The 249,953-nt window shown below is 46.0% G+C and overlaps 1 protein-coding gene across 2 annotated transcripts; it reads left to right on the top strand.

Annotated features, from left to right (window-relative positions):
- Positions 1-6,906: 6,906 nt before the first annotated feature.
- On the top strand, positions 6,907-199,901 carry LOC137537710 (mucin-5B-like). 2 transcript variants are annotated; one of them, XM_068259648.1, is made up of 14 exons: positions 6,907-6,971; positions 13,579-13,717; positions 36,892-36,996; positions 86,382-86,564; positions 106,762-106,962; positions 118,333-118,492; positions 125,271-125,399; positions 133,472-133,556; positions 146,794-146,831; positions 147,869-148,024; positions 154,077-154,970; positions 184,450-184,476; positions 196,433-196,541; positions 199,554-199,901. In XM_068259648.1, exons 1-14 carry the CDS (start codon positions 6,913-6,915, stop codon positions 199,717-199,719), a joined length of 2,451 nt encoding a protein of 816 aa, XP_068115749.1. In that variant the 5' UTR covers positions 6,907-6,912; the 3' UTR covers positions 199,720-199,901. The 2 variants fall into 2 exon arrangements, with proteins under 2 accessions (XP_068115749.1, XP_068115750.1); XM_068259649.1 differs by lacking the exon at positions 184,450-184,476.
- The last annotated feature ends 50,052 nt before the right edge of the window (positions 199,902-249,953 follow it).

Below are 249,953 nucleotides of genomic sequence, written 5' to 3'. Positions count from 1 at the left end.
ACATTGTATAATACCAGTCCGTGCATACCTTTCACTGCACCTGTGCGACCGCACGCTGTTTCATATGCCAGTCCGTGCATACCTTTTCATTGCACGTGTGTGACCGCACGCTATTTTATATACCAGTCCGTGCATACCTTTCACTGCACCTTTGTGCCCGCACGCTGTTTTATATAGCAGTCACTACATACATTTCACTGCATCTGTGTGACCGCACGCTGTTTTATATACCAGTCCGTGCATACATTTCACTGCATCTGTGTGATCGAACACTGTTTTATATAGCAGTCACTGCATACATTACTGCATCTGTGTGACCGCACGCTGTTTTATATACCTTTCACTGCATCTGTGTGACTGATACGATTTTATATAGCAGTCACTGCATACCTTTCATTGCACCTGTGTGACTGCACATTGTATTAGTCAAGTCAGTGCATACCTTTCACTTCATCCCCCCCAATATGGACAAAACAACAGGCAGAGGCCAAGCCAGAGGCAGGCCACCCGGCAGGTCTGTTCGAGGTCGTGCTGTCGTAACTTTGTGCGGCCCTCGACCAAAGTACAGTGTTCAGAAGAAGGCACGTGCCATCAACCCCCAATATTGTCAGGACGTAGTTGACTATTTAACACACAACACCTCATCTTCCTCAGTTTCTGCACGGAAGCGTGACATATCTTCCTCCTCCTGCTCCGATTCTGACACCCCACTTAACCATCCGTCGGCAGCCATCACCAAAGTGCCATCATCCCAGGGCTCAGCAGTGTGTAAATGTTTTTGTGTGTCTGCCCCAGATGAGAGCAATGCCATCTGTACTCTCTGCCACCGAAAATTGAGCCGTGGAAAGACCAAGACCCACGTAGGGACAACTACCTTATGAAGACACATGATTACAAAGCACAAACTGCAATGGGATGAACACCTGAGGAAAAGCAGCCAACAAAAGCAAAGCCACACACCGCAGTGGAAGATACTGGGCCGCAATAATTTCTCAAAAAAGGCGATATCCAAACTGTAGCGTGATGTTGAAAGGCAAGTGGTGTCCTCTCTGGCATGTGTTAACTCCCCTTTCACAATGAAGCAATGACCGCCGGCTATATGAGTGTCTCAAGGGGGAGTATGTCTCAAGGGGGAGTAGGGATGGGGGGCACACCCAAGATAATAAGGTCGTTGCTTCATTGTAAACAGACCAAATTCGATCAACTGGACACTCACTGTTGTTCTGTCATTGAACTACCTCAGCCCGGCGACCATATGGGCTTGAAAACCGCCATCGCCTGCACTCTGGCCATGGTGCACACCAGTCCAGCACAGCCGTCACTACACAAACAGCTGTTTGCGGTGCGTTACACAGTGAGTTTGGTCTGTCAGTGTGAAGCAGTACACTAATTACACTACCTGATTGATGTATACACATGCAAGATGTTTTAAAACACTTTAGGCCTCCAATTTAGCAAGCAATGTGATTTCTGCCCTTAAAACACTGCTGTGCGTCAAATCCTGATTTTTTTTTTCCCCAGGACTTTTGGTGTGTGACTTTTGGTGTGTATCCCACTCCGCCATGCCCCCCTCCAGGTGTTAGACCCCTTAAAAAACATATTTTCCATTACTTTTAAGGCCAGCATAAATGCTTCTAGTTTTCAAAGTTAGCCTCCCCATTGAAGTCTATTGCGGTTCGCAAAAGTTTGCGCGAACCGAACATTTGCAGAAATGTGCGTTCGATGTTCGCGAACCTAAAATCAGAGGTTCGAGCAATCTCTATTATCAATTTTTCGCCATATTGCCCCTTTAAAGAGGTAGCTAGCAGGGGTGGCTCACAGTGGACATGGGGTGCCTCTGCAGCATCCAGGTTTGATTTAAAGTGGAACTAAACTCTAACACAGGACAGAAGGAAAACATAGAGAAATGGGCCCTGTATGTACAGTATTTAGAGAGTTTAACCTGTCTAAATCCCCCTCATCAGTGACTAATCACAATTGCAATTTGATCTTTCAGTTGTGTCAGCAGACTGCTTTGGCAGAACAGCTTATTTGTAAACACAAGATGCTAGCCCTATGCCTGCTTCCATGAAAGCAGAAAGTAGACACTGCAGATTTATTGCAGGATTTTTTATCAGCTGTAACAAATAAATGCTTTTTTCTTTAAAGGATATAATGCTGTTGCTTATTTTTTAGAGCGGAGAGAAAGTTCTGAGTTCAGGTCTGCTTTAAATTGAAAATAAGAATGTCAGACTTCCGGAAAGTGCGATTTACCATTTACACTACACATCTAAATAATGATTTTAAACATTTATTTTCAGTTGAGGCTTGCTTAAAGGACTTTTTTAAAATGTTAACCTAAATGCAGCTATCATCCCTTGCTTGTCAACTCTAATTTGGAAATGTCTTTAACTACTTGAGGACCCTGGGCTTAAACCCCCCCTAGTGACCAGACCATGTTTTACAAACTAGGCCACTGCAGCTTTAAGGCCTCACTGCAGGGCCGTACAACTCAGCACACAAGTTATCCCCCCCCCCCCCCCCCTTTCTGTCCATGAACAGAGCGCTCTGATGGTGGGTTGTTATCGCTCCCCAAATGTTTATTTTTTTTATATAAATATTGTTTTTTTTTTAATACATAAAGTATTTTTTTAATTCTTTTCATTCCCAGACCTCCCCCCCCCCCCCCCCGCCATCCAATCGGCTAGATCAGCGGTCATAGGCATCAGCCAATGACAGCGGATTGCTTCCCTGCTGCTCAGGGGGACAACCGTGTCACAAGGCTGTCTCCAGTACAGCGCTGCCGTAGGTCGCAGTGCTGTACTATGTAAATAGATGGAGGTTTCACCGTCTAACAGTCTCCTCGCGGTGAGCATCAGCGTGCATGATCCCCAGCAAAACTCGCCCCCAGGGCTGCACGCCGATCGGCGTTAGGCGATCCTGGGGCTGCCGCTCCACTCACACCTATTGGCGTGAGGTGGACATATAGTGGTTAATTAACTCGTAAAATAATGCATATTAAATAACACTTTCTTATTTGTTCTTTCTTCTAGTAAATGTATTCGTGGTATCCTGGAATGTCCTAAGAAAATAGAGCCACAAAAGAGTACGTTATCGCATCAGTATGCTCAGTTTATACTTTGTATATTATTTAATTATTTTAAGTTTTTTGAAAATGTTTTCTGTGATGCAGATCAATATTTAAATATGTTTGAGGTACGGAAATTCTCAGGGTGGAATATTGCACAACATAGCTGGTTTATTGGGATTTTAGGGGAGGTACAGTATAGTAGTTCATCTGCAGTAGGTCATCTTTCATAATATAACATTCTTCATATTATTACTTTGCATTGTTTAGAAGAATATATACAGTATATTCCGTTACATCCATTACATCACCAGCACATGGAACTTTGGGGAAGGTACTGTACATAAGTATTATGGGACTCTTAATATAGTGAAAATAATGAACTGAATTAAGTGAAGTCAGATCAAAAATGTGAATAGCTATCCTATTACACTATACACTATGTGAACCACTCCAAAAATCACAAGTGATGATGAAAGAACTAGAGGTCTAAGAAGTTATAATAACATTGGCTCTCTTTATAATTGAGGTGAAAAATAAATACGATAATTTGAGAGAAAAGCGTCATGAATCAACCAATCAATGGAGTAGGCATTATTTTAGGCCCATGTTTATTATATTTGGATATACATCTTTTGAATATTGTCAATTGCTATTGTCCTATTCCTTAGTTCTACACATTGCATGTGTGTTGTCTGTTTTATCTTTTGTAGCCTGCAATCCTCCCATGTATTTCTATGACTGCAAGAGCGAAAATCCAAACATATTGGGATCCCAGTGTCAAAAGAGCTGCACTACCCAGGACTTAGAATGCGTAAGGAAACAAAAAACAGAGTTTGCTACTCTACTTTAAGTGCACTTGATAATTCAAGAGAGCCATCTTATATACTGTACATTTGTTGTGCAACCCAAATGGTACTCTGCCCTGGAGTGAATGCATCTTTTATCTCTGTATGCAAGATCCAATCATTAACAGTCACAAGAGGAACTTCAGGATGCCCAGGCGGGTGGGTGGATGGGGAAGGTGACAATAAGCACCTGTTTTGTTTGTTCGATAGACGCTTAATGTGTAGGTGTGATTCACCAAGAGTTATATCACTGCACAGCTATCCTTTGCTCAACATGTCTTCAGATTGGCCCCCTCATCTTTTTTTCTTTGCCACCCTCCTGTTCATTTGACCAGAGAATAAAGTGATATTAAACAGACTAAATCCAGAACACACTCACTCATGATCCAGTGTTTAACATATGGAGTGATTAATATAGTAAGGAGATTGCCCCCAAAGGGTGAAGTAAATGCAGCTATACTCACAAACACCAATATAAAGGCTTGTTCTCCCCACCTGCCTGAACAGTGGTTGCTTTGGAGGCAACCCTGGTTTGTGAGTATAATACTTACAGTTCATAACATCCCACCCTTTATCAATACTTATTGCACTATATTGGGCTCTCGGTCTTCTCTTCAATATAAAGAAGAATCGTCAGAGTATTTAAAGAGTAACTGTCAGGCTGCAGAAGCTAATTTAAACCTCTATTCTCCTGTGTTAAACAGTTTAGAAGGAAGCCAAAAAGCCATTAGTGAAGATAAAAATCTCAGTTACCTTTGATGTGTGCTTATCAGAAAAGCTGTTAGACCTAAGAGGACGCAAGCCGCATACTATACTGCAAAGCATTCTGGGGCCCTCCCCTCGGCTGCTAATGAGACGTTACAGCAGCTTGTAATCAGTCCAGCGCGTAGCACTGATAAATCTCCGGGCCGAGTACACTGCAGGAGTCAGCTATTGTTCCTAGCCACATGGCTCATTAATATTCACTGCACACTGTGTTATTCTGTACGAGCTCCTCTGTGATCAGGAAGCAGGCAGGACATGACGACACATTTGGCTTCACAAACATGGAACCTGCCATGGGCTGTCAGGAGCATCATTCTCTGCATATACTATATAAAAATTCTGTGAAATCCAAACGTGGACAGTGAAATGCATATGTAATGTAAGTACAGCCAATCTTTAGCTACTGATATATGTGTTTATTTTCTCTGAGACCTTATACCTAACAGCTCCTCTTTAATGATTGAAACTAGTGGCATAACTACAATTCATGGGGCCCCCAGCAAAACTGTGGGGTCTCCCCAATGTTCACAGCCCTTCCCTTGCCTCCCCTTGGTGCCCTTGACAGCCTTGGGTCCCATCTCACAAGGGTCACAAAACAAGTGTGGCCATCATGATCTTCACACCCACAGCAAGCGTAGCCACAAAAACACCTGATCTAAAGTATAGTCCCCTGTATCGGAAGAAGGGAAGGTTATCAGTTGGGGCCCCCACATTTTATTATTTCGCAATGAGCCACCGACCCATTTTCTTCTCTATATCATTTTCACTACCCAGTTTGTGAGTTGCATTACAGGGTCATGGTGTGCAGCATGGCACAGTATTGTTTACACATATCTACTTGACAATGTCTAATAGACACAAGTCCCACAGCAAGCTCTGCTGCTGAGTGATAAAGTCAGAAAGGAAGTGACACTTTAAGATGAAGGGTTCAGGTTCACTTAAAGGGTTTCTTTGGTGGTTGCTAAAAAAACAAAAACCAACACTTACCATGGGCTTCTATCAGCCCCCTGCAGCTGTCATGTCCCACACCATCCTCCTACGATCCTCGGTTTCCCGTCACTGGTCCTGGTCTAATATTCTTCTAACTAGACGAATAGTGCTCGCTCCCGTGTGCGTCATCGGGAGCTTACTGTGCAGGCACAGTATGAAGTTTTCTTATGCCTGCGCAGTAAGCTCCCGATGACGCGTGCAGAATCGAGCATGCGTGGGAGCAGGCACAAGCCGAAGTCTACTTATATGCGTAATTAGACTGGGACCGGTGGTGGTGGACGGCGTTGGGACATGACTGATAGAAGCCCCAGGTAAGTGTCTTTTTTTTTTTTTACAACTACCAAAGAACTCCTTTAAGGCAGCAGAGAGGGGTAGGGCCAACTGATGAGTAGATAAAAGCTTCCTTCCCCCACCCCCATGGGTTCAGAAACACACCGGCGAATGAGTGAGAGCTGAGGCATGTTACATTACTCCAGCAAAGCTACTCTTCTCAGCTAAGCATGCTTTCAGCTTCAGAACAGAACAGGGGGCAGCCCTACCAGGCCAGACCTCAACTCCTGATTCCCTGCTTGGAAGACCATTCAAGTGCTTCCCCACAGTGTGTGGTGGAACACCAGACAACAGGCCTGCCTGGAGACTCATACAGCTGCAGAATACTGTGTGAATGCTGTGTACCTCGGAGAGAAAGAGGCAGAAGGTCCAGAGCCTGCCGACCCATGACTGTATCCCAAACAAAAGCACCTGGGAGATTAATCACCACTCTTGAACTGTCCAGCTTTAGGAGTAAATCTGTTATGTTAATCTAGCACAGTCAGTGTACCAGTGAGTCAGCAGGGTGCTGATTACATACGTAGCTTTAGCATCTCTTGCAAACTCTTATTGCATCTAGAAATTATTTTCAAGTATTTTTCCATATTGCACGGTTATCATATAGTATGTAAGTGAGCAATAATCAACTCAATGCAGTAGTCAGTGCAGTAAAATCGTTTAAATTTCACTTTCTGTTTCATATTAAAGCATTACTGTTCTGCCTTACCTTGCCACACTAACCTGCCATTACACACATGTATAGTATAATATTTATGTATGGAGTAAGTGGACACAGTGTTTATATGGTATGAATTTGACAAGCCTCCCATTTTTTGGCAGTACAACAAAGAATGTGAGCCTGGCTGTGTCTGCCCTCCAGGTCTGGTGTCTGACAACAAAGGAGACTGCATTCCTCCAAGCCATTGCCCATGTATGAAAGGGGGGAAGAGCTACAAACAAGGAGAAACCATTAATGATGTCTGCAATACATGGTATAGTACCTACAGCTTTATCCTGTATGATGAATTGTTCACAAAGCTGGAATAAGATTTACTTCAAAACTGTTATATACTAATATAGGGTTAGATCTACTTGTAGGTTTGTAATTGTTATTATTTTATACATTTAAATAGCACTGCCATGCTTTCTAAAGTACTTCCCCTTCTCATCGTCTGTCACTTTCCCTACTCTATACCATTTGCATACTGTACCCTCCCATTATGTTAATAACCCTCTGAATATCAATCAGTTTTTAAACTGTGTTACACAGGTGTGGCTTGCAGCACTATTGCTGGGTCAGGGTACTAGGGTTTTACATGTATGTAGTAAAAGGTTGGCTGGAAATGAGGCACCCTTGAAAGCCTATAGTGGAATATCGGTACATTTACTGATACTCTACTATTAAAGTGTAAAGAAGCATCATAAAATATCGGTATTAAATACTGATATTTTACTATAGCTACACCTAACCCTACTCTCACACAGAACCCATCTCCCCGACTACTAACCCTAACTGCCCGCCCCATCAACCTCCTACTTGACACCTAAATCTAATCATATCCCTCCCCACGTACAAACACCCTACCTGACGCCAAACCCTAACCGCCCCCCCCCTTCACAAACAACCTACCTGAAGCCTAACCTTAACCACCACAACTTTAACCCAAACCCTCACTGCTGTTAATCACCACCAATCTTCACCCCCGCTGCAGCAGAAATGTAATTTTAAAAAAAAAAATGTCGTTGAAATAGCGGCGTTGAGGACCCAGTGCCTGCTGTTTATCGGGTGCCTCGGGCACCCAAATTTCCCTTCAATACCGCTATTTTAAAGGGTGTACCCTGTCACAGACCTCAAGGGCTGGTCTGCGATCAAGGTCAATCGATCAGAGTCAGAAATCCTCTCACTGTCACTTTGCTCATCACGAAGCGTAACCTGACTTCGCAAGTTGATGAACCGACTAGTGGAGGGGCATTCGGACGCCAAAGGATTCACCACATGCATACAATTTAAAGATCTGCCACCAAGCGGGTTACACAGCCCGCTACTGTAATTATGCTAATACTTCGAGAACGCTCTGTTAACCCTTTGCAGTATGCAGGAATCTGGGTCAGATCTGAATATCTGAGCCGGGTCCACGCATACGGGTTATAAATGTACACTTCTATTAAACACAGGGTAGCGGTTTCAGGAGAATAGGTACGATTGTGTATGTTCAGCAACAGGTCATAACCGCTAAACGATTTTTAAACGTTTAATAACAAAAATGCATTACATACATTTATATACACTAATTAACATATACACACACAGCTTAAAAATAAAAGGGAATAATTGTGAAAGGTTTACTTAGCTGAGCAGTCCTTGTGAGATATTGGAAGAAGTAAAGTCCAGTTCAAATGCAGGCATTGATATCAGAAAAGTCCTTGAAAGAAAGCATGCATTCGGTCCTCCTGGAACGCATGCATAGACAGTCCTGGTCGATGGAATTTGGAGAACTGGGCGGGTCTGTTCCTGCCCCAACTTTAATAGGAACTGAGTTTTGGGCTGTCTTTACCTGGAAAGTAGGTGTGTTTAAGGCGGGGTTACCTCCTAATCAGCAAGGTTGCCGCCCTCAGAACTCAGAGCAGGAAATTTAACATTTATTAATCATCTGTGTGACTCCGCCTCAGATTGACATATCGCAAATCCGAGACTATATTCATAAGCGGCCTGCGACCCTGTATCAATTGAGGCTACACATGCCTATTCTATCGCGTTCGGTCTGCGCATGCTGAATAAAGCAGTTTCCCTACTGACCCCTGACAGTTGGAAAATTGTAATTCGGGTGGATGATAGAACTGGTTTATGGATATCAGAAAATGTATTTTTTTGTCTTTCTGTGACAAGCCTATTTTGAATTACAAATATATTAAAGTTCTCTTTGTTTGATTCTAAGATTTGTGAAGGAATCCCTTATCTCTATTGGTTGTATCTGTTTTTTTGGGGAATGAGCTGTAGACCAAATGGTCTCAGCAGGAGGGTTAGCCACATGTCACATTCCTCTCTGGGTGAGGGGTTTGCTTCCCTTCAGAAGAGAGGGAAAGGAAAGACATTTGTTTTAATCTACATAGGACTGACAGTAATGGGGCTGGACCATTACGAAAGTCGTTGGCGATTACGCACGACTTTCCGTAATGTTCATCACACACCTAAATTTCCTACTTCCAGGTTTTTCTGTCCATGGGCTGCTGGACTGTTACACACCCCACACACACACACCAGACGCATACACACCCCACCCACACACACACCACACACACACACACACACTTTCTAACTTCAGATTTGTATTTACAACATACATATGGCATTATTAAACATAACAAATACATAATATACAAATATTTTATACGCAGTTCAGCAATTTGTGCCAGTGTTTAGAAACGCTAATTTAAAACAAAATATGTGTAACTTACTTCAAACTCTGTGTGCTTACATAAAAAAACATGACAAACATCATTTTTTTTATATCAAAAGGTGTGTGAAAGCTTTTCATAGAGGTGTGGCATGCCATGATTTCACAAGATCACACTATCCTTAATCAGTACTGGTTCCTACAAGTGTACATTTCAAAAGGAAAGGGCGCCATGGTAATCTTGGGCCCAGAGAAATCTGCTGATGGAATATCGGTACCGATATTTTACTATGGCCTATCTTAACCTTATTCTCATATGAACCCTCCCTCCTAATGCCTAACCTATCCCCCCCCCCCTCCCCGCAGCAATGCCTAACCCTAAGAATCTCCCCCCCCCCCCCCCGGCACACACAGCGATCTCTAACCCTAAGACCCACCTGACGATCTTTAACTCACCCAAATAACCTGTAATAGCCGCTAATTGTGGCTATTAACATAGGCGCACAAATTAACGGCTTCATCTTACAATCTCATTTTATATACTGTAATACTGTTTTATTATCCTCATTTTAAAGACTCCACACACCTTCAAGAGAAAGGTGAGGTGTAAATGTTGGATGTACTAGTCCAAAACATTACCCACGTGTTTTGGACTAATGCATCTCCTCATAGGGTGTTCTGAAGGTTTGCTTTATTTTCTAAAGCATTCTCTGAACAGAAGCGGCACAGTTCTTCTGTCGGAATAATGTGCACATGAGTAGACAGGCCTGCTACCATCTTTGTATAGGTCCTGGCCAGGGAGTTCTTTTGAAAGGAAACCTTGAGAATACCCCCAGATGCATGTGCGTAAACTTACTGTCACCCTATATCCACCCCTGTCTCCCATAGGAGGGCTGCTCCATGACTCATTCTGTTCCCAGCACATCTCCCCGCTTCTCCTTTCCATTGCTGTGAGAACTAGAAAGCAAGCTGTTTGGGAAATAAAGCAGGTCAACGTTTCATAGGAGAAGAGGGGAGGAAAGTGCTGAAGATACAGATTCAAAAGGGACACAACGTCTGTGATTGAAGGATAAAAAGATGCCTAGAAGAAAATGTTGTTTTGGCCAAATATATGTTTTTGAGTATAAACAATGTCCCACACATGGGCCTCAGTGAATCCTCAGTAAGGCCTGGAACACACCAGAGGAGTTTTTCTGAGTGTTTTAAGTTTTTAAATCTGCTGCTAATGTTAGCCTATGTGTCTGTGCACACTGCAGCAATGAGGTTTTGTAAAAAAACCCATAGCATTACATTGGGAAGAGCTTTTAGAGGTTTCAAAAGCTCTTCCCAATGTAATGCTATGGTTTTTTTTTTACAAAACCTCATTGCTCCAGTGTGCACAGACACATAGGATAACATTAGCAGCAGATTTAAAAACTCAAAACGCTCAGAAAAACTCCTCTGGTGTGCCCCAGGCCTAAGTTTTTTAGTAAATAAAGTACTTCTATGCCTGCTCCAACTGCCTGGCAAAAAGGCGTGTATTGCCTTTGCCTTCAGATTGTCTCTGTTATTGTGGCCACCAATGATGCAATCTTTTTCATCCAATCTTACTATTTCTATGAAACATAAGAGACTGCCTAAATTATCAATTCAATAAATTCACTCAGTTTACCCACACACCATACAATAAATTCACTCAGTTTACCCACACACCATACAATAAATTCACTCAGTTTACCCACACACAAACAAGTAAAAGATGCAATTTTACACCAGTTCGATAAATACAATCGGTTGTACTGAAAAATCAAAAGGTTTTTTTTTTTTATTCATTTGATAAATCTGATCGATTTCCTGTTTTTAATCGATGAAAGAAGATCGGTAGTGTTGGCTTTTTCTGATCAATTTATATGAAAATTGAGTGGTGTGTGGTAGATTGACAATTTTTGCTGTACAAACCCAAACTATTTTTTCTGAGTTTTCAATCATTTTTATCATAACTGAGGAAAAATTTAACATACGTGCGGGGTACATTGATTTTTGAAATGTTACAATCAGAAAAATGTATTGCAATTCTTGAATTGAAAAGATATTTAAAACACTGTATGGTGTGTGGCCACCTTTACATTACATAGATGTGGTACAATTGGATGAAAATGATTGGATCATTAGTGGTCGCCATAAAGATGATTACACAATAACATAATTTGTTCATGAAAATAGTTTATTTCAGTCCTCATGCAAAACCGTTTCCTTCTCTGTTCAAAATGTGCCCGGAGAAGGGAGGTTGTTACAATGCTATTGGGTAGAGAGGAAATCTGGTTTACAGGAGGACTGAAAAAGGCTGTCTATGTCAAACTAGAACAACCATCCCTAAACAGGGAAACAGAAGGGGAAAGGGGGGTGCTTGGAGTTTATTTATTATCAACATACAATGCTGTTTTATTAAATTAAACCTGTAATTAACAAGAGACAAACAATTGATACTTAACTCCTATCCAGTGTTGAGACCTTCTGCAAGTTTGTGCCAGGGCTTCCATCCGTGAATAAGAGTAGCCACACTGTGATGGACTCGGCAGAAAAAGCTCTGTGCTACTGCTGCACACTCTATTTTACAAGCGTTTGTTGAAGAGGTTCTGGACGTCCCAGCGCTGGATCAGTGAGGGGGATGGGGGAAGCCTCTGGACCATCCAGAGGTTTCCTTCTACTGAGGTAAGTAATCAGTTTTGAGTAACTTTTATTCCTTTGGGTTTACTTTCAACTTTAAAGTTTAAAGGGAACCAAGGATCATTTTTAACTCCCAGGGTAACTCAATAGCAAATTAAAAATGCATGGTACAGATGCGGTTCGTTATTAAAAAAAACCTTTAATTTTACCTCATCTTTTTTACATTTAAGGGTTAATTACAGAATGAATCCTACTTCCTGTGCTTCCTCCATTCAGCAAGCAACAGAAGATGGAAGGCAGATAAGAATTCACCTAATTAGACTGAATTGTCCACAAGCTTAGGTCAAACAAACCTATTAAAGGGGCTCTACAGCGAAAAACTGTAAAATTTGAAATATGTGCCAACATATACAAATAAGAACTACATTTTTTTCAGAGTAAAATGAGCCATAAATTACTTTTCTCCTATGTTGCTTCCACTTACAGTAGGCAGTAGGAATCTGACAGAAGTGACAGGTTTTGGACTAGTCCATCTCTATATAGGAGATTTTCAGGGATATATTTATTTTCAAAAGCACTTAGTGAATGGCAGTTGCTCTGTCCAACTGCCAAAAAAACTGTGTAGCAAGCAGGGAAGCTAGCCGGCATCATTGTTTAAATCCTTTTTCGGGAATATCTTTATAAAGAATAAGAGCCTTGCTGACAATCCCCTATGAAGAGATGGACTAGTCCAAAACCTGTCACTTCTGTCAGATATCTACTACCTACTGTAAGTGACAGCAACATAGGAGAAAAGTAATTTATGGCTCATTTTACTCTGGAAAAAATGTACTTCTTATTTGTATATGTTTGCACATATTTTACATTTTACAGTTTTTCGCTGTAGTGCCCCTTTAAGTATTAGGGAGGGGGATGACAGATAATATTAGTTACTTGATGAATTTCACACCTACCCTGGAATAATGGCAGTGAAAATGGAGCAGGGGGGTAACTTCTCAAACATGGCAGTGAAAAGGGAAGCAGGGGGGTTAAGCATGACAGCCTTTTCAACTAAACCAGGAGCTGCTAAAATCCCTTTAAGGATTATATATACATATATAATATATACATATTATATATTACATATGAAGTTAAAAAGTCACATCTGCATAATGATTGCTAACTGACTTTTGTTTTATTTGAAGTGGGATTATGCTCCTAAAACTAAAATTTCAGTAGTACTTTTAGGTGCATTAAAGAACATTTGAATGCATTTCCAAGCATTCCACGTGTGTGAAACTTCGTGGAGCATTACGAGCTTGCTTATCTCTCGCTGATTGGCAAATGTAATGATTGCCAGCCAGGAGACTCTCACTGCCTGTGTTTTCATTCTGCTCTCTCCTTCTGCTAAATAGACACATCACCCTGGCAAAAGCAGAAAAGCATGTAGGCAGAGTGAAGACAGAGGAGGCAGAGAGTGTCTTCTGGCTAGCAATAATTACATTTGCTCTGTTTTCATGTGATACATTTATTGTAACCAGGAACACAATATAAATATTTCTCTTTTTTATTTCCACAGTACTTGTAAGAACAGTTCTTGGGTGTGCACAGAGAAGCATTGCTCAAAGACATGCACAGTTTATGGAAACGGGCATACCATTACCTTTGATGAGGCCAAAGGAACCATTGATAGTAATCACAATCATATCTTGTTCCAGGTACTCTTTTTTTTTCTTGTTCGCATATGAAAAGTCTGTCAGAATTAGAAATTTAAAGTACACCTTTCACTTGCTCACATATAGTATAATAAATTAGGATTTATATTGGGCTTCGACGTAATTGCATTGCCAATACATTCAGCATGAACATTGGGATGAGCTGACAAATTTGGGAGCAATAGGTACCCTCTATAAATCATTTCTAATCCATCCCATCTATGCCTAACACTGACCACCCCCCACCATAGGCGCCTATGTTAAGAGGAGGAAATACCTGCTACAGCTGAAAATTTGGACAATAGAGGTGGCTGAAAAAATAGCTGGCATCAGAGGTGCCCAAGCTACATAGTGGCGGTGAAGCTCTACTACCATGTAGCAGAACTCTGCATGGGATGTACACACACCAGAAAAAGTCCTGGACCCTGTTGGTGGTGGCGGAGAAGGCAGTCAAGTGGCAGGCAGAGATGCCGTGTGGGGACTGAGTTAGTCTTCGGGCAGGCAGTAGCCCTCCGGGATCCATGCCTCATTCATTTTGATAAAGGTGAGGTGCTGAACACTTTTTTGACCTAGGCGACTTCTCTTGTCAGTGACAATCCCTACTGCTGCGCTGTAGGTCCTTTTTGATAGGACGCTTAAGGTGGGGCAAGACAGAAGTTGGATGGCAAATTGTGACAGCTCTGGCCACAGGTCAAGCCAGCGCACCTAGTAGTCCAGGGGTTCATCGCTGCTCAGAGTGTCTATATCCGCACTTAAGGCCAGGTAGTCTGCTACCTGCTGGTCAAGGAGGGTGGATCCTGAAGGGCTGAGGCGAGGCTTTGGACTAAAGAGAGTCTGCATGTCCGACATCACCATCAGATCACTAGAGCGTCCTGTCCTTGCCTGTGTGGACTAGTGGTGCTCAAATACCCCTTTTCAAAATTCGAGTTAGGTCGAATTCGAATAGTAAATTATTCGAGATCAGTCGAATATTCGAGTCGAATAATTTTTACTATTCGATTCGACCTCGGAATTCAAGCTCACTATTCGAGTCGGTATTCGAGCTCATTATTCGAGCTGACTATTCGAAATGGCCTTAAATAGCTTCCAACACTTGTTTTGAGGGTGAATGATGCAAGAAACCTCTTTTTTTCCAAGTAACAACAGCAAGTGATTATGTGGGGATGTTCCTTTAAAAAAAAAAAAGTTGAAAAGAGAAGTTGTGTCCAGAAATTTGTTCAGTACTGTATATACTTCTTCTTCTTCTTCTTCTTTATCTTCTATATCTTCTTCTTATTCTTCTATATCTTCTTCTTCTATATCTTCTTCTTCTATATCTTCTTCTATATCTTCTTCTTTTATATTGTCTTCTTCTTCTTCTTCTTCATCTTCTTCATCATCATCATCTTCTTCTTCTTCATCTTCTTTTTCTTCATCTTCTTCTTCATCTTCTTCATCTTCTTCTTCATCTTCTTCATCTTCTTCTTCTTCTTCTTCTACATCTACTTCATTTTCAACTTCTTCATCTTCTTCTTCTTCATCATCTTCATCTTCTTCTTCATCTTCTTCATCTTCTTCATCTTCTTCTTCTTCATCATCTTCATCTTCTTCTTCATCTTCTTCTTCTTCATCATCTTCATCTTCTTCTTCTTCATCTTCTTCATCTTCTTCATCTTCATCTTCTTCATCTTCATCTTCTTCATCATCTTCATCTTCTTCTTCATCTTCTTCTTCTTCATCATCTTCATCTTCTTCTTCTTCATCTTCTTCTTCTTCATCATCTTCATCTTCTTCTTCTTCATCTTCTTCATCTTCTTCTATATCGTCTTCTTCTTCACTTATTTCTCTTTTCAAAATTTTTTTTTTAAAGAAATGCAGCTATTTTTGAGCGTAACAAATAGCTGGTGGCGCACGCATGTTGGAAGCGCCATTGTATGTGCTCCCTGGCAGTGGAAACACACAGACAGCAGGAGGTAAATTCAGCAGCAGGAGGAGGAGGATGAGTGTGTGGCAGCAGGCAGTCAATGAGGCAGGCAGCGTGACATAATAGCCCTGGTACCTAGCGGTGATACCAGGGCTGTAAATAAACACAGCAGGCAGGAGGTCCCAGACAGCGGTCGTGCAGCCCACATTGTGTCCAATACACAACTGGGACAACACAGTTTTCAACCCGGGCACCTCAGAAAAATTAAACCTTTTTTTTTTTTTTTTTTATGGTTTTGTAGTTTTGGTTTTACAACCAATTACACAGATATAGCTATTTTTTGACGTAATAGCTGGTGGCAGAGTGGCAGCAGAAGGTAAATCTGTGTACCCTGGCGTTGGGAAACACAGACAGACAGACAGCAGCAGCAGCAGCAGGAGGAATGGAGGAGTAATGTGAGCAGCTATTGTTTGATGTAATAGCTGGTGGCAGAGTGGCAGCAGAAGGTAAATCTGTGTACCCTGGCGTTGGGAAACACAGACAGACAGCAGCATCAGCAGGAGGAATGGAGGAGTAGTGTGAGTGTGGCAGCAGGCAGGCAGCGTGACATAATAGCCCTGGTACCTAGCGGTGATACCAGGGCTGTAAATAAACACAGCAGGCAGGAGGTCCCAGACAGCGGTCGTGCAGCCCACATTGTGTCCAATACACAACTGGGACAACACAGTTTTCAACCCGGGCACCTCAGAAAAATTAAACCTTTTTTTTATGGTTTTTCGGTTTTGTTTGTAAAACAAATTACACAGATATATAGCTATTGTTTGACGTAATAGCTGGTGGCAGAGTGGCAGCAGAATGTAATTCTGTGTACCCTGGCAGTGGGAAACACAGACCGACAGCAGCAGCAGCAGGAGGAATGGAGGAGTAATGTGAGCAGCTATTGTTTGACGTAATAGCTGGTGGCAGTGTGGCAGCAGAAGGTAATTCTGTGTACCCTGGCAGTGGGAAACACAGACAGACAGCAGCAGCAGGAGGAATGGAGGAGTAGTGTGAGTGTGGCAGCAGGCAGGCAGCGTGACATAATAGCCCTGGTACCTAGCGGTGATACCAGGCCGTAAATGAACACAACAGGAGGTCCCAGACAGCGGTCGTGCAGCCCACATCGTGTCCAATACACAACTGGGACAACACAGTTTTCAACCCGGGCACCTCAGAAAAATTAAACCTTTTTTTTTTTTTAATGGTTTTTTGGTTTTGTTTGTAAAACAAATTACACAAATATATAGCTATTGTTTGACGTAATAGCTGGTGGCAGAGTGGCAGCAGAAGGTAAATCTGTGTACCCTGGCAGTGGGAAACACAGACAGACAGCAGAAGGGCAGTACACAGCAGCCCACTGTAGGTGTAAAATGTGTGGCTGCAGGCGACGTAATAGTCAAAGTGAACCAGGCTGGCTTAGTGAGCAGGAGCCAGGAGGTGGTAAAGGGTGGTAAGGCACATTAACGATGGTTCTTAGCCAGTTCATGTCCCCCTCTCGCCGACAACAGGGGCCAGGAACTCGCCTTCCACCCACGCCTGGTTCATCTTGAGAAACGTCAGTCTGTCCACAGACTTGTGAGACAGACGTGAGCGTTTCTCGGTGACCACACCACCAGCTGCACTGAAGCAGCGCTCGGACAGCACGCTGGAAGGGGGGCAGGACAGCACTTCCAGGGCGTACTGCGCCAGCTCGCTCCAGATCTCCAGGCGCTTGACCCAATACTCCATGGGATCAACAGGGGCATCGCTGTCAAGCCCGCTGTAGGACCCCATGTAGTCAGCCACCATGCGGGTCAGGCGCTGGCTGTGACCGGTGGAGGATGCTGCTGCATGCACCTCCTCTCTAGTCACTGCTGCCGGAGCCTCTACAGTCCTGTAGAGCTCGTGGCTGAGAGACAGCAGGTCTGTGGGGCGCTTGCTGCTGGATGCAGGCACCTGCTGCTGCCTCTGTGCTGGCTGCTGGACAGTGGGGGTGGAAGGCTGGGGGAAGGCTTCCTCCAAGCGCTCAACAAGGGCCTGCTGCAAGCTCCTTATGTGTTGCGCTGGGTCTCCTCCTGCAGGCGGCAGGAACTGGCTCATCTTCCCCTTGAGGCGTGGGTCCAACATCATGCTGATCCAGATGTCCTCCCTCTGCTTCATCTGGATCACCCTGGGGTCTCTGCGCAGGCACGTCAGCATGTGCGCTGCCATTGGGAAGAGGCGGGCCACGTCTGCTGGCACATCGACGGCAGTGCTGCTGTCCTCATCCTCCTCCTCTGCCTCGTCAGCCTCATCCTCTCTCCACCCCCGCACCAACTCAGCTGCACTGTGCTGATCCCCCTCATCAGCAGCAAGGTCAGGGACCTCCACCAAGTCCTCCTCCTCCTCCCCCTCAGAGGTGGACTGTGCAGCTGCTTGCCGCTCCTGCTGGTCCAAGGCTGCCGCTCCCTGTTCCAGCAAAGCATCGAGGGCCCTGTTCAGCAGACAAACCAGGGGCACCCACTCGCAGACCATAGCATGGTCCCTGCTCACCATGTTAGTGGCCTGCAGAAAGGGAGCCAGCACTAAGCACACCTGCTGCATGTGCCTCCAGTCATCATCGGGGACGATGGACGGGATGTTGCTGGTCTTGTCCCTTCTCTGAGCGGCGGAAACAGTGGCCAGGGCAAGGTACTGTTTGACAGCGCGCTTCTGTTCAACCAGACGCTCCAACATCGGCAGGGTGGAGTTCCAGCGAGTCGGAACGTCAAGGATCAGCCGATGGCGTGGCAGATCCAGCTCCTTTTGCACGTCTTCCAGGCTCGCACAGGCTGCAGCCGAGCGCCGGAAGTGACGCACAACGTTCCTTGCCGTTTCCAGCAGTTCGCCCATCCCCTGGTAGGTGCGCAAGAACTTCTGCACCACCAGGTTCAGCACGTGGGCAAGACAGGGGATGTGGGTCAGGTTTCCCCTGTCTATTGCGGCAACCAGATTGGCCCCATTGTCGGCCACCACCTCTCCGACTCTGAGGCCTCTGGGGGTCAGCCAAATCCTCTCCTGCTCCTGGAGTTTGGCCAACACATGGGTTGCCGTCAGCTTGGTCTTCCCAAGGCTGACCAAGTGCAGCAGCGCTTGGCAGTGGCGGGCCTTCACGCTGCTGCTGAGGCGGGGGGTTTGGCCAGGTGTGCCGGAGGATGGCAGAGGATCGGAGGAACCTGCTGCAGTTCCCCTGACCCTGCGGGGTGGCACCACCCACTGTGTTGCTGCTGCTGCTGTGCCCGCTGCTGCTCTCCCATCCTCACCCCCTTCCACCAAGCTGACCCAGTGGACAGTGAAGGACAGGTAGCGGCCTGTCCCGAAGCGGCTGCTCCAGGAGTTTCACCAACCGCGTGCTCCAGCCCTCGCTCCACATTGGCCATCACAAAGCGGTGCAGTGCAGGAATGGCCTTGCGGGAGAAAAAGTGTCTGCTGGGGAGCTGCCAGTCTGGGGCTGCGCAAGCAAGCAGCGCACGAATGTCGCTCCCCTCCTGCACGAGCGTGTACGGCAGGAGTTGGGAGCACATGGCCCGTGCCAGCAAGCCGTTCAGCTGCCGCACGCGACGGCTGCTGGGAGGCAGAGCCCTAACCACCCCCTGGAAGGACTCGCTCAAAAGGCTCTGGCGTGGCCTTTTGCTGGCACGGGAATCAGCAGACACAGCGGAGGAGGCCACTGAGGACTGGCTGCCAGAACAGGCCTCAGTGTCGGCGGCAGGAGTTGCAGAGGGGGGAGGAGCAGTGCGTTTCCGCACTCCTGCTGGTGCTGCTGGAGGAGCAGGAGGGCGGGTGGCTGCTGTTGCTGCTGCTGCTGAAGGCTGTGCAGTGATGGGTGTGGTGCCACTGCCAGCACCAGATGCCTTCAGCCTCTGGAACTCCTGATGCTGGTGGAAATGTTTCGCAGCAAGGTGGTTGATGAGCGAGCTGGTGCAGAACTTTAAGGGGTCTGCACCTCTGCTCAACTTCCGCTGACAGTGGTTGCAAGTGGCGTACTTGCTGTACACTGTGGGCATGGTGAAAAAGCGCCAGATTGGTGACAGAAACATCCCCCTACGGCATGGAAGCGCTGCTGCCTGTCTCCCTGTGGTGGTTTGGGGGGGGCTTGGGGGGCTTGGGTGCGGCTGGTGGTGGTACTGGCAGATGCTGCTGCTGCTGCTGCTGAGCCTGAGACACCAGCAGGCTGTGGGACCTGCCTACTGCTGCTGCCAATGCTTGCAATGATGCGCCTCCTTGCAAGGCCCACAAGAGCATCCTCCTCCTTCTCCTCAGAGCTGCTGAGGACGACATCTAGAGATGAGCGTAATGACCTAATTACGATTTCGCGAAATTTCGCGTAATTAGTGTAATTACGATTATAATCGTAATGAAGAAGGATTTCGTGAAATTTCGCGTAAGCGTAATTTTCGCGTAATTTTCGCATTACAATGGTTATTTGTTCATGCCGTAATTTCGCATTAAACGCTACCGTAATTTCGCGTTAAACCGTAACGCTCCGTATAATATAAAAAAGCCGCCGACTTTAAGGGTTAATAGCAAAGCCCCCTTAAATGCTAAGAGCCTCAAATTTGGAGAATATATTAAGGAGATCGGGAGGAATAAGAGGAAAAAACATTTTTTCAAAAAGACCTTATAGTTTTTGCGAAAATCGATGTTAAAGTTTCAAAGTAAAAATGTATACATTTAAAAACCCGCCGACTTTAACGGTTAATAGCAAAGCCTGCTTAAAGTTTAGGAACACCAAATTCCCAGGGTATATTAAGGGGATCAGTGGGAATAAGAGGAAAATTTTTTTTTTCAAAAAGACCTTATAGTTTTTGAGAAAATCGATTTTTAAGTTTCAAGGGCAAAAATTTATTTTAAATGCGGAAAATGTCAGTTTTTTTTGCACAGGTAACAATATTGTATTATTTTCATAGATTCCCCCAAGTGGGAAGAGTTTTACTTACTTCGTTCTGAGTGTGGGAAATATAAGAGGGGCAGCCAAGCTTTCCCCTCCCCCTCCGAGCCCTTGTCCAATCCAAGGACAAGGGGCTCTTCTCCACCTCCGATGGGCGGTGGAGGTGGAGGCCGCGATTTCCTGGGTGGGGGGTTCATGGTGGAATCTGGGAGTCCCCTTTAAAAAGGGGTCCCCCAGATGCCCACCCCCCCTCCCAGGAGAAATGAGTATAGAGGTACTTGTACCCCTTACCCATTTCCTTTAAGAGTTAAAAGTAAATAAACACACAAACACATAGAAAAAGTATTTTAATTGAACAAAAAACATAACCACGAAAAAAGTCCTTTAATATTCTTAATTAACCATTAATACTTACCTGTCCCTTTAAATAAATGATCCCACGCAATATCCTCGGAAATGTTCTATCAGTTACAATGTAACAAAGTTATTACAATGTAACAACTTTGTTACATTGTAACTACGCCGCACCCGACCTGGGGGAATCTATGAAAATAATACACTATTGTTACCTGTGCAAAAAAAACTGACATTTTCCGCATTTAAAAGACATTTTTGCCCTTGAAACTTAAAAATCGATTTTCTCAAAAACTATAAGGTCTTTTTGAAAAAAATTTTTTTCCTCTTATTCCCACTGATCCCCTTAATATACCCTGGAAATTTGGTGTTCATAAACTTTAAGCAGGTTTTGCTATTAACCGTTAAAGTCGCCGGGTTTTTAAATGTATACATTTTTACTTTGAAACTTTAACATCGATTTTCTCAAAAACTATAAGGTCTTTTTGAAAAACAATTTTTTCCTCTTATTCCTCCTGATCTCCTTAATATATTCTCCAAATTGGAGGCTCTTAGCATTTAAGGGGGCTTTGCTATTAACCCTTAAAGTCGGCGGCTTTTTTATATTATACGGAGCGTTACGGTTTAACGCGAAATTACGGTAGCGTTTAATGCGAAATTACGGCATGAACGAAACGCGAAATTTCGCGTTGAAAATTACGCTTACGGTATTTTCAATTACGATTTCAATGGCAATTTCGCTACGCTAATTTCGCATCGTAATCGCAAATTTCGCATGCGTAATTATAGTAATGCGAAATTACGAAAATTTCAGCTCAACTCTAACGACATCCCCTGGAGGTGGTGGCACCCAGTCTCTGTCTGTCACCGGGTCATCAACATCCTCCCCCTCCTGAAACATGTCCTACTGGGATGAGGACCCCCCAAACTCCTCTCCTGATGCATGGATGGGCTGCTTGACTGTCGCCACAGTCTTGCTGTCCAATCCCTCATCCCCCAAAGTGCCCATCAGCATCTCCTCCTCAAGATCGCCAACAACAGCAGACAATTTACTCATGATGCCTGGGGTCAAAAGACTGCTGAATGACAGGTCGGCGAGTGACGGTGAACTGGCCTCCTCCCCAGACCCTGCTGGGCGGCTGCTGCGAACAGGGGTGGTGGTGGTGGTGGTGAGGGTGGAGGCCTCAGATGCAGAGCTGATGGCGGGCTGCTCATCCTCCGTCATGAGTTGCACCACAGTGTCTGCATGCTTTTCCTCAATGGGACGTTTCCGACCCGGCTGGAGGAAAATCGGAGCAGGTGCTACACGCTGCTGCTGCTGTGTCTCTGCAGCGTGAGTTGCAGATGCTCCTGCTGGGCGGCGCCCAAGGCGTCCACGGCCAGTGGCTATGGGAGGAATGTTAGCCACTGACGCTGCTGCTGCTGCTGCGGAACTGTGCATGGTGGCGCGCCCGCGCCCGCGGCTTGCCACAATGCTGCTCCCTCTCCTCCTGATTCCCTTGCTGCCCTTCCCCTTGCCCAAACCGCGCTGGCTGCCACTTCCAGACATCTTCGATGTTTTGGGCGTATAGACAAAAGTTTTTTAAAAGGGCGGGTGAAAAGTGGGGTACTTTAATGGAGTGGGTTGGTGGGTGAGGTGACTGAGTGAGTGTCCCTAGTACAGTAAGTAAGTAGTAACAGTCAGGAAGTACAACTAGCAGTTACAACTTACAATAATCAGTAGTAATCACAAGTAAATTTAGTGTGTGTACACTACAGACAGTGAGTGCACGCACGCGCAAACACGCGCAGGAGCTAGCCTATGAACAGTGACTGAGTGAGTGTCCCTAGTACAGTAAGTAAGTAAGTAGTAACAGTCAGTAAGTACAACTAACTAATTACAATAATCAATCAGTTATCAGAAGGAAATAGAGTGTGTGTAGTGTGTACACAGACAGTGAGTGCACACACGCAGGAGCTAGTAGCCTATGAACAGTGACTGAGTGTCCTAGACTCCTAGTACAGTAAGTAGTAACAGTAAGTACAACTAACTAATTACAATAATCAATCAGTTATCAGAAGGAAATAGAGTGTGTGTAGTGTGTACACAGACAGTGAGTGCACACACGCAGGAGCTAGTAGCCTATGAACAGTGACTGAGTGTCCGAGACTCCTAGTACAGTAAGTAGTAACAGTGAGTACAACTAACTAATTACAATATTCAATTACAATAATCAATCAGTTATCAGAACTTGGAAATAGAGTGTGTGTAGTGTGTACACAGACAGTGAGTGCACACACGCAGGAGCTAGTAGCCTATGAACAGTAACTGAGTGTCCGAGACTCCTAGTACAGTAAGTAGTAACAGTGAGTACAACTAACTAATTACAATATTCAATTACAATAATCAATCAGTTATCAGAACTTGGAAATAGAGTGTGTGTAGTGTGTACACAGACAGTGAGTGCACACACGCAGGAGCAGCTAGTAGCCTATGAACAGTGACTGAGTGTCCTAGACTCCTAGTACAGTAAGTAGTAACAGTAAGTACAACTAACTAATTACAATAATCAATCAGTTATCAGAAGGAAATAGAGTGTGTGTAGTGTGTACACAGACAGTGAGTGCACACACGCAGGAGCTAGTAGCCTATGAACAGTGACTGAGTGTCCGAGACTCCTAGTACAGTAAGTAGTAACAGTGAGTACAACTAACTAATTACAATATTCAATTACAATAATCAATCAGTTATCAGAACTTGGAAATAGAGTGTGTGTAGTGTGTACACAGACATTGAGTGCACACACGCAGGAGCAGCTAGTAGCCTATGAACAGTGACTGAGTGTCCTAGACTCCTAGTACAGTAAGTAGTAACAGTAAGTACAACTAACTAATTACAATAATCAATCAGTTATCAAAAGGAAATAGAGTGTGTGTAGTGTGTACACAGACAGTGAGTGCACACACGCAGGAGCTAGTAGCCTATGAACAGTGACTGAGTGTCCTAGACTCCTAGTACAGTAAGTAGTAACAGTAAGTACAACTAACTAATTACAATAATCAATCAGTTATCAGAAGGAAATAGAGTGTGTGTAGTGTGTACACAGACAGTGAGTGCACACACGCAGGAGCTAGTAGCCTATGAACAGTGACTGAGTGTCCGAGACTCCTAGTACAGTAAGTAGTAACAGTGAGTACAACTAACTAATTACAATATTCAATTACAATAATCAATCAGTTATCAGAACTTGGAAATAGAGTGTGTGTAGTGTGTACACAGACAGTGAGTGCACACACGCAGGAGCAGCTAGTAGCCTATGAACAGTGACAGTGAGTGTCCTAGTACAGTTACAGTATATAACTACAATACTAATACAATCAGTAGTAAAGGACAGCAGAAATACTGGTATAGATGAGAGAAATAAACAGAGGACAGGAGGACAGCTGCCCACTAGTGATGGGCGAACACCTGGATGTTCGGGTTCGGGAAAGTTCGCCGAACATGGCCGAGATGTTCGGCATGTTCGGGCCGAACCCCGAACTTTCCGAACATCCAGCTTTTGGGGGCCATATGGGGTCGCAGGCATAAGGGGGGAGCATGCCCCGATCGCGGGGGGGGTCGGAAATTCCCCCCACCCCCTCCGCTAGCGCTCCCCCCTCTGCCCGCTTCCCCATTCAAAAGTTTAAGCAAAGTACCTGTAGTGGATGGCCTGGCAGTGGGCGGCACTGTGGAGTGAGGAGGAGGAGTCCGGAGAGTGACGAGTTGAGGGAGGCCGGGCAGCGGGCGGTTCAGCGGAAGTACCCTTGTGGTACTTCCGCCCTTTCTCTGACCTCACGCCCGCTGCCCGGCCTCCCTCAACTTGTCACTCTCCGGACTCCTCCTCCTCACTCCACAGTGCCGCCCACTGCCAGGCCATCCACTACAGGTACTTTGCTTAAACTTTTGAATGGGGAAGCGGGCAGAGGGGGGAGCGCTAGCGGAGGGGGTGGGGGGAATTTCCGACCCCCCCCGCGATCGGGGCATGCTCCCCCCTTATGCCTGCGACCCCATAGGGGGGCAGTATTCGGCCGAACAGGGCCCTGTTCGGCCGAACAGGGGCCCTGTTCGGCGGCCATTAGAAGTTCGGGGCGAACCCGAACTTAAAAGGCCGAACACCATCAGGTGTTCGGCCGAACGCGAACATCACCCGAACAGGGTGATGTTCTGCAGAACCCCGAACAGTGGCGAACACTGTTCGCCCAACACTACTGCCCACACAGGCAGGCCCTGAGGCCTAAAGCTGTAAGCCTGCAGCAGCTGTGTCTGTCTCTATGTAACACAAAAGCTACTAACTAAAATACAATGTCTAACTAACTAACAACAATATAGGTGTGTATAGGAGGTGTATGTGAGCAAAAACGCTAGGTAAATGACCACAATAAAGCTCTTGCTAAGCCAAAGCACAAAGGAGCAACTCTCTCTCTATGCAAGTCTCAGGCAAGGACGGAGAAACGTAACATGGCGGCCGCTTTTTATAGGGTAGGGGCTGGCCAGGGTCCCCCTCTGTGATTGGCTGCCGTCAGAGGGCCTGGGAGCCCTCTGATTGGCTCTAAGGACATCAATCTGGGCTATGACGCTATTCGAGCTCGGTACCGAGCTCGAATAGCGCCGTTTGCTCGAATAGCTCGAATAGTGAATGGGCTATTCGAGTGTACGCGAATAGCCCATTCGAATAGCTGCAGCTATTCGGAGCTCGAATACCGAGCTCGAATAGCTGAAAAAGAGCTCGAATATTCGAGCTACTCGAATATTCGAGCTCTGCTGAGCACCACTGGTGTGGACATGGAAGGAGGAGGATTACTGGCACCTCTTTCCCCGTTCTGCTGTGACATCACCCTTAAATGCAGTGTAAAGCATACTTGCCAGATTTTTGTGCAAGTGCTGCATGCTTTCAGCCTTCTGGTAATTTGGAAACATCTCCGCCACTTTGTGCTAATACCGAGGGTCTAATAGCATTGCCACCCAGTACAGGTCTTTGTCCTTGAGTTTTTATATACCAAGGTCCCTCAACAGGCTGGACAGAATGAAAGACCCCATCTGCACAAGGTTGGATGCTGACCTTCTAGTCATCTCCTCGTCCTCTTTGTCAGTGATGTCAGGTAACTTCTCCTCCTCCCCCCAGCCATGAACAATACCACGGGTACCCAAAAGGTGAGCAGCACAAGCTGCCTCCTCCTCAAAGCCACCTTCCTCTTCTGACTTCTTTTCCCTAGATGACTCCTCCTCCCCCCTCCTCTGTGCAGGTGTTGTCGGCAAATCTGGTTCTGGTGATGATGTTTCCCACAACTCTTCCTCCTCTTTCTGTTCACATTCCTCTACAGCTTGATCCACCACTCTTCCCATGGCACACGCTCCAGGAAGAAAGCGTACGGGATCAGGTCGCAGAATGGCACCTTCAGTGCGACTCACCAGGTTTGTCACCTCTTTAAATGGACACATGAGCCTGCAGGCATTACGCATGAGTGTCCAGTACCTTGGAAATCCCCAGCTCCTCAGAGCCTGCCCTAGCACCGTAGCTGTACAGATACTCATTGATGGCTTTCTCCTTTGGTAGCAGGCAGTCAAACCTGAGGAGTGTTGAATTCCAGCGAGTCGGGCTATCGCAAATCAAGCACCTCACTGGCAAGTTCTTTTTCTGCTGAATATCGTAGAAGCGCACCATGGCCGCGTAGGAATGCCTGAAATGTGCACGCACCTTCTTGGGCTTCTTCAAGACCTCCTGTAAGCCTGGGAACTTACACACAAATTGTTGGATTATAAGATTCAGCACATGTGCCATGCAGGGCACATGTGTAAACCTGGTCAAACTTAAAGCTGACATGAGATTGCTTCCGTTTTCACTCACCACATTGCCAATCTTCAGTTGGTGCGGGGTCAGCCACTGATCCACCTGTTTGTTCAGTTGTTCAGAGCGGCCAGGGGTGCTGGTCCGGTGTGACTCTCGGCTTTAAGGCAAGACATGTCCAAGATGGCATGACACTTTCATACCTGGCATGCGGAATAGGCCCTGGGGAGCTGGGGGTGTGCAGTTGGAGAGGAGAGCACAGCAGTAGAGTAGCACTCAGTGGAGGAGGAGGATGACAGTGAAGAGGATGTAGGAGGAGGAGTAGGAGGAGAAGAAGAGGAGGTGGCAGCAGGCCTGCCTGCAAGCCGTGGAGATGTCACCACCAAGTCCACTGCACAGCCACATACTCCATGCTTGCCCTGATCGTGCTTTGCAGACCAGGCATCCATGGTCAGATGGACCCCTGGCCCAACGCTGTGTGCCAGAAATGACACCACTTGCCTTTCAACATCACGTTACAGTTTGGGTATCGCCTTTTTGGAACAATAATTCCGGCCTGGTATCTTCCACTGTGGTGTCCCAATCGCCACACATTTTCGGAAGGCCTCAGAGTCCAGCTTGTTTGGCCACAGCTGGTGGGCTAGAAGTTCCGCCAAGCCAGCCGTCAGATGCCGGGTAAGGGGGTGACTGGCAGACATTGGCTTCTTCCACTCAAATATTTCATTAATGGACACCTGGCTGTGTGCAGAGGAGCAGGAACTGCTCAAGGTGAGAGGCGGAGTAGAGGAGGGTGGCTGTGAATGTCCAAGGGCAGCAGAGGATAAAGCGGCTGAAGATGCTGCAACTGGAGGAGGAAGAGGAGGCGGAGGGTGGCTTTGTCCTTGTGTGCTGCTTTTCCTCATGTGCTCATCCCATTGGTGTTTGTGCTTCTTGATCAGGTGCTTTTTGTACGGCAGTTATCCCTAGGTGGGTGTTGCTTTTTCCACAAGTCAATTTTTGGTGCCAGATATTACAGATGGCATTGCTGTAATCTGAGGCAAACACACACAAAAATTTGCACACCGATGAGCTCTGGGTTAATGGCATTCTGGTGGTGCCAGCAGCTGACGTTGAAGGGCGTGTTTGCTGGATGTCCCTAGGTGGCAATATGTGCTGCCGGACACTGCCACAAGCTGTTTCCGATGAGCTCCCCCTGCTTCTTACAGCAACTTGTCTCCTCCTCCTTTCTGTCTCCCCCTCTGAACTGTTCCCCCGTTCATCTTGTCTTCTGGGATCCCACAATGACATCCATCCCATGATCATTATCTTCATCATCCATAGCTTTGCTTGAATCAGACACCTCCAAAACTGCACCAACAGGTACTTCATCATTCTCACACCCAGGGGTGTAGCAATAGGGGTTGCAGAGGTATCCACCGCATCGGGGCCCTTGGGCCAGAGGGGCCCTGAAGGGCCCTCCCTCAACTACAGTATTAGCTCTCTATTGGTCCTGTGCTCATAATAATCACTTCTATAGATACTTCGAATAGTGGTAATTATTAACAAACTGTTCCACATCCCCTTCTTGCACCTCAGACTGTAGTTGCCATTGGCAGGTTTTGGTGCACCGTATCAATTGCTATGTATAGAGTGCTTGGAGGTGCCCACTGTAAAACTTGCATCGGGGCCCACAACTCCTAAGCTACGCCACTGCTCACACCTTACGTCCATAGTGATGTCTAACTGAAACATATGAGGTGGTGTAACATCCTTAGCGCCTTCATCTTGTACCAATAATGCTCATGCATCAGTAAATTCCCACCAAACGTGTGAATAACTCCTGCAAAACTGAAATGGAGTGGCTGCGATGCTAGTAGTAGCGGTGGTGGCTGCCAGCTGAGTGTTAAGTTGTTGTGGGGTGCCCAAATCGGAGCAGGGGGAGTAAGATATGTTACAGTTCCATCCGGAAGCTGAGGCAGATAAGGTGTTGTGTATTATGAAGTCAACTATGTCCTAAGAATTTTGGGGGTTGAGGGTATGTTCCCTCTAAACACTGTGCATTGGCCGAGGGCCGCACAAAATCCCACCAGCATGACCCTGAAAAGACCTGTGGGGTGGCCTGCCTCTGCTTGTCATTATTTCCATATTGGGTATGCAGTAGTACTAACAATATTCAATAGTGGTAGACAGTGTGTGTAATCACAAAGAGGCACACAATCAGTGTCAAATACACAGCAGCTGTGTGTGTGTATCGCAGGGCTGTGTACTTTAACACACACACACACAGATATCCTATAGTACGTTCAATCACAAATACAGTTGCAAGCTAAGCACTGCTTATGATACACAGTGTGCTGGCTTGTAATAGATAGAATAGGATACTTTTGAACTACAAGGCCCAGCAAATGACTGTGGCCTGGGCTGTATGCAGTGTGTAACCCACACAGACAGATATCCATAAGAGATACAGTTGGAAGCTAAGCACAGCTTATGATAGACAGTGTGCTAGCTTGCTTGCAATAGTTAGAAGAGTATAGTAGAACTATAAGGCCCAGCAACTGATTGTGGCCTGTATGCAGTGTAAGTGTAACCCACAAAGACAGATATCAATAACAGATACAGTAGCAAGCTAAGCACAGCTTATGATAGACAGTGTGCTGGCTTGCTTGCAATAGACTGAAGAGTATAGTAGAACTACAAAGCCCAGCAACTTACTCTGGCCTGTATGCAGTGTAAGTGTAACCCACACATATATCTATAAAAGATACAGTAGCAAGCTAAGCACAGCTTATGATAGACAGAGTGCTGGCTTGCGTTCAATATAGATAGAAGAGTATAGTAGAACTTCACAGCCCAGCAATGACTGTGACCTGTATGCAGTGTGACCAGTGACACACACACACACACACACACACACACACACACACACACACACACACACACACACACACACACACACACACACACACTCACACACTCACACACTCACACACTCACACACTCACACACTCACACACTCACACACTCACACACTCACACACACTCACACACTCACACACACTCACACACTCACACACACCTTCACACACACACACCTTCACACACACACACCTTCACACACACACACCTTCACACACACACACACACACACACACCTACACACACACACACACCTACACACACACACCTACACACACACACACCTACACACACACCTACACACACACCTACACACACACCTTCACACACACCTACACACACACCTACACACACACCTACACACACACCTACACACACACCTTCACACACACCTACACACACACCTTCACACACACCTTCACACACACCTTCACACACACCTTCACACACACCTTCACACACACCTTCACACACACACACCTTCACACACACACACACACACACACACACACACACACACACACACACACACACACACACACACACACACACACACCTTCACACACACACACACACACACACACACACCTTCACACACACACACACACCTTCACACACACACACACACCTTCACACACACACACACACCTTCACACACACACCTACACACACACCTTCACACACCTTTTGTTTTGGGGTGCTTTCAACAACAAACAGAAGCACCTAGCTAACTGTCTCTGTCTCTGCAGCAATGTCTCTCCCTTCCACTGACTACAGCAGCAGCACCAGATTGAGAACATGACCAGCGCTGCTGCGTTTTTATGGGGGGAGGGGGGGTCCATGGGTGAGTGCAGCCTGATTGGCTGCCATGTGTCTACTGACTGTGATGTAGAAGGTCAAAGTTTAGCCCAATGCCGAGGTATAGGGGTGGGTCGAAAGCGCTATGTGTTTGCTACCCGCCGCAGACTCAAACAGCTGATGTTCACAGGGAACTGTCCGCCGGCGAACCGTTTGGGCCATCTCTATTCTTAATATGATAATTTTATCATAACCCTAATTTACTCCCCCAAAACAATTTCTATCCCTAACCTAACCTAAATCTACTATTTTCCAAGAAACCTTATTCTACCTACTAACTTGTTCAAACAGTCAAAAATTAAACAAATGGGCATATCCCAGCTCAACATGCATAGGATCTGTTCATACATTGTCACTGGATCTGTTACTTTAGTTCCAAGGAGCAGTCCGCAGGCCTGTGCAGTAAATAGTGTCCGCTCTCATTATGCTGATTACTGTGTACACATTTCTGCATCCTGTCAGCTTCTTCTGCATTGTTACCTTCTGCCTTCATCTCTCACCTTCTGCCTTCCCCTGTCACCTTTTGCCTTCCCCTGTCACCTTTTGCCTTCCCTTGTCACCTTTTGCCTTCCCTTGTCACCTTTTGCCTTCCCTTGTCACCGTTTGCCTTCCTCTGTCGCCTTTTACCTTCATCTCTCACCTTCTGTCTTCCTTCATCACCTTTTGCCTTCATCTCTCACCTTCTGTCTTCCTCTGTCACATTCTGCCTTTATCTCTTACCTTCTGCCTTCCTTCGTCACCTTCTGCCGTCATCTCTCACCTTCTGTCTTCTTCTGTCACTTTCTGCCTTCATTTCTCACCTTCTGCCTTCCTCCGTCAGCTTTTGCCTTCATCTCTCGCCTCATGCCTTCCTCTGTCACCTTCTGCTTTCATCTCTTCCCTTAAGCCTTCCTCTGTCACCTTCTACTTCCATCTCTCACCCTCTGCCTTCATCTGTCACCTTCTGCCTCCCTGCTACCTTCTGCTTTCTTCTGTCACCTTCTTACCGCTGTCTCCATTCGGGTCACTGCTTCTGCTGCCGCCAGGGAAAAGTAACACAATACCAATCATCATCAGAAACCACTAATCCCCATTGCATTGCATTGCCACAGACCAATAGGAATTGTCTTACCCAAGAGAGGATTCTCAATGATGCACCATTAAAGAGACACTGAAGCGAAAAAAAAATGATGATATTATGATTTGTATGTGTAGCACAGCTAAGAAATAAAACATTAAGATCAGATACATCAGTGTAATTGTTTCCAGTACAGGAAGAGTTGAGAAACTCCAGTTGTTATCTCTATGCAAACAAGCCATTAAGCTCTCCGACTAAGTTAGTCGTGGAGAGGGCTGTTATCTGACTTTTATTATCTCAACTGTTCCTGGACTATTTACTTTTCCTCTGCTAGAGGAGAGGTCATTACTTCACAGACTGCTCTGAAAGACTCATTTTGAATGCTGAGTGTTGTGTAATCTGCACATATTATAGAATGATGCAAAGTTAGAAAAAACACTATATACCTGAAAATAAAAGTATGAGAATATTTTCTTTGCTGCTAATCTTCTAGTAATTATTCATAGTACACAACCAATTCACTATATCATATATTTTTTTTCGCTTCAGTGTCTCTTTAAGTAACGCTTAAAGTAAGAATGCTTCTTTTCCCACACCTCCAAATGCTAAATAAATTCTAAAGTATAATGTAATCACAACGTGCGCTAATTCTGTATTCTATAGAATAAATGTTATTAAAATATAATGTATAAAATTCCAACAATCCACACTCATACACACCACAACCACTAAATATTGTTATAGGGCCCTTTAAATCAGCAGCGCTCTAATTGCCAACTATAATAAGTTCGTTAGGAATCACTCTTATCAATGCACAGAAGGGATCCAATTTGTGCTTAAACTTGTGAATAGATAGTTCTTATGTTTATAGATAACACAATCCACATTTATTATGCAGAAGCGCTCATATCTGTTAGTGATGGGCGAACATCTGGATGTTCGGGTTCGGTGTGGTTCGGCCGAACATGCCCCTGATGTTCGGCATGTTCGAGCCGAACCCCGAACCCAACCCGAACATGTCCCTTTGGGGCCCCCTATAGGGTCCCAGCATAAAGGGAGAGCATGCCCTGAGCGCGGGGGAGGGGGGGGTCGGAAATGCCCCCCACCCCTCCCCGCTAAGCTCTCCCTTCTGCTGGACCCTATAAAATTAAATCTAAGTCCCCCGAAGGTACCTTGCAGGCTGGCAGGAGGAGGGCAGGAAGCGGGCAGCCGGTGAGCATAGGCGCTAGTACCATCTGATACTTCCGCCCTCTCTCTGACGCACTTCCTGTTTACATTTGTAAGTCACGTCAAGAGAGAGCAGAAGTACCGCGATGACGCGTACGAGGGTACGCGTCATCTACATGATGACACGTTACGTACCCTCGTACGCGGCATCGCGGTACTTCTGCTCTCTCTTGACGTGACTTACAAATGTAAACAGGAAGTGCGTCAGAGAGAGGGCGGAAGTATCAGATGGTACTAGCGCCTATGCTCTCCGGCTGCCCGCTTCCTGCCCTCCTCCTGCCAGCCTGCAAGGTACCTTCGGGGGACTTAGATTTAATTTTATAGGGTCCAGCAGAAGGGAGAGCTTAGCGGGGAGGGGTGGGGGGCATTTCCGACCCCCCTCCGCGCTCGGGGCATGCTTTCCCTTTATGCTGGGACCCTATAGGGGGCTATGTTCGGCCGGACACGGCAGTGTTCGGCCGAACAAAGAAGGCCTGTTCGGGTTCGGGCAGCGTGCCCGAACACCCTCCCGAACACCATGAGGTGTTCGGGGGGTGCCGAACCGAACCCGAACAGGCCAAAATCCGGGCGAACCCGAACAGTGGCGAACACTATTCGCCCATCACTAATATCTGTGCACGAAGGGGATCCAAATTTAAATTGTCCCGTTTTCATTGAGGAAAATTACAAACAGATCCTACTTGTGTCTCAGAGTGGTTCAGGTCTCTTATATAGGAACTGTGTTAGTAATCACTTAGTATCCAGTACAACGATTCCTTGCATGTTTAATTCTTATATGTCAGTCTCTCATAGCCAGCTGCACTCACCCCGGATTCTTTTCTGAAAACCGCTCTGATGCGAGTGCTTATCCTCTACGATCTCCGCGCTGCATTCCACTGTCGGCGGTGTTCAGGCAGGGCCGCTCTGGTTGTCCACAGAGTCCCCTCGCTGTACTGCTTCCGCCCCCAGCTGGTACCGGTGTGCGCTAGTTGGGTGACGTCACCCCTGCAGGGTATTGGATCTTTGTTATTCAGAACGGCTGCTGCGCGCTGTAGGTCAGCCAGATTCTTGCCCTTAACTGATCGTAATGGTAAATCAAATTAAACTTAATGCGTTTCGACTGATTAACGTCGGTCCTCTTCAGAAGGATTTTGGTTATGAGAGTGTCCATCAGTCCAGTGTGATATAAACTCCTTGTGGGTAATCTCCACCTCTATGCAAATGTCCTCAAAGGCTTTTCATTAAATTGATATAGTCCCCATTTCGCTGTTAATTTGGATTGTGTTTCACTTATGCATAGTTCCCATTTTGTTGCTGATCTGGTTATGTTTCACCTATGCAAATCACTACACCACACTCACCTCCAATAACCATCAGTAAAATTGTATAAAAATGATGCAGACAAATGCAAATGTATGCAAAAAAATGTAAATGCATGCAGACAAAATACAGATAATTGCATAGACAAATAACTGCTCCAATAAAAAGATACTGTGCTATTTTAAAAAACCAAAGATTTCCATCTCACTATTGAGATAGAAATCTTTGTTTTTATTAAAATAGCACAGTGCATAGGTGAAACACAATCTAATCAACAGCAAAATGGGCACTATATCACTTTAATGAAAAGCCTTTGAGGAAATTTGCATAGAGGCGGAGATTACCCACAAGGAGTTTATATCACACTGGACTGATGGACACTCTCATAACCAAAATCCTTCTGAAGAGGACCGACGTTAATCGGGCAAAACGCGTTAAGGTTAATTTGATTTACCATTATGATCAGTTAGGGGCAAGGATCTGGCTGACCTACAGCCTGCAGCAACCGTTGTAAATAACAAAGATCCAATACCCTGCAGTGGTGACGTCACCCAACTAGCGCACACCGGTACCAGCTGGGTGGAAGCAATACAGCGAGGCGACTCTGTGGACAACCAGAGCGGCCCCGCCTGAAAACCGCCGACAGTGGAAGGCAGCGCGGAGATCGTAGAGGATAAGCACTCGCATCAGAGCGGTTTTCAGAAAAGAATCCGTGGTGAGTGCAGCTGGCTATGAGAGACTGACATATAAGAATTAAACATGCAAGGAATCGTTGTACTGGATACTAAGTGATTACTAACACAGCTCCTATATAAGAGACCTGAACCACTCACTTATGTCACTCTGAGACATAAGTAGGATCTGTTTGTAATTTTCCTCAATGAAAACGGGACAATTAAAATTGGATCCCATTCGTGCACAGATATGAGCGCTTCTGCATAATGTGGATTGTGTTATCTATAAACATAAGAACTATCTATTCACAAGTTTAAGCACAAATTGGATCCCTTCTGTGCATTGATAAGAGTGATTCCTAACAAACTTATTATAGTTGGCAATTAGAGCGCTGCTGATTTAAAGGGCCCTTGTGAGGATCCGCTCGGCTGCCTGCGCAGGCAGGCAGCTTTTTGACCACTGTTCAGGTCTGCAATCTGCAGGTCTCTGGAAGAGAGACGTTTTGTCAGTTTTGCAGCTTGCTGCTGAGGAATTTGCATACGTTTGTCATGCAGATTGCCTAGCCACATCCTTTGTAGGCTTGCTCTATATATTATTTTGTCTGTTGCGATTGTCCTGTCCCAGCGGTGGTCGACAGGAAGTCGTTCTGATCTTTGTTCTTGGAGTATAGCTGGAGCAGCGGTTGCTACCAGCTATCTCATCTGATCTGTCTTGCCTGGATCGCACTCGCCTTGCGCTAGTGCTGTGGATCCGTCTGATCTCCATCTCTCTTGCTGTACTTGGATCGCACTTGCTCTGGCGGAAAGAGCAGTGGATCCAGCTCGCTCTGTTTCTATACTTGGATCGCACTCGCTCTGGCGGAAAGAGCAGTGGATGGTATCTCTCACTTATTCCTGTTTTCGTGTATCTGTCTTGTCTGCTACGAACGCTTGCTGGAGGCTCGGTAAGGTAACCGTTGAGCAAGCTCTCGCGTCCTCTGTTTCATGTTTGTCTGTCGGTGGTTAGTTAGGCGTGCTTGTCTCTGTTGTGCTTAACACATGGAGACCGCGCATAAACGCGTGCACTGTTGCGAATGAGTGCGGTGTTCGCGTTTAGTCAGCGTTTGTTATTTTCCTTATCTTCTCATTGTATGATTTGCTGTGCCTTTGCTACTCTCGTGCTCTGTCTTGCTGTAGCCTTGTGTCACCTCTGGCAGTCGCCTCTCTCGCGATTGCGTTCCTACTTCATATCTGCTGTTGTATGTGCACCGTCGCGGGTTGGTGACTAGATTGGGGCGCATACATACATACTGTCCCTGTGCTCATTCTCTTCCGCAATCGCTTCTCTTGCGATTGCGTTCTCACTTGGTTTCTTCTGTTGTGTGTCCACCGTCGCAGGTTGGCGGCTAGATTGGTGGACATACATACATTCCTCATCTGTGCTTATTCGGTCTTGTGTCGCTGTTAGCAATCGCCATCTCTGGCGATTGCCTTCTCACTTTATCTTCATGGTTGTGCATTCATCGTCGCAGGATGGCGACTAGATTGGTGGACACACATATCCTCTGTCACTTTGATCTCTCTCTTTCAGGACTATCTTGCCCTTCGTTTCTTCCCTTCGTACAATTCCTGTCTGGCGTCTGTGGCAGCCAGGGCAGAGGATCTGTTCCTCTGCACTCCACAGCTCCACCTGTCGACAGGAATTTCCCTCTACAGGTGCATTGCACCTTTTGCTGGGTTCCGTCAAATTATACGCTTGTGTAAGATTTCCGCAGTGTCAGCGCACAAGACTTGTGCGCTGATCACGGAGAGAATTCCACAATCGTTACAGCCCTATAGCAATATTGAGTGGTTGTGGTGTGTATGAGTGTGGATTGTGGATTGTTGGAATTGTATACATTATATTTTAATAAAATTTATTCTATAGAATACAGAATTAGTGCGAGTTGTGATTACATTCTATTTTGTGGTATTACATTGAGAGAGGGTTGAAGGTATCCCTCTGCAACACGCAGCTTGTCCAGGGTAACTTACCAGCGCCATATAAATTGTATGTCTATTCAATTCTAAAGTCGTTTTCATGCATACCTGCATGTACGGTAACGATTATATAGCCACTTGCAGGAACGTGCTTTGTTCTTTTAACCTCTGTTTTATTCATGATAAACTTTATTTTCCTGAATTTCTTTCCTAAAAGGATTATTGTCAAAACAATACTGGCAGCATTCAGGTCATCTTAGAGAACAACCTGTGTAGTGGAAGCAATACAATCTGCTCACTCAAACTCAGGATCATCTTGTTGGTAAGATATATTTTCATTTTATTTGATGCATCATTATCGTGATAGAAGATTTATGTGTTATAGAATATGAATTCATAGCCATCGGAAGTGAGTGGAATATCTTCATATCTATTAAACAGTATCAATGCTGATTTGTGTGCTGATGCTCTGCCTCTAACACTTTAAATCATGGGCCCAGAATGAGCATGCAGATCAGATACTTTCTCTGGTCTGACACTTCTGACCGCATGCTTGTTGCAGGTATGACTCAAAAACAACCAAATCTAAAAGCTCAGCATGACAGCCAGGCAACTGACATTGTTTAATAGGGAATAAGTATGGCAGCCTCTGAACCCCTTTAACTTCAGGTTCCCTTTAATCACTTTTCCACTGGTATAGTATATCTACGTCATCTGTGGCACCCTCCAAGCCCCAATGACGTAGATATACCATTTTAGCTTGCAGCCCTGCTGTGCACGATCTGGTGTGCTTCAGAGCGCACCCTCCGGCACTGTCAGCTGCATTACTAATTGGTGAAAGGGAACATGTTCCCTTGTAGCCAATTAGTGACCCAGACGTGGATGAACGATCACCGCTGTAGCCAACAGCGGTGATCCTTCATCTCTCCTCCTCCGTGGTCAGATTGTTAAAAAAAATGCCCTTGTAAAGAGAATATCTCACCTTCCTGCGATTATGCTGCAGCTCCAGCCTCCATTCACCGCTCTTCACTCAGCCCCATGACGCTGAATAGCCGGGTCCCGGCTTGATGACTTCATCAAGCCGGGATCCGGATGTTTGGTATCACAGGGCTGAGTGCAGTGCGGTGAATGGAGGCTGGGGCTGCAGGATGATCGCAGGAACCAGGTAAGGTGAGATATTCTCCTTGAAGGGGAATTTTTTATTGATCTGGCCACGGGGGGCTAGGGGGGCAGAGTTAAGGGGGGGGGGCACATCTGGCTATCCATAACGAAGGGTGGGGGGCTAAATCTGAAAGGGGGGTTTGAAATGTTTATTGGGGCCCATTAGGGCACCAGGGGGGGGATTTCATAATGGAGGGCACATCTGATGGTCCTGAGGGACATAACTTAATGCTGGGGACGCATATGGCTATAATGGGGCGGGGGCGCTAATCCTGGGGGCACATCTGGCTATAATGGGGAATGCTGATCCCAGGGACAAATCTGGCTATAATGAGTGGTGCTTTATTGGGGTACGCATCTGTCTATATATTTATATAGGGTGGTAGAAAATATGGGGACACATCTGGCTATAATGGGGGCTGATATTAAGGAGCACATCTGGCTATACTGGGAGGGGGGGGAGGCGGTCTGATACTGGGCACACATCTGGCTATCTCTCCTTGGGGGACATAAAACTAGTGGCATGTCTTTTACCTACTGTAGCACTTTCTATTTTTTACTAGAATCGAAAAAAACCTGAGAAATAATGCAATTTTTCACAGTTTTTCCCCTTTTTTTGCTGATGAAATGTGCAGAAAAAAAAACTCTCGGGACAAAATATCCCCCAATGAAAGTCTAGTTTGTCCTGAAAAAAAAAATGATATCCAGATTATTTAGGTGTCTTGAGTAGGGATAAAGTTATGGCTGTTTAAACAGGGACATAGCTACAATGTCAAAACTGCTCTGGTCCAGAAGGGGAAAAACAAGGTCTGGATGTGAAATGGTTAAAGAAAAGTTCTGACAACTTTCCACAATTGAATTTTCCTTCCATAACAAAACTGGTAAGTATAGCATGCCTGGTGTCTTTGCAACAAACTGGCTAGCCAAAATTCCACCTTTTATCCCTAACCATTGACCTTGGGGGCTACATGCAATTCCAGGTGATAAAAAGCTTGCTGTATGCAAATTTCATATCACCTGACATCACTCAAATTATCTGTGAATTGAATTAGCAGCTTAATGTGGGCAATATCTGAGCCAGAAGATCTACTCTCAGGGAAATAATAGTAATTTGCCTGAGCATTTCACCTAGCCGCCAGGCAATCTCAGGCACAGTGAGGTTTTGTGTTGTGGAGCTGTCTTTCAGCACCACAGTACTACTACCTTGCTCTTGAGTAATCCGCAGCATTTCTGTTTGCCACTACTATACTGCCAGGGAATGATGATGGCAATCTCCACATTTCTCACTTTAGGTTCTCTTTAACCACTTCAGGACTACAGGCTTACACCCGCCTAGTGACCAGGCCATTTTTCACAACATAGGGCTGTGCAGCTTTGTCAGGTTGCATCACAGCCCTACAATTTAGCACACAAATTAATCTAACCTTCTTTTATTATCCTTAACAGGATATTCTTTTGGAGGTTCCGGATGATCGCTCCTGCAATCCTGTGTTCTTTTGTTTTTTGTTTTAACAGGCTTACAGTGCCTGAGTTTCCCTCTCCCCTCCCACTCCTTCCCGCCCCCCTGCCCCGTCCTGATTTGATTATGATGTGATCCATCCTCTTCTCCGCCTCTGATAGCCATCAGCCTATGAGAAGGCTTCAATCCCCTGCCACTCTGAGGGACAGCCGAGAGTCCCTTGTACAGCACTGCACTAGATAGCAGCGCTGTACGGATGTAAATAAAGGGGATTTCTTTCCCCTTTCATTTACTAATGGCTTGCTAGCCACATTTGTAGCTAGCAGGCTGATTACCGGAACGGGGCTGTGTGAACCAGCAGGGAACGATCGTGCATGCCCCAGCGCACGCGCGTTCCCTGCTTAACTTCAGCTCCAGGACTTGACGCCAATTGGTGTTAGGCGGTCCCAGGGCTGCTGCTGCGTTCACACCCATTGGTATGACGAAGTTGTTAGGTAGTTAAAGTGGTCTGAATTCTGAAACCCAGCATTTCTTTTTTTGTTCTAAAAGATTACTTACAGCATTACAACTACTACTATCCCAAAAAACTATTTGTAGCAGAAAAGCATTCTAACAGTTCAACACAGCACTTTGTTCTGCATCCAAAGAGGAGATAGCATTATATTTTGTTTACATTCTTCTGTTTGCTACATTCCTGGCTGAGCTGAAAAGGAGCTCTCTTTTTCTCTCTGCTTCAAGCATGCACACAGTTTAGAAGAGCTCACTAGAAGCTTTTAATATAGAATTACAGCAACTGAATAAAATGCAATGGCAGCTTTAAGAGCAGATAAACTGTACTTTGTAAACAGAAAATGTTACTTGTGCACACAAGCAAATATGATAACTGTACAAATGATAAAAAGTAGGAAAACACATTTTTATTGAATGTTATAATCACCTGGCACACGGATCTTGCATGGACTCCAGACCTACCACGTCCCTTGTTGATGTCCCCCGCTGGCCACAGTCGAAGTCCGAGGAGTGGAACATTGGGCATGTGAGATACTGTAACGATTGTGGAACTTTCTCCGTGATCAGCGCACAACGCGTGCGCTGACACGGCGGAAATCCTCCACAAGCGTGTAATTGCAGGCACCCAGCAAAAGGTGCTACGCACCTGTAGAGGGAAATTCCTGTCGGCAGATGGCGCTGGGGAGTGCAGAGGAACCAATCCTCTGTACCTCCACAAATGCCAGACAGGAATTGTACGAAGCGCAGAACGCAATCGCAAGAGAGGCGATTGCGAATGAGAACGAGCAAAGGGACAGGTTGTATGTGTGTGCGCCAATCCAGTCGCCACCCCGCGACCGCGCACACACAACAGCAGATATGAAACAGGAACGCGATTGCGAGAGGTGCGATCGCCAGACGTGACACAAGGCAGATCAGAACAGAATACGAGGTTGGCAAAGGCACAGCAAATAATACAATGAGAATAACAAGGAAAATAACAAACGCTAGCTAACCGCGGACACCGCACTCATTCGCAACAGTGCACGCGGTTATGCGCGGTCTCCACGTGATAAGCACAATAGAGACAAGCACGCCTAACTAACCATTGACAGACAAACATGAAACAGAGGATGCGAACGCTTGCTTAACGGTTACCTCACCGAGCCTCCAGCAAGCGGTCGTAGCAGATAAGACAGACACACGAAAACAGGGACAAGCAAGAGATAGGATCCACAGCACTAGCAAAAAGTGGCTAGCGCGATCCAGGTACAGAGTAGCAGAACAGAAGGATCCCCAGCGCTAGCGAAAAGTAGCTAGCGCGATTCCAGGAGACAGAACAGAAGGATCCCCAGCGCTAGCGAAAAGTAGCTAGCGCGATCCCAGGAGACAGAACAGAAGGATCCCCAGCGTTAGCAAAAAGTAGCTAGTGCGATCCCAGGAGACAGAACAGAAGAGATAGCTGGTAGCAACCGCTGCACCAGCTATACTCCAAGAACAGAGATCAGAACCATTTCCTGTCAACCACCATAGGGACAGGACAATGGCAACAGGCAAGACAAGACAGAACAGGCAATACAGATAATACAATCCTAACTGCACTAGGGAAATCTGCCTAGTGCAGATTCAGGAATTACTCTAAGCTGATGTTCAAACAGAGAGCAAGGCTGACACCCCACCAGGAGTGTTACATAGGACGAAATCCTTATGACCAGCGAAGCATTGTGGGAAAGACATATTACTTATAGTACACGCCTCCAATGAATGTGGCCAGGCAATTTGCATGACAACGTATGCAAATTCCTCTGCAAGCACAAGCTGCAAAACTGACAGAAGCTCTTCTTTCCAGAGTCCTGCAGCATGCAAACCTACACAATGGTCAAAGGGCTGCCTGCCTGCACAGACAGCTGAGCAAATCATCACAGTACCCCCCCCCCCTCCAGGGTCGAATTCCAGACGATCCTCAAAACTGATATCTCCAAACCACTCTAACTGAAGACTCATGAAGGTCGGGGCAGCCCGACAAGGTCCAGTTCCAGAGTCAGTCCACCCGAAACCGACCTCATCGGAAACAGAAGCCACCGAAACATGCCCATCAGTACTACCAGTCTCAGTATAACACCCATCAGGACTGTGAACGCCAGCGAAGAAGCCATCGACACCCTCCAGACAATACCCACCACCTTCCAAGGAGCGTCCGAAAATACCAAACCTGCCACAATACCTGTTCGAAGTGTCCCTTACAACACAAAAGCCACAGTTGATCTTATCCAGTGTGCCAAGCAAAATTTCTCCCGGAATCTCCCAGAACCTTTTGAAGCTCCACAGAGATCCCAAGAGGGCAGAATAATCACCAGGCTCACATGGAGAATTACCAAGAACCCCCATGGAACCAATGACAATTCCGGATTCAGAATTACGAGGACACCCATCAAGATCAAGACTTTCAGGGACCACTTCTGGGCATGCAAGCAGGCAGGCTAAATCAGAACATGTCTCCACCGAGGAAGCATCTGAGTATGCTGGTAACCGAGGCACACTTGGGCTTTCTGGGTCACAGAGCACACTGGGGTACACCAGCACAGGAGAAACCTCAGGACATGTCGGGGAACTGCCAACCTCAGAGTCCGACACGAGGAAACCAAAACCAGGACCGGGCAGAGAATCATCACGAGCAATGGTCTCAAGCACTGGACTTTCAAAAGAAGACTCGGACTCAAATTCAGAAATTTCTGTGACTGCAATATCATCATTGACTACATATGAGTGAAGCTCCACCAGAGCTGCAAAGGTAGTCAGCACAACAGCAATGCCTACTGAAGTGGGCAACACCTCAGAAGGACTTGGGGGGCAGGAGACATCTCCTACAAGTTCTGCTCCCTTTGGGAGGAACTCGGAGACCTCCAGAACATCAGACAAAACTTCAGGAACATAATTTTTCAAGTTTTCTGAGACGGATTCTGAACTATCTATGTTACAGGGCAAAACTAGAACTTTATTTTGTAGACAGGGCAAATGTCCCAGGGAAGGTTGCACTATAAACTGAGACTGGATCTCATCATCATGAGCGGAATGTACAGGAATATCTACTAGAACACACACTGACTCCCCAACTTTAATCTCACTGCACCCCGAATTCTGCGTAGCAGTCAAACTAGCTTGCAACTCCAAAACTGCAGAAAAACAGGTGAGTATAGCAGCAATACCTAGACGAGCCTCTAGGGGCACTGCAGGAGACATTGTACAAGGCAATATTAACTCATCCAGAGTACAGGGTGCAGAATCAGCATTTTTCTCAAAACAAGAAAGGGACTCACAAATGTCAGTGCAAGTGGAGATCATGTTTTTATACATGGTACAGGGCAGATTCAGAGAAAGCGTCTCTGAACAAGGCAAAGAAGGTTCAGCATCAGATTCGCAAAACCGAAGCGCTGTCTCACTCTTAGATTCGACTAAGAATGTCGAATCCGAGGAATCAGAACGCAAAACCTGCGAATCAAAATTCACTTTAGGTTGTGAAACTGACGCTTCTATAGCGCAAACATCCGCGATCTGCGGAGCAGACAGCAAGGCATCTAGGACCGAAACGCTGGAGCAACTGTCCCCAGGCAACGGGCCCTTACAGGTGTGAACAGGGTGAGACAGAGACTCATTTGCAGAAGAAATGGCGACATCAACAGGATAAACTTTATTAGGCATAAAAATTTTACTTTTGACGCTGCATAGTCGAGAAATTTTCCCCATAGCAGGGTCACAGACGGAAGATCTCAAAGATCTGTTTCTAACTGACAAAGGATCCCACACATCCTTGAGGAAACCGGCAGACTCATGCTGATCACAATCTGCAGGAACATCCGAGAAACAGGCATCAGACCGCACAGATTCAAACTGCACACTGTCAGGAGCAAATCCTTTAGGATTCGCACAGGAATCAACCACAGCGGCACACTCATTCATTTCAGATTGCACAAAGTCAAGACTCTCATGCTTTACCCCAGAAAGGCAGGAACAATCATCTGACAATGATGTCTCTTTATTGGAATCAATTGGTTGGTGTGTGTGCAACTCATCCAAAATCGTTTGCCATACATAGATCACCAGATCCACATCATCCTTGTCACATTCATCGGAATCAATCAGAAGGTACATAGAATCGAGACAAGCATTCAAGACATCTTCGCTTTTTGCGATGTAAAAATCGCAAAAGGCTTTCCAATCAAAATCGAATTCTTCCAGCAAGGCCCCAATATCCCAGGAAGCAAATGGGGGTTCAAACAGGCCAGTATCCAAATAATCTCCATAGGGGTGGAGTTCAGGAACAAGAACAGATTTTTTAACTGCTTTAATGTAGTGTGCGATCCTACCTATAGCAGGATCCACATGAGCTTTGGATTGGGGCAAAAAACCTGGAAACTGATCAGCAGATGCATTATAAACATCATTATCATACTGCATGGTTTTGCCCATTTCAGACTTGACAGAAATAACCTCTTTATTTGTGGATGCTAGGGGCAACGGATCTTTCCGCTGGGAAGCCTTCCTAGATCTTTTACGTTTAGACTTAGAGGCTTTGGATGGCTGCTTTATGGATGAAAGAGTAGATGGAACAGCTGATTGAGCTGCTGACAACAACTCATTAAGGGGGTATGGTAATTGAGGTAATCTCAGCCAATTGTGAATTAAAAAGGCCAAGAATTCCAGGGGTCTTTGACTCAGGGTGGTATGATTTAACACATCATAACCCCACATTGACATTTCGCCCCCCAACAGAATGTAGACCATTTGGGGGGCCCAGGTAGACACTGGGGTGCATTGGAATTCAGGGTTCGCTAACAGTTTTGTACACTCAGACAAAAATTCGTCTGCTGATTCAGGTTCAAGTTTTTTAAATCTCTTAAAGGTACAAGAGCCATATTCGACAAATTCGTACAAATCGGAAATTCCGTCTACACTGGGGTTTTGGGTTGGGCTGGTCATAATGTAACGATTGTGGAACTTTCTCCGTGATCAGCGCACAACGCGTGCGCTGACACGGCAGAAATCCTCCACAAGCGTGTAATTGCAGGCACCCAGCAAAAGGTGCTACGCACCTGTAGAGGGAAATTCCTGTCGGCAGATGGCGCTGGGGAGTGCAGAGAAACCAATCCTCTGTACCTCCACAAATGCCAGACAGGAATTGTACGAAGCGCAGAATGCAATTGCAAGAGAGGCGATTGCGAATGAGAACGAGCAAAGGGACAGGTTGTATGTGTGTGCGCCAATCCAGTCGCCACCCCGCAACCGCGCACACACAACAGCAGATATGAAACAGGAACGCGATCGCGAGAGGTGCGATCGCCAGACGTGACACAAGGCAGATCAGAACAGAATACGAGGTTAGCAAAGGCACAGCAAATAATACAATGAGAATAACAAGGAAAATAACAAACGCTAGCTAACCGCGGACACCGCACTCATTCGCAACAGTGCACGTGGTTATGCGCGGTCTCCACGTGATAAGCACAATAGAGACAAGCACGCCTAACTAACCATTGACAGACAAACATGAAACAGAGGATGCGAACGCTTGCTTAACGGTTACCTCACCGAGCCTCCAGCAAGCGGTCGTAGCAGATAAGACAGACACACGAAAACAGGGACAAGCAAGAGATAGGATCCACAGCACTAGCGAAAAGTGGCTAGCGCGATCCAGGTACAGAGTAGCAGAACAGAAGGATCCCCAGCGCTAGCGAAAAGTAGCTAGCGCGATCCCAGGAGACAGAACAGAAGGATCCCCAGCGCTAGCAAAAAGTAGCTAGTGCGATCCCATGACAGAACAGAAGAGATAGCTGGTAGCAACCGCTGCACCAGCTATACTCCAAGAACAGAGATCAGAACCATTTTCTGTCAACCACCATAGGGACAGGACAATGGCAACAGGCAAGACAAGACAGAACAGGCAATACAGATAATACAATCCTAACTGCACTAGGGAAATCTGCCTAGCGCAGATTCAGGAATTACTCTAAGCTGATGTTCAAACAGAGAGCAAGGCTGACACCCCACCAGGAGTGTTACATAGGACGAAATCCTTATGACCAGCGAAGCATTGTGGGAAAGACATAGTACTTATAGTACACGCCTCCAATGAATGTAGCCAGGCAATTTGCATGACAACGTATGCAAATTCCTCTGCAAGCACAAGCTGCAAAACTGACAGAAGCTCTTCTTTCCAGAGTCCTGCAGCATGCAAACCTACACAATGGTCAAAGGGCTGCCTGCCTGCACAGGCAGCTGAGCAAATCATCACAGATACGCTAGCAAATTTTTAAGATCTTGTAAACACATTTCTTAATTCTGAATTAAAGGTATTGCACCAGAGGGGCGCTCTCTTCTCTCTTTTTTTACTGTATGTTATGTAATTCTGGCTTGATTTTTTTTTTTACACAGACTAATTATGTTTTGTAGATTTAAAGTTTTATTTATAATAAATTGTTAGTGATGATGGGTTCTCTGAATTAATTCTGTTCCTGAATTAGCTGAAAAATGTATCTGAGAGCATAGAAGACTTTTTTTTAGTACCTTCTCTGTACCTGTACTGATTCTTGTGATCTGGGGAAGGTATTAAGAATGGTGAAATCTAATCCAACAGAAATTTGTGTTGGTGTAAATCCAATGTGCATCATAACTGAAAGAGTGGTGTTAATACGAAAGTAGCAAGGCTTTCAGTCTTGAATTTCTTTCCTTTTTTAATAATTTAATGTTTAAAATATTTCCTAGACGTCTAAGTATGTCGTATATGAGACAAAAAAATGGTGGACATAGGCTCAGGTCAGAAATTTGTTTCCTTTTTCTTTTTGAGAATTCAGTGTCTAAAATGTTTCCTACACACCTAAGCATGTCCTATATGTGACACAGGGGCGTATCTGGGTAATATAAAGCCTATGGCAAACACTGAAATTGCGCCCCCCTCCAGTTACAGCACCCTTCCACTCCAAAAACAGCATCCTTTCCCGTGTACATGTGTTATGGTTGCATGTATTTTTTTTGCTTTGCATATTGCTGAAGTTATTTTTTGGGAAATACTCTCTGTCATGTTTCCCAGATAACAGAATCAATCGGATTTGAGGGCTGAGTGATGGGGAGGCACGGCGGCAGGCATGGTTGTGCAACACAGGAGCAGGCATGGCGCCCTTAGTGCTGTGGCGATCATGGCATGATTACCCCTCTAGATACGCCTCTGATGTGACCATGCCAATCCTAGGGCAACAAACAGTCACATTTTACCTTTAATGCTCAAAAATAAACAATTAGGGCTTGTTCAAATTATAAACGCTTTAACTTATTTTTAAAGCAGAACTGAAGATCTTAAAAAAACCAAAGCATTTCACTTACCTGGTGCTTCCCTAGGCCCCCAGAAGCCGTCCTGGATGAATGTGGAGGACCGGAGTAGGACAGGACAGCTGCTGGGGGCTTAGGGAAGCCCCAGGTAAGTGAAACTTTTTTTTTTTTTTTTTAAGATTTTCAGTTAGGGTTAATCGCTGGCGATTTTAAAAAAATCGCCTTAAAAGCGCCTGTGCGGGGGTGTGGCTTGCCGATGGCGGAGTGAGGACGCATTCTACATGGGCTCCCGCTGACCGAACCTTAAAATATCCATTTAACCTCTCTTAATTAGCTGAATTCACCACATGGGTGGCAGGAGAAAGAAGAAGGCAGCAGACAAACACCCTAAGCCATCCACCTCAAAGATTTACCGCTTAATACGGCCCCTGGAACGAAGGCTCCAGCAACAGCAGGAGGAGGAGAACATGGCGGAATCACCTTGTGGCAGGCAAGGCCGCAATTCACCATCCACAAAAGCCGGCTTCGGTAATACCCCTCCCCATATAAGCAAGCCGCAGGCTCATTGCCTAAACCTGCAAATCCAGGCAGGCAGAGTCCGACATCACCCAGTGAGGGACTCCCGCGCAGCACTCAGCCTTCAGTCTTCTACATCTAGCCCACATAACAGTGCCACCCTGAGACTGAGTGGCTCTTCTCCCAAGCCCACACAAGGTACGTATAGACAAAATCCACCGTCACCTGTTGCCTCAGAGGGTGTGGAGTCATATGTGGAAGTGGAGCTTTAAGACTATATCTGCTCATTACCAACCAAGCAGGACTTAGAAAATTTTGTTACTCGCATTATGGAAACCTATAAACGAGAAATGTCGGAGTTCAGACAAGAGGTCGGCTACATAGTGAGGAGGGTGGAAGATATAGAACACCAAGATGACACTGATCAACCTATAGACAAACGGCAGAGCGCTATTCTATTAACTCTCAAGCAGACCACATCTCCACACTTTATATGAAGATTGACTACCTCGAGAATCGCCACAGGCTAACAACATGAGAATCAGGGGTGTACCAGAAGCCACTCAAGCTCCAGACATAATCGCGTCCACTGAAGCCATCTTTAACTTATTCCTGGGTGCAGCCTCAGACAACAAAATTGAGATCGATAGGGCTCATAGAGCTGCTATGCCCAAGAGACATAATTTGCAGAGTCCACTTTTACCGCATGAAGGAACGCATCATGGCCGCTGCGTGCCAAAAAGGAGAAGTAGACTTTGACGGCGCTAAAATACGCTTGCTCCCAGACCTTTTCAGCCTGACACTACAGCTGAGGAAAGCAGCCAGGCCCCTTCTAACAGCTCTGAGGGATCAGGACATTACATAACGATGGGGCTACCCATTTGCAATTTACATGGAGCAAGACAGGAAATCAGCAGTATTCCACTCTCCACCGGGACCTGCCTAAAGTACAGGACACCTTCGAGCTCCCGCCCATCACACTAACGGAATGGCCGATACATATTTCTACACTGGCCCTACCGCAGAGAGAGAGCTGGCAAAAGGTACAAAACCGCAACAGATTCCAACGTACGCCTGCCATTACCTCGGCTTGAAACCTTATCTACACGTGAGTTTCAATATCTCTCCCTGTTGTCAAGATATTTCTTTTCAGTAACACTACGTCCAGAATGGCAGCATCTATGATTACGTGAGTTGCTATACTATGCATTCATAAAACTTATATCTTGCAATACCGGCCCCTCTCCGTGTTGTCGGGATAACTCTTTTCACTGACACCCGCTCTGATTGATTGTCACGATCTATGGTCACAGGTGTTTCCCTGTCTTGCAGTCACATAACTCATATCCTGTAAGGCGTTATGATACGCAGTGCACAAATTTACTGAGGTCCCTGAACTGGGTCTCTGTTGTATATCTGAACTTGCCAGGCGGGATCCTTTGGTGGCTCCCAGCCACGCCCATTCATGGTGCCACAGTTCATTTGCTGTCCTGACTTGTGAAGTTGAACTGGGCAGCCTGGTTCTGACACATTTTACTTTGTAAGCTGCGGAGGGAGCTCGGTCTAAACAATTGTTGTTGTTTTGAATTGTTTTCACTGTTCACCTATATGCTTAGTTACATATTCCATAGAGTTCTCCAATAACTAGGTTTTATTGCTCAGCCTCCTTTATTGTAAGTCCAGCTGGTTTTGTTCCTTTCTGGATACTACAGGGTGTGACATAGACCTCTGTATTATTTGATAAGGAAGGCTGAAATGTAGACCTTAGTATTCTAAAGGTACTTATTTTATTATGCAATGACTATGCTCTCTATTACCTCACCCTTGGACTGCTCTTTCATGATTTTTACATATACCTTACTCACCTTTTAATATACTTGATAGCGGTTTGAGCAGTCCAACGGTGATCCTGTCATAAACAGTTTATTACAGATGAGCAGTGTGTGAAACCTCCTTTTCCTCTTTTTTTGAATCCCTAGGTATTACTTGATTGTACCCATTAATATTCGCATCATAATGTGGGTAGATTTTGTCTTCCCCTCCCTGGTCTCCGTCGTTTGGGCCTCAGAGAGGTGAATACATCCTTAATCTATAGGAGACGTAGGCTATGTTAACTGTTAATTTTTAATAAAACTTGTTGGTTCCGTTGGTGGGAATCCATGGACCCGGTGTTGGCTTTCACCTCCCACTGAATCGCACTCTCCACTGGTATCTACGATATCCGTCGAGATCTCAGGTGAAAGTTGTACACGCACCAACATGTTGTTAATGCTGGCTGTTTATGTTACTCTTATTTATCTGTTTCTTATACTTTTTTTTTATTATCCTTCTTTTTCTCTGCTTATCTCTTTCTCTTCTCACTACTACCACTTTTCTTGGTGCCCATCTCCCTCGTGGCTGCAGGGGCCCCAATTCCTATGTAATGCTCAGCAACCGTTTAGGTTGAGGCCTCCTTCACCCTACTGTACACATGAATAGTTGCCAAATAACCTCCTTTAACATCAAAGGGTTCAATTCTCCCAACAAGAGATCACAAATTCTTCATCATTTACATAAACAAAAAGTGTCTATAGCATTCCAACAGGAGACTCATTTTCATACTAGTGAAACTCTGATTATAAAATCTAGATACTATAATAAATGGTTCCATAGCAGTAACCCAATTAATTAATCAATCCAGGGGTGCATCTATAGGCTTCCATAAACACCCTAATATCATGATCCTTAAGGAACAGATAGACCCGCTTGGGTAATATGTTTTCCTTTTGGTACAGATGGAGACCCACAGATACACCCTAGATAACCTTTATCTCCCCAACCAGAATCAAGGTAATGCCTTATTAACCTATCTGTCAAAATTATCAGCATTCGCTGAGGGCAATATTATACTAGGAGGAGACTTTAATCTCTGCCTAGATCCCAAACTCGATTCTTCATCACAAAGACGCCAACTGACCAAAGTGTTAATACATAAAATCAAATCTAAACTCTTCTCGCTTAGAGTGGTTGATGTGTGGAGAACTTTACATCCCGGAGCATGGAATTATACATTTTTTTTTTCATTTTTTCATCAAACCTATAGTTGAATTGACTACATCTTTGTATCCCAGCTAGAGATGGCCCGAACCTCCGATTTTCGGCTCGCAAACTTCCACGAAAGGTTCGGTTCGCGCAAACTTTCGTGAACCGCAATAGACTTCAATAAGGATGCGAACTTTGAAAACTAGAAACACTTATGATGGCCACAAAAGTGATGGAAAAGATGTTTCAAGGGGTCTAACACCTGGAGGGGGGCATGGCGGAGTGGGATAGACTTCAAAAGTCCCGGGGAAAAACGTCCCGCTGTTTGCGTATTGACAGCCGCGCTGGACTGGTGTGCACCATGGCGAGAGTGCAGGCCGTGGCGGTTTTCAAGCCCATATGGTCGCTGGGCTGTGGTAGCTCAATGATAAAACAACAGTGACTGTCCAGCTGATCAAATTTGCTCTGTCCACAATGAAGCAATGACCTTATTATCTTCTTGTATGTAGGTAGGCATAGGTAGGTGCCCGGGAATAGGTAGGTAGGCATAGGTAGGTGTCTCAGTATAGGTAGATAGGCATAGGTAGGTGCCCCAGTAGTTAGCTAGGCATAGGTAGGAGTCCCAGTATAGGTAGGTAGGCATAGGTAGGTGCCCCAGTAGTGAGCTAGGCACAGGTAGGAGTCCCAGTATAGGTAGGTAGGCATAAGTAGGTGCCCCAGTAGTTAGCTAAGCATAGGTAGGAGTTCCAGTCAGTGGCGTAGCTAGAGATCATGGGGCCCCATAGCAACACTTTCTTGGGGCCCTCAGATGTAGCCACTCTTAAGTAATACCACTTGCCTCTACCATATGGATATAAGTGAAATGGGTAATTTACATTCTGATGCAATCAACACTGCACATAGTTCATGGGCACTGAGACAAAGTCAGAAGGTGGAGAAACCCAAGAAAGTTAATGATGAATACATAAACTACCTCCTGGGCCCCCTATGCTCCATTGCCCCATAGCAGCTGCTATGACGGCTATTGCTACGCCCCTGGTCCCAGTATAGTTAGGTAGGCATAGGTAGGTGCCCCAGTAGTTAGCTAGGCATAGGTAGAAATCCCAGTATAGGTAGGTGTCCCAGTAGTTAGCTAGGCATAGGTAGGAGTCCCAGTATAGATAGGTAGGCATAGGTAGGTGTCCCAGTATAGGTAGATAGGCATAGGTAGGTGCCCCAGTAGTTAGCTAGGCATAGGTAGGAGTCCCAGTATAGGTAGGTAGGCATAGGTAGGTGCCTTAGTATAGGTAGATAGGTAGGTGTCCCCGTATAGGTAAGTAGGTGCCCCAGTAGTTAGGTAGGCATAGGTAGGTGTCCCAGTATAGATAGTTAGGCAGGGCCTGGCTGGCACAGTAAGAACAGTTACCAAGGTCCAGCTGCAACAGATAGGGCTGTATAATGCAGTGTCAGTGGGCAACACAGAAAAAAAAAAAACATCAGGAGAACATTAGCTCTCAAAAGAGCTGTTGAGGGGTGCTATTTTAGCAATAACAATCAGCCAAGAGCAAGCTAACAAGAGCCTAACTAATCTTTCCCTATGAGAGTCTGCCAGCAGCTGTCCCTTCACTAATTACCCAGGTACACGAGTGAGTGTAATAGCCAGTGCTGCCTGCCTTTTATAAGGGGGGAGTGGCTCCAGGAGAGAGTGTAGCCTAATTGGCTACAATGTGCCTGCTGACTGTGATGTAGAGGGTCAAAGTTGACACTAATGGCGAATTATGGGGACGAACCGAACTTCTGCAAAAGTTCGCCTTCGCTGGCGAACGCGAACCACCGAAAGTTTGCCTGGAACCGTTCGCCGAAGAAACTTTGGGCCATCTTTAATCCCAGCCACTCCTAGACTTTCAGATACAGGCCTCCATGGGCAATAGAATATAGTCAGACCATTCCCCTATATACTGCTCATTTCAAACTGATGGCTACACTCACTTCCATCCCCAATGGAGACTAAATGAAAAAGACCCTGAATGCTCTCAAGCTATTAAGGACTCCATTGCTCAATTTATCCACGCCCACTCCAATGACGAAACTCCACCAGCAGTAAAATGGGAAGCCCTTAAATGTGTCCTTAGGGGAATTTACTTTTTGCATGGAGCAAGACTAAAAAAAGAAAGGACAACACAAACAAAAGGGCTCTTACCAAAAATACACCCACTGGAAAGTGATCATGAATCCTCCTATAATTCTGCCCTGGACTTGGAATTATCTTTTTTTCCATCATATAGTTTTTTTTAATTGATTTTACAGCAAGAGAAACATTAACCATGCTTATACTGTACATGTTTAACACATATTGGGCTTGATTCACAAAGCGGTGCTAACTGTTAGCAAGCCTGTGAAAACTCCATTAGCACGTCAAAACAAGCTTTTCGCGCGCAAAACTTGCGAAGTGCCCATTAAAGCCTATGGGACTGAGCGCGCGCATAAGACTTTGTGCGCGCAAAACTTTACGCGCAACACTTTGCGTGCGATCTGATAGAGAAATCCAGTGCTAACCTACTTAGCACCCTGGTTAGCACGTCTAAAGACTTTAGACGTGCTAAGTGGGTTAGCACCGCTTTGTGAATCAAGCCCATTATAGCTTATACATTGGCAATATCCAAAGATTTTGTTTATTGTAAAAAGCGTTATTCAAATTATATACATAAACGTAGCTATAAACACAATCCACTATTACACCTTGTCCAATAAGCATCTTAAACAGGTCTTCATACTGGTGTTTACAAAACCTCATAGGTAACCAGAGAAGGGACTGTGTGCTGTGAGTATATTGATATGGTGATTATAGGAGCTTGTGTTCCACATTATGTTGGTGTTATTATTATTAACATGTGTAAAAAAGGAACTTTATAGCCTTGTATTAACCACTTTACCCCCGCCCGTACGAATTTCTCCATCCCTTTTTCCATCCTTTAACCCCTAGGGATGGAGAAATCCGTACTTTCCGCGCTCCCGCCGCTGCCCGCGCTCCCGCTCGTAAACACGCCGCTGCCCGCTCGCCCGGAGATCAATGAACGGGAAAATCCATTCCCGTTCGTTGATCTAAGCCCCGCAATGATCCGCTGCTCTCCGATGGGCAGCGCGATCATTGTGAAAAAAAACAAACACTCACAGCCTCCTAGTACTTCCTGCGAGCGTCCGGAAGGTCGCAATAAACAAAAAGTTACTGTTGTCATCTTGTGGCCAAATAGTAAAACTACACCCTAAGCATTTTTTACATAGAAATAAATTAGTGTTACACAAAAAATTAACTCATTACCTCCCACACTCCCCATTTTTTTTTTTTGTAATTAAAAAAAAAAAATTAAAAAATTTACAATTAAAAAAATACATAAATAGTTACCTTAGGGACTGAACTTTTTAAATATTTATGTCAAGAGGGTATAACACTGTTACTTTATGAACTATGGGCTTGTAATTAGGGATGGACGCAAAACTGAAAAAAATGCACCTTTATTTCCAAATAAAATATTGGCGCCAAACATTGTGATAGGGACATAATTTAAATGGTTTTATAACCGGGACAAAAGGGCAAATAAATTTCATGGGTTTTAATTACAGTAGCATGCATTATTTAAAAACTATAATGGCTGAAAACTGAAAAATATTTTTTTTCCCACATTTTTCCTATTTTCCCATTAAAACACATTTAGAATAAAATAATTCTTGGCATAATGTCCCACCTAAAGAAAGCCTAATTGGTGGCGGAAAAACAAGATATAGTTCATTTCATTGCGATAAGTAATGATAAAGTTATAGATGAATGAATGAAAGGAGCGCTGAAAGGTGAAAATTGCTCTGGTGCTCAGGGGGTAAAACCCCTCAGTGGTGAAGTGGTTAAACAAACTAGGCGGAGAACAAAAAAAAAAGAAGTGCAACAAACTTACCTGATAGTGGTGAGTCCCACGGCGTCCGTCCTGCCGTGTCCGGCAGGACTCGTTCGTGCGGTCGATCTCCCGCTCCGGCGTCCTCTGGCGGCAACCTCGACGTCCCTCCGGCGGGGAGTTCAGGCGTGCATGCGACCAAACGCGCGCTTGTGGCCGCCATTAAGCCTTATAGGCTTAGGAGGAGGATCTAGTTGAGGTCTGCGGTGATGTCACTGGAGTGACATCATTAGGGGAGTGGTTCTGGGAGATTGGGAATTATACTTAAGGCCAGAGAGTGCATTCACTCACTGGCCTTGATACTAATCAGTTTGCTGGTTCTAGGTCTAGCTAGCTACTCTGAGCTACATTTATATATTGTGTAGACGCACAATATATATGTACTCCAGTTAGTCAGTTGTTTGTTAATTTAGTATTTGATTATTATTATTGTAAGTCATTTGTAATATCCTCATGATATTATTAAAGTAACATCTCATTGTATATTATTCTGTGTACTGACCTTTGCTTGTATTTCTGACCTCACTTCTGTCTAGTCCTTCTGTACCGCAGCCATCTGTATTACGTTACTGACTCGGCCTGTCCTTGACTCTGTTACTGCCTGATCCTTACAATACGACTGACATCTGATACTCGTGTATGACCCTGCTCTAATTGACTACAATTTTAATTAATGACTTTGGATATCATTCATAAAGGAGCTGTCGGTGAGGGGAATCAATGCGGGAAAACACTGCTGGCGGTGTTTTAGACTTCTGGGTGGGCATTCATAAAAAAGTATCCATGTGCGGTAGCAGTGCGGAGATTCCCCGAACTAGGCTGGCGGTAGGCAGGTGGTAGGCTTGCGGAGACACGGAAGCTGCCGAGTTGATACATTTCTCAGGGTAAGTTCACAGTGGGACGTTAAAGTCGCACGTTAAAACAGCATTTAACGCAGAATAACTCACTGCAATGAAAAATCAATGCCCTGTTCACAGTGCACACGTTGCGTTGGTGTCTGACGCTGCACGTTAAGTAAAAGTACTGCATGCAGTGCGTTATACACATTATTAGCTGCGTTGGACTGTTTGCACATGCTCAGTAATGACTTGGAAGCATACTTTTCATTGCCTGTATTTTTTACTGTATCTGCTGTATGCGACGGTAACGCTGCGTTGCCACTTTTTGGGCGCGTTGCGTTGTAAGCTTGCGGTGCGACTTTAACGTGGCATCAAAACGCAACGTCCCACTGTGAATCTAGCCTCAGTGTTCCGCCCTGCTGCAGCTGCCTGGGAGGTCTGTGTGTCTCCATTCACTTACATTGGTATCGCCACATCAGAGGGAGCGGTACTTCCCGACCTCACACCGCTTGCGGTGATCTTTATGAATTAACATTTTGCTACATTTTTTCCGATAATCACCGCACAAGGCGGTGATTTATCACTCTGCTCGGTAGTGTCATTTTTTTTCATGCGGAAAGAGCCTTTATGAATGCTGACTTTGCCGAGTGTTCGGTAAAGTCAGCTGTTTTATGCATTTCCGCATGCGGAAATGCTTTATGAATGATATCCTTTGTATCTCGATATCCCTAACTTGTGCACAAGTACTGACCGGTCTAAGACTACGCATTGTACTGTTATTGTGTATTTATCTGGACATTATCTCGTCACGCACCAGCGTGATTTGAAGCCAAATTAGATGCCTAATCCTCATATTAATTATAATAAGCAATTGGAAAAGTATTTTTAGGTGGAAACATAGGAGATGAGTTGAAGGTCTTATACAACTTACTGATGATCTGATGACCCCAGAGCATGGTGTTGTGCTCAAACCTATTGCCATCCCGTTAGGAATGCAGTAGTTATCATTATTGAGACCTAGTCTAGCTCTGACTTCAGACTCCATAAGGAGGTTTAATTTAGTTCTCACCATTAGTTGCGGTATTGAAAATTTCTCAGTAGATTTCCAGTTTTCAGCTATTAAATGGAGAGTACTAAAGATAGTATGGCAGATAATAGGCCGTAGGTTGATGGGTAGGTCTAAAGTGCCGACTAGTAATAAGGCTAGTTTGCAGTGTAATTTAAAATGTGGGATTAGGGTCCTTCTTATGTGTAATTCTACCTTAGACCATAGCTGAGCTACTAAGGGACATTCCTAAAACATGTGAATGTATATCCCAAGATCTTTATTACACTTGCAACATATTGGGGATAGATTAGGTGAGAAGGAGGCTCTCTGTCTTGGTGTGAGGTACAATAAATAGTACCTTCTTTAACATTTCCCAATGGGAGTTACATTTTGAGACTTTAAATACTAGCTTACTTGCTGCAACTAATTGATCTACCGTTATGTCGTAATCCAGATCTGAGGACCATACTAAGGCATATCTGTTTAGTGGTGATATACTGTGAGAATTGAGAGCAGCATACCATATTGATATTCCTCCTTTAAAATAACCTTTAAAGTTTAGCATAGATGCAATCATGTGATGTAGAGCTGGAGAAGATATCTGGTTGGTTTTAATTAGATGAAAGATTCTGTAATAGGTGAATAATTGTGTTTGTGGCAGACCATACTGGAGTGATAATTCTGCAAATAATTTGATCTTGTTCAGTGGCGGCGCCAGGGGGGTGCTTGGGGGTGCTCAAGCACCCCCTAAATTTGTCCAAGCACCCCCAAAGCACCCCCTGGTGTGAATTGACTTCAGGCGTCTAAGGGACGCTGAGTCAGTTCACAGCGGCAGCCCGGAGCAGCAGGCAGGGCTACGGTAAGATGGCCGCCCGAAGCCCTGCTCTGCAGACTTGGAGTCTGCAGTGCAGGGCTTAGGGCGGCCATTTTCCCGTAGCCCTGCTCGCCGGGTAATGCAGGCTGCTGCAGGAAGGAAGAGGATCGTTGGAGCTGAGCGGCGCGCCACAAGGAGGTCGGGAGAGGAGGAGGTCGGAACATGAGGTCTTCTGACTAGGTGAGTAAATGGGTTTTTCTTTTCTTTTTCAGGTGGTGCTGCTGATTGTGGTCAGATCTGCTGAGCATTGTGCATATTGGGGTCAGATCTGCTGAGCATTGTGCATATTGGGGTCAGATCTGCTGAGCATTGTGCATATTGGGGTCAGATCTGCTGAGCATTGTGCATATTGGGGTCAGATCTGCTGAGGATTGTACATATTGGGGTCATATCTGATAAGGATTGTGCATATTAGGGTCATACCTGATAAAGGTTGTGCATATTGGGGTCATATCTGATAACGGTTGTGCATATTGGGGTCATATCTGATAACGGTTGTGCATATTGGGGTCATATCTGATAACGGTTGTGCATATTGGGGTCATATCTGATAACGGTTGTGCATATTGGGGTCATATCTGATAACGATTGTGCATATTGGGGTCATATCTGATAACGATTGTGCATATTGGGGTCATATCTGATAACGATTCTGCATATTGGGGTCATATCTGATAACGATTGTGCATATTGGGGTCATATCCGATAACGATTGTGCATATTGGGGTCATATCTGATAACGATTCTGCATATTGGGGTCATATCTGATAACGATTGTGCATATTGGGGTCATATCTGATAACGATTGTGCATATTGGGGTCATATCTGATAACGGTTGTGCATATTGGGGTCATTGAACGTGTTTTTTGTTCAAATCTGCTCACATTACGTGTATTTTCTTGAGAAAACCTGCACAATTATGTGAATTTTCTGGTTAAAGGGTAACCAAAACTTGGGCCCTCTGTCTTTGCGTTGCACTTTTAAAGGGAACATGAGGTGAGAATATTATTGAGGCTGCCATATTTATCTCCTTTTAAGTAATACCAGCTGCCTGGCTGCCGTGTTGGTCCTCTGCCTCTAATTCTTTCAACCATAAACCCTGAACAAGCATGCAGCAGGTCAGGGGTTTCTGACAATATTGTCAGAACTGACAAGATTGGCTACATGCTTGTTTCTGGTGTAAATCAGTTCACTACTGCAGCCAATAGATCAGCAGGGCTGCCAGGCAACTAGAATTGTTTAAAAGGAAATAAATATGGCAGCCACCATATCACTCTCACCCTGGGTTCACTTTAAATTACAGTTAGCCCCGCCCTCATCCGGTCATGACCACGCCCATTTTTTTTACGCGCTGCAGGTTGTAGCCACACCCATTTTTCACCGCGGTGCGCGAAGCAGGTCGTCAGCTCCCCCGGAAATTGGTCCAGCACCTGCATAGCACCCCCTAAAAAAATTTCCTGGAGCCGCCACGGATCTTGTTGTCAATAAATAGGTCAGAAATGAATTCAATCCCTGCTTTTTTTCCATGCTCTTAGGTCAAGGTCAGATGTTAAATATTTGAGGGCTGAAATAGCTGCATAAGCATGGACATCTTTTGAGGGTGGTGGGGGATGTTTAATGTAATATTCCCATGATTTTAATGACGCCTGAGTAGATGGGAACTGCATTGTAGGAGGCTTTGCGCCCAATAGTACACTAGTTAGTAGATCTCTAAGATTAATATTAAGAAAAGTTGTTTCCAATTTTACCCAAGGCTTTTCTATGACTGGACTCCACCAATGTCTAGTCATGTCCAAAATAGAGGCATGATAATATGCCTCAATGTTGGGTATGCCCATACCTCCCCTAGCTTTAGGCTGGTTTCACACCAGGACGTTGCGTTTTAGGGGACGTTAAGGTCGCATAACGTGCCCCTAACGCAACGCCTGGTGGTGTTGGAGCAGGACGCTACCAAGAGCCGCGTTACAAGCAGCTCTTGGTGCGCCTGCTCTGTCGGAGGCACTGCGGAGACCATGTGAGCGTAGCCCTGCGCATCACGTGGTCCCGCCAGCCAATCAGCGGCCACTCCAAGAAGAAAACACTGCAAGTGCAGTGAATATTAAGTAGCCATGTGCCTGGCTACGTAGCGGCCTCTCCCCGCCTCCTTTCCGCCCCCAAAATAAAAAACCCACCTGTACTGAGCATGTGCAAACAGTCTAACGCGGCTTCGCCGCGTGTAAAGTACTGCATGCAGTACGTTATCAGAACGTGCTGCGTTACAATGTAACGCAACGTGGGCACTGTGAACATCCCATTGATTTTTCATTGCTGTGCGGTGGGGTGCGTTACAGGCTGCTCTAACGTGCGCCTGTAACGTCCCACTGTGAAACCAGCCTTAGGCTTCTTGCACACTGCAAGCGATTCCGATTCAGATTCCGTTTTTTCAATCAGTTTTTACCTCCGATTCAGATTCCGATTTGCAGTGTGCAAGGAGCAAACTGCAAATCGGAATCGGAATCGGAAGTAAAAACAGATTAAAAAGCGGAATCTGAATCTGAATTGCTTGCAGTGTGCAAGAGGCCTTAGAGAGAACCATGACTTGAAATGAAGTTTGGATCTTTTTACCATTCCATATTAAGGTATTTATACATTTTTTCTATGTCAGAGAACCATGATGTCGGTAGTGTTGGGCGAACAGTGTTCGCCACTGTTCGGGTTCTGCAGAACATCACCCTGTTCGGGTGATGTTCGAGTTCGGCCGAACACCTGATGGTGTTCGGCCAAACTGTTCGGCCAAACTAAGAGTGCATGGCCGAACATTCCCCGAACGTTCGACTAGCGCTGTGATTGGCCGAACGGGTCACATGGTTCGGGTAAATAAATACCCGATCCACGTCATTTCTCCGCCATTTGTCTGTGGGTTTAGCTTTGGGTAGGCAGGCAGGGTAGTTCTCTCTCCAGCCAGGCTAGCCAGGGTCCCCCCAGTCATTGTGTCGCTGCTGGGAACAGTAGTACACCGCTCACCCACACTATATAGCATTGTGTTTACTGCCACTCTGTGTCTCTGCTGGGAACAGTAGTACACCGCTCACCCACCACTGTATAGCATTGTGCTCTGTGTCGCTGCTGGGAACAGTAGTACACCGCTCACCCACACTATATAGCATTGTGTTTACTGCCACTCTGTGTCTCTGCTGGGAACAGTAGTACACCGCTCACCCACCACTGTATAGCATTATGCTCTGTGTCGCTGCTGGGAATAGTAGTACACCGCTCACCCACCACTGTATAGCATTGTGCTCTGTGTCGCTGCTGGGAACAGTAGTACAACGCTCCCCCACACTATATAGCATTGTGTTTACTGCCACTCTGTGTCTCTGCTGGGAACAGTAGTACACCGCTCACCCGCCACAAGTAGTACAACCTCTCCACCACCAGCATGACCCGCCACATGGTATCCAAACATCCCACTCTGTGGGCGCCAGGACAGGGTACCAGCAACACTGCCTCCCTTGGGGTCACCAGACTCACCACCAGACCCTCCTCAGCAGCAGCAGTAGCCCAGCCATTGCGTGGTTCACAACAACATTCACAAACATCAGACGACGCTGACACTGTCACTTTCCGGAATAGTGCTCTTGAGGTCTCCCAGTCTTCATCAAACACAACAACCAACAGCCGTTCAGTGTGCAGCCCTACGGTTCAGTTGTCTGTCTCGGAGATGCTTGAGCGCAAGAGGAAATTGCCAGCAAATGACCCCCGGGCCGTGGCACTAACAGCCAGCATAGCCAAGCTTCTGGCCTGCGAAATTCTGCCATATCGAGTGGTGGAGACAAACAGCTTCAAGGGCATGATGTCAGTGGCCATCCCACGTTACGTGGTTCCCAGCCGCTACCACTTTGCGCGCTCTGCAGTGCCTGAGTTGCTTGAGCACGTGGTCAGCAAAATAACCCGAAGCTTGAAGAATGCCGTTGCCTGCAAGGTTCACCTCACCACTGACACCTGGACGAGTGCGTTCGTGGGTTAGCGTTACCGGTCCCTTTTTCCTGGAACCTCTCATCTGTATTACATTTATACATAGCAAAGAAATGAACAGCGCTACTTAAAAACAGATGAGTGCTTACCTGCAAAAAAGTGCACACCCCACTCATGGGATTCAAATACACAATGAGCATACACATGACCTGTCTACCACTTGGAGGATGTTAGTTTCACTAACAATTTGCAATTTGTTAGGTACTTGTCCCTCCCACTGTCGAAGAAGTCTTTCCTCTATGGGAGGGGGACCTAACACTAACTAAATTCTACCTATGCATATGCATAGCCTGGGCGCGCTACCAGTAAAATTGAGAATTGCGCAAAAAAAGTGGGATCAGCGCATCACCAGGCCGCCTCTGAATGGCCTCAGCTCAGAGATGCGCTGAGCCCCCCCAGAAACTGCAAACGCACCTTGAACCCAAACAGAGGCTCTGCATATACACCAAAGGAAAACTATTAAGTGGGAGCAGCTGACCAGAAATAAATCAATTAAACATAGCAAAGAAATGAACAGCGCTACTTAAAAACAGATGAGTGCTTACCTGCAAAAAAGTGCACACCCCACTCATGGGATTCAAATACACAATGAGCATACACATGACCTGTCTACCACTTGGAGGATGTTAGTTTCACTAACAATTTGCAATTTGTTAGGTACTTGTCCCTCCCACTGTCGAAGAAGTCTTTCCTCCATGGGAGGGGGACCTAACACTAACTAAATTCTACCTATGCATATGCATAGCCTGGGCGCGCTACCAGTAAAATTGAGAATTGCGCAAAAAAAGTGGGATCAGCGCATCACCAGGCCGCCTCTGAATGGCCTCAGCTCAGAGATGCGCTGAGCCCCCCCAGAAACTGCAAACGCACCTTGAACCCAAACAGAGGCTCTGCATATACACCAAAGGAAAACTATTAAGTGGGAGCAGCTGACCAGAAATAAATCAATTAAACATAGCAAAGAAATGAACAGCGCTACTTAAAAACAGATGAGTGCTTACCTGCAAAAAAGTGCACACCCCACTCATGGGATTCAAATACACAATGAGCATACACATGACCTGTCTACCACTTGGAGGATGTTAGTTTCACTAACAATTTGCAATTTGTTAGGTACTTGTCCCTCCCACTGTCGAAGAAGTCTTTCCTCCATGGGAGGGGGACCTAACACTAACTAAATTCTACCTATGCATATGCATAGCCTGGGCACGCTACCAGTAAAATTGAGAATTGCGCAAAAAAAGTGGGATCAGCGCATCACCAGGCCGCCTCTGAATGGCCTCAGCTCAGAGATGCGCTGAGCCCCCCCAGAAACTGCAAACGCACCTTGAACCCAAACAGAGGCTCTGCATATACACCAAAGGAAAACTATTAAGTGGGAGCAGCTGACCAGAAATAAATCAATTAAACATAGCAAAGAAATGAACAGCGCTACTTAAAAACAGATGAGTGCTTACCTGCAAAAAAGTGCACACCCCACTCATGGGATTCAAATACACAATGAGCATACACATGACCTGTCTACCACTTGGAGGATGTTAGTTTCACTAACAATTTGCAATTTGTTAGGTACTTGTCCCTCCCACTGTCGAAGAAGTCTTTCCTCCATGGGAGGGGGACCTAACACTAACTAAATTCTACCTATGCATATGCATAGCCTGGGCGCGCTCAGGGCCGGATTTCTGCCTAGGCCACCTAGGCCATGGCCTAGGGCGCCAGAATTTTGCACTGTCTTGGGGCGCCTAAGGGGCAGTAAGTGTATGCAGCAATACTGCAGAAAGTGACAACTGACCAGCGTCTATAATGTTACTCAATCATGCCGCCCATGGGCTGTGCAGCCACCTGCTTCAGTTACACTTAATCCTGTCATCCCCTCTGCTCTCCTCTGTGGCCTTCTTCCTAAACATATCTTACATGCGCTGAGACCCGCTCCATCTGCGGCCGCCCGCCCTGCATTACGAGCTTGCCGATAGGCATTGCATTGGCTATTAGGCAGTGAGCGCCAGGCTGGACGGGGAGGAGTCTCACACACACCTGATAATAGATGCAGGGATCAGTTTCTCAGCTCTCCCCCTCTCTTGGGCTGTTAACATGAGATCTGGCAAGGCTGGATTGTGTACATCGCTCAGCAGCCAATCGCGTGGCTCGGGGGGCGTGGCCACACCCCCGAGCCGCGCGATTGCCTGCTGATCGTAGTGTACAATCCATCTTTACCAGCTCATTGGCTGGTGGTCGCATGTGACACATGTGGACAAATTCAGCATGTTCCCCGACTGCTGGGCACTTTGCAAGAGCGGCAAGGAAGCGATCATGATGGGGCAGGCAGCGAGAAGCAGCAGCCACTGCCAGGCAACTCACATCACATCATGTTGAATGGCTGCAATTCTGCTGCAATGTCCTCCGCCCCAGGCTACCTGTGCTGTGATGAAGATTGAAAAGCATGTGGCTCTGCATTGGAAAAAAACATTCCCAGTGCGCAGGCACACTGAGAGACAAATGTGGTCCTCAGAGAGAGACATGAAAGTAATGCTGATGCCTGGTGATGGACGGTGAGGGGCTTGGTATTGCAGGACATGAGACAGAGGGAATTTAATACATAAGGTATGAATGCACTGTATGCTGAAATGATAAGGGGATTTTACACACTGCCACCCCACTATGTCACTAGCTGTTCTTGCAGGAGATTACAATCTAATCCTTGCTACTGCCTGCCACCATGTTGCTAGCTGCAAATAGGGGAGTTTACAATCTAATCCCTGCCACATGATGTCAATAACTACTCAGAGGCGCTTACAATCTAATCCCTGCTGACGCCATGTTGTTAGCTGTATTCAGAGGAGTTTACAATCTAATCCTTACCGCTATGATATCACTAACTATTCAGAGTATTTTACAATCTAATCCCTGCCGCCATGTCATTAGCTGTACTCAGAGGACCTTTCAATCTAATCCCTGCCGCCATGTCGTTAGCAGTACTCAGAGGAGTTTACAATCTAACCACCATGATATCACTAACTACTCAGAGAATTTTACAATCTAACTCCTGTCGCCATGTCGTTAACTGTACTCAGAGGAGCTTGCAATCTAATCCCTGCCACCATGATGTCACTAACTACTCAGAGTTTACAATCTAATCCCTGCTGCCATGTAGTTAGCTGTATTTAGGGGAGTTTACAATCTAATCCCTGCCACCATGTCATTAGCTGTATTTAGGGGAGTTTACAATCTAATCCCTGCCACCATGTCATTAGCTGTACTCAGGGGAGTTTACAATCTAATCCCTACCACATGATGTCACTAACTACTCAGAGGAGTTCACAATCTAATCCCTGCTGTCATGAATTTATTTAAATTCAAAAGTTAAGACTGCATGTTTGCTGGGAGAAAATTGTGTGTATGTTGGGGAGAGGGGGGTTGTTTGCAGTTGTTCATGGGGCGGCTGATGATAGTTGGCCTAGGGCGGTAAAAAGTACAAATCCGGCCCTGGGCGCGCTACCAGTACATATTACATTTATGACTGCATGTCGACAAAAAGCAAATTGCTATCCGCACGCTTCTTGTCCGCATGCAAGGCCTGGGTTGTTGTGTCTCAAAGCGTGGCCTTCTCCTCCTGCGCTGCCCTCCTCCTGTTCCATCACGTGTGCTGCTGCTGGGTTAGCGTTACCGGTCCCTTTTCCTGGAACCTCTCATCTGTATTACATTTATGACTGCATGCCGAAAAAAGAAAATTGCTATCCGCACACTTCTTGTCCGCATGCAAGGCCTGGGTTGTTGTGTCTCAAAGCGTGGCCTTCTCCTCCTGCGCCGCCCTCCTCCTGTTCCATCACGTGTGCTGCTGCTGGGTTGGCGTTACCGATCCCTTTTCCTGGAACCTCTATTCTGTATTACATTTATGACTGCATGCCGACAAAAAGCATGTAACCTGTGCAAAGAAAACAGACATTTCCCGCATTTAAAAGACCGTTTTCCCTTTGAAACTTTAAAATCGATTTTTCTCAAAAACTATAAGCTCTTTTTGCTAATTTTTTTCCCTCTTGTACCCACTCCCAAGGTGCACATACCCTGTAAATTTGGGGTATGTAGCATGTAAGGAGGCTTTAAAAAACACGAAAGTTCGGGTCCCCATTGACTTCCATTATGTTCGGAGTTCGGCTCGAACACCCGAACATCGCGGCCATGTTCGGCCTGTTCGGCCCGAACCCGAACATCTAGATGTTCGCCCAACACTAGATGTCGGCACCGATATATGTAGAGTGTGAAGAATATATAGAATTTTGGGTAAGAGAAATAATTTAAAGGCAGCTATACGACCTGATCATGAAAGTCAGTACTTTGACATGGCCGAGCATTCCTTGCGAATATCTGCCAAAAGAGGTAAATGATTATTTTTAAATAAATCAGAAGATAGTCTTGTTAATTTTATACTTAGATAAGATACCGCCTCCTCTGCTCAAGGAAACCATACTTTGATTTAAGACAAAGTACAATTTCAGGGGAGATATTAAGTCCTAGGATAAATGACTTGTGTTGATTTAATTTATAAAGAGAGAGGTTTCTGAGAAGCTCTGTAAATCCTGTAAAAGATGTGGTAAGGAGGATTCAGGATTTGTTAACAACAATGCCACATCATCAGCAAACATGCTAATTAGATGTTCAGTACCATTGATGTTAATTCCTGGGATTCATGGATTGGTGCAAATTTTTTGGGCTACAGTTTCCATAAGCAATACGAACATGATTGGTGATAAGGGACATCCTTGTCTTGTTCCATTAGATATACTGAAGGACTTAGACATAAAACCTGCAGTGTTCACCCAGGCAGATGGGGCGGTATATAAGGCCATAATGGCTGAGACTATTGTTCCAGAAAATCCAAATTTAATCAGCATAGCTTCCAAAAATTTCCGATGAACTCTGTTGAAGGCCTTCTCAGCGTCCAAAGTTAACAGCAGCAAAGGCGTTCAACAGAGCTCAATATGTTTTATTATTGTAGCCATGCGTCTAGTTGCGTCGGCTGCTTGACGGCCTCTTGTGAAGCCAACCTGATCATAATCTAATAAAAGCGGGGTAAATTGCATCAGCCATGTGGCTAATAGTTTGGCATACAGTTTCACATCGGAATTTAATAATGAAATTGGTCTGTAGTTAGTCATGGAGCTTGCATCTTTCCCTGGCTTGGGTAAGACAGTGATGGTCACTTCTAAATACTCTGCTGGTACATTGCCGTTATTGCAAATTCATTAAATAATTTCTCCAGGAAGGGAGATAGGGTTGAATTTAAAGGGAACCAGAGACGAAGCACCCTTGTGTATTTTACCATGTATATCAGTAAGAACATTAGAGAAAACACTTACCATGCTCTGTTTCCTCCTCACTGCTAAAAGTGTCTGTTAACAGCAGTCACAAGAATCCCAGACTGAGCAATTAAATCTGGCTTTGCTGGGAATGATTATAGCTGAGTCATTATAGCAAAGCCACAAGGGGGCAGGCTTGGGCTTGAAATAACACCACAGAATACAGACTTAGCTATAATCTTTCTGTAGCAAAGCTAGACGGAGCAGCCTGACTTCTCAGTCGGGGATTCTTATCAGACGTGATAACAGTCAGATTACACAGAGAACAATGAAACAAAGGGCAGATTAGGTGTTTACTGTCATGTTCCCACTGATTTATAAGGTAAAATACAAGAGGGTGCTTCATCTCTGGTTCTCTTTAAAGTTAGGAAGAACTCGTTGCAAAAGCCATCTGGACCTAGGGCTTTGTTTCGTTTTAAAGTGTTAATAGCATTATTTATTTCCGTAGTACTAAATGGCTAATTTAACCCTCCTGGCGGTCTATTTAAAACCACCAGGGGGCAGCAGAGCAGTTTAAATGTTTTTTTTTTAAATCATGTAACGAGCCCAGGGCTCGCTACATGATAGCCACTGTGCAGCGGCATCCCCCCACCCTCTTCGATCGCCTCCGGCGATCTCCGATCAGGAAATCCCGTTCAAAGAATGGGATTTCCTGGGGGGCTTCCCCCGTCGCCATGGTGATGGGCGACATGTTGTCACCGACGTCATCGACGTCGTGACGTCATTGGGAGTCCCGATCCACCCCTCAGCGCTGCCTGGCACTGATTGGCCAGGCAGCGCACGTGGTCTGGGGGGGGGGGGGCGGCTAATTGGCGCAGAACGGCGGTGATCGGAGTGCACACGCTGCTAGCAAAGTGCTAGCTGCGTGTTGCAAAAAAAAAATTATGCAAATCGGCCCAGCAGGGCCTGAGAAATCCTCCTGCGCGGCATAGCCCCTGCTCAGCACGGGCTTACCGCCACGGAGGTTAATTGATCTAATTGAGATGTGGATAATTTAGGAAGGTCTACCGACTTAAGAAAATCCGTTATTAGCTTCTCCGTGGGTTGGACAGTATGCATATCCTCTTTTAGGTTATACAGGTTTGCATAATAGTTGCAAAAGAGATCTGCAATTGCTTAGGGTTGGAAATTGATTGTTTTGTGGTAGGATGTACCAGAGATTGGATTTTAGCTTTAGTTTATTTGTGTTTCAAAAGTTTCGCCAGATATGACCCTGCTTTATTAAAAATTAAGTTTAGATTTTTGCAGTATAAAATCATATCTAGACTGGAGTAATGTTGAAAGGTCTTGCCTAAGTTGAAAAAATTATCTTTCTAATTGTATGGAGGGGTTTTGCTTATGGAGCTCTTCCCGACTTCGTACCTGTTTTAACAAGTGATCATATTGGATATATTTTTTCATCTGTTAATTAAGATGCTGGCAGCCTGTTTGCATATAGCTAGCATAGGAGGTCAATTTTGACCACTGGTCAGTTTTTGAGCATCTGAACTCAAAGTGTATCTGTAACTCTTAAGCCTTGTTTCCATCTGTGCGCTTCTGTCCGCTTTTCAGCAACATGTATCAATCTGTAACATTGACGTGCTGATAAAAAGCGGATAGAAGCGGACAGATGGAAACAAGGCCTAAGTGTAAAGAAAATACAACGACCAAAATAAGACCAGAATTGAACCAGAAGGGAACAGAAGGAACTGACAGAAAACTCTGCTTCTCTGGTTAGTTGCAAAAATGTTTAATCTGGTGTTTACTATCTGCCTGCTCTCCCCAGCCATCCTCAAATCTCTCCACACACTGCATCCTCCTGCTGTCAGCAATATGCTGTACATTTCACCATCCCTCCTATCCACTCCACAGCTCGCCTCTCATGAGATTTTCTTATACTTACAACCTCACCTTCCATGTCATACTACGTCTAAATATAAGTCTACACCGCAACTTCTGCTCCGCTATATCTGCCTACTCCTCCTCTTGTTGCTGGGGACATTTTACCTAACCCTGGACCCCCACTCCCTCCTGCTAATCACACTGTTTACAATAAATCAAATTTCCCTCCCTCTTACTGTAACCTTATTAATATTCCACTGCTTCCCCCTACACTCCCTCCAATCTCAACTGCCCTCTGGAATGCCCGCTCAGTCTGCAACAAACTGCCCTTTATCCATGATCTTTTCATTTCCAATGCTTTCACATTCTTTGGGATCACTGAAACCTGGCTGACCCTTTCTGACACAGTCTCACCTGCCGCCCTCTCCTATGGAGGTTTCCGCTTTAGCCACACTCCTAGAGGTGGGAATAAGCATGGTGGTGGTGTGGGCATTCTCCTCTCAGATAAATGCTCCTTCAAGCCTCTCACTCCTATTCCCGCTCTCTCCCTGCCATCCTTTGAAGTCCATGCAGTCCGACTATACTCTCCCTTGAACCTCCAAATTGCAGTTATTTACCGCCCTCCAGGCCCTGCTTCTGTTTTCTTGGATAATTTCTCTGCCTGGCTTCTCCAGTTCCTGTCCTCTGACATCCCTACCATCATCATGGGTGATTTTAACATTCCTATTGACACCAATAACACTGTCTCCAAAAAACTTCTATCACTCACTTCCTCCTATGGCTTGTCTCAGTGGTCCTCTACCTCAACCCACACTGATGGCCATACGCTTGACCTTGTATTCACTCGTCTCTGCTCTGTCACTGACTTTACTAATGATCCACTACCACTCTCTGACCATAACCTACTTAGCTTCTCTCTCTCCTCCTCTTTTCCTACCACCCTGGCACTAGCACGCTCACATACTCGAAGAAACTATCGCAATCTAGACATTCAAACTGTCTCTGATGCCCTGGCACCTCTCCTCACACAATCCTTCACTGACCCAGACTCGGCTGCTATACACTACAACAGCTCCATTACAAAAGTCATGGATGACTTCACCCCCATCGTCAATGCCCGCCCTCACCGTGTCTGTCGCCAACCCTGGATGACCAAAACCACTAAACAGTTAAAAAGATGCTCTAGAGCAGCTGAACGGCGCTGGAGGAAGAGTAACACAAGTGAGGACTTCATCTCATATAAAATTGCCTTGAACAACTTCAGAAACGCACTCTCTGTGGCAAAAAAGTCCTATTTTTCTTCGCTGATATCAGCCCATTTACACAATCCTAAACGATTGTTCAGCACCTTAAACTCCGTTCTCCATCCCCCTCCTCCTCCTTCATCTTGCTTATCAGCTGAAGAATTTGTAACATACTTCACTGATAAAATTGACAAAATCAGAAGTGAATTCTCCATGCAGCCCTCAAATCCCACCTCCACACCTCTCATTGACTGTTCTCTAACTGCCTTCTCTCCACTCTCTGAACACTCTTTCCTCTATAATTGCCAAAGCTAATCTAACCACCTGTTCTTTGGATCCTATTCCCTCCCATTTCATTCTGCAGTTATCCTCATCTCTCTTGCCTGCACTAACAACTCTAACCTTTCCCTCTCTACTGGCATCTTTCCGTCCACACTCAAAAAAGCTGTTGTGACACCACTACTTAAAAAACCTTCTCTAGATCCTACCACACTTGCCAACTACCGCCCAGTGTCACTTCTCCCATTTGCATCCAAACTACTTGAACGCCATATACATGCAGAATTAAGCCATTATTTATCTGCTAACTCCCTACTTGATCAGTTCCAGTCTGGCTTTCGCTCTAACCACTCCACGGAAACAGCCCTTACCAAAGTGGCCAATGACCTTCTTACAGCCAAATCCAAAGGTCAATTTTCCATACTCATCCTTCTTGACCTGTCATCAGCATTTGATACTGTCGATCACATCTTACTTCTACAAATACTTTAAAATGTCGGAATAAAGGGCCTTGCTCTCACATGGTTATCTTCCTACCTCTCTGGAAGGTCCTTCAGTCTCCTACTCAGATCAGATCTCTTCTCCTCATGCTTTGTCTGTCGGGGTTCCCCAAGGCTCTGTCCTTCTTCCCCTTTTCCATCTACATGCATGGTCTTGGTGATTTAATCAACTCATTCGGGTTTCAATACCACCTCTATGCAGACGATACACAACTGTACCTCTCTGCCCCAGACCTTAACTCCCTCCTTAAACGTGTTCCTGACTGCTTGTCTGCTATATCCTCCTTCATGTCCTCCCGCTTCCTAAAACTTAATATGAGTAAAACAGAACTTATAATTTTTCCACCGTCTCTGTCCACCTCCCTGCCTGAAGTTACAATAAATGTTAATAACACTCCCATAACTTCAGTTCCCAAAGCTTGGTGCTTGGGGGTGATATTCGACTCATCTCTCTCTTTTATTCCACATGTTCACTCCATAACCAGCTCCTGCCATCTCCAACTCAAAAACATATCTCGCATCCGTCCCTTTCTCACTCAAGACACAACTAAAATGTTAATACATGCTCTCATAATTTCTCGTCTGGACTACTGCAACGTACTACTTTGTGGACTACCGTCTAACAAACTGGCCCCGCTCCAGTCGGTACTGAACTCAGGTGCTGGTCTCATTCATCTTTCTTCTCGATCTTCCTCTGTCGACCCTTTTTGTCAAGCTCTTCACTGGCTGCAGATTAACCAGAGGATTCAGTTCAAACTCCTAACCCCAACCTACAAAGCTCTCCACAATCTCTCTCCCCGGTACATATCCTCACTAATCTCCAGATACAAACCCAATCGCAATCTCAGATCGGCACATGATCTTCTGTTGTCCTCCTCTAGAATCAACTCCTCACATTCACGTTTACAAGACTTCGCACGCGCTTCACCCCTCCTCTGGAATGCCCTCCCACAACACATCCGTCACTCGCCAACCTTTGTGACCTTTAAACGCTCTCTAAAAACACACTTGTTCCGACAAGCATATGCTCTACCTTAGGCCACTTCCCTTTGTACTAAGACCAAATTGTACTCCTACTAGGTATCCTAAAACACAAAGCCTCTATATATTTGCTGCATACTACCCCTCCTCCTGTGCCCCCCCCCCCCCCCCCCATTCCCTATAGATTGTAAGCTCGCAAGGGCAGGGCTCTCTCCCCCTTTTGTGTCTTGGTAACCATTATACATTTTATTCATCATGTTAATTTTATCACTGTCATTACCAATTCGATAATTTGTATTTTGTATCATTCTTTGTATTTTGTCACTAATTATGTATCTTGTATATTGCTGTACACCATTGTCTGTATTATTATGTACCCCATGTTTGTTTCTTACTTTGTACAGCGCCACGGAATATGTTGGCGCTTTATAAATCAATAATAATAATAATCTTCTTCTCCATCTTCTTCTTCTTCTTAATCACATTCTTCATCTTCTTCTCCATCTTCTTCTTCTTCATGTCCTCCTCCTCCTTATCCTCATTCTCCTCCTCCTCCTCCTCCATATCCTCCTCCTAATCTTTTTCCTCCTCCTTTTTCCTCCTCCTCCTCCTTCTTCTTTTTCCTACTCCTCCTTCTTTTTCCTCCTCCTCCCTCTTTTTTTCCTCTTCTTTATCATCATCATCTTCTACTTCTTTTTCCTCTTCTTCATTGTCTTCTTCTTCTTTTTCCTCTTCTTCATCATCATCATCTTCTTATTTTTCTTGTACTTAGTCTTCCTTTTTGTACTCAACCTTAATTTTTTTTTTCTTTGTGGCTCCTTTTTTTTCATTTTTTTTTTACAACAGCATAGCTATATTTGTGGCGTAATAGCTGGTGGCGCATGGCAGCAGTACCTTATTCTGTGGACTCTGGTGGTGGGAGCACAGACAGCAGGAGGTAAAATCAGCAGCAGCAGGAGGAGGAGTAACTAGGGCAGCATGCAATATAATAGGCCATGGCACCTAGTGGTGGTACCACAGCACCCAAGAAAAAAAACAGGCCTAATTAGCAGGAGACTGGTATTGTGAAGGTTGGTCTGCAAAAAAGATACCCAGCCACCTCATGTCCCCCTCTCGTCGACAGCAGGGGCTAGCAACTTGCCTTCAATCCAGGCCTGGTTCATTTTCAGGAATGTGAGTCTGTCTACAGACTTTGTGGACAGACGAGAGTGCTTCTCCGTGACCACGCCACCGGCTGCACTGCAGCACTTCTTGGACACCACACTGGAAGGGGGGCATGACAGGACTTCCAGGGCATACTGCGCCAGGTCCCTCCAGATCTCAAAGCGCTTGACCCAGTACTCCATGGGGGCATCGGTGTCAAGCCTGCTGAAGGACACCATGTAGTCTGCCACCATCCGAGTCAGGTGCTGGTTATGACTTAGAGAAGGATGCTGCTGTTTAGTCAGAAACAGCAGGTCTCCTGGGCGCCTGCTTCTGCTGCTGCTGCTGGCCACAGGCACCCGCTGCTGTGTTGGCTGGACAGGGACAGAGGGGTTGGAAGGCCGGAGGAAGGCTTTCTCTTAATCGCCGAACAAGGACCCACTGCAACTCCCTTGTTCAGTGATCAGGGTCTCCAGCAGGCAGGAACTGACCTAGCTTCCCTTTCAACCATGGGTCCAGGATCATGCTGATCCAGATGTTCTCCCAAGAACGCATCTGGATCACCCTGGGGTCCCTGCGCAGGCACCGCAGCATGTGCGCTGCCATGGGGAACAGGTGAGAGACAGCAGAGACAATCAGGGTCATTGTCACCCCCAGAGATGACATCACTGCTGTCCTCCTCTGCCCCCTGAGCCTCGTCCTGCTCCTTTGCACCACTGCAGCTGCGCTCTGATGTTCCCCCTCAACACCAAGGTCAGGGACCTTCAACTCCTCCTCCACCAACTGCAGGTCCCCCTCCTCCTCCCCCTGAGCGGTGGACTGTGCAGCTGCCTGCTCATCCCACTGGGTCAGGGCTGCCTCACCCTTTTCCAGCAGATCAAACAGGGCCCTGTCCAGCAGACAAACCCTGGGCACCCACACGCAGAGGGATGACCGTTCCCGGCTCACCATGTTGGTTCCCCACAGGAAGGGAGCCAACACCAAGCACACCTGCTGCATGTAACCCCAATGAGCATTGGGGATGACCCGGAGGTTGGTGGTGCCGGAAACTGTCTCGTCCATGATGTAGCGGCTGACAGCCCTCCTCTGCTCAACCAGCCGTTCCAACATTGTCATGGTGGAATTCCAGCGAGTTGGCACATCGATGACAAGCCGTGTTGTGGCAGGCCCTCGCATTGCTACAGGTCAGCCAGGGACACTGAGGCACTGGCGGAGCGGCGTAAATTGTGCACAATTTTCCTTGTCGCTTCCAACAGATCGTCCATCCCCGGGTAGGTGCGCAGGAACTTCTGCACCACCAAGTTCAGGATGTGGGCCAAACGGGACATGGGTCAGTTTGCCCCTGGTGATGGCAGCCAGCAGGTTGGCCGCATTGTCGGACACCACCAATCTGACTCTGAGGCCTCTGGGGGTCAGCCACCTCTGCTCCCTGAGGTTGGCCAGAAAGTTGGCTGTCGTCAGCTTTGCCTTCCCCAGGCTGACCATCTCCAGCAGTGCTTGGCAGTGGCGGGCCTTCACGCTGCTGCTGAGGTGGGGACGCTTGGTGGCCAGTGTGCTGGAGGAGGGAACTGGATCAGAGGAGCCTGCTGCATCTCCCCTGACTTTGCGGGGTTGCAACACCCACTGTGCTGCTACTGCTGCTGTGCCCGATGATACTGCTGCTGCCTCACCCCCTTCCACCAAGCTGACCCAGTGAGCCATGAAGGACAGGTAGCGGTCTGTCCTAAAACGGCTGCTCCAAGAGTCCATGCTGACATGGACCTACTCGTCCACGGCGTCATCGAGTGAACGGGCCACATTCACCACCACAAACTGGTGCAGTGCTGGGATTGCCGTGCGGGAGAAGTAGTGGCAGCTGGAGATTCACCATTCTGGGAACCTATACTGCAGGAGCACTCTCATGTCACTCCCCTCCTGCACAAGGGAGTATGGCAGGAGCTGGGAGCACATGGCCCAGGCAAGCAACCCGTTCAGCGTCCAGATGCGCCTGTGGCTGGGAGGCAGAGCCTTGGTCACACCCGGAAAGGCCTCTCTGAGCAGACTATGGCAGTGTTTGCCTGCACAGGAAGATGAGGAGGGAACTGTGGAGGGAGCAGAGGAGGCCACTGAGGACTGGCTGCCTGAATCAGCCTGAATCGCGGTGGGAGTGACAGAGTGCGCAGGGGGGGGAGCAGTGCTCCTGCTGCTGCTGCTGGATCCGCAGGAGTCGCCCTCCTGCTCATTCAGCAGCAGCAGCAGTAGCACAGACAAATGCACTGGTCCCCCCCTGCGCACTCTTTCACTCCCACCACGATTGAGGCTGATTCAGGTGCTGCTGCTGAAGGCTGTGCAATAGGTCTCCTGCTCTGACCACTGCCAGCGCCACTCATTTCTGCTTTGAATTTGGGAAAGTTGACGCATGTATCCTGCATGGCACATGTGCTGAATCTCGTAATGCAGAGATTTGTGTCTAAGTACCCAGGCTTACAGGACGTCCTAAAGCAGTCCAGGAAGGTGTGTGGGCATTTCAGGCGGTCGTACACGGCCATGGCATGCTTTGCCAATATGCCGCGGAGAAACAACTTGCCGGTGAGACGCCTGATTTGTGATAGCCCGACTCGCTGGAATTCGCCCCTCCTGATGCTGGACTGCATGCTACAACAGGAGAAAGCCGTCAAACAGTATCTGTACAACTATAGTCAAAGGACACAATGTGGGGAGATGGGGATGTTCTAGCTGAAGTACTGGACACTTATGCGAAATGCCTGGAGGCTCATGTGGCCATTTGAGGAGGTGACAAGCCTGGTGAGTCACAGTGAAGGCGCCACCAGCGACTTGACCCCGTATGCCTTCTTCTTGGAGCGTGCTCCCCACACAGCATCTCTGCCTGCAGGCCGCTTGACTGCCTTCTCCGGCATCACCAACAGGGTCCAGGACACCAGGCAGATTCCTGAATTTTTAAGGCCGCCGCTAGCAGCGGCCACTATAATAATTTTTTGGGTGCGTGAACATGCCTGCCTAATTTTTCTGGCTGCAGTACAGCTGCAACAACAAAACAAAAGGCATGTACATGTGTCAAATCCTCTTCATGTTCGTTACCTTGCCGCGGTGAAGGGGCTTGCGTATCACAATGAAGCAATGACCGCCGGCTATATAAGTGTCTCGTGGGGTGGAACACCAAAGATAATAAGGTCGTTGCTTCATTGTGGACAGACCAAATTTGATCAGCTGGACAGTCACTGTTGTTCTGTCATTGAGCTACCTCAGCCCGGCGACAGTATGGGCTTGAAAACCGCCATGGCCTGCACTCTCGCCATGGTGTGCACCAGTCCAGCATTGTCGCCACAACACAAACAGCTGTTTGCGGTGTATTACACAGTGAGTTTGGTGTGTCAGTGTGAAGCAGTACTCTAATTACACTACCTGATTGATGTATACACATGCAAGATGTTTTAACCTCCCTAGCATTCTGATTATTTGCGGTGCACGGCCGCGGAAGGTTTTTTTTAACTAATATTTTTTTTATTATGTAGCTAGCCTAGCACTTGCTGCATGATTCCCCCCTCCCTGCGGCATCCCTCCCACCCCTCCGATCGCCCCCGGCGATCACACCAAACAGGAAATCCTGTTCTGAACGGGATTTCCTGTATGGGCTTCCTCTGTTGCCATGGCGACTATCGGAATGACGTCATGACGTCAGGGGGAGTCCTGATCCACCCCATAGTGCAGCCTGGCGGTGATTGGCTAGGCTGCGCAAGGGGTCTACGGGGGTGGGGGGCCTCTTTCGCGGCGGGTAGCAGCGGATCGGCGGAACAAACACGCAGCTAGCAAAGTGGTAGCTGCGTGTTTGAAAAAAAAATGCAAATCAGCCCACCAGGGCCTGAGCAATCCACCGCAGCGTTACTGGACGAGCTGAGCTCGCCCGTAACGCTCAGGTGGTTAAAGCACTTTAGGCCTCCAATTTAGCATGTCGTGATTTCTGCCCTTAAAGCGATGCTTTACGTCAAACCCAGATTTTTCCCCGGGACTTTTGGCGTCTATCCTACTCATCCATGCAAAAACTCAGATGTTAGACCCCTTGAAACATCTTTTCCATCACTTTGGTGGCTAGCATAAATGTTTCTAGTTTTCAAAGTTCGCCTCCCCATTGAAGTCTATTGCGGTTCCTGAATGTTCGCAAGTTCACGAACATTTGCGGAGGCTCGCGAACCTAAAATCAGAGATTCGGGCCTTCTCTACCTGCAATCCCCCACTAATTTTCCACCTAACGATACTGCACTATTGGGCTCCCGGTCTCCCCCTCTCTACAGGCCAAAGGATCTTCACTCCCCTTCCAGAGACCTGGACCAAAAAAAAAATCAATTGGGTTTAAGTCAGGACTCCAAAACGTTAATATTGTTGTCTGCTTACCGTTTCTTCACCACTTTTGTTGTGTGTTTTGGGTTGTTGTCATGCTAAAATGTCCACTGGTACCCAAGGCCAAGTTTCTCTGCAGACTGCCTATTGTCATTAAGAATTCTCATGTATTGCTCTTTTTTCATGGTGCTGTTTACTGTGATTAGGTTCCCTGGTCCATTGGCTGAAAAACACCCCCAAAGCATTAGGTTCCTACCACCATGTTTGACAGTGGGGATGATGTTCTTTGGGTTGAAGGCTTCTCCTTTTTTACGCCAAATGAAGGATACCTCATTGTGACCAAACAATTAAATTTTTGTTTCATCTGACCATAACTCAGAAGACCAGAAGTCTCCTTTGTCCAGATGAGCATTTGCAAAGGCCAAGCAAGCTTTTGTGTGCCTTATCTGGAGAAGTGGCATCCTGCATTTGTGGAACCCAGTAGTGAGCAGTGTCCTTTGCATTGTCTGCCTTGAGACATTGCCACCAGCAGAGCCCAGATTCACCAGGATGGCCTTGGTGGTGATCTTTGGATTCTTCTTCACCTCTCTCACTATCCTCCTGGCCAGCACAGGTGTAAATTTTGGCTTCCGACTACGTCCTCTGAGATTTTCTACAGTGCAGAACATCTTGTATTTTTATTAAAGGAATACTGTAGGGGGGGTCAGGAGAAAATGAGTTGAGCTTACCCGGGGCTTCTAATGGTCATCCGCAGACATCCTGTGCCCTCGCAGCCACTCACCAATGCTCCAGCCCCACCTCCGGTTCACTTATGGAATTTCAGACTTTAAAGTCTGAAAACCACTGCGCCTGCATTGCCGTGTCCTTGCTCCTGCTGATGTCACCACGAGCCTACTGTGCAGTCCCATTATGGTCTATGCCTGCGCAGTATGCTCCTGGTGACATCAGCGGGAGCGAGCATCGGTGAGTGGCTGCACGGGCACAGGATGTCTGCGGGGGACCATTAGAAGTCCTGGGTAAGTTCAACTCATTTTCCCTCGACCCCCCCTACAGTATTCCTTTAATACTTTGCACTGTAGCCACTGGAACTTGAACACATTTAGAAATGGCCTCATAGCCCTTTCCTGACTTGTGAGCCACCGCAATGCGCAGCAGCAGGTCCTCACTGAGCTCCTTTGTCTAAGCCATGACTGTCCACAAACCAACTGCAGAGAGCTGCTGTTTTTCACCTGTTGAGTTGATTAAAACAGCTGTTCCCAATTAACCAGGGTAATTAGGATGCTTTAGAACAGCTTGGACTATTTGGAATGGTATAGAACTTTGGATTTTCCCACAGACTGTGACAGTTTGTGAAGGGTATGAATAATTGTGGGCTGACACTTTTTGCTCAAATGTAATTAAAAGCTGAGAAATGTTTTTGTTTTTCCATGATAATGACACTTGTACATTGTCTTATTATCTTTTGGGAGACACCTATGTCATTTCCCGTCAAACAAATTACTTGTTGGTTGAATAAAAGTAACTTTAAGTCAAAATTTGTCTAGGGTATGAATAACTATGGGCATTGGGCAGCACTGTAAATCCCACCCCCAGAGGTATTACAGATCCCAGTGGCTTATTATGATTGGTGGCATTTTGAAGAGAGGCTTCATGATTTGCTCAAGTGTGAGCAGAAAGTTTTGCAGGTCATGTGCTGCAAGTCCCGCCCACCGAGGTATCGGAACCACTCACAGGAAGCGAGTGGCTGCCTCTGTTCAATGATGGATGCAATTTTTTAGGAAGCCCTGGATACTGTACCAGCAATTTGTGCAGCCTGGCTATGTAGCCCTAAGCTATACTTAACCTTGTAGTCCACCAACTGTGCAAGTGCTTGTACTGTACCTCCAATGGGAGGACAGAGTTGGTCCTTTGCAGCAGAGAATGTACTGGAGCATGCTGGTCCATTTCTAGGACAATTTCTGATATAGCAAACTTCTGATATAGTAAACCACTTTTCCTGGTAGCTTGGAGTTTACCATGACGAAATTATATTGTAATGTATTGGTACTTTAAGGCCCACTCTGTCTGATGTTAAAGAACTGAGGTGAGATGAATATAGAGGCTGCCTTATTTACTTCCTTGTAAACAATGCCAGTTGCCTGGCTAGCCTGCTAATCTATTTGGCTGCAGTAGTGTCTGAATCATACCAGAAACAAGCATGCAGCTAATCTTGTCAGACCTGACAATGTCAAACGCTGATTTGCATATGCTTGTTCTGGGTCTATGGCTAAAAGTATTACAGCCATAGGATCAGCAGGATAGCCAAGCAACTAGTATTGCTTAACCACTTCGCATCCAGACCTTGTTTTCCCCTTATGGACCAGAGCAATTTTGACGTTTTAGCTTTGTCCCTATTTAATCAGCCATAACTTTATCCCTACTCACTACACCTAAATGATCTATGTATCGTTTTCTTCAGGACAAACTAGACTTTCATCGGTGGGTATTTTGTTCCTAGACCAAAAAAGATTTTCTATGCATTTTAATGGGAAAAAAAGTGGAAAAATTAGAAAATTCATTTTTTCTCAGTTTTTATCAATTCCAGTTTAAAAATGAAAGTACCACAGGGGATGCAAACCTGTCACCAGTATCATGTCGCCCAGTATAGATAGCAAAATGTGTCCCGAGCATCAGCCCCCCCCTTCCCCTGTATAGCCAGACGTGTCCCCAATATCAGTCACCCCTAGTATAGCCCGATGAGTCCTCTGTGTTTGGCACCTCCCAGTATAGATAGACAGATTTGTCCACAGGATTACTGCCCCTCATTATAACCAAATATGTATCCAGGGATAATGGTCCCCATTATAGCCAGATGTTCCCTCAGGATTAGCGTGTGCGCCCAGGATTAGGGCCCCCCCACCATTATAGCCAGATCTGCCCCAAGTATAAAATTCTACACTCAAAATTGGTATATGTGACCCCTCTTATTTTATCCCCCCGCAGCTGCACATTTCACCCCCCACCAGGGGTCCACGCACCCCACAATGGATAGCCAGATGCAACCCCCCCCCCCAGGCAGCCCTCTCGTTGGCCAGATCGTTATAAAAAATGATCAACAAACAACCTGACTCACCTTATCTCGTTCCAGCGATCAGCCCTGTGATGCTGAATAGCCGGGTCCCGGCTTGATGACATCATCAAGCCAGGACCCGGGTAACCGGCATTACACGTCTGAGTTCAGAGCGGGGATCGGAGACTCGGGCTGCAGGCTCATCGCTGGAACGAGGTTGTAAGGCTTGGTGGTGTATTCTCCACAGTCAGCATGCAACGCATGAGCTGGCGTGGAGGAGGTACACACACTAGCACAAGGAAACAGGCTATCCCTAGTATAGTGGAGGGGAGGACTGACTCCAATAGGAGATTGTGGCGCACAGAGCCGGTGCAGATCTGACAGCCACAAACAATGCTTTCGTTATAACGTCTCAGCGCAAAGTAGCGCTGAGCGCATAAACCAGAACTGAGGAGATCAGGACAGGTAGACAGAATGAACGCTTGCTAGCTAGCGGCTACTTAGCGACAGCAAGCGTCCAAAACCAGACAGACTGGAATGAGGCAGCCAATGCGATGCGGCGATGGCGTGCCTCACAAAGACAGGACAGGATAGTCAGAAAATAGCAGGATTAAGATAGATGAACGTAACACAGATAAATATACAATAAGTATGTTTTCCTAGCGTATTACAATTACAGCTATCAATGAAACTATTTGTAACGTCTGACTAACATATGTATATATCGGCAATGAACCGATATATGACATAAGCAGGAACGCTGACTAGGAATGGAGTAACACAGGGAACAGGACTCAGAAGGATTCGCTATCTCTTCGCAGAGATGAACGCAATCCACAAACAGAACCAGGAGCAGGGTAACTACCTCAGCACGGGTGGTCACGGTACGCGCAACCTACCAAAACGTGCTGGAAAGCTGACTAACTGCACACAGGATATAAACAGTTCGTGTACGTATACATCAGCGACACTGATGTATCAACGTAACACAAATACAAGGAAAATAATAAACGTGCTGGTATGCATATATATTGGCAATGAACCAATATATGATGCAAAGACCAGCAAAGTATCTTTATAACAAGAAACACGATCGGGGGCTAAAGCGACAGCAAGGCAGGCTTAAGCTGAAGCTATGAAAACCCAAGGAAACCCTGCAGGAAGCAGATCTTTATACTGAGGTCATCCAATGGGAGCAGACATGCAGATTCCCACACAGGTGAATGATAATCAGTCACAAGCTGACAGCAGGGAAAGACAGACAAAGCTTTGCAGCTTGCATGGAAATAGATCAGAACGGCCTGAGCTGCAGCACTACTACTTCCAGTAATAGCTGCTGCAGCAGCGATCATTACAGTACCCCCGCCTTTAAAAGCGGATTCCAGACGCTTTTCAAAACCGAAATTCCCAACAAAACAGTCTGACTGATAATTCATGATGACCGGGACAGCCCGGCAAGACCGAATTCCAGAATCAGTCCCCACAAGACTGGACCCATCAGAACCAGAACCTACAGAACCACGCCCATCAGTACCACAAGCCCCAGTGTGACACCCATCAGAACCATGATTTCCAGAAGAAAGCCCTCCGAAATTCCCTGAGCGATACCCACCGCCTTCCAGGAACCGTTCAGAAATGCCAAAGCCTTTGCAATGCCCACCGGTACTGTCTTTACCAACACAAAACCCACTGTTGAACCAGTCCAAGGCACCAGGACAGGTTTTCTCAGAGACCTCCCAGAACACCTTGAAGCTCCAAAGAGATCCCCATAGGTCAGAACGCCCCTTAGGCTCACATGGAGAACTATCAAGAACCCCTATGGAACCTAGGGCAATTCCCGAGTCAAGGCCACAAGGACAAACATCAATATCAGGGCTTTCAGGGACCAGAACCATCTCTGGGCATGCAGGCAGACTGGCAACATCAGAACGTGTTCCCACTAAGGAAGCATCAGAGCACGCTAACACCTTAGACACACTTGGGCATTCTGGCACACAAAGAACATCTGGGCACACCGGCACAAGAGAAACCTCTGGGCATGTCAAGGAACTGTGAGCCTCAGGGTCAGCCAAGACAGGACCAAAACCAGGACTGGCCAAAAAAAAATCATCATGACTAAACTTCGCAACCACTGGACTTTTACACGAGAATGCTGGATCAGACTTAGATGTCGCTGATTCCAGCAAAGTCAGTAACAAATCAGATTCAGGGGCACCAACAAAACAGGACAAATCTTCTGATGTATGCACTGAACCAGATAGGGACTCCACAACTACCTCTGGACTGGACAGAGACTCATTTAATACACTGGATTGGAGCTCATGAGGCGCTGCAGAACAAGTCAGTATTGCAGCAGCCCCCACTGGACTAGGCAAAACTGAGGAATTCCCTGGACAGGAAGGGGACTCTGGAACCTCTGCCACAACGGCCAGAGAACTAGAATCTTTCAGGATACAGGGCTGGGTTTCAGGAACACTCATCAGACCGGACTGAAATTCTGAGATTTCTATTATTTTGACCAGAGAATCAGAATTATCCATGTTACAGGGCAAGACTTCTGAAACATTCAGAGGACAGGGCTGGAGTTCCTCGGCTGTTACAACACTGGAGAGGGACTCAACAACATTGGTTAAATCAGACTGTGTACAGGGCAAGGTATCTGACACACTTGCTGACGAGGACAATATTTCAATGGCTTCTGCTTTGCTGGGCAGAAATTCATCAAGTTTTATTAGAGCAGACTGTAATTCCAAAACAGCTGCTAGACAAGTGAATATTACTGCAACACCAACTGAGGTAAGCAGTGCTTCAGCCTCCTCTGCTAGAGGGTTTAAAGTATCCAAAATACTGGGTGAAGCATAAGACTCTGTGACCACAGCTTCACTGGACAGGATCACTGAACAGTCCATATTGCAGGGCAAAACCATGGAAGCACCTGCTGGACAGCATAATGATTCTGTGACCTGAGTTTCATTGGAGAGATCTACTGCACAATTCATGGTACAGGGCAAATTTATTGGAAAATTTTCTGAACAAGGTAATAATTCTGCGATTTCAGGTTCACATAGCAGATGCTCTGAGCTATTCACGAAACTAGAGCGAGGTGTAGAAACAGGAAGATCAAGACACAATGTTTGCGCATCTGCTGGATCAGACCGGAGTTGAACTTTATTAACACAGGTAATTTCTGCAGAAGTGTTTGCAGAGACAGGCAAGATTTTTCTGGTGTCTGTTTCACTAAACAAAGAGTCATGAGTACTGGCTAGGCTGGACTCGGAAGTCAGCAGGACCTCTGGATTCTCTGCTGAGAAATTTGCGCAGGGCAAGGTTAAGAATGTATCAGTGGCTTCTGTTTTACTGGGAAGTAACACTGAGTTATCCATGGTACAGGGTGGAATTGCAGGAACTTCAATTTCACACAAAAAGAGCTCCGAATCACCTGCTGAATCAGCCAAAGGTGCTGAAGCAGGCGGGTCAGAACGCCAAATTTGCGAATTCGGAATCACAAAAAATCATCCAAAATCAGTTCCCACACATCAATCAATGGAGCCACAAAGTCATACTCACACACACCAGTTTTTATTAGGTTACAGGCAGACTTAATGCATGCATTCAATACCAATTCACTTTTTGCACTGTAAAATTGACAAAATGAACTTGAATCATTCTTCCATTCATTGACCAGAGCTTCCATCTCTCCTTTCTCAAATGGAGGATTCCAAGCATACTTAACAGGCAGATCATGGTTTGCAGATATGATTGTAGCAGGGACATATATTGGGTTAATTAGCAGGTGATTGGCAGATTCCTTATTCCTAAGAATCTCCAATACCTGTAGCAAGTGCTGAACTGTAGTGTATGCAAACTTTCCTTGCTTTACAAAGAAGTTGATTTGTTCAATACTCTGTAATATCTCCTCATAATCATACTCAGATAATTTTTTTAAACAAAAATCTTTATTTTCCCTAGCCAGGGAGGAAAGTTCATTAGTAGTTTCATAAGTCCATTTAACTCCCCTGAAAGACAATTGCATTTCATTATCTGTTAATGGCAGAATCTCATTATAGGTCTCAGTCGCTAAGGATAACGACTCTGCAGATCGGACACGTTTCTTAGAACGTTTGCGTTTGGCCTTAGACCCTGCTGTTTTCCCTGCTGTTCTTGGTGATTTATTCAAGGCTGCAGGAAAATTATCAGTAACACCTTCTGCTTGCTGAACATTTTTGCAAGCAATTGACGGAGTAGCTGATTGACCTGCTGCCAGGAGTTCATTAAGAGGAAAAGGCAATGGATCTATGCGCAACCAGTTATGGATCACAAACGCTAGAAATTCCAGCGGTCTTTCTTTCAAATCGGAATGATTGAGAACATCAAATGCCCACTGGAATAATTCCCCTTTAAACAAAATATAACTTAGTTGGAGTGCCCAGGTTGAAACAGGAGTCGCTTGGAGATCAGGATTGGCCAGGAACCTGGCACATTCAGAGAAAAACTCATTTTCTGTTTCAGAGCTAAGTTCTTCAAATTTCTTAAAGGAACAGGAACCATAATTAACAGTGTCATACTTTCTGGGAATCCCCCCCACAATGGGGATTGGTAATGGGGTTTTCATAATGTAAGGCTTGGTGGTGTATTCTCCACAGTCAGCCTGCAACGCATGAGCTGGCGTGGAGGAGGTACACACACTAGCACAAGGAAACAGGCTATCCCTAGTATAGTGGAGGGGAGGACTGACTCCAATAGAAGATTGTGGCGCACAGAGCCGGTGCAGATCTGACAGCCACAAACAATGCTTTCGTTATAACGTCTCAGCGCAAAGTAGCGCTGAGCGCATAAACCAGAACTGAGGAGATCAGGACAGGTAGACAGAATGAACGCTTGCTAGCTAGCGGCTACTTAGCGACAGCAAGCGTCCAAAACCAGACAGACTGGAATGAGGCAGCCAATGCGATGCGGCGATGGCGTGCCTCACAAAGACAGGACAGGATAGTCAGAAAATAGCAGGATTAAGATAGATGAACGTAACACAGATAAATATACAATAAGTATGTTTTCCTAGCGTATTACAATTACAGCTATCAATGAAACTATTTGTAACGTCTGACTAACATATGTATATATCGACAATGAACCGATATATGACATAAGCAGGAACGCTGACTAGGAATGGAGTAACACAGGGAACAGGACTCAGAAGGATTCGCTATCTCTTCGCAGAGATGAACGCAATCCACAAACGGTAACAGAACAGGATTCAGAAGGATTCGTTATCTCTTCGCAGAGATGAACGCAATCCACAAACAGTAACAGAACAGGTTTCAGAAGGATTCGTTATCTCTTCGCAGAGATGAACGCAATCCACAAACAGAACCAGGAGCAGGGTAACTACCTCAGCACGGGTGGTCACGGTACGCGCAACCTACCAAAACGTGCTGGAAAGCTGACTAACTGCACACAGGATATAAACAGTTCGTGTACGTATACATCAGCGACACTGATGTATCAACGTAACACAAATACAAGGAAAATAATAAACGTGCTGGTATGCATATATATTGGCAATGAACCAATATATGATGCAAAGACCAGCAAAGTATCTTTATAACAAGAAACACGATCGGGGGCTAAAGCGACAGCAAGGCAGGCTTAAGCTGAAGCTATGAAAACCCAAGGAAACCCTGCAGGAAGCAGATCTTTATACTGAGGTCATCCAATGGGAGCAGACATGCAGATTCCCACACAGGTGAATGATAATCAGTCACAAGCTGACAGCAGGGAAAGACAGACAAAGCTATGCAGCTTGCATGGAAATAGATCAGAACTGCCTGAGCTGCAGCACTACTACTTCCAGTAATAGCTGCTGCAGCAGCGATCATTACAGAGGTAAGGTGAAAGAGGCTGCTTGCTGATCACCTTTTTTAGCCGATTTGGTCACTGAGGGGAGAGATGAAGGACCACCGCTGTTTGCTACAGCGGTGATCGTTCATTCGTGGGGGGTCTCTAATTGGCTACAAAGGAACACTTTCCCTTTCACCAATTAGTAAGGCAGCTAACAGTGCCGGAGGGTGTGCTTGGAAGCGCTCCCGATCATGCACAGCAGGGCTGCAAGCATAGATATACTGTAGCAGTGGAAATAGTGGTTAAAAAGAAATAAACATAGCAGCCTCCATATCTCTCTTGCTTCAATTGTCCTTTTAAGTGACAGTTTTTTATCAAGTCAATGTAGTCTGCATTTTTCATAAAATAGATGGCTAGACTCAGATTTTATCTGTGCAATCATATGCTGGTCATTGTGTACTGCCAATTAGTCATTTATTTTTACCCATTTTCTTTCAGAAAACCATCATTGAAATATCTGAGAACACAGTAGCGTGCATGGACAGACATGATCATCAGCAGAAAGACAACTCTTACAGGATTGAAACAATTGGGCAGAATATCATCTTCAAGACTTCTAATCTGACCGTCACATATGATCGGAAACTGACCGTTAACGTTGATTTGCAACCACCTACTGAGGTATGTAAGTATGTCCTGTACATATACAATATGGAAATATTGCATAGCAAAGGGGCTAGTGTGCTACAGAAAATACAGAACACCCATGCTGATATGCTGGCTGGTATTATTATGGAAATAATATTGTCAGGATCTATCCTGTAGCATGTTATGTTTGTTGCAGTGGAACTGCAGCCGGGCAGTTCTGACTGGTAACAGTAAAAAAGGGCGCAGGAGGCTAGTGGACAAATTGGGCGCCGCCATTCACTCCTATAATAATTATCGTTTACTGGGCGCCGAACAGGAAAAAAGGGCACCAAGAATAATAACGTTTTCCAACGGCGCCCGAAGATTTTTCATGTTTTATAACTGCTTGTGATGATTTACGTTTCTTATTTCAATAAAACATTATTTTAAATGTTATCCCTTACTGTTTGTAAAACATTATTATTCACGAAACAAAGCGATCAGTACGTAATGTAAATTGTAATATATTTTATCCCTTACTGTTTTTAAAACATTATTCTACACACAATACAGTGAGCACTAAGGAGGGTCTTAGGTTTAGGCACCAACAGGGGGGTCTTAGGTTTAGGCACCAACAGGGGGGTCTTAGGTTTAGGCACCAACAGGGGGGTCTTAGGTTTAGGCACCAACAGGGGGGTCTTAGGTTTAGGCACCAACAGGGGGGTCTTAGGTTTAGGCACCAACAGGGGGTCTTATTACATCAGATTACATGTATTTTGGGGGGAAACACTATGGCAGAGCTCAAACTTCCTTGGCAGCCCTTTTACACCACTGCTAAGGTCATGTATATTTGGCCCCGCCCATTACCATGCCCACATTCTGTTGCTTTGCCACACCCCTTTTTGGCATGGCACAGGTTCCTCCTTAGAGGCGCATTAAGTTTTTGTCCCCGGGTGCTGAAAGCCCTAGCTACGCTTCTGCTGGACACAGCCATCACTGTGGTGTGATTGGCTAGTGCTCCAGCTAGTTCTGTTTCTGTGGATGTGCATATAGCTGCGGTTGCTATTAGTTATGCTCCTTCCTGTTTGTCTTGTCTGTGCCTGTGTAGTGGTTTGCTGTCGCTGGGGCAGCGATTAGATTGGCAAACATTCCTTCCTGTCTGTTTGTTTGTCTGTCCCTGTGTAACTAGTGTGGTGGACATCAGATGCTCAGTGCTGCTGTCGCACTGAGCAATCATTGTGTCTTATTTATTGTGGCAGTTATTGGAAACTCAGAGCTGTGGTTGCTCTGAGCAATCTTGCTCTCTAGTCTATAGTTCCTATAGATTGGACAGCTGCCTGCTCACTGCCTTGGTGTATCATCCTAGCTCCTGTAGAACTGACAGCTGCCTGCTTACTACTTAACTTATCTTCATAGCTCCTTCTGTGATCTGTGTAGTCCAGCCTCCAGCCTCCTTGTTTTGGTAGTTTGGTTCTGGTAGTACTTCTGTCTTCCCAGCCAGGGGCGCCGCCAGCATACAGACGAGCTCACACTATGGGGGACCTCGCTCTGCTGCTGGCAGCGGGCGTGCAGGTAGTGCAGTCCGCACAGGCACCAGGTGGAGCTCTAGGAGGGTGGACGTAGCAATGGGGGAGCAGGCAGAGAGAAGTTTCCACTTACCTGCCTCGATCCTGCACACAACTTCTATCTTCATCCTGTTCTGGCATCTGCCGTTATGGTAACAGCGCCCCCTGTGATGACATAACCGCATGTCATCACAGGGGGCTCTTACCGATGCTATGCGCACCAGGACAGGAAGGAGGTAGAAGCTATGTGCAGGATCGAGGCAGGTAAGTGGAAACTCTTTGCCCACTCTCCCGACGCTGCACCCACCCTCCTGCCTATCTAACCTATACTGGGGGCATTTACCTATCTAATCTATACTGGAGGCATATACCAATCTAACCTATACTGGGGGCATATACCTATCTAACCTATACTGGGGCATATACCTATCTAACCTATACTGGGGGCATCTACCTATCTAACCTATACTGAGGGGTACCTACCTATCTAAAGTATACTGTGTGCACCTACCTATCTAACCTATACTGGTAGAATCTACCTATCTATCCTATACTGAGGGGTACCTACCTATTTTACTTATACTGCGTGCACCTACCTATCTAACCTATACTAGGGGCACTTACCTATCTAGCCTATACTGCAGCACTTACCTATCTAACCTATACTCCGTGTACCTACCTATCTAACCTATACTGCGTTCACCTACCTATCTAATCTATACTGTGGGCACCTACCTAACTAGCTTATACTGCTGGTACCTACCTATCTAACCTATCCTGCGGGCACCTACCTATCTAACCTATACTGGAGGCATTTGCCTATCTAACCTATACTGGGGGCAACTATACTAGCTAACCTATACTGGGGGAACCTACCTAACTAAACCTATACTGGAGGCACCTACCTATCTAACCTATACTGGGGCAAATATACTGGCTACCTATATTGGAGGCACCTACCTATCTAATCTATACAGGGGCACCTACCTATCTAAACTATACTGGGGGCAACTTTATGGGCTACCTATACTAGGGGGACCTATAGCTGGCTACCTAGACTGCAGGTACCTATACCTGTCTCCACGTTGAGGGTACATTTTGCGCCCTAGCCCTGGGTGCAATTTAGCCTAGAAACTGCTAGTATTTGGATCCACCCACATCATATTTTGGTCACGCCCATTTTTCGTGGCAACACCGCTTTGTTTGGAGGTGTACCTATCCACTTTTTGCCGCGGGGCGCTTTGCGCCACTTACTTCATGGATGGGGGCCTCAAGTTAAGGACTGCTTGGGGACACCAAAACCTTAGCTGCACCCCTGTTCCCGTCCTCAATCCTTATGCTTTGCACACTGAAGTCCTGGGGGTAACCGTAGTCTAGTAGGTGTAACTCCGTTTCCCATTTATGCAGGAGCTTGTCTATAGGTGAAGAGCGTGGAGGGAGATTGGGGCATAAGGACTGAAGGAAGGCAAGAGATCTGTCAGGCCTTACAAATAAATACAGCAAATATGCTGAACTGAATGCGGAGGAAATACTACTTAACGGGGTGAATGTATACTCTGGACTTAGAGAAACTGGATACATTTATCATCATCAATAAAATAAATGTCATGATTGTTACATTAGTTACCTATACTCTTCTATTCTGGTTTGCATTACATTGTACATTTGTCCAGGTCTTGTTCACATTGCGTTCCGTCCGCATGTCCGTCCGCGTTTTTCATTCCGATTCCCGGCGATTACCTGCGCGCTGCTTTTTTTGTGAACCACTTTTCTAAGCGGTTTTGCAGAGCGATTGCGTTTTTTCACTTCCTGACTTCAGTTAGGAAGTGAACTCTTTGATCCGGAAAATAATAAATACAATGTATTTATTCTTAAAAACACTAACACAATTGCTGCACAAAGCAATATTGTGAGCATTTGCGGTTTTCCTATACCTTCCGTTGAGGCAAAATAGCCTCAAAAATGTCCCATGCACCGCTCTTCTGAGTGGATTGGAAACGAACCGCTCAGATGTGAACTGTCTCATAGAGAATCATGGTGTAAGCGCTTTCAGGGCGTTTTTGAAAAAACGCCCGCGCTTAAAATTTGCCAAAAACGCCTCTAGTCTGAACGAGCCCTCAGTGTCCTTAAACCTGCCTTACCTTGTGTCATTTGGAAGGAGTGAGGCTAATCCTAGAATGAGCAGGTCTTAAAGGGAACCTGAAGTGAGAGGGATATGGGAATTTCTATATTTCCTTTCTCATAAACAATACCAGTTGCCTGGCTGTTTTGCTGATCCTCTGCCTGTAATACTTTAAGCCATAGACTCTGAACAAGCATTAGATCAGGTGTTTCTGACAAAAATCTGAGAAGATTCGCTGCATGCTTGTTTCAGTTGGGTAATTCAGATGCTAATGTAGCCAAGTAGATCATCAGCAGGACTTGCAAGAAACTGTTGTTTAAAAGAAAATAAATATGGCAGCCTCCATATACCTATCATTGCAGTTTCTCTTTAAAGTGATGCTGAAATGAAAAAAAATTATGATTAGAGATGGTCCGAACTTCCGCTTTCGTGTTCATGAACCATGAACTTGCGAAAAAGTTTGCGAACACGTGAATCAAGTGAACCGCAATAGACTTCAATGGGCAGGCGAATCTTAAAACTACAAAAATTGTTTCTGGCCACAAAAGTGATGGAAAAGTGGTTTCAATGGGTCTAACACCAGGAGGGGGGCATGGCGGAGTGGGATACATGCCAAAAGTTCCTCGGAAAATTACGTATTTGACACAGAGTAGGGTTATAATCCCTAAAGGGCAGAAATCACATTGCATTCCTAAATTTAAGGCATAAAGTGTTTTAAAACATTTTGCATGTGTATACATGGATCAGGTAGTATAAGTAGTGTATTGCTTCACACTGACAGACCAAACTCACTGTGTAACGCTCCGCAAACAGTTGTTTGTGTAATGATGGCCGTGCTGGTGTGCACGATGGCGAGCGTGCAGGCGATGGCGGTTTTCAAGCCCATATGGTCAGGCTGAGGTAGCTCAACGACAGAACAACAGTGACTGTCCACTGTCCAGCTGATCAAATTTGGTCTGTCCACAATGAAGCAACAACCTTATTATCTTGGTTGTGCCCCCCAACACACTCATATAGGTCATTGCTTCATTGTGATACGCAAGCCCCTTCACTGCGGCAAGGTAACGATCATAAAGGGGAATTTACACATGTACTTGCCTATTGTTTTGTTGTTGCAGCTGCAGTGCAGCCAGAAAAATTACACTCACCAGAAAAATAATTGTGTGGTAGCCTTAAAAATTCAGGAATCCACCTGGAGTCCTTGACCCTGTTGGTGGTGGCAGAGAAGGCAGTCAAGCGGCCTGCAGGCAGTGTTGCTGTGTGGGGACTGACTTAGTCTTCGGGCAGGCAGCAGCGGCGTGCAGGCAGAGATGCTGTGTGGGGACTGACTTAGTCTTCGGTCAGGGAGTAGCCCTTCGGTATCCATGCTTAATTATTTTTAATAAAGGTAAGGTGCTTAACACTTTTTTGACCTAGGAAACTTCTCTTGTCAGTGACAATGCCTCCTGCTGTGCTGAAGGTCCTTTCTGACAGGACGCTTGAGGCGGGGCAAGCCAGAAGTTGGATGGCAAATTGTGACAGCTCTGGTCACAGGTCAAACCTGCGCACCCAGTAGTCCAGGGGTTCATTGCTGCTCAGAGGGTCTATATCCGCACTTAAGGCCAGGTAGTCGGCTACCTGCCGGTCGAGGCAATGTTGGAGGGTGGATCCCGAAGGGCTAAGGCGAGGCTTTGGACTGAAGAAAGTCTGCATGTCCAACATCACCATCTGATCACTAGAGTGTCCTGTCTTTGCCTGCGTGGACTTGGGAGGAGGAAGAGGATTACTGGCACCTTTTTTCCATTGTGCTGTGACATCACCCTTAAATGCACTGTAAAGCATACTTGCCAGCTTGTTGTTCAAGTACTGCATCCTTTCTGCCCTCTGGTAATTTGGTAACATCTCCGCCACTTTGTGCTTATACCGAGGGTTTAGTAGTGTTTCCACCCAATACAGGTCATTCCCCTTGAGTTTTTTTTATACAAAGTTGGTTGCCAACCTACTAGTCATCTCCTCTTGCTCTTCCTCAGTGAAATCGGATAAGTTCTCCTCCTCCCCACAGCCACGAATAGAGTTGGGCCGAACGGTTCGCCGGCGAACCTGGTTCGCGCGAACCTAGGTGGTTCGCGTGCGGGTACCGCACGCGAACTTTATTGCGGAAAAGTTCGCCCCATTGCGGTTCGCCCCATAATGCACTGAGGGTCAACTTTGACCCTCTACATCACAGTCAGCAGGCCCAGTGTAGCCAATTAGGCTACACTAGCCCCTGGAGCCCCACCCCCCCTTATATAGGCAGGCAGCGGCGGCCGTGGCCACTCGTGTGCCTGCATTAGTTAGAGTAGGGCGAGCTACTGCAGTCTCTCATAGGGAAAGATTAGTTAGCCTTAGCTTGTCCCTGGCTGCATACCTGTTCATTGATCCTGCCACTGCATACCTGTTCATTGATCCTGCCACTGCATACCTGTTCATTGATCCTGCCACTGCATACCTGTTCAGTGATCCTGCCACTGCATACCTGTTCATTGATCCTGCCACTGCATACCTGTTCATTGATCCTGCCACTGCATACCTGTTCATTGATCCTGCCACTGCATACCTGTTCATTGATCCTGCCACTGCATACCTGTTCATTGATCCTGCCACTGCATACCTGTTCATTGATCCTGCCACTGCATACCTGTTCAGTGATCCTGCCACTGCATACCTGTTCATTGATCCTGCCACTGCATACCTGTTCTGTGAACCCACCACTGCATACCTGTTCTGTTCAGTGGACCCGCCACTGTATACCTGTTTAGTGAACCCGCCACTGCATACCTGTTCTGTTCAGTGGACCCGCCACTGTATACCTGTTCAGTGGACCCGCCACTGCATACCTGTTCTGTTCAGTGAACCCGCCACTGCATACCTGTTCTGTTCAGTGGAGTTTGGTGTGTCAGTGTGAAGCAGTACCTTAATTACACTCCCTGATTGATGTATACACATGCAAGATGTTTTAAAGCACTTTAGGCCTGTCATTTAGCATTCAATGTGATTTCTGCCCTTAAAACGCTGCTTTGCATCAAATCCAGATTTTTCCCGGTGACTTTTGGCGTGTATCCCACTCCGCCATGCCCCCCTCCAGGTGTTAGACCCCTTGAAACATCTTTTCCATCACTTTTGTGGCCAGCATAATTTTTTTTTTTTTTCAAAGTTCGCATCCCCATTGAAGTCTATTGCGGTTCGCGAACTTTAACGCGAACCGAACCTTCCGCGAAAGTTCGCGAACCCGGTTCGCGAACCTAAAATCGGAGGTTCGGCCCAACTCTAGCCACGAACAATACCACGGGAAAGGTGAGCAGCACAAGCCCCCTGCGATGCCTGCTGCAGTTGTTCTTCTGCCTTCTCCTCAAAGCCACCTTCCTCCTCTGTCTCCTCTTCCCCAGACGACAGCTCCTCTTCCTCCTCCTCTTCTGTGATACCGCAGGTGTTGATGACAAATCTGGTTCTGGTGATGGTTCAAACAACTCTTCCTCCTCTTCCTGTTCACACTCCTCTACAGCTTGATCCACCACTCTATGCACGGCATGCTCAAGGAAGAAAGCATATGGGATCAGGTCGCTGATGGCACCTTCACTGCGACTCACCAGGTTTGTCACCTCCTCAAACGGACGCATGAGCCTGCAAGCATTACGCATGAGTGTCCAGTACTTTAGCCAGATAATCCCCAGCTCCAAAGAGCCTGACCTTTGAACGTAGCTGTACAGATACTCATTGATGGCTTTCTCCTGTTGTAGCAGGTGGTCAAACATGAGGAGCGTTGAATTCCAGCTAGTCAGGCTATTGCAAATCAAGCGCCTCACTGGCAAGTTCTTTCTGCGCTGAGTATCGGACAAGCGCGCCGTGGCCGTGTAGAAATGCCTGAAATGCCCACACATCATTCCTGGACTGCCTCAGGACCTCCTGTAAGCCTGGAAACTTGCACACAATTCTTTGGATTATAAGATTCAGCACATGTGCCATGCAGGGCACATATGTCAACCTGCCCAAACTCAAAGCCGAAATGAGAGTGCTGCCGTTGTCACACACCACATTGCCGATCTCCAGTTGGTGCGGGGTCAGCCACTGATCCACCTGTTTGTTAAGAGTGGCCAGGAGTGCTGCTCTTGTCTGACTCTCAGATTTGAGGCATGACATGTCCAAGATGGCATGACACTGTCGTACCTGGCATGCGGCATAGGCCCTGGGGAGCTGGGGTTGATCAGTTTGAGAAGAGAATGCAGCAATAGAGTAGCACTCAGCTCAGGAGGAGGAGGAGGATGACCGTGAAGAGGATGTAGCAGGAGGAGAAGGAGAGGAGGTGGCAGCAGGCCTGCCTGCAAGCCGTGGAGGTGTCACCAGTGAGTCTGCTGCACAGCCAGGTAGTCCATGCTTGCCAGTGGTCACCAGGTTGACCCAATGTGCCATATAAGTAATGTACCTGCCTGACCGTGCTTTGCAGACTAGGCATCCGTTCCATGGCCAGATGGACCCTTGATCCAACACTTTGTGCCAGAGATGACACCACTTGCCTTTCAACATCACGGTACGGTTTGTGTATGATCTTTTTTGAGAAATAATTACATCCTGGTATCTTCCATTATGGTGTCCCAATTGCCACAAATTTTTGGAAGGCCGCAGAGTCCACCAGCTGGTATGGTAATAGCTGGCCAAAACTGGTAAAAGTTCAGCCAAGCCAGCTGTCAGACGCCGGGCAAGGGGGGACTGGCAGACATTGGCTTCTTCCGCTCAAAGATTTCCTTAATAGACACCTGGCTGCTGTGGGCAGAGGAGCAGGAACTGCTCAAAGGGAGAGGCAAAGTGGAGGAGGATGGCTGTGAAGGTGCAAGGGCAGCAGAGGATAAAGCGGCTGAAGATGCTGCACCTGGAGGAGGAAGAGGAGGCGGAGGGTTTTGCCTTTGTATGCTGCTTTTCCTCATGTGCTTAATCCCATTGGTGTTTGTGATGGGACATTAAGTGCCTCGTAAGGCTCTTGTCCTTACGTGGGTGTTGCTTTTTCCACAACTCAGTTTTTGGTGGCAGATAGTACAGATGGCATCATTGTAATCTGAGGCAAAGACACACAAAAAAATGCCATACTGCTGATCTCTGTGATGACGGCATTTTGGTGATGGTGGCAGCAGCTGGCATTGAGGGGGTTTTGGCTGGCTGTCACTAGGTGGCGGTACATGCTGCCGGACACTTTCACAATCGGTTATCGACGAGCCCCCCCCCCCCCTGTTTCTTACAGCAACTTGTCTCCTCCTCTCTGACTCCCCCTCTAAACTGTCCCCCTGTTCATCTTGTCTGTTGGGAACCTAAGTGACATCCATGGCAGGATCATCATCATCATCCTCCTCCTCCACAGATTCGCTTGTATCAGACACCTCCAAAATTGCACTAACAACAGCTACTTCATCATCCTCATACCTTACGTCCATAGTGAGGCCTAACTCAGACACATGAGGTGTTCTCTAACATCCTCAGCACCTTCATCTTGTAACAATAATGGTTGTGAATTAGTTAATTCTCCACAAACATGTGAATAACTCCTCCGACAGCTCAAGTGCAGTGGCTGTGGTGCTTGTAGTAACGGTGGTTGCTGCCGGCTGAGTGTTAAGTGATGTGCCCGCATCAGAGCAGGAGGAGGAAGATGTGTCATGGTTCCATGCAGAAGCTGAGGAAGATGATGGGTTCTGTGTTTAATAGTCAACTACGTACTGACATTCTTGGGGGTTGATGGTCCATACCTTCTTAACACTACTTTGGTCGAGGGCCGCACAAAATCACACCAGCATGACCTCGAGCAGAACTGTGGGGAGGCCTGCCTATGCTTGTTATTTTTTCCATATTGGATGGGGGGGGGGGGTGGGTGTATGTGCAGTAGTACTCCATAGTATTCAATTAGACAGTGTGTGTAATCACAAAGAGGCACTCAATCAGTGTTGAATACACAGCAGCTGTGTGTGTGTGTGTGTGTGTGTGTGTGTGTGTGTGTGTGTGTGTGTGTGTGTGTGTGTGTGTGTGTGTGTGTGTGTGTGTATCAGTGGGCTGTGTACTTTAACATACACAGAGATATCCTAGATATCCTATAGTACGTTCAATCACAGATACAGTTGCAAGCTAGCATTGCTTATGATACACAGTGTGCTGGCTTGCTTGCAATAGCTAGAAGACTATAGTATGACTACAAGGGCCAGCAACTGACTGTGGCCTGTATGTAGAGTGTAACCCACACAGACATCAATAACCAATACAGTTGGAAGCTAAGCACAGCTTATGATGATAGACAGTGTGCTGGCTTGTAATATAAGAGGATAGTAGAACTTCAAGGCCCAGCAATGACTGTCTCTGTGGGCTGTATGCAGTGTGTCACCCACAAAGAGAGCTATGCTTTAGTAAGATCAATCACACAGATGCAGTGGGAAGATATGCACTGGTCTAACACAGTGTGCAGTCACACAGATGCAGTAGAAATATATGCACTGGTCTAACACAGTGTGCAGTCACACAGATGCAGTAGAAATATATGCACTGGTCTAACACAGTGTGCAGTCACACAAATGCAGTGGAAAGATATGCACTGGTCTAATACAGTGTGCAGGCAGTCAGTGGGACTACAAATACCCAGTAGACAGCAACTGTCTGTGGGCTGTATCTATGCAGCGTTACCCACAAAGAGAGGTATGCTTTAGTAAGTTAAATCACACAAATATGTATCTATGCGCCTGTGTCACACACACACACACACACACACACACCTACCCCCCCCCCCCCCCGGAGCCGCTCAGGGCCGTTTTGGGGGGCTGGAGGGGTCGCAGCATGAGGGGAAAGCTACGGCCACACTTGGCGGGTAGGGGGGACCTCGAGCTCTCTCCCCTACAGCTCCTCTCCAGCTTCAATAACCATATGTGTGCAGCGGCGGACAGAAGCAGCTACATACCTTCCGTGCGCCCCTCCCCGCCGAGTGCGGCCATAGCTTTCCCCTCATGCTGCTACCCCTCCAGCCCCCCAAAATGGCCCTGAGTGGGCCCGGGCCCCCCCGCGGGCGCATAGGCTGCAGCCCCTATTGTTACGCCCATGATAGCAGCAGCAGACAGAGTGAGAACATGGCCGAAGCTGCTGCCTTTTATATGTGGAGGTGGGGGTCCAGGAGGGAGTGCAGCCTGATTGGCTGCCATGTGTCTACTGACTGTGATGTTGAGGGTCAAAGTTTAGCCCATTGGCAAGTATAGGAGGCGGAGCGAACATGCATAAAAATTCGCTATTCACGCGGCCGCGAACCGTTCGGGTCATCTCTACTTATGATATAATGAATTGTATGTGTAGTATGGGTAATTCAACATTAGTAGCAAAGAAAAGAGTCTCATATTTTGATTTTCAGTTATATAGTTTTTTTTTTTCTTTAATAACATTGCATCATTCTCTAATATTTGCAGTTTATAAATTACACTCTGTATATTTAACTACCTAACGTCCGCGTCATGCCAATGGGCGTGACCGTGGTGGCAGCTCCAGGACCTCCTAACGCCAATTGGCGTAAAGTCCTGGAGCTGTGGTTTCCCAGGGAACGGCCGCGCAAATGCGAGATCGTTCCCTGCCAGTTCACGGAGCTTGATCAATCTGCTAGCCACTGATTGCAGCTAACAGGCTGTTTGTAAACCTAAGGGGAAAGTAATTCCCTTTGTTTACATCCGTACAGTCTCCAGCAGCGCTGTATGAGATTGGCGATCCCCGGCCTCTGATTAGCCGGTGATCGCCGTCCTCTCATAGGCTGATGCCTATGAGAGAAGGAGAACAGGACGGATCGCCGTCCTGTTCAATCCTGTAGGTGGAAGGGAGGGAGAAGAGGGAGGGGGACGGAGCGAGAGAGAGCCTCTGAGGCAAGTGCAAAAAAAAATCAAGTGCAGCAGCGATCGGACACCTCCGGCAGCATGTCCCCTTAGGGACAAAAATAGGAGGGGAGTCCGATCACCATGCTCCTTAGCTGGGCTGTGCAGGAGGCTGAAAAGCCTGCACAGCCCAGTGCAGCAGAAAAGGACCTGGTCGTTAGGGGGGTTTAAGGCCTATGTCCTTAAGTGGTTAAACTATGAAACAGAGCAGTGACTGTGTTCCCATTCACTGATTTGTCTACTAATGGTTGGCAACAAGTATGCGTGTGAAAGTGCGCGCTGGAGTGAGCAGGTGCACGCATAGTGGTGATCAAGGCGGGAGGCGTATATTTACGCCACTGGAACGGTAACAGTCCTCTCGCTGGGCATAGATATACTGTCTGGTTCATTAATATGTGATTAAATAATACCTTTCACATTCAGTCTCAAGCTGCTACAACTTTTTGAGGAAACTTGCTGAAAACCATGGCAACAGAATATGGCTTGGTGTTACCGCATGAGGTAATTTAGGTAGGAGCAGTGAAAAATGGCTCCAGGCGCGGGCGCTATAAAAATGGCGCCTCATTGAAAATCATTATTAAATTATATTTATCGTTTTATAAAGTAAAAAAATGGCGCAGACCGTCAAAATGTTATTTATCGGGGTACAAAGTACCCCTTACCCGTTTCCACAAAGGCTTAAATGAAATAAAAACACAACCACGAGCAAAGTATTTAAAATGATAAATATCGTTCAGGCAGGACAAAAAAAGCAGGTTTTAAAACGATACATTTCACAAGGTCTGTGCCGTTAAAACGATAAATATCGGGCAGAAGGGGGCGCCATTATTTAACCGTCGCCATTTTTCACTGGACGCAATTTAGGTAGGGATAAATGCAGACGAAAATATCTCCATTTTGAAATTCACAATTTTTTGTCTTCCTAAATTACTTCTTGCAGTAAAAGTGAGGTAAAAGTGCGGTAATTACCTCAAAATGTATCTCCAATTTAAGATTATCAATTGAATCAGTGTGCAGCTAGTTGATGTTAATTAAGGGTTTTTTATCACCTACAAATTGCAGGTGACAATTTTCACTTCTCTGCTTTTGGCCTTTAGAATGGAGCTTTTTGAGCTTTGTTTGTTTGAGTTCATGTTGATTTTACATAGGAGGCAGAGAAGACAAGGGTATCTAATCTCAAGGTGCACTTTCAGACTTCTTAAGCCTCATCTACACGCGTAGATGAGGCTGCGATTCGGCGGCTCGATTAGCCGCCGGATCACCACTTCCGCTGGCCCCCCTGCGTCCCCGCTCGCCGCGCGTGCGCCGCATTCGATTCCCCGCTCGTCCCCGCTTATCTTCCGCTTGATTCCCTGCCATTGTCCCCTCGCGGGGAGCGAGCAGGGAATTGGCGGAAGCAAGATCCGTCCTGTTGGATCTTATCAATCGAGCCGCATCAGCGGCTCGATTGATGAGGAGCATCGCGGCCGCATCTACGTGTGTAGATGCGGCTTTACAGTCTTTTAGATGATTGTATAGATGCCGAGGAGGAAATTCCTCTGTGCTCTAAAAGATAAGCAACAGCATAATAACCTTTAGGCCTCTTTCACAGTAGGGCGCAAATTACAACGCAATGCCCCAAAAAAGTCGCACCAAAACCTAATGCCCCGTTACGGTCGTATACAGTAGAGCAATACAGGCAATGAAAAGTATGTTTCAAAGTTATTACTGAGCATGTGCAAACAGTCCAAAGCAGCTAATAACATGTATAACGCACTGCATGCAGCACTTTCTAATAATGCTACACGTTACACACAAACGCAACGTGCGCACTGTGAATGTCACACAGACTCAGTATTGCTGTGTGTTAGTCTGCGTTGAAACATTTTCTAGCATGCAACTTTAACGTTGCACTGTAAAAGAAGCCTAAAAGAAAAACATTTCTTTGCTACTGCTGATACAAATCCTGCAATAAATCTCCAGTGTGTGTACTTCCTGCTTTAATGGAAGCAGACATAGGGTCCCACTTTACAGTACCCCTGAACCAGGCTGTTAACCATATACTTGTTAAACCGATTTAAGTCTGGTGCTGTAACATGCCTCACAGAACCTTCCTCCACCATCAGCGCGTGTGTCCCTCCCCCCCCCCCCCCCCCCCCGGTCCCCCGTTCTGGTCACCCGAAATCTTCGACTGGAGAAGAAAGTTGATTACGGGCTGGGAGGAAGTGTTGGTACTTTATCCTCTAGGCCCAGCCTTAGCTCCACCCCCTTTACTCGCCCCTTATAGTTCCCGATCTATGACTGCACACAGCGCACAGGGGAGCAGCGCTGTGTGCGGGCTTGTGATAACTGAGGTCAGAATGATAGTGTACACTATTTCCTACCTTCCCCCTCCTCCCTCCTCCTCCTCCTCCTCCTCCTCCTCCTCCTCAGGGTCTTGTCTTCCAGGGAATTGTAGGATTTCAAAAGCCAGCTTACATACATTGGCCAGGAATTGAACCCAGGTCTAGTGCTCGGTAGGCTGCTCTGCTCACCGCAATACCACTACCAACACTACATGCTGAAGCCAGCCTAGCATGTACCATTATGATATATCCAAGAGAAAAATGAGCTTGCTTAGGGATTTGCAGGATGTCAAAAGCCAACTCACATACATTGGCCAGGAATCGAACCCAGGCCTACCGCTTGGTAGTGCTATGTTTTGCATGGAGTTTCTGCGCTGCACCTGGAGCAAACAGAAACCAACGCACAAACCCGCAACCAGGCAGAGATGTCACTGTTTAGGAAAAGACTGACAAAACCAGGAGTAAAGGAATAATAAGAATTTATTATTCAATGAAAATAAATTAATGCTGTGCATTAACCTCATGCAAGGAAACAATCAGCATTGACTTGCAGGCAATGTATTCTACACACATACATGCACTGCAACAAATAATACAGGTAGATACATTCAATAAGCATACAAAAAGGTATGAAAATCAGGGTTTATACAAGGACCTCTCTGCATAAAGGGAGTTACGCAGAGTAGGTCCAGTGTATAGAACTGTGTGCACACAGACCCTGGATCCAGAATAGTAAGCACAATATATATATATATATATAAATGCAGGATTAACAATCGAGGAGGAGACACACGGATAGTCAGCAAGCATAGGTCATACACAGGAGATCAAACAGTACAGTAATCGCTAGGCAAAGAATAGTCGGAGATACAAAGCACAAGGTCAAACCGGGAGATCAATAGAGCAGGGAATAAAGGAACAATATAACCAGGAACACAGAACTCAGGGCAGGATGGCTAGAACCAGGAACAAAGAGCTAGCAAGTTCTGAGTGTTCAGGTGTGGCTTAAATGCCATGCTGAAAGACCATGTGATAGTCCAGGCCTCCACCCTGTCTGTGGAGAGATATCCAGAAAGTCCACCCTCTGCTGGTGGGCAGAGGAAAGTTCAGGCTGCAAATTCATGGAGGAGGCTGGTGACATCTGCTGGTGAAGCAAAGTTAGTTCAAGCAGGACTTTACCAGCCGATGCAGATTGTAACAGGTAGGCTGCTATCCTGACCATTATATCACCAACACATAGAGTTGAGCAGAAATTTTCGTAATTTCGCATTACTATAATTACGCATGCGAAATTTGCGATTACGATGCGAAATTAGCGTAGCGAAATTGCCATTAAAATCGTAATTGAAAATACCGTAAGCGTAATTTTCAACGCGAAATTTTGCGTTTCGTTCATGCCGTAATTTTGCATTAAACGCTACCGTAATTTCGCGTTAAACCGTAACGCTCCGTATAATATAAAAAAGCCGCCGAATTTAAGGGTTAATAGCAAAGCCCCCTTAAATGCTAAGAGCCTCAAATTTGGAGAATATATTAAGGAGATCAGAAGGAATAAGAGGAAAAATTTTTTTTTCAAAAAGACCTTATAGTTTTTGAGAAAATCGATGTTAAAGTTTCAAAGTAAAAATGTATACATTTAAAAACCCGCCGACTTTAACGGTTAATAGCAAAGCCTGCTTAAAGTTTAGGAACACCAAATTCCTAGGGTATATTAAGGGGATCAGTGGGAATAAGAGGAAAAAATTTTTTTCAAAAAGACCTTATAGTTTTTGAGAAAATCGATTTTTAAGTTTCAAGGGCAAAAATGTCTTTTAAATGCGGAAAATGTCAGGTTTTTTTGCACAGGTAACAATAGTGTATTATTTTCATAGATTCCCCCAAGTGGGAAGAGTTTTACTTACTTCGTTCTGAGTGTGGGAAATATAAAAAAAAAACGACGTGGGGTCCCCCCTCCCAGACCTCTTTAACCCCTTGTCCCCCATGCAGGCTGGGATAGCCAGAATGCGGAGCACCGGCCACATGGGGCTCCGCACCCTGACTATACCAGCCCGCATGGTCCATGGATTGGGGGGTCTCGGAAGGGGAGGGGCAGCCAAGCTTTCCCCTCCCCCTCCGAGCCCTTGTCCAATCCAAGGACAAGGGGCTCTTCTCCACCTCCGATGGGCGGTGGAGGTGGAGGCCGCGATTTCCTGGGTGGGGGGTTCATGGTGGAATCTGGGAGTCCCGTTTAAAAAGGGGTCCCCCAGATGCCCACCCCCCCTCCCAGGAGAAATGAGTATAGAGGTACTTGTACCCCTTACCCATTTCCTTTAAGAGTTAAAAGTAAATAAACACACAAACACATAGAAAAAGTATTTTAATTGAACAAAAAACATAACCACGAAAAAAGTCCTTTAATATTCTTAATTAACCATTAATACTTACCTGTCCCTTTAAATAAATGATCCCACGCAATATCCTCGGAAATGTTCTATCAGTTACAATGTAACAAAGTTATTACAATGTAACAACTTTGTTACATTGTAACTACGCCGCACCCGACGTCACTCACCGCCGCCGCCGCCGCCGCGTCTGCGCTGCAGGACCCGACAGAGCTCTGAGCTATAGCTCAGAGCTCTCGAAAGCATCTTTGTATTTGGGCTCCAAGGAGCCCCATTGGTCTGCTAAGGACCAATGGGGTTCCTTCTGATTTGAAGGAACCCCATTGGTCTGCTAAGGACCAATGGGGCTCCTTGGAGCCCAAATACAAAGATGCTTCTCAGAGCTCTGAGCTATATAGCTCAGAGCTCTGTCGGGTCCGTGCAGGACGCTAATTCCCCGCCGGCTCCGCTGCCCTCCCCGCCTCTCCCACATGTCACACACATGTCACCCACATGTGGGTGACATGTGGGTGACAGATGTGGGCGGGGTGGACAGCGGGAGCTGCGGGGACTTAGCGTCCTGCACGGACGCGTATGCGGCGGCTGAGCGGCGAGTGGCGTCGGGTGCGGCGTAGTTACAATGTAACAAAGTTATTACATTGTAATAACTTTGTTACATTGTAACTGATAGAACATTTCCGAGGATATTGCGAGGGATCATTTATTTAAAGGGACAGGTAAGTATTAATGGTTAATTAAGAATATTAAAGGACTTTTTTCGTGGTTATGTTTTTTGTTCAATTAAAATACTTTTCCTATGTGTTTGTGTGTTTATTTACTTTTAACTCTTAAAGGAAATGGGTATGGGGTACAAGTACCTCTATACTCATTTCTCCTGGGAGGGGGGGTGGGCATCTGGGGGACCCCTTTTTAAAGGGGACTCCCAGATTCCACCATGAACCTCCCCCCCAGGAAATCGCGGCCTCCACCTCCACCGCCCATCGGAGGTGGAGAAGAGCCCCTTGTCCTTGGATTGGACAAGGGCTCGGAGGGGGAGGGGAAAGCTTGGCTGCCCCTGCCCTTTCGAGACCCCCCAATCCATGGACCATGCGGGCTGGTATAGTCAGGGTGCGGAGCCCCACGCGGCCGGTGCTCCGCATTCTGGCTATCCCAGCCTGCATGGGGGACAAGGGGTTAAAGAGGTCTGGGAGGGGGGACCCCACGTCGTTTTTTTTTTATATTTCCCACACTCAGAACGAAGTAAGTAAAACTCTTCCCACTTGGGGGAATCTATGAAAATAATACACTATTGTTACCTGTGCAAAAAAAACTGACATTTTCCGCATTTAAAAGACATTTTCGCCCTTGAAACTTAAAAATCGATTTTCTCAAAAACTATAAGGTCTTTTTGAAAAAAAAATTTTTCCTCTTATTCCCACTGATCCCCTTAATATACCCTGGGAATTTGGTGTTCCTAAACTTTAAGCAGGCTTTGCTATTAACCGTTAAAGTCGGCGGGTTTTTAAATGTTTACATTTTTCCTTTGAAACTTTAACATCGATTTTCTCAAAAACTATAAGGTCTTTTTGAAAAAAAAATTTTTCCTCTTATTCCTCCTGATCTCCTTAATATATTCTCCAAATTTGAGGCTCTTAGCATTTAAGGGGGCTTTGCTATTAACCCTTAAATTCGGCGGCTTTTTTATATTATACGGAGCGTTACGGTTTAACGCGAAATTACGGTAGCGTTTAATGCGAAATTACGGCATGATACGACTGTAATGCGAAAATTACGCGAAATTATGCTTACGCGAAATTTCGCGAAATCCTTCTTCATTACGATTATGTACTTACGGCCATAATCGTAATTACACTAATTACGCGAAATTTCGCAAAATCGTAATTAGGTCATTACGCTCATCTCTACCAACACAACACACTACAATGCTACATGCTGAAGCCAGCCTAGCATGTACCAGTGTGATATATCCAACAGAAAAATGAGCTTGCTTAGGGATTTGTAGGATGTCAAAAGCCAACTCGCATACATTGGCCAGGAATCGAACCCAGGCCTACCGCTTGGTAGGCTGCTATCCTAACCATTATACCACCAACACTACATGCTGAAACTTCTTGGAGCAGACTTACTTCCTCTCTCCAAAAGACACACATATATCCCCATAAAATCATTCAATAGCAACTGCGTGCACAGTCTTTGTGGTACACAGTCTCTGTGGCACAATTGGTTAGCGCATTTGGCTGTTAACTGAAAGGTTGGTGGTTCAAGCCCACCCAGGCATGGCCTTGCCTTTTGTGTTCAACAGTTGTCCGAAGAGAACCCAAGATAGCCATGTAGATTCTCTCTCTCTCTCTCTCTCTCTCTCTAGTAGGGATGGTCACCGCTTTCTGCGGAATTGTATTTACCACAATTTTGGGCGGAAATTGGTCATTCCGTTCCGTTTGGTCAGAACGGAATTGCTTTTTCAATCCGGCGGAATTCCAAAATTGCCTGTGAAATTCTGCCGGTATCCATTGATGGTTTTAAGCTGAAAATTCCGTTCAATGGCATTAAGTCCTAGAGAGAGAGAGGGGGAGAGAGAGCTCATTTTTCTCTTGGGTATATCACAATGGTACATGCTAGGCTGGCTTCAGCATGTAGCATTGTAGTGTGCTGTGTTGGTGGTATAATGGTTAGGATAGCAGCCTACCAAGCGGTAGGCCTGGGTTCGATTCCTGGCCAATGTATGTGAGTTGGCTTTTGACATCCTACAAATCCCTAAGCAAGCTCATTTTTCTCTTGGATATATCATAATGGTACATGCTAGGCTGGCTTTAGCATGTAGCATTGTAGTGTGTTGTGTGGTGGTATAATGGTTAGGATAGCAGCCTACCAAGCGGTAGGTCTGGGTTCAATTCCTGGCCAATGAATGTGAGTTGGCTTTTGACATCCTACAAATCCCTAAGCAAGCTTATTTTTCTCTTGGATATATCATAATGGTACATGCTAGGATGGCTTCAGCATGTAGTGTTGGTGGTGGTATAGTGGTGAGGAGAGCTGCCTACCAAGCACTAGACCTGGGTTCGATTCCCGGCCAATGTATGTAAGCTGGCTTTTGAAATCCTACAATTCCCTGGAAGACAAGACCCTCCTCCAGGGGAGGAGAAGGGAGGAGGGACTGAGGACTAAGGGAACAGTTAATAGGTTCTATGGGCTACCATTTAGCATAAACAAGGTTCCATTTGCGATTACTGTAATATTTCCACCGGAATCCGGAATTCCGCAAAATGGCGGCGGAATTTTCATAGCGACGGAATTGAGCGCTGGCGGATTCCGCGAATTCCGACGGAACGGAATTTGCTCTTTCCGATCATCCCTACCGAACACTTAATACATTTACCGCAACATTACCAAACGATTACCATTTATCAACTGTTTTACCGCACTTTTATCATACATTAATCACACTCGGTAAATTTTAAGTGAATACTAAAAAAAGTTGGTAAGTATTACTTGAAGTAATTTTGCCACCAAAAAAGAGTTACCGCACATGTTATTGTGAATAGAGGCTTATGTGGTTGATGCACAATGTCACTTACCAACAACTCTGTGTACCACGAGTTACGCTATTACCATGACCTGCGGTACTCGACTAGCGTGACCGTTGCTATGGTAATGTACATTAACATTACTAATCAGCAATGAGAAGAACAAAGCAAAGGCTCAGGAAAATTACTTGAGTACCTTTGTTGCAGAAAATCTGCTCTTATGTTTCCCATCACACAACTTCACTATTTTTGCAGCTGTCACTGTAGTCTAGTATGACCCAGGTGGAGGTGGGAAAACATTGCCACCTAATAGTATAAAGTCTTTATTAGATACAGACAAGATTTTGCAAAACACTTACCAGTATGTTCTGTAATTATCTCTAGAAGCTTAGTAAGTCCGGCCTTCTTATTCACCTTGTTTTCATTGTGACTCTTACCTTTACCAGGGCTATGTCTGTGGATTATGTGGAGACAATGATGGTTATGCTAACAATGATTTAATATCTTCCTGGTCACAACATCAAACCTATGCCTCTGGAGTAAGATCGGCAACTGAGCCATGTCATGACAAACCAGAAAAACTAGCCTGGGCTGAAAAACACTGTGACATTATCAAAAGTGACGTTTTTGCCACGTGCCATTCAGTGGTAGGTTATTATAATTTTTTGTTGTAATATCTAACAGTCAAACTTGCTATTCGAATTTTGTAAAGTAAAAATAGGGAATACAATTACCAGTATGTATTTCACTCTAGAGGAAACCTTATATTTAAATTGCAAGGACCTAAGGCTGGTTTCAAATTAGCAACCTGCGTTCGTATTGTGGTGCGATAGAATGATCGCATCACACCGCAACGCTAAAGCACGCTTTGTAGATACCTGCGGCAATGAGGCTTAATGTAATTCTTGGCAAGAAATCAACTCTTAAGTGAGGCTCTCTAGCGCTCACTTTCTGATGCGTTTGCGTCAGATGCGATACTTCTGGCCAATGCATTGTACCGCATCAGGTATGAAATGTCCCATAGACCAGTGTCCCTCAACTCTGTCCTCAAGGCCCACCAACAGTGCATGTTTTGTGGAAATCCACAGAGGTAGGTAATCCGCTCTGCTGAGACACTAATCTCCGCACCTGGGAATGTTTGTGGTTTTCTGAAAAACATACTGTTGGTGGGCCGTGAGGACAGGGATGGGGAGCTCTGCCATAGACTTTCATTGCTTTAGCATTACCCTGCAATAAAAAACGGATAATGCAACACAATGAAAACGCTGTAGTGTGAAAGGGGCCTGAGGATAACCGCAGGTAAAACCTAATATGAAATTGCTCCTTGAAAACACTACCAGAAAAATACCAGAAAGATTAAGTGGTCACATTTACGGAATTTGTTGTCCCCCCACATAAAGGCCCCATCAAGTTCATCTGTATGATTTATCTGCTTGCTGAGATCTTTTGTTCTATAAAAAAACTTGGATTGAATGAGAATTTGCTCCTCTTATTTGTCCCTTGCATGTCCGGTGCCCACTGCATTATAGCTCAAAGCACTGGACACCATAGGAACAAGCCCTTATATAAAGCAGGCTGTTTTGAAACACCCATTTCACTTTTCCCACAGCAAGATCTAGTCTTTAAAGTGTAACTGTCGGGCATAAAATCAAAAGTCAATTCTTTATTTTTATCTGGTAAATTATAGAGAGGTTTCAAACATAGAATTTTCCGTTCGCGAACAGCAAACACGAACTTCCGCAAATGTTCGTGAACATGCAAACAGCCATAGACTTCAAGGGGCAGGTGAATTTTAAAACGTACAGACTGTTTCTGGCCACAAAAGTGATAGAAAAGTTGTTTCAACACCTGGACTGTGGCATGCCAGAGTGGGATCCATGCCAAAAGTCCCACCAAAAATTTCAGAGTTGACGCAAAGTCGGGTTTTAATCCCTAATGCTGGATCCACACGGTGCGCTCGCGCACTCGATTTCCCGCTCGATTCCCATCGATTCGTTTATTTCCAACATGTCCGATTTGGATTTTGATGGATCGTTAGGTCGATTCGGCATACTTTGCATGCGAATCGACCTAACAATCCATCGAAATCCGAATCGGACATGTTGGAAATAAACGAATCGACGGGAATCGAGCGGGAAATCGAGTGCGCGAACGCACCGTATGGATCCAGCATAAAGGGCAGAAATCACATTATGCACAACTATAGGTGTCAGTGGGCTGTGGAGTGTCACACACAGAGAAATGCAATAGTACTATTAGAATACAGTGAAATACAGTAATAATGCACTGGAGTGGTACTGTGCGTGCAACTCACTGTAGCAACAGCAGTAGTGTGCACACAGCTCTGGGTGTCAGTGGGCTTTGGAGTGTCACACACACAAAAAATAGGAGACTGATGTGCTAGCCCTGAAAAGGGCGGTTTGGAGTGCTTTCACAGCAAGTTAGGAACAAGAACACAGGCCTAGCTAATGCAGCAAGTCTTACGCTGCTCTCACTAACAGTCAGCAGCCAGCAGAGAATGAATTTTGATGTGTGTGTGTGTGTGTGTGTGTTGGGGGAGGGTCCAGGAGGGGGTGCAAGCTGATTGGCTGCCATGTGTCTGCCGACTGTGAGGTAAGGGGTCAAAGTTTGGCTCCATGATGATGTATAGGGGGCAGGTTGAACACGCCATATGTTTGCAGTTCACAGAGAACGCAAACAGCGGAGATTCGCCAGGAACTGGTTCCTTGTTTTTCAAAAGAATTGAAAAGCTTGACTGTGAAACGGCAAGCAAGTTTTTGCCAGAATTGGTTAGATTTTTGTTAAACCCAGATTTTCAGGCTACACCTTTTTCTACCTGGTCTGATCAGATAGTTTACACTCTGTTCAAAGGCAAACTTTTTGATTGGGCAGTTGATGTTTTGAATCACACTACTCTGAGAGAAAAGCCTCTAGAATTTATAGCTTTTGTGATCCATAACTCGTTTAGAATATCCCCATTACCATATTCTCGTAATGAACTCCTGATTGCTAGTCAATCAAATATGTCTTCAGCAGCTTTTAAAAGCAACCTGTATGCAAGCAATTCCACTAAAAGTATTGTTCCATCTTTGAAGTCACAGTCACCCAGTGCAGCAAAGTCTTAAATAGAGCTAAATTTGAACATTCCAGAAAATGTTCACAACCAGCAGTGTCGTTGCCCATAGCAACTGCGCATCAGACCCGTAGTCAGATTCTGTCATTAGCAGATAATGAAATCTGTTATTTTTTGATTGAAATGAATCTGTGTGTGCATGAGTTTGTAATTCTTTTAATTGATGCATGGAATGAGATCTTGAATGATCGCTCTGGGAGTCAGTGTGTGCAACACTCAGTAACCAATGTTGATTCTGTCTCTCCGTTGCCCCTAGCAATGACATCACCTGCTAGCCTTGTTTCCCTACAACGAAGAAGAGATGCACACCTTGCTTCTCTGAATTGTTATAATGGAGACAATAAGTAATTATCAACTTTTTTGCAGAATTGCAAAATTTTGAATGCATGTCCTTTCTTCAGATCAGCTACAGCATTTCGGCAGTCCCGGTTAATTATCTTATACTTGCTTGATAGCAAAATGAGAACTTGGGCTGAGGAAGTTGCAGATGAAAACGAGAAAGTTTTTTGTATGAACCCCTGGAATTTGTTAAATTGGTTGCAAAGTGTTTTGTGAAAAAATATAAACAAATTCCTTCTGATTTGTTTTCTGTATCCTGCAAGCAAAGTGATCCAGCAGATACCAATAGATGCACTCCATCTGTTGCTGACTGCTTCAGTCCTACAGATTCTGAGTCTCAGAAACCCTGTTTGGGAAATTTTGAACCCAAGCATCTGAATGTTACAACATCACACATTCTGTGCTCTGGGCCTCCTGTTTCAGCACCTTGCTCTAGTTCAATCATTATACTGTCCAATAGGTGCTTCCAGGGCCGCCATCAGAAATTTTGGGGCCCCTCACACATCATCAGGCCTCCCCCCCCCCCCCCCCTGCCTGTGTGCGCCGAACCAAATGTAGATGAACTTAGAAGTGGTGGGTCTGCCCAGAGTTGGCTGTAGGCACCTCTCCTACAAACAAATAATGCCAAGATAAACTCAAATAAACTCAATAAAATAGAATTGTATGGTGCCGTGTGCACACGCAAGAGCGTTCCTGGCAATGGGAGCACAATCAAGAAGGCCCACAGACGACAAGACTGGGCATGTCCAGTAGCTGCAACTAGAGCTCTAGTCGCAGCACTGTCAGAGGAGGCTATGACACAAGCAAGTGGCCTGGGAACATTGAGTGGCCTGACAGACAACAGGGAGCTGGAAGGAGCCCCAGGTAAGTTAAAAAGAAAAAATAATAATAATAACTTTTTTGGTGCCAATTAATTGGTACTTTAATACAGATTATGTTTCTGTACACAATCTGTAGTACTTAAAGTGCCACTGAATTGGCCCAAAAAAAAGTGGATGTTTACATACCTGGGGCTTCTTCCTGGCCCCTGTAAACCATATACTCCCTTGGTGTCCATCTAGTTTGGTCCAATATCCTGCAGTCAGCTCTGGTAAAGCTCCCAACTGAGCCAGCCGGGGACTATTGCACATGTACAGCCCTGACCATGCACCTCCTTGGTTGTGCTCTCGTGGCCAAGAGCGGTTTGCGTCTTTGTAGTTTTAACTAACTTTGCAGATGCAGTACGCAGCTGGCCACAGGAGTGTGACCAAGCAGGTGCAGGGCCAGGGCCACGCATGTGCTGTAGTATCCGACCACTGGAGCTGACAGCGGTACAACGGAGCGGCTCAGAAGAACACAGAGGGACGAGCCGGGGGGGGGGGGGGAGCAGGGATATATTAGATGCCATCCTCATGCCCACCACTCCCCCTATTCTCCTCTGTCCCTCTCCTTCGTACTGTAAATCCTCTGCTGCAGCTCAGTCCGGAGTCGGGTGATAGTGCGCAGGCGCTCCTGGCCCCATGGCTCTGCACTATCGCTTGACTCCGGCGACCTGTGCAGAGCTGCAGAGGGTTTACCATGCATAGGAGGAGGATGGAGGAGAAGCGTGGGTGTGGTGGACAGGAGGAGGGCATCATAATACATGCCTGCTCCCCCCATTTTTATGTAATAGTTCAGCTCTCAGTATCCTTTAAAGATTCAGTCCGCTGTGATGGTCATAATCGACCCGTACCTCAAAACATCATTTGTTTAGTCACACACATGTACCCTCGTCAGAAATGCTTACTCGATGCACAGAAATAAAAAAAATCCTGGTCGCTGGAAAAACATAGTGGGTACGTTCCTTTAGGGTTAATAGAAATGAAGGAGAGAAAGACAAGTGGCAGGAGGGGAGGTGCCTAACTAAGCTGACCCCAGGTCATGGCTGGTCAGAGTGTATCTGTAGCAATAAGAAGGCTCCCTTCCCCCTCCTGTCCTGTGTTTAGTAGCTTCTCCCAGCAGACCAGACATGTCTCACAGACTGGACAGTGAATGCAGGGAAACACATCCATGAAGAGGGACACTCAAAAGTAAGTCCAGTTCATGGCAGACAGCTCTCTCCCCAAACACTCTCCACTGATTGTCCCCCACTCCTGACAAACAGCACTGAGATCGGAATGTACAACTCCTCCTGCTGCACAGTAAATCCCATACACAGGCTCAGGAGCTGATTACACGCACAGCAGGGAGCGAGACTGAGCCTGTGTAAGATTATCTGACCTGGTGTCTGGCTGTTCTCTTCCCCTCGTGGGCTCGCTGCCTCCCTGAACTCTCATCCTCTGGTCAGAGGACTCCTCTGAGTCATAGGAGACTCGGAGCTGCGCACCACGTGGGCTGCCTGCCTGAAGTGTGACAGGAAGAGGGCTGATTTTGCAGCCAATAGAAACGAAAAAGGGAGGGGAGTGGGATGCCCAAAGACTATTCTGAGGCTACTAGTGGCTGTAGCTGCAGGCAGTTTGAGCCGAGGGGCGGGACTGAATCTCAACCACGTCCGTCCCCGGCAATCAGGTGCATAAACAGAATCCACAGATAAGGATAGTTGACATCACTGGGAGGCGGGCGGGCCCTCTGGGAGCATGGGGCCCCTCACGGAAGTACTGGCTGTCCCCCCCCTGATGGCGGGCCTGGGTGCTTCTATGGTTCGGCCTTGCAACATGGATTGTTCAGTGATCCTGTCCAGTGAAGCTGAAGTCGCAGAGTCTTTAGCTTTACCCTGTACTTTGGATGTTTCAAGATCCCTAGCAGAGGACTCAGAGGCTCTGCTTACTTCAGTTGGTGTTGCAGTAATATTCACCTGTTTACCAGCTGTCTTAGAATTACAGTCCAGTCTAGTTAAAGGGAAACTGTAGGGGAGTCAGGGGAAAATGAGTTGACGTTACCCAGGGCTTCTAATGGTCCCCCGCAGACATCCTGTGCCCGCACAGCCACTCCACAATGCTCCGGCCCCGCCTCTGGTTCACTTCTGGAATTTCAGACTTTAAAGTCTAAAAAACCACTGCGCCTGCGTTGCCGTGTCCTCACTCCCGCTGATGGCACCAGGAGCGTACTGTGCAGGCCCAGTATGGTCTGTGCCTGTGACTTTAAAGTCTGAAATTCCAGAAGTGAACCGGAGGCGGGGCCGGAGCATCGGTGAGTGGCTGCGCAGGCACAGGACGTCTGCGGGGGACCATTAGAATCCCCGGGTAACTTCAACTCATTTTCCCCTGACCCCCCTACAGTATCCCTTTAAGCTTGATGAATCTCTGTCCAGTGAAGCAGAAGCCATTGAAGCATTGTCCTCTTCAGCAAGTGTTTTAGATGCCTTACCCTGTACACAGTCTATTTTAGCTAATGTTGTCGAATCCCTGTCTGATGTTGTAGCAGCCAGGGAACTCCAGCCCTGTCCTCTGAATGTTTCAGAAGTCTTGCCCTGTAACATGGATAATTCTGACTCTCTGGTAAAAATAATAGAAGTCTCAGAATGTCAGTCCTGTTTAGTGAGTGTTGCTGAAGTCCTGCCTTGTATCTTGGAAAATTCTGGTTCTCTGTCCAGTGTGGCAGAGGTTCCAGGGTTCCCTTCCTGTCCAGTGAGATCCTCAGTCTTGCCCAGTTCAGTGGGGGTTGCTGTATTACTGACTTGTTTGACAGCTCTTTTGGAGCTCCAATCTAGTGTATTAAATGATGAATCTCTGTCCAGTTCAGAGGAAGTTGTGGAGACTCTGTCTAGTTCAGTTCATACATCAGAAGATTTGTCTTGTCCTGTTAATGCCCCTGAACATGACTTGTTGATAACCTTGATTGAATCAGTGACTTCTAAGTCTGATTCTGCATTCTTAAGTGAGAGTCCAGTAACTGTGAAATCTGATCATGATGGTTTTCGGCCCTGTTCTGGTTTCGGTCCTATCGTGACTGACTCTGAGGTCCGCAGTTCCTTGACATGCCCAAAAGTTTCTCTTGTACCAGTGTGCCCAGATGTGCTCTGTGTGCCAGTATGCCTAAGTGTGTCTTGTGTGTCAGCGTACTCAGATGCTTCCTTGGTGGTGACATGTTCTGATATTGCCAGTCTGCCTGCATGCTTAGAGATGGTTCTCTGTTTGCTGTAAAATTAGCATTATTTCTGCCGAAAAGGTCTTTTTTGATTGTCAGGTTTATACACATGGTGATCCGTTCAAATAATAGCTCCTCTCTTTTGTAGCATATTGCCACTCATGATGCCAAAATAATGTGAAAATATACATTACCTAAGGCTTATTGATACACATGTGAAGTGAAGACTAGCCTGCCTAATCTGATCCCATAGAAGGCCCACTGTAGCACCAATTGCTGAAAAGTGTAAGGTTGCCTATCAGAGAAAAGTTCTCAGGACATTGCAGCTTGTTGGTTAAGGGGGGTTGTAGCCACAGACCAGCCAGCTACCATGCTGATTTATATTACCTGATAACAGAAGCCTTCCACCAGGATAATGCACAATTCCACACTGCAAAAGTTGATTTGAAATAGCCAAAAGAAAATAACAGTTTAAGGTGTCGAATTCATCTCCAAATTCCCCAAGACAGCCAGGCAATCACATTATTTAAAAGGAAATATATATTTATAGCAGCTTCCAGCTCCCTCTCACTGGAGGTCTACTCTATGCTAGAGATGTAGCGAACGGTTCGCCGGCGAACGGTTCCAGGCGAACTTTGGGGGTTCGCGTTCGCCTGGACCAAGCGAACTTTTGCGGAAGTTCGATTCGCCCCATAATGCACTATGAGGGTCAACTTTGACCCTCTGCATCACAGTCAGCAGGCACATTGTAGCTATTCAGGCTACACTAAGCCCTGGAGCCCCCCCCCCCCCCCCCCCTTATATAAGGCAGGTTTGCCGGCCATTACACCCACTCGTGTGCCTGCTAGAGACAGACTAGGGACACCTGCTGCAGACTTGTTTTCCTAGGGAAAGATTAGTTAGGCTCTTGGCTGGTTGTTATTGCTAAAATAGCACCCCTCAACAGCTCTTTTGAGAGCTCTAATGTTTTCCTGATGTGTTTTTTTGTGTGTGTTGCTCTGTTGCAGCTGGACCTTGGTAATTGTTATTACTGTGCCAGCCAGGCCCTGCCTAACTATCTATACTGGGACACCTACCTATGCCTACCTAACTACCGGGGCACCTACTTGCCTATACAGGGACGCCTACTTACCTATACTAGGGGACCTACCTATGCCTACCTACCTATACTGGGTCTCCTACCTATGCCTAGCTAACTACTGGGTCTCCTACCTATGTCTAGCTAACTACTGAGGCACCTACCTATGCCTACCTATGCCTATACTGGGACTTCTACCTATGCCTACCTACCTATACTTGGACTCCTACCTATGCCTAGCTAACTACTGGGACACCTACCTATGCCTAGCTAACTACTGGGACACCTACCTATGCCTACCTACCTATACTGGGTCTCCTGCCTATGCCTAGCTAACTACTGGGACACCTACCTATGCCTACCTACCTATACTGGGTCTCCTACCTATGCCTAGCTAACTACTGGGACACCTACCTATGCCTACCTACCTATACTGGGACTCCTACCTATGCCTACCTACCTATACTGGGACTCCTACCTATGCCTAGCTAACTACTGAGACACCTACCTATGCCTACCTACCTATACTGGGACTCCTACCTATGCCTACCTACCTATACTGGGACTCCTACCTATGCCTAGCTAACTACTGGGACACCTACCTATGCCTACCTACATACAAGAAGATAATAAGGTTGATGCTTCATTGTGGACAGACCAAATTTGATCAGCTGGAAAGTCACTGTTGTTCTATCATTGAGCTACCACAGCCCGGCGGCCATATGGGCTTGAAAACCGCCACGGCCTACACTCTGGCCACGGTGCGCACCAGTCCAGCACGGCCGTCACTACGCAAACAGCTGTTTGCGGTGCGTTACACAGTGAGTTTGGTGTGTCAGTGTGAAGCAGAACTCTAATTACACTCCCTGATTGATGTATACCCATGCAAGATGTTTGAAAGCACTTTAGGCCTGCAATTTAGCATTCAATGTGATTTCTGCCCTTAAAACGCTGCTTTGCGTCAAATCCAGATTTTTCCCCGGGACTTTGGGCATGTATCCCACTCCGCCATGCCCCCCTCCAGGTGTTAGACCCCTTGAAACATCTTTTCCATCACTTTTGTGGCCAGCATAATTTTTTCTATTTTTCAAAGTTCGCATCCCCATTGAAGTCTATTGCGGTTCGCAAACTTTTCGGCTAACCGGCTAACTGGGTTCGTGAACCGAAAATCTGAGGTTCGCGACATCTCTACTCTATGCATTATTAGTTGTTAACATGTTTGCTATTTTAAAACTCAACTCCTTCAAGTAAATTCTGCATCTAATACTCTAGGAATTAGACTGAACTAGTCAATAATTGACCGATAACTGCAGATTGACCCCTATTCAATTCACTTTTCTGCTGAATTATCTCACAGGAGATCTTTTCACACCTTAGGCCGTATGCAATTAACTTTTCCTACTGAGTTTTCTCCTGGAAGATAATTTTTCATCTCTTTAAAACAACTTTTCATCACTTTGCAATTAAAAAAGAACTAAAAAGTAGGTGAAGAAGTAACATCAAAGTTATGTTGAGTATTGGTTGGTTTATTGGTTTAAAGGGCATTTTATTGACGACAAGGTATGAAAATATCATTTATGAGAAAACTTAGGAGAAAAGTGATTTAAATAAGGGCCCTTGGCCCATGTGCAATTCACTTCTTCTCCTGCCTGTTCTTCTATGTAATATTTTCACAACTTGCCAATAAAATGCTTTTTAAACCACCAGCAAGCAAGAACACACTAAAAATAATTTTGATGGTTCTTTTTCACCTACTTATTTGGTACTTTTTCAACTGCAATGTGCTGCTGAAAGACTGGATGAAAAAAGTATCTGCTAGGAGGAAACTCCTTCTAAGCCTTGAGAAAGCAAGGAAATGTTTAAAATAAAATACATTCTTTAGCTACCTTGAGAAGTTTTTCATACCACTTCACAGCTTCAGTACAGTATATCTACTCCCCTGCAGACTTCATTTAACCGCCCAGGGGAGTAAATATACGTACTCCCGCTGCTACCACTGCTGTACGCGCTCCCGCTTATTTGTGCACTCGTTCATGTTGCCATTTGCCCGCCAGGAGATCAATGAATAGGAAAGCAATTCCTAATCATTGATCTAAGTCCCCGTAGCAATGATCCGCGCCTTTTATGAGAAGCTGCACGAACATTCTAATAAATAAGTTTCCCATCCTCAGTACACTTCCTGTAAGCATACATATTTCACTTACAGGACGTATAAAAAAAAAGACTGAGGCCATCTTTTGGTTAAATAGTAAAACTACATCTAAAAGCATTTTTTTTAAATGCAAAGACCTGTTTTTACATTTTAAATTAACCCCTTACCTCCCACACTCCCCAATAGTTACCAACATTTATTGTTTTTGTAAAAAAATACAATAAAATAAATTTACAAATATAAAAAATACATAAATAGTTTTCTTAGGGACTGAACTTTTTTAATATGTATGTCAAGAGGGTATAATACTGTTACTATATAAATTATGGGCTTTTTATTAGTGACAAATGCAAAACTGAAAAAAAAGCATCTTTATTTCCTAATAAAATATTGGCGCCAGACATTGTGATAGGGACATCATTTAATTGGTGTAATAACCGGTACAAATGGACAAATAAATTACATGGATTTTAATTATGGTAGTATGCATTTTTAAAAAAATTATAATGGCCGAAAACTGAAAAATAAGGATTTCTTTCCAATTTTTTTTTCTTATTTTTCCATTAAAAACATTTAGAATAAAATAATTCTTGGCATAATGTACCACCCAAAGTAAGCCTAATTAGTGATAAAAAAAAACACATTTAACACATTTCATTCTGATAAGTAGAGATAAAGTTATTGGCAATTGAATGGAAAGAGAGCTGAAAGGTGAAAATTGCTTGGATGCTAAAGGGGTAAAACCCCTCAGTTGTGAAGTGGTCTGTTAAATGCTGAAAATGTATTTTGTAGATGAGATGAAAAAGTATCTCCTGGTAGAAACTCAGGACAGTTAGTTAGTTTGGGTTTGTTTATAACTTTTTTGTTAAGACCCTTCCACAGACTGTTAAGTACCTAGTGTTTCACTGTTTCCATTATTTCTGGCTTCTAACTACATCCTGGAATGCACACTACATTGTCCATGCATTTCCTAATTAATTTCCAGACACGTCACCCACAACTTCTCTGTCTGCCACTATAGATCCTTACAGTCTGATATTGCCTTCTTATGAATTTCTCCCTTCCTCTGCAATTCTGTTCCGCATTTGTCTTTTTCCCACCCTTGCAAATATGAGAAGAATTGTGCTATTCCAGCAGAAATAAAGCTATTTGCTGTAACAGAAGTTACTTGGAAGTTACTTCATCTTAATGCATTATAAAGTTTATCATTATATTGAACATGTCATGTTGCATGTAGTTTTCTGAAGGCTAATGCCATTATTCTGCTGTAGGTGGAACCTCAGGACTTTTATGACACATGCATAGCTGATACGTGTAGCTGTGGCGATGATATTGGAGATTGTGAGTGCTTGTGTGCCTCTGTAGCAGCATACTCTGCAGAATGTGGGAAGCATGACATCTGCATAAAATGGAGGACTCCTGAAATTTGCCGTAAGCCTACTTAATACTTATTAGAGATATATTTATTAAATTAACAAAATTCTCATTATATGACACCGCATGCTTTTACTAAAATACTTCACGGTGCTTCTTTAAAAATCCAGAAAACTTTTTTTGCAGCTAAAAAATGGCAGTATGAACATTAACGTTCTGAGAACTTGTAGCAGACCTTACATTTCAGTGCATTGTGAGCTATGTTCATCTGTTCACAGGTTTTCCAGGCAGTTAAATTGCATAGAAAGTAGTGAGCATGGTCTTCTTCACCATCAAAATGCGGAAATTAGGGGAGCCTCTGACAGGAAGAGGTTTTGCAGACCCAGAGCCACATTAGCTTGTGTAATAGGTGGCTCATGGGACTACAGCTTCAAGTAAACCTTGAAGGAAACCTGATGTGGTTTTAAAATAAAAAAAACAGATACTTATCTAAGGAGGGGAGCCTTAGTGTTCCTGAAGGCGAGTGTGAGAAAGAGCACGCTCACATGTGCACGCTGTTGAGACATTCGTCTTTGGGAGCACTCGGGCTTCTTTAGACTTCTAGAGCCTCCAGCAGCGGGAAGAGAACAGTCTCTGACCCATCGGTCGGAGAATGCTAACGGGGGTGACGGTGCTGGAACAAGGGGACCAGTGGAAGAACGGGAAGGCTCTATAGCACAGAGAGCCTTCCCCCTCCTTTGGTAAGTATCTGTTGTTTTATTTAAAAAAAACAAAAAACTTCAGGTTCACTATAATAGATGCTGCAGTAAGCAAGTCTCAAGTTTAACTGTAAAGAATAGATTTCACGATGCAGGTTTGGCAGGTTGAGTTGCAACAAGGAGGCTATTGCTAAGACATCAGAATAAGAAAAAAAGGCTTTGCTTTGCCTTGAAACACTGCCAGTAGACAACTGAAGACTGGAAGAAGATCTTATGGACTGATAAATCAAATTTGACATCTTCAGTTCAACCTGCAGGATTTTTGTACATCGGCGAGTAGGCAAAGGGATGGTACCAAGAGTGAATGACTTAAGCTATCAAACACGAAGGAGGAATTTTGATGTTTTGCTAATAATAATCTAAAACAAAAGTCCAAGCTTTGCTAAAACTACCTTAGGAAAAAGAACAAGATGATTAGCTTGAAAATATGTAGTGGATTGCACATAAAGCTGGTTTGGGATGAGATGGGCAGAAGAAAGAAAGCAAAGTGGCCAACAAGTGTCACATATTTATAGGAACTTCTGCAGGAGATTTGAGAAGACATTTCTGAAAAATATTTGATTTCCATTGTAGAAAGAATGCCATTGGCATGTTCAGCAGTTACATCTACCAACGGTAGCTACTTTGAACTGAAAGCATAAAACAAATAAACAACTGAAGTTAAAAAAAAGAAATCATTAATTCATGTATAAACTAAAAGGTATTCTAAACTTTTTTTATTGAAAGTACAGGTAAATATTGAACTGAACATGTAGTGCTCTAAATATTTTAGCCTGTAGTGTATATAACACTTAAAGGGATACTGTAGGGGGTCGGGGGAAAATGAGTTGAAGTTACCCGGGGCTTCTAATGGTCCCCCGCAGACATCCTACGCCCGTGCAGCCACTCCCCAATGCTCCGGCCCCACCTCCGGTTCACTTCTGGAATTTCAGACTTTAAAGTCTGAAAACCACTGCAACTGCGTTGCCGTGTCCTCGCTTCCCCTGATGTCACCAGGAGCGCACGGCGCAGGCACAGACCATACTGGTAATACAGAGCTTTCATTGAGTCAAGACATTTTTTTTTTTCTTTAGAAAAATGTCCTCTAAAAATGATCTCCAGATGTAGCCACAAATCTGTGGTCTGTTTGGTTGGACAAAACAAAACAAAACCTAATACATACTACATATTGAGCTTGAAACCCAGGATATAAAGAGCACTTTAGGAAGCGGACTGTGCTTCGCAAAATGTGTTAAAGAGACACTGAAGCGAGAATAATTCTCGCTTTAGAGCTCATAGTTAGCAGGGGCACGTGTGCCCCTGCTAAAACGCCGATATCCCGCGGCTAAACGGGGGTCCCTTCACCCCCAAACACCCCCCCCCCCCCGCAAAATCAATGACCAAATTGGTCGTAGATTTTGCTGCTCCTAGAGGCAGGGATAACGGCTGCAGCCCTGCCTCTAGTCGCGTCTATCAGCGGCGCATCGCCGCCTCTCCCCCGCCCCTCTCAGTGAAGGAAGACTGAGAGGGGCGGGGGAGAGGCGGAGATACGCGCTGACAGATGCGCGTGGGGCAGGGCTGCGGTGGTTAGCCCTGCCTCAATCAGGAAGTGATCCCCGGCTGCACGGAGGGGATTTCGGGGGGTAAGGGACCCCCGTTTAGCCGCACGATAGCGGCGTTTTAGCAGGGGCACACATGCCCCTGCTAACTATGAGCTCTGAAGCGAGATTTATTCTCGCTTCAGAGTCTCTTTAACGTTTTTGTATCTGATTGTTAAAATGTATTTACTATATTGGCGTTGCTCCTTCTTAGAGGTAAGCCATTTTATATTTATTACATCAATGGTTATTTTTTTGGGGCACCTTCTCCCTCCCAGTGATACCTTGAGAGCAGGCTTATGCCTGGTTCACAGTAGATCTCCTACCAGAAAGTTTCAGTGAGCGGGTGGCAGCAGGCCTATGTGGAACAGACTTTTTCTTTCCTATGGAGCCATTCACACATGTCCATTTTCACTGTGTCCAGTTTTTTTTGTTTCAAACACCAGATGTTTTGACATTCTTCTGACAGAATACTGTAGCTCACATCCACTTTGCACCCAAGTGCAGTGGAAACTACAGCAAACCTTCAGAGTGGTGCAGTGCATGCCTTAAAATACAGTAGCAGTAAAAAGTATGTGAACCCTTTGGAATTATATAGATTTCTGCACAAATCGCAGTCTGCTTAGCAGAGTAAGCCTCTCTTGTGCAAAAAAAAAAACATTGCTGCATGTTTAAAGTTTGCAAAAGAGTACCTGGATGTTCCACAGCAGTACTGGCATAATATTCTGTGGACAGATAAAACAAAAGTTGAGTTGTTTGGAAGAAACACTCAACACTATTTGAGGAGAAAACGAGGCACAGCGCACGAACATCAAAACCTCATCCCAACTGTGAAGTATGATGGTGGGGGCATTATGGTTTGGGGCTGCTTTGCTGCGTCAGGGCCTGGACGGATTGCTATCATTGAAGGAAAAATTAATTCCCAAGTTTATCAATACATTTTGCAGGATAACTTAAGGCCATCTGTCCACCAGTTGAAGCTCAGCAGAAGATCGGTGTTGCAGCTGGACAACAACCCAAAGCATAGAAGTAAATCAAAAACAAAATGGCTTAAACAAAAGAAAATACACCTTCTGGAGTGGCCCAGTCAGGGTCCTCACCTCATCCCAATTGAGATGTTGTGGAATGACCTCAAGAAAGCAATTTACACCAGACATTTCAAGATTAATGCTGAATCTGAAACAGTTCTGTAAAGAGCAATGGACAAAAATTACTCCTGACCATTGTGCACATCTGATCTGCAGTTACAGGAAACATTTGGTTAAAGTTATTACTGCCAAAGTAGGTTCAACCAGTTAGTAAATCCAAGGGTTCACATACTTTTTCCACCTGCACTGTGAATGTTTACATGGTGTGTCAAATAAAAAACAATGAAAACACTTAATTATTTGTGTGGTATTAGTTTAAATAGACTGTGATTGTCTATTGTTGTGACTTAGATGAAGATCAGATCACATTTTATGAGTGATTTGTGTAGAAATCCATATAATTCGAAAGGGTTCACATACTTTTTACTGCTACTGTTTCGATATGTTGCCACACAGTTATGTGAAAAACTAAACTGTATCCCCTCATCTGAGAAGGGGGCCACTATGAAACAGAACATGTCAGGAGGATCTAGTGCAGTGTGGAGCACTGCAGCAAGAGGGCTAAGTAACTCTCTGGGTGAAACTGTAAAGATTCACATTCCCCACCCAACTCACTGTTAAAATGTGGTAGCTAGAGGTCTCCCATTAGTTGGTAGCCAAAGGGAGCCCCCAGTATAGGCATGCAGAGGAGCCACTATTATTAGGTAGACAGTGAGGGACCAAACCAGTATAAGAAACCAGAAAGCCCCCCCCAGTATAGGTAGCCAGAGAGCCCTTCCCCCAGTGCAGGTAGGCAGAGAGCCCCTTCCACAGTATAGGTAGCCAGAGAGCCCCTTCCCAGTATAGGTAGCCATAGAGCCCCCCTAGTAACTTAATTTTCTGGGATCCACATGTGGCAGATCCTTTTCCTCCTAGGCATCAACAGCCCTGCCTATAATACGCCTTTAAAATGCAATCTCGACTCTGCTCCCCTCTGAGCTCCCCTTCACGCTGAGGGAGGACGTGGGCTTGCTGGCTCGGCACCAGCCATCGGGTCGCGGTCCGCAAGAACAGCTGTTCGGGACCCACATGCAGGTCCCAGGGAGCACCACAGCAGACAGACATCAGGAAGCAGGACGGAGCCTGCTGATCCACACCGCTGCGGTCAGACCACTGGCTTTGCCACACGCATCGGTCAAACCACGGCCCCGCAGCTCGTCATCCGGAACGGCTCCCTGCAGAGAGGCCCCGTCCACCACACATCCCAGCCACAAGGCCGACGCAGGACTACACTGGCCGCACTGCCGCCCCCATCAGCAGTTTGAGCGGCATGCCGCCCTTGGCTGCGGAGCATGGGTTCAGCCGATCAGCACGCTCCCCTAGTCAGGGGAGTCCAGACGTGGACCCACCGCTGCCGCTGCCCACGGGATCATCTTTGGAGACCAGGAGACTTCGGAGTCAGATCGCCGGACAGGTACAGACTCAGTCACCGGCGAGGGAGCACCACCGCCGGGTACCCTCCACCACCGGGTCCCCCCGCTCACAGTGCCACTAGAGTGATTGCCAGCGGCTGCAGTCTGAGGCTCCGGCTCCAGCTCCTTTCGTCTCGCCGAGCAGCCAGGAGTCCTGGGCCTGGCCTGTCCACGTGGCCTGCAGCTGTTTCGCCGCCATGTGACTGTCCAATGCTGCTGCCCCGGAATGGCAACTCTACCTGCTGAAGGCAGGCTACCACTCAGCCACAGAGAAGATGATGCTGCTCCCCTCAAAGTGGAGCTGGCTGCCGCATCTGGGCATCAGTGTCCTGCCACCACCAACGGTAAACCTCCCTGGCTTGTCCACCACTGCTGCCCAGCCGTGTTGACCCCAGGCCCCACATCCACCACCCAAAGGTGCCCCCGGGTGCACCCTGGCCCCACAGGGCCCCCACTGTGTCTGCACCCTCATTACCCAGCCGTGCGGACTCAAAATCAGGAGTGCTACTCCTCGGGCAGCCTGGTCCGAGTGAACTCTGCTGTCCGCCTCCATCATGATGCCCCTCAGCTTTCCCAGTTGCTTTCTCAGTTTCTTTCTCTCTACTTTCGTGGACAAATCGGAGCACCTGTCTTGTTGGGAGCGTGTCGCTGTGTAGCGTCCAGTGCCAAAAATGGCAGCGCTCATATCAGCTCTCAGGCTACTCCTCCAGTCCCACTCTTTTCTGTTCCTGCTATCAATGTATGCTTTGCTATGTTTGTATTTACGTTAACTGTACGTGTATGCTGTAATGCTCTGTTTTGCTTTTATTTTTGCTTTTATATTTTATATGTATGTACCATGCTTGACTGCATGTGATGCTGCACTCTGCTTAATTGTACGCACAAGCTGTAATGATGTCCTATGTATGCTTGTCCCACGTCTATGTATGTGTCATGCTTAACTGTATGCTATTTCTTGTCTTCTCACCAACGACCCTGTATGTGCCAAAACCAATTCCGGGTATTATCCACCGTTGTACTTGGCGATAATAAATTCTGATTCTGATTCTAATACCGTAAATATCACATGATGACAGGAGCGACTGTTACCAAAGTGATTAGATGCCTAGGAAGAAGAAGATTGGCCACTGTGCACTCTGGCTGCAAGAGGCAGAATTCAAACACTCTTTGCTGCATCCCTCTCCCCTTCTCGGGCATGAGTGGGTACAGTTTCACATCTCGCAAAACTTTGCTCATCCATCCCTAGTTGTCACTCCAGCAAGTGTAAACCAGGCTTCTTTGTTATTTCCTGCTACCACATTCCTACAAGGGACTACCAGGAGCACTTTTGTGTGAGCTGAGCCCCAGTGGTGCTAGTAGTAAGAATATTGGTAATTTATAATATTTTTTTATATTACAGTATGACCGTGCGGGGGTGGAAGATGCTGATCACAGCAGAAAGCTCTCACATGCTTTTCTGCACACTTGCAGAAAAGCATTTGAATGAGATGCAGTGGGACGCCCATCTGAACCAAGCCTTACACTAACCTCCCACTCGTAATATCTAACATCGGCACCCAAACAACCACTATTTGTAGCTGATCATCTACAAATAGAAGATTGGCTGCAATTCTTCTTCCCTACATAGTAGCCAATAGGCTGTTGTCTGCATCGGGTGCCCAACTCAACACCTGGCACCCAATTACCAATTCTTTATATTGGTGTCTATTAGATGCCTGCCAATCCTAACCCCCAAATAACCTGATCCGCCCACCAGGCCCTCTTCTACCTGTGCATCCCTCTTAATGCATATGTACAATGACATGATCAAATGCTCCAAGGATTCTAGGCTATGACCACATCCACCCATAGCCTGAGCGCAGACAGAGTGAGAATATCATGTAGGGAAACGGGGGACAGAATAAAAATCACTGGAATTAGGTTAGAATGATTTTTTTTAAATAATTGTAATGTATTTTCAGCTATATTCTGTGATTATTACAATAAGGATGGTCATTGTGACTGGCACTATAAGCCATGTGGATCCCCATGCCTTCCAACATGCTATAATCCCAACGGGAATTGTGATTCTGAAGCAAGGGAATATGAAGGTAGGCTAATAAATATTATTCTGATTGCACATCTTTGCTAGACTCTTCAAATTCCTCCTCTTACTGATAAATAGGTATTGTCAGTCTCACCTAGCTCTGCATCAGTCTCGGCGGTGGTTGTCTCCATGTTGCCCGTGTTTCACCTTGCGTGCGCAAGAATGGCCATAGTTTTAAAGTTCCAGTTGGATGCGTCACGTGTCCTGCATCACTCGCTGGCCTTTGCACGTGCTCACAAAGATACGCATGCGCACAAGAGTATGTGTGCACACTGACGTGAACGCGCATGTGCATGCGGAAATTTAATCTGCCGGCAATCAGTGGTGCTATAAAGTAGTGATGGGCGAACACCTGGATGTTCGGGTTCGGGAAAGTTCGCCGAACATGGCCGAGATGTTCGGCATGTTCGGGCCGAACCCCGAACTTCCCGAACATCCCTATTTTGGGGGCCCTATGGGGTTGCAGGCATAAGGGGGGAGCATGCCCCGATCGCGGGGGGGGGTCGGAAATTCCCCCCACCCCCTCCGCTAGCGCTCCCCCCTCTGCCCGCTTCCCCATTCAAAAGTTTCAAGAAGTACCTGTATAGCGGATGGCCTGGCAGTGGGCGGCACTGTGGAGTGAGGAGGAGGAGGAGTCCGGAGAGTGACGAGTTGAGGGAGGCCGGGCAGCGGGCGTGAGGTCAGAGAAAGGGCGGAACTTCGCGATCGGGGCATGCTCCCCCCTTATGCCTGCGACCTCATAGGGGGGCCGTATTGCGGCCTGTTCGGCCGAACAGGGCCCTGTTCGCCCGAACAGGGGCCCTGTTCGGCCCTGTTCGGGGGCATACAGAAGTTCGGGGCGAACCCGAACTTAAAAGGCCGAACACCATGAGGTGTTCGGCCGAACTCGAACATCACCCGAACAGGGTGATGTTCTGCAGAACCCGAACAGTGGCGAACACTGTTCGCCCAACACTACTATAAAGGATAAAAAGTATTGTAAAAGAGAAAGGATGAAGCCTCCAGTGTATACATACACTGCACTCCTCTACATCAATTCTAAAAAACAGCCTATATCTGAGTTACACTCACACACCCTCATGCACTCACACATTGATCACATGCATACGGGAGCCACCTGATTCCTGTCGCTAGCTCTGCTTACTTTCAATGTACCAAATGACATCAGTCCTGAAAGCCAATATACAAATGCACCGTATTCCATACAGGTCACATTGATTAAAATTGGATCAGTGATACTGTAACTGCATACTCAGTTCTTTAACCCTCCTGGCGGTTAATTTTTTTTGGCAAAATGGCAAAAATTCTTTTTTTTTAAATTTTTTTTTTGTGTTTCATGTAAAGCTACCAGAGTGGTAGCTACATGAAACACCACTAGAGGGCGCATGTGTCCCTCTAGTGCGATCGTCGCCGGCATCAATAGCAAACAGGGGAACGCGTATATAACGCGCTCCCCTGTTTGGCTTCTCCTGTCGCCATGGCGACGATCGGAATGACGTCATGGACGTCAGCCGACGTCCTGACGTCAGACACCTCCGATCCAGCCCATAGCGCTGCCCGGAACTCATTGGTCCGGGCAGCGCAGGGCTCTGGCAGGGGGGGGCCCTCTTGCGCCGCTGCGTACGGGCGATCGCCGCAGAGCGGCGGCGATCAAGCTGTACGCGCGGCTAGCAAAGTGCTAGCTGCGCGTACAGCATTTTAAATGGAGCAAATCGCTCCACCAGGGGCTGAGATATCTTCCTGCGCGGCATAGCCCGAGCTCAGCTCGGGCTTACCGCCAGGAAGGTTAAGGTCAATATATACATGGAACACATTGTTTATAGATTGACAAAGTCCAGAGGGAAACTGAAAGGTTGTAATAATGTGCTGCTTAAATCACCCCGATATTAAAATATATACAGCACATCACAATTTCTTAAAAATGACATCATTGCTTCAACTAGTCAGCAGCACATTCCTCCAGACAGTGCTTTACAGATACATTAATAATTAACACTCTAGAAGTTCCAGGCACCTGAATACAAAACCTGTATTTCAATACCCAGTTGGTATATTACCATACAAGCCACTGTGACAGAGATCTGAAGACTCAGACCTATTCATGCATTGTTGTTAAAAAACCTGGTCTATTGAGAAATTAACACATGTAACAAAGTCTACCTCTGCCAGTTGTTTACAGAATAACAAATCCTATTGTCTCTGCTGTCTGTACCATGTCTATGCTATTGTTTCAAATATTTTCTATGTGCACTCCGGTCTAATCTGGTTTTTCCCTAACATCAGGGTGTATATAAGATTGACCTGTAAATAAAGATTTCAGATGCTGTTCCACCAATTTAAGTGTTTGTGGTTCTGTATCTCCCAGCTGGAAGAGAGGGTATTCACTTGGATTGGGGGAGAACTTTAACCTGGGTTGCAGATTATTCTGCTAAGTCATCTTGTAGCTGCCTCCGCTGAAATTGAGCTAACAGTTTGGTGTCGAGAAGTTGGATCCGCCATATACAGTATCGGGTGAGTAATTCTATTTTTTGATTACCACCCTATACTGTCAGAGCGGATTAATAGAACCCGGAGGGAAAGTGCTTCTGTAGCGCCTCTCCCAGGAATCTGATATTCCTAAAGTAAATAGCGGGTCTGATGCCCCAATTAAGAAAGCAGTACTGTGTGTCTAAGTGAATATTCTCTCTAAACCTTGTATATTGTTGTATAGTCGCTTAAGTGAATTTTAGTTATTGCATGTTACTGTATAGATTTGTGTAGATTGTATGTGAGGTTAAGCTGAGATTGAAGGTATAAACTTGTCCACAGAGGATAGTTAAGAATCACATAAGCTGGAGACCAGGTTTGCCAGTAAAGTCTAATACTGACGTCACCATCCCTAGATAAACCTTCAAACTCAGCTAATCTCACTCTATTTTTTTTTAGCTTAGCATAATGGGAAAGTCTCAAGGTAAGGAGACTCCAAGGGTTATTTTTGATTTATGATGTATCATATTCTGTGATGCTGTTTAATGCGGATATATAGATTTGTAAGTTTTAGAAAGAATCATGTTCCACAATTTGCTTTGAATCTTATTTCTGACTAACTCTATTTAGGAGTTTCATTTTTTTTTTCTCGGAGACACTCAGCAGTTGCAGGTGTCTCTCTGGACCAGGACATTTTGAATGGGCATTGCGGCCGCAGGATAACTTTTTTTATCAGTCCCTCCAAAATGTTCTGGCCTGGCTACTAGATGTTTCTGAGCCTTTTCTTCTAATTACTATAAATGTGTTTGTCTATCTCCTCTCACTGTAGTTTCTGTGGAACTGTGATTTAAATTGCTTGTGTATGACTGGTTGCACTTTTTCAGCTAGGTTGTACTTTAAATATGCATCTCTGGACATCTGCTCAGAGTTGTTGCAGGTTTCTACCCCCTCCCTCCATGTATTGGGAGAGACTTGTGTTAATGCTTTTGTTTTTTCTCTTTCCTCTTCCCTGAAAAGACTGGGGGCAATGAGGAGAGTGTCAGGAAACAGAAACAAAAGAAGATCCCAGCTATATGTTGTTTGTCTGTTTGTGTATGTGTCTGTGCACAGAGAGTATCCAAATATTTTTTTAGAGTTAGGAATAAACCTCTTAATTTAATTGATCGTTTTTTTCTACAGTCAGAAAAGTCAAAAGCTAAATTATTGTTGGAGTCTAAGGTATGCGGACTGTGGTTATGTAAATGTGCATGTGTTGTCTTTCTTTGTCTACTATAGGAGAGGGTTTGTAAATTGTCTTGAGGCAAGGCAGGTGAGATTGAATGTGTAATTGGTTTTCACCTCATATAATGAATGACCCATGCACAAAGTTGCTGGCCATTGTGATGTTTTGAATTTAGTGTTTTGCAAAGGAAACAATTTATTTCGGGTGAACCAGATGTAACATGTCTTAAAATTTGTAATTTAAAGTTGGTTATAAAAAATTAACATACGGAAAGGCATGTTCCATCTGAAGTTTTTTGTTTTTCATGTGGGTTTTTTTTTTGTCAGGTATTTTTGCATATACCTGAGAATTCAAAGCACACAACAGTTTTGCTGTCAATGGGTGAATTAGGTTTGTAAATCTTCCAGTAGGAATTAAGTTGCTGTGAATGAAATGTAATCATTTTAACTTGAGCTTGCACTCATGCCGATATGAATGTAATGTAGAGATTGTGTCCAAAATCATCTTGCTCAAATTACTAGAAGTTATGCTCATGCCAGGTTTTCTGTTCATATTGCCAAGAATAATGCAAACAATTGTGTGAATGTTTGGGTACGTGTATAATATTAATGGTGATGAGTCCCTTAAGCAAAGTGACATACTTATATTTTTTCACTTGTAATTGTGTAAAATTCTAACAAATGCTTTTACAGCAATTTCTTTGTTGGTTTCTGGTCTGTCTCTGGTTACAATCTGAGGGGTGTGGGAAACAAACCCTGGTGTTGTGCATTTGGGGAGGGTTTTGAACAGCAGACGTTGACCCCCTGTACCACCTACTGTGCACAGGGTGAGATGGGGGGCCAACTAAACCTGCAAGTGGCTGAATCACACAGCCTCATAACCCGGCCCACATCAGTGTTCTAACATGCCTGGAGAGGGTGGAGACAAATATGTCATGTAAAATACTTATTGGTTGATTTGATTGTAATTGTCTCCATATGTCTGTTTGTATTGATACTGTGCTGTATAAAGCAAGGTCAGAGAAATGTGTTTAAGTGTCAGAACTCTATAGTACTAGGATTTACAGACAGTATGATGTTAGTCAAAAATATTGTTACATAGCTACGCATGTGGTAAATAGGTTGCACACACCCACTAAGCTGTTTAACTTCTTATTACCATTGAGGACCTCTACATAACTGCTTTGATTGAGACTGAGCTATCAATTACTTGGCTCATGCAGTTTGACAAACCTTGAACTCTTGTCTGATTCATCTTTACTAATTTGCCTGCACAAGTGTTCTTTATTACCTGTTCACTTGGAGACCTGCCTGTGATATCACCTGATTATGGAATACTTTGGAGATCATCTGATATGATTCTCCTGCACTGATGCAGCCCTAGAAGGATGACCCTCTGCTGTAAGGATGAGCCCTTCCTGCACCTGCCCTCCTCCTGTGTTGGTGATGGCTGCTTCAAGCCTTTCTTTTGTGTCATCCTTTGGGAAGAACTCCGCCTCTGCTGTTGCAACTGTGAGGTTTCTCAACTGGGATGAGAAGTTGAGTCTGCCCTTCCCTGCCTTCTACAACCTGGCTGCAATTGCTACGTCCTTGTTATAAATCTGTTTCCATTTCTTTTGTGGGTGCCCAATGCCATACAATGAAACTGCTAACAAAAAGGCACTGGGTGTAGCCACGGTGATTACACGGCCAGCTCTCAGCCGCCACTGTCTGTTTGCCCCGAGACAGTGAGAGCTTGGCAGAAAAACATCTGCATTCATCATGAGGGCTTGTGGTGATGAATTCACCGTCCTCCTTCACCCTTCAAATGAACAATATTCTACTCTGCAATAATGAACTGACATTTCCTGGACCCACTCGAGGATCATTTTTTTTCCAAAATGCATTAAGGAGTTCTAACCTTATGGGTGAGGTGTGGCTTTAGGCAACCTGTTACAGTTTACCACATTCAGTTTTCCATTAAGTTATGCAGGGCTAGATTAGGATGATATACTAGCAAAGCTAACTACTGTTAATTCATCGTGTAGTTGTGTAACCCTTTAAACTGTATATTGTATTTGTGTACCAATGACAACACTAACTCATTGATCTCTAACATACATAGAGCTGTGCATAGTATCTAAGTGATCCCGCCCTTTCCTTTAGAAAAGGTTGGGATCAAAGGTTGGGTTGAAAGGTTGTAATAATGTGCTGCTTAAATCACCCCGATATTAAAATATATACAGCACATCACAATTTCTTAAAAATGACATCATTGCTTCAACTAGTCAGCAGCACATTCCTCCAGACAGTGCTTTACAGATACATTAATAATTAACACTCTAGAAGTTCCAGGCACCTGAATACAAAACCTGTATTTCAATACCCAGTTGGTATATTACCATACAAGCCACTGTGACAGAGATCTGAAGACTCAGACCTATTCATGCATTGTTGTTAAAAAACCTGGTCTATTGAGAAATTAACACATGTAACAAAGTCTACCTCTGCCAGTTGTTTACAGAATAACAAATCCTATTGTCTCTGCTGTCTGTACCATGTCTATGCTATTGTTTCAAATATTTTCTATGTGCACTCCGGTCTAATCTGGTTTTTCCCTAACATCAGGGTGTATATAAGATTGACCTGTAAATAAAGATTTCAGATGCTGTTCCACCAATTTAAGTGTTTGTGGTTCTGTATCTCCCAGCTGGAAGAGAGGGTATTCACTTGGATTGGGGGAGAACTTTAACCTGGGTTGCAGATTATTCTGCTAAGTCATCTTGTAGCTGCCTCCGCTGAAATTGAGCTAACAGAAACGTATCATCTATCTACAATGCACGTATCTGACAGTGTGTTCTCTTCCCTGAAAGTATTCCTCCGTTTACTCACGGCTCACCTGCGTGTTCAGTATGCTTTCCTTCAGGCCCCAGCCGGTGGCCTGTATATCGGCGTCCTTGGGGCTAGCCACGTTCTCCTCTGCGAGTGCCCTGTTAGCCTACGCCATCCTCTGCAACCCGTATGGCAGCTTCCTGGAGTGTCGGCAGTACCCGGCAGTGATGTCACTTCCCACAGGGCGTCCCCTGTGGTTGCGCTCACGTTCCACATCTTCTCTGCTTCTGCACCCCCTTTGCTTTGCTCTCAGATCGACATGTTTCGATTGCAAAACCGGCAGTCTTCATCAGGATCTATAAAAAACGTGTCCCATGTATACCTGTATATTGACCTTAAAGAACTGAGTATGCAGTTACAGTATCACTGATCCACTTGAATCAATGTGACCTGTATGGAATCAGGTGCATTTTTATATTGGCTTTCAGGACTGATGTAATTTGGTACATTGAAAGTAAGCAGAGCTAGCAACAGGAATCAGGTGGCTCCCGTATGCATGTGATCAATGTGTGAGTGCATGGGGGTGTGTGAGTGCAACTCAGATATAGACTGCTTTTTAGAAGTGATGTAGAGGAGTGCAGTGTATGTATACACTGGAGACTCCATCCTGTTCTCTTTTACAATACTTTTTATCCTTTTAAAATCATTTTTATATCTCCACGAGAATTATATTAATTAGCAATAAAGCTTTTCCACTCTACATAATATTGGTGGTGACATACTCATAGATTGTGTAACTAACCAATAGCGCCTCCTTCAAACATAGATATAGCAAGTTTGGTGACCATAGTCTGTATGGGGGCTTTGCTATTAACTGCAGAAATCGCCACCATTGAATTTAATAGAAAATGATTGCAGAACTTGGAATTTGCTTGTGGAACACCGAGTTTGGGCGGAATCGGAATTCGGCTGTTCCGCTCAACCATAGTGCCGCACTGATGACCTAACAGCAGATCGGACACTTCCGGTGAATCACACCGCGTCCAATCTGAAATGTCCCATAGACTTTTATTGCTTTAGCATCACCCAGCCATAAAAATGGGTAACGCAACGCAATGAAAACGTGCAGTGTGTAAGGGGCCTCAAATACGAAAGACATTTGATACCTTTTATATTGACATTCTATGTAAAGAAGACTATATAGGAAAAATGTTTCTGGATATTTTTTTTTCTCTCTTGAATTAACACTGAGGGCCCGTTCACACTTAGAACCGCAGAACGCCGTCGAGTACCGCCGGCGTTTTGCGGGAGTGCTAAAATCACTGGACACTGTGGCGGTTTTGGAGCGATCGCGATTAGCGTGCTATGCATGCTAATCACAATCGCTGATCGCAGAACGCTCGTCGCCGGCAAACCGATGCATGCAGCGTGGTTGCGGTTATCGCTAACCGCAACTGCGGCAGTGAGAACACTGCCACTCGCTACATTGTGTAGCGGTTCTTGCAGGTGTGAACGGGGCCCTCTGTGTTTGCATATGTACCATCTTAATGAGGTATGTGATTTTTTTTTTCTACGTAGGCTGCTTCCCTGAATGTAGCAAAGAAAGACCTATCTTTGATGCTGAAAATGAAATGTGCATCCCTTTGTTAAATTGCACAACCTGGTAAGTTCATGTCCTGCAGTTCACCACAAATGCAAGTACTAAGCTACAGTGGCGTACCTGCCATAGGGCTGCAAGTGCTCACAGAACCGGGTGTAGCCATGGCTAGGGGTGCCACTGTGGTGCTCAGTCACTTAGTTCTTCCACGTGGGACCTTTTTTCATAGTTTGGGCAACATTTGAGAAAATAGCAGCAGGCAGTGCAAGGTGAGTAGAGAGAATTATTGCTGTGCTGCAGCTGGGACATTGGCAGGGATAGGTGGCAGGATGTGTTTAGTGCAGAAATTGCCTGTCATTAGTAGCCATGTACACTGGCTGCTGTAATACCAGAGTGCCCTGGACTATTGATTATTTATCCTGATCAGAGTAATTAATAATGCAGAGCAGTCTGCTGTTGCAAAAGCCAGTGATACAGGTGCAGACAGCTGACTTCTGTAGTGAGCTACAGAAGCAAAGCTCCAGGCAATTTAGATTAGCTGGATTGCAGATAAACTTATTGCTTTTCCCAGCTCACCCTTCCACCCTTTTGTCTTCACCCATGACCCTTTTCTCTTTTCAGATTTTAGTGGCTTCTTTTAACAGCATGCCCATGCCAACCAGAACTGGTTATGTCTGCAGTCCTGGTGAGAGAGAGGTCTTCCTGCCATTTCTCCTCTCTCACAAGGTTCTCTGTCTTGGGCCCTACCTCTTTATCCCCCTTCCTATGGATCCCCCTCTTTCGTATGTCCCCCTTTTCTGACAGTCCTCAGGTGATCTCACAATCTAATCGTACCATAGTCATAATCTAATGTCCTACCATATTATTATTGTGTATTTATATAGCACTGACATCTTCTGCAGCACTGTATAGAGTACAGAGTTTCAAAACCGTTAGCTCTGTCCACATCCTGATGACTTCTTTTCCCCACAAATAACCCTAAATGTGCAGGGACATACTCAGCGCCCCAACCCATCAACACTCCCATCAAACAAAATTGTTTGTTGGGGGGGTTGTCTGTAAATAATCAGCACTGGGTTTCAAACTCCCTAGGTATACCACTGCTAAGCTGCTACTGTGAAAAAGAACAGCAAAGGCAGTGAGAATTGAAGGTTATTGGTTGGGTTAGTCAGCACTAGGTGATATAGAGGATGGATGCATCATGGATGCACAGGGCCACCAAAGTCAACAGTGGAGGTAAAAGGTTGGGAGTAGTGAATGGGACCCCTAGAAGGAGTCTGAATGCAACATTAGCTGTTAAGTTGCCCTTTATCAAGAATAAAAGGGACCTGAACTCATGCACAGGACTAAAAAAAAACACAAATTAAACCACCCTGTATGTATTTAGAGAGTTTACCTTATGTAATGTCCCCTCATTTGTGACTAACCACAACTGTAATTTAGGGTTGGTTCACACGGAGGCTTGGCGCGGGCTTCCGGGAGTTGTTGTTAAACGCTCTCATGCAACTGAATGGGAGCGTTTCTGCCGGGCTTTTACTGGCATTTGCGCAAACACGGCACTCCTATACAGATTTGTTTCCCAGCGTTTCAGGTGACCCTGGACATTACATGCGGCATCCGGGGTTGATTACCGCCGCATTTTCGTGTCCCCGGGGATAAAAACAAACGCCAATCTCGACGGAATGCTGCCTGAAAGCCCACCAAAAGTGGAAGTGTGTAGTGTGGCAGGATCAGGTGGTGGTCATGGAAAACAAATGGTCCACTGAAGTGAAGCTGATATATCATTACTTCATTTGTAACTAATACTTGTGGTCTCCCAATTATCTTTACATACAAGTTATTAGCCGACATGCAAGACATACTTTATTGGCAATATGTCAGGTCTCAGTAAGTTACACTGTTACTTTATGGGAGTCCAAGTTTGTTTTCTATCCAAGGTAGCAGTTTACTTTCCTTGCATCCACCCACCCTCATATTGTCCACTTGTTGTAGAGTGGCTTTTATGTTCATCCTCTTGTGGTGTCAGTACGGTTTTTGATAGGGTTGTGTAATGATCAGTGATGTATCTGATGATCAGTACTAGCTCTATCAGCACAATAGTCAGTATTTTATTCAAAGTGTGATCACACGTGATTGGGTGCACAGTAATATTCAGGAACATAAGAGAGTGATAGCCCTTAGTGACAGGGGCTATCACTAATAAGAGAGTGGTTGTACAGGCAATGTAGGTAACAGATCGGTAGGCAGAGGTACAGAATCGTAAGACAAAATTGGAGTGAGTATTCAGGCAGAAGTTGGCAACAGATCAGATTGGCAGAGGTACAGAATCGTAAGGCAGAGAGTAGTCAGAGGTAAAGGTCAAAACACAGTAATAATCAATAACCGTAATAATAATATTCCTAAGCTAGTGCGAATCCCCGGGGTCCTGCTGGTTCAAGCACACACGGATCTGACTACGGTCTGAGAGCATTCACTGCGAAGTTTCAGCAACAACAGACAATGAGCTACTGACATCCCCAAGCCTAAATACAGACAGGCAATTCCAAACAACCCACCCAGAACAGCCTGACCAATCAGCAGCGAGACCCAGCAGCCTGATGTCAGCTGACCAGCAGATCAGCTGACCCATCTCCTAAGCCCATAAAGGTCCTGCCGCTCCGTGCACGAGTGTGCCGACCTAAGCTGATGTGCCACTGAGAGACCTGTCCTGCCAGAGGCTGCGCGACATGTCTGGGAGGACGCAGCAACCGCCGCAGTGACGTCAGATGTGGAAGTTGCGGTCGCACTGCTTTCCGCCGCTGAGGTAATACTGCTATACCTGGCAGGTTGGTGTTTAAATTTAGGATCCTGCATTTGTAAACCCAAATGATGCCAAACACCACACTTCAGCACCTAAGCTAGTGGACAGGGTCATGGGTTGCGGTCCATGTCACGCTTCAAGTGACTCCGATGTTTCCTCTTTCCAAGCCAGAAGGAGGAAGCATCGGAATCATGTGAAGTGCAGTGAGTAGCCTCCCCATGACCCTGCCCATTAGCTTGGGTGCTGAAGTACGGTGTGTTTGGCATAAAATTGGGTTTACAATTGCAGGATCCTAAATTTAAAAAAACAACACTAGTTTCAGATATACAGCCCATATCACATTATAAATAACCAGGGTGCTGGACGTTTCGGGCTAATGCTTTTCCACAGCTGCTTAAATACCACTTCAACTTGCAGAAGGAATTTTATGTCCAATGTCTCATATTCCTCGGTCTCAGTTTCTCAGTGTTTATACTTGACGTCCTTGTAGATGTTACGGCCAGAACCCGAAGTTTGGCCACTTCTAGTTCTGGCCGGCCACTTCGGGTTCTGGCCGGCCAATGCGCGAAGTGGCCGCTGCGCTGCGGCCAATGTTAGAAATGGAATGATTCCTCTGAGGTTAATGTATCTTCTGGCCGCAGCGCAGCGGCCAAACGTATAACAACTTAGTGAATTTATTGCAATTCAGCCGGCGGCAATGTAACATTTCAAGCCGCCGGCTTTTTTTTTTTTCTGCCTCTCTCTCCTCCCCCCCCCCCCCCGCCTCTCTCGCTCTCCTATGGGCCGCCGGCGGGGACACGCGTGTCCCCCCGGAGTCGTTCGTCGCGGCAGGGGGATCCTGCTGTTCTTGCAGAGCGGGTGCTGGCAGAAGCAATGTCTGCAGCCTCCCCGCTCTGCTGCCCTGGCGCCACGAACGACTCCCGGGGACACGCATGTCCCCGCCGACTGCCCATAAGAGGAGAGAGAGAGAGAGGCAGAAAAAAAAAAAGCCGGCGGCTTGAATTGTTACATTGCCGCCGGCTGAATTGCAATAAATTCACTAAGTTGTTAAACGTTTGGTCGCTGCGCTGCGGCCAGAAGATACATTAACCTCAGAGGAATCATTCCATTTCTAACATTGGCCGCAGCGCAGCGGCCACTTCGCGCATTGGCCGGCCAGAACCCGAAGTGGCCGGCCAGAACTAGAAGTGGCCAAACTTCGGGTTCTGGCCGTAACATATATACCAGACAACTACCCTAAATATATTATTGGGCTGTGATATTATTTTCATATGATCTGGCTATGTCCAAGATTACATATGTTCTGGGTTAAGATCTAGGATAAAAAAGGTTTTCAGGATCGACATTGTCCTTAACTCCCAAATTGTTTTTAGTCAATTATAGATTGTGGGCTCTGGCAAATAGCAGTAACCAGTGACTAAAGCAGATCTTTCTACAATATGCAAAAATTGAATTTTGACCTGGATGTAGACAGAGCTGGATTACTATTGCCCATCAGGGGTGCTCATCATGAACCTGTGATCACAGCTAGCCCGTGATCACAAGCAGTGTTTCACGATCACAGGCTCGGTATTCGGATCCCATGATCTAGCACGATCATGGGTCTGAATTCGAGTTCACCCGGGATTGCACTTGAATTTTGTCCGTGATCATGAGTTAACCCGTGATCATGAGTCCGGATGAAGCGTGGTATCCAGGGGATGACATCGTTGGGCCAATCAGAGAACCCCCAGCCGAGGCCCTAGCAACCAATCAGAGGAGAGGACAGAGGAGCCTGGCCCTCCCCTTCTTTATATAAGGCGGCGGCCATGTTGAGGATCTGTCCTTGCTTGTGACTCTGGGGTACTGAGAGCATCTCTAGTACTATTGTTGGTCTGAGCAAGTGCTTTTTAACCGGATCAGTTCATTTTGGCGCGCAGCTCTGAGAGCCGAGCGCTGAAACTGGGCGCCGTCATAGCAGCAATGCTATGATGCTTGGCCTGCTTAGCGGTAATTCAGGGCTCTGGCGGCTGCCAGACCCCGAATTACATCTCCCTCCAAGTTGCGACAACTCGGAGGGGGAATAGTATTTAAAGGATATCCGAAGTGACATGTAACATGATGAGATAGACATGTGTTTGTACAGTGCCTAGCACACAAATAACTATGCTGTGTTCCTTTTTTTCTTTCTCTGCCTGAAAGCGTTAAATATCAGGTATGTAAGTGGCTGACTCAGTCCTGACTCAGACAGGAAGTTACTACAGTGTGACCCTCACTAATAAGAAATTCCTCTTTTTTACCTCTTTCTTACTCTCAGAAGCCATTTTCTGCTAGGAAAGTGTTTTATAGTTATTATTTCTTATCAGCGAGGGTCACACTGAAGTCACTTCCTGTCAGAACTGAGTCAGCCACTTGCATACCTGATATTTAACTCTTTCAGGCAGAGGAAGAAAAAATGGAACACAGCCTAGTTATTTGTGTGCTATGCACTGTACATGCACATGTCTATCTCATCATGTCACATGTCAGTTGAGGTATCCTTTCTCGGAGTTTATCGACAGCTCTCCCTGCGCCAAACTGAGCTGCGCCAAAATAATATGCACCCGCTTTTCAACTGTTATACCCAGCGTTTTGCATCCTAAACACATTTATTGCACATTGATTGTATTGCTGTATAGATAGATAGTGATTTGATTGTTATAGTTTTCAGTCAGTCAGCTAGTGTATACTGTATTGTACTGTGCTATGCTAGCTGTTAGGTCTGTGTGCAGGCTAGGACTGCTAGCCTAGGTAGCCTTAGCCTACTAGCCTGTAGGTAGGTTAGGGATTAGTTAGTTGTTGTACAGTTTAGTTCATTTGTACTGTTAGTTGATTTAGTGTTAGACTAGCAGCAGCAGTACTATTAGTAATTAGGCAGGCCAGCATCTGTTTAATTCTTTCTGGCTGCTGCCTGTATTGATTGTGTGTGACAGACAGTCGTTTAATGTCACTGTCTGTCACTCTTGTTAGTTATCTACTGCTGTCAGTTTTATTTAGTACAGTACTACTAGTCTACTACTTCTGTTTCTGCCTGCTGACTGTATTGTGAGTGTGACGGTCTTAGTGTCACTGACTATTTGTCATTCTTGTCTTAGTTAAGTGTTGTGCTTGTAGTTCATTCACTGTCACTGACCGTTTACCTGCAGTGACGTGAACTACCTGTCATTGACTGATTCGTGTACTTTGAGAAAAAAAAAAAAAACACTTAACATTTTTCTGACCCTAACCACCCACCACAACTCAGTCACCACACTTTATTTAAGTTCAGACACTTTCCCCCCTTTGTTCTGTATAAAAAAAAAAAAAAAAATATATATATATATATATATATATATATATATATATATATATATATATATATATATATATATATATATTGTGCAATATCTGGCAGAGGCAGAGGGATCAGGACCACGCGTTACGCAGTACGCCCCCCCAAAACAAAACACCCTCAGACTCAGTATAGGTAGGTAGCCAGGTATAGGTGCCCTCAGTATAGGATCTCATGTGTAGGTGCCCTCAATATAGGTTGTCAAGCATAGGTGCCCCCAGTATAGGAAGTCAGGTGTAGGTGCCCTCAGTATAGGTAACCAGCTATAGGCACCCCCTTGGAAGCCGGCGCCCTGAGCAGCCGCTCAGGTCAAAGGCCGGCTATGATGGGGACAGGTGAGGAGGAGTTTGAGATGGAGGAGGTTGTTGTTGACGAACAACAACCTGATTTTGATGAGGAGGAGGGCCTGATCCAGGGGATGTTTTGGCAGAAGAGGTGCTTGGGCGTTCAGAGGAGCTGTTTCAGGAGGAGGAGGATGATGTGCCAGAATTGGATGAAGGCAGCTCAGAGGAGAAGGAGGAAGCAGCTCTGGCACAGAGGCGCAGCATGGAGGTCAGGGGCAGGGCCACCAGTGGGTGTGGAAGGCAGGAGCCACAGCCTGCTGCTTCAGCTACTACCACCACCACCCGCACCAGTCAACGCCCAACCAGAGGGAGACAAGCACCCCCTTCAAGCCATAAGGGGCAGTTCACATCCCCAATCTGGCAGCATTTCCATATGTCCGACATGGATGAGAGCCATGCAATTTGCAATAGCTGCAGGGCTAGCCTGAGCAGAGGACGTTATCCGGCCAAGATAGGTACCTCAAGCCTGCAGACCAACTTGCAGAACAGGCATTATCACGACTATCAGGAGTTTGACAGGCTGAAGCACAGTGGCGCTGGAAGTGGTCAGAGCAGGAGACCCACTGCACACCCTGTAGCAGGAGCGCGGAAATTCACTGCTCCCCCCTTGTGCACTCTGTCAATCCCGCCGCGATTGAGGCTGGTTCGGGCAGCCAGTCCTCAGTTGGCTCCTCTGCTCCCTCCACAGTTCCCTCCTCATCTTCCCATGCAAGCAAATGTGGCCAGACTCTGCTCAGCAAGGCCTGCCTCCCAGACACAGGTGCATTTGGACGCTGAACGGGTTTCTTGCCCAGGCCATGTTCTCCCAGCTCCTGTTATACTCCCTTGTGCAGGAGGGGAGTGACATGAGAGTGCTCCTGCAGTATGAGATCCCGGAGTGATGATCCCAGCACTGCACCAGTTTGTGTTGGCAGACATGGCCCGTTCCCTCGATCACGCCGCGAGCGAGCGGGTCCATGTCACCATGGACTTCTGGAGCAGCCATTTTGGGACAGACCGCTACTTGTCCTTCATGGCTTACTGGGTCAGCCTACTGGAAGTGGGTGAGGAAGCAGCAGAACCATCATTGGGCACAGCAGCAGTAGCAGCCCAGTTGGTGGTGCCACCTTGCAGGTTCAGGGGAGATGCAGCAGGTTCCTCTGATCCAGTTCCCTCCTCCGGCACACCCGCCACCAAGTGCGCCCACTTCAGCAGCAGTGTGAAAGCCCGCCACTGCCAACTGCTTCTGGAGATGGTCAGCCTGGGGAAGACAAAGCTGACAGCAGTCAACATTCTGGTCAAGCTCAGGGAGAAGGAGCAGAGGTGGCTAAGCCCCAGAGGCCTCAGAGTCGGATTGGTGGTGTCCAACAATAAGGCCAACCTGCTGTCTGCCATCACCAGGGGACACTTGACCCACTTCCCCTGTTTGGCCTACGTCCTGAACCTGGTGGTGCAGAAGTTCCTGCGCACCTACGAGGGGATGGACAATCTGTTGGAAGCGGCAAGGAAAATTGTGCACCATTTCCACCGCTCCACTGGTGCCTCAGTAACCCTGGCCAACCTTCAGCAGCACGAGGGCCTGCCACGACACCGGCTTGTCATCGATGTGCCAACTTGCTGGAATTCCACCCTGGTGATGTTGGAGCGGCTGGTTGAGCAGATGAGGGCTGTCAGCAGATACATAATTGACGCGATTATTTCTGGCACCACCAACTTCCAGGTCCTCCTCAATGCACAGTGGGGGCAGATGCAGCAGGAGTGCTTGGTGCTGGCTCCCTTCCAGCAGGGAACCAATATGGTGAGTCGGGATTGGGCATTCCTCTGGGAGTAAGTGCCCATTGTTTTTCTGATGGACAGGGCACTGTTTGATTTGCTGGAAGAGGGAGAGGAGGCCCTGACCCAGCTGGATCAGCAGGCATCTGCACAGTCCACGTCTCAGGAGGAGGACTTGCAGTTGGTGGAGGAGGAGTTGGAGCTCCCTGACTTGAGTTCTGAAGGGGACGTGCAGAGCGCAGCTGCAGTGGTGCGAGGGTGGAGGGGGCAGGACGAGTCTCAGGGGCCAGAGGAGGAAGACAGTGATGTCATCTCTGGAGGTGCCGACGACCCTGATGTCTCAAACTTGTTCTCCATTGCAGCGCACATGCTGCGGTGCCTGTGCAGAGACCCCAGGGTGATCCAGATGCGTGCTCGGGATAACATCTGGATCATCATGATCCAGAACCAATGGATGAAGGGGAAGATGGGTCAGTTCCTGCCTGCTGGAGACCCTGAGCACCGAACAAGGGAGTTGCAGCGGGTCCTTGTTTGGTGATTGGAGGAAGCCTTCCCCCAGCCTTCCACCCCCTCTTTCCCTGTCCAGCCAGCACAGCAGCTGGTGCCTGCGGCCAGCAGCAGCAGAAGCAGGGGCCCAGGAGACCTGCTGTCTCTGACTAAGGCACTCTACACGACTGTAGAGCTGGCGAGAGAGGAGGTGCCTGCAGCAGCATCCCCCTATCAAAGTCAGAACCAGCGCCTGACCCGGATGGTGGCAGACTACATGTGGTCCTTCAGCAGGCTTGACATCAAGGCCCCTGTGGACCCCATGGAGTACTGGGTCAAGCGCTTGAAGATCTGGTGTGAGCTGGCGCAGTACGCCCTGGAAGTCCTGTCTTTCCCCCCTTTCCAGCGTACTGTCCGAGAGGTGCTTCAGTGCGCCCCCGGTGGCGTGGTCACAGAGAAGCGCTCTCGTCTGTCCCCAGACTCTGTGGACAGACTGACATTTCTTAAAGTTAACCAGGCCTGGATTGAAGGTGAGTTCCTGGCCCCTGCTGTCGGCAAGAGGGGGACATGAAGTGGCTGGGTATGTTTTTTGCACACCAACCTTCAGTCTCTTGCTAATTAGGCGTTTTTTTTAGGTGCTGTGGTACCACCACTAGGTGCCATTGCCTATGCTGCCTGCTCCTCCTGCTGCTGCTTTTTCCTCCTACTGTTTGTGTTCCCACTGCCAGGATCCACAGAATTATGCGCTGCTGCCACTAGCTATTACATCAAAATAGCTCCTACTGTTGTTGTGAAAAAAATATATATTTTGAGGTGTCTGGGATGCAAACTGTGCTGTCTGAGTTGTGGGGAAAACCCAACTGTGGCTGTAGGACCACTTCCTGGAACTTCATGTTTTTTATTTTTGTTTGTACCGTGGTACCACCACTAGGTGCCATGGACTATGCTTCCTGCTGCCACACGTTACTACTACTCCTCCTGCTGCTGCATTCCCACCGCCAGGGTCCACAGAATTATGTGCTGCTGCCATGTGCCACTAGCTATTACGCCACTACAATGGCTATATATTGTTGTAAAAAAATATTCTGGGGTGTCTGGGTTAAAAACTGTGCTGTCCCAGTTGTGTATTGGACATGGACACAATGTGGGCTTCACGACTGCTGTCTAGAACCTCCTGCTCTTTTCTCTGTGTTATATTTACAGCCGTGGCACCACTGCTAGGTGCCATGGCCTATTATTGCCTGCTGCCACACATTATTACTCCTCCTCCTGCTGCATTTAACCTCCTGCTTTCTGTGCTCCCACCACCAGGGTCCACAGAATTATGCGCTGCTGCCATGTGCCACTAGCTATTACAAACACTTTTACTCTGATAAACTCACCTGTAATTGAAGAAATTGAAATACCTAATACTGGTCTCTGCAACATGTAATTAGGGTGCCCAGCAATTAGCTTGAGGCAGCCTAGGTGGGGACTAACTGTGGTGGTCAGATACAGTGATGAGGTGTGGCCTGATTTGTGCAGGGATAGAGGCAAGAAGCAGGGAGAGCAGAGCCACAGTGTCATTTACTTTGCAAAGGGAAAGGTAAGCCTCTGTCTCCTCCTTGCAAAGAACCCATGTCTCCGTCCATATTAAGGAAAAGGTGCCAGTAGCACAGCCTCAGAGCTGTGGGCCCCACTGAGAATGTCCGCCTCAGCACTGTATACATAACAATCACATGATATGGATTGCCATAACAGGCTTTTCTAGGACAGCCTGTTTCAGGAGTGGGATTCAGACACTACTACAGCCAGAGATCTGCAGGACTGGCCGTCAACTGGTATTAAGAGCCTCTATATCCATCTCACTTCAGGGGGCTTTTAAAGGCAAATATAGAACTAATGCAGCAGCTTAAGGCCCTCGCCTTACATGACCATCAGGTTCAGGGGCACTGGGGTAATCACAGTCTTTACATCACCTGTTGCTATACTAATGTAAGGACTTGCCGCAACTTCACTGCTCAGAAGGACATAGAAGTACTAGTATGGGGTGGGCTTATGGGTGTTTTCTGGTTATCTGCTTAGTAAAATAGCCACAATTGCCCAAATATATATGTAAAATAGGACAGTAAAAAATAAAAATAGTGTTTTGTTTTTTTGTTTCACTATAATCTAGCTCTGCCATCTGTTTTTTCAGTGTTCAGATATACATTCCTTTCTTCACCTGTGTTTTTCTTCTGTCATATTGTTGATTCCAGAATTCAGATCAGCCATCTGTTCTTGCCAAACACCCTACTGTAACTCACTGGCCCCCCAGCATATTTTCATTTCCTGCTGATGTGAGGTTTCCAATTGTCCCTTTCTCCAAAGCCAATTGATATCCTTGGTAGCAAATTCAAATAGGCCGATGCAACATTGGTGGGTCTCAGTTTGTTTTGCTGTTGAGGATGCTTATCTTCCTAGAAGAATAGACCGAAGAGAAGATGGGGCAAGAAGTTCAAATATCCTCCATAGGCCTGAGTGGATATTTGGTTGCCCTCTTATTAAGGAAAGACCGAATGCGGCCCTACTATAGTAACACCTTCTGAGTGCCAGAGATAAACAAGAGTCCCTTATTCTTAAAAGGAACCTGAGGTAAGCGAGATATGGAGGCTGCCATATATATTTCCTTTTAAACAATTCCAGTTGTCTGGCAGTCCTGCTGATCCTTCTGATCTGTAGTGCCTGAAACAAGCATGCAGCTAATCTTGTCAGAAACATTTGATCTGCATACTTGTTCAGGGTTTATGGCAGTGGATCAGCAGTATAGCCAGGCAATGTGTATTGTTTAAAAGGTAATCAATACTTCAACCTCCATATGTCTCTTACCTCGGGTTCCCTATCACATTAGGACACAGGTGCTTTGTAGGGGGAAGATGGGGGTTTTGCTTTTCTACTTATAAGGTGCCCTCAAACATTTAAAGGTATGTGGGTAGACCTAGATCAGAGGATACAGCCCAATGTGCAGTGTTTAATAAATGTGTTCAATTGGGTACCACTCTGCCCAGTGGGACCAGGGAGTCTGCAGTTTTCTGCACCATATTTGCCAGGGCAGCATGTGATCACATACCACCTGGCAACTAATGCTACTCCAGTGCACTAAGCTGAATAATGCTTTAGTTTAGTTAACCAGGACCAAAAAGTGCTTCTATGACAGGGTTTGTATGGGTCCCTGGAGCAATGTCTGCAAACTCAGTAAGATATTTGTTTTAGAGGAGATAAGTCATTTATTTTTGCCCGTAGGTTCTGTAAGCCATATACTACAGCACATTATATTATGTTCTGACACCTTACCTTCTCTTAATGACTGATACTCAAAAAAACCAACACTGGCCTGCCACATCATTCCCTTAGGGCCCACTCACCAATGAATACACTGGGGAAGTGTGTGTGTTTGTGTGTGTAGGGGGGGTTGTTGAAGGGAGGGAGAGGGTAATGCAAACACCACACTTCTTCCCAGCAGGAACCACAAGAAGCCAAGCTTTTCTGGTATCATGGTTTCCTGCCTCTAGCAGTGTTCAAAAGCCTCATCACTTAAACTTCAGTTGGATAAGAGGGTGCATTTTTAGTGTAAAAAAGTTGTAGGGGGCAGAAAGAAAGTGTAGATAAGCTTTAATATACTGATTCTGTAACAAGCCCTGCAAATATCAGTCTACTCAATATTCCAGTTAATGAATTCTGATGGGGTTCAGTAATCTGCTGGTTGCACAAACTCATGAGATTCTGATGGTGAGTACTTACATGTGCAAGAACAGTAATTACTATCTTCTAATGTTAGGTACATAGGATACAATTTTCTGTTAGATTTACCCACTAGATCGATTTATTTCCAACATGTCCAATCTTAATTTCGATCAATTTTCTGTTCGATTTTCCAATCGATTTCCATAGAAGTGAACAGAAATTGATTGGAAAATCGATCTAAATTAAGACTGGACATGTTGAAAAAAATCGATCTGGCAGGTAAATCTAACAGAAAATTGTATCATGTGTACCTGGCATAAAGGACCATCCATCAACCCTGAAATAATAATTTTGGTTAAATCATCCTTTTAACCTCCTTGGCGGTATGAACGAGCTCAGCTCGTCTATGACCGCCGGAGGGCGCCGCTCAGGCCCCACCGGGCCGATTTTCATAATTAAAAAATAAAAAAAAAAAAACACGCAGCAAGCACTTTGCTTGCTGCGTGTTGGAGCCGCACACCGTCGATGCGCCGCTACCCGCCGCGTAACACGCCGCCCCCCGAGACCCCTGTGCAGCCTGGCCAATCAGTGCCAGGCAGCGCTGAGGGGTGGATCGGAACTCCGTTGGGAAGCCCTAAAGAAAATCCCGTTCAGAACGGGATGTCCTTATGGGTAATAGCGCCGGCTGCGATCGGAGGGGTGGGAGGGATGCGGAAGGGAGGGGGGCATCATGTAGCTAGCGCTAGGCTAGCTACATGATTTAAAAAAAAATAGTGCTGCGCATCCACCCTGGCGCAATAAATAGAACGCCAGGGTGGTTAATTATATACATATGAGCTTGTTAACATTTTTTTCTCTATTCTTCATTAGCAATGAAGCTGAAAAACTTTGTGATAACAAGACTGGAGGTAAGTGCACTTTTTGATTTGCCCTTTAACAATATTTAAATATTGCCTGTCTTTCATTTTGAACTATGACCTCACTTGTTTAAATACCTCCTGTCTCTTACTCAGCTATGATTGACCAATCCCTCAAGTTAGCTGCAAGTTCTGACCTTCTGCTACGTTTATCGAACAAGCCTGCCTTCTTTCTGTCATAACCTATTAAACAAGTCTGATTACTGCCTGTTTGACCTAGGCCTGTGGCCCTGACCACATCTTGCCTTGACACAGGCTATCAAATTCACCTGGCAAAGCTACCTGTTCTCTCTGTCTCTAGTTGGGCAATACCAGGTGCAAAATCTAGTAGCTACTAGCAGTAAAGAAGTCCACTCCACTGTCTGCTAGTAGTAGAGGGCCAACAAGCCTTGTAAGATGCTCTGGTGAAGACCAGTGGCTGCTTAGACCTCACACTTTGGAAGATTCCACACCTACCATTGGTGAATGTGTAACCATCATATACGCAAAAAATATGTATTTAAAGTATTTGGGTCAAATGTTAATGCATTCACAGATCAGTAGATCAGTAACACAAGTTCCTCTGACTCTACCGTCCGCTACTTATATATACAGTACATATATATATATATATATATATATATATATATATATATATATATATATATATATATATATATATTATAGTGCTGCCCATAATTATTCATACCCCTTGAAAATGTTGACTTAGTTACTTTCATTCAAACAGCAAGTAATTATTTGATGGAAAATTACATAGGTGTTTCCCAAAAGATAATCAGACGATGTACAAGAGGCATTATTGTTGAAAAAACAAACATTTCTCAGCTTTTATTTACATTTGAGCAAACTTAATTAACTCCACTTGGGGTTTCAATCATTCTTTAAAGTCAAATCCGCTAGTCTTATATTTATTTTTATTGACAATATTTCTCATATTGAAATCTGTAACACGTACAGTATTCTATTGCTGTGTAAAAGTGTATACTTATATTAACACCATGACTTGTGTATCTGTGCTTATGTGCCAGAATGCTTGTGCTGTTATAATGGACAAACGTATCGCAAAGGAGATTCAATAACTGCTTATGTGAATGGTAAGATTTGTCCAGTTGGATATTGCATGGATGATGGAATGTTAGCGCTGATGTCAACAGACTGTCTATTCACCCCTGCAACAACTCCAGGTAAAATACTTCTAAAAGTATTAAAAGGAACCTGAGGTGAGAGACATATAGAGGCTCAAAAACAAACAAACAAAATATAAATTGAGGCTTTAACTTTCTAATAATCTTATGCATAAAACATAACTTTTAATATTAATGCCAATAAATAGTCATACAAGTGATATAGCATAAAACAGTCCTTAATACACATTGGTCATAGTGTCAATAGCCTAATGCATGTTTTGTGACCTATGACCAGGTCACTTCTTCAGAGGCAGAGGATTTTTCTGTGTTCATGGTTTATGAATACAGGACGGTTTATAAAAACATCTGCAGCATGAAAAAGGAACATACCGTATTTTTCGGACTATAAGACGCTCCTCACCATAAGACGCACCTAGGTTTAGGGGACAAAATCAAGGAGAAAAAATATATACTAAACCTGGTGAAGGGGCATCTTGTGGATTATGCCCCCTTGTACTTCTTGTGTCTGTGTCCTCCTCTGTCCTCTTGTGTCTCCCATGTGTCCTCCTCTGCATGGGCACAGTACAGAGAGTACCCAACATTGCGGCGGGTTGGAGGTTCGTATTGACAGGCATTCACAAGTCAGGAACTCCCTGCATTTGAACTTTAACACGCAGTGACTTTTTTTCTCGTCTTTTGGGGGGAGAAAAAGTGAGTCTTCTAGTCCAAAAAATACAGTATGTATAATGAATCAATCAAATAGTCCAAGCCAACAAGTGCTCAATAAAAAGGCATACTTTAAAATAGTATAGTCTCTGGAGATCAATATGTTTGTAACAGACCATATGCACTTACAAAAACAAAACAAAAAACGTATATACAGCCACATCCAGGTATGCATCACATGTTTTTCTCGTCCTGTCAGCCCAATACTCGGCCGATTATAATTTCATCCAATAGTCATCTCTGCAAATAAACCAAAACAAACTGGTATAATCAGAGTATGCTGGAAGCCAATACTAGAGCGGATAGTCCCTCTATTTATTGGCATTACTATTAAGTCATGTTTTATGCATAAGAGTACTAGGCTGTTAAACCCCACATTTTTACTTTGTTTTTGATTTTTGTATTCAGAGCAATGGCCTCCTTTTTATACAGTATATGAGTACTAATATTTAACACATATGAAGGCTGCCATATTTATCGTTTTGGTCAGTAGTGTCTGAATCACACACCTGAAACAAGCATGCTGATAATCTTGTCAGATGTTTTGTTTTTTTTTAAAAAAACATCTGTTCTGCATGGTTGCCCAGAGGCTATTGCTTAAAATGTTAGACACAGTGGATCAGCAAAACAGCAAGGCAACATGCATTGTTTAAAAAGGAAACAAATATGTCAGCCTCCATATGTCTCTCACCACGAGTTCCCTTTAAAGCGCACCTAAACTCAGAAATTCCTAGCTGCTTTAAAAGATAAGCAACAGCATAATAAACTTTAAAGAAAAACATTTCTTTTTTACAGTTTGTAGAACTCCAACAAAGATCCTGCAGTGTTTACTGGGAGCAGAGAAAGGGTTAACATCCAGTGTTAACATATTAGCATAGAGCATTGATACAGTTTAGACAGAACTGACAGCCTTAATTTGCATTTGCTGATTACTTGCAAATCAGGAACAATTAGACAGGCTGTTCTCTGTAAATACATGCAGGTTGGATTTCTCTGTGTTTTCCTTGTCTCCTGTGCAAGAGTTTAAGTCTGCTTTAAAGGACAACTGAAGAGGAATGGATATGGAGGCTGCTATGTTTATTTCCTTTTAGGCAACACCAGTTGCCTGGCTATCCTGCTTATCATCTGCCTCTAATATTTCAGCCATATTGAACAAGCATGCAGCAGATCGGAGTATTTCTGATACTATTGTCAGATCTGATAAGAATAGGTGCATGCTTGTTTCTGGTGTTATTTGGACACTTTGCAACCAAATAGAGCAGTAGGGCTGCCAGGAATTCAGGGAACTGGTATTGTTTAAAAGGAAATACATATTGTAGCCTCTATATTTTTTTCACTTCAGTTGTCCTTTAATCTCCTGGGCAATAATCCCGAGCTGAGCTCGGGGTATGTCGCGCAGGAGGCTTTCTCAGGCCGCCCCCCCCCCAGACCCCTTGCGCAGCCTGGCCAATAAGTGCTGACCAACCAGGCAGTGCTAAGGGGTGGATCGGGACTCCCTCTGACGTCACGACGTCGATGACGTCATCGCGAGCATCGCAATGGCAACGGTGGAAGCCAAGCAGGAGATCTGAACGGAATCTCCTGCTTGTGCTGATCGCCGGAGGCGATCAGAGGGGGTGGGGGATTCCTCTGCACAGCGGGTATCGTGTACCTAATGCTAGGCTAGCTACATGATTTAAAAAAAAAAAAACATTAAAAAAAAGTGCTGCGCCCCCTCCTGGGCGATGTAATTGTATCGCCCAGAGGGTTCAAGAAAACCTGTAACCTGAAAAAAACCCTCTTGGGAATACTTACCTCTAGAGGGGGAAGCCACGTTAGGATCCATCCTCCTTTGTCCTGGCAATCCAGCGCTGTGACCCCATGAACAGCAGCAAGGTAAATTGCCCGATTGAATCCGCTCTACTCTACTTGTGCCCTCCCTGCCCTTGGACAAGGGCAGGGAACAGATGCCCTGATGCTGGTAGATGTGCATATGGAGGACAGACTGATATTGATAGTGATAGGCAGGTAATGTGTGTAAATGGAAGCCTGCTACCACTGTCTTCAAGTCTTGGGGCTTGAAGACCTTTTCCTGTCACTGGCCCTGCTATTGCCTAGACACTGAAAAAACAAGGAAACATTTGATGACTTGTAGAAAGACAAATGGCAATACAGCATGCTTTGGGAAGCTGGTGGTGGAGGAAATGACAAAAAGGAATACTTAGGGACAAGATACAGAGGTAATAGCTCAGGTGGTTACAACATTTTTGCTAACATTGGAACCTGTTTTTGACTTCTCTACAGTCTTAGGGCTGGTTCACATGGACGCTTGGCGGCGTTTACCTCCAAGAGTTTGGGATTCAATGAATGGGAGCATTTAGCATCGTGCGGTTACCGGCGATTAACATCGATTGCACAAACGGTACATTCTGATCCCGATTTAACGCGTAGTTTCAGCCAGCACGCGGCTTCTAGGGTCGCTTAGCCGCTGCGTCTTCATGTCCCCTTGCGGGGATGAGAAAAGTCGATCACAACTGGAAGCTGACGATCACCGTACCGCTGCCCCCGAACGAGACGTCACAGGATGTCGCGGCTTCCGACGTCAAGCGTCCGTGTGAACCAGCCCTTACACTACATGGAAAGCTGAGATCAAAGGTGCAAAATCGGTTTCTCAAAAAAGCAAGTGTGATTAAAATTCACATGCAGTTTGGGAAATTGTAAACATGCTTTTGCTACAAGTGTGATGTCTGCTAGAGCCCTGCCTACCCTGAACTGTTGCAAGGGCTCTGCTAGTTGTGACCTCACCTGTTTCCCTATCATTGGTGAGGCAATTACAAGACGTGACCTGCTAGTTGGTTGCAGCAAAGACATCTCCTGTTCACTAGGGGTAGCAGGCCATAGCCCCCTGCAAGGACGGTCTGTGAAGACCATTTTCTACTTAGACACTCCACTGTGTGGGAGCCTGTGCCAACCGCTAGTGACAGGATCAACAATACATAACCATAACAGAGGTCCAGTAGGCCCTACAACATCGACTGAAGTAGAGGTACATTTTGAAACAATGGAATGAGTGATTTGTGAGGTACCCATTTAAATCATGGAGATGGAAAACTATTAATATTTTGTAGTTGGTCAAAAAGAGTCCCCCAAAACTCATCTACTGAAAAATGACACAAACTAGTTCACTTTCTTAAAATTTAAATTATTTTAAAGAATTCGGCTTCACATAAGCAGGAGGTTACACCATAATGCTTAACTTCAGACAGTGATTGAATATTCAAATCATTAGCACTCTACAAATATCCCAAGAGCTTCTGGTTCTCTGTAACCTCACTGGGTACTCTGTAATACCTCCTCTTTTTGCAATAGCAGTGGCCAATCATCTTGTGAGATCTGGCTTAAGTAGTAATTATTACTAACAATAGGGGATACTGTTTTCATTTTGGGCAACTTTGTCCAATCAAAATCTGCTTCACATGTATAGCAAAAATGTAAGCAGGAAAAGGGGTGTCATGTGAAAAGTAATTTCGGCAACAGCGGCACTCAATTATTATCATATATATTGGCAGAGATTGTGAGCAGGGGGTTGGTTAGGGTTAGGCATTGTTAGACAAAGGGTTTAAGTGAGAATAGGGTCAGGTGGTAGTAAAATATTAGTAATTGTTACTGATATTTTCCTATCAGTATTAGCTAGAGCCAAATGGTAGAATATTGGTAATTTTACTGATATTCTACTAGTGGCTATCACCACCAGCACCCAAATACAACAGTGCCCTTTTTCAATCTGCAAGTCAAGTGTATACTGTCTAAATAGTGTTATACACCTCATAACTCTATTACTCCTCAAATTCCGTGGTCCAGTTAGTCCCAGATTATTGATATAGTGTTTGTCTTTACTTATGAGAAAGTCAGTCTATTTCTTAATGAAAATTCAAAATGAACATTTGTTTTATAAAACAAAAAAATGTCAGTTTCAGTTGTTGTGTGGTTTTTGTACAGTTTTCAATAAAATATAGAAAGAACATTGCCAATGTTCTTTAAATTTTCCAAAGCTTCATAACCTTTTTGGGAGTGTATAGTAGAATCAATACAGTTATGTAGTTTTAAAATCCCAACAATAAAACTGGAAGACTCTTTTGAATGGAGAACACCTTCAGGGCTGGATTTGTACCTTTTACCGCCCAAGGCCCACTATCACTAGCCTCCACCTGACCAGCTTTCCTACCCCCCCCCCCCCCCCCCCAAAGAACAGGTAGCCAGATGAAGTACTGAAGGGACCTAGAAGCCCTGTCAACTCTCCAAGGAGTAGGAGAGATGAAACAATGGGTATATTCACTAAACTGTAGTAAGATGAATGATGTGCATAAAGTCTTACGCACGATGAGTAGAGCGCAATGCATTGCATGTATAATACACACATTATGCTGCTTACTACAGTCTAGTGAATGTACCCAACTACCAGCACATACAGAGGGAGAGACCACTGTCACTGTGCAAGAACTGTGCACAGTACACGATTGTGCACTGAAAAAATATCTTGCTATCAAAATGTTATTAAAATAATAATAATAGATGCAGTCAATATTTGTTATAAATTGCCAATAACAAGAAGACCCTAAAATGCATGTGTTAAGGATCTGATTATTGCTAAGCATTCTTCAGACTTTTCATGCTTTTACTGATTCTTTAACAGATTTTTCTTTTATTATTTTTTTTACTGATGGCTAACATGGCTAACAATTACTGCAATACTGCTACCTTTATAAAAAGCCAGCAAGGGGGTAAGATTTAATTTAGAAGGGGCTGCCATAAATTTCTCTAGGGGAAAAAAACACCTTATCTCTTTCTGGTCCAGGGCCAGGGGACAGAAGGAATTGCTTAAGTCATTAACAGACTCTGACCAGCTATACTGTTCAGCTCAGCTTGAGTTGTAAAGTGGAGCTCTTCTCTACAACCCTGACACTAAACTGTAGCGTGTATGTTCCTGTATCATCAGGAGATAGTCCAGTCTCATCGCAAACCAGGAAGTAAGGAAGATGCACAGAGCTCTAGAATTCAGGCTGTGTGTGCAGCAAGGCAAGGCAGCTACAGAGCAGGAGAGATTATTTTGACATGTGGCCTCTTATTTCTCCCTAAGTCCATCCACCCTTCTAACCTTCTGTTTTTTCAGTGCCCAAGGATATGGTTTTTGAGGCCTTTCCAGAAGTCTGGCTCAGCACACCATACGGCATTGAAAGCCCCATCCACCAATCTATCCTTCTCCACTGGATTCCTTACACACACTCTAAGAACTAAAGCCAATAAGATTTGATTACTGTATTTATTTCATCATCAGTTTAAATGTCTTCAGAAGTGCTTGTTGATATGATGAGACTAACCTTGTTTTCACCCTCTAAATCTCTAGTTACCATCACAGAGTTCTTAACGGAGATCCTTCCCACCGGAATTTCATTGGAATCTAAAACAACAGAAACCAGCAGCAGGAGCACATTTTATACAGCCTTGCTTAAGTCACTCAGTACTCCCTCCTCATATTCTGCTCTACACTCAACTGCAAAACCAACCAATGGAACCAATGTAATCTCAGCTAGTGTTTCATCCTCAACAAAGGAAGGCTTTTCAATTACAAGAAAAGTAACAGAATCTGAATTGACATCACACATCTCATCGACTACTCCAAAGCTAACCTCATCCATCATTCCTTTCACTTTGTCACCAACTACTGTTCCCAGAACAATTCACAAGGAGTTTTCTTCAAGTTTGCCTTCATTAATTACAACTACTTATACCCCTACCCTTACACCTGCAACAACACTCACTTATCCTGACACTTTTTCGGTGTCTAGGACTGTCATGATAAGTTCTCCCTCACCCAGTGAAACTACTGAAACCACCTCTAAAGCGACTATTGAATCTAGAACAACAAATATTTATGTTACTGGTTCATTTCTTAAGATGGTCACCACACCAACAACATTTACACCCACAACACACTTTTATTCTGACACAATTCCAGTGTCAAAAACTATCCCATTAAGTTCCTCCACATCCATTAAAACTATGCATATTAGTACTCTGACGACACTGAGATCTTCGACCCAGCTCACCACCACACCTACCCTCAACAACACAATGTTTTCAATTTACACTGGACTTTCAAAGATAACTAAAGCTACCAAACCTTCAAGCACAGCTGCAGAAATGCAAACTGGATATTCACAGAGTGTATCATTAACTAAAAGTAAGACAACTTATCCATCAACAAATCAAAGCTCCTCTGAATCACCGCCAACTTTCAGTAAGTAACATAAACATTTATTGTACTGTTATCAGAGTTCCTCACCCCAAGTCTAAAGGCCCACCAACAGTACATATTTTAAAGAGACTCTGTAACAAAATTTTCAGCCTTATTTCTTCTATCCTATAAATTCCTATACCTGTTCAAATGTGGTCTGGCTTACTGCAGCCTTTTCTAGTTGCGCAGTGGCTGTGTTATCTCTGTTATATAATCTAATCTTCTGTAGGCTCTGTCAGGCTCAGGCAGGAATGTGCTGTCTGCTGTTATTGGCAGAAGCTATACACACCCTCTCCACAGCCTATCACAAGCTGGTAACAGCCATGTCTTTTGTTTGTAAACACCATCTAAAACTGGCAATTACAAGCCAGGATTGCAGCAGGCAGTGGCAGAAACAGCACAGAGGGGCCCAGGAGAACATAATGAATAGAATGGTATGCTTTTTATTGTAAGAATTTTAAAGTACAGATTCTCTTTAAAGCCCCATGTATTCACGTGTGGGGTAGTCTGTGTAACAGCAGAGCTGGTTAACTACACCAGTCTGGATTTCTATAAAACATGCAGTGTTGGTGGGCCTTGAGGACAGGGTTGGGATACACTGCTGTAGTTAACTAAATGTGTGGGGACTGAGATAGAAAACAATGTAAACAGCTGCATTTTGATATAGTGTATATACAGCCCCTTTACACTGTTGGGGCCATGCCATACCTTGTACCACCATGGCCAGCAATGTTGGCAAGCATTGTGCACTGTTACAGGTGCAGATGGGCCCTTGTCCATTATTTTCCTAACTCTGAGAATCTACAGTAAGTAAATTAGACCCAGTTTGTTTATAAATTTCCTACTATCAATATCTTTACTGTTTCTAGTTGTGTGCTTCAACCAGTTGCCTCGATTATGGCTGTATATTTATGCCCTTCCAGACTTGACTTATTATCCCATGGGCATAGGTACTCCTCTATTGATGATTATGAGCGGCACGCATGCTCGCCCCCAGCGGCAGCAGTTAGAGGACAGATTGGTAAATAAGTGCCTTATTAACAAATTATCTCTACTGTAACAAATAGCAATGATCATTTGTTGAAAGTGTTAGTAAAACCCCTCTAACTTTTACTTTTGTTTCAGCAAAGAAAGCATTCGTTACATTATTTTTAGTACAGTTCCTCTTTAGTGATTGCTTTCACTGGATAATGGATACATTAGAAGGCGTCAATACAAATATTGCTTCTTGCGTATTTTACTTGTTTACACATATTGACATCAAAAGTTAAAGAGGCCATTTCCAATCGCAGGACGGAACAAGGTGTGTACACGTGCCAATCCCTCTAGCCGTGCCATGCGCAGCTATAGGTGACTTGCATACGTGATGTGAAATTATGCAGCATGCTGCCTGTTTTTTCCTGTGTGTGATTCAGAAGGTTGCTTTTTGATTTCAATATGCTGCCTTTCCTCTTTCAAATTACATATGGGAAAATGCTGAAAGTAAAAATTCACTTCATAAATAAGCAATTCCTGCTGCACATTGTTGAGATTTAATGGTTAGTATTATTTCAGCTTGCTTAGCTTCTGTTTTGTGATTATACAATACTGTCACTCCACTGAGTCTTTTAGATTCGGAGTGTCGAAGCTGTTACCTGTTGGTAGACTAGTACAGGTGTGGAAGCGGGGCTGGCTCTAGCGTGGGGCAATAATCACTCTGCCCCTTAAACGTAGCCCGGCTGCCTCCTCCACCTATTTCCTGATTCTGGAATGCAGAGCCGGCGAGGCGAGGAGACGGCACGGACGTCAATCGGTGGGAGGTGCGCAGCGGTCATGTGACTGTTCAGTCACATGACTGCTTGGCTGTGCGCAATTGGTTCAAGCTCCTCCGAGTCCTCCGCTTAGTGTATGACATCATACGCTACTCGAAGAGCGTTAAATGCCAGCCTGCCCACCCGCACCATTTGTATTTGAGACTGAGAGAGACACAGATGCTGCTGTGTGTGCTCTGGATCAAGATCTTTGTGTGCTCAGTGCTGGCTGCCTGTCTCCTGCCTCCTCCCCTCTCTATTAGAGCCACCCAGTCACAGTGTTGTTTTCAAGGCTGACTGACCCCCTGTGCGCTACATGCACCTGTCAGTCAGTCACACTGTATCTCTCATTATCTGCTCCTCTCTTCCATTTTGTAAACTGTTGTTGTTGCTTGCCACCGCTGCCTGAGCTGCCTCCAGTCCGCCACTCTGCCAGTGCCTGCCAGGCAGGCAGTCCATCCGGTCAGACGGGCCACTGGGCCAGTGCCACTGCCAGTACCAGTCAGCGTGCTCCTTGCTGTGAAAAATATGCAACGGCACAGCATATCAACACCTTTATAGAAACATATTTCTGTATTTTAGCAGAAAAATCCTGCATATATCTGAAATGTGCATAACGTGCTCTTGATGTTTGCCATTAAACAATATTTATTTATTTTTTGTAACTACACTAGCGGGTATAAGTACATTACAGTTAGCCCCGCCCGCCTGCAGAACCCGCGTTTAAGTTTCTCTAACAATTACATCGCTCTGGTGTGATTCATCCCATAGAAAAACATTAGCCAACCACTTTTGAAAGTGCTAGCAATTTTAAAAGTGTGCAGAAGCACTCTAGGTGTGCACCAGCCCTAAAGATGGCTTCTTTCACCTGCATGTAGAGCGCCTTTGACAGCATGTTGTCTGTTCACAGCAAAATCTTCCACAAGCCAGCACACCACATTATATCAACTCCAGGCAATAATTACGTAACAATGGACTTGCCAACACCTATCTATGAAATAGCTTTTGAGTAAATTGTACAATTACTTTTAAAACCCTGAAATGTAAGGATTGTGTTAAAAAATGCTTTAGTTGCCTCACCGGCGTAACCACCGGGGATGCGACCCCCTCAGCCGCAGAGGGGCCCGGGGCCGTCCGGGGCCCGCAAGCCATGTGCAGGGGCGATTCTAAGACCCCCCAGCCAGGTGTGGAACTGGCCGCAGCTTCTAATAGACGCCGGGCCAGTTCATTCCCTGCAGCCGCAGTCTGTCTCCCGGGAGGCAGAGCAGGGCTATGGCAAGATGGCCGCTGAAGCCCTGCTCTGGAGACTATTTGTGTCTCCAGTACAGGGCTTCGGGAGCCATCTTGCCGTAGCCCTGCACTCTGCCGGTCAGCACGGGAGATGTGCAGGAGGATCATCGGGGGATCTGAGGCCAGGAGAGGAGACTTCTGCCAGGTGAGTGAATTGGTTTTTTTTGTTTGTTTTTTGTTTTTTTTTGTTTTTTTTACAGGTGCTGTCCAATGTTCTATTTTCTGTTGACTGCTGCCCACATTGTGATTTTTCTGGTGCCTGCTGCCCACATTGCGATTTTCAAGTGTCTGCTGCCCACATTGCGATTTTCTGTTGACTGCTGCCCACATTGCAATTTTCTGGTGCCTGCTGCCCACATTGCGATTTTACTGGTGTCTGCTGCCCACATTGCGATTTTTCTGGTGCCTGCTGCCCACATTGCGATTTTTCTGGTGCCTGCTGCCCACTGTATGATTTTCTAGTGACTGCTGCCCACATTGCACTTTTTCTGGTGACTGCTGCCCACTGTACGATTTTCTGGTGACTGCTGCCCACATTGCGATTTTCTGTTGACTGCTGTCCACTGTACGATTTTCTGTTGACTGCTGCCCACTGTACGATTTTCTGGTGACTGCTGCCCACATTGCGATTTTTCTGGTGATTGCTGTCCACTGTACGATTTTCTGGTGACTGCTGCCCACTGTACAATTTTCTGGTGAACGCTGCCCACATTGCGATTTTCTGTTGACTGCTGCCCACTGTACGATTTTCTGGTGACTGCTGCCCACATTGCGATTTTCTGGTGACTGCTGCCCACTGTACGATTTTCTGTTGACTGCTGCCCACTGTACGATTTTCTGTTGACTGCTGCCCACTGTACGATTTTCTGGTGACTGCTGCCCACTGTACGAATTTTCTGGTGACTGCTGCCCACTGTACGATTTTCTGGTGCCTGCTGCCCACATTGCGATTTTCTGGTGCCTGCTGCCCACATTACGATTTTCTGATGGCTGCTGCCCACTGTACAATTTTCTGGTGAACGCTGCCCACATTGCGATTTTCTGGTGACTGCTGCCCACATTGCGATTTTCTGGTGACTGCTGCCCACTTTACGATTATTTTATGGTGAAATGCTGCCCACTCTACGATTATTTTATGGTAAAATGCTGCCCACTTTATGATTAGTTTATGGTGAAATGCTGCCCACTTTACGATTAGTTTATGGTGAAATGCTGCCCACTTTACGATTAGTTTATGGCGAAATGCTGCCCACTTTGCGATTAGTTTATGGTGAAATGTTGCCCACTTTACGATTATTTTATGGTGAAATGCTGCCCACTTTACGATTGTTTATGGTGAAATGCTGCCCACTTTACGATTAATTTCTGGTGCATTACGATTATTTTATGGTGAAATGCTGCCCCATTACAATTATTTTATAGTGAAACACTGCCCCATTACAATTAATTGGTACCTATGGGGGGGGGCCCATCCAAATTTTCGCAGGGGGGCCCAGTGATTTCTAGTTACGCCCCTGAGTTGCCTCACATTTTTATGCAACGTTTTGTTCTCCCCAATGAGTGGTTTCATTTAAAATTCATTGTGGTAATATACAGAACCAAAACTAGAAATAAATGTCTTTGTCCAAATGAAGGGGCAGCAGGCACATACTTTGCAATTTAAAGTGGGAAAGAGCGCTGCCTTCCTTTTTGCCACAAAGGGTAAACAAAACTGTAAACATTTTCTATAAACACATCTAGGTTTTACAATTCTTTTTTAAAATACAAAAATCTAGTTTTCAATAGAGATGGCCCGAACGGTTCGCCGGCGAACGGCTCCCGGCGAACTTCCGGGGTTTGCGATCACGGAGAACCGCAAACTTTTCCAGAAGTTTGATTTGCATAATGCATCATTAAGGTCCACTTTGACCCTCTACATCACAGTCAGCAGGCACATTGTAGCCAATCAGGCTACACTCCCTCCTGGAGCCACTTCCCCCTTATAAAAGGCAGGAACTGTCAGCCATTACACTCACTCGTGTGCCTGCACTAATTAGAGACGGGACAGCTGCTGTAGACTCTCTCATAGGGAAATATTAGTTAGGCTCTTGTAGGCTTGTTAGCTTGCTCCTTGCTGATTTCTTATTGCTAAAATAGCACTCCACAACTCTTTTGAGAGCTAATCTTGTTCCTGTGATTTATTTATTTTTCTGTGTGTTCCACTGACACTTGGGTTGCATAGACAGCCTTGCTAATTCATACTGTGTGTGTGTGCCACTGCCAGTCAGGCCCAGCACATGCAGTGACTACCTGTGTGGGACAGGTGCACATTGTAATACCCAGTACTGCATATACCTACCAGTTGTGTTCAGTGAACCTACCTCTTCACTGCATATACCTACCTGTTGTGTTCAGTGAACCCACCTCATCACTGCATATACCTACCTGTTATTTTCAGTGAACCCACCTCATCACTGCATATACCTACCTGTTGTGTTCAGTGCACTCACCTCATCACTGCTTATACCTACCTGTTGTGTTCAGTGCACTCACCTCATCACTGAATATACCTACCTGTTGTGTTCAGTGCACCCACCTACCCAGGTAGAGGAAGAGGTAGAGGCAGACCCAGAAGAAGGCCAACCGCAGGTCTGTGCGAGGTCGTGTTGATGTGATTTTGTACAGCCCTGGCCCATATTACAGTGCTCTGAAGAAGGCACGTGCCATCAACTCCCAAGATTGTCAGGACGTTGTTGACTATTTAACACAGAACACCTCATCTTCTGCAGCCACCAGCACTACTACAAGCACCACATCCACTGCATTTGACACTTCGCAGGAGTTATTTGGTGGAGAAATCACTGATTCAGAGCCACTACTGCTACAACAAGACGAAGGCGCTAAGCAAGTTACACCACCTCATATGTGTGAGTTAGGCGACACTATGGATGTAATGTGTGAGGAGGAGGAGGATGAAGTACCTGCTGTTGGTGCAGTTTGGAGGTGTCTGAGGCAAGCAAAGCTGGGCAGGATGATTATTATGATACGGATCCCACATGGGTTCCTAAGAGACAAGATGACCAATGGGGGAGTCAGAGAGGAGTAGGAGGAGACGAGTTCCTGAAAGAAGCAGGGGGAGCTTGTCGTCAGAAACAGCTGGTGGCATGTATCGCCACTTATGTACAGCCAGCCAACATGCCCTTCAACGCCAGCTGCTGATGCCACCAAAGTGCCATCACCCCAGGGGAGCTCAGAGGTTTGGAAATTTTTTCATGTGCACCTCTTCCTCCTTTAGGTGCAGCATCTTCAGCCGCTTTCTCCCTTGCACCTTCACAGCCACCCTCCTCCACTCCGCCTCTGCCCTTGAGCGGTTCCTGCTCCTCTGCCCACAGCAGCCAGGTGTCCATGAAGGAAATCTTTGAGCGGAAGAAGCCAATTTCTGCCAGTCACCCCCTTGCTCGGCATCTGACAGCTGGCTTGGCAGAACTGTTAGCTCGCCAGCTGTTACCATACAAGTTGGTAGACTCTGAGGCCTTCCGTAAATTTGTGGGCATTGGGACACTGCAGTGGAAGATGCCAGGCCGCAATTATTTCTCTACAAAGGCGATACCCAAACTGTACCGTGAAGTGGAGAGGCAAGTGGTGTAATCTCTGACACACAGCGTTGGGTCAAGGGTCCACCTGACCACGGATGCCTGGTCTGTCAAGTTACGTTCAGGGCCGCTACATTACTTAACCTGGTGACCGAATGGCAAGCAGGGAGTACGTGGCTGTGCAGCGGACCAACTTGTGACACCTCCACGGATTGCAGGCAGGCCTCCTGCCACCTCCTCTCCAGCTGCTACATCCTCTTCACTGTCATCATACTCCTCCTCCTCCTTGGCTGGTGCCGCAATCTCCTCTCCAGCTACGCAGCCCCATCTCCCCAGGGCCTATGCTGCATGCCAGGTATGACGGTGTCATGCCATCTTAGACATGTCTTGCCTCAAAGCGGAGAGTAACACTGGAGCAGCTCTCCTGGCTGCTCTTAACAAACAGGTGGATCAGTGGCTGACCCTGCACCAGCTGGAGATCGGCAGCGTGGTGTGTGACAACGGCAGCAATCTCCTTTCCGCTTTAAATTTGGGAAAGCTGACACGTACCCTGCATGGCACATGTGCTGAATCTAGTCATTCAAAGATTTGTGTCAAAGTTCCCAGGCTTGGAGGACATCCTGAAGCAGGCCAGGAAGTTGTGTGGGCATTTCAGGCGGGCTTACACGGCAATGGCATGCTTTGCGGACATTCAGCGGAGAAACAACTTGCCGATGAGACGATTGATATGTGATAGCCCGACTCATTGGAATTCGATCCTGGTCATGTTCTCTCGCCTGCTAGAACAGGAGAAACCCATCACCCAGTACCTGTACAATTACAGTAAAAGGACACAATCTGGGGAGATGGGGATGTTGTGGCCCAACAACTGGACACTGATGCAAATTTCATCAGAACCAGATGTTTCCTCAACACCTGTGGCAGCACAGAGGGGGGAGGAGGAGGAAGAGTCGTGTGGGGAAGAGGAGTCAGACTCGGATGATGAGGAAGGTGTTTCTATGGAGGAGGAGGAGGCGGCAGCAGAAGAACAACCACAGCAGGCGTCGCAGGGGGCTTGTGCTGCACAACGTTCCCGTGGTATTGTTCATGGCTGGGAGGAGGAGGAGGACTTACCTGATGTCACTGAGGAAGAGCAAGAGGAGATGGATAGTACGTCTGGATCCAACTTTGTGCAGATGGCGTCGTTCATGCTGTTCAGCCTGTTGAGGGACCCCCGTATAAAAAAAACTTAAGGGGAGTGACCTGTACTTGGTGGCCATGCTGCTAGACCCTCGGTATAGGCACAAAGTGGTGGACATGTTACCAACTCACCTGAAGGCAGAAAGAATGCAACACATGCAGAACAAGCTGGCAAGTATGCTTTGCAGTGCGTATAAGGGTGATGTCACAGCACAACGCAATAAAGGTACCACTGCCAGTAATCCTTCTCCCATGTCCACGCAGGCAAGGACAGAATGCTCCAGCGATCTCATGGTGATGTCAGACATGCGGACATTCTTTAGTCCAACGCCTCGCCTTAGCCCTTCCAGATCCACCCTCCACCAACGCCTGGATTGGCAGGTAGCCGACTACCTGGCCTTAAGTGTGGATGTAGACACTGAGCAGCGATGAACCCTTGGACTACTGGGTGCGCAGGCTTGACCTGTGGCCAGAGCTGTCCCAATTTGCAATCGAACTTCTGTCTTGCCCTGCCTCAACCGTCCTGTCAGAAAGGACCTTCAGCGCAGCTGGAGGCATTGTCACTGACAAGAGAAGTCGCCTAAGTCACAAAAGTGTTCAGTGCCTGACTTTTATCAAAATGTATGAGGCATGGATCCCGAAGGGCTACTGCCCGCCCAAAGACTAAGTCAGTCCCCACACACAGCATCTCTGCCTGCAGGCCACTTGCCTTTTCCGCCACCACCAACAGGGTCCAGGCGGATTCCTGAATTTTTAAGGCTGCTGCCAGCACTGGCCGCTATACTAATTTTTCTGGCTGCACTGCAGCAGCAGCAACAAAACAAAAGGCATGTACATGTGCCCATTCCCCTTCGTGATAATTACCATGCCGTGGTGAAGGGGCTTGTGTATCACAATGAAGCAATGACCGCCGGCTATATGAGTGTCTCGGAGGGTGGCACACCAAAGATAATAAGGTCGTTGCTTCATTGTGGACAGACTAAATTTGATCAGCTGGACAGTCACTGGTGTTCTATCATTAAGCTACCACAGCCCGGTGACCATATGGGCTTGAAAACCACCACGGCCTGCACTCTTGCCATGGTGCTGTGCGTTACACAGTGAGTTTGGTGTGTCAGTGTGAAGCAGTACTCTAATTACACTCACTTTAGGCCTGCAATTTAGCATTCAATGTGATGTCTGCCCTTAAAACGCTGCTTTGCGTCAAATCCAGATTTTTCCCCAGGAATTTTGGCATGTATCCCATTATGCCATGCCCCCCTCCAGGTGTTAGACCCCTTGAAACATCTTTTCCATCACTTTTGTGGCCAGCATAATTTTTTTCTAGTTTTCAAAGTTCACCTCCCGATTAAAGTCTATTGCGGCTCGTGAAAATTCGAGCAAACCCGTTCACGAACCGAAACTCGGAGATTCGGGCCATCTCTAGTTTTCAATAATCCCTTTTTTTATCAGTTTTCTTCTCATGTTATTTATTGCTTGTTTAATAGCAAAATGCTGTCTTGCTGCCATCATTATATAATTTTTTTAAACATCTAAAAAATTCCAATGCAATGCCTCTATATAATCATGGTCTGAATTATTAGCTAAATCGAAATCTCATAGATAAAACATCCATATCCTTTCAATTTATAAAACAGGTATTTATTGAAGTGATCCTGAGTAGGCCAATCACTAAGGTGAACCTAAAAAAAAAACCATAGTCTTCAAACCCCTACACTTCTCTTCGGCTAGTGATACCACTTCCTCCAACACTGGCTCCATTCTCCTCAGTTACTAAGAGATGGCATCAGGCTCCACAAGCTTCTTTACGTAACATACTTCATAACACAAAGGCAAAAAAAAGCACAGGTGACATCTCCAAAGACAGTTCCCTCGAAGACCCTGCCATCATCTTTCTCTGTTATCCATGCCCCCCAATGTCAAGAAAGCATAATCAAGTGCTTTCACATAATCCTCTGAGTTTCAAAACTTTAGCCACTGGGCCCATGTGTTTTGTAACTTCTCTGTCTGGACATGTATCATGTGAGTTAGGTCCTCCATGTTCTTTATATAATCCACCTCCTAAATCCAGTTGGTTACTTTCAGAGGGGTCATTGATTTCCATCTCCTAGTAACTAAAATTGTAATAACACTTATCAGATGACGCTGGATCTTTTTTAATGCTCCAAGAATTTGCATAGAGCAGGTAAACAGCAGAATCGTTTCACCCCTTCCCAGAACCCGGCCAACGTTACACATTCCCAAAATATGTGTAAAATTGTCCCTCTATTTCTAGTGCTCTGGCAGTACAAAGGCAATTGTGAAAAATCATTCTCGGTCTATCCAGAGTCATATACTATCTGGTAAATAATTATTAGACTCCTGCATCTTAGATGTCATCGAGCATGTATGAGTAAACAGAAGAATCTTTCCCCATTGCTCATCGGAGAAGGTTCTCTTCAGATCTCTCTCCCATTTAGTACTGATTTAACTTGCCTGGTTTATAATTGTATTATTATTTAGTATTTATATAGACATCTTCTGCAGCACTGTACAATGTCTCGAGTATAATGGCCCTCAGAGGAGCTCACAATAGAATCATAGGATGATCCCTGGTGGTTGAGATTCCAACCGCCAAGGTTCTGTAATGAGAGAGACCAGGAGCCCGCTGGTGCAGTATCGTTAGGTAAAATTGGTATGAGTAAGATAGTAAGATATACTCACAAGGGTGGGTTGCACTCCTGCAACCACCGACAGAGTATTACGGGAAATTGACTGCTCCCATTCGGTATCCTAGATCCACTTGGCAGGTGCTGATCACTCACTCTCCTTAGGTATTTGGACACGTGGTGTACCATATACTACCCTGAAGGGTTGGACTACAACTGAGAAAACTTGTTGGAGGCGCCCAGAATCAGGGATGCTCATCTGGATTACGGATATCCGGGTAACCCGGATATCCATCCTTTTTGTTCCTATTTGGATTGGATTCCGGATTCCAGATAGCTGGGGAAATCCGGATAGCTATCTGTGGATAGTTGGGCGCATAATCCGGAATAACCGCGGATATCCGGGGATATCCGAATCCAAAATACTGTAACTAAGGTGATGACGTCCTGGAGCCAATCAGAGGGCTCCCAGCAGAAACCCTAGCAACCAATCAGAGGGAAACCCTGGGCGGCACCACCTGACCTCATTGAGCCAATCAGAGGCCTCCCAGCCTAAGCCCTGGCACCCAATCACAGAAAGGAACACTGGCTAGCCCCCCTGTATAATGAGGGCTTCCATGATGAGACAGATCGTCCTGGCTTGCTGAATGCTTCCTGAGGGACATGCTCCAGTGCTGGTGCCCTACAAAGGGCTGTACACAGTTATAAACGTAAAGCTGTTCATTGATTAACCCCTTCACTACTCTATAGTTAAATCGTTAATTGGCTTGATTGATGTCTCATAGTGTGACAGTTAGAGACTGTGCTGCTGGGCCAAGGGATGTACACAATGATAAGCTGTTCAGTGATTAACCCCTTCACTATCACTACACTATAGTAAATCGTTCATTAGCTTGATTGATGTCATAGTGTGACATGTATAGTGTTTGCTGCAGTGCTGCTGCAGCTGCTATGTGTTTGTGTGTGTGCTGTGCACACACCAGGTCAGTTGTTGACTGCCACGTGCAAACATGTGCAAAGTGCCATGTGCAAACATGTGCAAAGTGCCACGTGCAAACAAGTGCAAAGTGCCACGTGCAAACAAGTGCAAAGTGCCACGTGCAAACAAGTGCAAAGTGCCACGTGCAAACATGTGCAAAGTGACACGTGCAAAGTGCCACGTGCAAACACGTGCAAAGTGACATGTGCAAAGTGCCATGTGCAAAGTGCCACGTGCAAACACGTGCAAAGTGCCACGTGCAAACACGTGCAAAGTGCCACGTGCAAACACGTGCAAAGTGCCACGTGCAAACACGTGCAAAGTGCCACATGCAAACACGTGCAAAATGCCACGTGCAAACACGTGCAAAGTGCAAACACATGCAAAGTGCCACGTGCAAACACGTGCAAAGTGCAAAGTGCCACGTGTAAAGTGCAAGTGCACGTGGCACTTTGCACGTGGCATTTTGCACGTGGCACTTTGCACGTGGCACTTGGCACTTTGCACGTGTTTGCACGTGGCACTTTGCAGTGTTTGCACGTGGCACTTGGCACTTTGCACGTGTTTGCACGTGGCACTTGGCACTTTGCACGTGTTTGCACGTGGCACTTGGCACTTTGCACGTGTTTGCACGTGGCACTTGGCACTTTGCACGTGTTTGCACGTGGCACTTGGCACTTTGCACGTGTTTGCACGTGGCACTTGGCACTTTGCACGTGTTTGCACGTGGCACTTGGCACTTTGCACATGTTTGCACGTGGCACTTGGCACTTTGCACGTGTTTGCACGTGGCACTTGGCACTTTGCACATGTTTGCACGTGGCACTTGGCACTTTGCACGTGTTTGCACGTGGCACTTGGCACGTGGCACTTGGCACTTTGCACGTGTTTGCACGTGGCACTTGGCACTTAAACTTGGCACTTTGCACATGTTTGCACGTGGCACTTAAACTTGGCACTTTGCACATGTTTGCATGTGGCACTTCACACTTGGCACTTTGCGCATGGCACTTTGCACGTGTTTGCACGTGGTACTTTGCACTTGGCACTTTGCACATGGCACTTTGCACGTGTTTGCACATGGCACTTTGCACTTTGCACATGGCACTTTGCACGTGTTTGCACATGGCACTTTGCACTTGGCACTTGGCACGTTGTACTTTGGACACAATGTGGGCTGCATGACTGCTGCCTGGAACCTAGGCCTGATGTTAATTGACAGCCATTTTTTTTTGTTTTGTTTTTTGAGGGATTTTAAGTCCCCACATCATCAATTATTAATTCCCTTTAAAAGAGAATGATGCTTCTGCCTTTTTGTTCTTGTTATCCAAAGGTTTATTATGTACTCCTACTGGCCTATAACTTACATCATCTCCATGAGATTGTATTAACTCTGTCCTATGGATATGACTTTCTTTAGTTTGCCTTCCCGCACCTCCGCAGTGCCTTTATAAACCATTTATAAACCATTTGCACTTGTGAAACTTGTCCTAACGCATTTACCATATTTCTTCCAAATGGAACTTTATGCCACCGTTTTCTTCTGTGGAAGGGCTACAACGAGACTTTCCACCACCGCACAAAATGTACCCCTTGATGAGGTCTAGGAGGGGGGTTGGATCTGAAGACCATACAATCTCTGGACTGACATTGTTGCACAGGCCTTATAACCACAGCTCTCCGTTATGCATTATTTATCTGCTGTTTTAGAGGATTAGCTCTGAACTCTTTAGTTATTATTAGGTCATAGGTGATGTTATTGCCAGGGTCTATGCCTTATGATTGCAAGCATGAAAATGTTATAGGAAAATTGTTGTACATCTTGCTATATAACGATTTTCAATAACCTGACCCAGGCAACACACTACAAGATGGGGCACCCCCTTTCCCCCCTCTCCCACCCCCATGTACCCTGTGTCCGTCCCCTATCCTTCCCATTCCCCTATCTCCATACCCTTCCCCAGTGGTGCTCACCGCCAGGTCGTGATCACGCTTACGCGTGGATTCACGACCATTTTGACGCATTCCGCCTCGGACACGAAAATCCGTGAATAGATTTTCAACCACGAAAATCTACTTCGGCTTCGCGTGAATGCGGACAGAAATCCGCATTCACGCTCGTGAAACCCGGTGCTGAAGTCGTGGTTTGCGGAAATGCGTCAAGTGACACATTGCAGGCCAATCAGAGTGCCCCAGCCAGGCCCTAGCAACCAATCACAGGAGGGGATCTATGCCCTCCCCTCCTGAATATAAAGCGGCGGCCATGATGGAAAAGCTCTGTCCTTGCTAGACTGTGGTGCTGAGAGGATTATCTCCAGGCCATTGTTGTTTGAGCAAGTGCATTTATTGTGTTAAAAACAAAGCGTTTTTTTTGCTAACACTGCTCTTATACTGTACACAGTTAGCTAGTCAGTGAGTGATCGCTGTAGTTAGTTGTAGTCAGTGTAGTGTAGTGGGAGTGTGGGAGTCTAGTGATTATTTAACTGTGTGTAGTGCTGTGCAGGCAGGTTCAGTGCTGCAGTGTAGTGGGAGTGGGGATTATCTGTGTGTAGAGTGCAGGCAGGAAGGTTAGTGCAGCTGCAGTGTTCACTTGTATATTCCAGTGACAGTTATACACTTGTACTATTTGCAGGCAGCCAGTCACACCGCCGGCGCCGCCACTCTCTGCCAGCGCTGTTCATTCATTCTGTCAGTGACCTTGTGCCGTGCCCAGTGCCCACTGCTCGCTCGCTCGCTGGCATATGAGCATCTCATTACACAGTGTGACATCCTTGTGTGCCCACTGCATCCTTCAGTGACCTAGTTGTATATCCAGTGCCCACTGCTGTGCCCACTGCATCCTTCAGTGACCTTGTACTGTGGCCACTGCATCCTTCAGTGACCTAGTTGTATATCCAGTGGCCACTGCTGTGCCCACTGCATCCTTCAGTGACCTTGTACTGTGCCCACTGCATCCTTCAGTGACCTTGTACTGTGCCCACTGCATCCTTCAGTGACCTAGTTGTATATCCAGTGCCCACTGCTGTGCCCAGTGCATCCTTCAGTGACCTTGTACTGTGGCCACTGCATCCTTCAGTGACCTAGTTGTATATCCAGTGCCCACTGCTGTGCCCACTGCATCCTTCAGTGACCTTGTACTGTGGCCACTGCATCCTTCAGTGACCTTGTACTGTGCCCACTGCATCCTTCAGTGACCTAGTTGTATATCCAGTGCCCACTGCTGTGCCCAGTGCATCCTTCAGTGACCTTGTACTGTGGCCACTGCATCCTTCAGTGACCTAGTTGTATATCCAGTGCCCACTGCTGTGCCCACTGCATCCTTCAGTGACCTTGTACTGTGGCCACTGCATCCTTCAGTGACCTTGTACTGTGGCCACTGCATCCTTCAGTGACCTAGTTGTATATCCAGTGCCCACTGCTGTGCCCAGTGCATCCTTCAGTGACCTTGTACTGTGCCCACTGCATCCTTCAGTGACCTTGTACTGTGCCCACTGCATCCTTCAGTGACCTAGTTGTATATCCAGTGCCCACTGCTGTGCCCACTGCATCCTTCAGTGACCTTGTACTGTGGCCACTGCATCCTTCAGTGACCTAGTTGTATATCCAGTGGCCACTGCTGTGCCCACTGCATCCTTCAGTGACCTTGTACTGTGCCCACTGCATCCTTCAGTGACCTTGTACTGTGCCCACTGCATCCAGTGATTCATTACTAGCAACATGTCTGGCAGGGTTTCGCGGGGTGAGAGGAAAGGGAGTTCAATTGCCTCAGCCACTTCTGGGACTGCTCCACGTCCAGGGAGAGGACGCCCAGCTGTACGTGGTCGTGATGCAGCAGAAAGGGGGGCAGCAAAGCATGGGCTGAGTCAGCGGACGCCATTGTCCAAATATTTTAAAGTTTCTGGTCCCCGTGTGGTGGTTGAGCAAATGGAACCTGACGTACTCATGGACATCATGACTTCCTCCCAGACCTCTACTGTGAGCACCACTCCAAGCAGTAGCAGCAGCAGCCAACATCCCACGCTTGTTGTGACATCCACCCCAGCACCCACTGGTCAGCAGCCCTCCCAGGATGACAGCGTTCTGTCCCTCAGTTCGGCATCTGGGAACCTGCTGATGCAAGAAGCTCAGGACTTACTGGGGACTGATGTGGCAGAGATTGAGATCGGGCCACAATCACAAGCGTTGTTGAGTTCTGGTGATGAAGAAGAGGGGTCTGTGTCTGGGGATGTAGGGACAGAAGAGGAGATGGGGGAGTCAGAGGAAGAGCTGGATTATGATGATGCTGCTGATGATGACGACGTTGTGGACCCTAACTATGTGCAGCCTGCTGAGTCCGTGGAAGAATGGTCAGAGGCAGAGCAGGATGACGAGTCACCTCGGCCTAGGCAAGGATATCGCAATATGTCAGGCAGGGGCAGGGGCATCGGCAGCAGTGGGCGTGGAGGAAGTAGACAGGACACTGCTTCAGCCGGCACCACCACCATGCAACCCCCGGCAACTACTACCACACATTGCTCCTCTGCACCCTCTGCTAGTGGGGACCGCAGTAAATTAAAGTCACCAGTGTGGGATTGCTTTGAGGAATGTACTGATGACAAAAGGTATGCGGTGTGCAGGTTATGCAGCAAAAGATTGAGCCGTGGGAAAAGTCTGAGCAAGATGGGTACCTCATCCCTCCAGGGCCACCTGAGAAGCCGCCACTGCCGCGAGTATGCGGACTTTAAGAGGAAGCAGGCACTGCTGGCAGGGGTTCCTGAGAGCAGAAGGCCCACCAGCGCAGCAGCATCCTCCCTCCCTCAGAGTCGTGAATCCCCCACAGCAGCAGCAGTAGTAGCACGCAAGCGCTCTTCCACCTCGGCTGCTCAGGACACAGACATTGAGGCTGGCAGCCAGTGTTCGTCTCTCTCCTCTGTCTCCCCTGCATCCCAGCGTCGTCAGACCCTGCTGAGCGACACCTTTCAGGGTCTGACCAAGCCTCTGCCTCCAAGCCACAGGCGGATCCGCAAACTAAATGGCTTGCTGGCCCGGGCCATGGCATCACAGCTGCTTCCCTACTCCCTGGTGCAGGAGGGGAGCGCCATGCGGACGCTGCTCCAATTTGGCATCCCCGAGTGGCAAGTCCCCAGTCGCCACTATTTCAGCAGGAGCGCGATCCCAGCACTCCACAAGTTTGCGGTGGAAAACGTGGCCCGTTCCCTGGACTACTCTGTGGGCAAGCGGGTCCACGTGACCATGGACTCGTGGAGTAGCAGATTTGGGACAGGTCGCTACCTGTCCTTTACGGCCCACTGGGTGACACTGATGGAAGGGAGGGAGGACAAGAGCGCATCAGCCCAGCTAGTGGTGCCACCACGCGGGATCAGGGGGGATGCAGAAGGGTCCTGTCACGACACTCCCTCAGCACCCGGAAAGCAAGCCCGCCTCGGCAGCAGCAGCGCCAAGCCTCGGCACTGCCAAGCCCTTTTAAAATTGGTGACCCTGGGGAAGGAGAGGCTTACGGCCACCAACGTCCTGGCCGCCCTCAGGAAGCAGGAGCGGAGGTGGCTGACCCCCAGAGGCCTGAAAGTGGGGTATGTGGCAGCCGATAACGGGGCCAACCTGGTGGCAGCAGTGCAGCAGGGAAACCTCCAGCACATCCCCTGCTTGGCCCACGTGCTCAATCTTGTGGTGCAGCGCTTCTTGCGCACCTACCAGGGGATGAGCGAGCTGCTGCAGGATGCCCGGGCGGTGGTACGCTTTTTCCGCCTGTCAGCCACTGCCTCTGCACTCTTGTCCACCTTACAGCAGCAGTATGGAAGGCCACAACACCGGCTGATCATCGACATGCCAGTTCGCTGGAATTCGACTCTGGCCATGTTGGAGCGGCTGTGTCAGCACAGGCTGGCTCTTAGGGCCTACATGCTAGACCCAAGTGTCCCCAGCAACCAGCAAGTCCCCATGATTACTGCCACTCAGTGGACACTGATGCAGCAAGTATGCCTGGTGCTGAGTCCCTTCCTGGAGGCAACCAAGATGGTCAGTGAGGAGCGGGCCTCTGTGTGCCAGTGGGTGCCCTTGGTTTGTCTACTGGAGCAGGCAATGGACAATTTAATTGAGCGTGGGGATGAAGCCCTGAGGCAGTTGGAAGAACAGGAGCAGATGGCAGCACAGTCCAGCTCAGAGGAGGGCTCACAGCAGGTAGTGGAAGAGTTGGAGGTCCCTAACCTGAATGAGGAGGAGGAGCAGAGTGCAGCAGGCGTTGTACGTGGATGGCGGTTTGAGGAGGACAACGACATGGCACAGGAAGAGGACAGGCATGCGTTATGGGACAATGGCGAGGACGAGGAAGATCTTGCTGGCAGGGCCCACTTGTTTCCCATGGCTGTGCACATGTTGCGCTGCCTTCACAGGGACCCCCAGGTGATCCAGATGCGTTCAAGGGAGGACATCTGGATTACCTTGATGCTTGATCCCCGTCTGAAGGGGAAGCTGGGAGACTTAATGACGCCATCCACCACCGAGCAACGCACAAGGGAGTTGAAGGAGGCCCTTGTGCGCAGACTACTGGAAGCATTCCCCCAGCCTTCCACCCCCACTGTAACTGCTCTGCCAAGCCAGCAAGAGGTGCCTACCATTGCCACTAGCAGCACAACAACAACCAACAGCAGCAGCAGCAGCAACTGGCGCCCCGGAGACCTGAAGAGCCTAAGCAAGAGCCTGTATGCAGTGCAGCAGCCCAGAACAGAGGTGCCCGCCACAGCATCCACCACCAAACCAGCACAAGCAACGACTGACCACCATGGTGTCTGACTATATGGGGTCATCCAGCGGGCTCAGTGACACCGACAGCCCCGTGGACCCCTTGGAGTACTGGGTCAAGAGACTGGACATCTGGAGCGAGCTTTCCCAGTACGCCCTGGAACTCCTATCCTGCCCTCCTTCCAGTGTCCTCTCAGAGAGATGCTTTAGTGCGGCCGGTGGCGTGGTCACAGAGAAGCGCTCTCGGCTCTCCCACGCCTCTGTGGACAAACTCACCTTCCTGAAAATCAACCAGGCTTGGGTGGAAGGCGAGTTCCTGGCCCCTATTGTCGGACACAGGGGGACATGAAGTGGCTGCTGCATGTGCTGTTGTTAACTATGCCTGCCTATATAAAGACATTTACTACCTGCCTAGTGCCTACCTTGGTTAATTTTTTGGTGTTATGGTACTACTACCAGTAAGTTGCCATGGTCCTCCTTCTGAGCTGCTGAACTGACCGCCCGCTTTGTCCTCCTGACTCAGTCGCTACTACACTCTGCGTTCACACTGCCCGGGTCACCGGGTGCATTTAATGTTTTGGCCAGCACTATGACGCTGTGCTACTACTACTGTGCTGCTGCTGCTGAACTGACCGCCCGCTTTGTCCTCCTGACTCAGTCGCTACTACACTCTGCGTTCACACTGCCCGGGTCACCGGGTGCATTTAATTTTTTGGCCAGCACTATGACGCTGTGCTACTACTACTGTGCTGCTGCTGCTGAACTGACCGCCCGCTTTGTCCTCCTGACTCAGTCGCTACTACACTCTGCGTTCACACTGCCCGGGTCGCCGGGTGCATTTAATTTTTGGGCCAGCACTATGACGCTGTGCTACTACTACTGTGCTGCTGCTGCTGCTGAACTGACCGCCCGCTTTGTCCTCCTGACTCAGTCGCTACTACACTCTGCGTTCACACTGCCCGGGTCACCGGGTGCATTTCATTTTTTGGCCAGCACTATGATGCTGTGCTACTACTACTGTGCTGCTGCTGCTGAACTGACCGCCCGCTTTGTCCTCCTGACTCAGTCGCTACTACACTCTGCGTTCACACTGCCCGGGTCACCGGGTGCATTTAATTTTTTGGCCAGCACTATGACGCTGTGCTACTACTACTGTGCTGCTGCTGCTGAACTGACCGCCCGCTTTGTCCTCCTGACTCAGTCGCTACTACACTCTGCGTTCACACTGCCCGGGTCGCCGGGTGCATTTAATTTTTGGGCCAGCACTATGACGCTGTGCTACTACTACTGTGCTGCTGCTGCTGAACTGACCGCCCGCTTTGTCCTCCTGACTCAGTCGCTACTACACTCTGCGTTCACATTGCCCGGGTCGCCGGGTGCATTTAATTTTTTGGCCAGCACTATGACGCTGTGCTGCTACTACTACCACCAGTATGTTGCCGTGGTCCTTCTGTGCTGCTGAACTGACCGCCCGCATAGTCCTTCTCCTGACTCAGTCGCTACCACCACTGCACTCTGCGTTCACACTGCCCGTGTCCACTGACAACTCTGCTGCGATGTCATTGCTAATTGCTGCAAAAAAACCAAAAAAAAATATTACAAAAACCTCTCTGGAGCCTTTTTGCCGTCAGCCACTCATCCGCCTCCAGCGGTACCTTCGCCGCCAAGTGCCATTGGAACTCGCCTTCACCTCTTTGACTGCTTAACGCGTATATCCCTTTTTAAAACCACTTATTACCAATTAATAGCCCCATTTAAAGTGTTGATTTCACTTTAAAATCCATTTTCTCTAGAAAAAAATTTTTGGGGGAATTTTTTATGTTGAAGTTATGTTGCCCCTTATCACCTCGATAATCCATGCTATTTGGGGGACTGTAGCATGTATGGGGGCTTTGTTATTAACGTTAAAAGAAAATCCGCCTCCGGGCGTGAATCCACGCGTGATTATGCCATTCACGGGAAAAAATCCGCGTGGTTGCGTGGACGCGACCGCAAATCCGCATGCGGCGGGGCCGAATGTGGATTTTTTTTTTCAACCACGCGGATTTCCGAATTCGTGGATGAGGCACATCCGAGCATCACTACCCTTCCCCTTCTCTCCCCTATTTTTGCCCCCCCCCCCCCCTTTTTTTTCTTTTTGCCTATGTATACTAATTATTGCAACAGGCTAGCCTTCATTTTAACTGCATGGCTATTTTCAACAAGAAAATTTAGATGCCTTTCTCCCGGTCGGATTTTCATTGTTGCTCTCACTGATTGGTGGACTTGGGGGAGGAATAGGCGCTCCTTTCCTCCCACAACTCAACCAGAACCCAACTGGAAATCTACCCGGTTGTGAAACAGAGGCCTTGACCTCTGTACTCCTGTTTTCTGTATTATTAATGTTTTTGTTTTTGTTTAAATGTTCATTGTTTGCTGCTGCTCGCACTGGGACATCCCGACTTATAACCTTATCTGAAGCCTTAGTATCCCTGACTCCATGGACTCTTTGAGGCTATTATCTTTCAACACTAGAGGCCTCAATTCCCCAGCTAAACGCAGAAAAACCTTCATAACCCTACTACGACATAAACCAGACATCATCTGCCTCCAGGAGACAGATTTTTCTTCAACATCATGTCCTCGCTATTTTCATAAACATTATTTGACCGCATATCACTCTCAAGCCTCTAAAAAACACAGAGGAACCACTATCCTTATAAAAAACACACTTCCACTGGTAGTTGGGACAGTAGAATCAGACCCAGAGGGCCGTTTTGTCATCATCAAAGGAACTCTTAATGATAAAAATCTATTTTTGATCAACTGCCACCTACCCCCTGAGAAAGCTTTCCGCACTTTCTGTGAGATTCAGAAACAACTTGAGGTTGGTCCTAACACAATTTTCATATGGTGTGGAGACTTTAACTTCACACTGAATGAGAAGCTTGACAAGGCCAAGCCCTCAAAAGACAAACGTACTAAAGCCCAACGAACTAAGCTAACTACTCTACAAGAGAACAATTTCCTTGTAGATGTTTGGAGGGAGCTCTATGGGGTCAAAAGGGGTTATACGCACTATTCTGATATCCACAATTCTTACGCTAAAATAGATCATGTCCTGGTCACGACATCCTTGGTCCCTTCCCTGCAATTTCTGAGACATATACCTACCAGTTTATCAGATCATGACATCCTCCTTCTCAGCATTGACTTGCACACCAAACCCTTTCTCCGCTCTTGGTGGAGGCTCAATGAGTCCTTGGTTATTAACCATACTACTAGGCAGGATATAGCAGATCACTTTGATCAATATTTTAACTCCAATGATACTGGTAATATCTCCCCAGTGATTCTCTGGATTGCTCATAAGGCCGTCATCAGGGGGCACCTGATCAGAATGGCTAGCTCAATTAAAAAGCGCTCATGCGAAGAACTGGATAACCTCAAATTTAAGCTTCTTCGCCTACAAAATATACATCACCAGAGTCCCTTTCTCTTCCTTCTCAAACAGATTAGGGACACTCGAGCCCAACTTGATGTTCTCTTAGCCAAACCTGCTGACAAAACCCTGAGGTACACTAAAGCAAGCTACTATAGATATGCTAACAAGCCTGACTCCTGGCTTGCTAGAAAGCTGCGGAATTAGCAACGGATTAACAACATACATAGAATCAGGACCATCTCTGGCAAGGTCACAAGTGACCCGGACATGATCTATGAAGCTTTTCATAAGTATTACTCCAATCTCTATGATACCAAACCCACAGCTCCCTCAGATGACATTCAGAAGTTTCTTAAATCTCTAAACCTACCTACTCTCCCCTTAGATGCCTCTAAGTCATTAAATAAAGCGTTCTCGGAGGAAGAGGTGGAGGACACTATTAAAAAGCTCAAACTCCATAAATCTCCAGGCCCAGATGGTCTCAGCGCTATCTACTATAAAAAATTATCTGCAATCATTATACCCTATTTGACCGAATGTTTAAATACATTAAGACTCAAGCCGCTAAATTGCCCAGAATTCCTTGATGCACACATAACCATTATCCCCAAACAAGGCCGAGACCCCCTAAGTGTTAAAAACTATAGGCCCATAGCCCTTCTTAACCAAGATTATAAAATCCTGACTAGTAGCCACATGCCTCAATAAACTTCTACCAACACTGGTCCAACGGGACCAGGTGGGCTTCGTACCCTACCGCCAAGCAGCGGATAACATTCGCAAAACCTTTGGCATATTGCACCATGCTTCCAAATCAGGCCACCAATTGGTTACTTTAGCCTTAGATATTGAAATCTTTGTGAGTATAATTTTCTCACGATAACCTTTATTTCATTTATGCTTCACATACTACACTATATTGGGCTCTCGGTTTCTCTACACTTTAGATATTGAAAAGGCCTTCGATACAATCTCATGGTCTTTTATGTTAAATGTCCTTACTAAGGCAGGTGTGTCTGGGCCCTTTATCCACCTAATACAAAAACTCTACTCTATCCCTCATGCGCGTTTAAAACTCCCGAGCACCTTCTCCGCCCCAATACCAATACGGAGAGGCACCCGCCAAGGATGCCCCCTATCGCCTGCCATATTTGCTCTAGTAATGGAGCCTTTGGCAGCAGCGATACGCTATAACCCTGACATCCAAGGCTATAAAATGGGGAAAGCCGTATACAAATTAAGCTTATTTACGGACGATGTCCTCCTGACTCTCACAAACCCAGTCAAATCTATCCCTAACTTACTTAATGTGAATGTTTACCGTTCAAAAATACAAAAAGTCAGATACTCACCTAAGGAGAGGGAAGGCTCGGTCCTAATGAGCCTTCCCTCTCCTCTCCCGGTGCCCGGTCCCGCGCAGGATCCCCCGTGGCAGTATTCGACCAGTTCGGTCAAATACTGCCACTTCCGCATGCCCGAAGGGAGCTTTCGGAAGCCTTCGGGAGCACTCGGGCTCCCGATGACGCGGCCGCTCCATACTACGCATGCGCGAGCGCCCTCTATGATGCGCTCGTGCGTACGTAGTATGGAGCGGCCTGTCTTCGGAAGCCCGAGAGCTCCCGAAGACCTTCGAAGTCCCTGCGGCGGCGGACGCGAACGGGGGAGCCAGCGCAGCACTGAGGGCACCGGGAGAGAAGAGGGAAGGCTCATTAGGACCGAGCCTTCCCTCTCCTTAGGTGAGTATCTGACTTTTCCTTTTTTTGAATGGTACCCATTGGCTTTAAACTTCTCAAACAATTCGAGACAATGTCTGGCCTTAAGCTGAACCTTGACAAGTCGGAAGCTATGTTCAGCAATTATCCCAGGGGTATGGGTGAGCACATTAGTAGCATCTTCAGGTTTCAGTATAGACCACATTACATAAAGTATCTAGGAGTACACCTACCCAGTGACACCTCTCAAATCTACAAGTGGAAATCTCCTCTACTCAAGGCACTTAACGACCTCTTACTCTCTTGGATGAACTATAATGTGTCTTGGGCAGGTAGGGTCACAGCTGTAAAGATGACCCTCCTGCCCAAGATTACGTATTACTTTCGCACCCTCCCAGTTGATGTCCCTAAATGATCACTAGCCCCACTCCAGACTCAGATCTTTAGATTTATCTGGGCGGAAAAAAAAAACAAGAATCAAACAAAGCACTATGATGCTCCACAAAAAAGAGGGAGACTTTCTGTCCCAAATCTATATAAATATTACTTAGCAGCACAGCTTGCAGTACTACCATCACTTAATGCAGGAACTCATGCACCACGCTGGGTTGACCTGGAAAATAACCTATTATACACTATGAGCTGGAGGGGGTTTTTGTGGTCAAAAGGATTGGGCCTCAACACAAAAAAAGACGATGTCCCCCTTCACATATCACTCCCTACTGATATGGAAGAGGGTCAGATATAAATTTAACCTCCAATCGCTACCCTCACGCTTGATGGAATTTTTGGGAAACCCAGACTTTCCAGCTGGACTTGACAGGGCCTCGTTTACCTGGTGGGCCCGGAAGGACTTGACAAGCCTTCATAGAATTCTAATGACAGGCGTCACTCCAACTAAAAATATGCTATGTGAAATTCATAATATTCCATTTGCCGAGTCCTTTAGAGCCCACCAGTTGTATCATTTCCTTGCATCTCTAACCAGGCCTGGTCAGGAAATCAAGGCAACCTCCTTTGAACTTGTGTGCCTGGCAGACCCTTTGCGTAAGAGCATTTTATCACTACTATACTCAATCTTTAACTCCAATCCCCAGAATACAAAAGTCCACTTCCAGATTGACTGGGAAAATGATATCAATGTCTCATTGTCCGATGACCAGTGGGTACAATGTTTTGACACTCTCTCAAAGGGGAGTCTCTGTGTAGTGGATATGGAGGTTGCCTTGAGAGTACTACATAGATCATATCTGGTTCCCAAGAAGATCCATCTAATATACCCGGACCGGTCTGACTTGTGTTTTAGAGGATGCGTTCTCACAGGTTCCTTCTGCCATATTTGGTGGTCCTGCCCCATAGTGGCTAAGCTTTGGAGGAGAGTCGTTGCCAAGATCAATTCTGTTCTCTCACTTCAATTACAAATAGATCCAGCAATTTGCCTCTTAGGTCTTCAGCCTGATAAGCTACCCCACTCCCAGCATAAGCTTATACAGTTTATTATGAATGCAACTAAGACCTATATTGCATCATGTTGGTTTAAGCAGACTCTTTCTTTTCAATGCGTCCGCACCCGCATCCACACCACTATGCTAAATGAAAAAATCAAGGCTAACCTGTGGGACAGGAGCCTCCACTTTGACAAGATATGGCAGCCATGGATCCAACATGCTCTATCCCCTGGGGTCCGAGGCACGTTACAACAGTTTTGAGTCTCAATGATCTATTTTATATGACATACCTCATAATTGGGGTGGGGGTGTCCTGGTGTGAGCAGCGCAGAAAAGTTTTGTCTCAGTTAAAACTAGTTATTTTGTTTTCATACCAAGCATTAGATCAATAGCACCTTCAATTGGGGCTCTAACTACTCCCATCGTTCACAGATGGCATCAATGGCCAGTGACTCTAGATCAAACTAACAAATGACACTGATCTACTATGATGACCTTGAGTCCTACTATTATGTAAAGTCCCCAATATTTGACTCTATATGTGTTACCAATATACATATGAGCTTTATATGCTTTGTATTGTGAGCTACTCGTATATATAACTTCGTATCTTTTTCCAATGTACGCCTTGTATGATTCTATTGCTAATTAAAAGAGAACGATGCTACATGCCTCAAATACCCTCTAAAACGTTTTTAAAGCAGTTTAAAGGGCCACTTCCGGGTTTTCTACCTGGATATACGAATTTGCCCGGATACCCCGGATAGTAGGGTTGGATACCCGATTTTAATCGCATACCCACCAGTTCGGATCCGGATATCCGGTCTGGACCCGGATATCTGGGTATCCGGATCCGGGTCAACCTGGATTTTGAAAAGGGGTATCCAAGCACCCCTGTCCAGAATATAATTAACTTAAATCATAAGGTATAGGAGTAATTCTACTTACCTCCATACACGGACAAACCATATAATAGTTTTTAATGATGCACAAAAAGACAGCGCGTTTCACAGGTACTGGCCTTCTTCCTCAGGTCAATAACAAAGTGCCTAAGTCTGTAGCAGTCACAGCTGTGGGCGCCTCTTTTTCACAAAAAAGAAAGACACCCACAGCTGTGACTACTACAGACTTAGGCACTTTGTAATTGACCTGAGGAAACAGGCCAGTACCCGTGAAATGTATTGTCTTTTTTTGTGCATCATTAAAAACTTTTACTCATATGGTTTGTACATTTATGGAGGTAAGACTGAATTACTCCTATACCTTATGATTTAAGATAATTCTATTCTGGGTGCCTCCAACAAGTTTTCTCAGTCACAATAGAATTGCTACCATAGTCATATGTCTATGTATGGTATGTATCGGGGGAAGCCAATTAACCTATCTGTATGTTTGGGGAATTTGGGATGTGAGAAGAAACAGTAGCGTCCAGAAGAAACCTACACAAACAGAGAGAGAATATACAAACTCTGTGCAGATAGTGCCCTGGCTGAGATTCGAACCAGGCACCCACCGCTGCAAGGTGACAGTTAACCACTATGCCACCATGCTGTCCACCTCATCATTTAAGTTCACCTCATTTAAGATGACATCAATTTGTGAGCGGATCTCCTGCATAACTCTAGATTTTTATAAACGATAAAAAAAAAAAATATATTATTTTAGTGGTGTCAAGTTGCATATTTCTATAGTTATCAAGATTGAAAATAAAATGCAGACATCCATCATGTTCAACCTATTAAACCTCTCTGTAACTTAATACAGAGTAAGGAAAAATCCACACAACTGTACAATTTACTCAAAAATGCTGCTCCCACTATTAATATAAGATGTGGTTGCCATTTGATGAAAGAAAAGAATTCAAACTTCTCTTCTTGGTGTAAGATTGCCCACAACCTCCAGGCTTTCTGTATGCATAATTAATTGCACTGTTATTCATTGCCCACCTGTACTATGTTGACGTGACTGTAGCAGGCTGATATCCTCTTACAGCATGGCTATGTTTATACTGTATCTCCTCTTCTTCATTTATTCAGTTGACTGTTCCTAACCATATGTACTTCTGCATGCCAGATGTCTCTGTCAATCACTCATTCTTTCAGCTGTTGCATAGGCATGTTCATAGCTTCACATATGCTGTCTATCTGTTTTAGCCTCTGCCATCCTCTTCTTTTGCCCTCAATTTATTTTACAAGCATCAAGGATTTTTTTCCAAAGATTCCGGTCTTCTCATTATGTGACCAAAGTATTTGAGTTTTAATAGTAGTATCAGCCCTTCTAGTGACCACTCTGGCATTATTTATTTAAGTATTAGTTAAAGAGACTCTGAAGCGAGAATAAATCTCGCTTCAGAGCTCATAAATAGCAGGGGCACATGTGCCCCTGCTAAAACGCCACTATCCCGCGGCTAAACGGGGGTCCCTTCACCCCCAACCCACCCCCCGCAAAAGTGTGTCGTAGAAAGGTCGCAGAATTTCCCTTCCTGGAGGCAGGGCTAACGGCTGCAGCCCTGCCTCCAGTCGCGTCTGTCAGCGGCGCATCGCCGCCTCTCCCCCGCCCCTCTCAGTGAAGGAAGACTGAGAGGGGCGGGGGAGAGGCGGAGATACGCGCTGACAGACGCGCGTGGGGCAGGGCTGCAGCGGTTAGCCCTGCCCCAACCAGGAAGCGCTCCCCGGGTGTATCGAGGGGGATTTGGGGGTGAAGGGACCCCCGTTAAGCCGCGCTATAGCGCCGTTTTAGCAGGGGCACACGTGCCCCTGCTATTTATGAGGTCTGAAGCGAGATTTATTCTCGCTTCAGACTCTCTTTAAATCTTCAAGCAGGTCAGGGAAAGCTCAGTGGTTTTCTCCACACCATCGGTTTTAGCATGCATGACCTTATTTATAGTCCAACGTTCACAGCCATATGTTACTGCTGGAAAGATCATACAGTAGCTTTAACCTCCTCGGCGTTCTATTGAGATCGCCAGGGAGGCTGCGGGAGGGTTTTTTTTTAATTGAAAAAAAACTATTTCATGCAGCCAACTGAAAGTTGGCTGCATGAAAGCCCACTAGAGGGCGCTCCGGAGGCGTTCTTCCGATCGCCTCCGGCGCCCATAATAAACAAGGAAGGCCGCAATGAGCGGCCTTCCTTGTTTTGCTTAGATCGTCGCCATGGCGACGAGCGGAGTGACGTCATGGACGTCAGCCGACGTCCTGACGTCAGCCGCCTCCGATCCAGCCCTTAGCGCTGGCCGGAACTTTTTGTTCCGGCTGCGCAGGGCTCAGGCGGCTAGGGGGGCCCTCTTTCGCCGCAGCTCGCGGCGAATCGCCGCAGAGCGGCGGCGATCAGGCAGCACACGCGGCTGGCAAAGTGCCGGCTGCGTGTGCTGCACTTTATTTGATAAAAATCGGCCCAGCAGGGCCTGAGCGGCAGCCTCCGGCGGTGATGGACGAGCTGAGCTCGTCCATACCGCTCAGGAGGTTAACTATCCAGATCTTTGTTGGTAAAGTGTCATATGTATACTTTAGTATCTTATCCAAACTTGCTATAACTTTACTTCCAAGCAACGAGCATCTCTTAACCTCATGTCTGCAGTCACCATCTGCAGAGATCTTCAATCCCAGAAAGATGAAATCTGTTACAACTTCTAGTTTTTCTCCCTCTATTTGCAGATGGCTCATTGGAGCAGATGACTAGGGATAATCGGAAAGAGCAAATTCCGTTCTGCCGGAATTTGCGTATTCCGCCAGCGCTAAATTCCGTCGCTATGACATTTTGCGAAATTCCGCATAATTCCTTATTCCGGCGGAAACATTAAAGTAATCGCAAATGAAACCTTGTTCATGCTAAATGGTAGCCCATAGCACCTGTTGGCTGTTCCTCTGGTCCTTTTTCTTCCTCCTCCCTCCCTCTCCTCCTGTCTTGTCTTGTCTTCCAGGGAATTGTAGGATGTCAAAAACCAGCTCACATACATTGGCCAGGAATCGAACCCAGGTCTACTGCTTGGAAGGCAGCTATCCTCACCATTATACCACCAACACTACTCACTACAATGCTACATGCTGAAGCCAGCCTAGCATGTACCATTGTGATATACCCAAGAGAAAAATGAGCTTACTTAGGGAATTGTAGGATGTCAAAAGCCAGCTCACATACATTGGCCAGGAATCGAACCCAGGTCTACTGCTTGGAAGGCAGCTATCCTCACCATTATACCACCAACACTACATGCTAAAACTTCTTGGAGCATACTTACTTCCTCCCTCCAAAAGACACATATACATCCCCATAAAATCATTCAACAGCAACTGCGTGCACTGTTTTTGTGGTACACAGTCTCTGTGGCACAATCGGTTCTGGAGGGTCCAGAGGGTTCCCTCTTCTTGGGTAAGTAATAGATTTTTGGCCTGAATTTCACCTCAGGTTCTCTTTAAACTCAAGTCTGGTACCGTTATTACAACCCTAAAACTATCAGTGCCTTTTTTTCTGTAATGAACTTTGTATGTTGCATTTCTTCTGTAACATAATAGGTGCACATGGATCATTCATAACATGAACAGCAGGTCATAAAATAATACTCAGAAATTAATACAGGTAAAGACAAATCAATAACTTCAGATATCTAAAAACTTTTTAATCTTAATAACAATATAAGACTAAATTCTGGCGGATACCAATGTTACAAAATTCTGAATAAATGAAATTGTGTTATTCTCAATAGATGATTCTGATTTCACTACCAAAAAAGGTAAGTCATGGACCTGTTTTGCTTCAATAACAGTATTAAATGAATAACAGCAGAAATCACCAGGCTTGCTCAGATGTACCAAAATTCGGTTCGGGTACATTTGAATTCGGGTCCACATGACATTCGGATTCGAATTCACCTTCGTCCACGAAAGTCGACTCAGATTCGGTTCAGGTGTCGGTAACAAAATTTGGTAAAAAATTTGTGTTCGGGAATTCGGATGCGTTTTTTTTTTAAAGGGAAATTACATTGAAATAGGTGTAATTAAAAAAACAAAACAAAAAAGTGACGTACGGCATTAGCAGCAGGCAATGTATTGTGTGGACCCTGGCGGTGGGACCACTGACAGCAGGAGGATAAATACAGCAGCAGTAGGAGGAGGAGGGACGTGTGGCACTGGCAGCAGGCAATGTATTGTCTCAATTGCCCAGACGCCGGACCGAGGGACACAACACTCTCGTTCAGGGAGGGCTGCTGACCACTGGCTGCAGGGGTGGATGTCATAACTTGTGTGGGGCGTTGGCTGTTGCTGCTGTTGGGATTGCTGCTCACAGCGGAGGTCTGTGAGAAACTCATGATGGGCTCACGAAACATGGTGAATGAACTGCAGTGGTAGTCTGACTGTCTGTAAACAGTAACTGAAGTGAATCACTGGCTAATGAGATGACTAATACCAGTGAGCAGTTAGCACAGTACAACGTAAGTCAAGGGTATCACTGGGTGAGTGATACCAGCGCAGACAGTTGGTGACAAATACAATTAAAGTCGGTCAGACGCACACAATCAACCAATTCGGTCGGGCAGGTGACAGTCACAGGTCACTCAATGGATGCTGGCCTGTGATGTGACTAACTATTATTTATTACACACAGTACAGAAGCTAATAAAATCGCACACTAACAGTACAAAAAATTAACTGAACGGGTACTAGTAGTCGTACGCAGGTAACTAAAAAATCCCTTGCGTACTTCAAATAACGAAGTTGTGCGGCGCAGACAGTTGGTGACAAATACAGTCGGCCACACACGGTCAGACGCAATCAATCAATAGGGTCGGGCTGATGACTGTCACAGATCACAACAGGTTTGCTGGCCTGTACAGTGTACACAGTCAGTAACTAACTAACACAGTACTGAAGCTAATAAACTAACAGACTACAGCAGTACTAAATAATTAACTACACTAGTACACAACTAACTAGAATCCCTACCCTTCCTAAGCTAGTAGTAGGCTAAGGCTGCCCTAGGCTAGCAGGCCAAGCCTGCACACAGACTAACACTAGCCTAGCACAGTATACACTATACACTAGCTGACGACAAACAATCAAATTACTAGCTAACTATATAAGACTACAATCAATGTGTTTAGGAGGTGTTTAGGAAGCAAAACGCTAGGTTTAGCAGTGGAATGCACTTGCTAAGACGCAGCACAGCACTGGAGAATCTCTCAGTACCAGCACATTCACACAAGTACATGGCTCCGCAAGATCGCCGCCAACTTATATAGAGCAGGGGAGAAAAGACAAGACAAATAACATTTGTATTGCGCTTTTCTCCTGGCGGACTCAAAGCGCCAGAGCTGCAGCCACTAGGACGCGCTCTATAGGCAGTAGCAGTGTTAGGGAGACTTGCCCAAGGTCCCCTATTGAATAGGTGCTGGCTTACTGAACAGGCAGAGCCGAGATTCGAACCCTGGTCTCCTGCATCAGAGGCAGAGCCCTTAACCATTACACCATGCAGCCACTTTACACCATCCAGCCAGGCTCCCCTCCTCTGATTGGTTGCTAGGGTTGCCTCGGCTGGAGGACTTCTGATTGGCCCAATGACGTCATCCCCGAATCCCGAAGCCGAACCCGAACCTACCGCGCCATCCGGCCGTATTCGAGTGCGCACATTCGGGAAACTTCGCATTCGGATTTGGCATGATTTGAACTGTTTGGGTTCGCATTCGGCAAACCTGAAAAATCACCCGAATTTTCGGGTAAACTTCGCATTCGGAATCCTGCTGAGCAACCTTGGAAATCACTTTTTTTTTCTTGTTGTAACCAGTGTCTTCGGTAACCCTAAATTAATTATTTTCTGTGATATCTAGATGATTAACTGATCAGTAATGGGTGGCATGTATAAGTTTGTGAATCCTTTTGACTGATGAATGGCCTAAATATGACCTGAAACTATTCTGTTTGTCATATAAGTACTAAAATTAGATACTTAATCCCAATGAAAAAAATGATTGTCAAATTTTAGATTATGAATGAGTGCGCACATTTTTAAGTTTGATCTTGCAGCAAATTGGCCTATTTTCGCTTAGTGAGCCTTTTTGTGAAAAATGATGTGTTTTTGCATGAGAATTTGCTTTTACACATTTTCAAAAATTCACTAGCAGATTTGGGGGCTTAACTGCTTTGAAGACTACCGCCGAGATTAGAGGTTATTAGCAAAGCGCCCACACAAGCTAGAAATGTACCCCCGGTTTACAGGTGGTAGTTACACACTGTGTACTGACCACCAGTAAACCCCGACAACAAAATCACTTCTCTTTCTGTTGATAAAATTGTCCCTACCGATGAGTAGATACATTATCTGTCATTTAACCGCATATAAAAAAAAATTATTTTCGTAACTTTAAAAACTATTTTCTCAAAAACGACAGTCTTTTTGAAATAATATTTTATCCTGTTTCTACTGTTCTTCTTAACATACCTAGCACATTTGGATCTGGCATGTATGGGGGCTTTGCTATTAACTGCTTAAAGGGAACCTTAACTGAGAGTGATATGGATGTTTCCTGTTAACCACTTCCTGACCGCCTAACGCACAGAGGCGGCCGGGAAGTGGAGCCCTTAAGGACCGGCTCACCCACAGAGGCGGCGGTCCATTTAAGGGCATGGGCGGAGCGATCGCGTCATCCGTGACACGATCCTCCGCCGGCGCCTGTCACCGCTCTCTCGCCGCAACATCCCGCCGGCTATACGGAAGCGCCGGCGGGATGTTAACCCCGCGATCGCCGCATACAAAGTGTATAATACACTTTGTAATGTTTACAAAGTGTATTATACAGGCTGCCTCCTGCCCTGGTGGTCCCAGTGTCCGAGGGACCACCAGGGCAGGCTGCAGCCACCCTAGTCTGCACCCAAGCACACTGATTTCTCCCCCCCCTGCCCCAGATCGCCCACAGCACCCATCAGACCCCCCCCCTGCCCACCCCCCAGACCCCTGTTTGCACCCAATCACCCCCCTAATCACCCATCAATCACTCCCTGTCACTATCTGTCAACGCTATTTTTTTTTATCCCCCCCCCCTGCTCCCTGCCCCCTCCTGATCACCCCCCACCCCTCAGATTCTCCCCAGACCCCCCCCCCAGACCACCCCCCCCTGTTTACTGTATGCATCTATCCCCCTGATCACCTGTCAATCACCTGTAAATCACCCGTCAATCACCCATCAATCACCCCCTGTCACTGCCACCCATCAATCAGCCCCTAACCTGCCCCTTGCGGGCAATCTGATCACCCCCCCACACCAATAGATCGCCCACAGATCCGACATCAGATCACCTCCCAAATCCATTGTTTACATCTATTCTCTCCTCTAAACACCCACTAATTACCCATCAATCACCCCCTATCACCACCTGTCACTTTTACCTATCAGATCAGACCCTAATCTGCCCCTTGCGGGCACCCAATCACCCGCCCACACGCTCAGATTGCCCTCTGACCCCCCCTTATCAATTCACCAGTGCATTAATTACATCTGTTCTTCCCTGTAATAACCCACTGATCACCTGTCAATCACCTGCCAATCACCTATCACCCATCAATCACCCCCTGTCACCCCCTGTCACTGCCACCCATCAATCAGCCCCTAACCTGCCCCTTGCGGGCAATCTGATCACCCACCCACACCATTAGATCGCCCGCAAACCCGCCGTCAGATTACCTCCCAAATGTATCGTTTTCATCTGTTATCTTCTCTAAACACCCACTAATTACCCATCAATCACCCCCTATCACCACCTGTCACTGTTACCTATCAGATCAGACCCTAATCTGCCCCTTGCGGGCACCCAATCACCCGCCCACACGCTCAGATTGCCCTCAGACCCCCCCCCCCCCCCTTATCAATTCGCCAGTGCATTAATTACATCTGTCCTTCCCTGTAATAACCCACTGATCACCTGTCAATCACCTGCCAATCACCTATCACCCATCAATCACCCCCTGTCACTGCCACCCAACAATCAGCCCCTAACCTGCCCCTTGCGGGCAATCTGATCACCCACCCACACCAATAGATCGCCCGCAGATCCGACATCAGATCACCACCCAAGCGCAGTGTTTCCATCTATTCTCTCCTCTAAACACCCACTAATTACCCATCAATCACCCATCAATCACTCCCTATCACCACCTGTCACTGTTACCTATCAGATCAGACCCTAATCTGCCCCTTGCAGGCACCCAATTGCCCGCCTACACGCTCAGATTGCCCTCAGACCCCCCCTTATCAATTCGCCAGTGCAATATTTACATCTGTTCTCCCCTGTAATAACCCACTGATTACCTGTCAATCACCTATCAATCACCCATCAATCACCCCCTGTCACTGCCACCCATCAATCACCCCCTGTCACTGCCACCCATCAATCACCCGCTGTCACTGCCACCCATCAATCAGCCCCTAACCTGCCCCTTGCGGGCAAACTGATCACCCACCCACACCAATAGATCGCCCGCAGATCCGACATCAGATCACCACCCAAGCGCAGTGTTTCCATCTATTCTCTACCCTAAACACCCACTAATTACCCATCAATCACCCCCTGTCACTGCTACCTATCAGATTAGACCCCTATCTGCCCCTAGGGCACTCAATCACCCGCCCACACCCTCAGAATGCCCTCAGACCCCAGCCCTGATCACCTCGCCAGTGCATTGCTTGCATCCATTCCCCCCTCTAATCACACCTTGAGACACCCATCAATCACCTCCTGTCACCCCCTAGCACACCTACCCATCAGATCAGGCCCCAATTTGCCCCGTGTGGGCTCCTGATCACTCGGCCAAACCCTCAGACCCCCTTCCGATCACCTCCCCAGTGCATGGATTGCATCTATTTTCCCCTCTAACCACCCCCTGAGACACCCATCAATCACCTCCTGTCACCCCCCTAGCACTCCTTCCATCAGATCAGGCCCAATACAACCTGTCATCTAAAAGGCCACCCTGCTTATGACCGGTTCCACAAAATTCGCCCCCTCATAGACCACCTGTCATCAAAATTTGCAGATGCTTATACCCCTGAACAGTCATTTTGAGACATTTGGTTTCCAGATTACTCACGGTTTTGGGCCTGTAAAAGTGACCCCATTTTAGGAAAAAAAGACACCCCAAGGTATTATGTTAGGTGTATGACGAGTTCATAGAAGATTTTATTTTTTGTCAAAAGTTAGCGGAAATTAATTTTTATTGTTTTTTTTTTCACAAAGTGTCATTTTTCACTAACTTGTGACAAAAAATAAAATCTTCTATGAACTCGCCATACACCTAACGGAATACCTTGGGGTGTCTTCTTTCTAAAATGGGGTCACTTGTGGGGTTCCTATACTGCCCTGGCATTTTAGGGGCCCTAAACCGCGAGGAGTAGTCTAGAAAACAAATGCTTCAAAATGACCTGTGAATAGGACGTTGGGCCCCTTAGCGCACCTAGGCTGCAAAAAAGTGTCACACATGTGGTACCGCCGTACTCAGGAAAAGTAGTATAATGTGTTTTGGGGTGTATTTTTACACATACCCATGCTGGGTGGGAGAAATTTCTATGTAAATGGACAATTGTGTGTAAAAAAATCAAACAATTGTCATTTACAGAGATATTTCTCCCACTTAGCATGGGTATGTGTAAAAATACACCCCAAAACGCATTATACTACTTCTCCTGAGTACAGCGGTACCACATGTGTGGCACTTTTTTACACCCTAAGTACGCTAAGGGGCCCAAAGTCCAATGAGTACCTTTAGGATTTCACAGGTCATTTTGCGACATTTGGTTTCAAGACTACTCCTCACGGTTTAGGGCCCCTAAAATGCCAGGGCAGTATAGGAACCCCACAAATGACCCCATTCTAGAAAGAAGACACCCAAAGGTATTCCGTACGGAGTATGGTGAGTTCATAGAAGATTTTATTTTTTGTCACAAGTTAGCGGAAAATGACACTTTGTGAAAAAAAACTATTAAAATCAATTTCCGCTAACTTGTGACAAAAAAATAAAAACTTCTATGAACTCACCATACTCCTAACGGAATACCTTGGGGTGTCTTCTTTCTAAAATGGGGTCATTAGTGGGGTTCCTATACTGCCCTGGCATTTTAGGGGCCCTAAACCGTGAGGAGTAGTCTTGAAACCAAATGTCGCAAAATGACCTGTGAAATCCTAAAGGTACTCATTGGACTTTGGGCCCCTTAGTGCAGTTAGGGTGCAAAAAAGTGCCACACATGTGGTATCGCCGTACTCGGGAGAAGTAGTACAATGTGTTTTGGGGTGTATTTTTACACATACCCATGCTGGGTGGGAGAAATACCTCTGTAAATGACAATCTTTTGATTTTTTTACACACAATTGTCCATTTACAGAGGTATTTCTCCCACCCAGCATGGGTATGTGTAAAAATACACCCCAAAACACATTGTACTACTTCTCCCGAGTATGGCGATACCACATGTGTGGCACTTTTTTGCACCCTAACTGCGCTAAAGGGCCCAAAGTCCAATGAGTACCTTTAGGATTTCACAGGTCATTTTGAGATATTTCGTTTCAAGACTACTCCTCACGGTTTAGGGCCCCTAAAATGCCAGGGCAGTATAGGAACCCCACAAATGACCCCATTTTAGAAAGAAGACACCCCAAGGTATTCCGTTAGGAGTATGGTGAGTTCATAGAAGATTTTATTTTTTGTCAAAAGTTAGCGGAAATTGATTTTAATTGTTTTTTCACAAAGTGTCATTTTCCGCTAACTTGTGACAAAAAATAAAATCTTCTATGAACTCGCCATACTACTATCGGAATACCTTGGGGTGTCTTCTTTCTAAAATGGGGTCATTTGTGGGGTTCCTATACTGCCCTGGCATTTTAGGGGCCCTAAACCGTGAGGAGTAGTCTTGAAACGAAATTTCTCAAAATGACCTGTGAAATCCTAAAGGTACTCATTGGACTTTGGGCCCTTTAGCGCAGTTAGGGTGCAAAAAAGTGCCACACATGTGGTATCGCCGTACTCAGGAGAAGTAGTATAATGTGTTTTGTGGTGTATTTTTACACATACCCATGCTGAGTGGGAGAAATATCTCTGTAAATGGACAATTGTGTGTAAAAAAAATTAACAAATTGTCATTTACAGAGATATTTCTCCCACCCAGCATGGGTATGTGTAAAAATACACCCCAAAACACATTATACTACTTCTCCTGAGTACGGCAATACCACATGTGTGGCACTTTTTTGCAGCCTAACTGCGCTAAGGGGTCCAAAGTCCAATGAGCACCTTTAGGCTTTACAGGGGTGCTTACAATTTAGCACCCCCCAAAATGTCAGGACAGTAAACACACCCCACAAATGATCCCATTTTGGAAAGTAGACCCTTCAAGGTATTCAGAGAGGGGCATGAAGAGTCCGTGGCAGATTTCATTTTTTTTTGTCGCAAGTTAGAAGAAATGGAAACTTTTTTTTTTTCTCACAAAGTGTCATTTTCCGCTTACTTGTGACAAAAAATAATATCTTCTATGAACTCACTATGCCTCTCAGTGAATACTTTGGGATGTCTTCTTTCCAAAATGGGGTCATTTGGGGGGTATTTATACTATCCTGGAATTCTAGCCCCTCATGAAACATGACAGGGGGTCAGAAAAGTCAGAGATGCTTGAAAATGGGAAAATTCACTTTTTGCACCATAGTTTGTAAACGCTATAACTTTTACCCAAACCAATAAATATACACTGAATGGGTTTTTTTTAATCAAAAACATGTTTGTCCACATTTTTCGCGCTGCATGTATACAGAAATTTTACTTTATTTGAAAAATGTCAGCACAGAAAGTTAAAAAAATCATTTTTTTGCCAAAATTCATGTCTTTTTTGATGAATATAATAAAAAGTAAAAATCGCAGGAGCAATCAAATAGCACCAAAAGAAAGCTTTATTAGTGACAAGAAAAGGAGCCAAAATTCATTTAGGTGGTAGGTTGTATGAGCGAGCAATAAACCGTGAAAGCTGCAGTGGTCTGAATGGAAAAAAAGTGGCCGGTCCTTAAGGGGTAGAAAGCCCTAGGTCCTCAAGTGGTTAAACAATACCAGTTGCCTGGCAGTCCAGCTGATCTCTGTGGCTGCAATAGTGGCTGAATCACACCCTGAAACAAGCATGCAGCTAATCCAGTCTGACTTCAGTCAGAGTACCTGATCTGCATGCTTGTTCAGGGGCTGTGGCTAAAAATATAAGACACACAGGATCAGCAAGCGATTCAGGCAACTGGTATTATTTTAAAAGGAAAAATCCATATCCTTCTCAGTTTAGGTTCCCTTTAAAGTGTACCAGAGCTGACTGAATAGGAAAAAACAATACTTACCCGGGGCTTCCTCCAGCCCCATAAGCATGTGTGAGAACCTCGCCGTCCTCCCAGGGTCTGCTGTTCAGCCGCAGTCAGCCCTGGTAACAGGCTAAGTTGTGACAGTTATGGCCTTCTGTGCATGCTGGTTTACTTTAAGCCCAGTGTTGCCAACAGTCCGTCAAAGTACGGGCAGTCCGTACATATGAAGTTAAATTTACCCTGTCCGTACCTGCCCGTACTTAGGGACATGCGTCCGTCTAAAAAGTCAACACACTGCCGTGATCTTGTGTGCGCATGTGCGCCCCGCAGTTACAGGCAACTTGGTCCCCAGTGGCAGCTCTGTAAAAAGCCTCAGGCTTCTATTTCCTCCTTCCCCTGCCCTCCAATCAGTAACGCTGATTCGTATGCTGGTGCCACTCTCCAGCCAATGAGTCAGGCAGCCAGCAAGCCCGCCCCTTTAAACCCCGTCCAGGAAACAGCAGCAGCTGTGGGGCAGAGAGGAAAACAGCAGCGTGCACTGTTCACCCTTCAGCCCCCGCTGCCCCCCCTGACTTCTTAGCGTCTCTCCCCAGATAACGGCAGCCAGACACAGAGCAAGGTATGAACTTTGAAGATGTGTGTCATCTGCTCTGGGCTGCCTGGGGATATTTGCACCATCCGCAGTAAGAATCAGCATGCAGTCCTGTAACCTCAGTGTGTGTGTGACATAATGCAGAAACACACACACACACACACACACACACACAGAAATTCTCACACACACACACACACACACACACACACACACACACACACACACACACACACACACACAGAAATTCTCTCTCACACACACACACACACACACACACACACACACACACACACACACACACACACACACACACACACACACACACACACACACACACACACACACAAATTCACACTATAATCCTAACATAGTCATATGCTATTGTTCTCCCGTATTGTTATGTATTTGTATAGCCTTAACATCTTAACAACTTCTGCAGCACTTTACAGAGTACATAGTCATGTCACTGACTATCAGAGAAGCTCACAATCTAATCCTACCATAGTTATATTCTAATGTCCTACCATATTACTACTATGTATTTGTATAGCCCTAACATCTTCTGCAGCACTTTACAGAGTACATAGTCATGTCACTGTCGGAGGAGCTCACAATCTAATCTTGTCATAGTCTAATGACCTACCATATTATTATTATGTATTTATATTCCACTGACATCTCCTGCAGCACTTTACAGAATACATAGTCCTGTCACTGCCTGACTGTCCTCAGAGGAGCTCACAATCTAATCCTACCATAGTCATAGTCTAATGTCCTACCATATTATTATTATTATTATTATTTTAAAGGAAAATCATGACGGTTAACAAGGTTGCTCATACTTTCGCATCCCACTGGCTCACTCTATATATATATATATATATATATATATATATATATATATATATATATATATATATATATATATATATATATATATATATATATATATATATATACACACACACACACATACACACAGTGGGTTGCAAAAGTATTCAGCCCCCTTGAAGTTTTCCACATTTTGTCATATTACTGCCACAAACATGAATCAATTTTATTGGAATTCCACATGAAAGACCAACACAAAGTGGTGTACACGTGAGAAGTGGAACGACAATCATACACGATTCCAAACATTTTTTTACAAATAAATAACTGCAAAGTGGTGTTTGCATAATTATTCGGCCCCCTTTGATCTGAGTGCAGTCAGTTGCCTATAGACATTGCCTGAAGAGTGCTAATGACTAAATAGAGTGCACCTCTGTGTAATCTAATGTCAGTACAAATATAGCTGCTCTGTGAGGGCCTCAGAGGTTGTCTAAGAGAATATTGGGAGAAACAACACCGTGAAGTCCAAAGAACACACAAGACAGGTCAGGGATCAAGTTACTGAGAAATTTAAAGCAGGCTTAGGCTACAAAAAGATTTCCAAATTTCCACAGAGCACTGTTCAAGCGATTATTCAGAAATGGAAGGGGTATGGCACAACTGTAAACCTACCAAGACAAGGCCATCCACCTAAACTCACAGGCCGAACAAGGAGAGCGCTGATCAGAAATGCAGTCAAGAGGCCCATGGTGACTCTGGACGAGCTGCAGAGATCTACAGCTCAGGTGGGAGACTCTGTTCATAGGACAACTATTAGCCATGCACTGTACAAAGTTGGCCTTTATGGAAGAGTGGCAAGAAGAAAGCCATTGTTAACAGAAAACATAAGAAGTCCTGTTTGCAGTTTGCCACAAGCCATGTGGGGGACAGAGCAACCATGTGGAAGAAGGTGCTCTGGTCAGATGGGACCAAAATGGAACTTTTTGGCCAAATGCAAAACGCTATGTGTGGCAGAAAACTAACACTGCACATCACACTGAACACACCATCCCCACTGTCAAATATGGTGGTGGCAGCATCATGCTCGATGGGTGCATCTCTTCAGCAGGGACAAGAAAGATGGTCAGAGTTGATGGGAAGATGGATGGAGCCAAATACAGGGCAATCTTGGAAGAAAACCTCTTGGAGACTGCAAAAGACTTGAGACTGGGGCGGAGGTTCACCCTCCAGCAGGACAATTACCTAAACATAAAGCCAGGGCAACAATGGAATGGTTTAAAACAAAACATATCTATGTGTTAGAAGGGCCCAGTCAAAGTCCAGATCTAAATCCAATCGAGAATCTGTGGCAAGATCTGAAAACTGCTGTTCACAAACGCTGTCTATCTAATCTGACTGAGCTGGAGCTGTTGTGCAGAGAAGAATGGGCAAGGATTTCAGTCTCTAGATGTGCAAAGCTGGTAGAGACATACCCTAAAAGACTGGCACCTGTAATTGCAGCAAAAGGTGGTTCTACAAACTATTGATTCAGGGGACCGAATAATTACGCACACCCCACTTTGCAGTTATTTATTTGTAAAAAATGTTTGGAATGATGTATGATTTTCGATCCACTTCTCACGTGTACACCACTTTGTATTGGTCTTTCACGTGGAATGCCAATAAAATTGATGCATGTTTGTGGCAGTAATGTGGCAAAATGTGGAAAACTTCAAGGGGGCCGAATACTTTTGCAACCCACTGTGTGTGTGTGTGTGTGTGTGTGTGTGTGTATATATATATATATATATATATATATATATATATATATATATATATATATATATATATATATATATAATATAGTGAGCCTAAGTAAGGGACATTTTTTGTAAGCTGTTAAGCAATACGGCAAATTCCTATGTTTATTGTTGATATTATCTGTAATTTATTTATTTGCTTATTTATTCACTCAGATGAGTGCAAGCTTGAGGCACAGAATGTCAATATAACGAAAGGTGAATGCAGTGCTTCTAAAACTTTAACTGTGAATTATTGCCTTGGACATTGCACCACGTACTCAGAGTAAGTCTCCAAAACATTGTCAAATAATATTCTTTCATTTTGTATTTACAGTAATTATTTTATTTCAAATGTGTCAGTCAAAAGTCAGAATGGTATTGGACTATGCCAGTAGTATATCAATTACAAAGCAAGCTTTACTGCTGTCGTCTAATGAAGATGTGTATCATATGGTTAAGCTAGCACTTTGCTAGCTAACCATGCCCTCCAAGTCCCTCCGCTCTCCTCCGATCCCCCCCTCCGATCGCCGCCGTTATACGTACCCCCCAGGGATCTCGTGGTGGTGCAGCCTCCCAATAAGCTCCAGGCTTCGCTATGGGGAGGATCGGGACTGCTCATGACGTCATGTCCGATCATCGCCATAGCAACTAGTGAAGCTGCTTGGTGAAGCTGCGGCTCTCGCTGGATCGCGAAGGGGTAAATATTGCCGGCAGCGATCGGGGGGATCAAAGAGGTGCGGCGGGGCTTGGGAGGCATAGTTAGCTAGCGAAGTGTTTGCTAAAGCATTTAAATTACATTTTATTAAAACCATGAAACTGCGTACAGCCTATGAAACTGCTACCGCCAGGGAGGTTAATGAGTTGGTTGTTTAGCTGGTTTGTGTGTGGAAAATACAAGTCATGTAAATGGTTTTTCATGGAGTTGGTCATTTTGTGGTGTTGGTCATGTACTTTGTTGGACATGTGTATGTACCTTTAGGGCATAAGATGTTTGAATACAACAATATTCTTATCACCCGGAATTGCATGTGGCCCTATTGTCAATGGTTCACAGTTTACATAATCCAATTCCCTCAAGGGATTGACTCAGTTTTTCTTACATAATCCCTTCTCGAGCTCCCATTGGTCCATGGACACGCCCCCCTCTTCTGCCTTCTCCCTACCCATATGATACTATTACCTGCCTATCACTCAGCCCCCACCCCCAGGCCCCCACTAACCATGTGATTGGGCTACTCACACCCACATCGGTATTTAAACAGCCATTTCCAGACTTACCAGTACAGAGGCGCTTATCGTGACCTGGACACTATACTGGTAAGTCTGAATAACATTAATTGTACAGTGGTTTGCAAAAGTATTCGGCCCTTTGAAGTTTTCCACATTTTGTCACATTACTGCCACAAACATGAATCAATTTTATTGGAATTCCACGTGAAAGACCAATACAAAGTGGTGTACACGTGAGAAGTGGAATGAAAATCATACATGATTCCAAACATTTTTTACAAATAATTAACTGCAAAGTGAGGTGTGCATAATTATTCAGCACCCCTGTGCCAATACTTTGTAGAACTACCTTTTGCTGCAATTGCAGCTGCCAGTCTTTTAGGGTATGTCTCTACCAGCTTTGCACATCTAGAGACTGAAATCCTTGCCCAATTTTCTTTGCAAAACAGCTCCAGCTCAGTCAGATTAGATGGACAGCGTTTGTGAACAGCAGTTTTCAGATCTTGCCACAGATTTTTGATTAGATTTAGATCTGGACTTTGACTGAGCCATTCTAACACATGGATATGTTTTGTTTTAAACCATTCCATTGTTGCCCTGGCTTTATGTTTAGGGTCATTGTCCTGCTGGAAGGTGAACCTCCTCCCCAGTCTGAAGTCTTTTGCAGTCTCCAAGAGGTTTTCTTCCAAGATTGCTCTGTATTTGGCTCCATCCATCTTCCCATCAACTCTGACCAGCTTTCCTGTCCCTGCTGAAGAGAAGCACCCCCAGAGCATGATACTGCCACCACCATATTTGACAGTGTGGTGTGTTCAGAGTGATGCGCAGTGTTTTCCGCCACACATAGCGTTTTGCATTTTGGCCAAAAAGTTCAGTTTTGGTCTCATCTGACCAAATCACCTTCTTCCACATGTTTGCTGTGTCCCCCACATGGCTTGTGGCAAACTGCAAACGGGACTTCTTATGCTTTTCTGTTAACAATGGCTTTCTTCTTGCCACTCTTCCATAAAGGCCAATTTTGTGCAGTGCATGACTAATAGTTTTCCTATGGACAGATTCCCCCACCTGAGCTGTAGATCTCTGCAGTTCGTCCAGAGTCACCATGGGCCTCTTGACTGCATTTCTAATCAGCGCTCTCCTTGTTCGGCCTGTGAGTTTAGGTGGACAGCCTTGTCTTGGTAGGTTTACAGTTGTGCCATACTCCTTCCATTTCTGAATGATCGTTTGAACAGTGCTCCGTGGGATGTTAAAGGCTTTGGAAATCTTTTTGTAGCCTAAGCCTGCTTTACATTTCTCAATAGCTGTATCCCTGACCTGTCTGGTGTGTTCTTTGGACTTCATGGTGCTGTTGCTCCCAATATTCTCTTAGACAACCTCTGAAGTCATCACAGAGCAGCTGTATTTGTACTGACATTAGAGTACACACAGGTGCACTCTATTTAGCCATTAGCACGAATCAGGCAATGTCTATGGGCAACTGACTGTACTCAGACCAAAGGGGGCTGAATAATTACGCACACCTCACTTTGCAGTTATTGATGTGTAAAAAATGTTTGGAATCATGTATGATTTTCGTTCCACTTCTCACTGTACACCACTTTGTATTGGTCTTTCATGTGGAATTCCAATAAAATTGATTCATGTTTGTGGCAGTAATGTGACAAAATGTAGAAAACATCAAGGGGGCCGAATACTTTTGCAAGCCACTGTAATCTCCGCCCCTAGGACTTGACGCCTTTTGACGTTAGTCAGTGCTGGGAGAGACACCTTTCTGACGCCTATCGGCGACGCCTAAAGGCCTATTTGCCTGTAACAGCTGTAAAACCAGCCAATGTTGGGATGTTGATGGAGCTCTATATTAGCCACTATAACTAGGAATAGCCCATAGCAATATCTTTGCATCGTTGGGATACAATTATATTCTCCATTGTGATGCAATGAGCTTAGTGTGCAAGGAGCTTTAGTGTTGCGACTAGTGAAGAATGGAAAGGATAAAATTACAAAGTAGAAAGGTAGTTACATTCCACTTAAATTATACAGTCTGGTCTCTATCTCAACTTTCCAGGTTTTCCTTTAAAACTCAGAGAATGGTACGGACCTGTTCTTGCTGCAAGGAAACAAAGATAACTCCCAGGACAATCCAGCTCGACTGTCAGAATGGCAAAACGGAACCATACACCTATGATCACATAGAGGAGTGTGTATGTGAACCAGTGACGTGCCAAGGATAGAACACTGGTTCTGAAATGACACTATGGTCCCACCTAAACCTCTGGGCTAATGATGGTTCAAGCCAGATCATGACTTCTATTTATATATATGTGTTACAGAAGGTTTCTATAGTTTAATACATGTTGAGTCATTATGCAACAATGTTTACAAATTAATATCAAGCCAATATAACCAAACATTATTCCACATATTACTTTGATGCAGTGAATACCAATAGCAATACTATGTAACATGACTGAATAAAACATTTTTTTTTCTTTGCTGCAAAGAAATGTGTATTTGTGTCTTTTCCTAACATTTTCAAATGTTCGTTTTTGCCTGAACTCATCACATACTTAGATAACAATAACCTCACCTTGAACCAAGAGAGAGGACACAGATCTCTTTAAAAAATGCATGCAAATCTATTCTAAACTTCAGTCACAGAAAAAGATCATGTAATGAAGATCTACAGGGTTAGATTTGTTGAAAACTTGATTTAAAAAAAAAACTCAGTAAATCCACAGCGTCACACAGCTGAAATCCACTGAAAATATATTAAGTAATTCAATTGACTGAGTCTTACTATTAGTCAGATAAGTCACCCATCCTGTTAAGGACATGAAATGTCACAGACATTGACATTACGTTTCATGGCAACTCCTCAGGTGCATTTAAAGAACATATGGCAAGTGAAAGCAACAAAGGTAGAAATGAAAAAGTTATATAACGTATGCCAAATATTTCAAAGTGTTGTATAGTGATAAGTGCTGAGTCTACCAGGAGTGGCTGCACTGACCCCTCCGACCACTGTATGTTACCTGGTTGGTTTTGAGACAAATGGAGCAAGACGGCGGGCCATGGGAGGTTTGGTAAGCCTTTCCGCACCTCCCCCCACACACACTGCATTAATTGCTCATTTTTTGAGACCTAAGGTATCCTTTAAATACTGAACTTTTTCTTGATTTGCCAACAGTGGTAAAGTTTGTGAATTGACAATAATTGACATATTTACTGCACAATTCGGTAATTTACCACACTAGTTGGTAATTTAACTGTACCCTGCAGTAACAGCTTTAGTAAATTGATGCGGTAATGCATTGTGACTGGAGCCCTTTGTATGTTAACAGGCTCCAAGAAGGTTTAGGTTTTCTACTTTCCTGAACGGAGCAGTGCTTTTCAGCGCAGGTAGATTTGGGTACAGCCGGCGCAACCATAGACTATAATAGGAATCATATCTATATCGGCGCTCAGTGAGTAACGTCGGTACCGTCAGAAGACGGAGTCGAAGTTGCTTAAAAACACAGTAATTCAGCCTCCAGCAATCGCTGGAAGCCGAATTATATCATCCCCCACTATCCATGGCAGCCTGGAGGGGGAATAGTAATTAACACAGCTGGGACTTGTGCCGAAGCAGGATCAGCCATATACCGGCTGTATCCTGCGCCCAAGTTTACCGACGCCGAATTCAAATGTATGCATCAGGGAAGAGATGGGTGAGTTCCCTGACCTCCGGGAGCCAGCCTGAGTTTTACCTGCTTGTGTGCTGCTCACACGGGTGTAGCATTTAGGTCAGCAAGACTGACACAGAGGGAGCTCTGTAAGCAGTTGGTCTGAAGGTTGCAAGGAAAGGAGCGCTGACAATTGTTATCTCCTGCAACCCTGCTGAGCTGTAAGTTGCTGTATTTTGCCACTGACTGTGATTATTATGTTTAGTTCTTCTAGTTTAGTTAGTGCCACTAATTGGGATGGGCAAGGGAAAGACAGCTATTGCTTATTTTTTTTTTTTTTTTTTCGAGCAACTTACAAAAGGAAGATGCAGGCATAAAGATTTCCTGCCAGACACAATTCACCTAGCAAGTTTGATTGCACTGTACCAGCACCACTACATCTGCTGTTTATAAAAAAAAAAAAAAAAAAAAAGAGATGGAGGATCGTGTGTTATGGTTGGCTCAAATTAGCGCAGCCCTGCAAGAAGCAAAAGCTGTTCGAGAGACTAACATCTGGCATGAAAAAATGCTTTTGCTGTCCAGCAGGAGGCGCTGGTTGCAGGCAACTTCACATCTGTTGAGTGCTCAGGTGGCAGCACTGGCTGAGGTGACGGAGAGAGTTAGGCAAATGAAAGTTGAACAGAGGTCACCCCCTACAGAGGTCCTTCAGCAGCCAGCAAACTTGCATCAGGAGCAACCTGGCATTGCCAGTAGTACCAGTAGGTTGATTAACCAGCCTGGTGTTCTATTAAGATCGCCAGGCTGGCGACCGGACGTTTTTTTTTTTAATTAAAAAAAAAACTATCGCATGCAGCCAACTAAAAGTTGGTTGCACGAAAGCCCACTAGAGGACGCTCCTGTTGCGTACTTCTGATCGCCTCCGGCGATCAGAAGTAACAAGAAAGGCCGCGATGAGCGGCCTTTCTTGTTTCGCTTTCCTCGTCGCCATGGCGATGAGCGGAGTGATGTCATGGACATCAGCCAACGTCCTGACATCAGCCGCCTCCGATCCAGCCCTTAGCGCTGGCCGGAACTGTTTGGTCCGTCTGTGCTGGGCTCGGGAGGCTGGGGGGGCCCTCTTTCGCCGCTGCACGCGGCGGATCGGCGCATTGCGGTGACGATCAGGTAGCACACGCGGCTGGCAAAGTGCCGGCTGCATGTGCACCTTTTTATTTGATAAAAATAGGCCCAGCAGGGCCTGAGCGGCAGCCTCCGGCGGTGCTGGACGAGCTGATCTCGTCCATACCGCCAGGCTGGTTAAAGCAAGCATTTTCTGCAGAAAATGACCCCATATGATGACGTGGAAACATTTCAGAATGTATCTGTGCACAGCAGACCACAAGGGTTGGCTTCAAACTCAGAAATCGGGTGATTCTCAGAAAGCATATTTTGATTTGTCAGCTAAAGATGCCCAGGAATATCAAATATTAAAACTAGACATTTTCCACCATTTCGGTATCACTCCAGTTGTGCGGGCCCAACAAGTGCACTGTTGGAATGACCTGCCTAATACTGTAGATCTCCCAGCTCACTGATGAATTACTAGATTCATCTTGTGTGAAAATGGTTGCAACCTGAGACACACAGCACCGCAGATTGTCTAAAGGGTCACAATTAGGGACGCTCATTTGGATTTCGCAGAATTGAAAATTCCGTATTTCCGATTGGAAATCCGTATTTCAGACCCCGAAAAAAGGAACCTAGAAATCGGATTTCAATGGAAATGCTGCATTACCACAATTCTGTCATTTCAGACCAATCACAGAACTCTGAAGCACTGGACCAATTAGAGACTGCAGAAACAGCTTGGAAGTATTTGGTCAACCAGAGAATGCAAAAAAAAAAGACCAAAAAACAACTCCTTGGAATTTGGAATTAACTCAGAAATTGGATTTTGATGGAAATACTGCATTACAGCAACTCAGAAATGTAAGACCAATCACAGAACTCGGAAGCATTGGACCAATCAGAGAATGTAGAAATAACTCGGAAGTATTTGACCAGTCAGAGAATGCAAAAAAACAAAAAAGGCAACTTGGAAATCCCCAGAAACGGTAATTGGCGTTAGTGGAAATCGTATTTTCCGTCATGGTACGGATTAAAAAAAGACACCTGCTGGGCAAGTTTAACCCCCTTTTGTCCACCCGCACAGGTGCTCTAATTATAAGTCCCATATACTTCTTCAAGCAATAATAGTGGGCATTCAATATTGCGTAGATTTCTGTGTGAAATTCACCTCCACCACACCCTTAAGGCTGGGCACTCACCCTTATCCACAGACCCTCAGTTAGATGGGTCTATTGCGCCTTGGGATACTCTCAGGCGATCCCCAGCCTAAAACGATCCACAACTTGAATAGTATGCAAGTTCTTCATGAAGCAAACAACTCAAAATAAAAGCACAAGGCCTCTCATAGCGTAAAACCATTCAGTAATTTAATAAAATATTAAAAATGCACACTCACATGTCCAGAAAGTAATACGGTGCATAGAGTTTTATGTATGGGCTCTCCCCCATATGGTGGCCACCAGGCTGGGCATAGACTGAGACCAAAATCCTGAAATCGTCATCCCTCATGCCGTCCGTGCACCACGCTGAACCACTTCCTCATTAGAGACCCCGCCTGACTAGTTTCGTCAGTTACGACTCATCAGGAGCATGTCCAATGAGGTAAGTAGGTGTTACTAAAATACGAGCGCTTCCCCTCCCCTCCCGCACGTCATCCTCTACTTTCCCCCAATGGAAGCGTGCCATGGCCGGAGGTAAACAAAAGCAGAGGGACGCTGTACGCCGTCTTCCCCTGCGCAAGCGCACAATACTCGGCCTGACCTGGCTGTTTATGCTCAGTACGCAGCACTCAGTGGCGATAGCCAGCATGACGTCAAGAAGGGGGATGGGCCACGGGCTCCAATCATGTGCATACATACATTATGCAAATACATAAGACCATATTTAAAACAAGATAAAAAAAACTACAACAGCTTATCAAAGTTGCAGGATGAATCCCGACCTATAATAATTACAATATACACCTCACGCCATCTGCGCAGCTTTATGGGTGATTACTTTAGTGCTATATAATTGCAAGAGCGTTCCTCCTATTAAATACCATAAACACATGAAAAAACGTGAACAAATCATACAACAATAATACATAACCCCTCCAACCCCCCTATCCGTTCATATTTTCCCCCATTTACATGAAGTGTCAACCCTAAGTGCATAAGCTTCACCCAAGTCGCGCAGTTGCCGAGAAACATTATACATGTCAATCTTTTAATTTTTAAAGGGACATATACCAATTACTATGTTACCTGTTATTCTAATCATTGCTGAGAAAGCATACAAGATCGATATCAGCATTCATCCCTCTTGGTCTCAGGGACCCCATATGATGAATCCACCATGTTTCCCTTTTTGATACCTCCCTAACTATGCTTCCCCCTCTCCAATGCTGCTTTACCTTTTCTAATCCACAAAAAGACAAAAGTGCTGGGTTTGATTGGTGTACCTCCTTGAAGTGAGCGGACACAGTGAGTCCCACCAGACCCCTCGCCACATTGCGCAGATGTTCACCTATGTGCTCTTTTAGGGGCCTGGTGGGTCTGCCCACATACTGGAGGCCACAAGGACACCATATTAGGTATACCACATTTTTTTCATCATTGAATTGCCTAATTCTAGTAGTTTTTCCATTAGCATGACTAACTACCTGAGTGGCTCTTGCTGTAGTGGCCTCCCGACATCCCTTACATCGTCTGCAGGGAAAGAAGCCAGGTTGCTGCCACCCTTGAAAATCTGAACCCCTATTTTTATCCCTCACACAACTTGGTGCCAGTATATTCCTTAAATTCGAACTTATCCTATAAGTAAATGTGGGTCTATCGGGTAATATAGTTTTGAGATCCTTATCCGCCATCAGAATATGCCAGTATTTACCTATTATTATATTCTGCATAGATCTGTACTGACTGTTATAATCAGATATGGAGGCCAATTCAGCACCTCCCTTTTCCATACCTCCACCTCTTTGAGCAGTGATAAGTGATCCTCTATCAGTGTTCCTAACCTTATTCAATTCTCCTTCCAAAAAACGCTCACTATACTCTTTCTCTTTAAAACCTATTCATAAGCGTAAGAGATTGGGATTAAAAATCCAATATGTTGGTGCAATTACGTCTAAGACCTGTGAACTGTCCCTTGGGCACATTTTTAATCCAATTCGGATGGTGCCCACTTCTAACAGAAATGTATCCATTACGATCAGTGCTTTTAAAGTGATTTTTTTGTAACCATGACCCCCTCAATAACCTGTACCGTGAAATCTAGAAAATTCACTTCGTGCCTAGTACTGGCTTCAAAGTTAATCTAATATTACAGTCATTTCTATTCAAGAATTCAAAAAAAGTGATCATGGATCCCATAGCGCCCCCACAAACTAAAAAGAGGTCATCTATATACCCCCTCCATACTACCACAACCCGTGCTTCAGTGCAAGCCAAAACCTCTTCCTTTCAAAGACCCATCAATAAATTTGTCATGCTAGGGGCAAAGCCCGACTCCCATGGCACATCCCCTGTGTTGTTTATAGAAATCTCCCCTGTACCAAAAATAATTCCTTTCCATAGCAAACTGTAAGACCCTCATAAAAAACCCTATCTGGAGCTCTGGTATTCTTCCTTCCTTTCTCATAAAAAACAAAAAAGAAGTATCAGCAGCACTGCTAGAGTGAAAAAGATAGCTCTTTTATTTGTGCAATAAAATCACATAACAAAAATAGAGCTGAAGGCAACTACAGCCCGCTGTTTCGAAGCGACATGCTTCTTCTTCAAGTTGCAAGCTCATAATGACAAACAGTGCTCACATACCTTTTTTTATATGGCTACACATTCAAATGTTAACCAATCCACAAATAGAACTTGAGAAGCGACCAATCAGAGCAGATCAAAAAGCAGAGGACCTGATGGGGAACTTCAGTACACAGGAAGTACATCCCACAAGTGATAGGTATGTATGAGGAGTGACCATTCTGAGCTTTTCAATATTGCTAGTTTCTATATGCTTTTTGCGTATACTTTTTCGCGTTTTTTTTTCTCGTTTTGCATTTATATTTATGCACTGTCTATTTTTGAATTCTTTTGCGTATTTTTATACGCCATTCCCACATTTTTTACGCGTTCTTCTTGTCGGTATTTATGCAGATGTTTTTATGCGTTACTTTCATGTTTTTACGCGTTCGTATACTATTTATGCGTACATTTTTACGCGTCACGTGACTTTTTACGCGTACATGGCAGTTCCCCATCAGGTCCGTTTTTTCCTATTGGGTGTGGTTTAGCAGCCATTTTTTCTGTGGGAGTGTTGTTTTGACAGTTATGTCACTTGTGGGATGTACTTCCTGTGTACTGAAGTTCCCCATCAGGTCCTCTGCTTTTTGATCTGCTCTGAGTGGACGCTTCTCAAGTTCTATTTGTGGATTGGTTAACATTTGAATGTGTAGCCATAAAAAAGGAGGTATGTGAGCACTGTTTGTCATTATGAGCTTGCAACTTGAAGAAGAAGCATGTCGCTTCGAAACAGCGGGCTGTAGTTGCCTTCAGCTCTATTTTTGTTATGTGATTTTATTGTACAAATAAAAGAGCTATCTTTTTCACTTTAGCGGTGCTGCTGATACTTCTTTTTTTGCTATTTTTGAACTTGATGAGCAACGGGTTCTAAACAGCTATAGCACGCTGGTCTCCAATTAAAATGCTGGGTCAAACAACTTTTTGCTTTCCTTCCTTTCTCATGAAATATTCAACCGCCTTAATACCTTTGTCCTGTGGTATATTCGTGTATAAGGAGGCTACGTCGGCGGTGACCAAAAGCATTTGTGCATCCACAGACATATCCTCCAACACCTGTATGGTGTGTTTGGTGTCCCTAAGGACACTTGGCAATCTTTCTACGAGTGGCTGGAGGAATTTATCCAAATACTGGCCCAATCTGTGGGTAACAGACTTAATTCCGCTTATTATGGGCCTTCCCGGTGGTTTGGACACATCCTTGTGAATTTTTGGTATCTGGTAGATGACCGGGATGCGGGGGCCGAGGGAAGGAGGAACCTAAATTCCGCATCACCCAGCAACCCCGCATCCAGGCCATCCCTAAGCAGAGTCCTCAACTCACAAAGATATGTCCTTGTAGGGCCACTTGGCAGCTTGGTGTATGTTTACTCATCACTCACCAAATCGGTGAAGTTCCTCCATATATTGTACTTTGCTCAGAACCACAACTCCTCTGCCCTTGTCAGCGGGGCGTACCACAAGCTGTTTCTGTTCCAACATGCTGCGGGCCACACTCTTGGCTCCTGAGTATCTGATCTCTGGCAAAGAATTAACTTCCTCTTTATTACTATAAAAATAATCAATTAGAAAAATGCAATAAAAAGTACATATCCCCAATCCACTCATCCACTCCACGCCACCTCTACATACACACCACTGAAGGGCCCTTCTGAAAAATGTAAAAAAAAAAAAGGGGTTGTAAAAAATAAGGGATATAGTGCTTCCCAATAAGTTAGGATTCCGCCCCAACAATTTCCTATATGGATCTAAATGAGGCCTTATATTGGTTAGAAGTCCGTTTTATTGAACCTCCTCCAAAATTGTGCCGTGTTCCAATTACAGATATAGGTTACTCCAGTTGTATAACAGGAGGTTGTTTATATGATAGTTCGTTGTATGGATCCTTATATAATTTTAACTGTTTTGCACAATTTGAGGGTTTGAGGGATCCCTCTGTCGTACACGCTGCTTTAATTATTGGAGAATTCCCACTAGCGCATGGTAGTAACTAATAAAAAGAATTAACTTCATTCACCACCAGATTCTTGAACACCCCTATTGCGTGAAACCCCGTTTCTTGTGGATTGAATGTTGAATTGTTCTTTAAGTCTGTATGTACATATTGGGTATTCTTCTGTGATGAGTTTCCAAAGCAGTGACCCTCCCATTTGGCCCTTCCTTTTTCAGAAAATATTTTTAAGATTGAGTTTGCGACTAAACCTCTCTATATATTTATAAATGTCTGGAATTTATTTAGACCCTTCTTTGGGGCATATTTCAGACCTTCATTAAGGGTTTTCATTTCTTCTTTATTTAATGAGACCCCACTTATGTTGAAAATTCCCTTTTCTTCTATTCTTTCCTCTTTTTGGCGTTGCTTCCTTCCTCCCCTCTTACTCCTTTGGCTCCTCTTTTTCCTGGGGTATGCGCAATATACTGAGGGTCCACCGACCAATCGCTCTGTTGGTACCTGGGATGTTCCTCTAAAAAAAGATTGTGATTTCTTATGGGGTCATACCGGTTGAACGTGGGGATATTATATCCCATATTTCTGGGCCCCTGCCCTCCTCCTCTCTGCCCACATGATCCCCATTCCTGTCTTACCCCCTGGTGCTGTGGTTGATATTGTGGTCTAGGACCACCACCCCTGCCCCTACTGGGAATTAGATATTCACCTCTCTTGGGGCGCCATTTCCATAGCTGGCACCAGTACTTCCATTCACCTGTCCCACAGGTCTCGGTTCCTGTATTGTTTACAGATTAGGGTTTTGAGCACCATTGGCTCCCCCTGCTGGGTTCATATTATTTTTCTTAACCTTTTTGCCGGTTATCCCGAGCTCAGCTCGGGGTAACCTGCGCAGGAGGATTTCTCAGGCCCCGCTGGGCCGATTTGCATAATTTTTTTTATTGCATGCAGCTAGCACTTTGCTCCAGACCCCTGGCCAATCAGTGCCAGGCAGTGCTGAGGGGTGGATCGGGATTCCCTCTGACGTCCCGACGTCCGTGACTTCGGTGACATCAACCCGCCCCGTCGCCATGGCGACCGGGGAAGCCCAGCAGGAAATCCCATTCTGAATGGGATTTTCTGCTTACTCTGATCGCCGGAGGCGATCGGAGTTGCTGCGGGGATGCCGCTGCTCAGCGGCTATCATGTAGCAAGCCCTGGGCTTGCTACATGATTTAAAAAAAAAAAAAAAAAAAAAGTGCTGTGCTGCCCCCTTGCCGCGGGAATTGGACCGGCAAGGGGGTTAATTTGCCATTTATATGCCTCTTTGTTTTTATGGGCCTGGAAGTCCCTTAGAAACTTCTTTCTTTTATCAGCAACAATTTCCCTCTCAGCTTTTTGCATAATTTCCCCTATTTTTTTTGTATTCTTATATTGTACTCTTCTGTGTCCTTATAGATCGCCAATCTTTTTCTGATCTCATCTATATGCCCACCAATCCTTTCTAATCTCCTATTTTTCTCTTAATTAGTAGTTTGACCAATCCTATCCGGCACTTGTCAAAGTACTCCTCCCAATCTATGTCGTTTTCTTCATTATCTTCTCCATCATTTGCAGCTAGATCCTATCTAACTCTCTTTGGTATTATCCCTTCTGCATCATATTTAGACAATGTACTTACATCCCACCACATTTGCTGATCCTTCAATAAAAAATTCTGCAGCATTTTAAAATCATTCTCCATACATGGAGTTTGTGCATATTGTACATTAAATACCTCATCAAGGTTTATACGCTTGTTTGTGCAAAGCACAAATATACCCATACCTGCTGCCATGTTAAAAAATACAATCTCAAGAAAACGCTTAAAAAACACTGCGCTGGTATGATAATTAACAATAGCTATTGCTATACAGGTGGTGCGCGATTCACATACTACTATACAGATATACAACATATAACCCAGATTGCGCTACTACTTTAGGCAAGTCCTTGCTACTGAGTATTAGGATCAATTGTCCATACAGACTTTCTCCAGTCCCATATACTTCTTCAAGCAATAGTAGTGGGCATTCAATATTGCGTAGATTTCTGTGTGAAATTCACCTGCACCACACCCTTAAAGAGTAACTGCTAGGCATAAAACACACAATAACTTCTGTATTGCTGGGTGATATATTACTAGAAAGGATGCTAATCAGGCATTTGAAAAGTTTAAAATCATCCTTACTGTTTTTTCATGTGCAGTTGCTCTCCTCATGCCCGCAGGCTCGTATAGGAAGGGCCGCAGAACAGAAGTGACAGGCATGCTGAATCAGCCTGATTGGCTGATGCCTCTTTCACTCACTTCTCTGCTGTTGGATTGGCAGCCTTGGAATCCCCTTCTCTCTGTAGTCCAGCCACTGTAAGAGCGCAGGGAGGGGGGCCAGAGGCTATCTACTGTAACTGTCCTCTGCCCCCCTCCTCCAGTTGCATGTCCACGCCCCACCTCAGCCCTTCTGCCGCCCGCCACCACCGGATTCTCTCTCTTCCCCACACTGAACATTGGGGAAGAATAAAGGCGGCACACACAGAGTCTCTGAATAATGGTTCCAGGCACTGCAGTATCCTTCTATATTCTCTGCACTGGCTCCAGTGGTAGTGCAGAGAATGCATGGGAACGGCAGCGCTTGGATCCATTAGCAGGTGAGTCTGCAGCTGCTGCATTTATTCCTCCCCGCTGTGCACAGAAACAGTATGGGGTCTAGGGGGGTGCAGGGGGGAAGGATCCAGCCAGAGCACACAAGATGGCCCCTGCCAGCAACAGGAGTCATCTTATTTTACAATAAAGAAATCATAGGAATCAAAACATGGACACTACAATACATCTATTATGTAAGTAGAGCAAGTATTTATCTACTTACATGTGTATGTTTTTTTTTTTTGGGGGGGGGGGGCTATTATAGCTAATAGTTCCTCTTTAAGGCTGGGCACTCACCCTTATTATTATTATTATTTTATTATTATTTTTTAGTATTTATATAGCGCCGACATATTACGCAGCGCTGTACAGTGTATATATATATATATATATATATATATATATATATATATATATATATATATATATATATATATATATATATCTTGTCACTAACTGTCCCTCAAAGGAGCTCACAATCTAATCCCTACCATTGCCATATGTCTATATTATGTAGTGTAAGTACTGTAGTATAGGGCCAATTTTTTTAGGGGGAGCCAATTAACTTATCCGTATGTTTTTGGAATGTGGGAGGAAACCGGAGTGCCCGGAGGAAACCCACGCAGACACGGAGAGAACATACAAACTCTTTGCAGATAGTGCCCTGGCTGGGATTCGAACCAGGGACCCAGCGCTGCAAGGCAAGAGAGCTAACCACTACGCCACCGTGCTGCCCTTATCCACAGACCCTCAGTTAGATATGCCTATTGCACCTTGGGATACTCTCAGGCGATCCCCAGCCAGTGTGCAAGTTCTTCATAAAGCAAACACCTCAAAATAATAGCACATGGACTCTCATAGCGTAACACCGTTACTGTACTTTCTCAGCTCCTATGCCTTCCTCTCCACCCACTGACGAGCCAATGCAGATTGGATATACCAAGCTCTCAGAGGTCAGGAGAAATGGAAGGCGTATAGAGAAACTATGTCTATATTACGCTGACAATGGGCATATGGTTTCCGTCTGTCCCAAGAAGGCGGAACTCTATCGCCTAGGAGTGGCTGGAGGTACTACTCTAGTCGATCCAGATTTGCCTCTAAATAATCCGACAGTAGCCTTTGAACTGGGGAAGCAGAAGGAGTCGGGTCCCCTGACAGAGTCAGAGTTTGTGAATTCAGATTCTCCACAGGGGACTGATGAGCTATACCGCACTCTGGTGGCTGGTAGTACCACGGTGGGTGGTTAGGCCATCCCTTTAGCGGAGGACAGAATTCTTTTGCCCTGTGTGATCAGTTGGCAAGACCGAGTCCAGGAGACGCAGGTATTTTTGGACTCAGGCTCTGCCGCCAACTTTATGAATTATTATTTTGCACTTCAGCTGGGGCTTCCTCTCCAGCCCGTAGCTCAGAATCTGGTAATTACCGCGGTAGATAACTCACCTTTGCAGAACAAACGATCTCCTTCACAGACCCCAATGCTATCGTGTCAGATCGGGGCCCTCTACAAGGAAAATATTCAGTTCCTTGTTATCAAAATGGCCACCACCTCTGTGATTTTAGGGACGCCGTGGCTCGAAAAGCACTCCCCTCGTATTGACTGGGGTTCCGGGCAACTGTTGAGTTGGTTGCCTTATTGTCAGGACCATTGTTTAGCAAAGGTCACGCTTTGTACCACCAAAATTGAAGTAGAGGGGTTACCCAGTCAGTATTCCGAGTTTGCGGATATATTTTATAATTAAGATCAGGTTGGATGCCCCCTAGGGGTCATTTATACAATTTGTCAGGACCAGAGAAACTGGCTATGAAAGTATATATTGCGGATTATTTGGCTAAAGGTTTTATTCGGCCATCCAAGTCCCCGGCCGGGGCTGGTTTCTTTTTTGTTAAAAAGAAAGACTGTGGTTTCAGACCATGTATCGATTATAGGGTTTTGAATAAGATTACAGTGAAAAATCGTTATCCTTTGCCCCTAATCAACGATTTATTTTCTCAAGTTATGGAGGCGGGTGTGTTCACCAAACTTGATCTTAGGGGGCTTACAACCTGATACGTATAAGAGAAGGTGACGAATGGAAGACGGCGTTTAACACGTCCGACGGGCATTATGAATATCTCGTGATGCCTTTCGGGTTGTGCAATGCCCCAGCCATCTTCCAGGAACTAATCAATGAGGTCTTCGGGGAGGTTTTGGGACGATTCGTCTTAGTTTACTTAAACGACATCCTCATTTTTTCCCGTACATTGTCTGAGCACAGGGACCATGTAAAATATGTCTTGAACAGTTTACGTCGAAATTCTCTTTGCCAAGATTGAAAAATGCCTCTTTGAGGTTCCTCAGGTTCCTTTTCTTGGTTACATAATCTCCACTGAAGGATTAAAGATGGACCCCGATAAATTATCTGCTGTCTTGGTGTGGCCGCGTCCTGTCGGGCTGAAGGCACTCCAACGATTTTTAGGCTTTGCCAATTATTATAGACGATTCATACAGGGGGTTTCTTCTGTAATCCCGCCTCTCACGGATCTTACCAAGAAGGGGGGGGGGGCACCCACAACTGGTCATCAGATGCACTGACCGCATTCGCCTCACTCAAACAGTTGTTTTGTTCCGCCCCCATCTTGAAGCATGTAGATGTGTCCCTTCCTTTTGTGGTAGAGGTAAATGCTTCAGAGGTTGGGGTAGGCGCTGTACTGTCCCAACACTCTGGCTTGCAGGGCAAATTGCATCTGTGTGCATACTTTTCCAGGAAGTTCTCCCCAGCTGAAAGAAACTATGATATAGAGAATCGGGAGCTATTAGCCATCAAGCTTGCATTTGAGGAGTGGCGCCACTGGCTTGAGGGGGCTCAGCACACTATTACAGTCTTTACAGATCACAAAAACTTGCAGTATATTGAAAGTGCTAAACGACTCACTCCTAGACATGCCCAGTGGTCCCTGTTTTTTACTTGGTTCAACTTTATTATTACGTATAGACCAGGCTACAAGAATGTTAAAGCAGATGCACTCTCGAGATGCTTTGAGCCAGAGTCTGTGCAGTCTCTTGCTCCTGTTGGCATCCTCCCTGAAAGTATAGTCATTTCAACTTTGGGGCTTCGGGGTGATCATATTGCCGGTGCAGGGGTTCCTTTGATGGATGGTGAAGAACAGGTGGTGGATTGGAAAGTTATTCCAGCAGACAGAGTTTGGGCTCTCCCAATTAGGTCCAGGAGGTTAAGGTCCTTCTCACAGGGATATTCCTCTCCCTCCCGCCCTGTGATGGTTAAGGTAAACAAAATTCAGGAAGCTTGTCCGGACTCCACGCCTAGAGGGGGGGTACTGTAACAGGAATAACGGCAGCTGCGGCGGGAAGCAGCACCGCCGCCACAGCTGCCTCTGCATGTCCGCTCGTTTCCCCGGCGGCGGAGGTGGTCTGGGGGGCGGCAAACAGCTCCGCCGCCGCAGCTGCCCTCATGCTCCTGCCCGTCTCCCCGGTGGCTGGGACATCAAGGACGGGACTTTCTTTCTCCCACAGGGTCGCTGTTTTGCGTGGGCGCGCGCACAGTCAGGACCTTTATGCTGGGAGGAGAGGCGTCAGCTGACCTCCTGGTCGGCTGACATCAGAGGAGTCCCACGGCGCCCGGGATTGGCTGATGGCAGGGGGCGTGCCAGTGGGGTCTTCTTTGCTTCTTAAGCCTTCGGGCTTCAGTATCACGCTGTCTGTTGTCGTGAATACTTGCATGCTAGCCCTCAGACCTTAGACTAGTTCCCAGGTGTTGATGCCAAGGACTTCACACCTAGACTAGGATATTGTTTATTGTATTGATCTCCTGTGTATGACTCTTAGCTAATACTCTGACTCTGGTCCTGCTTTCTGATCCTGTACTTCCGCCTATCTGCCTTACTAGTTGCTGAACCTCTGCCTGATTACCGTTCACTCTTCTGCCTCACGATTCTGTACCGATACTTACCTCTCTGTTGCCGAACCTTGCCTGTCAGACCATTCTACTCACCAGTGGGCCCAAGCATCTCTGGTGAAGTTATTATTTTGTGCAGTACTGTACGTATCTCCTAGGCTGCAGTACAGTCTGAGTCACCCACTCCTCGGGTGATCACTCGGCTGCAGTACCGTCTGAATTGTCCCCTCCTCGGGAGATTCGGCCACTTCAGTATTGTTCTCCAGCTTGCTGGAGCTTGTACTCTGGTGCACGGACAGTGTACTGATAGTACCTCACCAGCCCCTCTGGTGAGGTCTCTTTTACTATTAAAGTTACGGTTGCACCAAAACACTACACTCTCAGCTCTTTGTCTTGCTATACATGCATTATTGGTGATTCTGCAGATCACACATAATCTGGTATAGTGTCTGCATTATTGGTGATTCTGCAGATCACCACATAATCAGACATCTGAGCTACGACACAAGACCGTTATAATCAGTCTTTCAAACCTTACTGACAAACCTATATGACAGTAAAGGGAGTCTGAAGCGATACTGGGGAAAAAAAACAGAAACTCACCTAAGGAGAGTTACAGAGTACCCAGCAAGTTCATGGTGAAAAAGAACTCCCAGGAGTGTGAAAAGGGCTACAATGGACAAAAAAGCCCTCTTACTAAAATGGTATGGAAAACAAAAGTTACGATTTGCATATTCAGCACTCAGCAGTGATGCACTGGGAGACATCTCAGAGCTCACTCCAACCTGAATAATTGCAAATACTTTTTGTTTTAAGAAGGCAAACTTTGGTTTCACCTAAGGAGAGGGAATGCTCTGGTCCTACAGAGCCTCCCCTTTTCAATCCTGGTCCCCACATTCTGCCGCAGGTTCCCCCATTAGCAGTGTCCGACCAATCGGTTGGAGACTGCTTGCTCTCTTCCACTGCGGGTGGGCTTCAGAAGTCTTCGGGAGCACTTGGGCTCCAGAAGGCAGGCCACTTCGTACTGCTCAATGTTCGAGCCTGCTCTCGTGCATTCTTATAATTCAATAAATTTGTATTAAGTTTTCCAACATACAGAATCAAAAATTATAACACTTTTGAACATAGATAAAGACCTCATGGGCCTAGGTATACAGAGGATTACATTCGAGCAACAGTAGCGTCTGGCCGTGCCATCACATATGTAGCGAAAATGAAGTAAAACCTCTGTTAAGAAGAAATCCTTAGCCAGACATGCTCTAAGGAATTTCAGTATCCTAGAACTGATATAATAATATAGACAGACAGAAAACCTATAATATCCTACATAACATTAAACATAAAAACTTACATCAAAACCTTTAACATAACCAACACCTCTACCTATGGACATTTCAGGCTATACCTAGTTGGTTTGGAGATGCGTAACACTTGTACTTGAATACCTGACTTCCTTAAATCTGCTATACCTATATGCCTGGTTTGTGCTGACATGCTGTGAAATAAAGATCTGATAAGTATAAAATTTCAAGAAATTAAGATCTATTGTTGCCATACAGTCCCATACCCGTAGCGATGAGGAGGTAAGCTGGCTTATTAGATAATTTACATAATATAACCCGGGCACTTTGTTTCCCTGTAAGCTCTTAATCCAGAAAGCGGTTGTATTGCGTTAGGTATAAAAGCTGAGTTAGTGTAGGTACTTTCGAGGGTTTCCAAATGATTATAAAAAGATGCCTGGCCGCTACAAGGATGTGAAAAACTCCCAATCTATATTTAAGCTCCACCTCCTCTATACCTATATTGAGAACTGCTAAGGATGGGGTTAATAAAAATGGGAGATGCATGAAGGATGATATTTTTTCCTGTATTTTGAACCAGTACTCCTCTAATTTTGGGCATTCCCATAAGAGATGAACCAAGGTACCCACTTGACCACAATGCTTACAGCAAAGTGGAGACTGTGAAGGATAAAAAGCAGCCAGTTCTCTGGGAGTTAAATACCAATTAAGAAAACATTTTGGGAGTGTCTCCCAATGAGTGAGGCAGTATGAGAATTTAGAAGTGTCCCTTGTGACTTTGATTACTTGCTTTACTTCGATATTAGCATGAAGATCATAGAACCAGCAGTTAGCGTATTTTGTTAATACTAGTTGCGCATCATTTGTGAAGGATCTATACCCCAGTGAAATACCTCCCTTTAATTGGATTAAACTATTTATAAAGTCGTAAATATGTTTGGGCAGAGAAGGAAGGCAAATGTTATTTGCTTTTACCCAATGATGTAGTCTCAGGTAAGTAAAAATTTGGGACCCGTCTAAATTAAAAAACACGTAAGTCTATTAAATTCCCATAATTTGCCTCTTTCGTAGATTTCGTTCAAATAAGAAATTCCCACCTTAGACCACCTAGAAAACTCTATTTCTCTCATTAAATTAGCCACCGTTCTTAACTCTACTCTTATTCGAGTGTTGTGAGCAGAGTACGGGGAAATATGCTTCCTATAAAACTGCCATGATTTTAACGTGGCCTTACATGTGATTAGAGGGGTGGAAGAGAGATTAATATCCATAAGTGAGCCCAGCATAGCGTCTTTAAGGGGGATTGGATAGGTCGAATTTTCTATGTCCACCCAAGATTTATCTTGAGTGTTGTTCCACGAATGTTTTGACATATCTAGTATACAAGCATGATAATAGTATTCCATGTTAGGAAGACCTAAACCTCCTTTCGGAATATGTAGGATTTCCATTTTAAGTCTGGGTTTCCTACCTGCCCAGATGAATTTGGATATTAGACTATTTAGGTTAAAGAAAAAGGATTTCTTTAATGGGATGTTTATGGATCGAAATACGTATAAGATTTTAGGTAAGATTAACATCTTGAAGGAGTTCAATCTGCCAACTAAGGAGAGTTCCACTCTATTTAACTCTTCCAATTCACTCTTCACTGAAGAGATTAAAGATACATAATTAGCATCTTATAATCTCATTACCGAATTAGTCAAGTGGATACCAAGATATTGTATAGATTTGGAAGCCCACGGAAATGGAATTTTGGATGATATTAAGTTTTTTACATCCAGGGATAAATTTAGGTCCAGCATCAAGGACTTAAAGTGATTGACTTTGTAGTATGACACATTAGAAAATGTTTGTAAAGCAAGCACCGTGTTGTGAAGAGAAGTTATGGGGTCCGTCAATGTAAGAATCACATCATCGACGAAGAATTCGATTTTATACGATTTCCCACCAATGTTTAACCCCTGAATATCCCTATTAGATCGTATGGACTCGGCAAGGGTCTCCATAATCAACGTAAAAATTTGCGGAGAAAGTGGACATCCCTGCCGAGTACCATATGAGATTAGAGTTGAGCCAAACCTCCGATTTTAGGTTCGCGAACTGGGTTCGCGAACTTCCGCGGAAGGTTCGGTTCGCGTTAAAGTTCGCGAACCGCAATAGACTTCAATGGGGATGCGAACTTTGAAAAAAAAAAATAATTATGCTGGCCACAAAAGTGATGGAAAAGATGTTTCAAGGGGTCTAACACCTGGAGGGGGGCATGGCGGAGTGGGATATACGCCAAAAGTCCCCAGGAAAAATCTGGATTTGACGCAAAGCAGCGTTTTAAGGACAGAAATCATATTGAATGCTAAATGACAGGCCTAAAGTGCTTTAAAACATTTTGCATGTGTATACATCAATCAGGTAGTGTAATTAAGGTACTGCTTCACACTGACACACCAAACTGTTCACTGAACAGAACAGGTATGCAGTGGCGGGTTCACTAAACAGGTATACAGTGGCAGGTCCACTGAACAGAACAGGTATGCAGTGACGGGTCCACTGAACAGAACAGGTATGCAGTGGTGGGTTCACAGAACAGGTATGCAGTGGTGGGTTCACAGAACAGGTATGCAGTGGCAGGATCACTGAACAGGTATGCAGTGGTGGGTGGGTTCACAGAACAGGTATGCAGTGGCAGGATCACTGAACAGGTATGCAGTGGTGGGTGGGTTCACAGAACAGGTATGCAGTGGTGGGTTCACAGAACAGGTATGCAGTGGCAGGATCACTGAACAGGTATGCAGTGGTGGGTGGGTTCACAGAACAGGTATGCAGTGGTAGGATCACAGAACAGGTATGCAGTGGTGGGTTCACAGAACAGGTATGCAGTGGCAGGATCACTGAACAGGTATGCAGTGGTGGGTGGGTTCACAGAACAGGAATGCAGTGGCAGGATCACTGAACAGGTATGCAGTGGTGGGTGGGTTCACAGAACAGGTATGCAGTGGCAGGATCACTGAACAGGTATGCAGCCAGGAAAAGCTAAGCCTAACTAATCTTTCCCTATAAGAGACAGACAGCAGCTCGCCCTACTCTCTCTAATGCAGGCACACGAGTGGCCGTAATGGCCGCCGCTGCCTGCCTTATATAAGGGGGGTGGGGCTCCAGGGGCTAGTGTAGCCTAATTGGCTACACTGGGCCTGCTGACTGTGATGTAGAGGGTCAAAGTTGACCCTCATAGTGCATTGTGGGGCGAACTGAACTTCCGGAAACGTTCGCCTGCGGGAGGCGAACGCGAACCACCGAAGTTCGCCGGGAACCATTTGCCGGCGAACCGTTCGGCCCATCTCTATATGAGATATGGAAAACCTCAGAATAACCAGAAGCATTCATTTTTGCAGACGGGCAAGAGTAGAGCACCATAATACCCCTCAAGATATTTCCTGAAAAGATGAATTTTCTTAAGGTAAGCTCTAAAAACATCCAATGGACCCGGTCGAACGCCTTCTCTGCATCCAAGGTAAGAAACACAGAAGGCGTCCGACCGGTCTCCAGACAATGCAACAACGATACCATCCTCCTCGTTCCATCCGATGTTAGTCTGTTCTTAGTAAACTTAACTTGATCGTTTTTTACAAGCAATGGTAATAGGTTTAGCAGTCTATAAGCAATGTTTTTTGCGTAGAGCTTTGTGTCAGTATTTAGAAGTGATATAGGTCTAAAGCTAGCAGGATTACTTAGATCTTTGGCCGCTTTCGGAAGGACCACTAGCTAGCTAGTATTCTTGAGGAATATGACCTGTGGATCTAAATGCGTTGAATACTTTAGCCAGCCGCGGCGCTAGAATGGAATTAAACTGCTGATAATATTCATTAGACTACCCATCAGGGCCTGGAGCCTTACCCCGCTTTAGTGACTTAATTGAAAAAACAATCTCTGAGGGAGTGATAGGGGAGTTTAATACTTCCAGCTGTGCTTGAGAAAGCGTGGGCAACTGTAAAGAAGCTAAGAGCTCTTCCATTTGTTTTGCTGAAGGTTGGGGGTCATAGAGTCCAGTTTTAAATTATATAGTTGTTGGTAATATGATGCAAATACATCCGCTATGTGTTTAGGGTTAGTGACCCTTTGTTTGGATTGGGGATCTATCAAAAAAGGGATGCGTGCCCTTGCTTGTTTTAGTTTATACTTCTGGGCCAGCAAAGCTCCAGATTTATTGCTCTGAGAACTTAGTACTTAGTTTTAAGCTCAACACACACCATACAATCTACTTTGTTCAATCTTACCACTTTCATGTAGTGTAAGAGCTTATCCAATTAATCATTCAAGGTATTTTCAATCTGTTGGCCTATAGATTTGGTAAATCTGTACAACCAAGATTGTATGGTGTGTGTTGAGCTTTAATTTTAAGCATATTAAATTCAAATCTGTGGAGAAGCAATAGGCGTAGCTCTTGACAAGCTTTAACAAGTTCTTTCAATAAGCCTATATTTGCATTATTTTTATATTTTTATGTTGAGCTTCAAGTTGTGAGATTTTTGCAATCATAGCTGATATTTGCGCTTCTCTCTTTTTCTTTTGAGTAGACCCAATTTTGATTAGAACCCCTCTAATGAATGCTTTATGAGCACTCCAGACCGATATCCCACTAGCTTCTATCCCTTCATTCCACAAAAAGAAATTTTGTAAGTTATCTGCAATATAAGAGTTGTCGTTATCATAATTTAGGAGTGAGGTGTTTAACCCATTCAGGTTCCGTCGTTTTCACGTGAGAAATGTTCACCTCCCATTCATTAGCCTATAACTTTATCACTACTTATCACAATGCACTGATCTATATCTTGTTTTTTCCGCCACCAATTAGGCTTTCTTTGGGGGGTACATTTTGCTAAGAGCCACTTTACTGTAAATGCATTTTAACAGGAAGAATAAGAAAAAACGGAAAAAATTCATTATTTCTCAGTTTTCATCCATTATAGTTTTAAAATAATACATGCCTCCATAATTAAAACTCATGTATTGTATTTGCCCATATGTCCCGGTTATAACACTGTTAAAATTTTGTCCCTATCACAATGTATGGCGACAATATTTTATTTGGAAATAAAGGTGCATTTTTTCCGTTTTGCATCTATCACTATTTGCAAGTTTAAAATAAAAAAAAATTAGAAATATTTCATCTTTACATTGATATTTAAAAAGTTTAGACCCTTAGGCAAATATTTACATGTTTTTTTTTTTTTTATTGTAATGGTTTTTTTTTTTTTATTGTAAACATTTTATTTGGGTAGTTTTGGGAGGGTGGGAGGTAAACAATAGATTTATAATGTAAATGTGTGTTAATTTTAAATTATTTTTTTTTACAGGTGTAGTATTACTTTTTGGCCACAAGATGGCGGCCATGAGTCTGTTTACATGATGTCACTCTAAGCGTAACACACGCTTAGAGTGGCGCATTGGGCAGGGAACGGCCAGAAAAGGCGCAGCTTCTGAGAGAAGCTGTCGCTTTTTCAGCGGGGGAGAGGAATCAATGATCGGGCACCGTAGCCCGATACATTGATTCCCTGGCTACCGAATCCGCGGCCGGGAGTGCGCGTGCACGCGCGCGATCGGCAGCGGGAGCGCGCGGTAGCGCGCATGGTTCCTGGACGTAGAAACTACGTCCAGGAACCAAAATAGGTTAATCTCCATGGGCTCCAATTAACATCAGAAATGGATTGAGAAATAGTTATAGTAATAGGAGCGTGGTCTGAGCATGTGATTGAACCTACAGTGGAGTCCGAGGTATTTTGTAAAGTGACACTGTCAAGCAGGAAGAAGTCTATCCTGGTATAAGTACGGTGCACATTTGAAAAAAAAGTAAAATCTTTTTCGGATCCGTGAAGGGCTGTCCATGGGTCATATACTGCAAAGGTCCCCAACCTGGGGGCCGCAGCCCCCTGGTGGTCCGTGGGCAAATTTCTGTGGGGCCGCAGCGGATCTGGCCTTTCTCCCTCTCCCCCCCGCGGCCACCGCTCCAGTTACCTTGTGAGCGGGCGGCCGCTTCCTCCCTTATATTCTCCAATTCCATAGCCCCTCTTCTCTTTGCAGCATTTATTACAGCAGCGCTACCTGTGTGGCTGCTGTAAGGAGAGAAGGAGGCGGGGCAGCGGTTCCCATGGTAACGGCGATCGCCGCTACAGGAAGCCACTGCCCTGCTTCCTTCTCCTCCTTCAGCAGCCGCTTGAGAAGAGCTGCTGTATTACGAGATACTGCAACATAGGACAGGAGCGCCTGGGGGAATATAAGGAAGAAATCGACCGCCCGCTCACAAGGTAACAGGAGCAGTGGCCGCGGGGGGGGGGGGGGGGGGGGTGAGGAGGTCACCTCTCCTACCTACACTGGGGCAGTTTTACTGGGGTAACTACTGGCTACACTGGGCTAACTGTACTTGCTATACTGGGCTAACTGTACTTGCTATACTGGTCTAACTGTATTTGCTATACTGGGCTAACTGTACTTGCTATACTGGGCTAACTGTACTTGCTGTACTGGGCTAACTGAACTAGTTATACTGGGCTAACTGTATTTGCTATACTGTGGTTACTGTACTTGCTATCCTGTGGTAACTGTACTTGCTATACTGGGCTAACTAGACTTGCTATACTGGGCTAACTGTACTAGCTATACTGGGGTAACTGTACTTGCTATACTGGGCTAACTGTACTTGCTATACTGGGCTAACTGTACTTGCTGTACTAGGCTAACTGTACTAGCTATACTGGGCTAACTGTACTTGCTACACTGGGCTAACTGTACTTGCTATACTGGGCTAACTGTACTTGCTACACTGGGCTAACTGTACTTGCTATACTGGGCTAACTGTACTTGCTATACTGGGCTAACTGTACTTGCTATACTGGGCTAACTGTACTTGCTATACTGTGGTAACTGTACTTGCTATACTGTGCCAACCGTACTTGCTATACTGGGCTAACTGTACTAGCTATACTGGGCTAACTGTACTTGCTATACTGGGCTAACTGTACTTGCTATACTGGGCTAACTGTACTTGCTGTACTGTGATAGTACTAGCTACACTGGGCTAACTGTACTTGCTATACTGTGGTAACTGTACTAGCTATACTGGGCTTAACTGTACTAGCTATACTGGGCTAACTGTACTAGCTATACTGGGCTAACTGTACTTGCTATACTGGGCTAACTGTACTAGTTATACTGGGCTAACTGTACTTGCTATACTGGGCTAACTGCCGCCGCCACTAGCCACGCCCCTCCGAACAACAACACCCCCCATCCCCCCGGGGGGCCCCGGAGAAAATTTTGGTCGGTATAGCGGGCCCCAGGCTCAAAAAGGTTGGGGACCCCTGATATACTGTATATTTTCCATATGGATCAGATGGAGAGATGGAGAGATGGATTTAGCAGAGGCCTTAGATGAATCTAAGTTCAGATTTAGAATTGCATTAAAATCCCCTCCATAAATGACCTCTCCCTGCTTGACAGCTTCTACCTTTTGAATCAAATTTTTTTTAGGGACCTGGCCCTATTAGGTGCATAAGTGCATACCAATGTGTAGGTACCTTTATTAATTGTGCAGATTGCTATAATATATCTATCTATTATTATAGATTCAGTAAAGGACCCAATGGGCAGATATATTATAGCAATCTGCACAAGTTAGTGCTAAGTTCCTGTGAAAGGAGATTAAGACCCCTATTTTTTTTTCTGAAAATTACTAAAGATAGTATGTATAACATTTGGATTATGGCACAGATGATTGTGAGATTCCAAAAGATGAGTCTCATGTGCAAATATCACATTTGCTTTGGATTGAGTAGCTTCTTTCCAAAGCAAACTCCTTTTAAAAGGGGTATTAACAGTGGCGTAGCTAAGGAGCTGTGGGCCCCGATGCAAGTTTTACAATGGGGCCCCCCTAGCACTCTATACATAACAATTGATATGGCGCACCAAAACCTGCCAAGGACAACCACAGTGTCAGAGGTGCAAGAAGAGAATAGGGAGCAGTTTGTTAATGATTACCACTATTCAAAGTATCTATAGAAGTGATTATTATGAGCACAGGACCAATAGAGAGCTAATACTGTAGTTAAAGGAGGGCCCTTCGGGGCCCCTCTTGCCCAAGGGCCCCGATGCGGTCGCTACCTCTGCACCCCCTATTGCTACGCCCCTGGGTATTAAGGCCCTTTACATTTAATGAAAACATTTTAAGAGCCATCGTACAACCAGAGAACACTTATAGTAAAGTGAACAACCAGGCAATCAGGTACATATATAATACAAGGTAAATACTCAGATTGGTAGTGGACAAACATATAAACTGAACATAATAATAGATACACGCAACAAATGTGAATATACCACAGTCTCCTGGGAGACTTCATGGGGAGATCAGGGCAGACTCCTAGTGGCCAGCAAGCAGAGGCCATACCCTGCCACATAGTTCAGCCTTAGCAAAAGGGAGAACCAGAAGTAATGCAGGGCTCTAGATCTATCTATGATTTGCCCGTTGACACTCTTGCGGTAATTTAGACATTGGATTGAAGTTGCGAGATGAAGTGGAATCTTGTGGAGGAGGTAGGTTAAGACACTTGAGGGCCAAAAGACCCTGGTCCGTAGCAGTGATTAGAGATGTGGTGAACCTCTGATTTTCGGTTCGCATACCCTGTTCGCGAACCTCCGCGAAAGGTTCAGTTCGCGAAAAAGTTTGCGAACCGCAATAGACTTCAATGGGGAGGCGAACTTTGAAAAATAGAAAAAATTCTAACACCTAGAAAAATGATAGAAAACATGTTTCAAAGGCTCTAATACCTGGAGGCAGACATGATTGAGTGAAATACACATCAAATGTCCCAGGCTAACATCTAGGTTTCACACAGACCCCTATTTCAGGGCACCCTCCTCCCGGAGGGAGGAGGGTCTTATCTACCAGAGAATTAGATTATTTCAAAAGCCAGTTTACATACCATAGCTGAGAATTGAACCCAGGTCTCACTATGCGGTGGGCAAGTACCTTAACCGCTGTACCACAACAGTACTAACTGAAGCTGGCCTAGCATTTACCATTTATGCTCAATCCAAGAGAAAAATTAGACAAGATATCAGCATTAGGAAGACTTGCATAAAGTCTCCTACTGAATAGGTGGTGCCTTACTGAACAGACAGAGACGAGATTTGAACCCAGGTCTCCTGTGTCAGAGGCAGAGCCCTTAACCATTAAACCATGCAGCCACTGCTTTCAGATATGTAGTCAGACATGGCCTTGTATTTTGTGTTCAACAGTTGTCAAGAGAAAAATTAAACAAGATAGCAGTGTTAGGAAGACTTGCCTAAAGTCTCCTACTGAATAGGTGCTGGCTTACTGAACAGACAGAGACGAGATTCGAACCCTGGTCTCCTGTGTCAGAGGCAGAGCCCTTAACCATTACACCATGCAGCCACTGCTTACAGATATGTAGGCAGGCATGGCCTTGTCTTTTGTGTTCAACAGTTGTCCAAAGAGAACCCCAGATAGCCAGGTAGATTCATATCTCTCTCTCTCTGGAGAGAGTGGCTGCATGGTGTAATGGTTAAGGGCTCTGCCTCTGACACAGGAGACCAGAATTCGAATCTCGTCTCTGTCTGTTCAGTAAGCCAGTACCTATTCAGTAGGAGACCTTAGGCAACTCTTCCTAACACTGCTATCTTGTCTAATTTTTCTTTTGACAACTGTTGAACACAAAATACAAGGCCATGTCTGGCTACATATCTGTAAGCAGTGGCTGCATGGTGTAATGGTTAAGGACTCTGCCTCTGACACAGGAGACCAGAGTTCAAATCTCGTCTCTGTCTGTTCAGTAAGCCAGCACCTATTCAGTAGGAGACCTTAGGCAAGTCTTCCTAAGACTGCTAACTTGTCTAATTTTTCTCTTGACAATTGTTGAACACAAAATACAAGGCCATGTCTGGCTACATATCTGTAAGCAGTGGCTGCATGATGTAATGGTTAAGAGCTCTGCCTCTGACACAGGAGACCAGAGTTCAAATCTCGTCTCTGTCTGTTCAGTAAGCCAGCACCTATTCAGTAGGAGACCTTAGGCAAGTCTTCCTAACGCTGCTATCTTGTCTAATTTTTCTGTTGACAACTGTTGAACACAAAATACAAGGTCATGTCTGGCTACATATCTGTAAGCAGTGGCTGCATGGTGTAATGGTTGCTATCTTGTCTAATTTTTCTCTTGCATTGAGCATAAATGGTAAATGCTAGGCCAGCTTCAGTTAGTACTGTTGTGGTACATCGGTTAAGGTACTTGCCCACCACACAGTGAGACCTGGGTTCAATTCTCAGCTGTGGTATGTAAACTGGCTTTTGAAATAATCTAATTCTCTGACAGATGAGACCCTCCTCCCTCCGGTAGGAGTGAATAGGTAGAAGGGTGGAGGGTGGAGCCCACAAGAGCCTAATTAAAATCTCCCTAGCAGAGTGTGTAGCAGCTGTCCCTTAACTAATTAGTGTAGGCAGACAAGTAAGTCAAATGGTATAAGGACCTTGCTTGGAGGAGGGAGGGGGGCGGGCCTCCAGCATTGAGAGCAGTGTGTTTGGCAATAATGTGTCTGCTGACTGTGATGTAGAGGGTCTAAGTTTTGCTTCATAGAGCATTATGGGGCGAATCGAACTTCCGGGAAAGTTCGCGTTTGGTAGGCGAACGTGAACCACCGAAGTTCGCCTGGAACCGTTCGCCGGCGAACCGTTCGGGACATCTCTAGCACTGATAGCGAACTTATGCCCTCCATGAGAAATCAACAGCTTGGTGGGAAACCCCCATCTGTAAGGGATTTGATGCTGATGCAGGACTCTTGTGATAGGTGACAGCATCTTCCGATTTTGTAACGTGACCTGTGACAGGTCCGAGTAAAGTTGCAGCTGATAGGGAGAAGTTCCAGATCATTCATGTCAGGGAAAGTAGCTTTTAAAAGATATTTTATGTAATCACACAGACCCGCAGAAAGGATTGGTTCATCGATGCCACGGAATTGCCAAAGATTGTTGCGGCGATTTCTATCTTTCGCATCGGTAATTTTCTTCTTCATCCAAGAGATGGCTGTTGTATGTGAGTCCATGCAACCCACTACCTTATTATGCTCTTGCGTAAGCAGAGCAACCTAATCTTCAGTATGAGAAACACTCTCTCCCAGTGAACTAATAGAATTCTGAAATGAGGATGCTAGAGCTTTACTTCACTGGTGATAGAATGTTTAAAGGAAATCAATATGTCCTTAATAAAGTCCTGGGACACCGACTGTGGGGGAGTGTGCACAATGCAAGGGCTTACCTCAGCCTCAGTGTCCTCTCTGTCCTTTGTCTTCTGCCGCGATTTGGCGGGCTTCTGGAGGAAGGGGTGCTTGGAGAAGGAGAGGAGTCATCCAAGCCTTCTGCCATGTCTCCTGCACTTAATGCTGCGCCATTGCCTCCTCCGGCTGCGAGGTGGGTAGATGCTGGCGCTGTGTTAAGTGGACCGGCGCCATCTTGATTACCTCCTTGTAGTTTGCCAGGAAAGAAGTCCGTGAGTTTCTGTGGTTTGGACGCTTTTTTTCTTCCGTCCATTTCCATGCTGCTGTCCTCCTCCATCTCTCTGAGTCGCTGTGCCAGGCAAACTGTCGCTGAATCACCGCTTAGGAGTAGATCAGAGATGGAGCTCTGCAAACATGCTGCCGTCCGCTCCGCCGGCAGCCACGCTCCCCCTGTCTACTGCATTCTAGTGTGCACAGTACACAGCTGCCTGACTTAAGCAAGCACTCGGGCTCCACCCGAAAATGGTACAGGCAGTGCTTTGCTGAGCGGATCGGAAACAAACCACTCAGATAGGGAATCATAGGTAATCATTGCACATGCACTTTTAGGGTGATTTTGAAAATCGCCAGCGCTTTAAAAAGGGCAAAAACACTCTCTAGGTGTGAACAAGCCCTCAGGGTTCCTGTGAACCATCGGGGTTCTGTTGATCCCGTCACTGGTATCAAGGGGCGAGCAGCCCCAGGGCATGGGGTCTAAACGAGCAAGGGTCTTCACCAGTGCAACCCACAAGGGATGATGGGCCGTCACCCCTAGTGGGTGGCAGACTACTTTGCTGCCTTGTGCTTGCAGGTCACGACCCCTAGGACTACTGCACCAGTGACGGAAAGAACAGAGGTTACCTGACGGGATAGGAGGAGGTTCGAGCAGAGTGGACCATAAGCTATCGGGCTGGGACAGGCTTGCAGGACAGATAGGACTAACCTTAGGGATCCCAGGAAGGAACTGTCTGGCAGGGAAAAACCCAGAAAGGGAGCTGATTGTATGGTTCCCAGGAGGCAGCAGACAGGCAAGAAGCTGACAGCAAGGATCCCAGGAGGAGTACTGACGGACAGGGTAAGTCCTGGAGATACTTGCAGTCAGGGGAAATCCTTGGGAGGGGAGCTGACAAGCCAGGAACCCAGGAGGGAACGGACAGACTGGAGGAAACCCTGGGATGCTGCAGATGACTGGAGAGTTCCTGGAGGGTACTGGCTTAACCTGGAAGCCTATCGGGTTAGCGTTCTCCGCTATGTGGGGAAGAAAGGGCCGAGCTGCATGGGATCCTGAGGCTAGAATGAAACGAGCGATCGCTTACACCCTGCCGCCATAGCAGGAGAGCCAGTGCAGGAACAAGGTGAGGTAAGGATGAGCAATTGTGACGCCCTCATGATATACATATTAAAAAAAGTTGAGTCCCTAAGGTAACTTTTTATGCATTTTTTGATGTCATTTTTTTGATGTTATTTTGGTAACTATGGGAGGTAAGGGGTTATTTAATGGAGGATTTTATTAGAGATGTCGCGAACCTCTGATTTTCGGTTCACGAACCGGGTTTGCGAACTTCCGCGGAAGGTTCGGTTCGCGTAAAAGTTCGCGAACTGCAATAGACTTCAATGGGGAGGCGAACTTTGAAAAATAGAAAAAATTATGCTGGCCACAAAAGTTATGGAAAAGATGTTTCAAGGGGTCTAACACCTGGAGGGGGGCATAGCGGAGTGGGATACATGCCCAAAGTCCCGGGGAAAAATCTGGATTTGACGCAAAGCAGCGTTTTAAGGGCAGAAATCACATTGAATGCTAAATTGCAGGCCTAAAGTGCTTTCAAACATCTTGCATGGGTATACATCAATTAGGGAGTGTAATTAGAGTTCTGGATGCAGACGTACTCTCCATCTCCTCTTGCTCTTCCTCAGTGACGGGATGCAACTCCTCTTCCTCCCCCCAGCCACAAACAATACCACGGGAACGTGGAGCAGCAGAAGCCCCCTGTGACGGCTGCCGCGGTTGTTCTTCTTCCGCCGCCTCTTCCTCCTCCAAAGAAACACCTTCCTCATCATCACCATCATCAGAGTCTGACTCCTCTCCTTCCCCACACGACTCCTCTTCTTCCTCCTCCTCCTCCCCCCTCTGTGCTGCCGCAGGTGTTGTGGGAACATCGGGTTCATGTGTAAATGGCTCCCACGACTCCTGCTGCCGTAACTCTTCTCGTTCACGCTCCTCCACAGCTGTATCCACCACTCTACGCATGGCACGCTCCAGGAAGTAGGCGTAGGGGATCAAGTCGCTAATGGTGCCCTCATCGCGACTCACCAGTTTGATCACCTCCTCAAAGGGCTCCATGACCCTGCATGCATTTCGCATCAGTGTCCAGTTGTTGGGCCACAACATCCCCATCCTCCCAGATTGTGTCCTTGTACTGTAATGATACAGGTACTGGGTGACGGCTTTCTCCTGGTCTAGCAGGCGAGAGAACATCAGCAGGGTGAAATTCCAGCGAGTCGGGCTGTCGCAAATCAGGCGTCTCACCGGCAAGTTGTTTCTACGCTGAATGTCCGCAAAGCGTGCCATGGCCTTGTAAGAGCGCCTGAAATGCCCACACAACTTCCTGGCCTGCTTCAGGACGTCCTCTAAGCCTGGGTACTTGGACACAAATCTTTGCACGACCAGATTCAGCACATGTGCCATGCAGGGTATGTGTGTCAGCTTTCCCAAATTCAACGCAGCAATGAGATTGCTGCCGTTGTCACACACCACGTTGCCGATATCAAGCTTGTGCGGGGTCAGCCATTGCTCCACCTGTTTGTTAAGAGCAGCCAGGAGAGCTGCTCCAGTGTGACTCTCCACTTTCAGGCAAGACATGTCTAACACTGCGTGACACCGTCGTACCTGGCATGCAGCATAGGCCCTGGGGTGCTGGTGCTGTGTAGCTGGAGAGGAGATCGTGGCACCAGCCAAGGAGGAGGAGGAGGATGATGGCAGCGAAGCGGTGGTAGCAGGTGGAGAGGAGGTGGCTGGAGGCCTGCCTGCAAGCCGTGGAGGTGTGACAAGTCGGTCCGCTGCACAGCCACGTACTCCCTGCTTGCTGCCATCGGTCACCAGGTTGATCCAATGGGCTGTGTATGTAATGTAGTGGCCCTGCCCGTGCTTGGCAGACCAGGCATCCGTGGTCAGGTGGACCCTTGACCCAACTCTGTGTGCCAGAGATGACACCACTTGCCTCTCAACTGCACGGTACAGTTTGGGTATGACCTTTTGTGAAAAATAATTGCGGCCTGGTATCTTCCACTGCGGTGTACCAATGGCCACAAACTTACGGAAAGCCTCCGACTCCACCAGCTTGTATGGTAATAGCTGGTGAGGTAATAGTTCCGCCACACCAGCTGTCAGACGCCGGGCAAGAGGGTGACTGGCAGACATTTGCTTCTTCCGCTCAAATACTTCCTTCACGGACAGCTGGGTTCTGCTGTGGGCAGAGGAGAAGGAAGCGCTGATGGGAAGAGGCGGTGTGAAGGAGGGTGGCTGTGAAGGTGCAAGGGAGAAAGTGGATGAAGACGATGCACCTGAAGAAGGAAGAGGAGAAGGAGGGTGGCTTGTCTTTTGAGGGGTGCTGCTTTTCCTCAGGTGTTCTTGCCATAGCGGTTTGTGCCTTCTCTCCAGGTGCCTTCGTAAGGCACTTGTCCCTACATGAGAATTGGCCTTTCCACGGCTCAATTTTTGCTGGCAGAGACAACAGATAGCTTTGCTCCGATCTGAGACACACACGTGAAAGAATTTCCAAACCGCTGAGCCCCCCTGGGGTGATGGCGCTACGGTGGCATCAGCAGCTGACGTTGAGGGGATGTGTGCTGGCTGGCCATAGCTGGCGATACATGGCGCCGGACACTGCCCCCAGCTGTTTCTGAGGACGAGCTCCCTCTGCTTCTATCATGGAGTCGTCTCCTCCTACTCCTCTCTGACTCCTCCTCTGAACTGTCCCCCTGGTCATCTCCTCTACCGGAAACATATGTGGTATCCGTATAATCGTCATCATAATCCTCCTGGCCAGCTGCGCTTTCCTCAGACACCTCCTCAAGTGCACCAACTTCAGGTGGTCCACCATTATCCCCATCCACACACGTTACGTTCATACTATTGCCACCTAACTCAGACGTGTGAGGTGGTGTACCTGCGCCTTCTTGTTGTTGTGACAGTAGTGGCTGGGAATCAGTGATTTCACCACCACCACCAAATAACTCCTGCGAAGTGTCAAATGCAGCGGATGTGGTGCTTGTTGTAGCGCTGGTGGCTGCGGGAGATGAGGTGTTCTGTGTTAAATACTCAAGCACCTCTTCACGATTTTGGGAAGTGATGGCACGTGCCTTCTTCTGAGCACTGTATTTTGGGCCAGGTCCGCACGAAATCAGAGCAACACCACCTCGCACAGACCTGCCGGTGCCTGGTGGCCTTCCTCTGGGTCTGCCTCTACCTCTTCCTCTACCTGGTTTGTCCATTTTGTCCATCTCGGGGGGATGCTAGCTATATGCAGTGAGGTGGGTTCTCACTCAACACAACAGCTAGTTAGATGCAGTGAGCTGGGTTCACTCAACACAACGCTAGGTATATGCAGTGACGAGGTGGGTTAAGTATACACAACAGGTACTGGGTAGTTAGATGCAGTGAGCTGGGTTCACTGAACAGTAAAGGTACTTAAAGGGGAACTGAAATAACAGGTACTGCTGTGGGCTGCCATATTTATTTCCCTTTAATCAATACCAGTTGCCTGGCAGCCCTGCTGGTCTATTTCTCTGCAGTAGTATCTGAATAACACCAGAAACAAGCATAGTATGTGGTGGTGGTGGAACTGGTGAGCCTGCTGCAGAATGCCAAGGAGGTCCACACTTTATTTGTGGTGTCATTTCAGTCTGAAGGCAACGTGTTACAGTAAATTGACCTGAACTGTTGCACAGGACAGGAGGAAAACTGAGATAAATGCACTCTGTATGTATTTAGAGACCTTAGCATGTCTAATTTCCTCTAATTTGTGTCTAATCACAAATTGTAACCTGATCCCCCCCCCCCCCCCCCGGGTCAGCAGACTGCCATGGCAGATAAGCTCAAACAGCCCTCTGATACTTGTGTCCAGCCAGAGAGAGAGAACGAGAGGCTGACGTTATGATCCAGTCTCCCTGCAAAGTAACACACTCTTCAGCTGAGACGGCTCTGGATCACTCAGCCCGTTGCCATGAATCCTCTGCACTCTGCCCGCAGTGTTTGAGCAGTGTAATTTCCCTGCTTCCTCTCTCCTTGTCTCCACGTGCACCGCCACCACAGCATCTGAGCCAGGGCAGTTTCTAGGCTAAAATGCACCCAGGGCGATGGTGTTAAAATTGCCTCCCCCCCCCCCGCGGAGCCAGGTATACATGCCCGCAGTATAGGTTAGCCAGGTCTAGTTTCACTCAGTATAGGTTGCCAGCTATAGGTCCCCCCAGTATACGTAGCCAGGCATAGTGTAGGTAGCCAGGCATAGGTGCCCCAGTATAGTTGCCCCCAGTATAGGTTAGCCAGGTAGGTGCCTCCAGTATAGGTAGCCGGTATAGTTGCCCCTAGTATAGGTTGGATAGGCAGGTGCCCCCGGTATAGATTAGATAGGTAGGTGCACCCAGTATGGGTTAGTTAGGTAGGTGCCTCCAATATACGTAGCCAGTATTGTTGTGCCCCCAATACAGGTTAAATAGGTAGAGGCCCTCCAGTATAGGTTACATTAGGTAGGTGCCCCCCAGTGTGGTTAAATTAGGTAGGTGCCCCCAGTATAGGTTAGATTAGGTAGGTGCCCCCCAGTATAGGTTAGATTAGGTAGGTGACCCCCAGTATAGGTTAGATTAGGTAGGTGCCCCCCAGTGTGGTTAGATTAGGTAGGTGCCCCCCAGTATAGGTTAGAGTAGGTAGGTGCCCCCCTCCCCCCCAGTGTGGTTAGATTAGGTAGGTGCCCCCCAGTATAAGTTAGATTAGGTAGGTGCCCCCCAGTATAGGTTAGATAGGTAGCTGCCCCCCAGTATGGAGGGGGGAGCCGCAGCCGCGGGGAGGGCAGCCCGATCTCTCCCTCCCTTCCTCTCCGTGGCCGCCCTCCATGCTCCCCCCTCCGAGTCTGACTGCAGGGAAGCGATGTGTACAGAGCGCAACTCACCTCCCTGGTTCCAATCGCAGCCGGTCTCCTCTTCTGTCTTCTCCTCACAGCCGCTGATACACACGCTGCTTCCGGCTAAACAGGAAGCAGCGTGTGTATTAACTTGTTTTTTTTCTTTTTTCTTTCAAAAAATTTTATTGAAATGCAATATAACAATGAGTACATACGCATATGCATAGAATGGAGCACAGAACAGTAGGCATATTTACATATACGTATTGCATGCCCCATGGCATTTTGAAAAAACAAATAAAAACGTAGAAAAAAAAAGGCAAAAATAAAAAGAAATGATATAAAATAACTTGGGAAAACATGAACAAGTTATTAAACATCGGAAGGTTGTACAATGAAACATGAACATTCACAGTCACTTGGTGTGGAGAAACTACCTAGCAGTGTGGGTTGCCTCACGTAGAGGCTATATCATATGCAAATTGGGGTGGGAGCTGGCAGCACTGTGGCAACAAATACCAGCGCCCTCCATGGGAGCCACAGGTTGTACTAATAATGCGTGGGCAAAAGCCAGGTCCACCAGTCAGGGAGGTGGACTATCAAAAATTGAGAAGGCCGTGGGTACCTATGGTACTAGGTCTTGAACGTTGGGAGGGGGTCAGAGCTGATACCCCTCCTCTGTGGATGGCCCTGTCAAGTGCCTGTATCTTACATAGGGAATGGGGGGAAAGGTGAGGGAAGAGGATGGGAGAGAGATAGATGAGTGGGGAGAAAAAGGAGAGGGGGAAGAGTTAGAAGAAAGGAAGAGAGAGAAAGAAGAACAGAGTAGGAGAAGGGTCCGCCCCGGCGCCGCCCAAGATCAGAGAAGATTAAAGTGTATGGTTCAATTGTTTGTTTATATGTTCAGTTGAGTGATTGGTTCATTCATTAGGTTAGATTAGATTAGATCCCCCTGTAGCTATTACACAGAAGCCGAGTGGGGAGGGCTATGGTGCCATTAAACTGTTGTGAGAGATTGGGGAATTACGTTTTGTTTTTAAATTACATTTTCTACTTGCTGTGTACTTGTTCAGTACCGCTACAATGAGAATCCTATGGAGGCGGGCAAGTCTGGCATTGTGACCCCGGGTAATGGCCGGGGGATGAGGGTTTGAATCCGGTGTGGAGCCTGAGCAACGGATACCACTACACATCCAAGGAGGGCAGCAGGCAGGCATGCACGCCCGCCCCGAGGTAGTGACCAAAAATAACAATACAGGAGGACTATCGAGGGCTTACTGTATTTGAAATGAATGACCAAAAATAACAATACAGGACTCAGGAGGACTTTTGAGGCCCTAATTGTAATGAATCAACTTTAAATCCTTTAACGGGAATCCATTATGGAGGGCAAGTCTGCCATTGTCACCATGGGTAATGGGCGGGGAATGAAGGTTGGATTCCGGCCCGAAGTGGGAGCCTGCTGAGACCCATGCTGTAGCTGCCCTGACCGTGCTTTGCAGACCAGGCATCTGTGGTCAGATGGACCCTTGACCCAGCGGAAGACAAACCAAGTCGAAAGCATTTGCCACGAATGTTTTACGGAGGGCAAGTTTTTTGCCATTTTTTTCAATTGTTTGAAACTGTAGATGGTTGTATTTTTAAATTGTTTGAAAATGTAGATGGTTGTATTTTTAAATTGTTTGAAACTGTAGATGGTTGTATTGCGTTCCGGAGTTGGAGCCTAAGAAATGGCTACCACCACAACTCCAGGCAAGGAGGGCAGCAGGCAGGCATGCACGCCCGCCCCGAGGTAGTGACCAAAAATAACAATACAGGACTCAGGAGGACTTCTGAGGCCCTAATTGTAATAAATCAACTTTAAATCCTTTAACGGGAATCCATTATGGAGGGCAAGTCTGCCATCCATTCAAGTGCAAGTTCTGCACTAACTGCCAGGTATAATACAATGTGCAGTCACAGATGCAGTAAAAGGTATGCAGTGAGTGCAAACAGCCGTTTGTGTAGTGACGGCCGTGCTGGACTGGTGCGCACCATGACGAGAGTGCAGGTGATGGTGGCTTTTCAGCCCATATGGTCGCCCGGCTGATGTAGCTGAATGACAGAACAGTGACTGTCCAACTGATCAAATTTGGTCTGACCACAATGAAACAACAACCTTATTATCTTTGGTGTGCCACCCCCACCCGAGACACTCATATAGCCGGCGGTCATTGCTTCATTGTGATACGCAAGCCCCTTCACCGCGGCAAGGTAATGATCACGAAGGGGGATGGGCACATGTACATGCCTTTTGTTTTTTTGTTGCAGCCGCCTGCAGTTCAGCCAGAAAAATTAGGCAGGCATGTGCACGCCCCAGAAAAATTAGTATAGCGGCCGCTGCTAGCAGCGGCCTTAAAAATTCGGGAATCCGCCTAGAGTCCTGGACCCTGTTGGTAGTGGCGGAGAAGGCAGTCAAGCGGCCTGCAGGCAGAGATGCTGTGTGTGGGGACTGACTTAGTCTTCGCTCGTGCAATAGCCCTCAGGGATCCATGCCTCATTCATTTTAATAAAGGTCAGGTACTGAACACTGTCATGACTTAGGCGACTTCTCTTCTCAGTGACAATGCCTCCAGCTGCACTGAAGGTCCTTTCTGACAGGACGCTTGCGGCAGGGCAAGAGAGAAGTTGTATGGCAAATTGGGACAGCTTTGGCCACAGGTTAAGCATGCGCAACCAGTAAAACAAGGGTTCATCGTCGCTGCTCGCAGTCGCAGTGTGTACATCCACACTTAAGGACAGGTAGTCGGCTACCTGCCGGTCCAGGCGTTGGTGGAGGGTGGATCCCGAAGGCCTACTGCGAGGCGTTGGACTAAAGAATGTCCGCATGTCCGACATCACCCCGAGATCGCTGGAGCATCCTGTCCTTGCCTGCGTGGACTGGGGAGGAGGATTACTGCCAGTGGTACCTTTATTGCGTTATACTGTCACATCACCCTTAAATGCATTGTAAAGCATCATTGACAGCTTGTTCTGCAAGTGCTGCATCCTTTCCGCCTTGTGTTGAGTTGGTAACAGGTCTGCCACTTTGTGCCTGTACCGAGGGTCTAGTAGCGTGGCCACCCAGTACAGGCCATTCGCCTTGAGTTTTTTGATGCAGGCGTCCCTCAACAGGCTGGACAACATGAAAGAGGCTATCTGCACAAAGTCGGATCCAGACGTACTGTCCATCTCCTCTTGCTCTTCCACAGTGACGTCACGCAACTCCTCTTCCTCCCCCCAGCCACGAACAATACCACGGGAACGTGGAGCAGCAGAAGCCCCCTGTGATGGCTGCTGCGGTTGTTCTTCTGCCGCCGCCGCCGCCTCTTCCTCCTCCACAGAAAAACCTCCCTCATAATCTTCATCCGAGTCTGACTCCTCTCCTTTCCCACACGACTCCTCTTCTTCCTCCTCCTCCCCCCTCTGTGGTGCCGCAGGTGTCGAGGAAACATGGTTCGGATGTAAATCGCTCCCACGAATCCTCCTGCCTTAGCTGTTCCTGTTCCCGCTCCTCCACAGCTTCATCCACCACTCTACGCACGGCACGCTCCAGGAAGTAAGCGTAGGGGATCAAGTAGCTGATGGTGCCTTCAGCGCGACTCACCAGGTTTGTCACCTCCTCAAACGGCCGCATGGTCCTGCATGCATTTCGCATCAGTGTCTAGCTGTTGGGCCACAACATCCCCATCTTCCCAGATTGTGTCCTTGTACTGTAGTTGTACAGGTACTGGGTGACGGCTTTCTCCTGGTCTAGCAGGCGAGAGAACATGAGCAGGGTGGAATTCCAGCGAGTTGGGCTATCGCATATCAAGCATCTTACCGGCAAGCTGTTTTTCCGCTGAATGTCCGCAAAGCGTGCCATGGCCGTATAAGACCGCCTGAAATGCCCACACAACTTCCTGGTCTGCATCAGGACGTCCTCTAAGCCTGGGTACTTTGAGACAAATCTTTGCACGACCAGATTCAGCACATGTGCCATGCAGGGTACATGTGTCAGCTTTCCCAAATTAAAAGCGGAAAGGAGATTGCTGCCGTTGTCACACACCACGTTGCCGATCTCCAGCTGGTGCGGGGTCAGCCATTGCTCCACCTGTTTGTTAAGAGCAGCCAGAAGAGCTGCTCCAGTGTGACTCTCCGCTTTGAGGCAAGACGTCTAAAATTGCGTGACACTGTCGTACCTGGCATGCAGCGTAGGCTCTGGGGAGATGGGGCTGTGTAGCTGGAGAGGAAGAGGAGATGGCAGCACCGCTAGAGTTCAACTGCCACTCAGCCAAGGAGGAGGAGGAGGTTGACAGCGAAGAGGATGTAGCTGGAGGAGAAGGAGAGGAGGTGGCTGGAGGCCTGCCTGCAAGCCGTGGAGGTGTGAAAAGTCGGTCCGCTGCGCAGCCACGTACTCCCTGCTTGCTGTCATCGGTCACCAGGTTGATCCAATGGGCTGTGTACGTAATGTAGCGGCCCTGCCCGTGCTTGGCAGACCAGGCATCCGTGGTCAGGTGGACCCTTGACCCAACGCTCTTCGCAATAGATGACACCACTTGCCTCTGAACTGCACGGTACAGTTTGGGTATGGCCTTTCGTGAAAAATAAGTGCGGCCTGGTATCTTCCACTGCGGTGTCCCAATGGCCACAAATTTACAGAAAACCTCTGACTCCACCAGCTTGTATGGTAATAGCTGGCGAGCTAATAGTTCCGCCACACCAGCTGTCAGACGCCGGGCAAGAGGGTGACTGGCCGAAATTGGCTTCTTCCGCTCAAAGACTTCCTTCACGGACACCTGGCTACTGCTGTGGGCAGAGGAGCAGGAACCGCTCAAGGGCAGAGGCAGTGTGAAGGAGGGTGGCTGTGAAGGTTCAAGGGAGAAAGTGGGTGAAGACGATGCACCTGAAGGAGGAAGAGGAGAAGGAGGGTGGCTTGTCTTTTGAGGGGTGCTGCTTTTCCTCAGGTGTTCTTCCCATAGCTGTTTGTGCCTTTTCTCCAGGTGCCTTATTAACCTCCTTGCCGGTTTTCCCGACCTGAGCTCGGGGTAGAAAAAAGAAGCTATTAGCGGTGATCCCGAGCTCAGGTCGGGGTAGGCATTGCAGAGCTTTACCTTTAGTTGTGGAGTCTTGCAGCGGGACTCCAGCCTTTCTCCCTGGCAGTGTGGGGTCTTTCCCTGGCCGCCGGGATCCCCCATGTCCCCGCTATTCTTCCGGGGACCCGGCAGCTAGTTGGAGCAGCGCAGCCGTGGTGGTGGCAGCGTGACGTCATCGGGGGCGGGGCTAATATTGAAAACGAACTTCTCTATATTAGAGAAATATAGAGAAGTTTGTTTATATGTATATTAGCGCCATCTTGTGGGCAAAGAGAAAACTGCAGCACAGGAGCCCAGGAAGGTACATTGTTTTTTATTTTGCTGCAGATCTCCCTGCCAGAATGATTTTTTTCAGGTTTTAGGGTCTGAAAGAGTGAAAAAAAATTGCACCGCTTTTAGACCCTAAAATCTGGAAAGAATCAGACCGCCAAGGAGGTTAAGGCACTTGTCCCTACGTGAGTGTTGGCCTTTCCACGGCTAACTTTTTGGAGGCAGAGAGTACAGATGGATTTGCTCCTATCTGAGGCACACACGTTAAAATATTTCCAAACCGCTGAGCCCCCCTGGGGTGATGGCACTACGGTGGCATCAACAGCTGACCTTGAAGGGCATGTTGGCTGGCTGGCCCTAGCTGGCGATACATGGCGCTGGACACTGCCCCCAGCTGTTTCTGAGGACGAGCTCCCTCTGCTTCTATCATGGAGTCGTCTCCTCCTACTCCTCTCTGGCTCCCCCTCTGAACTGTCCCCCTGGTCATCTCCTCTATTGGGAACATACGTGGCATCCGTATAATCGTCATCATAATCCTCCTGCCCAGCTTCGCTTTCCTCAGACAACTCCACAACTGCACCAACTTCAGGTGGGTCATCATGCCCCTCCTCACTCGTTACGTCCATACTATCGCCACCTAACTCAGACGTATGAGGTGGTGTACCTGCGCCTTCTTCTTGTTGTTGCAGTAGCGGCTGTGAATCAGTGATTTCACCACCACAACCACCAAATAACTCCTGCAAAGTGTCAAATGCTGCGGATGTGGTGCTTGTTGTAGCGCTGGTGGCTGCGGGAGATGAGGTGTTCTGTGTTAAATACTCAAGCACGTCCTCACAATTTTGGGAAGTGATGGCATGTGCCTTCTTCTGAGCACTGTACTTTGGGCCAGGTCAGCACGAAATCACAGCAACACCACCTCGCACAGACCTGCCAGTGCCAGGTGGCCTTCCTCTGGGTCTGCCTCTACCTCTTCCTCTACCTGGTTTGTCCATTTTGTTCATCTCGGGGGGAAGCTAGGTATATGCAGTGTGGTGAGTTCACTCAACACAAAAAGGTAGTTATATGCAGAGAGGTGAGTTCACTCAACCCAAAGGTAGTTATATATGCAGTCAGGTGAGTTCACTGAACACAACAGGTAGTTAGATGCAGTCAGCTGAGTTCACTCAACACAAAGGTAGTTATATGCAGTGAGGTGAGTTCACTCAACAGAAAAGGTAGATATGCAGTGAGGTGAGTTCACTCAACAGAAAAGGTAGATATGCAGTGAGGTGAGTTCGCTCAACCCAAAGGTAGTTATATATGCAGTGAGGTGAGTTCACTGAACACAATAGGTAGTTAGATGCAGTCAGCTGATGTGAGAAACCGCGGAGAAGCCTCGGTTTGCATGCGGCAACGTGTGGCCAGTGTGGCTGGGCCTAGTAGTGCACACAGTTTGAGAAATACGTGCACGCGCTGAGAGGCAGAACTTTTATGGCAAATGAGGAAGGATCAGCTGACCAGGCTGGTCAGCTGATCTCGGTGCGAGCGGTGATTGTTTGATGGCGCTGCTGAGCCACTCGCTATATATTCTTGCTGCTTGCCAGTCTCAGGTTGTCTGCCGTTGCGAACACTTACGTGGAAGCACTCAGACCTTAGTCAGATCCAACAGTGTGTTTGAACCAGGAGGACCTGGGAATTCACACTGAGCCAGGGAACTTGTATTATCATTCTGTTATACTTCAGACTAGTTCCAGGGTGTAGCGACCACAGACCTTACACCCAAGACTAGGGAACTTGTATTATCATTCTGTTATACTTCAGACTAGTTCCAGGGTGTAGAGACCACGGACCTCACACCCAAGACTAGGGAACTTGTATTTCTGTTATACTTCAGACTAGTTCCAGGGTGTAGAGACCACGGACCTCACACCCAAGACTAGGGAACTTGTATTATCATTCTGTTATACTTCAGACTAGTTCCAGAGTGTCGAGACCACGGACCTCACACCCAAGACTAGGGACATTGTTTACCATCATATTATACTCCAGACTAGTTCCAGGGTGTAGAGACCACGGACCTGACACCCAAGACTAGGCATTGTTTGATATCTGTTATGACCTACTGCTTTTCTGACTATCCCTCTGCTTTCTGATTCGGTACTTTCGCATATCTGATTATCTGTTGCCAAACCCTGCCTGCCTTTGAATACCGAATCAGCCTTCTGTCTTTGTACCTTGCCTGTCCGTGTGTTGCCGACCTGGCTTGCCCGACCTTGAGAGCTATCTCCTCCCTTAAGAGATAGTCTCCAGACCTGCTAGTGACATCCACCTTCCAGGTGTTACTCACTCTCAGGTCCTTCCTATCTTCAGCCTGGGACTCCACCCCTTTGGAGGTCTCAGGCTGCTCAGTAGCAGTGTTACCCATACTGCCAAGGACCACCTGCTCATCGTCTGGTTTACTCAAAGTTATTACTGTTACACCAAGCACTCACTATACATTCAGATGTCCAGAGGTTAGCGATATATTTGTATTATTGGTGATTCTGCAGATCATCCATAATCAGGTATATATCTGTATTCTTGGTGATACTGCAGATCACCAATAATCAGATTCTCTCTGTGTGCTGACACCGATCGTTACAGAACGGCAGACCAAACCCAAATAGACGCACTTAACAGCCGTCTTGAGGCACTCACCACTTCGGTGGAGAATTACACCCGAGTGCTATACAGTCATCAGACCCAGATTAACGCCTTAGCTGGGTCTGTACAAGTCTGTCAGATGGTTGTAGGTACAGTGCAATCTCCTCCAGGTACAGATTTACGTATACCTGTGCCCGAAAGGTTTTCTGGTCACAGATCTGACTTCCAGAATTTCAGAAATAGAGTGTTAGCTTACTTTGAGTTGAGACCTAATTCATAGGGAACCGAGGCACAGAGAATAACGTTTATTAAGACTGTTGTCAGGGGATTCCCAGCCCTGGGCATATAGTCTCCAGACCGGGCATGAGGCTCTAACCTTAGTCAAGGAATTTTTTAAAGCTATGGCTATTATTTATGATGATCCAGACATTGCCTCTACCGCAGAGCAGAAACTTAAGTTGTTGCGGCAGGGCAAGGGTCCGATTGAAGATTACGCAGCTGAATTCAGGAAATGGGCAGTGTCAGCTAGGTGGGGGACATGTGCACTTCTGGACTGTTTCTTGTCAGGGTTGTCAGATGCGGTCTCTGATCTGATGCTGGGTCATCCTGAGCCCAAATCTATTGATGAGGCCATTTCGTTAGCAGTCAGGATTGATCGACGTCTCCGCTATCAGAGGCAGACCCGTAGTAGGAACAATGTGAGATATGTTTCCTATGCTCTTCCTCCACCTGCATCACCTCCACCAGAACCCATGCAGATTGGTCGTTCTAAGTTATCCCGGGTGGAGCAGAATCGCAGAAAAGCTGAACAGCTCTGCTTATACTGTGCAGAGGAGGGTCACAGAGTGCAGAATTGTCCCAGAAAGTCAGGAAACGCTGCCGCCTAGGTGTAGTTGGGGGTAATACCCTAGGCGTGCAGTCCTTACCTCCAGATGATAAGCGTTTGCTTCTCCCTTGTTCTATATCATGGGAGAATCAGACAGTCACCACTGAGGCTTTTGTAGACTCAGGTTCAGCAGCTAACTTTATGGATTATGAATTTGCAAAGAAATTGGGAGTCCCCATTTCTCCTTTAAAACAACAGATTCTGGTCACAGCTGTGGATGACTCTCCTCTGCAAAGTAAACACCTGCTATCTCAGACCCCAGAGTTAAGGGTCACGGTGGGAGTGTTACATACTGAGAGTCTACAGTTTTTGATTTTGCGGATGGCAACTTCCACAATCATTCTTGGTATGCCATGGTTACAACTTCACTCCCCTCAGATCGATTGGGCTTCTGGTCAGCTAACGAGCTGGTCTGCCCATTGCCATCATCATTGTTTGGCGAAGGTAACCGTGGATAACACCAAGATTCAGATGGAAGAGTTGCCAAGTCAGTATTCAGAATTTGCTGATGTGTTTTGTCCTAAGTCAGCGGATAGACTTCCTCCCCACCGTCCCTTTGACTGTCCCATCGACCTCAGGTCTGGTTGTATGCCCCCTAGAGGTCATCTCTATAATCTGTCCGGGCCAGAGAAATTGGCTATGCAGGAGTACATCCGAGAAAATCTAGCTAAGGGGTTTATTCGTCCCTCTCGGTCACCAGCAGGGGCAGGATTCTTTTTTGTGAAAAAGAAAGATGGAGGCCTCCGTCCTTGCATTGATTATCGGGCCTTAAACAAAATTACAGTGAAGAATCGTTATCCTTTGCCACTTATTGACGATTTGTTTACTCAAGTCACTAATGTAAAGATTTTCTCGAAGCTAGATTTGAGGGGTGCATACAAAATTGTGCGTATCAGGAACGGTGATCAGGAACGGTGATGAATGGAAGACGGCCTTTAACATGCCTGACGGCCATTACGAGTACCTAGTGATGCCCTTCGGGTTGTGTAACGCCCCGGCCGTCTTCCAAGAGATGATTAACGAGGTGTTCAGGGAGGTGTTGGGCAGGTTCGTCCTAGTGTACCTAGACGATATTCTAATTTTTTCATCCAACCTCTCAGAGCATAGGAAACATGTCAGGTTTGTCTTACAGAAATTGAGACAAAATCAGCTGTATGCTAAATTGGAGAAATGCATTTTCGAAGTGACTTCTGTCGCCTTTTTAGGATACATCATCTCAACCTCTGGCCTCACCATGGACCCTGGGAAAGTGTCTGCTGTCTTGGAGTGGCCTCAGCTTGTAGGACTAAAGGCACTCCAGTGATTCCTGGGGTTCGCCAACTACTACAGGAGGTTCATAAAGGGGTATTCTATGGTGATCGCACCGCTCACCAGCCTCACCAAGAAAGGGGCAGATACTCACCACTGGTCCACTGAGGCCCATGCTGCTTTCTCCATTCTGAAGAAACTGTTTTGTTCTGCACCAATATTGAGACATGGTTGACGTCTCTTTTCCCTTTATCGTGGAGGTCGATGCCTCAGAGGTCGGGGTAGCGTTCTGTGTTGCAGGGGAAACTCCACCCATGTGCCTATTTTTCCCATAGGTTTTCTCCCGCTGAGAAAAACTACGACATCGGCAACCGAGAACTTCTAGCCTTCAAGTTGGCCTTTGAGGAATGGCGACATTGGCTAGAAGGGGCAGAACACACCATTACAGTTTACACAGACCACACAAATTTAGAGTACATTGAGGGTGCTAAGCGACTTAGCCCCCGACAGGCTTGGTGGTCATTGTTCTTTTCGAGATTCAGATTTGTAATTACGTACACCCCTGGAAGTAAGAACATCAAGGCTGATGCCTTATCCAGGTGTTTTAAGCCTGAGACAGCACAGCCCTCAGCCCCTGAAACCATTCTCCCTCAGAAAGTGGTACTGGCAGCCACGGAGACCTGGAAAGACTGGACTATCATCTTAAGTCCATTCCAACAGGATGTACCAGAGGGGGAGACTGAGGGGGTTCTATTTGTTCCATTACCTATAGCGCTTGCAACTACTGCAGCTGTTTCATTCCCATAAGAATGCTGGGCATCCTGGGGCCACCAGAACTCAAGATCTACTGGCTAGATGTGCTTGGTGGCCGTCATTGGCAACAGACTGTAAGGAGTTTGTAAGAGAATGTGCAGTGTGTGCTAGAAGCAAACCCTCTCGTCAGGCACCTGTTGGGACGTTACAGCCGTTACCAGTTCCAAGTGAACCCTGGACTCATTTGTCCATGGATTTTGTGGGCGAACTCCCCAGGTCTGAGGGCATGTCGGTCATTTGGGTGGTAGTTGATCGATTCAGTAAGATGGCCCATTTTGTTCCTCTGAAAGGACTCCCCTCGGCTCAAGAGTTGGCTAACCTCTTCATCCAGCACATTTTCCGTCTGCATGGCATTCCGGAAAATGTAGTGTCAGATCGGGGAGTCCAATTCGTGTCCAAGTTTTGGAGGGCATTCTTCCATCAGTTAGGCATAGATCTTTCTTTTTCATCAGGCTACCACCCACAGACCAATGGTCAGACCGAGAGAGTCAATCAGTCCCTAGAACAGTTTCTTAGATGTTATGCTTCAGATGCACAAATGGATTGGGTGAAATTTTTGCCGTTTGCAGAATTTGCGCACAACAATCTGAAAAGTTCCTCTTCAGGTTTTTCCCCATTTCAAGTGGTATCAGGGAGGTCACCCAAGTTTTCCCCTTTACCAGTGGCTTCGACTCCGTTTCAAGCCCTGGAGGATTGGCAGGGGGTTTTGAAGCAAATTTGGGGAATGGTGAAAAGAAGTTTGGGGAAAGCTTTTCAGAACCAAAAGAAACAGGCGGACAAGAGACGTTCTATAGAATGGAGATTTTCGCCAGGGGACTTGGTCTGGGTGTCTACGCGACATTTGGCTCTAAAGCAATTATCACCCAAACTGGGCCCCAAATTCATAGGCCCTTTTCCAGTGACCAGAAAGATCAATAATGTCACTTATGCCGTTGATCTCCCTACCAGCATGCGCGGTGTGAGATCATTTCATGTGTCCTTGCTCAAACCGGCAGTGCACGTGCATTCCCCCCCCCCCCCCCGTGATAATCGATGACCAACCTGATAGATAGAGATAGAGAATATTATAGACTCCCGGCTTGTGCAGAACTCTGTGCAGTACCTGGTTCACTGGAAGGGATATGGTATAGAGTAGAGAACTTGGGTGCCAGATTGTCGCATGCATGCAGAAGATTTGTAGAAAGAGTTCCATGAGTAGCATCCAGGGAAGCCCGGTGGCAAGTGTCCGGAGTCCACTCCTCGGGGGAGGGTACTGTGAGAAACCGCGGAGAAGGCGCCGCGCAGACTGGCGGCAGAGCGGCGGATTCCGTGTCCAGCGCGGCGGTTTGCACGCGGCAGCGTGTGGCCGGTGTGGCTGCGCCTAGTAGTGCACACAGTTTGAGAAATACGCGCACGCGCGCGCTGAGAGGCAGAACCTTTATGGCAAATGAGGAAGGATCAGCTGACCAGGCTGGTCAGCTGATCTCGGTGCAAGCGGTGATTGGTTGATCAGCGGTGGGTGGCGCTGCTGAACCACTCGCTATATATTCTTGCTGCTTGCCAGTCTCAGGTTGTCTGCCGTTGCGAACACTTACGTGGAAGCACTCAGACCTTAGTCAGATCCAACAGTGTGTTTGAACCAGGAGGACCTGGGAATTCACACTGAGCCAGGGAACTTGTACTATCATTCTGTTATACTTCAGACTAGTTCCAGGGTGTAGAGACCACGGATCTCACACCCAAGACTAGGGAACTTGTATTATCATTCTGTTATATTTCAGACTAGTTCCAGGGTGTAGAGACCACGGACCGCACACCCAAGACTAGGGAACTTGTATTATCATTCTGTTATACTTCAGACTAGTTCCAGGGTGTAGAGACCACGGATCTCACACCCAAGACTAGGGAACTTGTATTATCATTCTGTTATACTTCAGACTAGTTCCAGGGTGTAGAGACCACGGACCGCACACCCAAGACTAGGGAACTTGTATTATCATTCTTTTATACTTCAGACTAGTTCCAGGGTGTAGAGACCACGGACCTCACACCCAAGACTAGGGAACTTGTATTATCATTTTGTTATACTTCAGACTAGTTCCAGGGTGTAGAGACCACGGACCTCACACTCAAGACTAGGGAACTTGTATTATCATTCTGTTATACTTCAGACTAGTTCCAGGGTGTCGAGACCACGGACCTCACACCCAAGACTAGGCATTGTTTGATATCTGTTATGACCTACTGCTTTTTTGACTATCCCTCTGCTTTTTGATTCGGTACCTTCGCATATCTGATTATCTGTTGCCAAACCCTGCCTGTCTTTGGATACCGAATCAGCCTTCTGTCTTTGTACCTTGCTGGTCTGTGTGTTGCCGACCTGGCTTGCCCGACCTTGAGAGCTATCTCTTCCCTTAAGAGATAGTGTCCAGACCTGCTAGTGACATCCACCTTCCAGGTGTCACTCACTCTCAGGTCCTTCCTATCTTCAGCCTGGGACTCCATCCCTTTGGAGGTCTCAGGCTGCTGAGTAGCAGTGTTACCCATACTGCCAAGGACCACCTGCTCATCGTCTGGTTTACTCAGTTATTACTGTTACACCAAGCACTCGCTATACATTCAGGTGTCCAGTGGTTAGCGATATATCTGTATTATTGGTGATTCTGCAGATCATCCATAATCAGGTATATATCTGTATTTTTGGTGATACTGCAGATCACCAATAATCAGATTCTCTCTGTGTGCTGACCCCGATCGTTACAGCTGAGTTCACTCAACACAAAGGTAGTTATATACAGTGAGGTGAGTTCACTCAACAGAAAAGGTAGATATGCAATGAGGTGAGTTCACTGAACACAACAGGTAGTTAGATGCAGTCAGCTGAGTTCACTCAACCCAAAGGTAGTTCTATATGCAGTGAGGTGAGTTCACTGAACACAAAAGGTAGCTATATACAGTGAGGTGAGTTCACTCAACAGAAAAGGTAGATATGCAGTGAGGTGAGTTCACTCAACACAAAAGGTAGTTATGTGCAGCGAGGTGGGTTCACTCAACACAAACGTAGGTGTATGCAGTGAAGAGGTGGGTTAACTAAACAGGTACTAGTAGTAGGTAAATGCAGAACTGGGTGGGTAGTACAATGTGCAGCTCCCTGTCACACACACAGGTAGTCACTGAATGTGCTGCTGAATGCTGGTGGGCTGCTGGCAGTGGGACACACACATTATGAATTAGCAATGCTGTCTAAGCAACACAAGTGTCTCACACACACAGGTAGTCACTGAATGTGCTGCTGCTGCTGCTGCTGGCAGTGGGACACACAGTATGAATTAGCAATGCTGTCTAAACAACACAAGTGTCGGTTTCAAACACAGAAAAAAAAATTGATCACACGAGCAGGATGAGCTCTGAAAAGAGCTGTTCTGGGGCGCTATTATAGCAATAAGATTCAGCTAGGAGCAAGCTAAAAAGGCAAGAGCCTGACTAATCTGTCCCTAGGAGAACAAGTCTGCAGCAGCTGTCCCTAGTCTGTCTCTAGCAGGCACACGAGTGAGGCTAATGGCCGCCGGAGCCTGCCTTATATAAGGGGGGGTGGGGCTCCAGGGCTTAGTATAGCCGGATTGGCTACAATGCGCCTGCTGACTGTGATGCAGAGGGTCAAAGTTGACCCTCATAGAGCATTATGGGGCGAATCGAACTTCCGGGAAAGTTCGCCTTCGCCGGCGAAGGCGAACCACCTGAGGTTCGCCTGGAACCGTTCGCCGGCGAACCGTTCGGCCCACCTCTACTGACAACCCTTTACCTGGACTACCTTGAAATTAAACCTGACTGGTAACTATGGAATGGTTCAATTCATACATGATGCAATGTTAATGCAAAATTATGAACTGTTATGCTTTTGCTGGATGATCTTGCTTTTGAAAATATGTTTCTGGACTGCGAATGGGTCCCTTGATCATCATGCTCTGCTTTGCATGTGCAACTCTGACAATCCATCTTCTTATCTTATGATGCAGAAGAACTCTGATCACCTGTATACACTGTTCGCTTCTTGATTATACAATCTGCGAGTGAGATTGTGGAACATGTGAGGGGAAGCCTTCTTGATCTACCTACTAACCTACAAGCATTCACATCCAGCTTTAACCAGCTTGCTTTGCCACAATTGCCAGCATATGCTATTCTGCAAATCATTATTGCTTTATCTGCATGAGTGACCCTTGCCTTGCCTTGAAGATTTGACTAGTGCACTTTAATACCAGGACTCATTATTCTCCTGCCATTTTTTGTCAATACGGAGGACTGCAGCCTCCTTGAGGTGTCTCTTGATGGTTAAGATGGATCAAATTTAGATTTGTATATATGATATATATGTGTGTGTTGTCATTTAGATTTACAGCTTCGATACAATAAAAGTTTTTTATATGCACCCAAGAGCCAATTTTCCTTTTGTCTATATAATTAACTGAAAATAAAAATTAGAATATTTTCTTTGCTACTAATGTTCTAGTAATTATCCATACTACACAACCAATTCATTATATCATCATTTGTCTCTTTAACATGATTTACTGGACTGCATGATCTTCAGCCCCTGGACTTCTGATATACTTGCATAAGCTTAGTGGTTCCAGCCTACTGACCACCTAAAACCTAACTGCAAAATAGTAGCCAGAGAAACTGCCGTCTTTGAACATATGGCAGACTGGCACTATGCCTGAAGATGGGGACTAGATTTCTGAAAGCTTGCATAATTTAGCTTTATCGTTAGCCATTAAAAGCTGTAACTTTTACAAAAAAACTACATTTTCACAATTAAAGTATTGGTCAAGGTATGAGGATGTGAGATTATGAGTTATCTCACTTAGTAGAATGTGTTTTTTTATTTTTTTTATTTTTTTTTTTACATTTCCTTAAGCGTTGCACTTCACTGATTATACTAACAGTTCTGCAACATCTATCTGATGCATTCACCGGAATGTCTTTGTTGCTCTGCAATTTTTGTAGTGTCTGACATTCCACTGAGGGCAAAACTTTAAAAATAATGTTGATAAAATCAAAATGTTTAATCTGCCACTCTATCTTTAACATGCTCAATGCTTTAGAATTGATCTTGTATACTAAAGGTTGACATTTGCAATAGGTTTACTTTAGAAAGGCATAGGTAGTGAAGTAAGATAATTGTTATCCAGACAACCAACTTCCCCCTTTAACTTATCCTTGAAACTTTCCTAGTTTGACAGATGTAGGAGGGTGGGAATTGTCACATGTTTCTACCATTAAGTCAGACAATCATGGGTTCTGACTCAACTTTTCCTCACACCTGTTTAGACACTATTTAGACTATTGGTGCGGGCGATCATTGACACAGGGACTTAGATCAATGAATGGGAACTGTGTTCAGTCACCTAATCCTGCAAAATTTACTTGAACCAATGTCTCTATTGTTCTATTATTGTGTCCTTCATGCCAGACTTTAAATTAAAGTGACCTTATAGCAAGAGAGATGTGGAAGAAGAAGAGGTGCCCAGGGAGAATAAAATACATTTAAATCCTTAAAATTAAGATGTGCCTAAAACTGGATACAAGGTAAACACATTTATTTGGCACTAAATAATAATAATTAATAGTGCAGGGGGCATGGCCGAGATGGCTGACTGGTAAGACGCAATGTCCCGAGCCCGGTCTCTGATTATACAGATTTTTCAACACTTAACTGTACACAGATTATTTCCAAATTGCTCCTGGAGTACATGGTAACACCTCCGCATTCACC

The sequence above is a fragment of the Hyperolius riggenbachi genome, chromosome 11 (assembly GCF_040937935.1).
Source record: "Hyperolius riggenbachi isolate aHypRig1 chromosome 11, aHypRig1.pri, whole genome shotgun sequence".
Lineage (NCBI taxonomy): Eukaryota > Metazoa > Chordata > Amphibia > Anura > Hyperoliidae > Hyperolius > Hyperolius riggenbachi.
The sequence above is the reverse complement of the archived record's forward strand: the minus strand, read 5'-3'. Positions and strand labels throughout refer to the sequence as shown.

What these genes read in the sequence shown, in the direction of transcription:
- LOC137537710 (XM_068259648.1), top strand. Translation starts at nt 6,913, where the DNA reads ATGAAAGGGGGGAAGAGCTACAAACAAGGAGAAACCATTAATGATGTC. An exon ending in AATGATGTCTGCAATACATG is followed by an intron (nt 6,972 to 13,578) that starts GTATAGTACCTA and finishes TTATTTCCACAG; the next exon opens with TACTTGTAAGAACAGTTCTT. An exon ending in ATTTGCAACCACCTACTGAG is followed by an intron (nt 86,565 to 106,761) that starts GTATGTAAGTAT and finishes TACCTTTACCAG; the next exon opens with GGCTATGTCTGTGGATTATG.